Below are 285,814 nucleotides of genomic sequence, written 5' to 3'. Positions count from 1 at the left end.
GTGTTGCCCTTTTTTAGGTCAATGTCGGCGTTGAAGGGTCAGTCATCAGATCAGAATGTGTTCACGTTCTTCTTGAGGTTTATTGAGACTTTTGCTGGCTCAATGTCTTCAGGTAGTTCTTTCACATCTATCCCTTGGTATTTGATGTAACTATATTATATTCTTCAGATGGTGAATCAAAATTTGTTGTCCTGTGCGATTACTTAGTGCTGGTTTAACTGTTGCGTAAAGTAATTAATTTAGAGCATGCAAATCATGGTATAAAATTTTATACCATCTCTCTCTTTACCATTTTCTCACTCCTCCGCATCATCTATACCATGCTATGAATTTTTTGTGCTCAAACTTCACCACACTCATGAACAATAAAAAAAAGTCTCACATCCTTCTCCCTCCTTACTATATGACATACTCCCTTTGTTTTTTTTTAAATTTATCACTTTATTTTTTTGGATGTTATTTTTTTTTTTTTTTTTAATTCACTCATTTTTTAAGAAATGGGATCCACCACTTTTACTCACAACTAATTTTTTTTTAATTGTCACTTTTACACTTTACTTTTTCTCTCTCCTAACTTTAAATACAATTCTTTTGTGAAAAGAGAAGCCTATAAATTATTTAATAAATAAAAAAAAAAAACAGAGGGAGTAGCTCTCAGAAAAATAATTCAATTCTTTTATAATTTTTAATTTAAATAGAATTACAATAGTAAATTATGCATGGGTTGAGATGGTTTACATGGTATAAATTTTTGCCAATATGATCCCATGGTATAAACTATACCATTAGTGGGGATGCTCTTAGGGACTCCATGTTATATTCCCAAGTTTATTTATTTATTTATTAATTTATTTTTTTATTTTAATTTGCAAATTTCCTACATTACCTTTAAGAGATTTGGTATTGAGTATTAATAAAAATTTGTTTGAGCAAAGCATATACTTGGGTGTGTATAACTGAACTTTGACATATGTTACTAGACTTGATTAATATTTTGAGCAACCCATTGGCTATAGACCTATGTCAAAGTTAAAAAGGCGTTTATTGGAAAAGGTCTCTACTCTCTACTGGATAGGGCCTTTATTGAACAATCAATAGGTTCAAAATGGTAGCCCAATAATTTGTAAAAGAAAACAGGATAAAATTATATTACATGTTAAGTTACGAATACACATGTGCTCAATCTTCTCTCTCGCCCATGTTATTTTTGCTCGATTGTTTATCGGCCTTCCCACTACCAACTTGCTTTGGCCTGACTCATAACATGTTACACTTATGACCCAACCTGACCTGCACTGACCCCCAGTAATGAAGTCTAATCTGAACTTATTATTCTGAAATAAGTGAAAATAAGCTGAAGAGACCTAGGTAAAGATATACTATCATGAGACTTTCTTGCAAACTTACATATATACTCAATTTCATTGCCACCGTTTATTGCCCCTACCAACCAACTTCTCAGTGCATTTCCAGTGTGTATATGTATATATATTGTACTCTCTTATATGAAAACAGTTTTACATTATTCCCATCTTCTCATAACTGATGACATAACTTTACATTACAAATATCCCTTCTAAAATAGCCATTTCACAGCCATCCTCTTTGCATCTCTCTCTTTCAGCGGGGATATCGTTTGAAATTTAGATTGAATATACTTTTAATTTAAAATTGAGATCATACTATGGGGATATCTACATTATTATATTTGGTTATTATTTCTAGGTAGGGGAAACTCATATATTGTTTGTACTATTGTTAGCTTGACTGCTTGACCACTCCCTAAATTTCAGTCTCTCCCATTGAAACAGTCTAAGTTTTTAGTGAAATCTGATTCAAGTAAATCTGAGCATTTAATTTTCTCTTGTAGGGGTTGGTGCTGGATTCATATCTGCTCTGATATCCTTTTAATAAAGTTTTTACTCTTGTGAACATTGGTCTCTACTTGATTTACTGTTTGGGTGGCTACATATTGTGCGACCTTGACTGCATGAACCTTTTCAAGTATGCAGGTCTAGATATTGAAAAGTGAGTGCCTTGACAACTTGTTTCTTAGGCTTTCAGATGAGAGCTGGATTATGTTCTTATGACACTTTTTGACATCACCATTTTTGTAACATCATCTTTGCAGCCTTCAGAACTTGGAATGCTGTCTGTTTGTTCTTTTCCCTTATTTCTCGTAAGTTGTCCAATGCCTCCTTTATTGCAATAGGGTACCTCTTGGTGAAAGCTTTTTTCTAGTGATGTTATACACATTTTAAGGTACATGCTTGCGGAAGGTCTTGGGATGTCTGGTATCGTGTCAATACTGTTCACCGGGATTGTAAGTAGTCTAAGGACATGCTCTATTTTTTTCTACAATTTTTATTTATTTATTTATTATTATTTTTTTTTATTTTTAAAAAGTTCTATTTATGTATAGTCACTATAGTTAAAGTCAAAGATCTATCTGAGGTTAATTCTCTCTTTTTCAGGTCATGAAGCACTATACTTACTCCAATTTGTCCGAGAAGTCTCAACAATTTGTATCTGGATTTTTCCATCTAATATCATCCTTAGCGGAGACTTTTATGTAAGAAATTTGATGCTGTTTAAATCAGTTTTCATTTGCTTGGGAGCTCTAGACATTTCTAACTTAGTCTTAACCTGCAGATTCATATACATGGGCCTTGATATTGTCATGGAGAAGCATAGCTGGTCGCATATAGGCTTTATTTTCTTCTCAATTGTATCCTTCATAATTGTTTAAATTGTAAAAGGCTCATTTAAACAGTTAATTATTGGGTTTATGTTCTCATGTCACGCTGCTGTTCCTTAACTTGGTTTGGTTTTCCAGATAACTATTGTGCTAGCCAGGTAATAATACTTCGTGTGTTTTTTTTTATTCCCCGCTTTATGTTAATCTTTTGATAAATTTGTTAGTATTTAAACTGTGTTTGACACATTTGCTGTTTCTAAAGATTGGAGACTGCCTACAATTAGCTTCTCTTTGTCAATAATAAAATAGTTTAGTGTTGGCAATTATATAAGTTATAATTGTGCATCATTGCAGTCTATTGACATGTCTACAAGTTTACTTTTGTGGCTAGAATACATGTAAATTTTTACAACGGTGTGATGCTACCGTGTATGAAATTGCTGACAAGGTTTGCTATCATTTATGAAGGGCTGTCAATGTCTTCTCATGTGGATATTTGGTCAATTTGGTAAGACCAGCACATAGAAAGATACCAATGACGCATCAGAAAGCACTTTGGTACAATGGTATGAGTAACAACTTTATGTTTGTTACCTTATTATTTAAATACTAATATATGACATAACCCTAGTAAAAAAAATGTGCATAATGCATTATACTCTGATCAGGACTTCGAGGGGCTATGGCTTTTGCTCTTGCTCTCCAGTCTGTTCATGATCTGCCTGAAGGGCATGGCCAGACGATATTCACAGCTACCACGGCAATAGTTGTTTTAACGGTAGGATTTCTTTATCTCTCTTTTCTGAACTATGTGTTTTGACTTGAAATTTTGAACTTTAAAATTTTTTATGCTAATGAGTGCTTCAATTTAAACTTTTTTTTTTTTCTTTCTCCATGGCCTTTTCGTCTTCGTCATCTTTGTTTTTCATCCCTTTTGTTTCAGCTTCATTTTGTCCTGTGAATCAGTGAATGTTCTTTATTTACTCTGTCACCTCTCCTCTTGGTGTCTGATTTGATTCTCTTTCTGTGTATGGACATAATAATTGGACATTAACAATTAAAGGCCTCTTAACTCCTTTTTGTGTGTGTCTAAAGGTTGTGACCGACAGGATATTCTGTTTTGGCCTAACAAATATAATCTTTATGCCCTTCAAAAAAAATATAATCTTTATGAATACTAAGTTTATAAAAGTCAGATAATTTCTAACATATCTGAGGAAGTGATTAGAGAAGGAAAATGGGCAAACTAATCAAATATAATTTTAACTGTAACAACCTAACCCTTCCTCTTATTGGTAATTAAGCTATACTCCCTCCGTTCCTTACTATTTGTTACGTTTGAAATCTTTTTGTGAGAGAAATGGTTAAAGCATCACAAACAAAAAGGAACAAAGGGAGTAGGTTTTTTTTTTTTTTTTTTTTTTTTTTTTTTTTTTTTTTTTTTTTTTTTCCTTCTCCTGGGAAAATGGTAAAAAAGTTATATAAATTAATTTGTTTGTTTACCTTCTTTGAATTATTTACCAAGAAAGTGTGTTGCCAAAAAAAAAAAAAAAAAAAAGAAAGAAAGAAAAGAACTGAGGCAAATTGATTCATGTCAAAGTTCGGCTCCACTGAGCTCGGCTCTTTCGCTGGTTACCCTTAATTGGAGGCAATTCCCTAAAGAGTGCATTTTAAAGAATTTATTTTTTCAGATTGCTTCATCCCAGCTTGGGAGTTTCCCAAAAAAATAAAATAAAATTCAAAACATTGACTTTGATTTTGACTGAAATGTGACATTGATTAACAATTAAGATATGTCCTGCAGGTTTTGCTTATTGGTGGAACAACAGGAACCATGCTTGAATCTTTGCAAGTTATTGGTGATACCCCTGAGGGCCACCTAGATGTAAGTTTGAGTACAGAAATGCCCTCTTTCTTTCTTTTTTTTTTTTTTTTTTTTTTTTTTTGACGGGACAGAAAGCCTGTTACTTTCTTTGACATAGAACATTTTTTTATTGGGCGTTCATTGTTTCGGTAGTCAGCAGTGGATCTTTTGTTGTTTTGCCTTGTTGAAAGGGTGTGTGTGAGGAGGTAAGAATTGGACTCTTTGACAGGGGGAACATGAATTCTTGAGTATCAATCAGCAGTCGTTTGATATGAACTATATAATGATGGATGTGATCCTAGGCTGAATCATTGTACTATGTTCTATTATCTGTTGAATTTTCACCAGTTTGCGAGTCTCATTATATGGTGTTAGTTAGTTTATTATCTGGCTAACTGGCTTGTTATATCATGCGGAGTACATGTGATAAATTTATCATGTTGGTGCTTAAACATTTGTAATTGACATAATTCCTGTTCTTAGGGCTTCAATAGGAGCGATGGCTTCGTGTCTTCTGGCCAAGAAGACGAGGGATCATCTTCAAACAGATTTAAGATGAGACTAAAAGAATTCCATAGAAGGTAGTGTATAATGGCTCATGTACAAAAATTTGTTTCCATTTAGAACTATTGCTCTTAATTCTAAATAAGTACTCGTTAAAAAAACAAAAATTGCAGCGCACCATCTTTTTCATCATTGGACAAAAACTATCTGACCCCATTCTTCACTACCCAGACCGGTGATGAAGAAGAAGAAGGTACGTATCATTCATTTTGGATTTGAGGACATTGAGGTTGAGTGCGAGATTTTCATTAGCTGTGTGCAGCATGCTATTTAACATGAAATTGTATCACTTATCTGGTTTTCATAAATCTAATTTATGGTGAAACAGAAAATCTGATGCCCACTCCAAGAAGAGAAGTCTACAGTACTCGTAACTGATTCATTTTTTTTGCAATATAATGACGATTAATCAATAGAGAGTATTCCTGACACGGCGGATCATGCTTTAACAACTAAAAGCGGCCATTCACAAACCTTCAAGTTTCGTACATATGCTAGTGAGCTGGTTCATGCTTAAGCTGGAAGTAGTGATGTCCATTACTATAGTAAAACATGCATATAAACTGTTTAGCTGGTTAGTTTGCTGATCATTGTCTGATTCCTTTAATTTAGAGATCAGATGTTCCTTGTCAGAGTTTAATCGGGTGCGATGGATTCCAAATTCAATGCATGTATAGAGATCATTTGTACTGAACTTCATGGCTGTTTCATCTCGTGTGTATCCAAGAAACAAAAGGAACACTTTTTTTTCTTAACAGTATAGTGTGGCATTCGTCCCTTACAGGGTTACAGTTGCAAACTTGCTATAGATGAGCTTGATATTTGATAGGAATTCAATAGTTATTATGTAAGGAGAAATGAGTATGTTCTAAATAGTTTAAATGTTGTTTATCCCCTATGAGTGAAATGAAACCTTTACTCGCATATTCCACTAATTATTTGTTTAACAGTTGGTAAATTTATTTCCAAGGAGTGTTATAATGCTATTTAATCACTTATTGATTATGGTTGAACTAGTTTTATCGGATATTATTTGGCTTATATGTTACGGAGTACATATATAAAGCTAATTTATACTTTGTATTGAGTTTTAAAATTGCTCAACTTATGCTGGGTATTATTGGATCAATTCACGGATTGTATTTAATAACCATTAAGGTTGTGGGATTAATCCTGACAAAGGGACAATTTGGTGGTGGAAATTTCCTTATTCTTTCCCCTCATTTCCAAGGAGTCCTGCTAACCCAGATTAGGTTGACATATGAGAGGTTTGAAATCGATATGAGTCATATGACACCTTCCCCTAACTTGCCAAAAGGGGTTTGTTAAATGACGTTCGAATTTTACTAGGTAACGACCATATATAAACTTGAATGGATGAACATACCCTCGCGTGTATTTTAAAATTTTCACCTCTCTAAATCAATCTAATATTCTCTCTTTCCAACAAATCATCACGAACCACCATTGGTTGGGGGACAATGTTCAGCTATAAGACATAAAATCATTATTAATCCTAACCACTTAACTCTAGCCCAAACTCTAAACCCTAATGTGAATAGGGTTTACCGGTGTTTTTTTTACCAAGTTTACCGGTAAATTTACTCATGAAAAATTTACCATAAAGGGAAAGCTTTTATTTGTTGTACATAATGTGTAACATCCCACTTACTTCAATTCGATGATGATGAGTTCCTATTCCTAACTACTAGGGCTGTTCAAAACTATCCGAGAATCCGAAAATCCGAAAATCCGATCCGTATTTGATCCGATTTTTTGGATATCCGATCCGAAAAATCATTTCGGATCGGATATCCGATCCGAAAAAACGGATATCGGATACGGATTCAAATACTAATTTTCAAATTTTCGGATATCCGATATCCGATATCCGAAAAATATCCGAATATTATCGGATATCGGATATTTCTTTCAGATATCCGAACTGATATCTGAAATTGTAAGCCTGATATGTATATGACAATACATCAGTACATATAAAATTTTCAAAAATATTTTTATAATAATATTATAAAATAATTTTTAGTGCCCAACAAACCTATTGAGTTCTCAGTTCTCACCTACTTCCGCCTCTTTCTCATCTCTCTAAAAGGAACCCTATATTCCAAACTCCGCCGCTCAGTCACTCAGCCACCTCTCTGTTTTTTTCGGTGATAACTGAGTCTAATTTTGGTTCGTAATCTTTGCTCTTTGTTGGTCTAAAGTCGATTCCTCGATCTTCTGCAACCCCTGAATACATGGGCCTAATTTTCTTTTTTAATTTTCGATCTTCTTCGTTCAGTCGCCAATTTGTTGGTTTGTTCTCCGTTGCTCAACAAATCACCATTCAACTCTCCTCTGGTAATTAAAAGATTATAAGGATTCATCTGTTGGGAATTTTGATTTTTAATATGTGTATGTGTCTCCTCTATTGTTGGGTTTGCTCACCAACTTGTTGGTCTTATCGCCAAACTAACAAAGAAGGCTGCTACTGTTATAGTTTTTTGTATTTGTGGTAATTAAATAGACTTTATTAGTTTATTATGTATGCCAATTAAATAGTCTTCTAAAAGACTACTATGCTTAACGATACAAAAGGCAAAACATTTAATGAGATTTATACAATTTTCATTAATATCGGATAATGGATATTCGAAACATCCGATCCGAATGATTTCGGATATCGAATATCCGAAATTTTCGGATCGGATTCGGATATCAAAATCTAATATCCGAAGGTTCGGATATCCGATCCGAAATGTGATTTCGGATCGGATATCCGATCCGTGAACAGGCCTACTAACTACGGAGTTTAACTCTAAAAGAGGAGACTTGAGATAGACTCAATTTCTAAAAAAATGTAACCCAATAAAAAAAAAAGTCTGCCCCAACTTAACCAATTTAAATGGTTGAACCCAACTTAACTTTTCTTTTTTTTGGTGTATAGAGAGCCACAAGGGCGGGGGTGAGAATCGATCCCAGGATCTCCTGAAATCGGGAGGGAAGCTCTAACCACTTGAGCTATCCCTCACTCTCAGAACCCAACTTAACTTTAAATAACGGTACAACACAATGATTCGACCCGACCTGACCTAAACACCCGATTTGATACAGGAGTAGTATACCAGGTGTTAAATACAGCAAAACTACAATGGTTATAGATAAATAAGCAGCCCTCATTAATTTAATCCTAAAGTTGAGATCTTGAATTTCTGATCAGAATTTTGTTTTACTGCACTCACTTTGTCAGTTTGTTTTCTACTTTCCCTCATTCGTCATCTTCAATTCTTCAGATTCATCACACAAATTTTTTCGTTGCATTATCATACATTATACAATTCCTAGATTCACCATTTTTTCTTTGTTAATTTTCTATCATATTATAGTTTCAATCACAAATTTCATTCGATCTGTCCAAATTATCACAAACCCAGAACAAATTTGGCAACAAAAAATGCCGCCCCCCGAAATTTCTCGGCGATTTTCCCTATTTGGGATCGGAGAATCGAGTAATAAGCAAAGCTCAATTGATAGAAAAAGGGAAGAATTGATCCCAATTTTGAAGCTTGAAACTGATAAAAATGTGTATAGACCTGGTGATGAGGTTTTGGTTACAATTGAGCTTCAAAACCCTAGTGATCCAAGCAATTCCCATGAAATTACAAGTAGTTCTGAGCGTTCCCTTTTGTTAGAAAGGCTTAGTTTTGAGCTTAAAGGGGTTGAGAAGCTTGATACTCAATGGTTTACTGCTCAGAAACCGTTACCGGGTTCGAAACAGAGGAAGGGTTTGTGCTCTTTCTCTCTCTTTCTATGTTAATTTCCGGTTTTGGTTTGTTTTGATTGAATTTAATGTTATTGGGGTTTTGATATGTTTGGAATTTTGATCATGTTTTGAGTTGAGCTTTCTGATGTCTAGTAGTATATATAGAGGGTTAGGCACTTTGGTTGAGGGGTGCAATTCTGTGTGAATTTGGGGAGGAGGTGTTGAGGGGGCCGAGGCTGCCGGGGCAGAAGTGACCGGGAATCGTTTTAAAGGATTGAATTGAAATGTCACATGTATGTTCTAAATGTATTAACAATGTATACTTTTTAGTTAGAGTTACCATTAGCCAAGATTATACTATCAATGAAACTAATACAAATTTAATATGTTTCTTTACTTGGTATTTGTTTGGTCTCTCTTAGCACTTTAGTGAAAAGAAATGTGGATGAAGTGTAGCAGTAAATGTTAATGCAAGCAACACTCTTTGGTGCAATGTCCGGATATGCATTTGTCATAAGTCGCATGACTAATGGTTTAGTTGTTAGTTGCTTGAAATGTATCTTGGAGGAAAGTAGAGTGCTATAAAAAGTGATTACTCACACATGTTGGATTGACTATATAATTTTTATTTCTCAGGTGAGCATGTGTTCTTGGATTATTCTACAACATCATTAGTCTCAAACCAGATCATTTCTTCTGGGGCTACTAAAAAGTGTGAGTTGATTTTATAGTTATTCTTCCTAACTCTCTTGGATAAAAATATTCTGTTCTAGTTACTAAAAGGTATTTATTCTGATCTATTTCATTTCGCTCTAACACCAGCTTGCTTTATTAATCATTCTGCTAACAATCTTTATCATAAGTGTATTTGTAGAACACCCTATTGGTTGCATATAACTAAAAATTATATTTCTATGCACACCTCATATTTTTAATAGCTACAATCTTATTAAGTGGGAATATCATAAGAAGATAAAGAAGGTCTGAGAATTTTCATATAGTAGTTGTTTAAGGCCTTTAAGCCCTTTAAGGTGGCGAAGGATGGGAGTGACTTGTAGCAGAGATGATAAGTAAATCTGAAATTTTATTTGGAGATTAGGATAATACTTTTAGTGACATTATGCATGTTTTTTATGATTAAACTTCTAAGTTAGGGTAGCCATTTCCACTTTTATCTTGTTCCCAAAGTACCTTTGGAGAAGGATAAAATTCATGTCTTCATGTTACGAGTTGGGCGATGACATTGCAATCAGTTTATTAGATGGCGAAAGCATGATCTATTTCTTTTTGACGGAGTCTTGACAGCTTGAAAGAACCCTAGTTCCTTAAGTTGCTGAATATTTTACTCTGGTCTTGATTGTCCAGTATCACTCTATTCTCTTTGTTAAATCTTTTCAGTCTACTGTTCACCTAGGCTTGAGAAGTCGATTAGGGACTTCCTTTCGGATGGGGATGATCAAAAGATTCATCTTGTATGTTGGGGCTTGGAGTGTAGGCATGAAGTTGAGATTATTCATTGGTTTTGAGCTTTTGATCTGTTGAAACATATTCTTAATGGAAAGTATGTGTTATATCTCTCTTGCAAAAGATGCTTATGCAACAGAGCTATTGGTCTTCTCAAGAACAGTTAAGATGTCTAAAGAAAGCAAAGTTCAAATTAGTAAATTCTCAGTGTTCAATGCCAACTTGGAAATAATTAAAGTATTATATGTTAGGATGAGGCATAACATAAGCTTGCGTACTGTAATCAGTCATTTGTTCGACCCTGTTACCTTTCAGTATGCTCATACCGTTACTTTTCTAAGCACATAGAGAACCTTCACGACTGTAGAAAACTGTTTACGAGTCAGATTTCAACAAGCTTCTTAATCAAAGTCCATTTGGATAGGTGCTTTTATACATTTATATGTCTGAAAACAGGAGGCATATGATGCTCGTTACTTCACATTTGGCCCCTGGTCAATTTTCTGTTATCCTCGAGTTTTAAAATTCTTCAGTTTGTACCCCTCCCTCATCCCAAGGTAACACATCTTGTTAGACAGTGAAACAAAAACCACTCCATGGTTACTAACTACTGCTACCTCCCCATCATAACTCACCATGAGATTATTACTAACCCTCAAATCTACACTACTCCAATCATTGTTTGACGAGAGAGAACGAGTACCTGATTGAACGTAATTCTTTACCATCATGTATCATCATGATCAATGTCCAAATTCTTCTCAAAGAAAGCTTGCCAAGAAGAAAGTGGCCAATCAGATTTAGTTCTAACAAACCTGGATAGGGTGATGCTAGGGCTATAACCTATGGTTGATCCTTTAATGTCTGGAGGACAGCGAATGAGAACGATGAGGAGAAGAAACCTATGGGAAAAATTGGAGAAAAAAGGTCTGCTTTGGCAATTTCTGTAATCCAAACGGTTGCTTATGTCTTTTGGTTGTTCATTTGACTGCAACTTCTGGTATTGTACTTGTTTATATCTAATATGTTTCATCAGCACTTGCCTTTTGTATTCTGTATTCCTGTTTATATAGTAGTGCCACTTGGTTAACGTCATTGACTCATCATTCATCAGCTCTTATGCTTAAGTGAATCTCTTTATGTTTTTGGTTTATATGAAGGCTGTCATCTACTGTATGCTAATTGTCTATTAGAAAATTATCTTCACAGATGTGGTTCGAACGGTTTTGCCTAGCATCATACCACCATCATACAGGGGTACAACAATACGATACTTGTACTATGTTAGAAGCACTTTTTCTGGGCAATGGTTGATACTGGAAAATGGCCACACAGAGAGTGATCTGGCTCATAATATTACTGGACTGGTTAGTTCTTATTGACTTTCTTATTTTTCTTACCCTTTTGAATTTTGAGAAATTACAAGGCCCGCAACCATTTATTATCTCAGCACCCTTCTTGGCTATGTCCCGTTGTCTCGCTTACATAGGTGGTTTTTTTGTTTCAGATTTTGTATTTAGATTTAGGTTTAACACAATAGATCTACTCGTTCTGCCCACCTCATTTAGATGACCATTTTTGGTATACCTTATTGTAGTGTCAATTCTTTTCTCATACGACCATTGTGTCTTATTGTTTTGGCTGGTACTCCCTTTGCTCCATGTTAACTGGTATTTTTTCTTTTTAAAGATGAACTTAGACGGATAATTATTTTGAAACACTGAAAAATATAATATAATTTGGTAGATTCGTAAATTCTAAAAATTTATTTTGTTGTAATTCTTTAGTCAATATACCAAGAGAAATGTTTGCGGTCAAAGTTTGATAACAAAACAACGGTTTATATGGGATGGAGGAAGTATGTGTTATTCTATTCTTTTACATGACCTTTTCAAACATCACCGCGCCGAATGACTTTGGAATTCTAACCTTCTAATCTTGAAGTAGTTCTAAGTCAAACCCAAGAAACTCAATCTCTTCTATAATTATCCCCTAAGAAGGCAAAGCTCTCCTCCCAGAATACCTCTGTCTGATGAGTCTGGAAAAACTCATGATTTTTTTTTTTAAAATTTGGAGAAACTAATACATCTTGATGTTATTAAAGGATATTGGTGTGACGGACAGGGACTGCTTCTAAAATCATGGAATCAAGTGGCAAGGGTTTTTGTAAAATTAATCTGTTGACAGCAAATTTGTTCAATTGGAATATGAGAAAAGGGCGAGTGATAAAAAGTTGATGCAAAATTTGCTGATGAAATAAAATTTGAAGAAGAGTTTAGAAAAAAAAAGTCTGCTTTCATTGCTATTGCTTCTAATTGGGGGAGTAGAAAGTTGTGTGCTTGATGAAAGATATGGAAGTACTGTTTTGATGAATTTAAAAGCTTAGCCAACATTCAAGCTAGAGATTTACAATAGGTTTTTTCAGTTTATGTGAAAGAGTTTCCTTAATTGAATTGGCCCAATTGGCACTTGACATAGACAAGGACAAATATGGAGAGATTTACGATAGGTTTTTATATCGTTGTTATAGGATAAAGTTTTCAATTCAGATAACTTTGACCGAGTTATTCAGTTATACAGTAAGGTAGCATTACAATAAACCTTTGTTTTAAAAAAGCATATTTTTTCCTCTTGAATTATAGTTCAGCTCAGATCCATACAATTTGTTTCAATTTTGTTCATTTTTAAAAATTAACATGGTTTACTCTTACTGTTTAAAGAAGGTCAAACTGTTGGTCTCGTTTTCTCATAAATGCACATTTCTAATAGGCTAATAATGCCAGAGAGAGTAAATATTTGGAGAAGGTCATATTGATGGTCTACATTTTTCACTTTTTACTATTAATATATATATTATACACGTACATTGTCACGAAGAACCACTAATGCGTTATGTGTCTAACACCATTAGTGTTTTTGGGTAAAGCCACTAACAGTATTAGCGGTAATCTAGGGTGATATAGGGGGGGGGGGGGGGGAATCCTGTGTCTTATCCCATGTTCACAAAATCTTAGGAATTATTATTTTACAAAAATGCAAATTTTTGTTTTTGTATATTTTTTTTCAACGAGGCACTTGAATGTAAAATCATATCCTTTTTGCTTGTTGGTAATTAGATTATATGGTAAAAAAAAAATTTATGGTTATTTTTTGACAATATCCAAAATTTACAGGAAGCTCGTGTCCCCTTGCAAATTTGGGTTACTCAACAGGCAAGTGGACTAACGATTGATGAAGATCAAGCGGATGGTAGGTTGTTAATTTTTATTTTTATTTTTTTTTTGATGGGGTTAAATTATTTTCCTTCAGGAGTACTTTTAGTGTAAACTATCCTGGCATACATTTACTGCCTATTTACTCTCTTGCTGATTGATAATATCACATCCAAAATATTTCATTACTGGCCTTTGATCCCACCATTCTCTTTTTTTTTTTTTTTTTTTAAGCTTATGGGATTAAGGCTTTGATTGATTGATTTATAAGCTGCTAATTTCTCAAACATTCATGAAGTCACAATATACGTTATGTCTGCTGATAGAGAAAATAAAGAAAAAGCATGCCTCCATAGGTGGGGAGAGGTGGGGGAGGGAGAGGGAGAGGGAGAGGGAGAGAGAGAGAATGGGGGGTGGGGATTAATCTCTTCTTTCATTCTAAGTCACATGAGAGGTAAGCACGCAAATCTTATTATGTATTATCCTCTGAGACAAAAAGACATCTTTTGACTCTTTTCCCTCCGTAAATGTCACTTGACAAGGAGAGACCACTCCATGTCATCTTTTACCAATGCATGTAATCATGTTAGTGGCTCTAAGCTTGTTGGCTCAACTTCAGCTCTTACAAATCTAGTTTGGAGTTTCAGCCAATCCGGTTACGGCTTTGTAGAACCCTTGCTGGAAAATATCTTCTGTTTGTGCTGTTCTACATTGAAATTGCAATTAATAATCATTTTGTCATGTTTTTAGGAATTGTACCGATCCAGACCATTCAAACAGATATATATTGGAAAGAGCTCGATGGGGATTCAGAGTGGGTAAGCTTATGAACCTTGTCTTCACTAATATTTCACGCGATATCTTGTATTCTCTTCAAAGCAATTGATACAGCAAGTTTCCTGGTGCTATTTATTGCTTTGAGAAATCTTTTCGGCTTATCTGCTTATGTGACACCAACGACTCTTGTACTCACCATCTTTCCATCTGTGCCCATTAATTATGAATACAAGATATACCCTCTTCCTGTCTCTCTGAAAATCCTAAGTAACCCTGTAGTACTAGAAGGTTGAGGAAAAGACAAAAATATGAGGAGGCTAGGGTCTAGTTAAAATGTCAAAGGGGTTTTTGAATTTCATATTGTACTTTCCTTTGGTTTTGCTTAATCTTTTCAAGATGCCAATAAATCTTTTCATTTTCAAAAAATTAGTTTTTGTTTCTTGTTTGTGCTTATAAATTTGTTTCTTATTTGTGCTTATAAAAAATATAGTAAACTATTTAACAAAATTCAGCTTGTTTGAGCCACAAAATGCTCTGTTTCTTATCTGAGGTGCATAAAGTTAATTGTAGGCCACCAGGTTGAAAGTGGACAGGTCAAAATAGATGTCCTCCCTTAAACTGCTCTTATCTGAGAATATCATTTACAACTTTATCTTAAATTTGGACATGTTGGAACAGCTAACACTCAACTAGTCAACTGTGTCAGTGAATCATTAAGTTCAGAACATTCCACGTCACTCTTGGGTCTATATTGATTGATTGATCGACTCTTGGGTCTATATATTACTCCGATATTTTGCATTCAATTTCAACCATCATAACTTGACACAGCTGTGATATGAATCATTTTTTAGTTTTGAACTGTTTTTAAAGGTTAGGGCTAATGATATATATGATGGAGCTGATGAAGGCTATGATAGTTTGAGGGACGAAGTTTTATCTATTTCTTCATATAATCCATCAAGAGACAGTCTTCACAAGTCATTTGGCAGTTCACTATCTCTACAAGGATCGGCCACAAGGTCCTTTAGAGAACCCCCCTTGCATGCAGAAGCTGATGAAGTTCTACATAATTCAATCGGGGGTAAGTAAAGCAGCTGATGTCTTTCAAGCAACTGGCTTCTTTTCAAGGCCTTTTAAGTTAAAAGTAATGTCAAATATCCAATTGTGATACAAAGCAAATTTTCTCTCTGCTACCAGATATTTTGTCATCCAAGAGTCCTTCTGTTATCTCTCCAAGACTGCAAAGAGGATATTCAAAAACTTTTTCAAAAGATGAAGATGAAAAGGGACCATCTTCTCCCATCCAAACTACCGAGGCTGCTGCATGTAATTGTTACAATTTCATGTCTCATTGTCTCCTATATTCTGTTAAGCACTTCAAGGATCATTTATCATTTTTTTGACATTCTAATTAGATCCAAACATTTTCTGCAGCAGAAGGCTCTATGCGAGGCAGGTCTTACAACATCAAGCTTGATGATCAAGTTCTGCTCAGGTTCTCACCCAAGAAGTCAGATTCAAATTATTATTTCAGTGATATGGTAAAGTTGTAGGAATGCATAGTGAAATTTGTGCTCTGTCAGATTCCCAAATTCGATTTTAACACTTTGGTAATAGATAGGTGGGACCCTTACCTTTTTTCATGAAGAAGGAACAAGGAGGTGCCTTGAGGTAAATAATTTTTCACAAATGAAAACATCATGAAAAAAAGTCAGATGGTTTGTGGTGATGTAATTGGCTATGAGACTTGTGATTTTCCAGGTATCGATCACCTTGGAGATTTCGGAGACTATAAATCGACGTTCTGTCCACCCTTCCCGGAAGAACTCCCCTACACTTACAAAGGTGTGCTTGTGTTTCTCAGTCATCTCTTAAAAAAAAAAGCCTTAGTTGCTTTATGTTTACTCTTCTTGCTATCCTTCCTGGTTATTCTATATCAATTTGGTTTTGAGACAAAAGAATTGTTCGTTTCTTGTCATGCGTTGAAATTTGTGTCTAACTATTTTCCTGCACATTTTATAAATCAGCTCATGAAAAATTTGATACTCCGTATTTCGTTAGGGGTACCTAGTAAGTAAACTTCACGCAATATTTTCCATGCTTTCCATCTCCCTAATCTTCGTTTTTATAGAACCAACTAACCTCCCAGCTTCCTCTCCAAGCCAATCCCAACAGATTTTTATGCATTACCAAAATTGCCCCTCCCCTTACGTCGGTTTATTACAGGCTTTCCTAAAAGAGCTAGAGCAAAGCAGTTTGTATGTTTTCGTATCAGTTGCAGCACTGGCTAGTGTGGCTACCTTCTCTGGTGATGGTGCTTCGTGTTATTTTTTTAGCTGCAAATCACTCCTTTCTTCTCTCTCTTTAAATATATCCTCTCCTACTCCACCCCCTTTGAAAGTTTTGGGTGGGATTTTTTTAACACCTAGAAGGGCTAGAACTAGTGAAGTCTGTTTAACCTATCGGAATCATATCATATACAAACCCTAAAAAAAAAAAATTATATAATAATGGGATAGATGAATAAATGCTTACCATACACTAATATCAAGACATACACCAATTAACCTAATCAGACATTGCATAAAGCAAGGTAGCTAGTATACTATGTTCCTGCGCACATTCCACATAGCAGAGCGTATCACTGGTAGCCCCCCCCCCCCCCCCCCCCCCCCCACACACACACACACACACACACACCAAAAAAAAAAACCCTCCACTCTATTTCTGAAACTAAAGCTGTTACGATGTTATGCATCAAATATCTGGTTAACCTCTTAATCTTGGATGGATGCTGACAATACTTTCTTCTAAGCTTTAAATGATTTAGGTTTGTTGTTTCATCTGCTCTACAAAATTTGACCTGTCTTTTTCTCACTTTTCTGCTTTGTGATCTAATTTTATGTAGGTTCACAGTGATCATCACGAGGTTGTTTCCGACTTGGTGCAGACTAGCTTTCTATTTTCCATTCCCATGGACGGACCAATGTCTTTTTCAACACCTCATGTGTCTGTTCAATGGGCTCTGCGGTTTGAATTTTTTACCACTCCGAGGAATATTGACTGGAGTAGGTAGGCCTTTTTTGTTTGTTCAGCTCACATACTTTACTTGGCGGGATTAGCTTATTGCTATCAACTGCAAAGTTGATGGGCATTCTGCTATTATATGCCTTTGAACTCATATGCTAATAGGCAAAAGACAAATACTCTGTATTTAGCATGCAGCTGAAAACCAACACCAGTTTTCTGGTTATATCAGAGGCTAGTGACTAATTCTGTTCAGCTTAATTTCAGTTCAGTTCAGTTCAGCTCCAATTAGTTTAGTTCTAATTTTCTTCTCTCATAAACAATTCATTTCAGCTAAGCTCAGTTCAGCCCCAATCAGTTCGGTTCAGTTGTTTTCAGTTCATCGGAACAAACCCTAAGAGATTTATCAGTAGTACTTTATAGTATGTTTTATCTTAGCTGTTTAACTTTGCCACCTACTTTCCCCTATTTTGGAAGGTGAAATGTCGTTGTGAGTTGAGTGCTTTTGTATGGATGCAGGATGCTGACTTTATGTAGGTTTAGCACTACGATTTGCTCCCAAAATGTAGTGCAGGGTTACCTTTTCATTCGAGGATCTTTCTTGTCTGTCACCTTGATTGTTTTGTCACTCTATTGTTTGCAGGTATGGTCATCCTCTTCTAGTTGAAGGGAGAGACAAATGCGAGTGGTGTCTTCCAATTAATGTACATGCACCTCCACCTGGAGCTGCTGCTGTTGCACACGCGAGACATAGAAAGAACCTCTCTAGTGAGCCTTTTTGGGCTCGTGACTGAAGGTAAAGCTGAAAATTGGCCTACCATCCCATTTTGCACAAAAAAGTTAAAAATTATAGTAAAAGGTTAGGATATGTGCATTCACTTTGTCATATGCCTTCCCGACAGGCGACAACTAACATTCATATAAGGTTAGTCGAGTCCTGATAAGTTTTTTTAAGTGGAAGTTTAGTGAATAAAACACATCCTATGTTGTAGACCATGAACTTTTTTGTATCTCTGATGGTTTTGTAGGGAAGATAAATTGGAGGTTTTGTGAAAACACCTTTGACTTGGGTGATTTTTCTGTTTGCTTTAAATGAAGTCGGGGGCTTGCATGATATTACCATCGGGCCATCGTACTACTTCATTTTGCCATCGTACTACTTCATTTTGCGACTGTAACCTTTCAAAATCAAATGCTAACAGAATATTTACAGGTTTATCTCTCTCAATTGAACAACCGATGGAAAGTTTTCAGCGTGGCTATATACGAGTTAAGTAATTCTGCTGACAATTCAAGTACACGAGATCTTCATTGCTTGAAACAGGACAGCTAACGTTATACAACATTGAGTCGGGATTTACATATTACAAGCAGCTCGTACATGACTATCTCAGCAGGAACTTATATCGAAATGATCCCTTTTTTTGGGCTGTACTCTATAGACACGAGATATTGATCTTACCATAATACAAGTTTTATACATTTCTATAATGATGTAATCGTCGCCAACTCGCAATCAGTTAGAACAGGGTTGATAGCTTGGTGCTACGATCATTCTTTGAGATTTAAACTGGTTATTTGATTGAACGGCGATAATGCCGTTTTTGATTTAATTTCTTTTTGGGTCTTCCTTTTGTGTTGAAACTATTGACTTCACGAGTAGAATCTTGGACTATTGTATGGTTTGTGTTAAAAATCTGTTAATTGTTGGTTGGTGTTAATTGTAAAGTATAAGCTTTAATTATGGCGTATATTTGGATTTTAATACCCTATAATTTATAATAAATATTGAAAAGCCAAAACCATAGAAACGTTTCTAGCCTCACGAGTTAAGTATGAAAGTACTATGCTCATAATATAGTCATAAAGGTTTGGAGTTATTTCTAAAGGTAGAATCATTTGAGAGATTTGTAATTTATACAAGTACTGGGTCGAAGAAGTTTAGCACATAATTGGTTGTATCTTGCACGTTACAATTAATGTCATTTATTCGACGAGTTTAAACACAAGTATGCAACTGATTGTATCTTGCACGGCATAATTAATATTTTTTTTAGGGTGATGCTCTATGCAACCCTTATTCCCTTTTTAGTATTAAGTTGGAAATTTATCGACAATTCACGAGTAAATCAGTGTAATAAATGCTTATTTATTGTCTATTTTTTTATTTTAAAAAATAAAATATCATGCAATTATAACACACGAAGTAAAATTTGTTGGTCTTGTCATGCACAAGGTATAAATGTAAAGTTGGTTGTAAATGAAAAATTGTCTAAAATATAAGTACTCAAAAGTTTTTTTTTTTTTTTTTTTTTTTTTTTTTTTTTTTTAATACTCTGTACCTATTGACACACAAGAATGTATTTAATGCTTACGGAGTTGTTAATTTTTCTTTTCAATTCAATTTGTGTGGCAAAGTGATTTATGGAATCGTCACCATCAATTTTTTTGTGCATAATATAACCTATCCTAATTTAAAGCGATGATATATTGGGTGTACTACGCTAAGTATAATATTGATTCTTCCAAAGTTTACTAAAATTTTATTGTTCACGCGCTTAAAAAAAATGAAAGTCTGAAATTAACTATTGCGTTATGTTTTAATTATTCTTAAAAAAGTAAATCTCTTAATAGTCTTTTGTCAAAAAAAATAAAAAAAAATAAATAATAAATAAATAAATCACAAATTTACAATAAAGTATTGAGGAACCTTCATATATAATTATGTAAAATAAGCTTTAAAGTTGATACATTGACTTATATCTGTATCTGATACTCTTAATCAGCAGGTAGTAGTGTTTTAATCGCTATAATCTTCTACTTGTACTATTATAAATTTATAATTAATACCATTTTTGGCATCTGAAAATGAAATGTGAAACAAATCAAAATACAAAGTAATTACAAGATTCTTATCCAAATTAATGGGATTCTATGAGATTCTTTATGATTCCATCCTGATTCTTATCCAAATTTAGAATTTGGGAATTGGAATAATGGAATTTCCTTGATCTATATTTCCAAAGAAGGATGTTACATAATTGACTACAATAATTGAGATGACCCCTTTCCTTTTAGGCACAATTTTTACTGTCTCACAATAAGTTATTGTAGCAGGTTCGCAATATTAAACGCTTGTTTAAATTCATTTGTCGTGCTATTGACGAGTCAACACAAATTAAGATCAAATTGTACCTCAATTATACTTGTAACTTGTCTAACTTCTTTTAAAGTAGGTGAAGAATTCTATAGGTGTTAATCAACTAATACCTTTGTTCGAATTTAGCTGTCACAAACTCACAATTATACACAATTAATTCTAGGCTTCTAGCCATAAAAAATTACTCTCCTTGAATTATTCGACATTTTTCAAGTCAAAACTTTGACCATACGATGTAACCAACCACACAAAAAAACCGTTGACATTCAAATGTAACAAAAGCACACATAAGTGCATAATGGTGTACACATATATACTAGTATAAAGTAAAATATAATTTTTTTTTTTAAAAAAAGCATAAAAATATATTTTTAAAAAATAATATTTTTTAAAACTTATTTTAATCCACCAAGCAACAACCCTCTTGTATAGATTCTTTGATCTATATATAGACTTGCTCTACACCAAAAGTCTTCATTCTTGAATTCCCCTTCTCTTTCTCCTTCATCATTTTTCTCTCTCCTGAATCTTTCTATTCACATTTACAAAAAAAAAACAAAAAAAATGTCTCAATTGAATGATCTCATTAACCTTGATCTCTCAGAAACATCTGAGAAAATTATTGCTGAATACATATGGTATCATTAATCAAACCCTTTTAATTTCTTGTTTATCTCACTCTGTTTTTTTTATTTTTTTTTATTTTATAAATAATTTTAATATAATTTGTTCATCGATGAACGACTAATTAATATATTGATCACAGGATTGGAGGATCTGGCTTGGATATGAGAAGCAAAGCAAGGGTATATATTTTTTTATTTTTCAATACTTTTTTCTATTTCATAGTCTGTTAAAAAGTGTATTCATATATTCTATTACTCTCTTCGTCCCTAAATTACATTCCCGTTCTCTCTATTATGCGAGAAATAAATACTAGAAATAAAAATATAATTTAGAGACGGAGGGGTATTATTTTGACTGTATTATTTTTTCGGGTTTAAAAGAATTTTGTATATGATAGTAAAATAAAATAAAATTTTTGCGACGAATATAACAGACTTTGCCAGGGCCAGTGAGTGATCCCGCAAAATTGCCAAAATGGAATTACGATGGATCAAGCACCAATCAAGCCCCTGGTGATGACAGTGAAGTCATCATTTAGTAAGTTTTCTTAATTATTTTTGTGATAATTTTATTTTTTATTTTTTAATTTGATTGAATTATTAATGTGCTAACCATGATTTGTTTTGTTTAATTCATTGATGCTAATTGTTAATTGATATATAAATTTAAGATAATTTTCTTTAAGGTTGAGGCACGGAGTTTGTTACACTTTTTGTCCCAAAAATATCCTCATTTGTTCTCGAGATACCCATAAAATAATTTTTCCGTATAAATTACAGATTAATTATCAATTTTTTTTTTAATCATAATAGTCATTAACTTTTGAAAAAATCAATGACATAAAATTGAATGTTATATTTTACACATTTCCATGTGAGAGGAGTATCAGAGTATGTGCTCTTAAAAAACGTATCAGAGTATCTCCCTATAATGAGCGTTCCAAATCACGTTTTGATGTGTCAAAATCATTTCAGTAATCTCTTTTACAGATAACTCGGTAAATTTTACTATATAGAAAAAATAAAATGTAGAAATAAATCATAAAATGTGCGGGATGATGGTAATCGTTCACTAATATGATTAACAGCTGGCTTAGGAAAAATAAAAGGGTACTTACATTGTACTCACTGTATATAATTATTCCAAAAATATAAAAAGATGCATGTAGATTTAAATTCAAGGTCGAAAAAGAATCAATTGACAAAAATATGTTGGAAGTATTTGAAAGATTCTTATTAATATTGAGAATCAGTATTTAATTCGTGTGATTCAGTTGTGTGCGGTAGGTTAATATAGTCATAATTATCACCAGCTGTTTTTTGGGGACCTATCAAATATGGTTAAATGTACCTTTATATTGTTAATTTATAATTAAGTCAAGTTTACTTGGCAATTTGGCAACATGCTAGTAATATGATCAGTGGCGGATCCAGGATTTTAAAGGTGCTGGGTCACCGACTCACTTTCAGCAATCGACCGCATACAAATCAATAATTAATGCATATATATTCTAAAATTAAAGCTAATAAAAAAAATCACTTCAAAAGTATTAAATATCTTGTGGGAGAGGAGTAAGATTTGTGACGAATAATGACAAATCACCGATAAAATTACCAAAAATATTACGATTAGCTTTAACAAGTATCTTATGAGAACTACAAAGGTAAGATATGAGGGATGAAGTTAATAATAAAAAATAAATTTCAACAAAAATATAATGGAGTTGCTGCTCATGGGTCTCGAACATGACCTCCTTACAAAATTGTGAAGCCTTAACCACTAGACCATTAAGCACTTAAGATTATTTAATGTAATGTTTAATATTTAAACTCAATTTCTCTTTGTCAAAAAAAAAAAAAAAAAAAAAAAAAAAAAACTATTTTTTTTTGCTGGGTCACGTGACCTACCGTGCCCAAGGGTGGCTCCGCCACTGAATATGATTGTTCAGGTGGTTTTAAAAACGTCCCTCTAAACATAGGTAGGATTGTAAGAATGACGTCGTTAATTCACTCTATTCGTTTTAGAATAATTGACACAGTTCCTCTATCTCTTTGCTAATACGATAGTAAAGGTACCGATATTACTATCAGTCTAGGGTCGTTTTCTACCATCAAGATCAATTACGATTTCACGAGCCCAAAGTTAATTTTTAACTTTGACAAGTAATGCTTATTGGTTAATGTTTTTTGGCAAAAGAGAGACTATTCAACTATTGTATTGTTTTAATTGATTAGAATGGTTGAATGTGTTTACTAGTTGTACAATATACTACTACTCCACTTGCTATAGGTTTTTGGTAGTATCTTGTAAAATATAAACTATTGTTGTTATTGCAATTAATGCCCATACATTTAATAATAGTGCACTAGTTGAAATTGTTAATTATATACAGAGTACACTACAAGTCTACAATGGTTAAATTTGAAATTGTTTCCATTTCTAATCAATATATATTTGTAATTTTAATCAGCCCTCAAGCTATATTCAAGGATCCATTCAGAAGAGGAAACAATATCCTGGTGAGTTGTCTTTCTTTCAATAAGGAATATGATATACACAGTTCAAAAGCCGGCTTTATTTGAAAAGTCAAAGCTATAAATTTTTTACTATTTTATTACGGCAACCAATCAAAATCGCTTGATTAATGACAATCTATACTAATATATTAAAAGTCGTTACTTATAAAAAAAGTGATGATAAGGGGATTCGAACAGCCAACCTTTTATAAGAAAGATACTTACTTAACCATCTAAGTCAATTATAAACTATGTTGTAAACATAAAAATAAATGTAAATTGATAATCACAAGTTCTAACTAAAGTAGCAACCGGTGCAACGCCCGTGCTACACACTAGTTTTGAATTATTAGAAGCTCACCAACATATCATTATTCACCGCAAGAAGGAATTTATTTTATTTTTATTTTTGTAAAGAATAAAAGTTAGGTTGACATGTATTGCACTATCGTTTGATAACTCCAACAAAAACAAAAAAAGTACAAAGAGGACAACTTACGTTGGTATGATAATGAAATTAATGATGTTACTTTAATAAAAATGATTTTATTTTATTTTATTTTTATTTTATTTTTATTTTTATTTGACGGCCTTACAAAGTTGTTAATGTAATAGGTTATGTGTGATGCATACACCCCAGCTGGTGAGCCAATTCCTACAAACAAGAGGTACAATGCTGAGAAAATCTTTAGCCACCCCGACGTTGCTGCTGAGGAGCCATGGTACCATTTTTCATCCTTAATACTCCTTTTCTTCGCGATTCTCCAAAATATAAAAATTTATAACGACCCTAAGAAATTGTTATTATACGAGTATTTTTTTTTTGTTGTTAGCTCTTATATATTCGTGGTATATTTAAGAATCTATTGGTTGATAAATTAGCACAATTATTATAATAATGCTGGAGTATTATTATTACTAGTATGATTTTGATTTAGTCAAAAGATAATTAATTGAATGAAAGTTTGTGACACTCTTTGGTTGATAACTTGATACTATAGAAAGTAGAATCTTTTTATAGTGTGACACTAAAATTGTACAATAGTATTAATGAAGGCGTACGAAAGATAGATTCAACTTTAGCTAGTGGAGCTCAACTAATTATAAGTGTTTGATGTGGGTCCTACTTGTATAATGTTTAATTGACTTGGTCAGTCTTAAAGCTCATCATCTTATGAAAGTCACCAAACTTTTTAATTAATCAACAAACTTTTTAATTAATTGGTGGCTTGGTCCTTGGTGTATAATAAAAAAAAAAGAGAATAATCAACGGTCCATATTGTTAGACTTGCTACTCACTAGTGTGCTTAAATTGATTAATATTTGTTTAAATTAAATAAAAAAAATAATGAAATAATTAATACTACAAAGTGTTTTTTTTTTTAATTTTTTTTTTTTTATATACGGTGTATTTTTTGTTTTATTATTAAAGAGATTGCTTTACAAATTAAGGAGTAATTAATGTTCCGCACGTCAACAAATTGTGATAGTCTTAATCATAAATGTTTAATTGTCAAAGGGGGATGATGTTACATGATGTTATACTACTTTTAAGGGCTTGTTCTGATTGACTGAGTTGAGCTGAAGTGAACTGAACTGAACTAAATATTTTACGAGAGAAGAAAATTAAAAATTGAAATGAATTGAAAATAATCTGAAGAGAACAGACCCTAAGAGGCGTGTTATTTCAAGTAAAAAGTTGTAATTACATTTTGAGCTTAAAAAAAAAAAGTAGACTCTAGTGGAAATCTAATTTTCAAAGTTTTATTCGCTTTTACTTTATCTATTTTTGACCTTCATTTGCTGGATCCTATAAGTTCTCATTGATTTTCATTGTTACCAAATATGGAAAAAACTATATATGGTGAATTTCCCGCAAACTTATAATTTATAAGATGTATCATCGTAGTCTAGGTACTACGAATCTTAGATAATACTCTATTATGGTACTATCTAGCTTTTGTAATTTGGAGGATGCCGTACTGCACTTGTTTATGTCTGAATTGTCCTTTACTTCTTTTGAATTTCACACGTGATTTAGGTTATTTTTGGAGTAGTGTATTATTTTAAGGAGGATTGATTTGAATTTGGTTTGAGTTTATGGTCCACTAATTTATAATTACAATTAAGTATAAACCTCTATTTTTGTATGATCTTAATACTTTTTATTTTGGTTTGTTTATAAAGTTTTAACAGTTTTATTTATTTATTTATTCCATTGTGGCAAAAACTCTTTACCTAATTAACTTTTTTAAGCACACACTTTCAAAACTTTGTGAAATATTTAAATGCTATTATTATTCATACTCCACTCATAATTTATCCATTTTTTTTACATTCACTCACTTCTCCTAAATCGTGAGAATACAACATTATTCAACTACAGAGTACCTTTTAAAAAACAATCGATGATAAACTTTATTAAGAAAAAGAAAATAATTCCATCGCGGTGTCTCGACCCCCAAATAGGTGACACGATGGGGTCGAGGCCTTTTGGCCTCTATATACATTTTCTTTCCAACCTTTAGCTTGAGCACATTATGGCATCGGTGTTATTGCTCCTTTATCAAAACAAACAAATCAAAACATTGTACATTTGTACTCTATTCTGTTTGTTTTGATCTATTGTAAGAAAAAAATTCAAATAATTTTAGGATAACATGTGAATCTTTATTTTGTAGTTGTCTTCTAGTACGGTGTACTTGATAACTGGAGTGTTCACACATCAATAAGTTAGGTAGGATTTTAGGAGTGCCTATCTTTTTATTTTTGTGCACTTATCAACTATCTAATTATTATGCCATTGTAATTTAATGTGGTACCACTCCATTATTTTTCCGATGGTACGTCGTTTTCGTATGAGCTACAATTGTCACGTCTTGCCTTTGCTTGATGCTATCACTTTTTATCAACAACTATATTGTGTCGAAAATAATTTTGATATAAATTTAGTTCCTTTAATAGTAGAAAGGGACTTAATAACCTTGTTATTACATCTTGAAAGTAGTATAGAATAATAGGATGTCGTGTTTGGTGATAACTCTTTTGAACTATCAAGTATGTATTCTGTTTTATTAACTCTCTGCTAACGTACATTGCCAAAGATGCCATTCACTCTTTTTACAAACGTGTATTACGTGATTATTTGGTTAATCATATGAAGAGTCATTAGATTTGATGGTAAGGAAATCCGGAATTGAGAACATAACGCTTTGTATATATAGACATTTTTCTAATTTATAGTCCTTTTTTGTCGTTAATTGAGAAGTATTTTATTGAAGTTTTGCGTGTATTCAAACTGTTCAGGTATGGCATTGAGCAAGAATATACACTCCTTCAGAAGGATGTTAACTGGCCTCTTGGATGGCCAGTTGGGGGCTTCCCCGGTCCTCAGGTAATTTCGTAAATAATCATTTGTCACTTGTAACTCTCGTTGTATGTTTGATTTCTTATATTTTTATGCACTCGCGTCTAGATGACTAAGTGTTTGTGCAATTGTTTTTGGTTCATGTAGGGGCCATACTATTGTGGTGTAGGGGCTGATAAATCGTTTGGCCGAGACATTGTGGATGCTCACTACAAGGCCTGCATCTATGCTGGTATTGATATCAGTGGAATTAACGGCGAAGTCATGCCAGGACAGGTATGAAGTGCCCTTTTCTTTTCCTATGACTTTAAGCATCAAAATTTCTTCATTTTTGTTTAGTATTTACCTCTGCATTAGCCTCAAATCATCGTTCTATAACGAACGCCTTTTATTCCTCGTTAGCAACATTTCTTGCAGACCGACCAAATAACTCTGTAGTCTGTACTGTCTGCTTCATGCTTTGGTGAAAAATTAGCAATTCAAGTTGATTGGTTTAACTAGTACTCTGTAGTTTCCCTGTTTGTAACATAATTCGCCGTTTTAAATTAAGCCTGCTGTAATCTTTCATGCAGTGGGAGTTCCAAGTTGGCCCTACTGTTGGAATTTCATCTGGTGATCAAGTCTGGGTTGCTAGATACATTCTAGAGGTATTCTTTTCTTTTTTTTTTTCTTACTCATCTCTATTCGCCCCTTTATTCTTTCCCTCTTTTATCTCTGTGTCTGATCCATTGTTGATTAAATGAACAGCGAATTGCTGAGATTGCTGGAGTAGTTGTTTCTTTCGACCCCAAACCAGTCAAGGTTCGCCATATTCTACTTGCCTTTGTTGTTTTCTTTGCACGTTTAGCTAATAAAGAAAAAAATAACCCAAGAGTTTGTCTATGAATGATAAAATTTGAATATTTTTATACTTATGTGTTCGTCTCAAAACAAACAGGGTGACTGGAATGGTGCTGGTGCTCACACCAACTACAGGTAACTATAAATTTCTGCTTTGTACAAGTATCAATAATGTTCGAACTTTGAAGTTGAAATTAGATTGTAGATTTTATGGTTGTAACTTTATTGTGTGCGTCATTTTTTCAGCACTAAGTCGATGAGGAGTGATGGTGGGATCGATGTTATTAAGAAAGCCATCGAGAAGTTGAGCCTCCGCCACAAGGAGCACATTGCTGCCTACGGAGAAGGCAATGAGAGGAGGCTCACTGGTCGTCATGAGACAGCTGACATCACCAAGTTCTCCTGGGTAAATTTCATCATAACTTAAATCAAGCCTTACCTTATTTTCACTATAAAAATCTAATACAAAGTACTAGTAGTAGAACTGTGTGATGCTGATTTATTGTCATCAGAAATATGTTTTAAGTATCACACTGAAATTTTGTTGTAAATGCTTCAAATTTCAGGGTGTTGCAAATAGGGGTGCCTCTGTTCGTGTTGGTCGTGACACAGAGAAAGACGGCAAAGGTGTGTAATTCTGAAAATCCTTGCTCTACTTGGTGTTTGAGATCAATAAGCACGATAGTAATTGACAAATTTTCAAAAGTTGGTACCGATAAAAATTCGTTGTTCATACATGTATGAATTACATTCATGTGTAGTATCGATAGTAGGGTAAATAGGCGCTTTATTTCTCGAGGAAATTAGCAATGGCAATCTAAAGTCGTATGTATGTACATTGTTGCATCAACAGGTTACTTTGAAGACCGAAGGCCAGCATCAAACATGGATCCTTACGTGGTTACCTCCATGATTGCCGAAACAACCATCCTCGGGAAGGCTGATGCTTAATTGCAAGGTTTTGACAAATTTAGCTGGGGCAATTCAACATTTATGATTATGTGAATTTGGATTATCTTTGGTGTTGAATTTGTGGTTAGACTGCCTTTGCATTGTGAACCTAGTACTAGCAGTACTACTTTGTTATGTCACAACAATAATTTTTCATTAAAAGTTGGAGTATATGGTTTGTGCTTCTCTTAACCTGTGTTTTCACAGGAACTTTTCAATTTCGTAAAATGATAAAGTCAAATTTCTAATAAGTTAATGTACTATACCCAACAACTATGGTAGAGTGCACCTTATTTTCACTTATATCAAATCCGCAGATGAATATAAATGCAATTCATGGTCATCAAGAGATACCTCAATAGAATAGGAAGAGCTTGCACCTATAAAAACTGACTTATTGCCTAGGCTTGGCACTTTCTCGAGCATCCCATCATCGACATTCAGCTCAAATACCTCGAATCTTCTTGTGAGTTGCCTAGGGTAGAGCCAAGGGGTATCGTAATCCATTGTGGGGATATCTATCCCTATAACCCGCCGGATGACTAACAATTGACCTACTGATTCAACCAAGTAATAGTAATACTCTTCATAATCATATCCAAAACTTTTCTAAGTATCTAGATTATCTAGTTCAGTCTCATAGTCGAATTTTGTATCAACCTTGATAATAAGTTATGTCATAGCATCTAGCCATGATTATTTTGACCTAAAAGACCTTGGAATTGATGCAACTTTTCATTAGTCTTTTCTTAGTGCATTGTGTAATGCAAGTGAAGCCAATCAATTATATTGAACAAAATGTGTGTATCTATTGTATCATTTGTACAAAATCCAATGCTACAAATTGAACAAAATTATTACAGCTTAAAAAAAAAAGGGTACATTTTTTTTCGCAAGGAGATGAGATTTGAGAGGTGTTGTTGAGGAAAGACTTGAAAGAGTGTTAATACTTAAAATTGTCATAACTTGTAGACAGGGGTAATGCCAAGAAGTTCAAAACACTTCCGCATTACCACTGCTGTAGCTTCACATAACAAGAGTCTGCTTGTTTCTTCTGCTGAGCCATTCACCTGTAATTCATGAATTAAACTCATCAAAACATGACACAAATCGAAAACCCGACTAGCTCTATTTTGGACCTCAATTGGAAACCCACCATTGGGAAAAAAAAGGCTCTAAATTAGACATGACACTCTCTTTAGAAAAACAATAAAAATAAAAGAAATAGTCTGATAGTTGTGATTCTATTATAAATTTACCTTGCAGTTATTATAGAGATGTGTGAAATAGTCTGATAAATCATACAGGTACTTGCAAAGTACATTAGGCAATAGATTGCAACAAGCCTCCTCAACAATCTGAAATTAAAGGAAAGCAAGACCTTGTTTAGATGCCAAGATTAAAACAAGCAGTACATTCTAAAGGTGTTCTAAAAATTAATATTTACCTCAGAAAACTGAAGCAAATGAAGCCCCAATGCACGCTCATATGCATTACCCAAAACTATCTCCCCAACCTACAGCAAACAAGTCGAAAAGTCATCAGACAGCAAGCATGCAAAAACATCAGTTAGCCAGTGAAATTTATAAGCTTCACCACATTTTCTGGATGTGATTTGGAAGCCAAGTGAGAAAAATAGCTCACCTTCTTCAGTTCTTCCATGTCTTTACCGGATTTCCTGATAATCGAACAAATTCGAGCATGTGCATAGAGCAAATAAACAGCAGTATTTCCCTGCCACCAAAATGACAAAGCTTCATTAACAAAGCTCAACAAGAAATGCAAACTACATAAAACTTTAAACACTTCTCCTCCATTCAATTTTATTTGCCTCAGATTCATATTATGGAGGGAGTACTCTTTATTGATTGAAAAAGGTAAACATAAAAATACACTCCTATAATTTGAATTCAAAGGTCAATTTTCATACTTCACCATAATTTCTTAAAAATGAGACCAATAATTGAGTAGCTTAGATGAAAAAAACGACGTAAGGGGAGTAATGATAGATAATAACATTAAAGAATTTCCTCTTTCATAGACTAACAGTATTCTGACAAGACAAAAAATTTAGAGAAAGGGAATGCCAATATCACAGAGAACAAGAAGCACCTTATCATTAAGCACCAGCTTAAAGCTAAAGGTGTAATCTGTGAATCGATTGTCCTTCAAATCAAAATACCTGAGAAAAGATAACAAACATATACATAATCAGTATAATTCAATCAGTGTCTGAACAAGTACCATAAAAACACACTAATCATGTCAATTTATAGCAGGAATTATAGGGACTTAGTTGCTGAAATGGCTTGTCTTGAATAGAAAAATAAGAGGGGAATGACAGTGTTATTTGCCACTTTAAAAAACAAGAGACGTGATACACAGAGTTTACACGAGTCTTATAGCCTATAATGCACCATATGTTACAAAAGGTGCAATACAGATTTCTGCAGGAAATCTGTATTGCTAAGTAAAAAAAAAAAAAGTGGCATCTCAAGTTAATGTAAAGAGTTTGGCATTTTCATTAGTTAGGTGAAAGTGTGAAAGTGAAGAGTCTAGTAAAACAGAACCTCTTCTAGAAGGCTGTTTATGGCAAGTAGCTGATGAAAGTTTGCTAACTATCAATTCATGATATTGTAGGCTTTGTTCAAATGACATTATTGTAAAAAACTACGGTGTGACAAGGTTAGTATTGAGCATTTAGGTTCCAAGTTAGAATTCACTCATAAACCTTGAAGCTCAGATCATCCTGTCCTACCATAGTAACTAAATAAATACTTGTTGGTTATACACATCTTGAAAGTGAAGCAAATTTGCAGTGAATAGATGTATCATGGAAGGGACTTCAACAGCGAATTCAAATACTTACTTTACAGCTCCATAACCCACTGCTTCAGCAGTCTCCTCCAGCTCCTCCTCAGTCCACTCCGCTGCTTTACCTATTGGGGATTAATTTGGTTGGGTAAGCTACAATTGAATATTAAGATATAAAGATGAAAATTTCTAGAGTTGAGACCACCAGGAAACAAGATAAATTCAGAAGACAGGATGCTCAAATTAAAGGAATCAAATAGGCAATATTCGTATCTATTTTGTTGCACCTCGATCAATAAGTGCTTGTTTGCTCAGTTTTTTTGCTTCATCAAGTAAATCAGCCAGACGAACTACTTCATTGCATCGAGTACGTAAACGCCTGTGATCAACCCCCAACACAAGACCAAAACCCACATGAGTAACTTTAGGGTATGCATTGTCATCACTTGGAAGCCACCCTGCTCGCTTTGCTGCCTGTTAAATATCAAATTACAGATGTTAAACAAGACACGAAAGTAAAAGATGCACTCAAGTACAAGGCATCAGATACTGTTACAAATAAGTAAACAATTACATTCAATAAAATCAGTGAGAAAAAAGGAGGTTATGCTTAATCCTTGAATAAAAATTATAATAAATGGATAATGTACTAACAAAAGCCTCCAAAAGAGGCACTGATAATATCAACAATCACACCGTATATAACTATGCATACTTACATGGAAGACCATTTCAAAGTGCTCACGCTGACCAACATCGGTTACATATATAATCCATTCAGCTTTTTCTTCGTTTAGGCGGTACCTAATTGAAATTAGTAAAATAACAGTCATTTCGGAGGTAAAAGTTAGACAAACGACAAAGCCTACAAAGGGCAAAAGAGGCTATGAAAATTTTGGGAAGACATACAAGAGTAAGGCTATGGCAAAAATGCGCTTTTAAAAACACATGCTGTATAGTTAAATACACACAACTTACCAAAGAGCAGTTAAATCAGTCGAAGCATAGTTAAAACCACCATCTTTCTTGACAACGATAAGAGGAATGGTTTTTCCTTCAATCTGTAACTTGTGCTCCTTCGCTTTCTTCAATCAATCCTTCATTCCGCAGGCCCTCCAAAACCCTTGGAATGTATGGGTTATAAAAACTTTCACCCTGAATTGTGCAGGAAAATGTGCAGATGGTAAGCATAGAGCTCAAACTATAGAAATAATCTAAAAGCTAATAAAAAATAATTAGTAAGTATGAATAGAAGTACAGAATACCTTTTCCTCTATGTGAACTTTGAGACGATTATAAACTTTCTGAAATTCCCTACGACTTATTTCACATATTTGAGCCCATGCCTTCAAATACTTATGTTCTCCACTCTGTGCACAAGCAAATAAAATGAATATAGAACACCAATAAAGAAAATATACTCATATTTGACTATATCAGCAAACACATACAAGCTTTTAAGCAACTAAAATAAACTAGCAAACATTGTCCAATTGTTTACCTGAAGGCTCACCACCGCCTTTTGTGCCCTTTCCTTAAAGCTGGCATCATTGTCAAATCTTTTTTGGATTGTTTGTAGAAGTCCTAAAAACAAAGCAAGTAAATTCCCAAGTCAAAATCTGCATCCACTATTTTGCTTATCACAGGCCAATCAAGCATACAAGATCATAAATCTTAAAACAATAAACCATATGTAGGCATCTAACACACATCCAACCAAACAAACACTAAGCAAATCATGATTGTGAGATCAAAATAGTTCAGAAACAAAACATATGAAAACACCAAAGACCGAAAAGTTTGAAGAAGAAAGGATTTACATTAGATATGACACTACTACTAAGTAACTACAAGCAATTTTCACTTGCCTGAAGGTCCTTGATAGGAATTTCTTTGTCATCCTCCCATTGTGGCCATTGCTCAAATAGAAACTCCATCAGCATGCCGAACTACATGTAGTAACCAAGGTTTAAATACATGTGAAAGCAAAAATATAATGGAATTTTGAAATTGGTTATTAAAACAAAACAACTAATACAAAAAAAAAGATTGTAACAAAGTATTAGTTTCTACTTTTCCTTAAGATTTTAGATATTGTTACCACATATATAAGACATTGCGCGATTAGAATTGCAAGACTAAAACCCAACCAATTTGAACTTTTTTTCCCCTTTTGAGAAGACAGTTTTGAAAATTAACAAGGTAGATGATACAATGATAAGATCAGAGTGTAACACCAGAATTAGAAAACCAGTTATACCTGTGTACCCCAGTCACCAACATGATTCCTTCGAAGCACTTCAACACCAGAAAACTCGAGTATCCTCGCAATAGTATCCCCAATAACTGTCGATCTCAAGTGTCCAACATGCAACTCTTTAGCAATATTAGGTGAAGAAAAGTCTACTACAGCCCTCTTGATTGACATTTTTGGAGCCCATGTTTGGATGCCTTCTACAAGCATCTTCTGAATACTCTGCATAACATCTCTAAATTCTTAATACAAATGCAACAAAAACAAAAACCAAACAATACAATTGAAAGTTAACGCGAATAAACTCCAATCACCTTAGCTAACCATGTCTTTGACAGGACAACATTCACAAACCCTGGTCCAGCAACAGAACAACTCTCTATCATATCCGCTTCGGGCAAATTTTTCATGATAGCCTACATAATTCCAAGGAAATAAGTACCAACAATTTTCTTATACTTACAATTACAACAAAAACAAAGACAAAATTATTTGTGATTGAAAATAAAAACATTTCACTACTGAAAAACTGAAAATATAGAAAATTACCTCACCAACTGATCTTGGGTTCTTAAATTCAGGCATTGTTTTCCTAATTTTGCCGAACAAACCCATAGCATTGTTGCTGAAAAAAAAAAAAAAAAAAAAATAATAATAAAAAATAAAAAAAAAAAAAAAAAAAACTAGCCCAAAAAATTAAATTAACTACACTAATCAATCACACAACGTGACATTAAATTACCATTGGTAATCACCAAAATTTTCGTTACAAATGGCGATTAGCGGCTGTACATCAGCCTCATTCGGGAAAGTTCCTTTAAGAGACCTTGTAAACATTTGTGCTAACAACTGTTTTATATTCCCCCCACATTCTTCCTGTACCATCATCATCATACCATGCCATATTAGTGTAACAAACAAAACATTGTAATTGTAAATTTGTAATTACATATGATAATATGAAAAACCCTAATCAGAAATTCAAACTTACATCTTTATTAGCTTCCATATTGGAGAATTCTCGAATCTCAGATATACCTTACGAAAATTCCAGTTAATTTCCTGACGAAAATAAATAAATTAATTTCAGCACCTTTTAATAAACAAATTACAAAACTTGAATTGTTTGTAAATAATTATAAAAACCCTAATTTAAGTAAACTAACAAATTATTTGAAACCACGATAATAATATTAGCAGTTTAACAATTTATTTTATAAAAAAGACGTGAACTTTAAAGAGAGAAGGAGGGAAGAGGAGTAACCGCTTCTGTCGAGCGGTAGAGGGTGTTCTTCCGGTGAAAGTAGCGGCCGGAGAATGGTGGTGGTGACGTGGCAGCGGCAGGGAACAACGAGCAGAGTACTGTGTTTTTTATTTTTGAAGGATGAAAGAGGAGGAAGAAGAATGTTAATGTATATATATGTGAGGTGAAAAAAAGAATGTTTATATATGTGAGGGTGAGTGTATTTTTGAGACCTACTCCGTATTGGACAAGAAATCCGATCTCTTTGAGGTCATATAGAATTTTGTTAGTTAGGAAGAAAAGAGACCCGTCGCTATTTAGATTTCCTTGATTCAGTGGATAGTATTTTGTTAGTATTTTGAATTGATTCCTTTGCTCCAAAATAATGTTATGATACAAAAAATAAATTTATATGATAATTTATGAGAGTTAAAATCTAATTATTTTTTTGAATAAAATTATAATTCAATTTGTACATATGAAATATTATTACTTTATTAAAATTAAAACTCTAAATTAACACAACGCCAAGTGCCAAGTGTCGTTGTCTCGTCGCCTAATTAAAAATTTAGTTTTATATATTAGTTATATGATATGATATGATTTTAATTTTTCATAAAACCTACCTCCAAAACTATTTTAATTTTGCAAAACTGCCGCTATATTATCATAATCGGTTAATATGTCATATTAACCGAGAACAACTCATTTATTTACAAAAATGTAATTTTTTTTTAATCGAACTTAAAAAGGGGCATCAAGAAAAAAAAAAAAAAAAAAAGGGGGCATCAAGCTTAAAAAAAGAATTTCTTTTACCTTCTTTAAAAAGATAAACAAAGATGGTGGAGAAAGAAGTCATTGATACAAGATGAATGCTTGGACTCAGTCTCCGAGTACACGTCGCTGCAATTGAAAATTTTCTCCCTTTTCAAAACCCTAATTACTTCAATTTTGATTCAATTTCAATCAAAATCTTCCAAATTCCAATGATTTGATTCCAATTCCACAATTCCGATCACCAAAAATTCCAATGGATTCCTCCGATTCCATTTTTCTGGAGGATTTTGGGCAAAAAGTCGATCTTACTCGCCGAATTCGGGAAGTTCTGGTGAACTATCCTGAGGGGACGACGGTGCTTAAGGAGCTTGTTCAGAATGCCGACGATGCCGGCGCCACTAAGGTCTGCCTCTGCTTGGACCGCCGCTCCCATGGCGGCGAATCGTTGTTATCGAATAGCTTGGCTCAGTGGCAAGGTCCAGCTCTTTTGGCTTACAATGATGCTGCTTTTACTGAGGATGATTTTGTTAGTATTTCTAGGATTGGTGGTAGTACTAAGCATAGCCAAGCTTGGAAGACTGGCCGCTTTGGGTGAGTTCATCTTTCTTCTTTTCTTGTTACTTTCTTGGAAATATTATGATCTTGTTCATTAATCATTATGATTGATTTTAATTACTATATGATATTGATTAGTAGAATTGATAATGTTGTTGAATTGGTGCAAATTTTTACTTGCCATGAACAAGTATTATTGCCCTGGTATAGTTTACAACCCGAAAACGATAATGTACTACACGGTCGAATTTACTTGGGGAAAACACAATGCTAGGAATAGTGGAGGTTCTATTGGAGTTGCTTTTTAGATTTATATAAGCTAAGTGATTGGACAATACTATGAATCAGAGGTTTTTTTGCTACTTGATTGAAATGGAAGTAGGCATTGTAGTGGGAATGTGTGATTGTTTTTCTTTTGTGTTTACTCAAGATTTTAATTTTATGTTTTATGGTGGTGTTGTTTTAGATTATGTGTTTTGTATCTATGCTATTTGCTTGTCAAACAATGACGGGTCAACTATATTCATCTATATGAACTGACTAATAATTTCACTGCCAATGGATGCTTGGCTTCTATGGATGTTCAATCCCTACTTTTAGATCATGATATCTAAAAGACATTGTCAAGCTCTTTAATATACTAACAGGTGGCATAGCGCAACAATATTTCTAGGTTCATCAATTTGAGACTTTCTTATGACTAGTTTGAATTGTTTCATACCAAGGAACAATCAGTATGGTAGTAAAACTGTATGCTCTCTAACTAGGAACATTAAAAAGTTGTCCTCATTTGACTCTTGAGATAAAAAGCAAATTCCATTTCATAGCACCAAAGCATGGTAGGAACTTTACTCTCTCTAATTAATGAACGTCCATTGTAACATTTTGATACAATCTGTTTTTAATCCGAGTTGTGTGTTTTTTTTTTTTAAAAAAAAATAAATTATTTTCATAACTATCTAATTTATGGTGATTGAGTTAGCATTTTTTGTATTCTCATTAGAGCTGAAGGGATAATTTTCTACAATAGCCTGATGTTTGGGCTGTCAAACATGGCTCTTAAAAGTTACCCACTTTCTACATCCAACATGAAGTTGCCCACTTCATTCACCCAAGACCCAACAACATCTACTTTCCCAAACCTAAAGCCTTCGATGCAAATTTGTGTTGTTTACTGTAGAAAGTGGATGATGTTGTAATTTTTCTTATAGTGCAAAGTTTGTGTCAATGGTTGAGACTACTTAAGATTCAAGTTATTGGAGAGGTTAGAGCACGCTAACTTGGTGGAGCGACAGTGAAAGTTGAAGAAAGAGGGACATAATAGCTAATACAATTGAATATTGCTTTCTTTCACTGTATGAAAGTCTATTTTCTTATCTGGAAAACAAGAAAAAGTTTTCCCCATTTCTATACACAACAGACTAGCAATTATACAGGATCCCAATCCGATCACCTTTCTCTTATTGACATGGATTGTTTGCCCTGAACTTCATTAATCCCAATTTTCAAAACACAGTTAGAAAAGTAATTATCTTTGTCATTTAAGTATTGTGAAAAGCCGAAATTTGTAGTGATTGCTATTGTTTTTTTGTCAGGGTTGGCTTCAACTCAGTGTACCATTTGACTGACCTACCATCTTTTGTAAGTGGTAAATATGTGGTGCTGTTTGATCCTCAAGGAGTCTATCTTCCTAATGTTTCTGCGTCAAATCCAGGAAAGCGAATAGAGTATGTCAGTTCTTCAGCACTATCGCGCTATAAAGATCAGTTCTTTCCGTATTGTGCATTTGGTTGCAATATGAAAAGTACTTTCAATGGAACTCTCTTTCGTTTCCCTCTGAGAAATGCAGAGCAGGCTGCGGAAAGTAAGCTTTCAAGGCAGGCATACTCAGAAGATGATATTTCTTCTATGTTTACTCAGCTTTATGAAGAAGGGGTCTTTTCTTTGCTATTCCTTAAAAGTGTGCTGTCAATTGAAATGTATGTATGGGATGTTGGGGAGACAGTGCCGAGGAAACTCTATTCTTGTTCTGTCAGCTCAGCAGATGAAGACGTAATTTCACATCGTCAGTTACTTTTGAGATTGTCTAAACTGTCCAGCATTTCTACCTTTGAAATGGATTCCTTTAAGTTAGATTTTGTAAGAGAAGCTGTTAGTGGAAGCTCCATTCAGAAGCGGACAGACACCTTTTACATAGTCCAAGCCATGGCTTCATCATCCAGTAGGATTGGATCCTTTGCAGCCAAGGCTTCTAGCGAATATGACATTCACCTTCTACCATGGGCATCCATTGCTGCATGCATTTCTGATGATCCCATAGATGTAAGTTGCTGCATGTAGTAATGATCACTTCATTTTATCATAACTTTTTTTTCTTATTGCTTGCTAGTTTTTCCATGTAACTGGTTGTATATGCTTCCATTTCGTATTGAAGCTCACCGTTCTCCTTCCATTGATTATGTGTTGTCACCTATCATGGATTCCTTATGAAAATGTTATTTGTATGTTAGTGCCTTGAACTGATTGTACCCTAAAGTGTGGTTGAATTTTTGTACCCTAGAGTGTGGCTTCATCTTTGTCATTAGTTGCAAGCATATCTAACTGCTGTTGGTTTTGATACTTACAAATTTAAAAGCGAATATATTTATAGCTTTGTGAGAATTGAGAACCATAATCTCGAATGTTAGGGAATACCATGTTTCATATTAGGTTTCTCTATTTTATTTTATTTTTATTATTTCTTTTTATTTGTCATCATTATTATTTTTAATTTAGAGGGTTAGGCTCATGACTTTTGAAGTGAGTGAAAGCTTTAGTTTGCTCTGGTTTGGGGAATCTCAATTACTTGTGATGTTCAGTAGGCTTCATACCAGTCATGGCTTTATCCTCTCACATGTGCATAATATGTCTTGTTAGCAATGAGATAGGAAGTCATTTGTCCTTGCATTGTCATGCTGCAATATCATTTTGGGGGTTATATGGATTTTGGTTTGGTATGGAATCAAAGAATACATTGTATTGCACTTTACTCTTTGGTGATATTTAAGTGTATTGTGTATAATGTTTGGAGGGTGAAAAGAGCATTATTTTTTAAGACAATTTTTTTGGCCATATTGTTTTGTTAGGAAAAAAAGAAGTAAATTTTAGCTTGGTCAGGAGTCTTCTTCTTCCTTTTTTTTTTTTTTTTTTTTCAAAAAAAAAAAAAAAAATTAATAGATGGGAGGGAGTGGTGTTTTTAGCTTCTATTTGGGCAGTTGCTCATAGGGCATTCCATTTCGGGCCCCTTTATGATCTATATCCTAACATTTTCTCTTTGAATATTTTTCCTTGATTTCTGATGGACTTTGGGGTAAACATAGAGTTGCTGATATTAAAGAAAATGAGGTAGAGTAGAATACGTTTATTTGGGCATGTGAGACGCTGATTGGATGATGTATTAGTACAGAAGGTGGAGGGTTGGGATAATGGGTGTTAGGAAAGAAACTAAACTTACCAAATACCAACGAGATTTGTTTTGGGAAAGATATGCTGTATCTTTTATTTATTTCTATCGTTTATGTTTTCCTAATTAGATGGGATTTGTAATTAAAAAACTAGATAGATTTTAGATATATATAATCAATTTAGGATTATTTAGGCTTTAGGAAGAAGTAATATATCCAAATTGATGTGGGTTTCTAGGTTATCCTATATAAGAGAGTTTACGCTTACTAGAAACTAATGATGGTTTTATTAAGGAGGAAAATCATCAAGAGGGCTATTGTCTTATTTAGTAGGAACTTAATAAAACAATATTTTGGTTTGAGGGGAGGAAATCTAATTTCCTCATAAACATTGTCTCTTTTATTATCGTGTTTTGCTATTAATTTTATATTGTGTTTGAGGGTGAATTCTCAAATCGTTCCATTGCACAAATCCGTTATAACAATGGGGATTTTAAAAGAACATGAGGGAGGTTTTAAATGAAATGGGTGGATGAAATTTAACATGACATGAAGATAATAGGCTTGTGTGAGAAAAGTCACGCAATATAGAAGCGAATGGAGGAAGAGGATCCTTCATAGGAGATGTATTCTTGGTACATGCAGCCAATGCCATCCCTTTGGGAATAAGGCTTTGGTTTCGTTGTAGTTCGTTCTTATATCAAAAAGAAAAAAATAAAAATAAAATAGATATCTGGTTTGTTGAGAACTTGAGACTTGAGCCTGAATTTGGTTGAATGATAGGTTGGAATATGAGAATTAACTTATAGAATTGAAAAGGAACATTGAAGGCGTGATATTTTTTGTTATTAATTGCTTTGATGTTACGTGGAAATATCATGGGATTTTTCCAATGCAAAAACTTGCATTGCCTCTGCATTTTTAGGGATGTTCTGGACTCAGATTAGATCCCCTTGAATATGGATGCACAGAGAATTGATACTAATGTTCTTGACTCTAGAAATATCAGAACTACAATGGTCTCTTGTCTCTGAAGGCCTACCACAATGTTCTTGTCTCTAGAAGTGTCGGAACTGCAAAGTAGATGTTTGAGGAGGATGACGACACTAAACAAGGAGATTTATCTTAAGGTTCAAACTTTGAAATGAGACTTCTTGGTAGAAGAAAGGATATTGCCAACTTAAGATATTGCCGCCAAAATTGTATTGCTGGACTTGAATCATTTCCGGTTTGTAGAAAGATACTTGAGTATGGTGTCAAGATATTTTGAAAGCGATAGCCTATGGAATCCCTGATTCCCTGTTGTGCAGATGAGAGAGAGAGAGATCAATGATACTCCTAGGCCCCCTATTTTGTATCATCTCTTTTGCTGAAGTTTTTATTTTTTTCCCTTGTAAATAAAAACTTATACAAAGAACTATATAGTGGAACATGCGTTTTTAAAGCTGTGGCTGGTTTATTGACTTTCTGCCACTTCTGTAATAAGTGGTGTCTTATCTGCATGGTGTGTTTTGAAGCTCCTATTGCATTTAGATGTCTCATGTTTGAATCAGTTAGTTGATATGTTTCGTCTTTAAGGATCTAAATTCAAAGGTGCCTTTTTTAAAAAATTTTGTTCCCTCTAAATTTATTTTGGCGGTTTTGTGATTATTTTAGTTCTAACACTGTTCAAGATTGAATTTGTTCTGCAATTCTTTAATCCTGCTTGGACTGGACTTTCTACGGCAGCAACTTCTATGACATACTATATGCCACTGTAAAATGATGATGCAACTCCATAGAAACTTGGTTTTGGAAAAATTTATGAGAAATTGTTCCAATTAATTTGTAGCTTAGATTGTCACTAGAAATTAAGCAATCAGATAAAGAATTCTATCATTCTATCCTTTCGTATGAGCCTAACTTGTACACTTTATGTAATGTTCTACAACTTATGCTAAGTGAATCTCACTAGTATCGTGACTTGACTTTCTTGTCATTCTAAGCAACATATAAATTAAGTTTTTCTTTTTAGCTTTATAAAATGACTATATAGCAGGAAAAAAGAAAATAAAAATTGTTTCCTTTTTGATACTTTGCAGTCCATTAATATCTATCATACTATATCGGGAGTCTTTCTAGTGAGATATACGTGTCATATTGGCTAATAAATTTCCTTCTTCATGGGTTGCACAGGGTGATGGACTTAAGATTGGTCGAGCTTTTTGCTTTCTTCCATTGCCTGTAAGAACTGGGTTGACGGTGCAGGTGAATGGATACTTTGAAGTATCATCAAATCGTCGCGGAATATGGTATGGGGAGGATATGGATAGAAGTGGAAAAATTAGATCTATCTGGAACAGACTTCTTTTGGAGGATGTCATTGCCCCTATTTTCAAAAGCTTACTGCTTGGTGTGCAAGGAATGTTAGGTCCAACAAGTTCATACTATTCCCTATGGCCTGTTGGTGACTTTGAGGAGCCGTGGAGTATACTGATACAGCAAGTATACAAAAACATTGTTCAGGCCCCTGTCTTTTATTCTGATGTTGGAGGGGGGAAATGGGTGTCACCTACTGAATCTTTTCTTCATGATGAGGAGTATACTGACAAAGAGGAGCTTGCTGATGTCCTCCTGCAGCTTGGAAAGCACATTGTTCGTTTGCCTAATCCCGTGCGTAACATGCTTTTGAAATACACCACTGATTTTCAATGGAAAGTGATTACTCCCGACACAGTGAGGTGTTTCATTCGTGACTGTGGTTCAGTAAGTAATCTTGGCAGTGCTCAGAGATTACTTTTGTTAGAATATTGTCTTGAAGACATCTTAGATTCTGATGTTGGAAAGTATGCAAACAACTTGCCTTTGCTCCCCTTGGCAAATGGCAGCTTTGGTTCTTTTTCCGAAGCTTCTCAAGGCACCTCTTATTTCATTTGCAATGAGTTGGAGCACAAACTGCTTCAACAGATACCTGACCGAATAGTTGATAGGAATATCCCAAAAAAGATTATGGAAAGACTTTCAGCTGTTGCAGATTGCTCAGGGGCTAATGTACTTGTGTTCAAAGCTGAATACCTTGTCCAGTTATTGCACAAATTCATGCCTCCTGAGTGGAGATTAAAGGGTAAGGTTTTTTGGGATCATGAAAGGGGTCAGAATAACCATCCAACTCCATTATGGTTTGTCATATTCTGGCAATATCTCAGGTTGCAATGTGAAAATTTGTCTTTGTTTCACGAATGGCCCATCTTACCATCAACTTCGGGGCATCTATATAGATTTTCCAAGCAATCAAAATTAATTATTGTTGAAAAACTTTCTGAGAGATTGAGGTGTGTTCTTGAGAAAGTTGGATGTAAGATATTAGATCCTCAGTATGAAGTTGAGCATCCTGATCTGTCATATTACATTTGTGAAGCCACTGGGCCAGCTGTACTTGAATCGATCTTTGATGTTGTCTCTTCAAGTGGCGGTGTTACGCATTCATGTCTTCATGTGCTAGAAGCAGAAGAGAGAAATGAGCTTCGTAACTTTATTCTTGATCCAAAGTGGTACATTGGTGGGTATATGGGCGATTCTGATAAATGGAAATGCAAAAAGCTTCCCATTTTTAGAGTATATGGAGAAGAATCTAATGATAGCTTCCATTTTGCTGATCTAGTTGAGTCACAAAGATATTTGCCACCAAAGGGTGTTTCAAATTGCTTTCTTGGAAGTGAATTCATATTCACTTCTTCTGATGGTGAAGAAAACGTACTACAGAGGTACTATGGATTGCAGCGTATGGGCAAGGCACATTTCTATCGGAGACAAGTTTTTTGTAGGATTAAAGATTTGCCAGCTGAGGATCGTGACCACATCATGCTCTCTATTTTAAAAGATTTGCCGCATTTGTGCATTGAGGATTCTGGTTTTAAGGAAGCTGTGAGGAATATTGAATTTGTTCCAACCCATACGGGTTCTACAAAGTGTCCTGGTGCTCTATATGACCCCAGGAATGAAGAGTTACTTGATTTGCTTGAAGATACTGACCTTTTCCCATGTGGTTCTTTTCAAGAATCAGATATTTTGGATGTTCTACAGGGTTTAGGTCTTAAGACATCTGCGTCTCCTGATACAGTAATTCAATGTGCTCGATACATTGAACAAATAAAGCAAGAAGATCCAGATAAGGCATATTTGAAAGGAAAGAATCTTTTGGCATATCTGGAGGTAAATGCACATAGGTGGGCTGCCATTCCACTAAATGATGATCACAGGACACTGAATAGAGTGTTTTCACGAGCTGCAATTGCATTTAGGCCTCGTAATTTGAAATCTGACCTTGAAAAGTTTTGGAATGATCTTCGAATGATTTGTTGGTGCCCAGTTATAGTTACTGCTCCTTATCAAGCTCTACCCTGGCCTGGTGTGTCATCAACAGTTGCTCCTCCGAAGCTTGTAAGACCTAAAACAGATTTGTGGCTTGTGTCAGCTAGTATGCGTATACTAGATGGAGAATGTGCATCAACTATCTTGTCCTATCAACTTGGATGGTCTTCCCCACCCGTTGGAAGTGTGGTTGCTGCGCAAATTCTTGAGCTTGGAAAAGATAACGAGATCGTGACTGATCAAGCTTTCCGCCAACAGTTAGCCCTTGCCATGCCTAGGATATATGCCAGACTGACAGATATGATTGGTTCAGATGAGATGGACATTATTAAGGTTGTTTTGGAAGGAAGTCGATGGATTTGGGTGGGAGATGGTTTTGCAACTGCAGAAGAGGTTGTTCTTAATGGTCCCTTACATTTGGCTCCTTATATCCGTGTTATTCCTATTGATTTGGCTGTTTTCAAGGAACTTTTTTTGGTGCTCGGAGTGAGGGAATTCTTAAATTTTAATGACTATGCCATGGTTTTGTGTAGAATGGCTACACGAAAAGGGGAGGAGCCTTTGACTGGAGAGGAGCTCACCGCTGCTATTCTTGTTGTGCAGCATTTGGCTGAAGCCCCGTTTCATGAAAAACATGTAATGATCTACTTACCTGATGCATCATGTCGACTCCTTCCTGCATCAGATTTAGTATATAATGATGCTCCCTGGTTGCTTGGATCAGAAGATTTGGACAGTCCTTCAAGTCATGCAAACAGTCTTTTGATGAGTGCAAGACGGTCAGTTCAGAAATTTGTGCACGGTAACATATCAAATGATGTCGCAGAGAAGCTTGGTGTCTGCTCACTACGGAGATCATTGCTTGCTGAGAGTGCCGATTCAATGAATTTGAGTCTATCGGGGGCTGCTGAAGCTTTTGGTCAGCATGAAGCATTAACCACTAGACTGAAACATATACTTGAGATGTATGCGGATGGACCTGGAATTCTTTTTGAGCTGGTACAGAACGCTGAGGATGCTGGAGCTTCAGAGGTTATCTTTCTATTGGATAAAACTCAATATAAAACTTCATCTTTGCTTTCACCTGAGATGGCTGACTGGCAGGGCCCTGCTTTATATTGTTATAATGACTCCATCTTTAGCCCACAGGATCTTTACTCAATTTCACGTATTGGTCAAGATAGCAAACTGGAGAAGCCTTTTGCAATTGGTAGGTTTGGGCTAGGATTTAATTGTGTTTACCATTTTACTGACATTCCTTCATTTGTATCTGGGGAAAACATTGTGATGTTTGATCCACATGCATGCAACTTGCCTGGAATTTCCCCTTCTCACCCTGGCCTGCGTATTAAGTTTGTTGGGAGAAGGATTCTTGAACAATTTCCAGATCAATTCACACCATTTTTGCACTTTGGCTGTGACTTACAAAATCAGTTTCCTGGTACACTCTTCCGGTTCCCGCTTAGGACAGCCAGCACCGCCCCTCGAAGTCAAATAAAACAAGAAGGATATGAACCTGAAGATGTCACATCACTTTTCTCTTCATTTTCCAAGATTGTTTCTGAGACTCTTCTTTTTCTACGCAGAGTGAAATCCATATCCCTATTTGTGAAGGATGGATCAAATTCAGAATTGCAGCTAGTACACCGAGTGCAAAGGCATACTGTCCTTGAGCCAGAACGTCCTCCACATGCTCTCCAACATATGTTTGATTATCTGAATGGGATCCAGCTGTGCAAGGTGGATAAAAATCAGCTTCTTGATAAGTTGAGAGGATATGGGGATGAGAATCTACCCAGGAGATTACAGAAGGTTGTGGTTAGAGAACAATCCTCATCTGATGATGTATCACATGTGTGGATGATGAGTGAGTGTTTAGGTAGTGGACTGGACAAAAATTCTGCTGTTACTAAGTTAAGGTCTCACAAGGGCATTCCTTGGGCAGCTGTTGCTGCCTACTTGCAGTCTTCTAAGGTTGATGCTGAGTCATGTGATTCCACACTAGATGATAGATCTCTTGCCAATATGTCTAGTACTTCTCAAGATGTGGAATTGTCTGCTCAATATCGAAAGAACTTTGAGGGTCGTGCCTTCTGCTTCCTACCTTTGCCAATAAGCACTGGTATTCCAGCCCATGTTAATGCCTACTTTGAATTGTCATCTAATCGGAGAGATATTTGGTTTGGTAATGATATGTCAGGCGGTGGAAGAACACGTTCTGACTGGAATATATACCTCCTTGAGCATGTTGCTGCCCCAGCATATGCTCACTTGCTTGAAAAGCTGGCCATGGAAGTTGGTTCTAATGATTGGTTCCTCTCCTTTTGGCCGACGAAATTAGGAGGGGAACCTTGGTCATCTGTGGTTCAAAAGCTATACATGTTTATAGCTGATTTTGATGTTCGTGTTCTTCACACTCAAGCTAGAGGTGGTCAATGGATCTCAGCAAAACAAGGTTTATTTCCTGATTTTACTTTTGAGAAGATGCCTCAACTTGCTGATGCATTGTCAGATGTTGGCTTACCTCTGGTCACTGTTTCTCAAGCACTTGTTGATAGATTTGTGGAAGTCCGTCCTTCTTTACATTTTTTGACACCACAATTGCTTAGGATGTTGTTAATTCGGCGCAAATGTAAATTTACTGAGAGAAGTGCATTAAATTTGACACTTCAGTATTGCTTATTTGATTTGGAAAAACCTATTCAGTCTAATTGTTTGTATGGTTTACCTTTAATTCCACTGTCAAATGGTTCATCTACAACATTTAATCCAAGAGGGGTGGATGAAAGAATTTACATTGCACATGACAATGAATATGATCTTCTCAAAGATTCCATTCCGAATCAATTGGTTGATAAGGCAATTCCAGAAGAAGTTTATTTGAAATTGTGTGACATAGCACAGAAGGAGGATTCCAATATTTCTTTTCTAACTTGTCATCTGCTTGAAAAGCTTTTTCTCCGGATACTTCCAGTAGATTGGCAAAATGCTAAACAAGTAAAGTGGGCCCCTGGTCATGCTCAGCAACCCTCTTTAGAATGGATGAGATTGCTGTGGAGTTATCTGAGATCAAGTTGTGATGATCTCTCAGTGTTTTCCAAGTGGCCTGTCCTGCCAGTTGGAACTGATCTTCTCATGCAGCTTGTTAAAAACTCAAATATCATTGAAGATGAAGGATGGAGTGAAATCATTTCATCATTGCTGGTAAAAGTAGGGTGCCTTTTTCTTAGACGTGATTTCGCTGTTGAACATCCGCAATTGAAGAACTATGTTCAGGCACCGACTGCAACTGGTATACTGAATGCATTTCTGGCCATGGCTGGTAGTTTAGAGAATGTTGATAGGCTCTTTGCTGATTCCTCAGAAAGAGAGTTGCATGAATTAAGGAACTTTATTCTGCAGTCCAAGTGGTTTGTTGAAGGTGAAATGCATGACATAAATATTGAGGTCATTAAACGTATTCCTATGTTTGAGTCATGCAGAAGTAGAAAATTAGTTAGCCTGAGTAGAGGTATCAAATGGCTTAAACCAAGTGGCTTGCGTGAGGAACTTATAGATGATGACTTTGTTCGTTCTGAATCAGAGGGAGAGAGAATAATATTAAACAGATATCTGGATGTTCAAGAACTTTCCAAAGCAGATTTTTATAAAAATTATGTGCTGAATCACATGCCGGATTTCCATTCATCACAAGGTGCACTTTCTGCTATTTTACATGAAGTAAAACTGCTGATTGAAGAGGATGTCTCAATTAAGGATGTATTTTCTAACACTCCATTTGTTTTGTCTTGCAATGGTTCATGGCAACAGCCTTCCAGGTATAACACAACTTGTATAACCCTTCATGCTTTTATCTCTTCTTTAAAATATTCAAAAGCTTATTATAACTCTACATTGCTTAGTGTTTGGGTTGCTTCTAACTGTGTGGGATTTTCTATTATTAATGCCTGTCACTGGGACTTTAATGAGAAATGGAGGCAAGATCTCCCTGTTCTAATTGAAGATTCTAAAACATGAAAAGACAGTACTTCTTTATAATTAAAACCATACTCAAGTGGAGTTACTAGTTACACGAAGGACAAGGGGAAGAAATTTATTTAGAAAAATGTCTTGAGATTTGTGTTTCCTTTTTAGTTTCTGTTTTTGGCCTTTGGGATTTTTTTGTGTATTTTTTTTTAAAAATTTTTTTGGACAATACACGTTATTTATATGTACGGTGTTCTTATGGCTACTTATTGAGCAATGTTTTTTTTTTCTTTTATCACAGTTTGGCGTTACCATCGTTTCTTGCATTATTTTCCTTTGTGATAAGGAATTACGCTTCCTGTCATCTTCATTTTTAACTTAATATATCTATTATCTGATGAAAGAGTTTGTATGCATAGATCTTTTTTAATCATAATATATATGAATAATTTCTTCATGTGCAATATTGACAGGCTTTATGATCCTCGTGTTCCTGAGCTGCACCTGCTGCTGCACAAAGAAGTTTTCTTTCCTGCTAAAGAATTTTCTGATCCTGAGACACTGGATATGTTATCTGGCTTGGGAATGAAGCAAAGCTTGGGTTATACTGGGCTGCTTGATTGTGCAAGGACAGTTTCACTTTTGAATGATTCCAGGGACTCAGAAACATGTACTCATGGAAGAAGGTTGCTTGCTTGTTTAGATGCTCTAGGATCGAAGCTTTCAATAGAGGACGGAGAAGAGTCTTCAAAGTTGTTTGAAGAAGAGTTCCACTCTATGATTTATAAGGATGACTGTGATGTTTCTGCATTTTTAGGTAGCTTTGTTGATGCTAAGCCACCAGAAGAATTTTGGTCAGAGCTTAAATCTATTTATTGGTGTCCTATATATGTTAATCCGCCTCTGCATGGTCTTCCATGGCTGAAGTCCAGTGACCTTGCAGAAGCCCCCACCATGGTGAGACCTAAATCGGACATGTGGGTGGTATCATCTACTATGCATGTATTAGATGCTGATTGCTGCTCTACACTTGTTAAAAGCAAATTGGGTTGGATGGATCACCCTAGTGTGCAAGTCTTAACTACTCAACTGGTTGAATTGAGCAAATTATATTGCCAGCTCAAGTTAGATTCCGTTGTTGACCCTACTTTTGATGCTGAGTTGCAGAAGGGCATCACGTTATTGTATTCAATAATGCAAGAGTATATCAATACTGAGGATTTTATGATCTTGAAGTCATCTCTTGAAGGAATTTCTTGGGTTTGGATTGGTGATGGTTTTGTGGCCCCAAATGATCTTGCATTTGATTCACCTGTCAAATTTCAGCCTTACTTATATGTGGTTCCATCTGAATTGTCAAGCTTTAGAGATATTCTTTTAGCCATGGGTGTGAAACTTGATTTTGAGGTTACTGACTATTTCCGAGCTCTGGACAGGTTGCAGACTGATATAAAAGGATCTGCCCTATCAGATGATCAGTTATTTTTCGTTCATTGTGTTCTTGAAGCTGTTGCTGATTGCTTTTCAGACATGCCACCAGCTGAGGTTTCAAGCTCTCATTTATTAATTCCGGATGCTTCTGGTATTCTGACATATTCTAAAGATCTTGTCTTCAATGATGCACCATGGATGGAAAACAACATCTCAATCGGAAAAAAATTTGTTCACCCAAGGATAAGTAATGATTTGGCATTAATGTTGGGAGTGCAATCACTTAGGTGCATGTCTTTGGTTGATGAGGAGATGGCAAAAGATTTAGTCTGCATGGATTTTGCTAGAATAAGTGAGCTTCTAACGCTATATGCTAGTCACGAATTTTTGTTGTTTGACCTCCTTGAGTTGGCCGATAGCTGCTACACAAAGAAAATGCACATAATCGTTGACAAAAGGGAACATCCTCGCCAGTCTCTATTGCAGCATAATCTAGGTAAGTAACGTTGTAGCCTATAAACAAAGGTGCTGCTCTGCAAGGTGATCATGTAGAGTCAATACTAAAAGTATTATTCAATATTTTTATCTAACTTCTATTGTAATGATGTGCAGGTGAATTTCAAGGGCCTGCTTTACTAGTTATCTTTGAAGGTGCTGGCTTAAGTAGGGAGGAAGTTACTAGCCTACAATTCCTCCCCCCATGGAGACTTCGGGGTGATACTCTTAATTATGGTTTAGGTTTGCTTAGCTCTTTTTCTGTCTGTGATCTCCTATCAGTGATGTCTGGGGGCTACTACTATATATTTGATCCGCGTGGTTTAGTGCTTGCACCTTCCTCTAGTCATTCGCCTGGAGCAAAAGTGTTCTCTTTAGCTGGTATCTATTTCTGGTTACCCTTTGTGCTGCTGTTTTACCTTTCGTAATGCTCTTATTTGATTTTCCATAAGTACTCTCTTTGTCTCATAGTAATTTTTTTAGTTTCCTTTTAGGCATTATTTTTTCCACATTACATTAATGATTTATATTTTTGGGCTGGTAATTTAATTTGTGAATTTTAGCAGAACTTGATGCAGGATTTCAATTTGCATACTAGTTAAGCATTAATATTTTACTAAAGTCTTTCTATTATTTATTAGTATAGAAGGGTAGGGAAGTTCAACCATATTTTTTCTTTACTTGCTTTAGTATATGTGCCAAACCAAAATTTGAAATTTGAGATTTGAACGGGAGAGGGAATATATATTTTGTTGTGACAAGAAATTTGACTTATGATTGTGTGCCAAAATAATTGTAACTTCGTCAAATGACTTGCATTGTAGATCTTGACAAGTAACATTCATCCAATAAGGTGAAGTAAGAAACTCGGTTTGGGTACAGTCTTCTTATTGTACCTTACTTTTGATGGTTTATGCTTGATTTAGATACAAGGATAATACTATAATCATAGTTATATTGACTTTCAGTTTGAGTGTTAGGGTTCTTGAATTTCTCATTTCAACTTCATGTATACAGTTGGAATCATTATGCTTCATCTGATGTCATTTTAGGTACTAACTTGACTGAACGATTTAGAGATCAATTTTCTCCTATGCTCGGAGGCCAAAATATGAGGTTCTCTTCCGATATGACCATTATCCGCATGCCACTTTCGTCTGAGTTTATGACCGAAGAACCTGAAGCTGGATTTCATAAAATAAAGCAGATATATGACAGATTTGTGGAGCATGGATCTCGTGTACTTTTATCCCTGAAGTCAGTCTTGGAGGTAATCTCTTTTTATTTTATCCAGTGTGCTATATAATGGCGCTGTTTATATATGATCTGCCAGAGCTATGTTTTAATTAGCAAATACAAGATGCTTAGATGTACAGTAATTGATGGAGGATCAATTGATTAGAGTACCTTTTTGTTCAAGGAGTAATCTGTCTTATAAATACTCCAGTAAAGGAAATATCTGGGTTCCTATTGTATTGTAAAATCTGGGCAAAGTGTGAAGTGTGATGTTCAGGATTAATAGTGTTGATTCGACGGGAGGGCAATAATCATTTTGTGCTGAGAAAGAGGCAGAGGAAATTATGTTCTGTTGAGGTTAAATCTTAATTTAAGCCCTGAAAACTTCATTTTTTTTTTCTTGGGGGACTTTAAAGTCCCTTCATGGTGAAGCTTATTTGGAATTTGGATAGAGAGTAAGGAACCAACCATAACCTGACCCAAGAAAATAAAATAAAATGATCATTTAACCAAACCAAATCCGATCTATTATCTCAAAAGTTGATACCCATTATGACCCTTGAATGTTATTCGTACTTGAACCAAACTTGACTCGATGAATATCTAAAACCCATGTACCCAATGTAGACTCAAGTATAGAAGACTGGAACCTGAACCACACCCGAATTGAGAATAACCTGAAAGTTGATTAATTCCGATAAAACCCTGGTCATGACTTAACCTAATCTTTTATTGATTTGACCAACAACTAAACAATACGCTTCTTGCTTATTAAAGTACAAGTGGTCTTTAAAAATTCTGTAACTAAGTACGGTAACTGTTTATGACTTAACAACTATTTGTTAATCAAGAAAACCATCTTATATCACATTATAAGTATTATTTAAAGACCTATTGAGTATAGGTGATCATTTGCGGGCTTGGGTGGGTATCAGGCCGGGCTTATGTATATTTTTTTGTCCAACGGACTTTATGTAGCAAACCCAAACCCTTTTATATGGGCTTGATACTTGTCCATGCCCGCTTATTGAGCCAGGCTTGCCCGTGGGCTAACGGGCCTTAAACTTTTTTTATTTTTTATAACACTAATTAATCTTTTTATTATTTACCTGTGCTAAAATTATTTTGGTAGAGTTGTCTTAATGTTTTTTGTTCACAAATGATAATAGAAATTTAAAAAAACATAAAAAAAAAGTTGAAATTTAATAAGTGTTAATGATAAAATATAAAACTAAAATAAATAATTGTAATTAATAAAAGCTTATAGTTCAATATAGTCTCTTTGTATTTATTTTCTAAAATACACAAATTATGTCATAATTAACTAACTAAATAAAATAGTTAAACTATTATTATTATTATTATTATTTTAATAAACGGGTCTGGCGGGCTAGCCCACGATACATATTTTCTTGTCCATACCTGTCCATTTATATTGACGGGCCGAACCTAGCCCACCCAAATATCCAATTTTTTTCAAAAAGGTTGTCCAAGCCCGCCCTTTTTTGCAGCCGGGTTAGCGGGTCATCCCGCCCATGAACAGCTCTACTATTGAGTACTGAGCTAGTGAAATTCTGAACAATCTAACACTGTTACCAAAGGTCCATTTGTATTATAACACTGTTTTTTTCTCTTAAAAGTTGGTAACTCTAGCTTGCATGTAACAACACAATGGTAGTTCTATACTTCTATTAATGTGAATACTCTGTGCTCATAAAGAAATATGATGACTTAGCTTGCAAATTATGGCACTATGTTTTTGCCGCTATGGCTAAGTACTGTTTCAACAACATTTCAACTGAAAACAAACTGCATCTATTGAATAATAACATTTAATTGCGCTTTTTTTGTTTGTTTTGGTAGTGTGTGGCTGAGGTGTCACTATTATATATTTGTTTCTTTTATTGTAACAGCTTCATTTCACCTAAGATGCTTCGTACTTATACATATGATGGAGATTGATTGCAGGTGTCATTGTCTAGGTGGGAAGAAGGAAACCTACAACCTTCAGAAGATTATTCGGTTTGTATTGATTCATCATCAGCCAGATTAAGGAATCCTTTTTCTGAAAAGAAATGGAGGAAATTCCAGATATCTAGGCTGTTTAGCAGCTCTAATGCTGCCTCTAAGATGCATGTGATTGACATCACTTGTCGCCAAGGAGAAAATAAAGTTTCTGACCAGTGGGTCACTGCTCTGAGTATGGGTTCTGGGCAAACAAGAAACATGGCCCTCGATAGGTAAATTACAGATGATAATAAGCATGGTTTCTAGTTTATTTTTTCTTTTGAATTTGTACTTGAATTTAAATGACCCATATTTGTCTTCTCTTCTACCCATCTCACTCTTATGGCCTTAGTTACAAGATTGATATCAATCTTTATGTCTTCATTAAGTTTAACTTGCTTGCTGATTACTTTCTTTGATTTATTTACTTTAAGTCCATACTCCATTGTTGCTGCTTTGTTACTCCCTCTGTTCCTAATCTATGGTTGCGTTTGGGTTTTTTTCATGGGTGTTAAGAAAACTGCTTTGGGAGTATGTAAACTGCGATTATTTATTTTGGGTACAGATAATTGATTTGGTGGATGGGAATAGTTGCTTTGGAATTATGTAAATAATTTTGTAAATGGGAATAGTTGCATTGGAAGTTGGTAAATATGAGGGTAAGTGTGAAAATATTGTTGGAAGTAGACACGTAACCAAAGAAAGAACGCTCCGAAAATAGAAACATAACCATAGATTAGGAACGGAGGGAGTACAAACTTTTTATAGTTTTATACTGCACATACTACTTTGAGTTTCATAGAATTTTCACAGGTGCTATTTACATGACGGTAAGAATTTTTAACATATAATTTGATGTTGGTCTCTTCATTTTAGTTCAAATTCCCTTGTTGAAAACTTAACACTTCATATGGATATGGACACTTACAATTTTGCTGAAATTGAGAATCTTAATTACTTTTACATGCATGTATAACATTGGAAAATATCTCTGTCCACATGTAATGAACACAATTTTGGGAATTGTAATTGTGCACCAAACTTGTTTATATTTTTTCATGTCAGACTCTTGGACCCTAACCCAAGTCTTGACACTCAATTCTGAATGAGTGCTACAGGTTTAATATATACCTCCTCCGTCTTTTTTAATTGCACCCTTTTCCTTTTTGGGAAGTTGCATATAAATTTCACCATTTCCTTATTTGGTATGTTTTATTCATTTTTTGCTTGTGTTTACACACATAAGACCCTAACTTCCCTTGTTCACATGTGATAACAAGATTAACAACCATTATTACCCCACCTTTTCTCTCTCTCTCATAAGGCACCTATGTAATTGCTCATTCAACATTTTTTATATAATTCTGTATGTTCCTAACTTGTTCAGGCGTTATCTGGCGTATAACCTCACACCTGTTGCTGGAGTTGCAGTTCATGTATCTCGAAATGGTCATCCTGCTGATTTATCCCATTCAAGCTGTGTTATGTCTCCTCTTCCTTTGTCTGCAAAGATAGACATACCTGTTACATTATTGGGATACTTTCTCGTCCGTCACAATAGAGGTCGTTTTCTTTTTAAAGTTCAAGAAGGTTATGAAGTGCAACCTGATGCTGGAAGTCAGTTGATAGAGGCGTGGAACAAAGAGTTGATGGCTTGCATTCGTGATTCCTATATTGAGATCACTATGGTAATGCAGAAAATGAGACGAGGATCTGCAGATGAGCCAAGTGCTGGACATGCAGTTGATCTTGCTTTAAAAAAATTCAGTGATCATCTTTATTCTTTGTGGCCAAGATCAGATATGCATTCACAGAATGATCAACCAGGTGGTGATAATTTTGTTTCAGTAAAAGTGCCTAAAGCAGACTGGGAATGCATAGTTGAACGTGTAATAAGGCCATTCTATGTACGCCTTGCTGACCTTCCAGTGTGGCCGCTCTATTCTGGGAATCTGGTGAGAGTTGAAGAAGGTATGTTTCTGTCACAACCTGGGAATGGAGTTGGTGAGAGTTTGCTACCGGCCACGGTTTGTAATTTTGTCAAGGAGCACTATCCAGTGTTTTCTGTGCCATGGTATCTCATAAGTGAGCTTCAATTGGTGGGAGTTACAGTTCGAGAAATAAAACCAAAAATGGTTCGTGATCTTCTTAGGGTTTCCTCAACATCTATGGTTCTCCGGTCAGTGGAAACATTTGTTGATGTTCTTGAGTATTGCTTGTCAGACATCCACCTTCCTGAGTCTTCTGGTTCCAGTGAAGGTGACACATCTGTAGACTTTAATTCCTTTCCACAAGCAAACAGATTAGTTGATGGAAGTTCAACATCATTGGCTAGCATACGTGGACTTCATGGAGTATCTACTCATAGTCCAACAAGCTCAGGAGCAGATGCACTTGAAATGATGTCAAGTTTAGGAAAGGCCCTCTTTGATTTTGGACGAGGAGTAGTTGAAGACATAGGAAAAACTGGAAATCCAACAGCTCAAAGGGATAGAATCACAAATGTTAATAGTTTTAATGTTGCCCATGGTGGAAATAAGTTTTTGTCTATAGCAGCTGAGCTGAGAGGCCTGCCATGCCCCACTGCGGCGAATAATTTAGCAAGGCTGGGAATTACTGATCTTTGGGTTGGAAACAATGATCAGCAGATGCTATTGCGGCCTTTGTTGGGAAAGTTTATTCATCTTAAGATATTGGAGCGTCCTACTTTAGCTGATATATTTTTTGATGTCTCTCTGCAGTCATTGTTGAAATTGCATAAGCTTTCCCTTCATTTACTAGCTAATCATATGAAGTTGCTTTTCCATGAAAGTTGGGTGAAACACGTTATGAACTCAAATATGGCTCCATGGTTTTCTTGGGATAATTGCACAGACTCTGGTGGAGAAGCTGGTCCGAGTCCTGATTGGATTAGACTCTTCTGGAAGAATTTTGATGGGTCTTCAGATGATCTTTCACTCTTTTCAGACTGGCCCTTGATTCCTGCATTTCTTGGTAGGCCGGTATTGTGCCGTATAAGAGAGCGTGATCTTGTTTTTATTCCACCCATTTCTACATGCCCATCTTCTGGCAACGATGTTTTGGAAATGGAGTCATCTGTGAACATGCTAAGTGGACTGACTATAGATCCTTCATCTCTATCTGAAACTGTCCGACCATACTATCTGGCTTTTAGAGAGGCTCAGAGTAGGTACCCTTGGCTGTTTTCATTTCTAAATCAATGCAATATACCTATATATGATCCTGCTTTTTTGGATTGTGCTGGTCCCTGTGATTGCCTCCCCTCTGCTGGCCAATCACTAGGGCGAGTAATTGCTTCAAAGCTTGTTGTAGCTAAACGAGCTGGTTATTTCTCTGAACTTACCTCTTTTCCAGCTTCAGACTGTGAAGAGCTTTTCAATCTTTTTGTCTCAGACTTCCTCATTAATAGGTCCAACTATGGTAGAGAGGAACTGGATGTATTACGCGAATTGCCGATATATAAGACAGTAGTGGGGTCGTATACACAATTACATGGTAACGACCTTTGTGTGATCGCATCTAATTCATTTCTGAAACCATATGATGAGCATTGCCTTTCCTATACCATGGAATCTGATGAAAGTTTGCTACTTAGAGCTCTGGGTGTTCCTGAATTGCATGATCAGCAGATTCTAGTACGGTTTGCTTTGCCTGGATTTGAAGGTAAAAGCCAGTCTCAACAGGAAGACATATTAATTTACATTTATATGAATTGGCAAGAGCTTCAAATTGAATCTTCTGTGGTAGATGCTCTCAAGGAGACTCATTTTGTAAGAAATGCTGACGAGTTTTCATTGGAGTTGTCTAAACCACAGGATCTATTTGATCCAAATGATGCTTTGTTAACCTCGGTATTTTCTGGTGAGCGAAAGAGATTTCCTGGGGAACGCTTCACGACAGATGGATGGCTTCCGATTCTGAGAAAATTAGGTCTGCGATCAGCAACTGAAGCAGATGTGATGCTTGAGTGTGCTAGGAGGGTAGAGTTTCTTGGTTCTGAGTGTGTTGAACAAAATCAAGATCTTGGAGAGTTTGATGGGAACCCTGGTAATTCTCATAATGAACTGTCTTCAGAGATATGGTCATTAGCTGAATCTCTTGTGGAAGCTGTTTTTTCAAACTTTGCTGTGCTTTACAGCAACAACTTCTGCAATGCCTTTGGTAAGATTGCTTGTGTACCTTCAGAAAGAGGCTTTCCTAATGTTGGTGGTAAGAGGGGTGGAAAGCGAGTGCTTTCATCATACAGTGAAGCCATATTGTTGAAAGATTGGCCATTGGCTTGGAGTTGTGCCCCCATCCTTTTGAGGCCTAATGTAGTTCCACCTGAATACTCTTGGGGAGCATTATACCTGAAGAGCCCTCCATCATTTTCTACAGTGTTGAAACATTTGCAGGTAAAATGCTTGATTTAAATTCAAAATAGCTTTAAACTCCTGTTTTTTAAAAAATGCAGTATAAAAACACACTAATGTGACACCATCATATTATCTTCAAAATCTCTTTTTCTTATAGGTTAGTATTAGTATGTGATTATATGACTTTAATTTTGATCTCTTTCGACCGGTATGAAGATTATGATTTTTTGAATTATGTAGAAAAAATTATGTTCCCTTTTTTTTTTTTTTTTTTTTTTTGTGTGTGTTCCACCCACATTCCATTATGATCCATTCTTTAAGTTCTACCCACTATCACTTTATACGTAATGCATCAGGCTTAGGGGTAGGGGCATTCTAGGCAATGCAAATAAATCAGTGAGTTAGCTTGGGGAAGAAGGGGGCAGTGAGTTTGTTAGAGGGAAAGAAATTCAGAAGGCTTATTTATAGAATGATAAGCTAGGAGGAATTGAGTTTTTTTTTTTTTTTTTACTTCATTTAACTTTTAGCGACCAGCCAGTTGAAGGTCAGGGTTGTAATATTTCTAGAGATGCATTGTAAATATAAATATCAATTTTCCCCCAAATTCACTTGTTCCTCATTTCTAAAATTCTGATTTGTCAGAATAACATATGCTTTTTAATTTAAAGCCCTTTTTCTCTTTTCCCCTTTGTTTGCCCATTACACGAGACTAATCTCAACTCTTAATTTGGACCTCATTTTTCCTCTCTCATCAAAAATCATAGATAACAACTACTATGGGTGGGGGCCATGGGGCTCTTCTCTCGATTTTTATATTGGTAGAACAGAAACATATGGGAGACTATGCTCCAATTTAATACTATTCCTCACTCTGTTTATTTCCTAAATTTTTATTTTATAATAATTGTGACATGAAAATCCCTATGTGGCACTTTCATGCTTCACGAAAAAGCTTACTCTGTTGTTCGGTTTTTTTTTTTTTTTTTTTTTTTTTTTTTGCAACACATTGACTTTTGCACTATTCACACACTCTATTTTGACTATTATTTGTGATGTATACTTAAGCTAAAACAGTCTTGTTACATGTGGTATCTTTTAGATTGGTATCAATGCATAGTTTCAAAATTAACTTTTTTACTCCTTTTTATACGTATTATGGTTGAATTATGCATTGACAAGTTCGAAAGTCAACGTTGCAAGTAAGAAAGTGGAGGATGTATAATTTTATCAGTTTGTTAAGAAAAGCAACATAAGCTGATTTTTTTTTCCCATGGCTTTAGATTGTTGGAAAAGATGGTGGTGGAGATGCTCTTGCACATTGGCCAACAACAACTACCATGATGACTGTTGAGGATGCTGCATGTGAAATCCTTAAGTACCTTTCTAAAGTTTGGGACTCTCTCTCTTCTACAGGTATCTTATTTTTCACCGCTTCAGTATTAGTACATGCATTGACTATATATGCCCAGCTGAGTCTCTAATGGTGACATTTGTCTCCTCCTTTGGCTATATGCAAGTGTTATCAATACTCTTATCTATTCAGTATATAGAGCTTGTAAGTGCTGCAATAAAATCTTCTTCAAAGTTTTGTTAATTGTTCTATCATGCAAATTTGAATTTTAGGTGGCTAAGGAAAGGTATGCCAACAAACTTTGAGGGAATATTTTGATTGAAGATTCAGCTTAATATTCTGGCATACCAAAAACTTCTCTTTATTTTTTCCTTATGGGAAAATGAAAGTTGTTCCCCTTGGAATGAACTGGTTTATTGTTGTCTTGTTATTTAGCCTAGCAAAAACCTGGCCTGGACCTGTCCGAAGTTTTTGGTTTTTGAACTATGATTATTGACCTAAAGGCCTTGAGCACAAATAATAGTACAATGTGTTCAACTTATGGCCAAGTCAAAGTGTCAAAAGACTCTCATTTGAACAAAAGTAACAAGTACATTATTATTGGTGGAAATATTTTGTTCATCTCATCCTATGTAGTGTACTGGCTTGAGTTGTCAGGTGAATTTATAAACTTTGCTAATATTGTAAGTTCAAACATCTTAATGTACGTTCACTGCTTTCTTTTTAATCTCTTTTTTTGTTTTTTTTAAATTTATGTGTACTTTATTTTACAAATTTATTAAGACGTTAAGCATGTAGCATCTATATTGAAGGTCTTTCAAATGTTATGTTGACTCTTTGAAAGGATGGGACTTGTTTGAACTTAGAAGTATCCAACACAGCTACTAGAAGCTTTTATCCTATTAAATTTCAAACATTGTTTTCAAGTAGCCTCAGTACCTCACACCTGGCTATGGCTAGTTAATTAGGGAGTCTCAAGTAACAGAATTGAATGGTATTTGCTACTGTTGAAGAACTTTAGAGGGTGATATGAATACTATACTTCACTTTTTTAGCTCTACAGTCACTATTTAAAGTTTTTACAACTGTTAGCAGGAAACATGACTAATGATTAGATTTTGTGATTTTAGGCTTAACTTATTCTCACCTGGTGCAGTGAGAGTGCTAGATAACTTATCTGATCTAATTCTTATCTTCTCTGTCAGCTCTTCTCAATTTGTGATTATCTAGTAGGCAGGAGGTACTAATTTCAAAAGCTCAGCTACAGAAGTTCCAGCTAAGGGCTTAGACCTCTTGGGGTTCTGATTTTCTATTTTTTAATGAGCACATTAATGAATTTGTTGTTTAGAGACAGGATCACAGGACCCTGTTTAACTTATTTATTTTTCCTGTATTTTAGTGCCCTTAGTGGTATAGTTGACTTAAATGTTAACCCTTATTATTTTTCGTTACATTTCTTTCATTTTCATTTGTGAAAATCCATGTTCCTAATTGCAGATGTACAAGAGTTGGAGAAGGTTGCATTTTTGCCTGCAGCAAATGGTACTCGGCTGGTGAAAGCAAGTTCTCTCTTTGTGCGCCTGGGAGTTAACTTGTCCCCTTTTGTATTTGAACTTCCCTCCATCTATCTCCCCTTTGTAAGGATCCTCAAAAACATGGGTTTACAGGAAACGCTTTCTGTATCTAGTGCAAAAGACCTTCTCTTGAATCTTCAGAAAGTATGTGGATATCAACGTCTAAATCCAAATGAACTCCGTGCAGTAATGGAAATTGTACATTTCATTTGTGATGAGACTGAGGATTTTAAGTCAGAGAGGTCTCGTTGGCATTTTGATGCAGTAGTACCAGATGATGGCAGCAGACTTGTGCACGCCAGGTCATGTGTATATATTGATTCCTGTGGCTCCCGGTTTGTTAAATTTATCAACTCATCCAGACTCAGGTTTGTCCATCCAAGTGTTCCAGAAAGGACGTGTTTAACTTTGGGCATCAGGAAGTTATCTGATGTAGTTGAGGAGGTAGACAACCACCTTAAATAATCAAACTTTGTTTTTTTATTGTATTTGTCTATTTGATGCCTTATTTCTGGATGCTCATACTTTTCAGGAACTGAATGTTGAGGTGCATGCTCTGGGAAGTATAGGCCCAGTTTCATTGGAATTCATGAGGCAAAAGCTGTTGAGCAGATCATTTCAGGATGCAGTGTTCAAGATTCTTAGCAGTGTTAAAAGTAACATTCCAGCATTCAATACTTTATCTCCAGATGAAGTGAATTATTTGCTTGAGGATGCAGCAGACAAGATACAGTTTGTTCAGTCCATTTATACTCGGTTTTTGCTTCTTCCTGATTGCATTGACATTACCTACGTTCCAAAGGACTCAACACTTCCAGAGTGGGCTGCAGAATTTGAGCATCGTGCTCTTTACTACATCCATAAAGGGAAGAACCTCTATCTAGTTGCTGAACCTCCAAATTATATCTCTGTTGTAGATGTGATTTCCATTGTCTTGAGTGATATTTTAGGTTCTCCTAGCCCATTGCCTCTTGGGTCTTTATTTCTCTGCCCAGAAAACTCAGAGAGTGCACTCACTGATGTTTTGAGAATCTGCTTTGAAAACAAAGGAAGTGTGACTATGAAGAACAACAGTGACTTGATAGGCAAAGATATATTGGCTCAAGATGCTCGTCAAGTTCAATTCCACCCTTTAAGGCCATTTTACATGGGAGAAATAGTAGCATGGCGGTCTCAAAATGGAGAGAAGCTGAAGTATGGTAAAGTTCCAGAAGATGTTAGACCCTCAGCAGGGCAAGCACTCTATCGGTTTGGAGTTGAAATTGCTCCTGGAGTGATAAACAGTCTTCTGTCTTCACAGGTCTTCTCATTCAGAAGTGTATCCCTGGATGAGGAGGGTTCATCAGTAGTGTCAGATAATAGTGATATGGTATCTCAAAACACTTTGCATATACCAATTCCAGAAGATGCCAGAAGAGACAACATTGCATCAACACAGGTATTTTTTTTTTTTACTTTATATATTTTTGAAGGGTTTTTGTTTCAACACCTCAGAAAAGTATATGCCAATCAAAGCGAAAGGGGAAGGGAAAGATAAAGAGCTCTGGGAAGGATCTTCCTCTTCTGTATAAAAATACGGGTAGTATAGATTTAAATCTCAGATACCTAATAATCTTCTTATGAATCTGTAGGGAAGATGATAGAATTTATGGGTATTTGTGTGTACATTATGAATTGTATATACATCACACATGCACATGAGTGCACACTGTTTCATGGGAGTTAAATCTATACTCCCTCTGTCCTATAATATTATGCATGTAGAGCCTGTTTCAAATATGGATTTTAAAGGTTGTTGGGTTTTCAACAGAGGTTGGTTTAGGGTCGTTCTGGTGGTCGAGTTTCAAGGGTGGCTACAATTTTTGGCTGGGGGTATTCTTAACTAGAAATGTGAGGAAAAACCTTGATAATTCCATGTATGACATGAAACATATATTACGAGACCTTACATGAATCAACATTTTTTTTTATTTATTTTTTTTGGCTACCAAAATTTATGTCCACAAATAAGAAGCTAATAGTTTGCAATGTTTTTAACCAAGTAAAACACCCTTACAAGGACAAAGTTTAGGACGGAAATTTTCGAGAATGAAGTTACTCCCATCGTTTGTAATAATCACAACACAAGGAATTCCACAAAGTTTTAGGAAAATTATAGGGTAGAGACCATTAGTGGAATTTTGTAATATTAAGTATAGCTAGTAGGGATATATTTTTAATTTAGTAAGGGAGAGAAATACGTAGCCTATGGGTTTCCCACTGCCAGTCCCAAGCTTGGATAAAGTATAGTTAGTAGGGATATATAAAGGAGGGTTATTGTTGGCCAGTGATGTCACATCACATGAGCCAAAATGATATTTTTTATTTTTGTAGAGAGAAAGTGGGGTTAGTGGGAGAGAGAAATTATAAAATAGTAATGAGTCCTTACCAAATGAAGAAGTGATGCAATTAATGGAATGATCGTAAAAGGAAAGTGTTGCGATGATTACAAAACAAATGAAGTATAACTGTTTGATCAATTTCACCATAATCGCCAAAAATGTATTGTCTCATAATTATTACCTGTTTGCTCCCAAAATTAACACCCTTCCTATTTAGATGATAACAATAGTTGTAGGGGTTATAAATAACTGTTTTACTTAGAATAGCTGCTTATATCTTCTTGATCTCCCTGAACACTGTCAATGGTTGGTTTCCATATGGGCTTCTTATATATTGTTGCTCTTTCACGCTTACAGGCTCTTGGTTCTATGCTTCTGTGATTACGTTCTTTCATGTTTTCTAGCTTCTGATAGATTTGTTTGTTTAAACTTTTTGTTAAATGATGCCTCTGGAAAATTTGCTGGATTTTGTTGAAAATTGCTTATAAGACATTTCCTGGGCAACTGCAGACAGGTAAAGATCTCCGCTATGGGCGAGTTTCGCCTGCAGAATTGGTTCAGGCAGTTCATGAGATGCTCTCGGCCGCTGGGGTCAATATTGATATGGAAACACAGACACTGCTACGAACAAACTTGACCCTGCAGGAACGACTTAAGGATTCTGAAGCAGCATTATTGCTTGAACAGGTCTCTGTCCTTAATCCATTATATACCATTTATTTATAAAAAAAATAAAAAAAAAAACTCTACTGTTTGCTTGGAAATTCATGAACAATATCTTAACCTGAATGCCTTAATTTTAAACAATTTTCCTGAATTTGGGGTAAATATTCATCATGATTATACTAAAGTCTCGTTCGGTTTAACTTCTCCTTGGACTTTAATTAGTTACTTCATTTTGTTTAAGGTCTAATCTTAATTATTTTTCACGTGGGATCTTGTTATATCTTTTTTTTCTAATTAACTTGTTACTTTCTCTGTGTTTTTTTTTTTTTTTTTTTTTAACTTATAACATTTTCATTTCATGCTTGCTAATGCATTATTCCAATTATTTATATTTCTTATAATCAATAAGTAAAAATTATATGTGATATTATGAAAGTATAATAAAATGAATATATCAAGATCCCACGTGAATATTTTTTTTCTAAATAAATTGTAAAGTATCAAAGGTACTCAAAGTAGTATATGTGAATAGTGCTTAAGTTAAAGTGTTGCAAGTAGAATACTAAGGAAGCATTAGTTTTCAAAAAATTATAACATTCTTTATATCTTACGGTTCCTTGTGACGATTTATGTTAGCCAACCCCAAATCATTTTAGGAATAAGGCTTTGTTGTTGTTTGCGGTGGTGCTGTGTTGCGCTTATGTTCATAATGTATGTTCTACACCTGATGAGATGCTCTTGTTAAAAAATTCAGGACAAGGCTGATACTGCAGCTAGAGAAGCTGATACAGCTAAAGCAGCATGGCAGTGCCGGATATGTTTGAGTGCTGAAGTAGATGTTACACTCGTTCCTTGTGGGCATGTGCTTTGTCGCAGGTGCTCCTCTGCTGTTTCTAAGTGTCCCTTCTGCCGTCTCCAGGTTTCAAAGACATTGAGGATCTTTCGGCCATGATAATCTTGATTGCTTCAACACACATGCCTTTTGTTCTGTGTATTAGTGGGTGGAAGTCACTGCGGAACTTTGCCTTCACCCCATGACAATAAAGAATCAGATACGTGATGTATTATTTTCAAGCTCAAAGAGGGTTCGTCTGCTTCGGCTTCATTTTTTTGTATAGTGTACTGTATATATATTATATAACCACCTAGGTGATTAGATCTTTGGTGGTCATCATAAAGTCATTGTAATTATAGACCAAACAGCTTCCATTCAGATGGTAATATAGGTAGAGGGTTGTAGAGAAAGGCTTAATTTTTTGAATTATATACGACTATTATTTTACGTAAAATATATCTAAGGCTTTTAATTACAGAGAGAGTGATTAGGTACAGACAAGAAAATGATGTAATTATATGCTTAACATTTTCAATTTAGGTGTTCAATGGAATTTGGGATAGATTTGTATCCCTAAAAATGAACCTGCCTTTTATTTTCTTCTGCTCATATGACTGTATTTATTTCTTTATTTCCTTCCTACGTGCTTCGGACTCGTAGACTAGAAAAGTCATAGCTTATTACACCAAATCTTGTTCAATCTTTTTTATCCTACGGATTGGTGTCAAATTTATGCGAATAGAATCAGAAATTGGCCGAAAAAAGGAGATTGGAAAACTAAATGTACAAAATAATTATGACTAAATCGATGCCATTAAAAGATGAACCAAATTTCGGCTCAAGTTACAGATATATCCTTGAAGACAGAGAATTTACAGAATCAGTTCATGCTAATCAACCCAATTAGTCACGGTATTTCTCGGAGGAAAAGTGATTGTTGCTTTTCAACAAGACTGGTATACAATAGCTCGGTACAAAAACTAATATAAAAAAAAAAGGTCCTGTTGTAATTACAATATCATATATCGACAATGAAAGAATCACCTCAGCTTTCCTTGGATACTCGTACAAGGAAAATTGTAAGGATACTCATACAACAGATACAAAACTTTACCGCGATCAATGAGGAACCTGCATGTGGTTAAATAGACAATGTAGTTAGAGGTAGCTTCATTATACCTAAATTGAAGAACAAGCTCCACCAAACATTTTCCTATATAATAATTTGATAATCATCTATGTATTCTCAGTTAAATAGGGCAAAGATGCGGTGCAGGAATACAGCTCCAAAAGTCGTAAAATTATGCTTGGAATCATTTCTAGCGAGACTTCCACTCTTTAAAGGCTGTCCCATAACACAATATATGTTACGTTTTGGATTTATCAATGATACAGAAGGGAAAAACATCCAGTTAACTAGCAAAGTAGAATAGATCTCTAAAACTGAAGCTGTAACTGGCTTACCTGAGTATACATCATCTTTATCCGAGGTATCTAAGCAAAACTCCGTCATTTCCAAGAACAAACCCCGTCTTATCATCAATGAACCTGCAAAGCACGAGGTTACTATTCAATACTGCATGAACCAACTATTTAGGAGTCAAATACTCATGTATCTGCGGTTAAAAATATATATATATATATATATATATAGAGAGAGAGAGAGAGAGAGAGAGATAAAAGACTTAACTATTGCAATAACATGCAAGTATTTAAGGGTTAAAGGATAATTATAAATGTGACTGTAAGCATCAGGACGCAGATACAGACGTTTAAAAGCAGTTTACTTCTCTTTTCTTTGGAAACTAAAATAAGAGCAAATTCCAAACAAAAGAAAACCATCTTTTGTTTCTTGGATGACCAGAAAAACTGATGTTCATGAATAGCTGCAGTAATCATTAAGATGTAAGAGCTTACTTCACAGAATACAGATTTGCAGCGATGTTGTCAGCTGCTTTGTCACGCGTCCAGGTCTTACCACCATTTGTGGATCTCAATAGAATACCACTTCCTCCAGCTGCCCAAGCTTCATCCTACATTTCAGAGGAATTCATAACATTGAGAGTAAGCAACAAAAAGAAGCTCTCAGTGGGACCCTGTAGAGGGCAGACGTAAAAAGGATAAAAATTTGATACTACCCAAGTAGACCTCATTTTCTTAAAAAGAGTTATAGTTATCAATAAAGCTGTAAGAAAATATTATACTACAGAATACATGTTATTTTGATAAGTAAACAATTACGGTCTTATTCTGCTACCACTTTCACTTGCCAGAAAAAAGGGTGCAATCATTTAAGGGCAACTATTGGCAAAGATATCATAGCTCAACGACGTAACTTTAATGATAGGTCTGCAACAACAAAGAATAATCACTACTTTGGAACATGATGAAATTTAATGGCTAATTAGTCTATCAGTGATTCAGAACCCTCATAGAGTCGTTGAGTAAATGTTGATGCAGATTTCAGATTTTAAAACAAATAACTAAATACTTTCTTCGTTTTTTATTAGATGCATCACTTTTTATATATGGACAATTTAGATGCATTACTTTTCCTTTGAGTCAATAATTTCTCTGTTTCTCTCATATCACATGGGCCCCATTAATTTTTTCTCTATCTCTTTCTACTCCAAAAATTGCCAAGGAGTCCGCAATTTTCAAAGTGATGCATCTAATAAAAAACGGATGAAGTACATAAATTTAAAACATACTTTTCATTTAACTCTCTGTTGCTTCTTTTCTTAAAGTAGCAGCAAGCTGTGGGCCCCCGTGGCTATTCTATGAGGAAACAGCATCTCTTCCAGAAAACACCAGTATATGCAGTAAGCCATTAAACAGAATTAACACCCTCTACCCCCCCCCCCCCCCTCCCCGCCAGGAATGACAACATTAAGGAGAGACTCATCAGAGGAACTTTATTGGTTGGCTAAAATTTGTTTATTATGAATCACAACAAAGAAAACAGTTATTAGTGAAAGATCTAATGGTAGCAACCCTTCTTTGTAGGGGAACAATAGCTTAAGTTATAAGAGCCAAATAAGCACTCTTAAGTCTCAAGTAGCAAACCAAGTTGACCACCCAACCATTTACAAAACCATGTTAATATAAAAAGCAAAATGAGAGAAGAACCTCCTCTTGTAATACACCACCTTGCTAATAGTGTAACACTAACGAAGGAAATGGACAATGTCACCCACATGGATTTGCTCCATTAAAACTAAGTACACCATCAATATCCAAAATAAATCAAATGGGTCCCTGGAGTAGAGACAGGAATAGAAGACAGCCTAGTCACATGACATCTTCACAAGATATCCCGGTCACCTTAACGTAAGGTCTTTAAGGATAAATCTCAAAGCATGCAGCTAAATTAACCATTTCCTACCTTGGTAACGTTTATACAAAGGGCATATGCATAGGTCTTAGCTAGATTTCGCAGTCACTTCATGTTAGATCCAGTCTTGGTGATGCAGATATCCGATATTTATAGTTCAATAGTGTAAACAAATTCACATCAGTTTCACAGTAGAGCATATACAGTGGTTTGCAGTTCAACTACACGCCTGCATTGAGCCTCAAATGATTGAAGTTTGAAGCCATTTTATAAGGAGAAAGTAAAAGAAGATATGTGATAGTACATATCCCCATCATAAGATACAAAATCAAAGAATACCTGTGAGCGATATCCAACGTCAAGAATGCCAAAACCACGACTTTGTACAGACACTTCCTCAAAGTCCTCTGACATCTGCAGAATGACACTGGTATTAAACTGAGACTGAAGAAAGCAGCAAAAACCCCAAAGGAGTCCAAATATTTCATGATTGATAGTCTAAATATAAACATATGCAGAATAAAGATGAAAACAGATACATAATACATTCACCATCCAATTCAAAATTATTAAAGCAAAATAACTTTGCTGTACAAAAATTTCAAGCAGATCCTCGACTCCAGCCATCTTTCATTTCTATCTTTTAGTTTCATAATTCATTTATTCTTCACACAGGCATAGGCATGATTCCAGATTACTTTAGATAAATTCAGAAAGAAAATATAATCTAATGTGAGTATGTAGTGACCCAGAAAGACAAACAGAGAAATGATATTTTCAAAAATTGTCTGAATATATTTAAAGGTTCGAAAATAGGGCTTGACAATAATATATGATGACGCAAAACAAGAGAAAGTAATGGAGTTCCATATAAAGGTAAAAAATATTAGCACAGACCCCAGATCCCTTGCTTAGATACAGTCCACCACCACGTACAAGCAGCCAAAGACCACCATCGGCTCTCCAACCCATGTTCTGAATTCTTCTTGCAATTGTTCGGTTATGTGGCTGCCAGTAAGCCTGAAAATGATTTTACATCTATCAATAGGGTCCACCACACTTGGTGATCCAAAAAATATGATATAAGAAACATGTATACAAAAAAACAAGATCATATAAAATTGTTAAGAAAATGTATTATCAGATAATAGCAGAGAATAAACTTTTCCTTCAAAAAATCAATAGATGGTTTATGTAAAAATCTTGCTTCCATTTAAAACTTCTTCTCCACACCCCCACACACTCCTCCTTTTCTAAGGTTGTCCTATGAGCATTCCTTATGACGATATATACATGTTCAAGCTGATGTTATTCCATATTCATAAATGGCTTAAAGAAGCAATAAGCTAAGCATGTCATCTTTAATGTGCTGGAAATATTAGTTTTTGCAAGATCTAAAATTGCAGGGCAAAAAAGGATGCTACCTGACCAGGTTCCCAAGTCAGATAAAAGTTACCACGGCTCGAAACAGCAACATATCGACCATCTGGGGAGCGATTCACAGTATTGAAGGTACCTGTGTAGTAACTTGCACCACTGATACCACTAGAGACTGTTCTGCAAAAGCAACAAAGCTCTATAAGTGGAATGAAAATTGTATTCTTTTTTGTGCAACAAGCATCTTTCAAGTAAAATCATTTGTTAGTTACTATAATGAGAATGTCCACAGTTTATAGACTTTTGTCTTAATTACCCATATGTTCTCTCCCTAGTCTTTCCCACTTTATTGTCTCATGGCTACCCTGGTTTTCAATGTAACCAAAGCTAGACAATGGGTCGATTAAAAAAGAAAGGCATTCATATAAGAGAACAAGGATACACTTAAAAAGGAAAGCCATGCTGCAACAGTTTCTATCGCATAACAGGAATAATTGTATATTTTCTATAACAGCAAGCTAAAAGCATGAAATGCACATCATTGCAAGTCTAGCTGCCAGTGAAAGAAGTGACATCAAAAGCTGGCTAACGTCCTAAATTAACTTCTAAATTTCTTCTTAATTTAAAGATTACATATAATCATATGTTCTGTCACAAAGGCCTAAAGGAACTACAAGTGACAAGGTTTCAGAATAATTCACCTGTTAAGAGTAGCTGAAACAGTCTCCTGCACAGCAGCTTTCCAGTTGTAACCCCCATTTGAAGTATTGTAAATTGCTCCCTCATCAGTTACCATCTCAGCACTGTTTTCTCCTGTGGCCTTTATATAAACCTGAAGAGACAAACTGCACTTTAGTAGCTACACAACTGCAAATTAGAAGAAAATTAAATTGATTAAAACAAAACAATCATCTGTAAGTGGTTATTGAACAAGACAGAATATCTGTCTCAATTTTGTGAACCTAATCAAACATAATCATTAAGTAGTCCTCAGAAAGCTTTCCTTCAAAATGATAGTCAATAATAACTTGCAAGCAAACAGCAACTGGCCAACTGCTGAGAAGTGAGAATGGCAAATTTGATGCAGGACGATAAGGACTAGGACTCTAGGAGCCCCTGACAACTACTAACCATAGAAGCACAAGAACCTTAATAATTGGAAACATCATATACAACTGAAAGTTCCAAGTTCATCGACCAATGAAGAAAATTGAGCAACATCACTTCTTGAGCTCTTAATTATATCTGCTTCTAGCAATACACCAATTTGACCAACCAAGAAAAAAACGCTTACCATATCACCCGGAAGCTGAGAGCTCAATGGTATCCTTTTCCAGTTTTCCCCAGCATCATTAGTGTACAACAGAATCGCGGGCTTACCAACTATCCAACCTTCTTTCCCTCTGAAGCTTATGGAGTTGAATCTGTAATTAAAATCCTCTTCTTCAGCTGATGCTATCTCACGCGGGACCCAAGTCTGTCCTGCATCCTTTGTCTCCAAAATAGTTTGCCTTGTCCCTAACAGAAACCCTGCAAGCCAAAACATTCCTTCAGCCTTTTGTACAAGACTTCTTTTTATACATAAGAGAATCAGCCTTAGAAAGCACCACAAATTACTTAAGAATTAAGATTGACTTTGTAATTCCTCAAAGTAAAAGAGCTTCAGTTAAACTTTGTTAGGGAAAAGTAATGAATTTGCTTCCTCCGTTTCAAAATAATTACTAATTGATTGACCAGCCATCCTTCCGTCCTTACTCTCTTGAGTAAGCAAGTCAACTACCTTCACTTTTTATTTCAGCGTCTCCAATGCAATAGTGTGGCCATTAATATCATTTATGTATTGTAAATTATTATGACACATGGATAGCAGATGAAGCAATCCTGGCTAGCAAAGGTAGTAAGGGCCTTCCGAGGTAATCAAAGGCGACACAAATCATTTTAGAAAAACATGTTGATTATCAAACTGAACGCAACTATAGGAAATGATTCTGTAAATTCAGAAGGAGATTAGAAATGTGGGCCGAATTTCTAATGTATTTGAACGCTATGATTTGTTATGAACATTGTCTTAGAAACAAAACTCTAGCAAGCTCCCACACCTTTGCATAATATCCAACACCAATTTCAGCAACAAAATCAATTTAACATCAAAGCATATTACATTAGTCGATAAAATACAAAATTTTATTACTATACAAAATAAGTATCTCTAATTCTCAGAATTATTTTTATATCACACCTCCAATTCATTTTTCACAATCACATCAATAGCGCATTTGTAGAATTGTTCAAAGTACTCAAATTCTATCAAAAGCTCATCACATCAACCAAATAAAAAATATATATATATCACAAAGTGACAAAACACAATTCTGAAAATCAGATTTTACAAAATCTACTCAAAATCAATTTTCAGCCCAAAAAAAAACAATTATTCAAATGAAAACTAAACCACAAACATTAGAAAAATCAGGTAATGCAAAAAACTACTCAAAATGAAAATTCAGCCAATAATTATAACAAATATTAGAAAATTCAGATTACACAAAATAGACTCAAAATGTGATGAAAAATCAGCCAAAAAAAACAATTATTCAAATGAAAATTAAACCACAAATATTAGAAAATTCAGATTATACAAAATTTACAGAAAAATATTAATTGAAACGAAAATTAAACCACAAACATTAGAAACATCAGATGTTTCAAAAACAAATTAAAATAAAAAATCAGCAAAATAAAATAGAAAGCGAGTACCGTGATTAGGATCATCAGGAACAAAGGCGATATCAAGGAGAACAACACCAGGATCAATCGGAAGATAAACTCTCTCCCATTCAGAAAGCACGTCATCGGACTTCGCCGGAAGAGTAGTCAACAACGGCGACATTGACAACGACAACGAAAGCGCTGTAGTATTCGTTAAGAAGACTCTTCGAGGTTGTTGTGGCGGCGGAGTAGAGGAAGAAGCAGCAGCTCTAGGAGGAGAAAAACGACGTCGTTGAGTGAGAGGAGAGAGAGTGAGACGGCTGACGGCGGTGGTTGAAGACGCCATTGTTGCCGGAAAGAGCTTTCTCTCTCTTAATAGTACTGGGATTGTTGTGGTGTTATCTTGTTTTGGTGTTTGTTTCTTATCTTGTTGAATATCAATGATTTCGCGGGGTTATGGAATTGTCTGGATAACGTTGTTTTGAAATGCTATTAAATATCAATATAATGTGATTGTTCGAATCATTTGATCGAAAGGGGATGTAGCTCAGATGGTAGAGCGCTCGCTTAGCATGCGAGAGGTACGGGGATCGATACCCCGCATCTCCAATTTTTTTTCGGGTTTGGACACGAGAAATTGTGTTAAGGTCCGGTCCAGTTTAGTTCGATTTTTTATCACCTCTACTTGAATGTAATTTAAATTTGGATCATGCATATGTCATATTGATATTTATTCAAATTTTTAAGTAATACTGACGAAGGAAATATAATTTTTCTTTTTTGAATGAAATTTCAAATTTATGTTGCTTTGCCTAGTGTTAGCCAAATCTCCCTACTGGTTTCTGATAGGATTGAATCGGTTGATGATCAAGTCTCAATAAGCTTCAATTATGGCCCTTGGACAGGTGAAAAAGATGTTTTTATTATATGCATTCAAAATTCATGTCAAAACAACAATTGTACTATGAGTTTTGACAATAATTTTGCTTATGTAAGAGTCGAGTTAGAGAGGTACATTTTTAAGTTAAACATTAAATGGCTAAACGTTGGAAATCAAGCATAGTAGACTAAGGTAAGTCGAACTTGGGAATTTAAACTCGTAAAAGCTTGAGATCGACTCAACTCGAGTTCGAATCAAAGTATACAAACTAAGCTTGAATATCATTAATTAAGTTGAGTATTCAGGTAAGTCGAACTTGAGAATTTAAGCTTGTACCAAGATCGAGACTCAACGCTAGTTCGAATCAAAGTATCACAAGCTAAGCTTGAGTATCCCTAAGCCCGTTTTCTATTCAATTCGGCTTGTTTATACCCCTACTTTCATGCATTAAAACTTAATTTACAACCAATCATTACGAGTAGTATCCAAAATTAAGTTAAAAGTATAGGCCTTTTCTTAGTGTCGGCTTTGAAAGTGAAATACATGTGAGCCAATAATAAGAGAATTTGAGTAGTAACGGCGTAACGCCAATAGCCCAAACAAACACCACATAAACCATTCATCATTATTTCTACTGTCGGTGGACACGGTGGACATACAACTTCTTTGGACTGTAATTATTTTTAAATTAACTTTATTTTATGGACCATGTTCTCATTAATTATACTTTAATTAATTAATTAATACTTCATTCCAATTGAATATTTCAAGGAAATTAAATTAGTTGTTGTTGACCTTTGAGTATTACAGTAAGTATATAATGAGACTCTCAAGAATAATGAATAAAATATTCTAAAAATAAACTCCATTATTGGTTCTACCGACACGTGTGAACTCACTTTTAGTCCACTCAATATTTGTTTAAAGAAAATAAAAAAAAAATTAAGTAGTGATTAAAATCTAGTCCAATCGAATCGTATTCTTCGATCCTTAATCTTTGTTCTTTACATCACTCTATTCTACTCTCACTCTAATATATTTAATATTTTAAGAATAAAAACTTACTACCTAATAATGCATTGTATCATTTGTATGAGTTGTTCAGAAGGGAGTAGTTAGTTAATTTAAGTGAATAATGTATAGTATACTTTATGTGTGATAATTTTACTCCCAATTTATAATCAGACTTCCCAATTATTATGAACAATCATATGTTTGTAAAGTAAGGATCTGTTCATATTTACTGAACTGAGTTGAGCTGAACTGAACTGAACTGATTGGAGCTGAAATGAAGTGAGCTGAAATGAATATTTTATGATAGAGGGAAATTAAGAGCTGACTTGAACTGAACTGAAATTAAGTAAATGTGAACAAGCCCTAAGCCTAAGCTATTTTATAGTATTTCTCCTATTTCAAATAATATGTTCACTTATTATATAAGTAGTATGACACATAGTTTTAGGGAGGGGGGGAAATTGCCTATCAATTATTACCTTGACACCAAGTATTGGTCAGACCAGCCTCACCCAAACATTTTTCAGTCCACCTTAACTTTTCCGCAAACACTGTCTCATCTTCTTTCTCATTTTCTCTCTCCTCTTTTTATTTTTAGCACACTTGATAATCAAACCTTAACAATAGTGAGATTGGTAATGTCAACGACAAGAAACTCGTCGAGATCAAAGATGTCATCCATAAAGGAGAGGAGAGAAAGTTTAAGAGAATTGAAGAGGATGGAGGAGAGATAGAATAAATAAAGAAATTTGTCCATGATTTATGCTTGAATTGGCTTGATAATTGCTTGAGATTTTTGGATTTTTCGAAAAATGGCAAAAATAAATATAGATTTGGGGCTTTCTTGTGTTGTGTATAATTATTGATATTAATCTGTGTGGTTTGTATGTTGAATTGTGAGCGTTTTGATAACATTGCATGTATTTTGGTTGAGAAATGAGCATGTTATGTTATACCTATGAGCTTAGTATGGGACCTTCAATGGTGGTTCCGCCATTGTTGACCTTTTAGTTATTTTTATAAAGTAAATTATATTGTGTAGATTATATCATCTATAATAAATTAGATGATATCATTTATAAGATGGATGATATCATCCATTGTGTAGATGATGTCCCATATTAGTTCCATGATATCCTCTATTATATAGGTTTCATGATATGATCTATACAAAGTTTCATATGTGGCTGGCCACACAGTGTGGCCAGCCACAATTTTTTTTATTTTTTAAAAATTCTTTCTCTCTCCTCTCTATTCTCTTTCTCTCTCCTCTTTTCTTCTTCTTGAAGCCAGAACATTCATCTCATTTTCTCAGAGAACGTAACACAAATTTCGCAATCGTCATCAATAGTCGTCTTCATGGTTCGTTCGTCGGTGATTCGTTCGTCGGAAGTAGTGGTTTCACTGGGAGGGTAGTGGTGGTTTGGTGACTCCGTCGTCGGAAAACAAGTTCAAAGTTTTTAAGGCCAAATTCGGTCATGAAAACTCTAGATCTAGAATTTTCATGGTCGAATTTGGCCTTTTTAGCCATATTTGAAGTGATATTCGAAACCATTGTTAACATTTTAAGGTATTTGTTTGATTTGATTTTTTTTTTAATGGTTTGGTTGGATCGGGGTTTGTTTGTGGGTTAGGGGCTAGTGGCAAGGTGTTTAGGTTGGTAGTGGTTCGTTGGTGGTGGTTGTTGGTGGTAGTTTTTTGTTGGTGGTGGGTAAGGAGTTACTAGATCCGGGGTTACTAGGTGGTCCGGTTAGGGGTTACTAGGTCGTCGGTCATGGGTTACTTGGGGTTATTAGGGGTTACTAGGTCGGGGATTACTAGGTCGGTTAGGGGTTACTTCGGGTTACTAGGTCAGCGGCCAGGGGTTACTTCGGGTTACTAGGTCGGGGGTTACTAGGTCGGTTAGGGGTTATTAGGGGTTACTAGGTCGGGGGTTACTGATATGTCTATTTTATATAGTATTTTACCCCCGTCCCTTGGTCATAATTAGTAGTGTTTTTGGCTCTTTAGAGCCACTTTTATTACTAATATGTGTTTTCTAGTGTTTTCGTAGTTTTGGTTGAGTTTTGTAGGAAATCGCACCTTTGGAGCATTTTCCCGGGATTTTATGGAGCAACTACGAGCATTGGAGGAGCACGACCATCTTTCATAGCCCAAGATCGGTTAGAGTAATCAAGCCGGTGAATAAGGGCTCGACTTGTGTGAAGACGAGGCATTTGGACCGAATGATTTAAGCCCCAAAGAGGATATTTGGTTTGGGCCAAGTTACGAGCCCAAACGAGGAGTCCAAGCGGCCCAAGGATGTCCGCCCGATGGTCCGCCCGATCAAAAAGGCGCGCCCGATCGGGCAAAGAAGACTTATATCGCAGCAGCCCTTCGCCCGATCAAAAAGGCGCGCCCGATCGGGCGGTGCCTCGCCCGATCGGGCGCGTGTTTCTGGAGGACGTTTTAAGCGTCGTTTAATTTGTTTTAACTTAGGATTTTCTAGCTTAGTATAAATACGCTTTTGTTAAGCGAATTTAGGGGGGAATTCTTTTCTCCCTTCCCTTACTCTCTCTTTTCTCTCTCTAACTTTTCTCTCTCTCCTCTTAATTAAACTCTTAGTATTATTTTCTCTCTTGTTTCTCTCTCTACAACTCTTGGTTTAATTTCAGTTATTTATTTTCTTTCTTCATCATGTCTTCTTTTATTGCTTTGATTAGTTCAGATTTAATTATGCTTGAGTAGTTCTCTTTCTAGGGTTTGTGGGGATCCATGAATAATATGAAGGGGTAATTTATTGTTGTTAATTATCAATGCTTAATTGATTTCCTATTGATTGATTTAATGCTCTGTGACTAGATTAGGCCTGATCTTTTATGCATGAGTTTGACACTATTGATTCGAGATTCGAGAGATGAGAATTGATGTTTAGGTCTAGTTTCAATAGGCAGGTTAATCTATAAATGGTTAAGTCGAGATTCGAGAGATGAGATTTAATACCGGTAGATTAATTCTGTGATTGTAATACGTAGCGAAAGCCCTTTATTATCTGGTTAATTGATGCATTAATGATTGGTTATTATGTTTTACCCTGGAATATTATTTATTGGTGAACCTATGCCCTAGGTCTTTAATTCATTGATTCCTCTTATTTTATTCTCCCTACTTATATTCTTCGTAGTATAATCTTTAAATCACAACAAATTGTTACTAATAATTTAGATTGCTATTAATTAATTAGGAATAGAAAGACTAGTTTCCCTGTGGATTCGACCCTACTTCCCTATCTACTTTAGTTAGAGGACTTAGGTAATTACTTTTGATTAGGTGATACGACTTTAGCCTGTCAGTTACCAGGTCGGTTAGGGGTTACTTGGGGTTACTAGGTCGGGGGTTACCAGGTCGGTTAGGGGTTACTACGTCAGGGGTTACTAGGTCAGTCAAGGTTACTTGGTCAAGGGTTACTAAGTCAGTCAGGGGTTACTTTTGTCTTGGGGTTACTTTGTCTGGGGGTTACTTTGTCATTTGCTGATTTGACAACCTGCCGTATGGTGCGGCCAGCCGCACCAGAAACCCACTGTATTATCTATAGGCTGAATGATATCCTCTATTGGTTCTATTATATCATTTATAAGCTAGATGATATCATCCATTGCCTAGATGATATCATTTATACGCTTGATGATATATATCCTCTAATGATTATATGATATCATTTGTAGGCTGGATAATATCCTCTATTAGTTTGTTGGATGATATCATCTACCAACAAGAATTGTTGTTTCAAGGCTTGACTCACCAAATTATTAGTGAGTCAAGTCTCACGCAATACCTTCTCTTATTTAAAACTAGATATAAGCTCGTGCGATGCACACTTCTAGTAAATCTTTTTAATTAATTTAAGATTTTTTTTTATGAAGATCATTCATCGGATGTTTGAATAAAATTCCAATATCATAAGATAATTTTTTAAAAAAATTTTAACACTAAAGTTATCTTTCGTAGATTTATTTATTTTACGTGGCGCTTGAATTTAAAATCTCAAACCTTATTCTTTAATTTTGCTTAATAAAAAATAAATGACAAATCATTTTATTTATTGATTAAAATAAGTTCTTTGCAAATGCGTTTTTTTATATACTCGTTCTGTTTCAAAATGTTAGACTCATCTATAATCTTTTAACTAATAAAAAAATTAGGGGGAATCTTCTAAATTTTTCTTTATATATAAGGAAAAACATACTGATATGAAATTTAATTTTATTCGTTTTGATGAGTACATTTTTAATATCTAATTTTTATAATATTTGCTTAGAGAGATTAAAGATATTTACGATCAAAGATTTACATCCATATATGTAAAAAAGATAATTATTAGTTTTTTTAAATAATTTAAATTTTAATTGTTCACTATTCGTTATTTTTACCTAGGTGGCAAAATTCTTAAATCTTATTCGTCACTTTTTCTTAGGTGGCGAGTGAATTTTTTAATTCTAAAAATAAATTATTAATCTAAAATTTCATTGGTCAAAATAATACCTTTTCTTATGTGGCATGTCAAATGCTCCCGAAAAATGCCTACTTTATTTATATATATTAGATTTAATTCATTGTAACAAAAACTGTTATTTTAGTAAAAATGTAGATGTGCCTGATCGAAGATAATGAGATAATTTTCAGTAAATAAAAAAGTGTGCATCCCTAAATTTTATCTCAAATAAAAAATTACTTTTTTTAGATCTTCATGTGTTAATTTTTTTTATGATGCTCTTCTTTTACCCTAATGACAGTTGACAATCAAACCACTCTTATACTTCATCCGTTTCTTTTTAGTTGCAACGCTTTACTATTTTGAAAATTGTTAATTCAATTGGTCTTGTATGGACCCGGTCTACAATAAATTATTGTAGACCCAAAATTTGACACTTTCAAATAATATAATCACATTCTGGATGATATAATCACTTTTTTAGATGATATAATTATCTTTTTGTGAGTCATATTTTGATCTCATATTAAACCATTTAATGAGATTATATAATTATCTTTAGGATGATAAAATTTCAAAAACATCTTTTGAATAATGTAATTTACTATTTGATACTTTTTATAATGATAAATTCACTTTTTGAGTAATACATTTACATAATAGTTTCAAGATGACATAATCACTTTTGTAATAATATAATCACATTTCGTATGATATAATCACATTCGTATGGTACACTAGAAGGTTGGGTCTACAATAAGTTATTGTAGACCGGGTCTATTCTAATCTTAATATTGTTAATTACTCGCAACACTTTCGATTTTTGACATTTCTTTGTCTTTATCCCAAAGTTGCGAGTAATTTGGACCAGAGGTAGTATAAGTTTTGCAATTAAAAAAAAAAAAAAAAGCGGAGAAAGTATAACAAATAAGTAAAATTTGCCAAAGTCAAGGATTTGCATAGACATTCTTCGGTAAAAACAAAAAATGTACCATGTTATTTAAATTATCTATAACTTTATATTAAAGGCGAAACCAGGAATGACACATGTCATCTCCTGGTTAAAAATTTTCCCTCCATATGTTTTATTTATTTATTTATTTTTTATTTCATTTTTTTTGCCAAAGTTTCTTAGAGAAGTTTTTAATACAAACAATGCAATAATATTTCATTTCCAATTTGGTAAGTATATTCTATTTGTACACATTTAAACAAAGATATTATTTTTTTATACAATAATCTATCTATCTATGACTTTATACTAAAGGCGAAACCAGGAATGACACATGTCATCTCCTGGTTAAAAATTTTCCCTCCAAAAGGTTTTTTTTTTACTTTTTTTGCCAAAGCTTCTTAGAGAAGTTTTTAATACAAACAATGCAATAATATTTCATTTCCTATTTGATAAGTATATTCTATTTGTACACATTTAAACAAAGATATTATTTTTTATACAATAATTTGCAATAATAGTTTATAACTTTGTAATGTAATTTATAGTTATTTTTATTAGTCGTGCATATATTATTGTCTATGTTTTCTTCAGTATGATAAATTTTTAAATGTTTTTTTTTGTAATTACAAAACTTTCATCCTATTTTGCAATTAGGTATAATTTTTTATAATTAAATAATAGTGTTAAACTAATGATAGGTATTAAGTATTAAAAATTACCGTGCATGGCACGGGACTTAACCTAGTTACATATAAAAAACTATCATATTTCTTTTAAATATCTCATTTACACTATTATAGGGTTTTTTTTTTTTTTTTTTTTTTTTTTTTTTTTTTTTGATTTTTTTTTTGATTTTTTTTTTATTTTTTTTATTTTTTTTTTTTTTATAATCAAGAATATAGGCTATTAACCTATACTCTTTGTTATTAAAAAAAGTCATGCTCAATAAATGACTATAATACAACCAACAATAGGTAAGGATAATCATCAATATTCAATACGATACCTATAAAAAGGTTGAAGAAATGATGAGAAAGATACCAATGATTTAAGGGGAGGTATAGATAATAAAATAATAATGATTTTAGGGAAGCCATGAATGATGCAGCTTTTATACATTTTTTTTTTTTTGAAGAATTTTATACAATTTGTTTTTGTATACAAGTAGCTATTTTTCCTTAATTAATAGTTTAGTATTTTCATTTTTTTTTTGATGTGTTTTGATGAATCTAATCGAAACTTGATTGCTTCATTAAATTAAACTTGTCATTAATTATTAAAATATTGATGTTTATGAAGAGGTTAAAAATATTTACATTTGTAACAATTGTAATTTGTAAGGACCACATTTCTAATAAGTTAGAATATATAGAGTGTAAGATTAGTTTGAATAAGTTCAACAAAATATACTTTGGACAAATTAAGTTTTGTTGCATTGAATTTTAGTTCAAACATAGTCACATCTCACATGTTCTTCTAAACTGAAAAAAAGTTTAGATTAATAAACTTAGATATATGATACAAGTATGTTATAACAACTTAAAATAAGTCGGATATTATCTTTGTCCCACTAAAATTGCTTTAATTTTTTTTTTTTTTTTTTTTTTTTTTGGGTCATTCCATAGAGTTACTCCATATCTTTTTTGGAATTAGATAAAGATAAACATAAACGCTTGATAAAAAGACAAAGTTAAAGCCATGACTGTTAAACTAAACCAAGTTTCAAAAGGTTTTTTTCCACCCATAGGACAATCTTAAGCCTTGTTCGATTTTGACATTTAAAATCAAGTTCTATAAGAAAAGATTAGATTGTTAAAACGCAGACTTATAAAACAAAGAGACTATAAGCCTATAGCGTATTAGCATTGGATAAGTAAAATAATGAAGCAAAGAGATAAAAAGCCATTGGTTGTTTTTCTAGTTTATTGTTAAAACAAACTAATTAGAGCAATTAGAAAGCAATAATTTACGGATGAATTAAAGCTTTAAAAGTAGAAAAAGATTCAAAAGAAAAGGAAAGTCCAACCACAAAATACTGATAACTCAGTATTTCTACTCTTCTTAAGAAAATTCCAGTATTAAAGCATTTGTTTTTTTCGTTAAGACTTAGAATTCCACTCACAAAAAATAAAAACGTTAAAAAAAAAAATTAAAAACAAATTCATTTTCTCTCTCCTCCAGATCTACACTTTCTCTCTCCTCAATTACCCTTCTTTTTCGCTCTACCTATCCCCAAAAAAATCCATAACTTTTTTCTGGAATTTGTGTGAATTCGTCTTCATTCGTCGGTGTAATTTGGGGGAATTTCTTCAATTTTAGGGTTTCATTTGATTCTTTATCGTAATATTATCACTTTAATTTTGATTCTGGTTGATTAATTAACTCATCGATTTCTGATTTTCACACTCTCATACAAAATCCTACTCCGATCCACATAATTTTTGCTGATTGATTTTCCTGCTAAGAAGAACATTTTCAATCAATTCAATTCAATTGATTTGATTCCACGAACTCAATTTTTGTTTTCGATTTGAGTGATTAGAAATGAAAAATCGGATTGTGATTTTGATGATTCGGTGAAAATTGGAGAAGGAAAGGCGTTTTGGATCCGCCCTCAGGGTGGAGGAGAGAGAAAAGTGATGGACTTTGGTCGTAGGAGAGAGAATGGAAATGGTAACGGTTATGGCGGTGGAAGCTTTAGCAACGGCAACAGCTATGGAAATGGCAACGGTAATGGTAATGGAAATGGTTTGATGTTTGATCGTTTTGGTTTTGAGGAGAGAGAATGTGGTGATGGACCAATTATAGCTGATTCTTTCAAGGTTTCTTCATCATCAACGAATTCGTCTTCGCCATCTTCGTCTTCGTCTTCGCCGTCGCGTTACATCGAGCATCATGTTACAAAGTTGGATACTCTTGCTGGTGTTGCCATTAGATATGGTGTTGAGGTACTGAATATTCTTTGAATTTAATATTTGGAAATGTTTTTTTTTTTTATTTTTTTTTTTAAATTTTGAATTTGAGTATGTTATTTGGATTTGAGCTTTGTAATTTGTGTGATGTATGTGGAAAGAAGGAAAAAAGAGGTGAATTCGGGTTTTCGGATTGAAAGAACAATTGGCTTAAAACATTAGGTTGTGGAAAGTGATGATGGTAGATGTTGTTAGGGTAGATTTGGTATGATTGATTGGTGTTAAGAGATTATGTAGCTCTTCAAGTTTTTTGGAGAAGTTGAAATGAATGTGTTGTTCTTAGTGATGTTAAGGGATTGTGTTGCTCAAAGAAAGTGTAGGGAATTAATTTTATGGATGTGAGGTTAATTAATAATTACTACGGATCTTTGAGACTCTGATACCGTTGTTTTATGGCAATGGACTAGGTTTTGCTATGTTTTGAAAAATATTTGAGATGTTTGCTGGAGAAATTTCGTGTTAGCTACTTATTTGTGTGATGGATTCACTGTATCTGTGTGCTGAATTAACTGTGTGATGTGGTTTCAGTGTTTAGCTTTGGATTTTTTGTATGGAGATGATGAGTTGTTTGGTTAATCTTTATATTCCGTGAGATAACGCAGCTCTTCATCCGTTTAGGTTGCTGACATCAAGAAGTTAAATGGCCTGGTGACAGATCTACAAATGTTTGCCCTCAAGACACTTCATATCCCACTTCCTGGAAGACACCCTCCTTCTCCTTGCTTATCAAATGGTCACTGCACTACAGGGTATTTTACCTTGCTTTCTTCTCAAAATACTTATATGTTAAGCATAAGTATCATACTATCTTTCTACACCTTGGTCTTTGCATTTTTGAACAATCTCATCAAGGTTTCTTGTGCTTTTAGATAGTCTTATGTCATCTAGCACTCAACTAGTATGATCCGCAGCAATGAGTTAATTTATCTCCTGATTGTTTCATCTTTGAATTCAGGGAGTACACTTATGCCATAGGTTTAGGCGGGGGCAGAATTGTTTCATAGTTATATGATTAACTTTTGTTGCATATACAGAAACAACGATGACACTTGCAGGAACAAAACTAAAATAGTTATGGAGTCGAGTTTTTTTTTTTTAAATCAGATAGAGGACTAATTGATTCTAATAAAAGGAAGGAACTTCAGAAGTTCGGAGTTTCAAAACACGTGCAACTACCCCAATGTGTATTGTTTGGAGGCTGAGAATGACCATTGATACCCTTCATTGTTGTTTTTATGATAATTTCTTCCCTTATCACAACCTATTTCTACAGTCATATCTCCCACCTTCGTATCCCTTCTTAGTCACTTCTTTTTCTTCACAGCCTCACTTAACACTTGTAATTACCACTTATCTTTACCTCTACCACTGTCACACCGTGTCCTCATCTTGTGTCCTTTGCCAAAACCACTTCTTGTTTTATCGTGTCTTGATTGTTTTGGTTGTTTGGGCTGAGGCTTCCATGTGTCAGAATGAACTAGTCGCACATTGTTTTGATCAATGGTTAGTACCTTATTGTGAGAGACCAGAACATTGGAGTTCACCCGTGCAATTTCACTTGTTGGGGTGTTTTGAGGAGGGGGGGGGGGGGGGGGGGTTAATTTGGAAGTTATTACTTATTAGTGGCAGTTGAAGAGTGATGAGTGAAATTATTATGATATTAAGATGTGTAGTTGAATTCTTTCATCTCAATTTTTCCCCTTTTTAGTTACTACTGTAGGAAATTCAAGGCTCAAGGAGTTGTGAGAATTCAATAGAATTAATTGTGGTTATCCTATCAAGTATTGTTGGGCAATGTGAAGCTAAATCAGCTTCATAGATGAATACTTAGTGGTTCAAGCTGGAGATGTTTACGATATTGACAATTAGACTAGTATCAGTTTGCTTATACTATCCCAGGAGTTTGGGGCTGGAGGCTTTAGCTTTTGGGAACTCAACTATGTAGTATATGTCTGTGAAATAGAACCTTTTCCTTATAAGTGGTCAAGATGTATTAAACTATCACAATTTATACCTGGTTGTAAGGTATTTTACGCGTTACACAACTTGCACCTATTAGGTTGCAAAGATTCTATTTCTTTAGTGTGCTACATTGATAATAGACCAATGTTGGGACATACTTGGAAAAGTTGGAATACACAACTGACGTGTTTACCTTGTTTTGTTAGCTCTATTTTGTTAACATAAATGTCCCCAAATAGCCCAAATTGAGCCAAGAGATTTTTTTGTACTTTGTTCTTTTAAGTTGGCACATTAAAAATAGGTTCTCAATATATAAGGAGGAGAGAGAAGGTAAATTCAAGTGGGTAAAGTAAGAATAATTAGAAATGTAAAGCAAGGAGATGAGAAAGAAGACAAAATCAGTGGGTAAAGCATGGGTATAAATGGAGGTGTAAAGGTTATCAATTAAGTACATTTCTCAACTAAAAAGAAACTCCTCAAAAGGGAATGCTTGTTAACTTAAAAGAAACAAAAATAGTATGTTTATTGGCATTTTTACTGTAGTGGTGTTGTTCATAGCAAATTGCAGCTGCCAATATGGTTATGCAATGGCTCATATTGGTAACTTTACTTGTGATCTTAAAGGGCCCATCTCATAACATATGATGATAATTACATTGCAAATTGGATGTAGAATTTTACACTTGGATCTTGGCATAGACCAGGTGCAATTCAATTTCATTCTCTTACCTTTTCAGAATGTAAATTTTAAGCATCTCTAATTAGGCAATTAAAAGTTTTATATTTATGATGTTTTGTCATTTTGGCAACTGATGTTATTTGAGACAATATAGTTTCTCTTGAGATGCTAACGTTTCATGTGGAGAATTACATGATATAATAAATGGCCTGGAAGTATATGTATTCTGGTGTGCTTTCACTCATTTCTTCTTGTTGTGATGCTGGTCTGGTGAGAGGAGTCTTGGGCATGGAGCTTTATGTGAAAATTGGTAAACCAACAATATTGTACATTGTATTAGACATGCTTCTCTATTTGACTGTGGACATGATTTTTTAGCTCAGCAAATACCTACTTAGTGCTTACTACATCTTCTCATTGGTTGACTTAAGGAAAACATTATCAGGGACTTGGTAGTCGGGTCTTTTTCTAACCTCAATACCTCCAATCTTCGTTCCATGGAGGAGGATAATGTGCTGAAATTTCCCTAGGCTTGGAACAACATAAACCTTCAGTTAGAAATAAATGTATATAACTTCCAATGCTTGTTCCATGGAGGAGATATATGTGCTGAAATATTTCCAAGGCTTGTTGCTTTATTGGAACAACATAGAGCCTTCAGCTTGAAATAAATGTAAATAACTGGCACGTCAACGACAACCCCTTTATAAGGCTTACTTGAATTCTCCCTGACACCGAACTTTCACTTGTGTTGAGCTTGTTCAGCCCATGCAAGTGCACTATCATGTATCTAATATCGCTTCTAGGCCTTCTCCTCTGATCTGCCCTTGGTGAACACCAGACTCATAAGAAATCATAAAACTTGTAATCTCTTGGTGAACACCAGACTCATAAGAAATCATAAAACTTGTAATCTAGAAAATTGTCAATTTTAGGTTTGCTATGGTATGCCTGTTGCTTGATTATTAATATTGTATCTCTTTGTTCCATGAATGTTCTTTGTTGCATTTTGCCATGGAGACCTAGTCGTTCACAAATAACAGAGCTTTCATTCTTGAACCTTGTTACAGACCTAGCAGCTCTGAGCAGACTCCATCCCGTCGTGTGCGCCCTGATGTCCTTGAATCATTTCAAACTTTGAGAATAACTCCAGAATATAAGGTGTCTCCTGCCATGAGTTCTTTGCGAGGCTACTATGGGCTTAATGAACAGAAAAACTCTTCAGATGGCTTTGAAATGGCACTTTACAGCAAAGGAAGTACCAGTTACGGTGAAGATGAGAGATCTTTTACATCACCATCACTGATGAACCCACCTCTTAGTCAACATAGGAGATCTAGAAGTGTGGCTAATGGCTTTAAGACAGAGGAGGATGATCTGTCTAATGATATGGACAATGCAGCTAAATGGATTGATAACCTAAACAAGAGGCGCCAGAAATCAGATGCTGATTTTGCTCGCACTCCTGGAAAATTATTGAAGGAAGAGAATGGAAGTGGTGGTTGGTTTTCTGCAATCACAGGGAAAGGATTAGCTTTGAGAACAAAAGCAGCAAGTAGAACCAGTTTGGCTTCTGAAGCCGAAGCAGGAGGATCAAATGGATTTCCCTTCAGTTTGGGAGATTCTAATGCAGCTGAAAGTTCATCTGGAGTAAGGAAATCCTCTAGCACACCAAGTTTCCAGGATCAAGACGGCAATAGTAGCTCATCTATATGGTCTGCTGCCAAATGGTCCTTGACACCAGAACTACAAGCTGCCCTTACAAAACCAATTTTTGATGGTCTACCTAAGCCAATTAGTGGCCGAAAATCTAAAGCAGCCCTTGATTAGATGCTGTCCTCACGTTGCAATTCCAGTTCCTGAGTTGATATAGACTGAACTGTGTTTTCAAGCTCTTTTTGTATCTTGTTCTAGATGGAGAAAGAAGTGCATAAGGTTGCATTAAATTCATTTACAAGAACAGGAAGAGGTAGTAAGGATAATTAAATTGACAATGACCTGTGGTGATGGTCGCACAAGATGCAAGCCGAGTACATGAATTTTGTTTACAGTGATATACCTTCAAGGATACAAATGATACATATGAAGCTTATTTTGCCCCCTCATCTCAGGTATTTTTTAATGAAAGTTTCTGCTACAATTCAGATCACAGAAATTTGTATATGTAAAGTCCTGGATCACCTTTTTATTGGAAATAATCAGGTCGATAGTAAAAAAAAAAAAATATTTATTCCATTGTGTTATTTGTTACCTTAGGCAAATGTTGAATCTATAGATCAAGTAGCTGTAGTTTACGTGCTTCGTGTCAGAACAGTAATCCCTGTGGACTAGTTGTTTGTCAAGAGGTGTAATTAGTGAGCCATACTGATGGACAGTGTTTTGGTTTAGTTCAACTAGTCAGGAATGATTTGTTAAAATATATTCTTATTTAAAATAAAATCCTTTTTTTTCCCCCTGTATTTTTCAGTATGTTCGAGTTTACTTTCATCAAAGTTCACCTAGGCCCTATGTATTTAACGCCCACATTTTCGCAGACAGTAATTTACCTATATCTTTCCGACACTCCTACTGATGTTTCTGATAGACGATTCATGTTCTTGTTTCTCTTGATTACTCAAGGCATCTCCTTGAGACTTGAGAGAGGAGTGGGTTAACCCGCTCTAGATAGGAAAGAGATTCGATGAAAAGGATATACAACTGCGTTTTTTTTTGCTCAAAAATGGGATTTAGAAATTATCTTGTTAACTTTTCATAAAAATTGACTGAAAAGACTTACATTGTCATTAAACTTTTGACTTGTAACATCTGTTTGTCATTTATTGGTAGAAAATTACTTTACATCATTGGAGGAGACCTCAATGTTTGCAGTCTTTGGAGGAGCTTCTTTCTCCGTTGTCCATGCTTCAAGTCAAAATTTGCTTTCTGCTTCATGTCTATTGCAATGTGATCTCTTCATGTCTCTTGATTACACTGCCATGTGTTTCATCTTGACATCGGTTCGAGCTTTTCGAAGTTCCTTATCTTCTTTCTTTGATTGCTTCCTACTTCCTAGCTATCGGTGATCCCTTAAGATAGGGGGCCTTTATGCTATGCATACCTTTCCTTTTCAAATATTTTGGGTGCCTCCATTTGTAAGGAACAAATAAAAAAGAAAATGGTTATATTTGATTTTTGGTGGTCAAAGCTCAACTACATTAACGAAATAAACACCATTCAGTATGACATAAGAACAATACGAAGTATTTCTTTATTTATACTCTAATAAATACATCTAACATGCCATGTCATTATTTTTTATTTTTCAAAATATTCATATAATATAGCATAAAGGTTTAAAACACAAATTTAAAAAACTCGCTTCAAAGAAGGATAATCACCGTCAATCAATTAGAGTCCATTACTCCATATAAGGCTCGAGTATTAAAAGTATTACTTTCTACAAGCTTTAATTATCTTCTTATATATATATATATATTACAACTCCGTATGGAATTCTTGGTAAACTGATCCATCGAAAAAAAAAAGTATATTGTACTAGAAATTTATGTAAAATTCTACAAGCAATAAACAAATTTGGTTTTCTCGTATATCAGATAAATCCTATAAGATTTTGTTGATCAAGAACATAATACTCCGTATTAACATCACTTACTGGTATAAATCTTTAGAATTGATCCTATTACTGTCAATCCAAACATCTCCTAAAAGCAAAAAAATAAAGACAAACAAATTCTCATGATTTTCCATGTATATATATATTTTTTTTATCCAGATTTGACTGTAAAAAATGAGTAGCTTACGCAATTGTTGCAACTAATTTATATTCATTTCTTTAATTATTTTAATGATATTAATACGATAGCATATGAAACTATTTTCATGAGAAATAAAAAAAGTGTAAGATTTGTGCGATAGCATATGAAACTATTTTCATGAGAAATACTAAAAGTGTAAGATTTGTGCATTCACAAAGCATATTTATTTATTCAATTATTAAAAACTACTTGTACTAGTATAATTTTAGATTTTAACACTTTGTGAAGGGCAAATCTCGACAGAAATAGTATATTATTAAAATAAAAAAATAAAAAAAATGCTGTAATTCAATCAAAAAACATTAAATATTTATTTAGAAAATATGCACATATTGAAATCATGCCTTATTCTGTAGTTCTGTACCATCTTACTTGAGAATATGCACACAAGGTAAAAGCAAAACCATATAACAGCATGCAGAACCAACTTCCGTTCAAAACAAAGGATTTAGGAAGTTGGAAAATTAGTTCACTTGGATGTTTTGGTAAGATAACAGCTTGACTTCAATCAAACTTATGCTAAATACCGATTCTATCGGCCATCAAAACACACTCCATTGCCCTCCTCAAAACACAGTATAAAGGTAAGCAGAAAAATACGTTACCTCATCCGATCATCAGCAATTCAGTATCCATTCACCAGTACTTTTCTTCTCCACTCCAATTTAAACAATATGTTCACAAATTCATCAACCTCATTATGCGTCTGTGAGCCTGGAAGAGGATATAATGCATGCCAACCTCCCCACAAAATAATCCATTGGAACCACCAATAAAAATAATACGCTCATCTTCCTAGTGTTTATCTGTTAGTCATTTGGAAAGCACGATTCTTGAGCACTTAAATGTGAATTCTATCTACGCCATACATGAAAGACCAAGTCCATAATTCTTTTTCAACATATACTACATGCCTACACATCAGGCTTTGCAGTATCATTCTCTGTTCCTGAACTTGACTCCAAGCAACAACAGAAAACTTTGTCAATTGGGAAGGGGAGAGGTCAGTCAAATGCCTCTCCAATTTTACATCCTCTTCCATATTTGAATTAATTTACGACCTTATTATACGCAAAAAATTATGTAGCACTCTGACAATGTATATATTTGGTGGTCTCAGCTTGACTAGACTCCTATAGATAGTAACATATCTAACATCAAATACATTACCCATATATTCTATGAGTCAACTGTAATCAAAATATTTAATAATCTTTATATATAGCCTCATCCATCAAAAGATCCTTTCCACTGTGGTGATAAAATGTTTCAAGTGCCTCATGAAACTAACAATCAATTCAATGGAAAGTTACTAGGGCTAACACTGGCTAACTGATACTAAAGAAAACAGACAAATAAGTATCACTCACAATTACAGATACTAAGAACCAAAAGGTGGAATATTGAAAGGGGAATAAAACCAAATAGTAGTATGACAAAAGATAAGATAATAATTGAGATGCAGCCAACAGATTATCCTTAAATACCAACAATGGGTGGTTAAATGAAAGTATTTACAAATTGAACCAAGGTATCTGTGCAGCATTGTTAGTCACAATATATACAGCAAGACTTGGTGCTAATGTATGAGTACTACCTTTATAGCTAACCTAATGTAGAACCCTTGCATAAGCGCTCATGTAAGTATCAATGATCTGTCATGACTGTCAAGCTTCAAAATAAGAGTTTACCTCCAAAGTAGTCACCATCAATCTCCCAGAATGTTTGGATCATGCTCCAGAGTGATGAAGAATCATAATTAAGAAACCAAAATTACAGTATCAGCAAAACCTGAATAAAGAGAGAAATAAAAAAGTTAAATAAAGAGCATAAATATACTACCCCAAGCAGGAGAACACATTTACATACTTCAGAAGTCAATTTCTACTTCACGCAGTCTTATCACAAAGTACAACCAGGAGCAACTATCCAGCATAAATTCTTATCTATGCCGCTATAGTCACTAAGTATCAGAGTTGCAACAAAATTAATGTATTTTTTAAACCAATGCATCTACTGTACCATCTGACCAAAATTCATGACCCCCCTACCCTTATTTATGATTCACTAACCCAATGGTACAAAACAGAAAGGCTAGGCAAAAGATCAATCAAAACATACAGTAATTTTGGTTACACATATATATCCTCTCTGTTAGTAAATAGCTGTAATTCTTCTTTCATAGTTAACAAGGCAAACCTTTGATTATTAAACATTCAATGTCAATGTTTAAAAAATATAAATTAGTTGTTATAAAGAAAATACAAATCAAGCTAATTCTATAAGATTCAACATGGTCATTTAATTCAACATACTACGTATTAGTAAAACAATGCAGTCAAAGTTTACAAGGCTTGACAATGAAAATATTTTAAAATTTAAGAATATATAGATAGAAATCTTAGTAATAACAGCAACAAAACACAAAATTCAATCAGACTAGACATTCACGAATCTTATACACAAGCAGTAAAAATAAAAACACTGCTATTTTTCATATCTTCTATCTAAGGGAATAAAAAATTACTTTATAAGGAAATCTGAGTAATTAGGAAATAAATGAGCCCAAGAAAGATATAGATCCTGATAAATCCAACTAGATTCAGAAATTCCAAATTGAGTCAAAAACTTAAAAAAAAATCCCTTTGATTTGTCCAAAAAGCAACTGAAAATAGCAGTTAATCAAAGCAGATCAACTATCCTAACCACGTTTCCTATTCAAACACAATAGTAGGGCAGCAAGCTGAATCACAAGCATGTATAATTGGTGCATACATCTCATACAAAAAAGGCATAGTCAATCAACCTTTATACGAAGTATTCAGAAAGACTTTCCTCAAAAAAAAAAAAAAAAATTAAAAAAAAAATAAAAATAAAAATAAAAAATCAGAAAGACTTTGAATTTTCAGACATTGTTCACACATGTTGAGTAATGTAAAGAGGTGCTATTCAAAACCAAAAAAAAATAAAATAAAATAAAATTGTAAAGCAGGTGCAAACTCCACAAACTTGTCACTTATGGGGAAAAAAAAAACTTACTATACTTTCAATTCCAATCTAAAAATTTCAATAGTCAGAAATGAATTGGAAAACAAAAAAAGGGACACAAATTCTGCAATTAATTAAACCTAAAATTTTACTATTTGTCAACAAGCACAAGACAATAGCATTTACAAAACAAGCAATCAACTACTCCAGCAAAGTCTAGCAACTATATATAGTACTAAGACCAGCAGAGCATGTGGCACAAGCTTACAGGTTCAAATGGTGGATACATTTTATGCATCAAGCACAGAAGTAACCTACAACGTATCTAATGTACTTTGAAACCAAGTCATCTTCTCAGCTAGGATGATGATGGTGAAGCCGCCTATAGACTAAGGCAAGAGTATATAGTGTTATCACCAGCAGAAAAAATACTTCCTCCATTTTTTTTCAATTGCACCATTTGGGTTGGGCATGGGATTTAAGAAACAGTGTAAAAGATGAAGTATGTCAAAAGTGTCCATGTGAAGAAAAAATGAGAGATAGAAAAGGTGGGGTAATAATGGTTGTTATCACATTTTGTGTGTGAACACAACCAAAAAGTGAAAAAAGCATACCATATAGAGAAATGGTACAATTAATATGAAACTTCCAAAAAAGGAAATTGGTGCATTTAAAAAAAAAAATGTATGAAGTATATATAAAGATTCACCTTGTAATTCATCTTCTCAATTATATCAAAGTATAAAAGAAAATCATACATCCATGGTTTTGCTAGACAATACAATAACTTCCTCCATGAATACCAATGAGAAATATCACATATAAAACAGAAGAGTAATATTCCTACATTTCCATGTAATACGGTCCATCACATATCATCACAAAGATCAGCTCCTCATATGTTAAATATTATCAACCTAAAGCAAGGTCCTCTAAACACAGTTCAATGGAACATAATCAAAACGACAAGTAGCATTCATGTACTTCACACATTCCTGCCAGCACAAATAGTAGTCTAATTCCCAAATCCATGGTTATACATAGCACGATATCAGTGTGTAAATTGAACACACAGAATTTAATATACTGCAAGATGGTTTTTGTTAGTAAACAGAGGTTGATAAAGATGCTTCCATCCCTAATAAATCAAAGAGCATGAAGGCCATTTCCTTTAACTCTTTTATAATACCAAATAAAAAGTGGCACATAGGTCTTCTGAGTCGTAACTTATTAACTTTTCCACAACCTCTCTCTTTCAACTTTGTATCAACTTTGTTAATAGGAAATTTTGTCTGGCTTATCATGAATGAGAATATCAGTCTGATGACCTGTACTTTATTTCATTGGTATATAGTAGCAAAGGAGGCTGAGTAGGTAGAAGCTAATGAAGAAAATGCTACTTCGGTCACCACTAGCTATGTTTACCATAACCCATCAGCAGCAGTCTTTCATCAGCTGAGGTTATTGTGAGCATGAGAAAGAGAGCAAGAGAAAAAGAGAGAAACAGGGGGCAGTACAAGCCAATGTTTAACCTTCTACATCTATCTAATATTAACCAGTCACCAGGTTGACAATACTGGTTTCATGAGTCATTTGTGCGTCAGAAACATATTTTATATTGGGCAGGTTAATGTTTTGGCCAAAAAGTAATCCAAGACCACTTACCGCGTTCAGGACTGATAAATACTTGGTTTGGTATCTTCATAACCAAAATGTTGATGAAGCAGAACAACATCCATCAAAATTTCAAACCCAAGCAATCAGATTCACAGTAGAGGGTAGGCCAAAGCGAAGATTATGTAAGATAGTTTTCCTAGGCATACCATAGCATTAACCACATGATGGAACTCCAAATAGAAATTGTAAAATATAGCCAGGCTAAAAGAATTACTGAAACAGCCAACACCTTCAGAAACCAAATTTAACGAGGAAACCAAATAATAGGATCTATCTATCCTGCAAGCTATCCTTATGTATGCCATCGGCACTAGTAGCTTAATTTGGAGTACTTTACTCACAAAATCTATTTACGAAGCACCCAAGATTTATTCCAAGCACAGACAGAATCTCTCAAAGGCAGAAAAGGGTCAGATTTCGATTCCCATGAATCTAGGATTGGGAGTAACTAGGGTTTACTGGTGTGCAGAAGTAAATATCTGCTTCTTATCCTGATTAAGAAAAAGGCTCCAGCAATCACCAATTTGTGCCTCTGTAGCATACAACTCCGCCAAAACTAAAATGAGTCTAATTATAAAATATATCAACACCCCAAATAAAGAACTCTTCAATCAGAATCCATGCACAAGAGAGAGCTTCTCTGTTTATTTGGTTTTTTTTTTTTCTTTTATAAACACTAGGGACAAATTAATAATTGATATCCTAATATGTATACCTTAATCTTATGAGCAATTATTCAATCAGCAGGCTAAACTCTTGCCGTTGCTAATAAAATATAAAAATAACCTTCAAACCCAGAAAGAAACAAGAACAATATTGTCTTCCTTGAAAAGTAGGTAGTTTCACAATATTAATATAAAGGTTTTAGTTTACAGAAGGTACTAAACACAATTGACAGCTGAGCAGCAAGCATCGGCTTACATTGGGATGCAAATGTCAGCAGGTGTTGATTTCTCAGGAAAAATAAACTCTATACTGTCTGTCAGGATATCAACAGTCTTTGTGACACAATTACAGGCACTTGTATCTCCCTGTGTGCCAAGTCAATGGGAAGACTTGTACGAAAAAAAATATCAAAGACCAATCTTTTCAGCCCCGAAGCACTGAAATAAGCAAATCAGAGACAAATAAGTATTGACATGGAAATTAGAAAGAGATGGAATAAATCAATTCTGATCAAAGCAGCATTCATTCTTATGTCACAATTCACAAATGTAAAGAAGAAACCTCTTAACGAAAGCAACTTACTAGGTTTCCATTTCAATAACACTAACAGATTTTGCTAATCAATACTAATAAAATAAACGAAGCAGTTAAAACTAAAGAAAATTAGCTGTAACCTTTTTCATTCCCTAGAAGAGAAGGAAAGTCTTTCTCGGCCCCTGAAAGTAATACTTCATATTGGAAGGAAAAAAACAGATACAAAAAGAGCAGAACATCAAGCTTGCTGAGATCTCATATAGCAAGTGTATTGATTAATACACATTTTCCAAGTATATATTTGGCAACTCTAAGTCACTTCAGCAATCCAATTTACCTTGGATCCCCTCAACCCATGTACTCTGGACTCTAGATCCTAGAGAAAAATATATAAAAAAATTTACAAAATCTTTAAGGATTCATGTCAAAATTTTGAAGCATTCCAACACATTCAAGAGTAGGAGCAACACAGAAAGTAGCCTCCACTTAAGCCATAAGAGGCTAAAATGCATAATATACAGCATATTTGCGGGTGATTTCCACGAGAAGGATAAGAGCATAGGAATTGTTCAACTACAAAAACATAAAGCAGACTGGATGTCTAGTCATCAATTAAAGTTATGAATCTCACTTGAATTCAACAGCTCAACTTCAATTAAACTTCTATACCGGCCTCCAACAATTAAGAGACGACATATCTGGTCTGGAAGGTAACATATGATTGATACCATGACCTGGAGACAAGTACACTATGTTAGTCAATCAAAAAATAAAAATATGATAACACATGTACACCAAAATATTTAAGAAATTAGACCTGATACTGAAGGACCTGCCATAGCTGGGTTAGGAGCCGAGACTTGATATCCCATGTTATCTGGCATCGCCCTTTCAGAAGGTCGAAAGTATGCTGCTATAATGATATCTATTAGAAACTCATTCAACACAAAAATAGGATCACACTATTCATGTGCAATCATCACCATGATAATAAAACTTGCAACAGTAAAGCAGGTCATCACACAATATGAAAAATGTTTCCAGACATAATACACTGCTAATGAACACCCTTGTTTGGTACAGACAGTCAATATATGAAACTCACATATTGGAAATGTAGAACATGAGACAAAGTCAGAAGATGACCATAGAAACACAATGGACACTTCTATATTTTAGAGAAATACCAAAATACTATGAGTTCAGATGTAATGTTCAGTGATAAATTCGCCACTAAAAAAAACATTTGTATTAAGTAAAGGTTATAAACTTATAATGGGCATCTACAGTCACGAAAGATGTAAAAAGCAGGGAGGTGAATGTCAAATATCGACAAAGAGGTTGTGGTCTCTAAATTCCCCATCTCTTTGCAGAAAAATATTGTTTAGCAAGCATTGAAGCATACAAAAAAATTAGTCTGTAACAAGGGTAGAAAAAGAAAGCAAGATTAGAGATACCACAACTACAAGTCTCAATACTATACAAACTACAGCACTATGAATCTGTCAAAAGATGCTTATAGGAATGCAATGACTTATAATGGTATAAATCCAGAGAGAGCTTAGTTTATAAATAAGTATTGGTTGAAAGCAATGGTTATTAAAGGTATCAGGAGGTACAAAGATAAGGAAACATGTTCTTCTAAAAGCTTCCTTGAGTTTCACCAACAAAATAAGTCTGAAAAAAAAAAGACAATCCCCAAACTAACAGAGAAAACATGATCTAATAAATACAACAGCTTCAAGTCTTAATAGAACATAATGACAAGCAGAGTGCTGCCAGCAATGCAAAAGACTAGGAACACTTCCATACACAAGGAATGCAACCAGAACATTTTAGTAACACCGCAGTTTTCAAAAACATATCATTTAAAATTGCTGCACATATTAATAATGTGTTTTTCCTTATATGAATGCTTGATTTAGCAAAGATTGATACAGGGGTAACACTTCAACAACCTCTCATAAATTATAAATTAATAGTCCCACCACAAAAGGCAAATGATGAAAACATTTAGTACCTTCCCCGGCAAAGTTTGTAACTGCTGGAACTCTCCCTCCATTCATCCATGAATTATGCTGGCTGTCTGTGTTGTATTCAGCAGACGCAGGCCTCCATTGTTCATCACCAAATCGTCTTAAACCTTCAGAATGAGAGGCTGATGTGTATGGATGAGAAGGAACTGGGGGAGGAGGATGGGGCCGGGGTTGGGGCATCTGCTGCTGAACAGTAGGCTTACTATATGCAAAATGGCCTGAAGGGGGTTGGGGTACAGTGACTGGTGGGAAAGCTCTCTGTCCATATGTCGCCTGAGAAGGCTGAAATTGCTGGCTTTGCTGATACTGCTGGTTGGACTGACCAGCTAGTGGTCCTGCATACACAGAATTGTATCCAGGTGTGTCAAGTGAACCAGATAGTCCAGCAGGAAAACAAGGTACTTGTTGAGGGGTGTTGCCAGCAATCAGAACAGGGTGGCCACCCTGCACCAAATTCAATTCAAATAAGTAAATGTATAAAAATAATGTGCAAGAAACCAAACCACAAGTCATCACCAACAGAATACAAGAACAGTGAAGAAACTTACAGTTGGCATACTGTATTCAGGAGGTAAAGGAGCATGTGCAGGACGAACTACAGATGGAGGCAGCAACAATACTTGAGTTGTGGAAGGCTGTGGGGGAAGCAGAGGTTGATGTTTACCGACATGTGGGGGCCCTGATGGCACCAAAGAAGGCGGAGGAGGCTGAGAGGGAAGCATTTGTGGTGGCGGTGGGGGTGGTGGAGAAGGCGATGAAGGTGGTAGTGGAGGAGGAGGTGAAGAAGGTAATGGGGGAAGGGGGGGAGGAGATTCAAGAGGTAATGGTGGAGAACCCTCCAATGATGGGGACTCAACAAACTCATTAGTGAAACACTCAAATTGAGCATCCAACTGCATCTCTTGCTTAACTTTCTTTGACGACTCACCGGGAGAACGTGCTCCATCCTTTAGGTGCCCAGAAACATCTTCCATCTCTAGCTCACCATCCACCTCCTCCAAGATGTGATGGCGCCTATCATTTGGAGTATTTTCAGTTTCAAGCCCTGCCGAATTATTTGAAGGTTGCAATGGAGACAAATCAAATTCTCTGAGAGAAAAACTTGGAACATCCTCCTCATCTTCGTCGTCATCAACAAACCCATGAGTAGATAAAAATCCAGGCAAATTGAAAGTAGCATTGCTGTGCACAGCCAAGAAATGTCATCTATCAGAGCGACTCGTACACAACAGAAAAAATGCACAGGATGTAGCACCTCAAATTTACTAGAGATTAACACAATTGAACACTGAGGTAAACCTTAATAAAGCCTTTTAATTTTGCAAATTCACTGGAAAAAAACATTGAAATACACGAGTTCCTACACCAATCCTAGCGGTATCCAGGGAAGCAGCAACACCACCGCAACACATATTTTCCAACTTCTACAGCAAGCCAGGATAGCACATTATTCAAAAAGGCATGTCTTAACATAAGCAACAGCCAACATCCACCCAATGCCTCCACCTTTATAATGCCTACTTTAGTATAAACAACATTATTGATGCTTTTAAAAAGATTTCAGCAGCTCAAGTATTGAAAACCACGAGGTATTAAGTCCCTCAAACCAAGGGGCAAGGTGAATTCGCCTCACTCACACAAGACGCATTGTCCTATTTCTTTATTTCTGTTTTCTATAATATTCTGTTAAGACGCATGACCTCTCAAATACAAGCAACACCCTTCATGACTTCATCCCCATATATTTAAAACACTACACAAAGGTTTAATAAATAAACACACATTAATACTTCCTCCGTTTGTTAACAATTGAAACCCACACTTTTTCACAATATTAAAGAAAAGTAGGGTTCACAAGGTTGGATATACTTTGAGATGAGGTGAGAGGTTGTTAGAAGTATAATTTAGTGGACCATGCACTTCAAATAAGGGAAATAATACAACTTTTCCTCAAAATAATTTTCCGATAATAGTGTGTTGCAAGTATTGTGACATTTCCATTTTAGGGAAGCTTCAGAGGAAGTAATCTTGAAAAAACATGTTTTTGGGAAAAACCAAAGAAAACAAGCAGAAACAGGCTAACAAGCTCATTGTGTGACAAATTAACCTCCCTCGATCTAAGTTATCATAGGTCTCCCTAGGCTTCCTTTATCCCCATTATCCCAATCGTCCACCCTCTTTAAAGGGTACTTCCTCCGGCAGAGCTTTTACATCTCTAAACCAACGTAGTTGATTTTCCCTTCTCCTCAACATTCAGAACTCCAGCTTAACACCAAATATGAAATACAGACTATCCCTCAGACTCCCACACATCCATTTCAACACATGCATCTTAGTATCACCATCTTCTAACAGTGCTTCACTAAATGTCCAAAAACATTTCCGATACTCATGAACTATATAACAATTCCTATCAAAATATTTTCACATAAAAATCTCTCTAACCTGAGAGGAACAGTAGTTGTTAATCATCATTTGAGCCACCCAAACTTACACTTTGTTTGGATTGAAAAAACAATAGAGAAAGGAAGGGAAGGGAAATGGAGGGATTGAGTATCCTTTCATTTGGTGGATAAGTAGATAACAAATGAGAAAGGAAGGGAACTGAAGAGGAGAGAAATAGAGGGATTGAATTGTAAGAAATTGATCTCTCCAACAATGAAGGGATTTGGAAGAAAAACTCATCATTCTTCCTTCCCCTTCACCTTCCTCCCCTTCTTTCCTTTCATTTTCTTTTTTCCCTGACATAAAAAAACGAGACCAAAAAGGATCCCAATGAATAGAAAGGCCATAACATATCTAACTAATTGGCATTTAAAGGACAACATAAACATAAGAAGAAAATAACACGTAAGCAAACATATGAACAAATAAATGAAAAAGGTGTCAAAAGAGTAAATGAGAAGGGTCAAGAGAGAAAACAAACCTTCCATATTCATCGACAAGCATTCCCTCCATTTCCCTAATAGGATCATCCACTGATCGTTCAGCTCTTGAAGGGCGTCTAAAAGAAAACCCACTACTCATGTCATCATTTGAACTACCAATGTCATCCACAAAGCGACGAAGTACTGAGTCCGGTAGAATTTTTCTCTCAAGCCACAAGCGCAAAACCTGAGTTGCGAAGAGATACATAAGGTTGCCTGCAAATGAAATCTGGCAGATAACAATGTAACTAATGTATACCTTCAGGCACTGTCTGCGATTTTCTTTAGCACTAGCCCCAGATGGAGCAGCTGCACCTAAAAGGCGGGGCAATGCTGCTTGGACAATAGGGATATACGAGGCGCCAGCTATGCCTGAGTCAAAAAAAAAAAAAAAAAAAAAAATCCAAACCTATATCATCTCAACCCAAAGCACTAAATTTTTTTCTAAAAATGACAATCAAGTTTAGGTTATAGGTCTCACATTCAAAAATCACAAATGTCAATTTACTACTAGCGTATAATAAACTAAAATACGCACTCATATCCCAACAATCCAACACTATACCATTTTAAGACACCTTTACTGCCATGCATGCTATCAGAAACATGACAGCTCAAAACTACTAACCTTTTTGACTATGTGAGCACTGAGTGATGGAGTCCACCAGAAAAAAGAGATCCACTCTCCTATGAAAGTTTGGCTCGTTTTCCAACTTATGAATGAGCAGTTCCACAACCTTAAACATTTAAAAAATTTGTCAGTCCCTGCAAGAAATTCAGAATAGATAACAGCACATAATAAAAATAATTTATCAGGAGAATTCATATAGATAACAGCACATAATAGAAATAATTTGTCTGGAGAATTCATACGTGTAGGTGTGTGTACGTGCGTGCATCTGTGTGTGTACATGCGTGCGTGTGTGTGTGTGAGGCTTTTATAAGAATACCTCCTTCGGGTGAGAGCAAATATCATAATTGTATGATAATAGATCATAAATTAGGTGAGATGCGTAATAAGATTCTTGAAACTCAAAGCTCCTCTCTTTTTCTCTACCCTTGAAAGTCATAGATTCTCTATCTGTAATGAATTTGAAACACAAACTTCCTCTCCCCTCCCCTCTCCCCTTTGCTTTTTCCATCAAATCTTGAAAATTGAAACCCCCCCCCCCCCCCCTCAAGAACTTCAATCCTTGAACTGTGAATTGTTAAAATTTTTGATTCGATCTAAATTCATCGAAAATAAAAATTATGAAATCCTTTGAACCCCACCTCACCATACCAATCGTCTTCGTCCTCCGATCTCTTTCTCTCTACTCCTAAGTCCTCACCTTTGTTTCACTTGCATTTCCCCTCCACCCTTTATTTATCTCTTCCAAAATCAATTAGCCTTTTCTGACGGCTAGAATCTCACAAAATGAAAGCTAACTTGTGTCTCGAGGTTTATCAGCTCCATCACTGGTCAATGAAGCTTCCTACAAGTTTAGCGTGAGAAGCTCCATCACTGGTCAATGAAGAGGAAAAAGGTAAGGTAAGGTGGGGCCGTGGGGGTTGCTGATGAGTATACGATAATAGCGGTGGCTGGGGAGTATACTACAGTGGGGCTGGTGGTAGCTGGTCAAATTTATAGGTTCCCAAGCAGATTGAGTAGGATAGGTCAGTGAGTAAAGATAGAAAAGGGTTTTTTTTGTCAAAAAACTTTTCTCTCACCTTACCTTAATATGTGTGCCAAAAAAAAAAAAAAAAAACCTTGTCAACCAATTTAAAACAGAGGAACTGAGGAAGTATAGTTGTTCAATACTTGACTGAGAATGATTGTAATACATAAATTATGCACAACACTTCTCTAGATAGTTCAAAAGTTCACAATATTTTCATCATTGGAAGGAGCTCAAATCAAATCTTTATAAATAAGATCAATTATCATAAATTTATTTAATAAGGAGATTTTCAAGACAAATACGATATGTCACATTACTCACATGTGATACATGTCAGCTTCTTTATTTTATCTACCCGATCAAGCATTCATGCATCTCACAGGTTTAAAGCAAGTTAAAGAAAAGTAACAAGAGAGTACGGAAATTAGATAGCCAGCAAGCTCCTGTTCAATCGACTGCATGTGGTTCTACATTTTCATATTTTTATAGTTGATTACTTAAGTGCAGGTGTGAATAAGAGAGCAATATAACCAACCTCATTTGCAATTCCGTACTTAGCACAATCAATAGCAAGACGAGTAGCACGTCCAATACTTTCTTTCGTCCTCGACAATGTCTCTATCATTCCTTCAAAAGCATCCCGAGCAACCGCTGCTTCTGTGCCACCACTCAAAATACTTCCAGCTGTTAGGTGTGCTGAGCCAGGTCCTTTTTCTTGTTCCTCAGAGCTCAATTGATTATGGGATGCCGGCTGACGAATAGGATCAGGAGGGGAAGCCAAAGTTCCATGGCCTTCATGAGTATCAAGCTCTGTAACATCACCCAAACTAGATGAAAAATTATGGCCTTTAGAAGATGGGCTTGGAGTTTTTCCATGGAGATTAGCAGAAGGTGGCGCTGCAGAATTTCCATTACCCTGAGGTACATTGTGTATATGAGCTTGTCGCCTTTTAGCCTGAGCTGCAGCGATTAAATGTTTCATGGATAGTGCAGAGTCTATGGCCTTCGCATCTTCCATCCTGTAATTACCAAAAGGGAACAATGGATCAGCAGAACAAGAGAACATAACCAATAAAAAAAATATCAGCAAGTCTGAGGGGCACAAACCTGTCATCAACCAGCATAGGATCATGTTCTTTCTGGTTATCAAAAGAAATCGGTCCATTCAACCTTGTAGACACTTTAGGTATACTTTTAGCCCTCTCCACAGACAAAGGCTGCCTAATCTTATGCGAAGACACGTGACTCTGAGAAGTTGGCAAGCCAGAAACAGATTTTAAATCTTTGCCAGGCATATTTTGAGCCTTATTATGAGAATTCAAATTAGTCCCCTTGATGGATGATCTAGTAGACTTTTGTTGGTCAGCCAACTTCTTAGCCGCAGTTGCTACCAAAGGAGACGTTGTGGGGGAACCCAAATCTTTCTTAGCATCCTTAACCAGCAACTTGTCTAATTCTTCCTTTTCAGGGCTTTGAGATATTAGGGCTTTTGTAGAACTGTCTACCTTCAGCTGCAGAGTGGAAGGTACAGAAGATGCTCCAGCTAACTTAACAGCACCTCCATCTTTACTTAAAACCTTCAGGTTTTCTCTAGCACAACCGGAAGACTTGTGATTCTCATCAAATTTCTTAATAGTATCTGAAATTTTTGCAGATGAACCAGCTTTGGAGGCAGACAAAGACCTTCCATGAACTGGAGTTTTAGGATCGGCATCGTCATCATCGTCGTCATTGTACAAACAAACAGCTCTTCTTTTCTTCGGAATATCGCTCTTCAGAGATTTGAGGCCAAAACCTTTTTTATCTTCAGATGAATTGTTTACATTAGACGTGAACTCTAATGCTCTGCGATGACGCTTTGCTACAGGTGGTACAGCTTCCTCATCATAAATTTCGGGTTCCGGATCACTTTTTTCACTTTTGATTACTGACCCCTTTGCAACATCACTTATTGTGTGTACATGCTTAGCCTTCTTAATTGACTGTGGCTGGACAATTTGCCGATTTTTACGTCTTGAATACTCCATATCTCCATGATCCTTAGCATGAGAGGTTGTATCCTTTGGTGAACTTGTTCCAAAGTCCAAATGCTTCTGGTCGTTAACCAAGCTTTGCGAGGCCTTCCCCTGAGGACTAGACTCCATTTTATTTACACCAGCAGACAACCGCTTTGCATGTCCTCCAGCTGGAAGTTTACCGGGTATCTTATCTTTTACAAACACACCAGATTTAGCAGCTTCAGTGTGTCGAACTACACCCTCAATTTTCCTCTTAGCCCCAACAACCAAATCCCGTGACTTGTGTCCATTTGCTGACTTATTGTTCCCACCAGACGAAAGCTTAAGATGATCTGAAGCTCCGAATGACATTGGAGTATATTTTTTACCATCCTCATGATAACTGGTAGCCCTTTTTAATTCGGAATGACCGCTGTATGGGCTAGAACTTGAGGCCCTTGATGATTCAATTCTGTCATGATGAGCAGCTGTATCTGCTATATTCGCCCCTAAAACTGTTTCTTCCTTTACTGAGGAAGGGACAAGTGAGCAAGGAACTGATGCATCAGTACGAAATTCCCTACCTGTTGCTATAACTTTCTCAGTCATATCATGACAATCATCAGATTTCTTAAATTCTTCAGCAGCAACAGCCTGTTCCAATAAATCTTCCACTTTATAACTTCCTCCCATCCCAGAGGTGTGATCTAATGCAGAATCACTGGCATATGATTCGTCAGATTTAGGTTTTCTGCTCAACTCAGCACCAGAACCATTGACATTTCCTTCATCATAAGAAGCATCATGATTGTCACCCAGACCACTTAAATTACTTGTTTCAAATGCTTCACATATTTCCTTTACAGCTTGAACGAAGTATTTTACAGTTTTCCCTTTGCACCTAGCCAGTAATCTACACTTTGACTCACTTGTAAATGCTTGCACATCAGGTGGAGCAACAAAAGCTCTAAAACGAAGAACAAAAATAAACAAACTATTTAGAAGTATGAACTGTTCAATTTACAGTGTAAAAATAGAGCACCCTACACCCTCAGTAAGAAAAATAAATGCAACAGAGCACATTTGCGCATATATGTCATCTTTAATGACTATAAACATTTAACAAAATAAACTATAATAAAATCATCTACAATTTAAGGGGGACAGCTTATATGATAAGCCATGAGAAAAAAAAATAAAGAAAAAAAGAACAAAAAATAAATTAGGGGGGGGGGGGGGGGGGGGGGGGGGGGGAGAACAAAACAAAACAAAAATTGAGGTAATTTACTTCAATCAATGTGAAAACTCTATTAAAGAAAATTGTACACTCAATCGCAAATCTAAGGATACCCAAAAAAAGCCACATACCGACCTATGTCATTTAAACTAGAACATCTCTTCATGATATATAGTCACATGTTCTTAGCAATGCTGCAATGAGCAGAACATCACACTGTAAGGCAGACTTCAACAAGAAATCCCAATGATTCAATTACAGAAGATAACTACAGAATAAAGAAGAGCAATATAAAGAGAAACATGTAACAAAAAGTCGTCATCCCACTTCATAAAATCACTTCCATTCGGCCAAACCTCATTCCATAATATGTAATATCAAAACCATATCAAGCCATAAGATATACATTGTAATATTATAATTTCAGCTTCCAAGTATGATCTAAAAACAAATCAAACCATTAAATTACACTGTAGAAGGAGAATTTTCTGCTACATTAATTCACGCTGCAAAGGTCAAAGGGTTTTTTTTTTTTTTTTTTTTTTAATGAGGATACAGAGACACAGAGTTAACTCCAGAGTTAACCGAAATGAATCCAAATAAAAACAGAGGGGGGAATACCCCAATAAGGTAACCATATACAGAAAAGAATAGACAATTTTAAATGCATATATTCAAACAAGAAATCACTAGGCATTAATGAAGCCGAAATCTGCTCTTTTTTATTTATATATCTAGAGAATCAAATCGCACAATTAACAGATCACAAAATACATGTACAAAGCAGGCAAGTGAGGCAACAAACTACTTATTCTCAATAAAAACCATTCCATGTCAATACCCACAACTCGATTGAGACTTGTTTCATTATACAAAACAGCATACTTGAAAAACAGAAAGTTACAAGAGCATGAATCCATTAGAGGATATCACATTAGGCAACATGTGACATGTCTGCAATTAATAGTCTCAGTATGGATAGAATCAAAATGAATATTCAAGTCTCAAAATTTCTGCTGATATGACAGATCTTACATTTAATTCCATTTTGTTATTTTTAAATGGAAAATTTGTTTAAAAACCTTTTAAAACAACTTTTTTGTCCAGAAAAACCTTTTAAAAATATCTTGGCAATATGAAACCTGTTTGTAAATTTTTTTTTTGTTGAAGACAACCAGACCTCATTTTCCGGCATTGACCGACCATTTTCCGACGTTGACCCCTCATGTGCATGTCATGTGCTCTTTTATTAACTATTCCCACCCTTTTTCTTCTACCCTCTAATTCCCTCCTTAACCCCTCTAATTTAAACCCTTCTCTCTCTCTCTCTCTCTCTCTCTCTCTCTCTCTCTCTCTCTCTCTCTCAACTCAAATTGAAGAAGATAGCTGCTTTTGTTGCAATTAAAGGCTTTCCCAGTTAATTTTGACCAAGGTAATTGCTCTAGTTATTCTTAATTTATCACTCTTTAATGTTTACGAAAGGTTTCAAAAAATTAGGTTTGTTGCCCCTTTTTAAAAAATTTGCGCTAATTACAAAGGAAACTATGGTTTGGGGCAATAATTAATGACTTATATGAATGTTCATTGTCTTACATGGACTTTAATTCGGACATAGCAATATCTTAACAAGTACAACACAATGAAATTGAGTTCAAGCAGTAATTCACAACATTCTCTTAATAAATACACCAAAAGAAACCTAATCAATTGTTTTAAAGCAACAGATAGTTGCTGTCCAAGTTCGCAAAGAGAGAGGGGAAGAGAAAGAAAGAAGGGTTTAAATTAGAGGGGTTAATTAAGGAGGGAATTAGAGGGGATTAGAAAAAGGGGTGATGAGAATAGTAAAATAAAGGGCACATGACATGCACATGATGGGTCAACGCCGGAAAATGGCGAGTCAACGTCGGAAAGTGAGGCTTGGTTGTCTTCAACAAAATAGATTTACAAACAGGTTTCATATTGCCAAAAAAAATTTAAAAAGGTTTTTCTAGACAAAATAGTTGTTTTAAAAGGTTTTTTTCTAACAAATCTTCCTTTTTAAATTTTAAAATTCTGTAAATCTAATTTTCCACATGGTAATGGTGAGCACAATTGATTATTTACCTACTTGAAAAATTTTCCGCCTGGTTAAGTAAAGCAATCTGGTATTAATCATCCCTGAACTATACTTCAAGAGTTTAAAGACAGTAAAAAAAAAAAAAAGAAAAAAAAAAAAGATACATGCCTTGCCATAAATGCTTAACAAGCAAGAGAAAAAGTAAAAAAAAAATGCGGAAAAATCAGGATCAGGATATTCTCTAACAATATCATCAAAAAAAAATTGGACATTTCATTCTAATAAATAATTTGCACCAAGGGTCACCCAATAGGCCAACAGTCACTAGATTCCAAACCCTCACTCAATTTCTCCAAAATCAAAATAAATAAACAGGTCTCAAACTTTTTGTTGATCTACCGAATACGTCTACATTTTTATTTTATTTTTGTAAATTATAGTTTTCAAAGTTCCGTAAATCTAATTTTCCACATGGTATCGGTGAGCACAATTGGACATTCACCCATGAAAAGTCTTATGTCATCCCTAGTTAACTTCCAAATACTAAAGTGGCACGGGGACAAAGAAAAATGAGAACAATGAAAAAATTGATAGATGATAGCATAATTTTTTGAAATTGAAAGAAAGAGAAGGTTGTGAAGTACTGATGTGACGGAGGGAGAGTAACTTTGATTTTTGAAAAAAAGGAGTGTTATAGGAACATTCACAAAAAAAAAAAAAAAAAAAAAAAAAAAAAAAAAGGGACGGAAACTTGCATTTCACCCTCAATTAATAAATGTGTAAAAGACTGTCAAAAATCCACATCATTATAGTAAGCATTGGACCTTCCTGAATCCTACCAATCACAAGCAATTGCTCCAGGCAACTAAATAATAAGTTCCACCTTAAAAAATAAAAAGCCACCAATCTACATTCTACATGCACACATCATTATCTCATCCTCATATATAGCAGAAGTTACAAAAGACGTCTATATAGCCATATATAGCAGACACTGCCATTTAATTGCCAATGAATCTTTATCAAAAGTGGATCATAAAAACGCCCATAAAAAGTCCACAAATTTATTAACCAACCACCATTCAACCAATACAAAGTTTTACCCATTCTTTCTGTTTCGGTGCTAAAGAAGTGTATAACCATTTTCATTTTATATGCTTATCTCAAAAGTGTCTTCAACTATATACTAATAAAGTGGGCAGCAACCTTTAAGAGGATTGGGGTTCCAAACCTTGCTCTAGTTCATTTACGTAACTTCAACTTACGAAGCCAAGTAGTTTCTTATATCCTAAAAGATAAGAGAAGAATTAACTCCACCCAGCCTTGGAAGGCTAGATGGGTCCAGGAAGAAGAGGCGTCGGAATACCCTTAAGAGTTTCTTATTCTAAAAGAGATCGTAAGAAGACTGAAATCTCTACCATCTTAAACTTTGACTCGGACATATTTTACCAAAACTTCACATTTAATAATTCTCTAATATGATGTACAATTCTCCAAATCGCACATACTCTATACCACTTGTCTATATCTATATACTTCCCCGTTTTTCTATTACTGCACCATGGGAGGATTTAAGAATCCTAGTGCAAATCTTCAACCTTAATATCTTTAGTTACATAAGAGTAAAAATTATAAAAAGTTAGTATTATAAAGGTATATATTGGGATAAATTTAACAAGATCCCATATGATTATATCTTTCTTTATGTATAAATCACAATATATGGTTAAAAGGGATCGTGTCAATAGTGTTAAACTGTTAAATTAGCAAATGGTACAATATTTCTAGAACGGAGGAAGTATATACATATTCCGCAATACCTCGTTTTCATTTTCTCCCCAATGATCTTATTTGAAAATTCATGTCCCAATTCTTGTACATTTGTGTAATCTAAATCAATTAGATCAGAGGCTTCACAGCCCTTACCCTGCTGGTAATCTTTAATAAAATTTTGAAGCAAAGCGGAGTTCTCTACAGTAGTAAATCCCACAAAAACACCCAAAAAAATCACCCATATCCCCCTCCCTAAGGAGAAAATATTATGTTGTCAATATCAGATTATCTCATATGATAACTTTATGCAAAATGTCCAAAATATAGCCTAGCCAACCAATCAATACAAACATTTTCAGAAATAATCAAACCACACATTTCTAATCACTTCGCATGTTCTTCAAAGCTATCCAAAATTTTTAAACTACAGAACAAAAAGAATAATTATATTGTGGATATGATCATCACCTTGAAATAAAAGTAATTTAATCAAAATATCAAAGTGATTTTCATAAACATATACCTAAACTAGTCTCTAAAAATGTATATCCTGTAGAAACAAATAGAAGGGGAAAAGCATTAACAGAAACATGTGGTAATTAACCTACTTGTCACACATAACCATAGCTAACTGACAACACGACTTACATTTCTTGGGTTCCGAAGAACTGCACGAAATACTTTTTTGGGTCAGGGGCTCGCTCCCAGTCTTCAGGCCTACTAACCTGAAAAGTCAGGCAGTAAAGAATAGTTGAAATGCACAAACTCTAAGAGATGTAAGTTTTGGGGTAGCCAACAATTCCATGCTGTATGAAAAAACAAATCACCACAATCCAAAATAAGCACATAACAAATAATAGAACACCACGGAAGAACTAGAAGTATATGTTCACAAACTCGGGTCAAATTTAATAAGTTCAAAATTCAGGTCAAATCAGGTCACGGAAGAATTTGATAAATTCGGTAATGTACATAACGAAGAGCAAATCAGCACAACCAAATTTGCCCCTCATATAGCAAATCCAAAAGCAAAATTAGAGCAATTAATACAATATGAGAATAATTTCACATACGGGTGATAGTACTTGATATAACCGAGCTTGCATGAAAAATCTACAAAAACATCCTACTCACCTTCACAACCACGACAGAAATTCCGCTAACTCCTCAATGTAAATTAAGTTTTTAAAAAGCTCGCAACCTAAATTCTTCCGAATCACACATGTCCATAAAAGACACAACCAACACTGATCCTGCTGTAATTAATACACTATCCAAAAATTCAAAACTACACAAAATCACCAACACGGGACGTGTAATTAACTAAAATTACGCGGCTTTTGACAAATATAACAGTAATCTTCCCGCGTTTTCATCGCCCCTAGTATTCCAATTTCGAATCAATAATGAGTAGCAATATATATATAACTCCCATGAAAATGTAGCGCAAGAAGATCACCCCACAAAGCAACAAACAAACCAATTATACACAGTTCTAAGCACACATTGATATTGATTTTGAGTGAAATAAAATCTCGATCACATACAAAACAAGAACAAATAAATAGTATAAAGAATAAAAAAATATCAAATTTAACAACAAAATCAAACGAACCTTTGCAGGCCAAGCAGGGAAACCCTTGACCTTAGCAAGAACAAGATCGCCGAGTCGCAACTCGTCAGCAGTCTTCGTTTTATTGGCTCCTTTTTTACGCGCAGGAGCCATGGCGATTACATCAAATTACTCAAAACCCTAATTTCAAATGCCAACCAACCGAAAAGGGCGAAAATTTTCCAATGATTTCAATTACCAATCAAAAACCCTAGGGAAAAAATTCTACAAAATTGTAAAATATAGCTCAAAAATTAGGGATTGGAGAAACGAATTATGCCCCGAATTTTAAACCTAATGAGAGAAATTAGGGCATCGGAGGAGAGAGAAAATCGCAGGTGATTGCATTTGGATTTGGGGAGCTTCAGAGCAATACAAGAGAAATTGAGGCGGTGAGAGGGAAGAGAAAGAGAGAGAGTAAAGAGAGGTTCTTTTTGGGTGTGTTCGTTTAATTTAATGGAGAACTTGGGAAATTAAGGTAATTGTTTTATTCTACTCTTGAAATTATTGTGTTTTTCTTTGTATTTCAATGAGAGGAAGGAGGGTACAAGAGGGTTGCGGCTATGGGCGATGGTGTAGACATAATTTAATCTCGAGTCGTATAATTATACAGGTATTACTTTAGATAGGTGATAGTTTAATCGATTAACAGTGTTTGTCGAACTACCTTGATAAATGAATATAAGTAGTATTAGTTTTATTGATTGTTATGCAGTTTTGCAGGATTTTGTTGAAGTTTGACACAGAGAGGAGGGAGGTGATGTGATTCACGATTTTCTACCGAAAAATTTCGGTTGGAGCAATTTTGTTTCTTAAAATGACAAAAGAGGCTCGCACTTTTTACAGAAAAAGAGGATGCAGAATGTTAGACGAAAACAGGGGATGCAGTTTGTAAGAGAAAAACAGGGATGCGTAAAACAGGGGGAAAAGTTTCTAAGTCCGTGTTTGACATTACTGTCAGAAAATTTATTTAGTTTGGAATGACGAAATGTGTTTAGACGACTTATTGTGATATGAGGGATTTCATAAAAAAAAGTGTAAGATTGAAAATATAAGGTTTTAGTGTTGAAACAATACGAAGAAATGGATACAAAAGTTATGTAGAATAGCAAAAAAAAAAATGGTCATTTTACTTTTAAAAAAAACAAATACATAAAGAAACTGCTAGTATTTAATCAAATAAACACGAACTAATTCTTTGTTTAAAATCATATTAAGTTGGTTGAATTGTGTTGTTACGATTAGAAATTTTTGCACCCTCGTAGTTAAACAAGTGTTATGGTTTCATTATACAGCCTTTCGCAATGAAGTTTATTGATTTGTTGTGGTTTTGAAGTTGCTTCTATTGTAATTTAGTTGTTTGTAACAAAAATAACTGACATTTGTTAAGGAAAACACTTATACAAATCTTCATCATCAAATTAACACGTGGTAGGGTAAAGAATATCATAAGCTCAATACTTTCACCAAATACATGGGTAAAACCCTTCAAAAAAATGTATGTAATGTCATTGTAAATATTAACAAAATACTTCCTCCGTTTCTTTTTAGTTGACACGTTTCTTTAGTCACGTTTGCCAATGCACTTATTCAATCATCAATATCTTTAATTATCGATAAACAAAAATTATGAAAAGTTGATATTTTGAAAGTATATAACGTGACGAATCTAACAAGATTGAAGATTCCACATGACTATATTTTTCATTACGTATAAAGCACAAAACACGGTCAAAGAGAGGTGTGTGAATAGTGCTAAAGTCAAAACGTGTCAACTAAATAAAAACGGGGGTAGTATAAAGTGCTTAGATAGAATGACGAGGTTTATATTATCATTCATTATATAAAAGTTAGCAAGGTGTCACGCGTCATACAGTTGTCGAATCCTTGAGGCTCGATCCAGACCAACCTTCCTCGTATGTGCATCAAGTTATGAACTACAGGAAACAACACACAATGACACTAACCTACACCACACCACATCACATGCTATGGTATAGGCAAGTTGGCTAATGCAACATTATTATGCATTGTGGTAGCTTTATTGTTGGACTATAATTGAGTATATATGGCAATTACAGTATCTACATTGACATTGATATATATATATTTTGCCTTTAATACTTGGGTTATATTATGTTGAATTTTGCATATGGAATCTCTATACTCGCTTAGATACTCACTTTTTTATGGATTTGATGAGTTATTCCTAATCTAAAATGAAAGAGTATATATAAATGCATTTTTTATGAGTTATTTCTAATCGATATGTCCACCAATCTTCTTATGGAATTCTTAAAACTATTTAAAAATCACCAAATAGACATTTTATCAATTACCCATGACATATAAAAAGATGTGTATATAACATTTTGAATTTTGATTATTCGAATAGGTATGGTTAGATGTAATGATTTTGTTAGCCAAAATGGAAAATGACATTTGTCGATGACCACGACTTAGTCATGCAAACAAATAAAAAATAAAATAGAGCTTTCAAAATAGACACCAAATGGATGATGCTGAAAAACGTGAGTTTATTGGGATGACCATACATTAATAAACGGGAAGTTTTGTGGCGTGGTGATGTATGCAAGTGAAGAATTTATGTTTGGTGGGGTTTAGTTTCCTTTAGCTAGTTGAATATCAAGATGACATTTAGAGTGTCAAGGCATATTGTGTCATTTTGAATGTATCTAGGCAAAAATTTAATTCCTATACAAGGGAGTTCCAACGGTAAAGTAGGTCATTTCATAACATTTGATACCTACTATACATGTTTAGAACTAGTTGCAACACGCATTTTTATTTTTACTAGTCGTTGATGCGCGTGCTCCCCCGACGGCTCGATAAAGAAATTTGGTGAATTTGGAGAAATGTAGTCATATATATATGTGTATGTTTAAGTTGTCTGATTATAAGTGTTGCTTGTAAGCTATGATCGTTAGTATAGTTTATTGAGAAAAGGGGAGACAAAAAATAAAGGAAAAGAGGAAAAGAAAGACATAGCATATCAGGTGTTTTGTGTGTGTGCATGAACAAATGTACTAATTTAATAATGATGCAGATTTGTGGACCAAAGACTAATTTCAGGGAACTAATGATAGCAAGGGATGAAAAATGTTGTTAGGTTAATTGCCAGAACTTTGGTGTCAAGTTTATTGTATCTTTTTATGCTTTAGTTTGCTGTTTATTTGACAAAAAATAAAGGAAAAGAGGAATTCTGGCATTGTGCAGATCGGTTATTATCTTTCATTATGATGTAAGAGGAATTCTAGTTTACATTGTGTTTATCTGTTTTAAGTGCAAAACTATGAATACAGATTCATAAGCAGGATGATATTAGGATAAAACTTGTTCGTGCAGGAGTAAAGTATTAAGTTTGTGATGAGAATGGTAATGAAGTAATTTGTTTCAATGTTTTAGTGGTTTAGAGTTTCATTGTTCTATGAAGCTGAATATGCAAGGTAAGGGAACTTACTGTCAGAAAGATATCACAAATGAGTAGATTTGGAAATGTAAACTGCAACATTCTGCTGTTTGTTGTTTCACTCGAAAGAAGTGGAAGTTAAAATGCACAATGGTCATAAGAAAGGAAGACTAAAAGGAACATAAAAAATAGGAGCATTATTTTAATTAAGGTAGAAATGTTGTTGAAAAATGTAATAAACACTGCTATATAGGATAGCAAAACACATAACTATGAAACTAAAGGTGAAGGTGGGAAATTATAACAACTTAATTCATATTATATATATAGGCATCCTGATTTAAGGATGCAAATAGATACATCATAGTGACCTGATAGTTCTTTCAATTTCTGACTGCTAGCATTACTATGTACAAGCAAAATACTACAGTTCTGCTAAGAGGAAGTGTCTAAGACAGTGTTGCTACTAAACATCAGTAGTACCTACATATCCTTAGTACTATATACATAGTTGATGTTTATAGGGAACACAAGATGTCCAAAATGTTCCTTTTAAACATGCACAAGCTACTTCAAATTTAATAAACTTTCACATCATAGTTCCTGATTCCCACTAATACCTTAATAGCAAAAGATGATAACTGCATATATATATTCTAGGTAGCCTTCATTCGGGAATTGCCTTGTTGCTTCTGGATTATTCTTTGCTCTCTGAACCTTCTTTCTCAGCAGTGTCCTTAAAAAGTGCTGTACATAATTAGCAATGCAATCAACGGACTTGTATCTGAAAGCAACACAGTACTAACCTAACAGAATGACCTGTGCTCTGAAGTATAGTTCCTAGTTCTGCATTTTTTTCAGCTAAGCAACTTTTTATCACAGTCTAACCCCTGTAAGTGTGTGAAATCATATCCTAATTTCATTAATATTTATTTAGGTATATACGCAACCCTGCCATTTTGAGCAATATTATCCGTTCACAACCTTAATACATGAATTCTCCTTAGTTCTTTTCTTAAATATTATTATCATTACAACAATTTATGATACAATGCACCAAATTTAAGAAATAATTAAATCTAGCAACTCTAAAAAAGCTAAGCTATAAAAAATTACACTACACTGCACAAGCTGCTAAATGCACCAAACAATAATGCTAAAAACACATATAAGAACACAATTCCAGATAGCTAAGCGACATCATGAACTCATAAAGCCCGGTAAGAAGTATATACAAAAAAAAGTACATGCCAGAAACAAAAGAGATACCTTCACAGATCTCCTAACCCCAACAGAACAAGCAACTCTGCAACAGCAGACCCACAAGCAATGCAATCAGCAAGCCTGTAACCAGGAAAAAACACAAATTTAAACCGGGGACAAATAAACTCCAAAAACAGTGGAAATAGAAGCTGTTCTCTTAAAATACAATTAGGCAAAGCATACAGCTAATATGTAACAAATCAATTTAGAACAAATAATCAATAAGCTCTTGGAATCTATACGCCATAATCAAAGCAGAGGCAAAACAGCTATCACCCACACAAACAATCTAGATCAAATTACGGGTAAACTGTCTAAATTTATTAATAATAATTTCATAAATTCAAAGTCCTATTTGTCAGGGATTCAAAATTTGTAGTCCAAATTACATCTGCGAGATCATAAAGAAACCAAAATGTAATGAAACCACCTCTCAAAAGAATACCTATGCACAGGCAACTCAGATAGCTCAAAGGCAAAGAGAATTTGTAATTGAGCACAAATAAACCACCACATCCAAAAACAAACCCACCCCTCAGGCTATATATAGGCCACGGCAAATGCAAGCACAGCGAAGTCATCCCTTAGTCTTCTAAAACTATTATTTTTTAATTTTTCAGGAAAAGGACACTGGAGTAGAGCCCAAGTAAGGCAGTCCAAACCAAAAACCATACATCACCGACTATAACCTCCTAATCCTTAATTCAGAAACAAAAAACCAAACCTAAAACAGAACATAATACAATAACCCAAGCCTACCAATCAAAGGCACGGCAACAAGCTAACCAAGAAAAACATACCAGCCATTCCTGCACAGGGAGCCGGACGAAAGCAGCCTACTCCCGCACCTGAGCATCCCAACCGCAAACTCCCAAAACAAGAGCGATACAAACCAAAGCAAAGGCTAAATCAACACAAAAGCAAGTCAGAACCAACTCTGGTAAGGAAAAGCAACAACAACAGCTTGATAAGTCTATTTTATATATATATTTATTCTCCATCCCACGGTCATATTTGTGCTTATTTGAGCTCTACGGAGCTATTTTTATTACTAATATACGTTTTCTAGTGTTTTTGTAGAGTTGGAATTATTTTGTTGGAACTTGCAGATTTATGACAATTCCCGAGCTTATTAAACAACTACGAAGATATTGGAGTCTAATCGTATTTTATGACCGTAGTTTAATTGCCCAAGACGTAGTCAAAGGAGTTTGATTTGGGATTTAAAGGCTAGATTAATCAAGTTGTTACAAGCTACTACATGGAGCCCAATCCCAAGAGATCAGTTGCTGGGCTTCAAATTGGCGAGCATCAGCTGCTGGGCGTGAATAGGCGGGCCCAATCATCAAGGAATGCCGCATGAATGCATGATCAACGAGTGGGCTCAAATTCCTTGGGCCTCACTCCAGAAACTTTGCTTAAGTCGGATTTCTATTTGCTAAAGGATTTAGATTTGTTTTTTGGATAGTTTTGTCTTTAGCTTTTGATTATTTTATGATACTTTGAGTTTGAGTGGGATTAGGGAGTTGACTTCCTTTTTCTATTAAAGGAGGTAGTAGTATTTACGTAGGTAAGTTGGAGATTAGGTAGTTTTAGTTTTCTTTTAGTTTAGTTTTGTTTATTAATTAGTTTTAGTTTAGTTTTATTTTCTCTCTCTAACTCTTTTCTCTCTCTCTCCTTAATTAACTCTTAGTATTACTTTCTCTCTTGTTTTCTCTCTCTAAACTCTTAATTTATGCAATTTTATATTTCCTTCTTTTAGTACTATCTCTTTTCTCCTTATTTACTTATTTTCCTTGCTTTAATCTTAATCATGTCTCCTTTAATTGCTTTGTTTACTTTAGATTTAATTATGTCCGAGTAGTTTAATTCTAGGGTTTATGGGGATCCATAATTAATTTGAAGGGATGATTAGTTATTATTGATTATTGATATTGCATGATAATTTCTTGTTGAATTGTTTTAATTCTTTGCAATTAGATTATGAATCGAGCAGATGTAATTTGATTGTGAATGTTTAGCAATATTAAATTGATGAATCGAGCAGATGTTAATTTGATATTAAAGGCTATTTTCAATAGGAACTTAGATCTAGTAAATTGCGAGAGCCTGTTAGATCTATGTTGGTTAATAAATTGCGAGAGCCTGTTAATCATGTTATTTATGCAATGTTAATTATTGATTGTTATGTTTTATCCCGGAATATTAATTATTGGTGAACCTATGACCCTAGGCCTTCTTATTATTGATTTTCTCCCTGAACTTAATCTCCGTAGTATAGTTTCACATTACAAACAACAAATTGGTTACTTTAATAATTTAGATTATATTAATTAACTAGGAGTAGAAAGACCAGTTTCCCTGTGGATTCGACCCTACTTCCCTATCTACTTTAGTTAGAGGATTTAGGTAATACTTTTGATTAGGTGATACGACTTAAGCCTGTCACGGCTGTCATTGGAATCAACGCCACGTGACCAAACAGGGGCAAAACCGTCAGTTCCTTGAATTCAAGGGCACCTCTGTAATAACACCAGCAGGAACTATTCATAAGCTACAGTTAAAATTTTGCATTTTTATAAGGTTTAAGGATTTTGTGGCTCTTATTGCACAACTTTAATTTGGTCAATAATCACTTTAATTACATACGGAGTAGTTGTATGCATAGTGGGGATCCTCGTACATGGTGAATAACCAAATTCCAATTGGAATGAAATCTTTGGAATTTATATATTTATATTGAATTGAATACTACTCCGTACATAATATTTTTTTTGGATATGATTGTACACAACCCAAATTCAAATACCCCTCGATTCTTTCATGTTCTACTCATTTACTATATATACGCAATTTCAAAAATTGTTGAATATGAGTAGATGTAAAAACAAATAAGAGACATAATGTAAAAAAGTGGGTTTGTTTAGGAAAAGGTGAATAAAGTAACAAATAAAGTAATTGTTGTGGGGTAGAAGGGGTAAAATGGTAAAAAGAGTATGACATAAGTAAAATAAAGTAAAGTGAGTAGAATTTAAACAAGACCTAAAACGGAAAACAGGTATAACAAAAAAGAATAGGGGGAGTATAACACTTCTATTCACGTCACGATTTTATTACTAGAGTTGCTGCTGGAGCTCTACACTCGCATCCACGGAATTATTCCATATTTTCAAATTAATATCTATTTCACCACACATACGAACTTAATTTTCACACCTACACCCCGTCCCATCACCCAATTCAATTAATATTTCTTTATCTTTATCACCAAATTAACGTATATCCTTACCTAATTATAAAAGTGGAAAGCTAAACGTTGCCCTCGAATATCTAACGAACGCCTGCAAAATAAACTAAAATTACAAAATTTACCCTTTTTTAATAAAAAAAAAAAATTACCCCCTCAATTCACCCCCTTCTTCATACTACCCACCACTACCAGCTCTTCATACTAACCACCGCTACCACCACCACCACCACTTCCTTCTCCTCTTTTAACCACCAACTCCTTAGCGTCGGTTTCACAATCTACACAACCGCATTAATGACGAGTAAGGACAAAGGGAAGTCGCTTGCGCAGCGGAGAAAATGTTTTTTTTTTTAATTTTATGAATTCGCGACAAACGCCTATATTTTTCGCACTTCTTAGGTTCAAACGCCTAGTTCGTGCGAACAACCGTGTGGTTGTATGAAAAATTTGGGCGTTTAAGGTGAAACGCCTATTTTTTTAGAATACCCTAGGCTGAAACGCCTAGTTTTTTCGAATGTTTCGAAAAAACTAGGCGTTTTAGCCTAGGGTATTCGAAAATTCTAGGTGTTTCTTGGGTTTCGATTTTTTTAAAAAAAATTATCAAGACATACCGATTCTGTACGGTTCGACGAGCCTTTGGCGAGCGTCTAAGGTTGTGTTTCTAGTATTTCATCGTTGTCCATAAGATCTAACGAATTTGAATTTGCAAAATTTTAAAAATTTGTTTGATTTTGAAACTCAGGATGGTTGTTCGATGAGCGTTAGTGGCCGTTGACCATTAGAGAGAATGGTAAAAAGTTTTGTGTACAGTAAAAGTGTGAAATTTAGGTAAAAATAATTATTTTTATAATCGTTATTATAAATATAAATACGTAATTTTATTTTATTTTGCGGGCGTTAATTAGATATCGAGGGCGATATTGAACAACAAAGCCAAATTCCATTTAAACCGCCCTTAACCACTTTCCCATGACCCCCTACCCTATCAACTCACTTTTTTGGCTTAGTTCTAGATTGCGACTCGACCCATGCCCAACTCTATGTTATTGTAGCTGATCCCTGTATTCGCTGAAAATTTTAAAGTACAACAGCCTGTACCTAGCAAGGTACATACAAAAATACGCGGAAAGAACATGTAGTAGTTTTTTAATGAACATAAAGTTGTTTTGTAAAGAACATATAACTGTTTTGTAAAGAACATCCGATTTTATGTTTTTTTTATACATCTAAAAAACATCCGTAATATTTATAAAGAACATGACAATATTATGTAATAAACATTATTTATGTATATTCACCATAATTAAAAAAAAAAAAACAAAGAACATTTCACAATAAGTAATTAACATTATATCACAAATAAAAGTACATTACACTGACAATTAAAGAACATAAACATATGTTCTTCACTCTTTTTTAATATAAATATGTTCTTTTTACTTTAGATAATATATGCTCATTACTTTTTAATAGTATGTTCTTTTCATTACAACGATATGTTCTTTACTTTTTAATAGTATGTTATTTTCATTACAACGATATATTCTTTACTTTTTAATAGTATGTTATTTTCATTACAACGATATGTTCTTTACATGTGTGTAATATGTTCTTTTCGCGAAACAACATTACAATGCAAGGTACCCACGCCTGTAGGAACCACACATTGTGTATTCGCAGTCTCGAACACTACACAACTAAAACAAGTAAACCCTCCCCTCATTTCTTCGTCCAATTAAACCTTTCTTCCCTCCTCAAATCTGAGCGACAAAGATGCTGCGTAGCGCCATAACCAAGGGCCTTTCACTGCGCTCATCACAGTCGTCGTTCTCAAATGGCTTGATTCCTCAAAAATGCCGAGCGTACAGCTTAATTCCAATGGTGATTGAGCACTCTTCTCGAGGAGAGAGAGCCTATGATATCTTCTCTCGTCTTCTGAAGGAACGCATCATCTGCATCAATGGCCCAATCGCTGATGATACTGCTCATGTTGTGGTTGCTCAGCTTCTTTACCTTGAATCTGAAAACCCCTCTAAGCCTATTCACATGTACCTCAATTCACCTGGTGGCGCTGTTACTGCTGGTTAGTTTTCTCACTCACACTCCCTTTTTTTCTTTGATTTTCTGAAATTTTGTTGTTTTTTATGATGTGGGTGTTTGTTAATTTTTATCAATTATGGTTTTTTTAGCAGTTCATTTGGTTTAATTGCAGAAATGCATGTGAATTTTTGTGGGAATTCATGTAATTGTTATATAATTTGTGTTTTTTTTTTTACATGGGTTTTGGTTATTTAAGCTCTCCTTTTGTTTCTTGAGAATTTGATTGTTGTGATTTTATCTATTTTAGGGGGCCTTTTGTTCTTGTTCCCCAGTGTTTTGGTTTATATTTCATATACATAGGCGAGCTTGGAGTTTCCTGTTGTAATTTAGATGGAACTTGGAATTTCTCAAATTGTGCTCTAATGGAACAAACTACATGAAAAGTGGGACTTTGTGTGTGTGTGAGAGTGTGGTTGTGCGTGTAGTCTCTTATGCTGGAAGAAGGGGTTGTTGCAAAATCTCACTTGTTTCTTTAGACTTACCTAATGCTTCATAAATAGTTTACAGGATTCTAGGCCTTCTTGAAATTGTTGTCACAATGTCTTAAAATGAACATATTTGGAATGATCGATGGTGAGAGGTGTGTGTGAGAGAGCGAGAGAGACTGTGAAAAACTGAGATTGATACATGTGCTATAAAGGGTCCACTAGGAAAGTATGTCACTCTGGAGTTAAAATTATGTGAGTATGTGATTTATTTCTGGAAGGAGTGTATAACTGTATGTTTATCTTGACAAGGGAGAAAATTTAAATTGTGCTGGTGAGCTCTTGTAGTTGTTTACTCACTTACCATTTTCAGCCATCGTGTTGATTGACACCACGTCATTATCTCTCTGAAATACAGGTCTTGCAATCTATGATACAATGCAGTACATCCGCTCTCCAATCAGTACCATTTGTTTAGGACAGGCTGCATCGATGGCTTCTCTTCTATTGTCAGCGGGTACCAAGGGTGAGAGAAGGTCACTCCCAAACGCAACAGTTATGGTCCATCAGCCATCTGGGGGTTACAGTGGGCAAGCAAAAGATATGACTATTCACACAAAACAAATTGTCCGTGTCTGGGATTCGTTGAATGCATTGTACTCTAAGCATACAGGGCAATCTGTTGACATAATTCAAAAATACATGGATAGAGATTACTTTATGACACCAGAAGAGGCTAAAGAATTTGGGATTATCGATGAAGTCATTAATGAGAGACCCATAGCTTTGGTAAGTGATGCTGTCGGTGCTGAAGACAAAGAGAAAGACAAAGGTTCAAAGAAGGATACATAAGTGAGGTATGTGTCATACATGCCAGTGATGCCACCACTTATTACTCTGGTGATTAATTTTTGATATGCTGTTGAAGTGGACTGTTTATTAGCTTGCTATATGCACTCTATGATCTGCAAATGCTGAACTTTTTCTTTGCTTTTGTTGCCTAAGCTTTTATTTTCACTTTTACGTCAATACTTGTGCATTCAAACTTGTGATGTGTAGGGTAAATATCACTGTAGTTGAAATATACTGCAGGAAAATTAGTGGAGACAAATCACCGGTTTCTGTTTCTATCTCCGTTCTAAGTAGCATGGCAGAGTGTTGATTCTCATGGGATTGGGAAAGGGGAGGTGGGTAGGGAAAAGCAGGATCATGACTTGGGCTTTGATTGTCCAGGGGGATTCCTGCAATAGGGTTCTGGAAGGGAAAGTCAATTTTGTATGTGGCTTATTGTACTTGGATCCTATATTGGCATAGGTAGCTCATAATGATATTCTTATGAGGTGATGTCACCCATTCAATTATCATACCCTTCCCCGCTCATTTTGTTTGCAGAAGTGCCACATTTTTTAATGTCATTCTCTTGGCCAAACCCCAAACCTTTGTGACCAATATATTTCCTACTTTTCTTTCCATACCTGTAACCTGAGGTCAACATTAACTTTGGTAGTATATTATGTAACTAGCTTCCAGCAACATCAACTCTCTAATCACCTTGAGACCTTCACACAATAAGAGAACAATACTATGCAATACACTTCATCAACATTATCACATGACCACATGACAAAGAATGGGATACAGTGGCAAGTTGGGGTTATCTACAAAATATATGAAGCTCTTAAAATCTCTCTACATACAATCAGTTTTAACTGTTTCAATGTACAAAGCAACCCCTCGAATGTCAAGGTGTGTGATGTTAACTAATGACAAATGTTATAAAACAACACTAACTCTTATCCTCTTGACGACAAATGTTAACTAATTTATTACATCTTAAGTGTTATTACCTCTCTTATTTTGTGACCAATGACCGTTTGTTGTCTTTGTGTGTTAAAAGGCAGGGTAATTTCTCTGGTTGAGTTTTAAATGTGGGATATTAGATTGGCAGACTGTAATACATGGTGCTCCATCATTACAAGAGAGATTGAACATAGAGATGGTGTTTTAGTGGAAAGAAAGGGTTTGGGTTTAGGAATAAAACTTATTGGTGCAAACCGCAAAAGAGGTGTTTGTGTACTTGTACTTTCAAAGTTTTAGTGTTGTGTTTGGAAGTCTATTGTTTTTCGTGCTGTTTGTTAATTGACTTTTTGAATTTTTTTGCAATACATTTGCAACATAACTCTTACCCCATTATATTTGGTAGCAGTAGATTACATCCAGTTTTTGTTGTTTATTTGTGATCCATAGTGGGATGCTGTATAACTGCATACAAATCCATGACTTCTTCTGAAGCACCCTGAACCCCTGTTAGTGCTGCGGTGCTGCCTCACTTGCTTCATATCACATTTCCACGTGCTTTCATTTTGTCATGTTGGTCAGTTCACTAATTTACAGGGATATGAGCCTTTGCCTATTCTGTGATAAAGGAATTTTGGGGGTGAGGAGTGAGGACATTAAGTCAATAAATCATCTATGGAAATACCATGAGAAAGATAGTTGACGTTGGGCTACTTGGCTACTATCGTTGGCAGTGTGGAACTGTGGATAGTCTGATATTAGCAAAAGCTTTAAGCAATTAAGCATGGTTTGTTGGCTGTTTCTTGATGATTATCATATTTAATGATGAGTAATAATGAATATATGTAAAAGACACCTAAGAGGCATCACCCATGTACAAAAGGAGATGAATCTCATACTTTTTAGAGAGGAGAGAAGAATGTGTTGCTTTCTGCTTCTTAGGACATATAGACTGGAGACCATGAGTGTTTCCGCCCTTAGCTTGGAGTTCTTGTGGGTGAGATTTTATTGCTGCCTGTATAACTTAAAAATAGTTTTACTCCTCAGTTGCTTCTAATGTCAACACATCATATCCTGGGGTTGAAAAACATCCTTTCATTCGCTCCTCTTCAATGGAAGTTTGATTTTCTGATGAGATCTTAATTTGACATTCGGTTCAGATAAAGCCTTTTTTCCCTGAAAAGTGCCTACTTGCTTCAAGTTGTTTTTTCTATATTTGTGGTGAAGACTGATTATCCATTACAGTAGAAACAATATGAATTATTAATGATTCAATGCAATTGTTGAAAACCCCACTCTGACAGGTCAACCCAAACCTTCCTCCTTGACATGGTTGTGTTCTCACATTGAGTAGAAAATAAAGATTAGCTTGGAAAAGTAGGCTTGGGATGTGGGTGTGTCTTTGGTCTTGAGTAACTAGCAATTTACAAACTAGGTTTAAGCCTGTGCATGCACTTTTTTTTTAATCTAACTTTTTGAATATCTTGTTATCTCTATGGGTTTTTTCTTTTGAAAAAAGGACTTATTATTTATTCTGATTCAATTTAAATCTCTAGTCTCATTCGTTGATTATAATAAATGATACCCCCTCCATTTTGCCGAGTGTTACTCACTTTCTGCTTTCATACGTTTTCTAAATTCTACTCACTTTTGCTTTATTCTTATTATGACAACTTTTTATCTATTTTTTTTAATAATTGACAACAACCCCACTGTGTAGGGTCCATTTTATTTAATAAATCTCATTCTTTCTCTCTCTCTTTAATACTAAAGTACCTACATTTATGGTCCCCATTTTTAGTTTTCCTTGGGTTGCGTAGCTACTAAGTAACACTGCAAAATGGAGGGAGTAATTAGTTTTAAAATAAAATTAAAATCTCTGACACTTGAATTTTTTTTAATTCTACAGTAAATTATAAATCTCTTTTCTCATCTGTAAAATTTTAATGCTTGCTTATATGGTGCTCTAAATGCTCCTGAAAATTCCTTATATACCAAACTTGTTGTAGTTTGATCTGTTTCTCCTTTTTCTTATTTTTAAACATCACAAAGTGAGAATTGTGGACCAGCTTAGGCTGTGGGCATTAGGGGCATGATTTATTATAAACCAGCTTTGAGTTTAATTTCCTATCGGGTGGGGAAGCACTATTTCTGTATTAAGCCTGAAACTTACTGTAAGTAGTTCAAAGACTAAGATCCCCCCTTTTTTGTAAGATTGTCTGTAAAAACCAAAGAACGAAAGAGTGGTTAAGTATATCAAATGTTTTTCTTTGTGGTGATAACTAATTTTTGGCCCGGGCGAGGAGAAGCAATGAAGGATTCTGTGGATTTTCACCAAGATTTGACTTAAATAAAGTGTTATACTCATCATTGCCAAGAAAATTAATGTCAAATGGTGATTGCCATCTGGCCTACCCCTACTAAGAGCTCTAGCTCACAAAAAAAGTAAGGTGCCAACCCAATTCGATTTTTCTCACTTAAGACATAACGTGATTTACCACAATCAAGGTAACTGTTTTCAGAGAAACATCAGAAACAGGAACTTTCTCTCATGGTTAACTTCAATTGCTAGGATGACTCTATGCTTAACCTTATTTCTTCTGTGCTTCTATAGTCCCTCCTTATGTCTTCCTAATGCACTAAAAAAAAGCATAGGCTGTATAGCACAACACATTTCTTGGCTGCAGCTGCATTCAAAGATTAATTTGGTAGCTGTCTCAGGTTGACTATCACACGCTACAGTCGCTAACACACAGGGCAAGTGTTGCCATCTGCCATCAGAGTTCACAGACCACAAATTCAAAGGTCTTTTTCTTGTGTTCCTAATTTTGAAAAGTGTCAATGGCTCTGTTACTTTGATTCTTCATTTCATCTCAATTCTCAACCATGTTCAGTCTTTGACACCTCGACATGAGTATGGAGTCTTTGGGCACACACTGACACACCACTTTATTTTGAACCAAAAGCATGATTTTTAAATTTTTTTTTCCATAAATGTGCTTAACATAAGCACCCGAGTCCGAGTAACATAGGCCCCAAATGTTCCTAGGAAAAAGGCTCACATAGGCTAAGACTCATTTGACACACCTTGTCACAATGCATGTGTCTCCTGGTGCAGCGCCTTGGTAGTTTTAGAGTAGAGACGAAGAGGGGGAGAAGCTCTATGAGAATACTAACTTTAATTATAATTTCTCTGGATGAAGTTGTACCCAGCTTTAAGATCCTTATATGATCCAAAGCCCTTGATGGAATTGCTTCCATGTAGACGCTAGAATTAACTGCCCTAATTTGGTAAAAATATCCTAATTTAATAAATATCAAATTGGAGGTCACTGACTAACTGGTCACATAACAATGTAACCGTGATTGTTGGTGAGGTTTTTTTGGTTTCTGTATTTGGTCAATTTACCTCTGGTGGTCATTGCTGTTCATCCATTTTAGATTTGCAGATTTTTCCTTTTTTCTATTTCTCTGTTGCTTCAAATTTTCTAGCTCACATGTTGAAAATATCAAGTCTTGAGTTGTCAGTGTGTTTTCAACTTTTGTTTCCCATGCAGTGACTTATATTCTAATATTCATATTCTTTTTTATTTTCATTTTCTTTCACGTCTTAACTTTTACTTGAACTGGGGCTCATATACTGAAATTATACTCCCCCCACACATAATAAAAGCAATAAATGTGCCTTGCATATGTGAAGTGCATGCCTGCATCTTGCACCTTTTCTCTTAGTTTCCAAGGACCCTTTGTGCTTTAACTTCATCTTGTGGTAACTGCTGACCCAAATTGGAAACTCTACTTTATCTTCATCTCATAGTAGCCAAATACAACCACTTAAAGAATTGAGTAGTGTAGCATGTTTTGGATAGTGCTGGCATTTGGCCCTGACAACACATCTTCGAAGTTGTCTTTTACCTACATATTGCTTCAAACCCAGTATGCTGTGAGTGTACTCCACTGACTACTAGCCTTGTGCTTTGAAGTAGATGTAGTAAATCTGTCTGACCGGTAGGATTCACCTTATAACTCACAAAATTCAATAGAAGCAATGCTCTCTGTGACTTAAGAACTTTTGCACCAGACATTTTACACTCTCTAAAACGGCATGGTTAATTTCTGTCTGATCCATGATCACCTCCTAAACATGCCATTTTGGATTCAGATACAAAGTATAAGCAACCAAATGTTGTTGATTGAGGTGATGTTTATGAGTACGTTTGTGATTTTGTATGGTGAGTCTAATATGTCAATGTGATGAAAACATATCTTTGATAGATTAGAGATGCATTACAAAAGACATTTGCATCAACATTTAATACATTGGCACATAAGTCATCACTGTTTATTCCTATATAACATTTTATCATGCTGTTAGATTAAAAGATTTTTAATTCCCACTAGTCTAATTATTAGTATTCATGACTGACTGACCACCACTAGTAGCATGATTCTATAATTTGCATCCCATTTCACTGTCTAGCCATCATAAGTTTGTCTTTCTATCTGTTTTGGAATCTGAAATAAGTATTTAAAACTGCTGGAGATTTCACCAGAAGTTATGAACTGAAAAGAATATGAAAATTTGCATTACAAGCTGGAATTAAAACTTTAAAAGACAATACAAGCTTTTGAGATGCTTGTTCTCTCCTAAAGTGTAAAATAAACTAAAGAAAACTTTCAATAATATTCTTTGTGGTTTATCGCTATTCTTCTCTTTATATTAGCATTTCTTACTCTAACTTACTGACTAGCTTCTCCTAAAAGCTTATTCTTACAACTGATTATGCATTGCTTATGCTGTTACACCTACCCCTTACCCTTGGACTAGTTCATTGCACAAGTGTTGGTGAGAAATGGAATATTCTGTAGACCATGCTGTATTTGTTTTATTTAAGCTTGTGGATCCATTAGCCATGAACGATACAGTTGTATCTTAGGGTGAATAGTTTATCCTATAAAATTAAATTTTGTGTTTCATGTGTTAGAAAGTTTCAATGAGGGGATTGGCATATTGTTTCGACCTGATTTTATTTATTTATTTGTTATTTGATCATATCTGAAACATTTAAAATCAGATATTTTTGATGTCATGTTCTCCACCCTTTCCTATTGATGGTGACTTGTCTGTAACATGCTTTACTTTTTTCCCTTTCTTTTATTTGGTTGTGTGTGCGTGTGTATTTTACCTTGTCGAGGTTATCCAATTGCGTAATATGACGTCTTAAGGTTTTTATTTCTGTGGGCAGATGGTCAATCGTGAGAGAAACGTTTCTTCTAACATAGTAGATGAATAATGGTTGAACATCACTCCGGAAGATGTTGAAGTTTGGAGAGCAGCTTTCGTTGATTGTTGCTGAATTGAGATTTATGCGGTATTGATAAAAATCCAGATAGAGCAATCATTGAACATGGCAAGCGCTTATACGTTTTGTTGAATACTTTCAGCTGTGTATTTTTTTGCCTTCTCCATTTCATTTTATGGAACTTACAGAATATCTGTCACTCTTGGTGGAAGTGTTATTGGATAATTCTTTCCATAGTAACATAGCCATCATGATTCATTACTGTCCTTTATTTGTGCATATCAAAAGGGCATGACTTTGCGTTGTTTGTGCTGGCAAGTGGTGAGCTAAGGTGGTGAATTTGTCTACCAAACAACTCCAAAGAATTTCAATTCCCATGTTTTTATTTGCCATCCAAACGACACCTTATACTCTGCGATTTATCAGGAATCAGGAAATGGCTTAGGAATACCGTATCCACTCTTTGCCGACTTAGGAAAAGCAACATTTTGTAACGTTCATGTTTTTATGGGCTCTGTGACAGACTTTTAGATCTAATTGGAGTGCTTTTAGTGTTCTGTGAACCTCAACATTAGGTCATCCATTATATATCTATCGTATATTCGTATTTGAGTTGATCTAGCTCTGCCTAATCGAGTTGGGGGCTGAGAGCGCAACCATCGTATGATTCCTCTCCACTCAACTAGCTTGGCGAGGCTAGGCCAACTTTCCACTCGAGTCTTTCCCAAATCGATTTTTATAGCTGGGTCGATCACTTGAGTCCCTTGAGTAGAGTTTCAGGATAAAATTAGTCGAATCGATTTAGCTGGGTCACTTGAGTCCCATAACTCCTATTGGCTATTGAGTAGAGTTTGAGAGTAAATTCAATTAAAACAGTTGAGAAGTAACTTTGACCATAAACATGTTTAAAATAATCAGTACGGTAATAGTTGGATTAATCCGTGTTTAATTTATCATTATCGTAACATTAGACGATTGCGATTGATTGTCTAACTTGCGTGATTGCACGTAATCCACACGCTGCTGGCTCAGAATTGAATACAAAATTAGGCAAGACGCTGGCAATTGAGTCTAATGTTTGATTTGATTTTAAATACCCTTGATTCTTCAGCTTGCTGTCACAAAGAATGCAATTTCTAATACTTAAAAGAAATTAAAGATATACTTGTACGTGTTATTATATTAAAAAAAAAAAAAATCAGTTGTTTAGGGTTCCTCTGACGTAAACCTTGTAGGAAAGTTTTTAATCTTCTGGTTTTTTTTTTTTTTTTTTTTTTTTGACATAATCTTCTGGTTTTCTTAATAATACTCTGTAATCTATATTTGGTACTCTCTCCGTCCCTTAATATAATGACTCTTTCTCTTTATTATGTGAGAAATAAATGCTCAAAAAAGGCATTGTATTAAGGGATAAAGGGAGTATTATCCACCAATCATAATTAAATTTTATATTCCCTCAAAAATTAAAACTAAATATGAACATGTCATCTTGACACGTGTTTTAAAGAAGATACAAAGTACATAGATAAGCATAAGTAGATATTATTTTTTTTTTTTTTTTTTTTTGACGAGAAAGTAGATATTATTTTTAATTTTAATTTTCTTTTTATTAATTCGTTATATTGTGCCGACTGTTTCAGGAAAATGGATTAGAGTTGGTAGAATTACTTAAGGCAAAATTAATCAAAATAATGGGTATTAATGAATTATGAATATCATACAGTTGCACCAATATATTAATTGTTGGGTTTGGTCAACAGGACGGTAAAATATTGTCATGTACATAAGTACATTCATTTCTAGGACAAATTATTCATTTATCAATAAAATCTTGCCAAGGCTAACGTAAGTTATACTCGTAATTGAATTAATAAATATGGAACTATTAATTAATCATCTTTATTACTCCCTAATCCCTATTAATCTATTATCAACCTAACAGCCTAACACAAAGTCACAAATCAAGACCTCATCTTATGCCATAGTTCCCCCTCACATAATTCCCTTTTTTTTTTTTCGTGGATATCAACTAACTGAATTGGTTAAAAAAATTTAGAACGGTATCCAAAATCTAGCCACATGGCCCACGTAAAAGTTAAGATCATATCTCATCTACATCTTGCATTGCAGATTTCAGTAAAAAAAAATAAAAAATTCCTTTCATTCTCTCATCTATAGCTCTATACATATCTATTGTTCTTTTCCTTGCTCTTAGAAAAAATCTAGTAAAAAAATTGATTTATGAGTGATGATTATGGTGTAATTTGAGGCTTACGGAATACATGAAATATAATTCATGCATTATTTTGTCATATATTTCTAAATTAATTCAAATAAAAAGAGATATTAAATACTTATTTATAATCCTAACATCTAGTTTTATTAAAAGCTAATTTGATTATTGCTTTAAAAAAAAAAAAAACTACTTTGATTACGATAGGATTAAAAAAAAGCTATGTGTTATTATCATTATTAATTATTTTTTTTTGAATAGTATTATCATTATTATTAATTACTTTGCCATGAATACGATTGGAAATAATAAATTGAAAAAAAATTACTAGTATTACATACTACGAGTACTAATAAGTAATAACAAGAAGAAAATACTACGGAGTACTCCGTATATTACATTATTTACATACTAATAATAACATGCTAAGAAAAATTACTAGTATTACCTTCATTTAAAAAGAAAATTCTTCCAAGCAAACTTCTTTTAGCTTCATTTTTATTGGTTTTACAAAAATTCAAGAAGCAAGCAAAAACCCACACTTTAAAGTTTTTTTTTTTTTTTTAAAAAAAAAAGTCTCCAGCTTGAATAAAAATTAAATATCGATCCCAATCTTTTTGGATGTAATTGGTGAATAATATACAATTTTTTAAGTTGAAAAGTTAAATATAGAGCATAGTATCTACACTAGGGATGAAAAGATGGCAAATAAAAGAGAGTTGTCAACAAAGAAAAAAAATAATAATTTGAATGTAGTATTGTTGTGACACTTTGGTAAGCATCCGATTTCTTCAAAATTTGGCAAATATGGTGAGTAAAAAAGAGATATGTATTTAATTTGCACCTCTAAAATTAATGACATTTTATGACTAATGAAGTTGACAACTTGTATGTCACGAAATGCCAATAGCATTTTTGTGATCCCTTTGAAGAAGTCCTTGTAGCACCACTTTCTTCTTGTACAATTCTAAGTTTAAATTTTTGGTCGTCTTACCCGTGTTATCTAATTTTGTGTTTGTATTATTTTGTGTAATTGCAACATCTCTAGTTCCTCGAAAAAGTGGTATGCAATATAGCCAAGCTGACATGCATAAAATCGCACAAAATCGTCCCCAAATTGACATAATAACCAGCATCGCTATCATGATTGCCATTCCGAGCAGTGAATCCTTGATAACTTTATTAGTAGACCAAGAACCTCCGACGACAACACTTGTTGCCTTATGATCGACCACATCTTCTCTATGACATGTGTCGCAAATTGATTGAATCTTTGGATGATTTTGTATGTCTTTAGGGATGATTATTCCTTTGGAGGGCACCTTTGGCTGAATTAATTGATATATATAAAAAAATTTAATCAATCAACTAATGTATATCATTCATCAAGATTAAAAATATAACATTTTTCTTTTTTTCCAAAAAAAAAAAAAAAAAAAAAAACCATTTTTCATTTCTTCTACTCAAATTTAATTTCTTAATTTAAGTAGTTTCAAATTAAATTTTTTGTTCACAAATCATAGACCATTTTTTTGGTATTGTCAACGACAATGAAAATATTTTTCCGAACATCCTAAGATAGTAATTGTGAACCAGGGAGGTAGAGTATTATTATTACATACCTCTTGGACAAGGTTTGAGACATGGTGATCAATACGTTTGCGTTGTTGGTGAGCTTTTGTCGCTTCAAGTATTATATCATGGCTGGTATTGAGAGTTGCTGCTTTAGCATCATCAAAGCTAAATCTTCTCTTCTCAATGGTTATGACTTTAAGCTTAGGCCATCTTAATAACTTGAACTTGAAGAACTTCTTTCGAGCGTCGATTTTCTTAGGCTTCTTCTTCTTTGAGGAAGAGGGTTTTGAAGAAATTCCAAAACAAGTTAGAAAACAATTGGTTTTAGGTTTCTTTTGTTGAGTTGTTTTTTGGTTTGGTGCCATGGAAAAAAGATGAACAAGTTGATGGTTAACCCATAAATAAAAAAGGATCTTAGAGAAAAGGAGGGTTTTTGAAGGTGATGGGTTTGGTTGGACTTTGGCATTGCATGGAGGGGACTAAGCTTTAATTCAATTTGCCTAATATTTTAATTTCTTAAAAAATACTAAAAATTAAAAATTAAATCCATTGTTTTGATTGTTCAAAGTGTTCTTGTTCAAACACGCTTAATGTTGATGATGACATCAATTAGCTTCTTGTTTACGGTCATCTTAGTTATAAAATAGTAACTCCTGAGTAAGACGACTGACTGTATCATGTATATAGTAAGATAACTAGATAAGGATGTCTTTTAACAAAAGATGAAAAAACCGACTTTTATGGATGAAAATGGTTACCTATATGGCTATATGTAGGGATGTCTATAATTAAGAGTTTGGGTACAGTTTTTTTTTTTCTTTTCTGTTTCATGTTACGAAATAGTCTCCTGCTAAAATTACAATAATATTTACAAAATGATATTACCTCCGTTTCAAAGGAATTAACATAATTTGACTTTTTTTATAAATTTTTTAACTCAAACATTATCATTTTTATTTTTTTTTCTGAGAAAATGTATACGCTCATATATTAGTGGTTAAATTTATGTATTGTCTAATTAAAGTATGTCAAGTATTCTCTTTTGATAAAAAACTATGTCAAGATGGAAATAATACTTTATACTAGTATATATTTATACCAGTCTATAGTTTATTTGTTTTTGTTTTTGTTTTTGATTTGATTGGTTGTTGTATTTTGTTTTTAATTGGTTGTTGAATGGGTGGCAATTGTCTATCTTGGTTTAGAGTTTAGACGACCCCTCACAAGACGGAGGTGACTTTAGACTTGGTGGGGTACCAAATACCAATTAGCACTAGAAAGGAGATTGCGTTTTTGGTCAAAAGAATGCACCTTCTTCACGTTCCCGTGTTATTCACTTCAATTGAATAAATGCTTGCATCTTAGTTAGGTATATAGTTCACGGATGTATTATTAACAAAGTATATATGCAAATCCTAATGAAAACCCAAAAAACTTAAGATGTTTTCGATTTTATTTATGTTAAATTTATAAAGTTAATGGTGTTTATGATTCTTGTTCTTCTTTATCTCAATGACTTTTGACATTTATTAGTATTTTTAGACCATATTTTGATTGTTGTAATGTAAAGACCTTGTTCACTTCACCTTATAAAAAAATATATTTAGTAAAAATAATTTCAATTCGGCAAAAATAAATTGAGTTTAGTAAAATTAATTTTAGTTTACAGGACCTATATGAAAAAAAAAAAATTTATATTTTTTCGAGAAAGTCGACTATGACTAATTATTATTAAAACTTAAGCAAAAATCGGAAGCAACGACATCCTCCTCCATCATACTTGGACAACCCCCAACCCACACTCGAGTCACATAATTGAGTGGGTTAAGGTGAGCCATAGCATGGGCAACACAATTCCCTTCCCGGAAAACATGAACAAGAATGATACTATATATATAAAAAAAAACAAGTAATGCTCCTAATTTCCCTGCAAGCATACCCAATCACTTTCAATTAAAACCCTCTTTGCCTCACATTGAACAACCATTTTCAAACCTAAACTCATTGCTTTCGCTTCAGCTATCCCTGCTTCCAACCTGCTACGAACTTGCTGACATGCTACTCGCACCACATTCTCACCTTTATAATCTCGAATAACAACACCCATACCTATTCCAACGTCACCCAAAACTGCCCCATCCACATTCACTTTTAGTGTACCTATCTCAGTTAGACACTAGCTCACCTCCTCTCGTCTTTGCCTGCTGTTGTTGGTCTTCTGAGGGGCAACCCCCTCATCTCGCGCCTAACGAAATAGATGTCCAGCGTTGACAACAACAACCCCCACTTTAGAATAATGTCTAGGCAGAGTATCATACAACAATATTTCTCTCATTCCAGGCTTCTCAATTAAGCTAATGTCACAGCATCAATTTTATCATCTTCTCTTGATTTTGACAAGACCCAATCCAACCAATCACCCACCATAGTAAATTTTGGACAATTAACCATAATCTCCACGTTATCCCAAGAACTAGTAATAAAATCACAACCCAAGATAGCATGTAACTCTGTTTCCACATGCCTATTACATCTATCTTCTATAGAGAGGAGAAATATTATCACACTACTACAAAAAACTCCTATCGAGTCGCCTGTAAATTACCTAACGAGTCGCTTTAAAGGCGACTCCACAGCCACCGACACAATAGCTTCCAACTTTAGGAGTCGCCTTTGAGGCGACTTGATAGCTTTTATATAAGTCACCTATTAGTTGTTAGGCGACTCTATTTGTTAAGCTATTGTGTCGCTTGTGTTGAAAGAGGCGACTCCATAGGTTAATCTATTATGTAGCTTGTGTTGAAAGAGGCGACACGTAAAAAATCAACATTTTTTCCAACTATTTTTATTAGCTCATATAATGTCAATGTTTATGACACTCAGCATGCTTGATCTCGATCTGGTTCTTTGCATGGAAGGTTGAAGTTCTTGTCATTATGCCAAAGTTACTTTTCATATATATATGATATTGTAACTATTTTATATACATTTTTAGAATTAACCTATCGAGTCGCGTCTTACGTATTAGGCGACTTATTAGGTAGTGGTCATATAAAAAAGCACCTAACAAGTCGGACTTTTAGAGTCTCCTATATATAAGGTGCGACTTGTAAACATATCGAGTCGCCTCATACTTATTAGGCGACTTGTTATGTTGGGGTTAAAATCAACAAAGCACCTAATGAGTCGCCTAATATACATGAGGTGACTTGATAGGTTTACAAGTCGCACCATGTATGCATGTGACTCTATAACCCGACTTATTAGGTGGCTTAAATTAGATTTTTAAAGTCACCTGTATATAAGGTGCGACTTTTTAACCTATCGAGTCGCCTTATAAATATCAGGCGACTCATTAGGTGAGAGTCGTAGATAAGAAAACTCACCTATTAAGCCGCCTAATATTTATAAGGCGACTTGACAGGGTTTCGAGTCGCACCTTATGTACAGGTGACTTTGAAAATCTAATTTAAACCACCAAATAAGTCGGATTATAGAGTCGCATGCTTATATGAGGCGACTTGTTAACTTATCAAATCACCTCATATATATTAGGCGACTCGTTAGGTGCTTTGTTGATTTTAACCCCAACTTAACAAGTCGCCTAATAAATATGAGGCGACTCGATAGGTTTATAAGTCGCACCTTATGTACAGGTAACTCTAAAAATCCGACTTATTAGGGGTTTTTTGTAGTAGTGTCAATTATTACATTCAAGCCTTTACCAGTAGGAATAACCACTTTAGAAAGTCTTCAAATAAAGTCTCGTACCTTCGGTGGAACTTTTAGCTTCCAAATCTTCTTCCATAAATCAGACGATATTGAACAACCAACACTACCTTCTTCCATTTTCCAATTAAAAGAAATGAAATGATAGTCCAACTTTACAAAAATATGATCCAGAATTTGTAGCTCCAAAAGTATATATCATCAATAGAATTCGACGTAAGGGGCATATTTAAAATCTCCTCCGCCTCAAATGGAATAAAATTTGCCTCTATTAGATCCGTATTCTAGCCCCCACCATCGGCAAGCATCAAATCTGTTTCTTCTTGAAATGACTCTAAATGAAGGTGGTCTGTTCAGCCATGGATCACTCCAAATTCTCACAGATTTTCCATCTCTAAGTGCCCATTTACATCTCATCTCTATTACCTACCAACTACCCCAAATACTCCTCCAAATAAAACTCGATCTATTACCACGACAACATTTAGAAAATCTAAGCATGATTTTATCTATTTTACAATTATTATCGTACAATTTCAACACAAAAACATTACAAAAATTCTGATGTTGTTGAGTATTGTTATAGATATTTTTGTATAGATTTTTATTTGCTGACTAGGACAAGTTTGTTAGAGATTCCGTATTTCTAGAAAAGTTATTAGAAGATTAGCCTGATGTAATTCTAAGTATTTAAAGGCTTTTGGCCTCAATAATCATTACGATTATCATTTCACAGAATTTAATTTTCTTACAGAATTTTCTCTCTCTTCTCTTATTACATTTCTTCTTTGAAAGTTCAGATTACTCTGAAATTTCACATGGTATTAGAGCGATTTCCTGGTGAATTGTTTTGATTTTCTCTTTAATTCTTGATTTTGTTCATTCGATTGAATGAATTTCTCTTGATTCAATCATTCTCAATTGATTTTTGTTGAGATTTTCTCTTGATTTCTTTTGCGATTTCGATTGCAATTTTTCCTTCGATCTTCTACTCTCTGTTGTTCTTGATCTTCTTGATTTTCTCCGGAATTTCAATTCTCTTGACAATGACGCCTGAAGTTTCTTCTTCGTCCTTTAACAATGGTGTTAATTTCAACGATCCTTATTACCTTGCTAATGGCGATCATCCTGGTATGCAGCTAGGGAATATTGTTCTTACTGGCTCTAATTTTGTGAATTGGAGTCGTAGTGTTCGAATGGCGTTAATTGCGAGGAACAAGTTGCAATTCGTGGATGGAACACTTCCTTCTCCAGGTACTGATCATTCTGATTATCAAAGTGGCTGCGTAATGATTACATGGTTATGTCATGGATCTTGAACTCTATAGATAAGAATCTAGTTGAGAGTTTTATGTTTGTTAATTCCTCTGCTGAATTGTGGTCTGAGATCGTTGAGCGATTTGGTCATAGTAATGCGCCTCAATTGTTTGAGTTGCATAGGAATCTGAGTTCTGCTGCTCAGAATAATGATAGTATTGCTGAATATTATGGAAAATTGAAAAGGTCTTGGGATGAATTGCAAGTTCTGGAAGGTTTTCCAGATTGCACTTGTGGTGCTTTGAAGTTGTGTATTTGTGGTATTTTGAAGAAGGTTTTTGAGATGGATCAAAGGAGGAAATTAATGCAGCTATTGTCTGGACTTCACAAGAATTATGACCAGGTTACAACTAACTTGTTAAGTTCAGATCCTTTGCCTACTGTTAACAAGGCATATCATACTTTACAGCAGATTGAGCAACAGAATAAACTTACTCAGACTACTACTTCTCTTGAGTTAAGTGCATTGAATGCAAACTCTCAGAATTCTTTTCAGCCTAAGTTGTTTCCTAAGCCAATTTTTCAGCAAAGGAAAGACAATTTTAAGAGAATTAAGAGTGATATTGTCTGTGATCATTGTAAGAAGAGAGGTCATTCTGTTGATCAATGTTTCAAGTTGTATGGAGTGCCTGATTGGTACACAGCTTTGAAGTCTAAAGGAGGTGTCAAGATTGCTGCAAATGTTTCTAGTGACCCTGGTATTCTTGGTAGAGCTCTAACTGCAGATCCTGCTGATTATATTAAAGGTTCTGGTGGTTCTATTTCAACAGATTCTTCAGCTGCTGCAACTGCATCTAAGGTGTATACTGAGTTCTTGAAGTTGATCAGAACAATCAGCCTGACAATCCTCTCTCTTCTGAGGTTAACTTTGCAGGTATAACTGTTGCTTCTAATGTTGATGATTTAGTAAGTGTTTTTGATAAATCATGCTGGATAATTGATACTGGAGCTACTGATCATATGACAAGTAGTTTGGAGTTATTTGAGTCTTATGAATTGCTTAAAAATCCAGTTAAAGTTGGATTACCAGATGGAACTATTAAATCAGTCTTATATGCTGGCAGTATATGTTTAACACCACAAATTATTTTGAGAAATGTTCTTTACATACCTGATTTCAAGCATAACCTGTTGTCTGTAGGAAGATTGCTTGATAATAATAATTTGTGTGCTCGTTTTGAAAAGAATTCATGTTTCTTTCAGGACCTTGTCACTAGCCAGGTCAAGGCTATTGAAACAAGAGAATCTGGTTTATACAGATTTAGTTCTATTTCTTCTTTATTATCTTCTTCAAATAATGATAGTGTTTCTTCTTTTGTTCATAACACTATCACTTCAGTTGTAAAACCTAGTATTAGCCTTATTCATGCTACACTAGGACATATTTTTGCCAGCAAATTGAGGCATGTAATAGTTTCTGTTCTTGGTAATAATAATGGACATAACTGTGATTTTACTTGTGAAGCATGTGTGATGGGAAAACATCATAAATTACCATTTCCTGAGTCTATTTCTATGGCTTCTGTTCCATTTGAATTAATTCATGTGGATCTTTGGGGTAAATATAGAAGAACTTCATTGTCTGGGGCTTCTTATTTCCTTACCATTCTTGATGATCATACAAGACTTACTTGGACATATCTTTTGCATGACAAGACTCAAGTGTGTGGTGTTTTATCTGGTGTTCTTGAATATGTTGGCACTCAGTTTGGTGCTAAGGTTAAAATCCTTAGAAGTGACAATGGTACAGAGGTGATTCAGGATGCTTGTAGTCAGTTGTTGGCAATGAAGGGTATAGTTCATCAGAGGAGCATTCCTGGTAATCCACAACAAAATGGAAGGGTAGAACGCAAGCATAGGCCTTTGCTAGAAACTGCAAGAACCTTAAGAATTCATGCTTCTTTACCTTTGAAATTCTGGGGAGAATGCTTACTGGCTGCAACTTATTTGATCAATCTTCTTCCAAGTTCTGTATTACAGTGGAAGACTCCATATGAGTTGTTATTTGGTAAATCACCTTACTATGGACATCTCAGGGTTCTTGGATGTCTATGTTATGCTGCTGAGAAAGTAAGTGACAAGTTTGAGCCTAGAGCTAGAAAGTGTGTGTTCATTGGATACCCTTATGCTCAAAAAGGGTACAAGTTGTTTGATTTGGTTGCAAACAAAATTATTCTGAGCAGAGATGTGGTGTTTTGTGAAGATGTTTTTCCTTTTCAGTCTCCTAAACCTATAGAGGTTGTTCCTGTTCTTCCTGTTATGAATCCTACTTTGGATAATTCTCAGCCAATTATTTCTGATACATCTTCACATACATCTTCACAGTCTTCTCATTTTGACATTGAGCATGTTCCTGATAATGGTGATTTATCTGCCCCAAATTCTTCTGCTTCTCCTACTCCTTATTCTGTTTCTATTTCTAATTCTCCTTCTTCTCATAATATTTCTACTCCTGCAATCAGACAATCTTCTAGACCCAGACAGATACCCAAGAAATTTGATGATTTTCAGTTGAACATTCCTCCTTCTTTGCAGACAAGCTCTAGGTTTAATGTATATTCTGAGCCTTGTCTTGCTTATATGTCTCAAGACTCTTTACACAGTCTTGAGAATGTTTTAACTGCCTTTGAACCTAGTACTTATAATCAGGCAAAGGATCATCCAGAGTGGGTGGAGGCAATGCAGAAGGAACTTGATGCTATGGAGAAAATTGAAATATTGACTGATTTACCTTCTGGTAAGAAAGCTATTGGGTCAAAATGGGTTTATAAGACCAAATTTAACTCAGATGGTACTATAGAGAGATGCAAAGCAAGGATTGTTGCTAGAGGTGATAAGCAAGTTGAAGGCAAGGATTATAAACATACATTTAGTCCAGTTGCCAAGTTTACCACTGTCAGAGTTGTTATAGCCCTGACAGCTTCTTTTGGTTGGGACATTCAACAAGTTGATGTCAATAATGCTTTTCTGCATGGGTTCCTTGATGAAGAGGTTTATATGAAACCTCCTCATCCAAGGTTACACTAAAGTTGTTGGTCAAGTTTGCAAGCTTAATAAGTCTATATATGGACTAAAACAAGCATCTAGGTGTTGGAACAAAGAGTTGAGTAAATTTCTGTTGGATTTTGGATTTTCTCAATCTCAGCAGGATTATTCTCTTTTCATTATGAAGAATTCAACTTCCTATACAGTTGTGGTGGCTTATGTTGATGATCTTCTTCTTACTGGTACTGATCCTGCTGTTATACAGAATCTCAAGACAGCTTTGAATGCAGCATTTACTGTAACACCCCAATAATTCTCTCTTAAAAACCTGTGAGAAACCTGTAAATAACCTGAACAAATCCAAGAGAATTACTGGTGTGCTACCGCCACGTGTTCAAACGTTAAGGCTATCTCAGAAATTAGCAGCGGAAAACCAAAACAGTTTTAAATAAACCTCAAAGCAAAGTATTTAAATCAAAATAAGTATTACAAGTTGGAACCTTTAAGGCCCTTATTCAAAACCCAAAAGTAATAGTAAGTAATTAAAATTCAGTGTTAAAACAAACTTAAACCAAGAGAAATAGTGTCGAATAAAATCGAGTTAAAATAAAATCAAACTTGCAAGGAACGCGAAAAATAAGCAACCACTCTCTACTCAAGATCCCACAATCCTGATGAATGCTGCATGTGAGAGAACCTGTGGTTATTCTGCTCCCCAATATTACAAGTGTAAAAATTGGATCGTCACAGGGTCATTGAAAGGCGAAGGCCATGACCAAAGAAGGACACACACACAAAAGCACGCAATCAGCAAAGCTGAGTACATACAAGCTGCAAAGTAAAATAAGGAAGTACTTAACATGCTACTAATAATCAATCATACGCATCATTAAATCACAAACTCAACACACGACTCGATTATTTAATTTATTAAGACTCCACTAGCTAATAGTAGCTAACTCATTTCGTTTTATTCATTGGATTTAGCAATAGACAAGGTTGTCCAACCCATGTCCCATTTGGAACATCAATAAAGAAAAACCCCATGCCTCCTTTCGGAAACATCAATAAACATCCAACGACCACGGGCGCGACTCCGTGACCGTAGTTAGTATGAGATCTCACCTAACTCCTAGTTTTGAAAAAGTATTTGAAATAAGAGACTCGTAGATCAGACGGCCTCGAGAAAAGTACACGGCTAATACCCCATGTACCCCAACCCCTGATTGTCATTACTCCAGAAGTGCACCAATCCAGAGTTTTATTGCTCATCCATCTTGCACTTTACGTGATTTACAGGTTTAGACTTGGTGATGACTCACATGCATAACAATTCAATCAATCCAATATCAATTCAATCAAGTAAAACAACTTTTCAATTTCAATTCTTGATTTATTAGTGGCAAGCAACATTTATTATTTATTCCTTTACTACCTCGGTGTATAAACACCTTGAGTGCATAAGGCACCCCAAACTCTTAACCTTGTCTTATAAGACATGAACCATTCCTTTACTCATCCTATTTCATTAAATCATGAATGAGTAATAATTAAATCATTTCACCAATCACATACCTTTGCCTCTAAGCACACCTTGCATAATTAGTACATAACCAATAATTGCAATAAGAAATAGTGCACATCAAATGAAATTCACAATGTATAACCAAACAATTTAACCCAGTCATCCCTAGACATGATACTAAGTTCTCGATCCATCCTTAAACATGCACCTAAAAGCAAGGTTTTGTAACTTGTACATACCTTGAGTAAACAATTCGATTGGCCACTTTAAAGACTAGAAATCACCTTCTACAAAGTCCTCTCCTAAACCAAATAATAAGGAATAAATCAATACCAAAGCAATTAAAATTACAGCAATACTAAAGTATTTAAAAACCTCTCAAACCATTAAAATAAAGTCCTTAAATTAATCCAATTAGCCAAAACTAATAGTACAACATCCCAACTACAAGTTTAGGTGTTAAAATCATGAAAATATAGTGTTTAATAATAAATTACAGCAACTTTAAAGTGGTTAAATAAATCTGAAAATTTGGTTTAAGCATATAAAATAATCCCATAAGCATAATTATTTGAAAAAGCCATCATATAGCAATTTAGTGTGTTAAAAACCCAAAAATACATCAATTCAACGCAATTAGAGGCTTCAAAATAGAAGATACAAAATCTGAAAATTTATTAATAATCAAAATAATTGAACTTAAACATAATTTACATATAATATAATTAGATAACTTAATTAGTACGTTTTAAACCCTAAAACCATGAAAAATCAACATTTAAACCCTAAATTTTTAATTAAACCAAATCTGAAAATTTAATAAATAAATTAAACATGATGAAACTCATAAATTTATAAACTTTAATAACCCAAGTATAATATCAAACCATAATAATAATAATTCATGAACAAAATTTCAATAAAGATTAAAACTTTAATTAAAAATAACAAGAATAAGAGAAGAAGAAATAAAGGAAAGGAGAAAGGAGGAAGAGGCAAACTGCAGTGGTGGCTCGGCTGGGCGGTGGACGGCGGCTACTGGGCGGTGGACGGCGGCAGGGACGGTGGTGCTGCTGGCGGCAGCACTGTAGCAGTGTTGCTGTTTTTTTTTTTTTTTTTTTTTTTTGCTTTGATCGTGAAAACTGTAGGAGGAGAGGAGAGTTTTTTTTTTTTTTTTTTTACGTGAGAATTGAGGGAGAAGGGGTATAAGGGTTTTTATATTGGGCTTTTTAATTTCCTAATTAAATTAGGAGTGGTATTCCTAAATAGACTAGGATTATTTGTAAATCAATAAAAAAAACACTACTTTATTTTAAATCCTTCCATAAAATAATTTATTTAATAAAATTACCATAAATATAATTACAAGAATAACATATAATTAAATTATAATTAAATTAAAATGTGGGGTATTACATTTACAATCAAGGATCTTGGTAGCCTTAAATATTTTTTGGGCATTGAGGTATCAAGGTCTAAATCTGGTATACTTTTGAATCAGAGGAAGTATATTCTTGATATGTTAAGAGATGCTCATATGGAAGGTTGTAATACAGCTAACTTTCCTTTACCTAAGGGTTTAAAATTGAGTGTTGATCAAGGGGATGTTTTGGAAGATCCTGAAATGTACAGGAAGATAATTGGAAAGCTCCTGTACTTAAATCTTACTAGGCCTGATATTAGCTATGCAGTGCAACAGTTAAGTCAATTCCTGCATAATCCAAGGGATCAACATCTTTCTGCTGTTGTTCATGTCTTGATATATCTTAAGGGAACTTTGCACTATGGACTGTTTTATCCTGCTGGTTCTACTCTGAAGATTACAGCATATAGTGATGCTGATTGGGGATCTTCTTCTGATTCAGGCAGATCTTTATCAGGCTACTGTGTTTTTTCTTGGTGATTCATTGGTTTCTTGGAAGACTAAGAAACAGAAAACTGTTTCTAAGAGTTCCACTGAATCAGAGTACAAGAGTATGAGTTACACAGCAAATGAAGTTATTTGGCTGGAAAGATTGCTTTATGATTTGGGTTTTGAAATTGAAACACCCATTCCGCTGTTTTGTGATAACATTTCTGCTATGCAAATTGCAGAAAATCCCTGTTTTCATGAGAGAACAAAGCATCTAAGGTCTAAATCTCAGAAATTAGATGTTCATTTCATTCGTGAACAAGTTCAGTCTGGTTTTCTTAAGCTTGTTCATGTTCAGTCTGCTTTGCAACTTGCTGATTTGATGACAAAAGCTTTGGGTTCTGATCAGCACAGGTTTCTCAGTTCTAAAATTGGGATTGTTAGTCAACCTTTTGTTCAAGATTGGATCTCTGCAGCTCCATCTTGAGGGGGGGTGTTGAGTATTGTTATAAATATTTTTGTATAGATTTTTATTTGCTGACTAGGACAAGTTTGTTAGAGATTCCGTATTTCTAGGAAAGTTGTTAGAAGATTAGCCTGATGTAATTCTAAGTATTTAAAGGCTTTTGGCCTCAATAATCATTACGATTATCATTTCACAGAATTTAATTTTCTTACAGAATTTTCTCTCTCTTCTCTTATTACATTTCTTCTCTTAAAAGTTCAGATTACTCTGAAATTTCACAGATGTTAATATAAAAAAAAATTAAATAAACGCAAATGCTCATACACACATTAAATGTTGTTATGAATATTGATTGCAATTACTTATTTTAGAAATTAATTTGACCAAACTAATAATTTAAGTGGATTCGAAATAATAAACCTGAAACAAAATATATTAATATTATTAATAAATTAACAAATTATGTGAAAAAATATCAAGTGAAAACTAAGCTTAAAAATTATAACAACGAAGCAATATAGACCTTGAATGGTCAAGATGTTATATATGATTATGCTGATAACCCAGAAAATGATGATTTTATGTGAATCTAACAAATAATAAATTGTTAAAAACATTTATCTTAACAATCACCAGATTTTCTGTCAATCGGTTTAGCTTTCTTTCAACACTCTAATTTCACTAGTTAATTAAAATTATATTTTTTTGAATTCCTTTTGTAACTAAACGAGAAGATGTCACAACATATCATTATTATTGTCGCATTTTTAGGTTAAACTCACAACTTTTTTAGGGCGAAAATTGACTTCAATGCAACATGACTATACAAGAAATATCTAAACTTGACACTCTTGTTGGTGAAAATCGATGCCAGACAGTTTCAAAGACTTGAAGAGTTGCTTCATGCTGAATTGATCAAGTACAACTCTATGTGCATTGTTACGGGAGTTGTACTTGGTGTAATATTGATAGGGATAACTACTTTATTTAGGCATAGTTAATTAGGTAAAATAAAAATCATTGATAAAGACTTGTACATAAATGAATTCCTTTTGTTAGTTCTTTTAAGGCTGCATGCAAACAATAATAGTGATAAGAAATGTTTTGTAATTTGAATTACTTTCCTTTTATGAGCTCTTACTTGATGAAATGTAATACACAATGGACTGACGAAATGCGGAATTTGATATTCTCAATTGGCTGGATGATATCCTCCTATGGCTGGGTGATATCCTCGACTAGCCGAATGATATCCTCTATTGGCTATATGATGTCATGGCTAGATGAGGATATCATCAAGCCTTAGAGGATATCAAAATATGCATTTTGCGTCACTCCGAACTGACGTAATACCTTCTCTATGTAATAAATGGGATGTTACAATTAGATAATTTGTTTTCATTTCTTTATTCAACTTATTTCTGTACTTCTAACTAGACCTGGTTATTGGGCGGGTCGAGTCAAGGTCGGTGCGGGTCGGGTCAAAGAGGGTCAAATTTTATAAGGTCAATATTGGGTCAGACCAATGCGGGTCATGGGTCAATAACGGGTCGATAATGGACGGGCCTACAAAATATCAATTAAAAAAATATTGGACAAAGCCATTATTAAGTATATACGAATATAAATTTATCTATGTAATTATTTTTACATTATCTATTTTCTTTATTAATTAAATTGGAAAAACATTTTGGCCCTATATTAATCCTGTTCAATAAGGGCTCTGTTCATTAAGGGTCATATCCGTTAAAAGCCCTTTAAGCTTGACCGTGACCCTATTATTATTGGGCTACCCTACCCAATAACCACCTCTACTTCTAACTATAGAATCTGAGTGGACTTGATATTTGTCATATATATATGTATGCATAGTAAGGTGTGTACTCTTGATTTTTTTGGCAAGTATTCTACTGAGTATTGAGTAGAGAAGAACGAGAATAATGTGACTAGAGCAGATCGAAAACCTAGTAATTCCATTATGCCTACTCATTTATTTTTCTACTATATATAAGAATAGACATTCATGTATAATCTATAGGAAAATTTGAATTTTGGTACCTCGAATATAGGGGTAATTGAATTTTAGTACCCATCTAAAATTTTATTTTAAATTGATACCTCCAAAAGTGTAACTTTATAGGTTTTGGTACCTCCGTCCATGTTCCGTAAAGTTTTCCGTTAGTGGGGTCCATTATCTAATTATTTAATAATTTAAATTATTAAAAAAAAAGAAAAAACATTTTTAAAATAAAAAAACAAAAAAAAAACTAATAAAAAAAAAAAAAAAACACCAGCCACGCGGCCAACGGCGACCACCAAGCCACGGCAGCTGCCGCCGCGGCCAGGCAAGAACCCCACCACCCTACTACTCAGCAACGTTCCCCTCCTCCCACCTCCGCAAACAACCACCAACATCCCGCAGCCGCCACCTGCCAAAACCACCATCACTCACCAATTGCGCAGCCCTTAATCTCCTCGCCACCACAATCCCACATAAACCACCAATTACCACCTCCGCACCAGCTTCCCCTGTTCCTGCAATTTCCCCCAGCTGCCAACAGCCACCTCCGCAAACAACCACCCACATTCCGCAGCAACCACCAACCGCAAGACACCCAAAATCAACCACCAATAACCGCAGCCACGTACGCACCTTCCACCTCCAATCACCACCGAAACAACCAGCCCAAACCGCCACCACTTGCTGCCTCCTTCGCCAATTAAATCAAAAAGCCAAGAACCCACCACCCACGAACCCCGAAACCCACCACACCCCACCACCCACGAACCCACGAACCCCCGAAACCCACAACCCGACCACCCACGAACCCCTAAACCCACCACCCACAACCCACGAACCCAGAAACCCACCACCCTACCACCCACGAACCCCGAAACCCACCACCCTACCACCCGAAAATTTAACCCTAAAACCCTAAAAAATAATTTGGGGGAAAGGGGGAAGGTGGCATCGTCGCGGGGAGGCAGGCTGGGTGGGGGGGGGGGGTGGCGTCGGCGCAGGGAGGCAGGGATGGGTGGGGGGGGGGGGGGGTGGCGTCGGCGCGGGGAGGCAGGGTGGGTGGCGGGGTATTATTTTTTTTAAGTTTTTTTTTTTTAATTTTATTTTGTAAGTTTTTTTTTTTTATTATTTTGTAAGTTTTTTTTAATTATTATTTAAGTTTTTTTTTAATTAAATGTTTTTTTTTTTTTTTTAATAAATTAAATTATTAAATAATTAGATAACGGGACCCACTAACGGCAAAGTTGACGGAATGCTAACAGAGGTATTGATATCTATAGTTTAGTCATTTTTGAGGTACTAATTTAAAATAAAATTTTAGATGGGTACTAAAATTCAATTACCTCCATTTTCGAGGTACCAAAATCCAAATTTTCCTAATCTATATTATTATTAAAACTACAAGACAAGGAGTGCCATTTTGCCAATTCTTTTTTGCCATTTTGCCACATCACTTTAAATTTTTTGCCACGTCACTTTTGCAATTGTATTATTGTATCTAAATAATGTGCTTGATTTACACCATATAATAACGATCAATCAAATATTGATTCTAAATTTAAAGAAAGAAAAGGTGTTACTTGCAAACCAATAGAATAGCCATTATTAGTATTTAGTTTGGTCACAATTGAGAGAAGATGAATAATTAAAATGTTTTTAAATTGATTTGACCCATTTAATTTGTAAAATATGTAACCGATATGTATTCAATATATTTATCCCTATAAATTAACTATCTAAGGAAATGATATACTAAACGGTGAGCAACTCCAATGGTAAGCTAATTGTGAAATTAGCTTGCCATGCCACCTAGGATTGCAAAGCTAATCTACCTTGTAGCTAATTAATCCCACAATGGTTAAGCTAATTTTCAATAATTTTTTTTAATTCCCACAATTTGCTAAGCTAATTAGCTTAGCTAAGCAAATAGCTTTGCCCAGCTAATTTGGTAATGCAATTCCAATGGTTAAGCTAATTATTTATTAGTTTCATAAATTGCAAGCTAGTCCTAATTTTACACTGTTGGATAAACCTCTTGGAGAAACATTTTTACTAGGCCAGTATCGAGCTACATAAGTATTTGTTTACTCTACTTACCTTGGAATGCAATGGATATATTTTGCATACTTAACTCATATTTTTACACTTTTAATAAATCACCCCGAATTAATTATGGGCTATATATGTTTTAAGCAATAAGTAGCATTTTGGTTCAATGATTGTGTATTTTGTAAGAATTGCTATATTTTAATATGTGATTCCATTGGTTGATTTTCTTTATAGTTCACTCAAAGCTCTCAAAGTTAGTGCGTGTAATGTTTTGTATTATTCACTACTTATGCTCGGTGGTTGAATTTTGGTTTGATGATTCATTTGTGCATCCAATTTGAAAACAATACTACATTTTTTTAAAAAGGATATAATGCATGTAATTATTTGTCATGTACGTAATTGAATATGAAGAAGATAAACAAGCCCGGGGCATTGCCCGGGTCACTAAGTAGTTCTTATCTATAACTAGAGTATAACTTCCCTCTAAATAGAGTTGTGGATTCGCGGTACTTATTACTTAATATTACCAGCGACGCTAACCACCGCCAAGTCAAATTCCAAATCCCCGCCCATGACACTTAAACAAAAAAATGTTTATCTAGTGACATTATATTGTAAATAAGTTAATAACTTTTATTAAATGCAAGTCCCACAAAGGCACAAATGTTAATTATTTACGAAAATATCAACATGATTGTAATATGCCATTGATTTATTTATCGAATGCACTTGATATCGATTTTTGTTTATTACGAAGATTAATCGGGACTCCCTCGGAAAAGTAGGGTGCCAAAGAAACAAACAACGCGCCAAAAAAACATCACATAGATAGTTCCTCTTCGATCGACAAAAGCTCCAACCGCCATTGAAATGGAGGAGAGGAGAGAGACAGTGAGACGAGCAGAGAAGTTGGTTGAGGAACACATGAGTGCCAACGATGCTTCCCATGATGCTGCTCACGTCTTTCGAGTTCGCGACTTGTCTCTTTCTCTTGCTTCTCAAGAAGGCCTCTCAGCTTCACCAGATTCCATGTTTATTGTAAAAAAAAAGCCATCTTTTTCTCTTTCTTTTTTGCAATTTCATTTTTGTTTGATTAAGTTTTTCAATTGAACAATTTGAGGGTTTTATGACTAGTCAATTTTAAGTAGTAATTTGAATGTGATTAGACCTATTTTCTCTTAATTATTTAGGGGAAATTCCGAATTTATCTTCTTGTTAATTTAACAATAAGTTGCTAATCAAGTGTAAATATGTGACCTTTTGATATTATAGTTATCGATTTATTATGAAAATGCAATGTTGACCTGTTGTTGTACATAGTGTGAAGTTGTGTGACCTACATTTAATGAGTAGTTGAGTTTATTGTGCCATTTGGTTCAATTTTTTTGGGTTAATATAGGAGATTACCTCGGAAAGGCTCATAATTTAGCTTATGAACTGTGAAATGTTGACAATGCGATTCCCTGTTATTGTCAGTTCACTTTAAAAGGTCTCAACTTTCGATAACTTAAAATGGTCCTAACTTTCGAGTAGTTTAGAATGGTCCTACCTTTGAGCGGTCTACTTTAAAAGTGCTTTCTTCATTGGTGGTATTGTTAGTTTAAACTTATAGAGTATCATTATAAGACCTTTTTAGGGTAAGAATAGTCATATTGTTGCCTTTTCCATCGAGGAATACGATTGATCAAAATCAATCATGCCAGCAATGAGAGAATAGCCTTCTTTTTTTGTTCTTTGAACATTTGGTTGTTTTGTAAGTCAACTAAACACTCCCTAGTTATGACTTATATTAGTGTGCAAATATTGACTTGGGTTTGTGGCTTGGTTCCAATGAGTTGTGTGTTAATCGAAGGATACAAATTAATACTGAATAAGTATCACCTCAAAGCGCGTAAGGTGGATTTCCCTTTACTAATATAACAGTTGCTTGCACATAATGATTGCTGTATGCAAGTGTCTAAAAATGTGTATTTATTGTTACAATGTTACCTTTATTAAAAATAAACACTTTGTAATCTGTTGGAGACTTTTACCATAGTAAAGTGCAATAGCATGCTTAAATTGGTACTTGAAAGAGATAAAGGACTATGTGATGTGTGGAATAAAGGCTAGCAGATAGTATTAGTATATCTTAGCATTTGTGAAGTATGTCATACTCAGCGACTTTTTTTTCCTCTATGCTTTTAGGTGGAACTTGCTGCACTGTTACATGATATAGGTAATCCTAGTTTCTTGCATCTTGGAAGTAAAGTTTTTAAGTAAAAAGTTTGAATTGAAAGAATTAAACACATAACATATGAACATTACCAAAGTTGATGTGGTAATATGGTTTTTACCAATACTGATTGTTTATTTCTTTGGCTGACCGATTTGCAGGGGACTACAAGTACGCTAGGTCAGTTATTCAGTCTTTAATTCTTAGCCTGATTGTTTTCGAGTTTTGTTTCAAAAGTTTGTTTATTTGACTATCAAGTCTAGCGTACTAAAGTCTATACATTGATTGAGCTTTATCTAATAAAACCTATATGTGCAAGCCTAACTTCTGTTTCAATCAAGCTTGACAAAAGTATGGCTACGTTCTTCTGTTTTGCAACCATTAGTATTTGCTAATGAGCTATGGATACCTTTGGAGCTTAAAATGAAATCCGCTAGAATGGTTGAATATCAGGTTTAGGCATGCCCCTGCTTTCCAGTAGGACTTTCCTTTGTCACATTCCTCTCTATGGCTCTATATATGTTAATACTATACGCATTTTTACATGAATTTACCCCCTGGTTTTGTGGACTTAATACCATGGCCCTTGGTTATTCCTTGGAGAGGAGGTTTAGCAGTCAAGCTTCGTCAATTATCAATGCACTGCTAAGAAACTTGTATCTTATACTCTAAGACACAGACTTCTACTGCTTTCTTTTTTATAGTAGAAATGTCCTCTTCTGTGCCCCTGACAATTTTCTCTGTATGATTTTTTCCCCCTTGGTCATATGTTGGCCTTTGGAATGCAGAGATCCTGCCAAGGAAAATCTAGTTGAGCAATTTCTTGAGAAGGAAGGCATAGAGGAGAACAAGAAGATGAAGATAGTGGATATTATAAAAAGAATGGGTTTGTTCTCCTGCTGTCCAGCATCTACTTGTAGAAAATGTTGCACTTAGGCTCTATTAAGAGAAATTTTGCACTTTGACATACCTACACCAGCATTATTGTCTTAGATAGTATATTATTACTGAAGCTCACCTTATGAATATGGTTGTTGCATACATACCCATAGTACCTTAGGGATGCTGTATACTTCACTCTGAGCTGATCTTCTCCTCTTTCACTTAAAAGTGCTCTTGAGACTTTGAGGATTTAGAGATTGTAACTCTTAATAAATAATCCATGCTCTCGTTGTTTATTGTTGAGACTTGAGAATGTAGACTGGGTTTTCCCTCATTGACAGGTTCTATTCCTTCATTGTCGTGTTTAACCATATAACTTGATGTATTTGCTTTTAATTTATAATCCCCTTGATTTTCCACTCAATCATTGTTTTTGACCCCATAATCTATGCCAGTAGACAATTATACTCAATTCGATTCCGCCAGTGACTTTTCTCATTCCTTCTTTCCTCTTGAAAAAACAAGGATTTCTTATTAGCGCTTGCATAGATAATATAAGGCAGATGGTGGATTATTTAAGTAACTGGACCATTATTCAGATTTGTATTATGGTAAATTGTTGATCTTTGCAGGTTTCAAAGAGGAGCTTGCAGGAATTTCAGATCAGGAATGCTCTCTGGAATTCGGGGTGGTACAAGATGCAGATCGTCTAGATGCTATTGGGGCTATTGGTACTTTCTTAATTCATTGTTCTAACATCAGTACCTTAAACAATTTCATATGTGTAAGAAGCTCCTGATGTAAACCTTTAGTAGGGGAAGCTTGAATGCAACTTAGTTAGCTTCATATTGATTGGATGGTTTATTTGGTTGCCTGAAGTATATAACACCCAGAAGTGTTGCCAATTTTTCCAACTCTACTACTCATTTTCTGTTTGACACACTGAATTCAGTTTGCTTGATCGCAAAATGGTTATTAAAACCTATGCAAATGGCTGAAGAAAACATGCTTATTTACATAGTACTGTTCATTATGATGATTTGTAGAACACGTCATCTTTCGCTCCAAGATAAAATCATACTCTATCAATAACCGCCCTTCCTTCCCTAACTCAACTATCCGTTCTCTCAAGAATAAGGAAAACAGGAATAAGGGCCATTCAGAAAAGGCTGTCAAATCAATGAAGATTATTACTGATTTCTGAATTGAACAAGGTTTTGTCTTTTGGAACAGTGATCAGATGATCATGTAACACTTGCCCAATACCTTCAACTTGATCTTAATATGGTTATGATGATTAGGCTTGCATTAAGAATGTGGACAAACCTTAATTTTTTCCCCTTTACTTTCAGGTATTGCTCGTTGCTTCACCTTTGGGGGAAGTAGGAACAGGGTGCTTCATGATCCTGCCATTAAGCCACGCTCTACAATATCAAAAGAAGAGTACATGAACAAAAATCAGCAGACTACTGTGAATCATTTCCATGAGAAGCTTTTGAAACTGAAGGATTTGATGAAAACACAGGTACGAATGAGATTAGCTTACTAAATGTGGCTTCAAAACTTCAGACTGCATCTTTTCCTACTATAAATTTGGATTTTATTCATTGTCGTCTATTTGTTCATTCATTCAGTTTATGAATGATCCTTTCCTTTTCCGTGTTTTTAATTCTAAATTGAGAATACAGCCATTAGCGCTGTTACTTACCAAATGTGTCTGATCTTTGTACTGTGCCTGCATTATCATTCCACTTGTTTGTCTTAGTAGTTTCTTTAATGTCAATTTGAAGATTTATTTTTATCAATATAAATTTTTCCTACATGTATATGGTTTAGGCTGGGCGGACGAGGGCAGAGAAAAGGCACAAGTTTATGGAAGAATACCTAGAAGAGTTCTACCTAGAATGGAATGGGAGGGCTTGAATAGACGGTACCAATATTGGGACTTGTAACAGAATATCATGAATTCATAATGCATAATTTTCATGTTTATTTACACGACTCTTTAATGAAACATGCTGTTATAATGAAGTATGATTGTGTTGAAATAGTTGCATCAAGTAAACTACCTTCAACTTCATGCTTATTCTTCTGTTTATTGAGCAGGTGACACAGCCTGGTCTTCTGATTTAGGCTTTTATTTTCTTGGTTTTAATCACATCTCATAGAAAAGTACGGAGGAAATTAATAAATCATTCAAGTTTTAAACCAGATTGTCATTCCTTCCAATATGGGAAAAGGGGCCATGGTTATGAGTATGACTTATAATCTTGAATCTAGTAAACGAATCACCGCGAGACTAAAACAGGGTCATATACATGCTCCTGACTTGAAGACTTGAAGGGGTCATTTACTCATTTGAGTGTATTTATAAATTTTCATATTCTCTCATAGTTTCATGATGGGCCTGACTTGGATTCAGGGCATCTGAACCTTACTACTCATTACCAACTTACGCTTTTATGGGTAAAGCGTATATCCATAAACAACTTACTCTTTCAATCCTTTATTACTTGCCCCATTGTAATTAATAAAGTGTCCAATTCATTTGTCCGATTTTCTTTTTAAATTTTTTCTTCCCTACACAATATTCTTTCGAGTTGGGCTCCACGTTTACCCACCCATATTTTTTCTCCTTACTTCTTCACCTGCATAGAATCATGCGTAAATGGCTATGGGCAAGTAAACAGGGATGGCGGGAGTATAATTTATATGAGTTGGTACCAAGCTCATTCATAAATAACATGTGGGCAATTAATGTACGTACTATGTAACTAAGCTAATACCTTTTCATGATCCAGATTCCTTATTTGGGGGTGGGTGCAGTAGATGTAGCCATGTTCATGTATATGAGATTAATTTTACAGACCAAATGGCCTGAGAAATTGACTTTACCATCATTTCAAGGGTATGGGTTATATCTAATCTGACTTTCCTGAACCTAGTCATTCGTCAGGGCGGCACCCATCTCTCATTGGTTAGATCTTAAATGTTTATGACTCAGTTTTTTTTCCAATTGTTTGGAGATGGTCCTCCCCTTTGTGGCAGTAATTAATCCTGTGCTATCCACTGCAGTTAAACAACTGCAATGAATAGCATACTTGTGAGCATAGATTTAGCTGTGTTAGGAAGCCAATAGCTAGCATAGGAGAAGCTATTCGACTTAACTCCAACGTAATCACTTGAATTTTACGGCCTATCAAGATGCATTAGTTATTGATTTTGTTGCTTTGTTAGTACTCAATAAACTTAGTGATGGAGTATAAAACATATTCCTGGTTGATGGTTGAGGCTCAGGAATATATTTTATACTCTATCAATTGGGTTATGTTCTTTGGCCGATGAGTCAAAACTTTACTAATAATTGTTTGGTTTAGAAGTGTTTATAGATAGCGTTTGGAGGTTGAAATTGTTTAACTAGTTTATCAACAAGTTTCATTGAAGTTTAATTTCTTTTTACTTTTAACAACTATCTCCTCTTTCACTCCATCCCTTATCAATGACTCTTGCCCTTATTGATTGTCGTAACTCGTAAATTGCACACTTGCCTTTTCAAATAAACTTTTTGCTTTTATCTTTTCCCTTTCCCCTAAAGTACACATTTGATACTTCCTCCGCCCATAATTATGTGCAACAAAGGAGTATTATTTGTGAGATATAAAATATGGAAAATTCCTTTGTTGCACATGATTGTGGGCGGAGGGAGTATAAAAAAAATGTGTGATCTCTTTCTATGTACTATCGTACTCGTATTTTGTACTAATGACTTATTGACATGTATGCAAACTAATACGGAACAGAGGTAGTACCTAGACTGCAAATTACGACAATCACGAAACCTCACAATTGGTGTAACGACTACTTATGTCCTACAAAATAGAGCCTCAGTAGACCCTTAAGTAGTCAAGGAGGACTAATGACCAGAAATAGAACTTCTTCATATTCTTAAATTTTATGCCATGGTACATGGATGGCTATTAGCTGACTTTACCTATCTAAAATTAACATGGGTGAGACGCCGAGACAGCGATGCAGTTAACCTGGTTGCTATGATACTTGGAGCATCCATAGGCCATTGATAGAGGTTACCTTTTCTAAACTATATGCACTCTTCCTTTACTCTTTGATCTTTCACAACGGATAGAAAGAAAATGTAACAATTAAGGTATATAAATGATGATAAGATCGAGAGTAAAGGTAGTACTCCTTACGATCTGGTCATATTTCTGTTTTAGTACGTCCTAAAATAATATGCCACTTTCTAAATTTAGTAGGTGTATAATTAAAGATAGAGTTACGGAGTATAAGAATTTCAAAGAATGAAAACATTGGTAATGTGATGATGTAAGATTGTACTTTAGCTAAATTCTTTGAAAATGACACTGTGATAAAGGGAAACACATTATATTATTTTGTATAGAAGAGGAAAACCATAAACATATTATTCTGAATGCTTCATTCAAAATTTTAATATCAAAACCTATGATTATTGACATACCTAAATGCACACTGTTGAAGACAATCTTTCACCCTAAGAATGTATGTTCTGTTACTTCTGTATGTCTTCTCAAATTACTCTAAATCATATTGTATTCTTTTACAAATCCAATCACAAAAAAATAGCTAAAACAGAAAACATTACACACAACCTTGTCAAACTTAACACTTCTAGTATCTAACCCTGAGGAACTTATGCAGCTCAGCTTCATCGCGCCTGATGAGATTTACTTGTAGTCCATGTTTCATGTACATAGTCAGCGCGAGCTTTGGTTCAACAGGGTGATTTTCCACCACCTTTACGTGATATCGGTATAGAATTGAGGCTGCAGCAAACTTCATTTGGTAATAAGCAAAGTCCTTGCCTAAACATAGTCTAGGTCCACCATTAAAAGCTGTAAACTTGTATGCAGACTCACTCATGAACCGTCCATCTCTAAGCCACCTCTCCGGCTTGTACTCCCTGCAGTCCTTACCCCAGATAGCCTCCATTCTTCCCATCGAGTAGATAGCGTATATTACCTTGGTTCCTTTCTTTAGCACTGTCCCATCTGGGAAGACGTCGTCTTCAACAACCTGTACATTCATCAAGTATGTAGAATTTTAGTTAATGTTTGTAGAGAACCAACGTAGGAGCTGTCCTTCTCTTATCTTCCTTATTAATTCTTCTTATCATTCTGTCAGAAATCAATGATGTTTTTTTTTTCCTTTGACAACTTGATGATTTGACGTTTGATCTAGTGGTATTATTTGAAGCCAAGTTTATGGTATTAAGTTACAACATGGGTTGTTAGTGGGGTTGTGAAATTTTAGATGATATATACAGTTGATGACTCATTTGCTTCGGTTTCAATTTGATTGTCATGTATGAGTCAAGTCAGATTTTGGTCTATTGACAATTACTAGTGTATTATGAATTTATGATAAAATGAATCAATTCAATTGTAATGATATAAATATCCTAGTCGGTTCAAGTCATAACCGATTTACCTAATTGTGGATTAAGGTCTGTCTATTTCGGGTTGGGTCAGCTTTGCTAAGACAAGCTCTAGATATGAACGGCTTGACACTTAGAAACTAGTAGATGGCCGGGTTTCATGCTGAAGGTTTGTCTAATGAATTTCGCGCATAAGTGCATGCTTAGGGGGTATTAAGGCTGATAAGACATCAACTTATCTTTGGTTTTCTGGCACTTGATTCATTGATTGAGTGCTAAATTGACAGTTTAAGATGCCTTATTCTGGAACTTTTTTCATGAACACAAAAAAATGATGTAAACAATTGTTTAAAAAGAAAGAAAGAAAGGAAACAGAGTATTTTACCTCCTTATGATCAACTGGCACTGAAGGGTACAACCTCAGGGCCTCTGAGATAGCGGCGTGTAGATAATCCATCGTCTTAATCTCCTCTGGATGGAAACTGACTGGACCTCTAGTTCCGGCATTGTCAGTGACTTCCCTTTCGCGTATGATTCTGCCTATCTCAGCTAGAATCTTCTGCTCGATCTCTGGGTGCTGATCAATAAGCCAGAAAAACCAGCTGAGTGCCACAGATGAGGTATCTCTTCCTGCAAGGATGAAGTTTACACAAATATCTCTTAAAAACTTGTCAGAAAATGGCTGACCCTTTTCATCCTTTAACCTCATAAACACAGTCAGTAAATCAGATCTCTCCTTGCTGTTGTCATCTTGCAAGGAAAGCTCCTTCTTTCGCGTTCTGATAACTTCATCAGCAAATTTGTTTACTCCTGTGATTGATTCTTTCAGCTCTTTCTCTGGTCCAAGGTTAAGGTACCTCATTGTTTGCCATACACAGGTTGGAGTGACAAATCGAAGAACTGTGGCTTCAGTTGCTTTCTCGAATGCACGAGCAAATGGTATTTCAGGGAGTCCTAGGCTTAAACATCCAGGATCAACCCCGAAAGCTATCATGCAGACATTATCAAATGTCATTCTTAAGAGGACATCTTGTAAGTCAATAGGCAGAGAATTTTTCTGTGATTCCTCTAGGACAGGTATTAGCCTCTTATGGACTAACTCGAACAAGGACTCAGCAGTCAGTTGTCGAAACCTTGCTGAGTGAAACTCAATGCTCGCCGTCTTCCTTTGCTTGGACCAAGTCTCATTATCCGCGTTAAAGATCCCATCCCCAAGAAGGTCTTTCAGAGTGTTTCGAAAATACCCTCCCTTAGGAAAGTTGGAGAACTTTGCCTTCAGAAGGTGCTCCAAGTTTCTAGGATCCGAAGTCACCACACACTGAAGGTTGCTGAACCAGGGTCCCTTGAAGTGGAACGTCCCGTTCTGACGATTAGTAATCTCAGTAAGCCACTCATACAAATTCTGCCTTAGTCCAAAAATCAAGGAAGGCAACATACCTACAAATGGCCATACTGGCATACCATGATACTTCCTTTGCCTTAGAGAATGTATCACTATAAAGACCGCGATAGCAAGGAAAATTTCTAGTATTTGAACATCATGTAATGAAAAGACTCGCCGTGAAATGGCTCCCCCTCCTCTTCCTCCTCCTCCTCCGATCATGATGTCAGAGGCGAAAGGAAAAAACGAGTAAGGGGAAGAAGTCATGTTGTTGAAGTGCTGCTTATTCATGAAGTTAGAATGAGCAGAAGTATGTATGTAGTAGTTGTATGAAAGTAAGAATAGCATGAGTTATATGAGAAGGTGTGCATGTATTTCTTGGCGTGCTTATGTTTATATAGTGGTTTTGATTTGGTGAGCTGAAATGAGAAGAAGAGGAAATGAGAGAAAGAGGTTACCAGAAATAGTAAAAGCTGTGGGTCTGTTTTCTTGAAACAAGAGCTTTTTATTCAGAGTTTTTGAGTCTTAAAATTCTTATCTTTCAGGAGGGTAAATAATCAAGTAAATCAAAGGTTTTAATGTATTGATTTTGAAGTGTCAAATATAAGTATTGAAAAGAAAAATTATGGAGGATGAGAAGTGGGTGTAACGGTTAACCTAAGTGTAACAGTTAAGTGCTGATTTTGTATTCCCGGAATTTTCTTGCTCTTTCCGTAGTGTACAAGTATAGAATCTGTAAGATTACTAAGATAGGATTTAATATAGGATTAGTTACTCGATAGGTCTTGTGCGCGATGATGAATTGCTTAGAACAGACTTAATCATACATTATTACCATGTCTTATTAAGAAGTCAGTCGTCTATGAAGTAACTTTTATGTGATTAAGGGTGATTAAAGTTGTTAAACAAAGGGTGTGTAAACATCCCATTATACACAACCCTTCTTTGTAGAAGGCCTAAATTGAAAGAGTTACCCACCAAAGTCTTAACATGCCGAGATCAACAACAATTTAAAAGGCAGGGGATAAGGGTATGAATGTTCTTTGATCTAATAATTTTTAATTGTTAATATATACTTACTTTTGCGATCCACCCCTACATGACACCTGCTTGAAACTTCTAAAACTACCTAAGCCTAAATACTCCGTACATTATAGAGGTATATAATTCTCAATATAATCGATTTTTTTTTTAAGTTCACTTTCTACTCATATTAATCTATATCTTAATTTGCCATCAGAGTGGGTTCCTCAGTTCAAACCACCCCTTAACTTGATAGCTAATTTTAGAACAACTCCAATGTTATAACTAGGGACTTGCTTGCAATTTCAATAATTCCCTAGGTATTAGCTTGACTATTGAAGCTAGAAAACTTAATTAGCTTGGCTAATCAAATTAGCTTTGTCGAGCTAATTTGCTTGGGAATTAAACTTGTCAAAATAAAATGCTCATTGCACCAATTAAACTCTTTCTATGTATTTTCTATTCAACAACTACTAGTTAGCTAATAGCTAAAATGATAATTAGCTTAAAATCTTATGTGGCATGGCAAGCTAATTTGACAATTAGCTTGCCATTGAAGTTGCTCTTATTGTGCAAGTATTAAATACTGATTAAACATGTTCCCTGCTTAAACCGATATCCGCAACAATAGTGATTAGCCTAGGCAAATTGTTCAATAACGAGAATTAAAAAAGATGATAAATAATTTGATAAGATGAAGAATAAAGTTGATCCTGCAAATTAAATGAAGAAATGAACGCAGGATATACGAAAAGTGCCACTAAATAATAGATATACAACAACTACCTTGATTAATTATAGTTTTATCAAAACTTTTACCATACTTTTGTTGTACTATAATATGAGTTGGTGCTTACTTGATTTTAAATTTGTAACTTAAAGCTCTTATCTTTTTAATTGTTTTTTGTTCCATTTAAATATTCAATTTGAACAGAGAGAAAATATGATCATGTTTTATTTTAATACTGTATGCAAATTATAGATACTGTAATAGCTTTTCATAACATATTAACTTTTAACTGCACATACTTAAAGATATTACTCCCTCCTAATGCAACAAGAGCATATTTCAAGCGACCGATCGACTTCTTTTAAAGCTAAAGATCTCAAGAGCTTATTGTATGTGTGTAAGAGTTGAATTGGTTTAGCTCAATATAATAATTTAGCTCGATATAAGGTCATATGTTAATTAAGGGAAGAAAAAAAAAAAAAAAACTTTTTCGCCCATGCTCATCAAGTTCTTTGTTTTTCGTGAAGTACGTTGATAGCATAAAAATTGGTATTTAATTAATACTCGTACGAACTACAGCTCAATGTGTAATTTAGTTCGATATTAGGGTATATGTTAATTAAAGAAGAAAAAAAAAACATTTTTTCGCCCATGCTCACTAAGTTCTTTGTTTTTCGTGAAGCATGTTGATAGCATGGAAATTGGTAACCAATTAATACAAACTACAACTCAATGTGTAATTTAGTTCAATATAAGGGTATATGTTAATTAAAGAAGAAGGAAAAAAAAAAAAAAAAAAAAAAACCTTTTTCGCCCATGCTCACCAAGTTCTTTGTTTTTTGTGAAGTATGTTGATATATAGTATGGAAATTGGTAACTAATTAATACAAACTACAACTCGATGTGTAATTTAGTTCGATATAAGGGTATATGTTAAAGAAGAAGAAGAGAAAAAAAAAAAAAAAAAAAAAAAAACCTTTTTCGCCCATGCTCACCAAGTTCTTTGTTTTTCGTGAAGTATGTTGATAGCGTGGAAATTGGTAACTAATTAATACAAACTACAACTCAATGTGTAATTTAGTTCGATATAAAGGTATATGTTAATTAAAGAAAAAAAAAACCCCTTTTTCACCCATGCTCACCAAGTTCATTGTTTTTCGTGAAATATATTGATAGCATGAAAATTGGTAACTAATTAATACGAACTACTTTGTAGAATTGACATGTACTACAAAGTGCTATTACGAGTATTATATTAGATTTGATTATATTAGAAATCCACCATTGTTTACCTCTAATTTCCTTACCTTCTTCAATTCTCTTATGTTATTAAGATTAATGCCATTCATTTACATTTATTGATTAGAAAACTCGAAAGTCTAATTTTACAAATGACCACAAGAAGTAGAGTGAAACCTACCTCCACAAATAACAATACAAGCAGGCCCGTTTATGAGATATTGGTGGCATGGGGCGAATATATGATGTGAGACCCTAATTAATAAGTTTTTTTTTTTTTAATTTTTTTTAAAGAAAAGTACTCGTATTGTTTTTATAATTTCGTCTTGAGTTTTTTTTTTTGTTTTTTTTTTTTGGTAAAGAAAAAAGACTAGCCACTTCAATTTTAACTCCGAAATTCTAATATCAAATCTGAAAAATAAAAGATACAAAGTAGTAAATATTTTAGTGATGTATTGTTAATTTATCGAAATCAATCAATCAATCAATCAATTACATACTACTAAAGGCGAATCTTAAGACACACTTGTCAACGTATTATCAAAAAATTTCCCGCCAAAAGTACCTTCTAAATAAATTGTTGTTACTTAAGGAAAAAATAAATTATGACATAATTGTGTTTGTTTTATACTATAAAATATAAATCTTTTCCTAAAAGATTAAACTATCCATTATAAGTTTATAACTATTACATGTTTTAAAAATATTTTCTCTTGCATGCTTTTATTTTTAATCATCAATTACATACTACTAAAGGCGAATCTTAAGACACACTTGTCAACGTATTATCAAAAAATTTCCCGCCAAAAGTACCTTCTAAATAAATTGTTGTTACTTAAGGAAAAAATAAATTATGACATAATTGTGTTTGTTTTATACTATAAAATATAAATCTTTTCCTAAAAGATTAAACTATCCATTATAAGTTTATAACTATTACATGTTTTAAAAATATTTTCTCTTGCATGCTTTTATTTTTAATATACTCTATATTTTTTAATACTCAAATTAAAAAATTTATAATAAAATAGTCAAAAATATTTAACAACCGTGCATTGCACGGGATTTAACCTAGTTTTCCTACTAAAAAGAAGTACAGAGTGTATTTTTTTTTTTTTTAAATAATTTGATGTATATAGCCATGAACTGATGAATCGTGTAAGTAGAAAGTCAAATCATTTGTTTAATTTATAAGAGCAAATAATAAGAAGTCATTGTTCCATATTTCTATTCATCATTTTATTCCACGCCAAAGAATAAGAAAACAAACTCAATGAAACTAGAATTTTTGTTGTTGCTTATTTTATTTTTCTTGATTAAATTCAATTTGTCGAATAAAAACCTTAGAAAATTAAATTAAAATCACCAAACACAAATTATACGGAGTATTAATTATTTTTTTGAACAAATTATATTAATTATATAAAAAAACAAGAGATAAAAGTTTAAAAATGAAAGAATTGATAAATTGAACATGAAACTTGAACTATTAGAAAATATAACATAATTTGATTTGATGAGAGAGTGACGATAGACAGTCGAAGCCAAACAGAATTGACATTGCCCAGCATTGATAATTTAAGAGATACTCATAGTTAATTAGCATATTTATTAGGGAATACTTTGACTTTGGGTTGGTTTTGGAAAAACTAATTTAAAGAGATACTACGAGTACTATATTACTCCAGAAATTAAATTTTTAGAATATTAAATAAATTTAATTATAGAAAACTAAAAGGACCGAAAATCAAGGGAATGATGTATTTAATGACTTTAATCTACTTTGAAAACTGTTGAGAATTACTCGAACATGGAGTACCCTTATTTTTTTTTTCTTTCTAATTACATAATTTGGGGCCTTGATTATAACTAAATTGAGCTTTACTGTGATGGGCCCAGGGCGGTTGCCCCACCTGCCCTGGCCTTGCTACGGGGCTGAATACAAGTACTATAAAAATGGACAGTGATTGGGAGAATAATATAGTACGTAACTCCCTTGTATAGTTGTATCCATAACAAATAGCTATAAACTCAAGCATGTCGAATTTTGAGTAGCATACATGAACATCAATATGCAGTATATGGATAGTAGATAGAAGAAGAGGCAACGATAGAAATAGAACCACCTTAGCTAGAATGAGACAGTAAATCAGTAATAGGAAACCCCAAGTGAAAATATATGATCCCTAATGTTAGTCGTTTAGGATAGTAATCTACATTAGCCCTAATTTTAATCGTTTAGGAAAGTAATCTGTCGACTCATAAGAATATATATTACTTTTGATCCAATATATAAATCATTATACACATTCCGTTCTTGAAATTTAGACTAATGTTGAATTTCATACAATTTTGCGGCATTATTGAAAGCCTTTAATTAAATATAAAATAACATATAAAAATTGTATTGATATTTTTTTTTTTTTTGAAAGAAAATTGTATTGATATTAATATTGACAATTTTGTAGTTTGATTAGAAAATAATTAACTTAATTACATGAATATTATTCATCCCTAAAACTTATAGTTTTATTATTAGTATCCTCAACTAAAGGGCATTTATCTAGGAATAGTAAATATAAAATTAAGGTTAGGCAAAAGTGATACCATGATGTTTCCTTGGACTTGAAATGGACAACAACAACCTTGTAAGAAAAGCCATTAGTTAGGTGGCTAAAAATATGTAAAAAAGTTAAAACTTTATAAGTGTAAAACCAAATATTACTACTATTAATCAATTATACTAATACTACACGTTAATTTGAGGATAAGACAGATACCTCCTAACTAAAAGATTTAGACTTTTGATATAAAATGGAATTAATTTTAAATTGCAATAGAAATGACAGATGATTAAAACATATAAGAAGCCACAAATTTATAAATTTAATTAATATTTGTGGCATGAGAAGTATGCACTTGTTGGTAAGATGATGCTTTCTTGTTTGACCCTTTAAAACACCAACATCAAATTAAAATGGAAACCGACAGTTGGAAAGAAACCATTTGGACTAATTCGGCCGTCATGAACATTTCTCAAATGAAAATGATCTTTAAAAAGAAAAATAAAACGGATGACCTATCTTCTTAAGAAAATTGTCTATGTGGACATGATAGATAGAATATTATCAGCGTAGCCCTGTTTGGTAATTAAAGGTTACGTAGTAATCTCTTTGTTATTCTTAAATGCAACAGTTTGATCCGTATCTTTGTCAGACACGACACTGATTATTAATAACTTTAATTAAAAAATATGTAAAAATATAAAAATTTGATATATTGAAATATATCTCTTAATTAATTCAACAATATGTTACATGATATCATATGTATTTTGTATAGTTGTAATAAATCGTGTCAAACTTTGTACGTAAATAGCAATACAAAAACATCCCAAATGTGTCATAGGATAGTCACCCCTCTCACGATGCCCCAAGACTCCAAGAGGACCTAGCTCCTATATATACATTCATCCATCAAACAATCTCAACAATTTTCGACTGATATATATTCTGGAATTCCTTCAAGACCTAGTGTATACATAGGCTAATTTGCATAAAATCCTACGAAGTACATAATAGCATGGTGCAGGTGTTACAAGCACAACACCGCCCCACATTCATAATTTAATGCGTTTCATTTAATTTTATAATCACTAGAATGGCTAAGGTGTGTGCCATAATTAGCTATGTTCAGGGAGTTTTTCAGTTATTGAATACATTAATAAGGGAAACTAAATAAATACTTTAGGAATATAAATATCTGCGTACTATTCTAAAAAGTTCCAAAAGGCAATTAACATTAATGAAAAAAAAAAAGAACAATTAACATTAATAAAGGCAAAATAAAATTGTACATATTAATGAGGGTAAATTGTGTAAAATAGCACCATCCCACATTCATTCAAATTCCTATGCGTGTCATTTAATATTATTACAATCACACATATACTCCGTATGATATATCCACTCGCATCACAATTATGTTCATTTGGTTCCACTCATGTCAAAATCTTGAAATTAAAATATAGTCATTCCATTAGTTGCTAATCTTAATAATTTTTGCCATCATGAGTATTTTTTTTCCTTCTTATTTCAGTATATTTTTCAAAATATAAATAAATGAAATATCACTTGCAATAATTGAATCTCTAAGGATTACAAACGAACAACACATAGGGAGTAACGTAGTATAAGCAAGCAAGAACAGATCAAAAAAGCTAACAAGGGCCCCGGGGCATTTGATATTAATTATTTATCAACTCGTGATTTTGTGGAAATTTTAAAGTAAATTTAACATTAATTATACCAATCGACTCGTGATTTTGTCATGCATTCCGAACTTAATACGTACTATTTAAAGTAATATATTAATTATTTATCTAACACCCTGGGGCGCTTGTAAGCAAGATCCATAAAAAATATATAGTGAAGTTTTGCTAATTAAGTGAAAAAAAGGATATCGGGGTTTAATTAATCTAATATATATAAATAAAGTAGGCATTTTTGGAGAGCATTCGACGTGCCACATAAGCAAAGGTATATTTTTGACCAATTAAAAATTAGATTTCTATTTTATTTTAGAATTAAAAAATTCACTTGCCACCTAAACAAAAGTGACGAATGAGATTTAAGAATTTTGCCACATAGTTAAAAACAACGAATAGTGATTTATAAGGATTTAAATTATTTAAAAAACTAAAAATTATCTTTTAAGAAAACAATTATCTTTAGATATAGGATTTATACATCTAAGATAATTTTGATGGTGTTTATGATAAGAAATAAAAATTATTTCTTAATAATAATTAAATTAAAAATTTTGATGTCTACCACTATAAATTGACACATCTTACAACACCAATAAAATTTCATATCAATACAAAACCAAATCAAGCGAATTTTGTGTCATAATTTTGTGTCAGTTTTAGGTCATCAGTGGCTGCGTAATTTTTAGTTTTATTTTTAAAATTCATGTTTAAATGTATATTTGTGATTATTGCTTACATTGTGTTTATTTGGAAAAATGCTTAATGATTATATGTTTATGTTTTGTTTTCTGAATTTTGTTTTTATATGCAGATCTAATTTAATTAATCAACGAATTAAATTCAAACAAAGTATGATAAGGTATTATATCTATATAAATCGTTTACATTTATTAAATTTTTTTATAAACCTTTTTAGTTTTTATTAATTAATTTTATGATTAAAACAATTCTTTTGTGATTTAGTAGCTTAATCAAGTCATCAAATTAACTTAATTGAACAAATTAACGTTCATGCCTCAATTAAAGCCAACTTTGTATAGTTTCGTCCAAAATTAATTGAAAGAAAAGTTTACTCCATTAGTTACTTTTCAATCGTTACAAATAAGAAGCGGCGACTGGGGACGATTAAAAATTCCAATGCATAGATTTGATGTTGTACAATTACAATTTTTAGATCAATTTTTCAAAAATTTTATTGATTTATTTTATAAGACTATAAAGATTACTTTTATATAAATTTTATTTTTGCTAACATGTTTTATTTATCCAGTTTTATTAGATGAAGAAATAGAAGATAAATAGTATACATGTTTTTATTATTTTTTTAATATTTCTATTTTAAAAAAATCAACGAATAATAATTTAGGATTTAAATATGTAAAAAATAAAAAAAATAAAAAAAATCTTTTCACATAAAAGATTTTATCCTTATGTAACCAATAAATTATCATATTTACAATTTTTTTTTGAAAGATATTATATTTACAATTATTTATATTTTTAAATTCAATTGTCATATAACTAACAACCACAAATAAAATACATAACAACAATAAATAAAGTCGCATTATAAATTACATTAAAAAAAAATAATACTTTTGTAATAGGCAATAACACTTTAATTAATTTTTTTTTTTGTGTGAAATTATTAAATAGAAATAAAAAATCAAATATGAAAATATCTTTTCTTGAGATTTTAAAAAAATCATCTTTAGATATAGGATTTATATATCTAAGATAATCTTGATAGTGTTTATGACAAGAAATAAAAATTATTCCTTAATTATACGTATTTTTCAATTCGGGGTGAATGATTGATTGCGTTCATGCCTCAATTAAAGCCAACTTTGTACAATTTCGTTCAAAATCAATTCAAAAGAAAAGTTTACTCAATTTAGATACTTTTCAATCCTTACAAATAAGAAGCAATATCGCACGCATTGCCAGTGACAACAAAATAATGATTTAATTTTTCAAAATATTATTGTTCGGGCGATTGGGGACGATGAAAAAATTCCAATGCATAGATTTGATTTTGTACAATTAAAATTTTTAGATCAATTTCACAATAATTTTTCACGTCCTGGTAAATATATTGATTTATTTTATAAGACTATAAAGATTAATTTTATTTATGCTAACATGTTTTATTTATCCATTTTGATTGGATGGAAGAGATATAGGTGTGAACAAAGTTGGTGATTCTATCGAAATAGAAGATAAATAATATACATGTTTTGGTTATTTTTTAATATATTTATTTTTTAAAAAACAACGAATAATGATTTAGGATTTAAATTATTTACAAATAAAAAAAATATCTTTTCACATTAAAGATTTTATCCTAATATGTAACCGATAAAAATATCATATTTACAAATTTTTTTTGAAAGATATTATATTTACAATTTATTCATATTTTTAAATTCAGTTGTCATATAAATAAAAACCACAAATAAAATACAAAACAACAATAAATAAAGTCGTATTATAAATCACATTAAAAAAAATATATACTTTTGTAACAGGCAATAACACTTTAATTGAAATATTATGTGTTTTTTTTTTTGTCTAAAATTATTAAATAGTAAAATAAATCAAATAATTAAAAAAAAAAAAACTTAGAATCTATACTAAAATATATTTTCTTGAGATTTATATATGGATAAACCGTGCATCGCACAGGCTTTCATCTACTTAATAAGCAGTTGGGGTTTTTATTGATAATGGGTGAAATGAGAATTTTATTTGGATTAAGAGGAAATATTTTGTACAAATTTTATCTTCATATTATCTATGATTTAACTATTGCACTACACATACCACTTTGCCCGTGCTTTATACTACGTATATAATAAGGCATGTGTTGAAGCTATCCTTCAGCCAAGTCAATTGCGAAGCGAATGTGTGCACATCATCGATCTTTGTCGTAATATTTGTAGTTCTTTTGGTTCCTTTTTTTTAATATTTTTCATTGTTTTCGGGAAGATAATAGGCTAGCGGACAAACTAGCCAATTTGGAAGTTGTTCTTGAAGTGAGGGTGGTTTATTTCGATGCTCCTCTGATCGAAATAAAACACCTTCTTTGGGAGGATATGGTAGGAGTGGCTATGCCACGGTTGGTGGTGTAAGCATTTTGTGTTTTGGGTTATTCCTCCAAAAAAAATAAAAATTAAATATAATCTTGTGAGTATGTATAAGAGTTATCTTAAATATCAACTTGTCCTAAATTAATATAATCGGCTTCCGGTTATTTTTTTCTAAAAAAAAAACTCTATAATTCATATTTATCATTAAATTAAATTATTGACCAAATATCATTTAAAAAATATGTCAGTCAATATGAGACACTAAAAAAAACCGAGGATTACATCGTAGTATAATCCCTAGATACCTTTTTGCTTAAAAACCGCGAACCAGCCCAATTGTACGATTCAGTGACACTAAGGATTACGGTCGAGGTGACCGGTGCAATTTCAAAGCCCAATACTTTAGTCACGTGCTCAGGAGCATGCCAACAGAACGTTCGAGTTGTAACGCCATTTTATCATCTACGAGCCCTAATTTCAATCTTCAATTCTTCTCCAATTTACCCAAAACCCTAAATTATTGATTTTAGTTTTGTTTGATTTGTTTCTAGCAGTATCAAAATCGGTTCTTTAAGGTAATAGCGTCTTTTTCTAATTTGTGTATGCAATTAATTTATTCATTTTCAGTGTTTGCAATGCATTGTGGCAGAATTTCACCAGATTTCAGCTGGATTTTGATTAAATTGATTTAAGTTGTTATTGTTTTTTAAAGTTTGATGCATTATTAACATGAAATGAAAATCTTTGCTGTTATTGCTTTTATGTTCATTGATGAAATGAAGGATATGTTTAATTTTGATGAATTTATAGGAATTTTGTGGTAGATTAAAGAAGTTGCAATGCTTGCAAGAAGATTTAAATGTAGAAATCAGAGGTGGGAGTATTTATATCAGTCATTAAAGCACTCAATTAGATTGTACTCCGGTGAATGCTCGAGTTTTCGAGGTTCTATTGTGGGGGATGCTTATGTACGGAGTAATTATGTGAGGCAACATATGTTAGAATGTAGCCGGGCGACCGTTGTTGTAGGAAATTCTTTGCCTTTGAATGGGAGGTTACATACGCCTTGGCGGGGCAGTCATTTACGATTTTACAGTTCGGAAGGGGGTAGAGGGAATGCTAGAGATGAGGAGCATATATCTGTGAAAGATGGGGTGGACTTTGATAAGAATGGTGCCCCGCGGACAGAAGTAAAGGAGGCTATACAGCAATTCGATCAGCATGCTCGTTTAGGGGAGCAAGATCAGAAGGAATGGCTGAGTAACGAGAAGCTAGCAATCGAGAATAAAAAGAAAGAGTCCCCCTTTCTTAGCAGGCAGGAAAAGTTTAAGAATGAATTCATGCGGAGGATTGTCCCGTGGGAGAAAATCACTGTTTCCTGGGAAACATTTCCCTATTATGTCCAGTAAATATCTTCTACCGTTGTACTTGTATTAATTTTAACACATATTATTTTGATACCATGTTCATTAGAGCTATGTTTTTGTCAGTGAACATACGAAAAGCCTTTTGGTGGACTGTGCTTCATCACACTTGAACAACAAGAAATTCACTTCGGAGTATGGTTCTCGTTTACCGTCTTCAAGTGGGAGAATATTGCTACAAAGTGTTCCAGGTTTTTAATTGACTGTTTATTACCTTTGACAGAAACTGCATTGCATAGAAAAAGTATCTGTAGTTGATGTGATATATTTTCATGATTTCTAGGCACGGAACTATATCGAGAAAGATTGGTTAGAGCGCTTGCTCGTGATTTAAAAGTTCCACTATTGGTGCTTGACAGCAGCGTTCTTGCTCCTTATGTAAGCTTTTAAGCTAACTAATGATTTTCTGTGGGCAATATAAGTGTTCAAAATAGAGTGAACACTGGACTCTGTTGTTAATGATGGTGTCAATGTGCAGGATTTTGGGGATGATGGTGTGTCAGAAAATGACTCAGATGATGAACATGTGGTATCCAGTGAAGAGTGCACTTCTGGGTCAGAAGGCGAGGATGAAAATGAGGAAGAGTGGGCGAACAATGCTGAAGCAAAATCAGATGCTTCCGAGGATGACGAAGCTGATGTGCAAGCATCCGCTGAAGCCCTTAAGAAGCTTGTGCCTTTCAATCTTGACGAGTTTGAAAAGGTATGTTTAATGTGAAGTCGATAACTGTTTGGTTCCTTGGCAAGGAAGCATTGTAGCAGATATTTTTGTGTGCTTTTACCCTCATTTTACTTTTCATTTTGCCCTTATTTCTGACATCCTTCTGTAAGGAGACTGATATTTTTAATAATAATGTCATTTGTATGCAATATCTAAAAGAGGGAATCAATTGGGTTGGCTAATCTGTTGGGTGAGTTGGGGTCTTGTATGTTATCTGAATTAGTTAAGGTGTAGTCATTGAAAGCTCCCCATGACCCATGTGTAATTTTTCTCTTTTAGCCACATACTTTTGAAAATGTTATGCTTGACTAAATGTTTAAACCTTTGTGTGGACAACTCACTTAGGGAAACTCTGATGATAATATGTAGACTTGGCAGCCTAATGTTATTGAACTTGACCTATGACAGGATGTGTATCTTATGCCTTTGGAATTGTGACATAGGTACTTATTTTCCTTGCATTATGTGAATTGTCTTATAACTTTGGTTTTTTTTTTTTTTTTTTTTTTTGGGGGGGGGGGGGGGGGGATAGGAAATTGTGTTGGTATAATTATTTTGGGGTTATGTATCTAGAAAGAACAGATCGAGTTTTTCACAATAAACTTAAGTCTAGGAGAATTTATTGGATATACAGTGAACTTGCATTCCATTGATGTTGAGTTTTTATTGGTATGGTTCTTAATGATCATTTCATTTACTCTCTTTGGTGGACTTTCTTTGTGTATAATATTGTTATTGTTTCATATTATTAACTTACTATTTAAAAGTTGCTGGACAATTGGACATCACCGTTTGTATAACCCTTTTGCTATAATCTCTGTACAAGACTTTTTTTATTTTTGGTAATGTACCACTAACATTATATGTATATATTTTAGTTTCAATAACACACTTGCTGACGAAACTTATAAATTGACAAAATACACCAAAGGATATGCTTGAACTTCCCTTGGTTTCTTTCGCCTATTTCCTCCTCATGTCCATTCTATTCCCATCAAATCCTTGACTTCTCTCTCTTACTCCCTTGTCCTTTTTCCTTAGTGACAATATAATGTGCTCCAACTCCTTTCTATCTATGGATCTCTCTCTTTCCTCCTGCAATCTCTCAGTGAATTTATTTTGAGGTCAACAGAGGTAGAGGATGGATCTTAGTTTCAAAAGGCGTGAGGTGCCAAGGTGCTTTGGAGCTAAGGCGCATTTTTTTCTCATTTATTTTACTTTCTATTTTACTGCTTTCCTAACATAACAAATTTCATAAATTCAAATTCAAATTCAAATTTAAGTTTAATAACTAGTTTCAAGCAACTTTGTTATTTTTAAGTATAAAATACTTATATTCTGTTCAAAATTATTTTTATTCTTCCAATTATTGTCTTAACTACCAAGCTATGTGAAATATGAGGTTCTGGATAAATCAACTTTAGCCTAAATGCCTAATCTCCATATCCAAAAATTTACTCATGCGTCCAAGCAAGTTTTTTTTTTTTTTTTTTTTTTTTTTTTTTTTTTTTTTTTTTTTCACTTGTTTAGGAAGTTCATTCCTACTTAAATGCTAAATTTTGTGGAGTTGGATGTCACTTTCATTCTTATTACCCTTCTAGGCACCTCATGTTTCTTTCGTTGATACCCTTGTGAAGTGACTTAACTTTGGGGTTGAACCTTGTGCATACTTCCTCCGTTTCGTTTTAGTTGACACATTTTGACTTTGTGCACTATTCACATAACTTACTTTGACTTCGTTTTGTGATCTAGTGCTAAGAAAAAATATAGCAATGTCGGGTTTTGTTGGATTCGTCTCAACATCTATTTTCCAAATATCAAAAATTTTATAATTTTTCTAATGCAGAAAAATGAAGTGTGTTACTCCCTTTGTGTTTTAATAAGTGTTACACTTCCTTTTTCTGGAAAAAAAGCTACATTTTAATATTATATCGTTCTTCTCTCATAGTCTCCACCCAAACCCACTAATACTGTTTTATATTATTTCTTTCCTCTCACATTCATTATTTTTCAATAAACTATTAACCCCACTATTTTTTTTTACACTTTTTAAATACTAACATCCCCACTTAAATTCTTATTTTATTAAAGTCAATTAAATTGCCTAAAACTATGTGCCGGTCAAATTGTATTACTTTTAATATGAGATGGAGGAATTGCATGTTTACTAAACTGATAGCTCACTCAATTAGGCACACATTCTAAAGTTTTCTTGGCAATGCAATTGACTCCAGTGGCAATTCCTACAAAAATGTGCTTTACTTGATATTATTCCTTTTACCCTCTGAGTTAGTGGTGTGCTTCAAGCTTTTAACTAATATGATGACTTAAGTTGGCTGTTTCTTCTGTCACTCATTTTGCAGCGAGTATCTGGAGAATGTGAAAGTGCATCTGAATCCTCCAAGTCAGTTAACCTGACTGCTGATGAGTCACAACGACCTCTGAGGAAAGGTACTTTGTTATTTTTTCTTTACTTCAACTCTTCATTTCTCTTCTTTGTATTTGTGATTTGTATAGAGTATCTTGGTCATTTTCTGTATTATATGGTTTTGGTTGACTAGACTGTAATTCTTGATGCTCTATTTGGTGTACATGTTGTCAAAGTTAGTCGGAGTTTGGGATGCTGGAGACTATCATCAAGATCATTTTGTTGTATAATTATTGACTTTTTCAAGATTAATGGATATAAGAAAGCCATATATATATTTCCTTTTTCATTTGTTGCTTACACATTGGAAATCTAAGGTCCCTGAATTACATTCTTGGATTGCAAATCTTGTTTTTGGTGGCTCTACATGATTTATACTTGGCAACCTAGGAAGTGTATATCCCTTGATGTATTGCCTTTTGGCTGTGAAGAAAGGCAGTCATCTCTCCTTTTGCTGCATATCTTTGGAACTTATTGGTTAAATATTTCTGATTACTGTTGACTTATTCTCCTGGCCCTTCATTCTGGGTCTGGATTTGTTCCCTTTGTTTTCTTCGTAGTGGTCAACCATCACGTCATACGTCTATATGTGGAGTTTGGAAGAAATAAAAGTGGGAGATATCAGAGCAATATGTTTGTTTGGTTATTTCTTGTGCTTTGTGATTAGAGAGATGTTAATTCTTCGGAGTATGGGTGAAATGCAAAGATTTTTGGTGTAGAGTATTGTGCTTTGTTTCCTTTTGGTGTGATTCTTTAGGCTTTTCTGAGGAAGCCTTTTCTGTTTATAGACAACAGTTTTTTTGTGTGGCTTTTATGTATTCTCACACCAGAGTATGATCTGGTGTTTGCTTGTTGGAGATTTAAGTTCCAGTATTGTGCTTCTGCATGAATATGTCGTAAAAATATAGTTACAATCGATAACTGTGGGACTTCATTTACCCTTTATATACTGATTTTTTTTCTGAAGTTAATTTGTAAATATGATGTCATTTTAATATATTATACTGTCTGTTTACAGGCGACCGTATCAAGTACATTGGACGATCTGTGCATGTTGAATCAGATAGCAGGTCATAACTTTTCCACTTTTATGTTTTGTTTTTGAAAGAATTTTCTTTGGTGTATCTTCACCATACCTTGATCATTGAGTTGCCATTTGCAATTTTTCGAGCATACCTTTCACATTTGTGCTCTTCTGTCAAATTAGCGTGCTATTCTGATTTACATTATATCTATGCGTGTATAAACTCAGATTTATTTTGTTATTGATGACTAATGAAAATCATGCTTGTTCTGCATGTTTTTGTTCTATTGATTTATAAACCTTTGTTATGTATGTGTGGGATGATCTAATGCTTGTTCATACTCCTCAGTATCAAAGACTATTTTTCTTTCAATTGTTTGTTTTTGTGTGGAATTGGAAAATTTCCTCGCTAAAGATTAATTCAGGGATTTTTTTATATTTTGCATTTTAAGAGAGAGGGCATAGCAGGAAGAATTATACAAGCTGATTTTAAATGCATAATAGGCACTATTTCATTTGTAATTTGTTTATAAATTTCATCATGGTAGTTATAGAATCTCTTTTGTTATGCGTGGGTTAGTGGGTAGACAATACCTTGACACTTCTGATGTAAAATAAGAAAGAGAATTTTTTTCTTCTTTCTTCTTTATTTCTTCTAGAGAAACCTTTACCACTATCTCCTCCTATAGAGATAGCATTGTCCCCCCGTAATCATTGACAATATACAATGCTCACAGGATCTTATTGGGGAAGATTCCAACATCCGATGGGCCGATGAATGCTTATACTATTATTCGTAGCAGGTGGGTTGGTAAGTTGCCATTATATGTTGGAGAAAGAACCCAAATAATACCTGCAAACACATGGTTAACATCCGCAGATCCAATGTGATAAAAGTCACTTTAGCAACTCACGCATTCTAAGAATTCAATTGAGTCTAGTTAAACTTGCGATAGTCTCGTAAAATGGTTTTGAATGTTGCTTGGATAATATCATATGACCCATATTATCTTGTACAATAAATTAGTAATGTGCATTATTACTGTAGTATGAGTAGTTTTATGCTTAATTAGTAATGTACATTATTAAGCAAAACATATATATTGTGTCTTCCTTTTATAGGGTTACATTTAGAGGGTTTTGTTTTCTTTACCTGACACAAAAAGAAGATATATTCTTCTGATATAATTTATTTGTGGATTGTTTAGGTTGTAGAATTTTTTGTCAAGAGGATTTTTTTATTAGTTTCGTTGTGCTGCATTTAGTCCTGTTTAGACTCACCATAGATATTCTTTAGATTGGCTTTTCTAATCACCATTGTGCCACTTTTGTCGAGAGAGAGATTAAATGGGGAAAATAGAGTACAAGCAGGCAGGTCTAAAGAATTTATTGGAAGATTTGATGGTTGAAAAGAGTAGGATAATTGGAGTATGCAATGTAAGAAATCTTAGAGGATTGGAGGAGTCAAGAAGATGTGAAAAGTGAGGTCACTAATTGGAGGAGTTTTAGAAGGGGTTTTTAGTGGGAGGAGTCGATGTGAAAAGAATTAAAGTTGTATTTTGAGGTTATTGTTTGGAGGAGTTTCAGGAGGAGCTTGAGGTTGGAGGATATGTTGTTTTAAGAGATCAAGAGGTTACTGTTGTTAGATTTCCTTTTCCAATCAGGCCCTATATTGTGGAGCTTGTTAAAGCAGGCTGTGAAACCTTGTGCTGATACAGGTTAGTTGAATAGGCCCTTGAGTTGGGATGCCATTTGGAGTGTCAAGGCTTTTGGGATCCTAATTGTGAAACACTTTGAACGGCTTTGAGAAGTTATACTAGAATCAGGTTTTTTTGCAATAAAAACTTAAGCTGCTTTACTTTTTTAACTTTGATGCCTAGTCGAGGTTATGGATGTTAGGCCAATGAGATTGATCAATAGTATGCACTAGGCTATTGCATTGCCTAAGTTTCTTGCATTGTAAAAGGGCTACTTATTGGGGAAAAGCTGAATATGTAGACTTGATAAGGTGGGTTGGTTTATCATATATTTTGCAGATTTATTATAATTAAGTTAGAAGGTCTATTGGGAATAGGATATTGTGTCTGATGTCTTTCTTTGCTATTTAGTGAGTGATTTAGCTGGAAAATGAATGATCTATATCAACAGTTAGTTTCTTTGTAGGAGAGGGTTGAGGCAAATATGTGTTGTTGGTTTGATGTGTATCGGTTTCTAGCATTTCTCAATTTGCTTGGCATGCATTGTCGGATTGTGGTCTTTGGTGTATTTTCTTGAATGAATAACAGTCTGTTATATCCTGCTTGAAGAAATAAAGTAGTTTACTCTTATCACTTTAGTCATTCAAGCTCTTAAACTCATGCATATGAAGAAGTCTTTGCTTCTGCATTTTCAGGTCTTTATTTAGTGCATATGTAGAGCGAGATGATTTCTTGCAATCTTAGAGCTTGTTTGACTATTTTTTTTAAAAAATAAAATCCCTCTCCCACATATATGGTTTATCTTAAATTCTCTTTTTATTCACTCTGTGTGTGTGTGTGTGTTGGGGGGTGGAGGTGGGGGGTGGGTGAAGGTTATTATTGTTTTTTTAGGAGTATTTCGTGGATTTTATTATGTCTGAGTTGGCCACATTTGCAGAGAGATACCAACTGGACAGCGTGGCGAGGTATACGAAGTTGAAAAAGACCGTGTAGCTGTCATTTTGGACAGGGGGGAAAAAGATGGTAACGCAGAGCAAGATGTAAAACCTCCAATTTATTGGATTCCTGGTAATTCCTTATACTAATCAAGCTTCATTTTTTTGAGTGATATTGTTTATCCTATTTTTCATTGGTTGAGCAGACAATTATTGTCATTTCCGACTTTTTTTAGATGATGAACACTAATGATTGATCCATTGATTGACAATGAAGCTTGGCAAAACAGTCATCTTGTTTATGCCTGCTTGAATCTGTAGCATATAATAATAGATGTATATGTACTCGTTTACTCTGGACTGTAGCTATGGTTTGATAATGCGGTTTTGGTCTTGATCATGGGAATGGTCATGGTGTTACGAGAAAGGAAATGCTTGACCACTAGGCCGTGTTGTGATGCAGATAATATTTTAAATTTCTGATTTTTTATTTATTTATAATAATTGTATGCTATTAGAGTAGTTTAAGTATATTATTAGATTCGTAGAGCTGTTATTAGGGAGACTTATGGAATCTTTGCTATATCTCATGATAGCAAGTGACTTTTGAGTGAAACATGGGACATAATGCTCAATGCGGGGCAACTCGGGGTTGGATCCTTTGATTTGGTCAAGATCGCAGGTTTTCAAAGTATCGAGCAGGATGAATGGTTTGGTCTATCGAAAATCTTTTACATTATACTGCCGAACCGAAACACCAGAGGCTCTCTTTGGGCCTGGGCCTTGGGATCTTTGTTAGGTTCATTCTTGTATCAGAATTCAGATGCTGTAATTGGCACTCAAAATTTCACTCTTGGACTAAGTTGTAGAATGTCTTTGTTTATGATAAAAATTTGCTTCTACTTGCTCATCTTTGTGAAAAATTGGCCGCCTAAAATAATACTGTAGGAGGTACCCTGGTTGTTGTTAAGTTTACTTTTTCTAACTTTATCATTTTAATATACATGTAAAATCCGAAACAAATGAAGTATAGTACATAGTGTTTGAAATTTTACAGAAATAATTTTCACCCCATCTGATCAGGGTATAGTAAGAATATTTCATTGGAGATGTAGATGAATTTCACGGGGGTATAGTAAGAAAACTATGTGAAACGGTGAAAAAGAGAGAGATGATGCTCTATACATCAGCTAAATTTGATAGGATGAAAGTCTCATATGTTACATTATGTACGGCCAGGAGTGGGTTCTGGGTTGGGTTTATTAGGGGTTGCGGTATTCAGAACAATTTTCTTGTCATCTTTTCACATTGATTATTGATCCATGAGTTGTTTTCTCCCTTTCTCATCACTTGTACTGCTGATCTATAGAATTTTGATAGCTATAGTTTTGAATGTTGTTTTTTTTTTCCCCTGCATCTTGTTGATGATTTTTATCTATTTATAAAATGCTGTAATTGGGGCATGATGTAAAAATTTCAAACTTGTTGAGTTCCTCCCATATTTTCACAGTTTATTGGTTTAACGCTTTCATCAGATCTCTACTGGTTATTTTTTAGACAGTTGATGTATACATGTTATGTATTTTGCTGTTTTTCTGTTTGACATTTTTTTGGTGCTTTACCAGTGGTTTAAACTTTGGGGTTTGTTTAAGTTTTGATTAGTTTGTATAAAATGCATAACGCCTCACACCCCCCCCCCCCCCCCCCAAAACCTCCTTTTAAATATCTTTGTCGTATGCAAACAATTACTACCTCCACTCGTTTTACCACTCTTTCCATTTTAGGAAGTTTTGTTATGATTATAGTTGGAACATTACGCTATTTGCATGTGGTTTTTCTCTATCCCTCTCCTCATCACGTCCTTTTTATTTTTTCTCATCACCTGAGCGCCTTAAACTATTTGCCTCCCCCTTATGTTGCAATTGCAGAAGAATGAGAGAACAATAGGTTTTCAGAGTTCCTTTCTATGTGTTTATAAGATATTGTATGTTGTTCTTGAATTAATTGTTTCCTTGTATTATTTGCAGTGAAGGATATTGAGCGTGATCTTGATGCTCAGGCCGAGGACTGTTATATTGCTATGGAATCTTTGTGTGAAGTATGTTATGGATCCAAGACTAGGGACTACCTGTATAAAATAAAATTTGCATATGAGGAATCCTGATGTTTCTTCTGAATTCTTAATTTATGTCACGAGCGTTCTTTTAGCCTGACTATGCCTATGTCTTTTCAGGTATTACAGTCACAGCAACCTCTCATTGTCTATTTTCCCGATTCGTCGCTGTGGTTGTCACGTGCAGCTCCCAAGTCCAATCGAACTGAGTTTGTTAGCAAGGTTGGAGAGATGTTTGACCGATTATCAGGGCCATTGGTCCTGATTTGTGGGCAAAACAAAGTAGAAACTGGTTCCAAGGAGAAAGAAAAATTTGTAAGTTTCAAATATGCTAGTTTATGTTCTGAGCCATCCATGAGATCTCCACAGTTTATTGGTCTCTAATCCTTATCGGTGGATTATTATGACACTGAGAACCAAATCAACTAATAGCTTCAGTTACAACTAGTTTGTCTAGAAATATTACGTCATATTCAATTTTGAACTTGATAATTATGTAAAGCTTTGGTCTTACTGGCGAGGATTCAGCTAACCTGTTTGAAGATTTGCCACTCAACTTTTACTGTAACAACAGATACCTAGGAAAGCAGGGTTTTAAATATCTAATGCAAAGTGGGTCCCTTTTTTGGGTAGGAAAGAGTTAGTTGCTTAAAGACATTGGTTAACGAGGGAACACGCCTAAATGGAAAGTAGGAAGACTAATGGAGAAAGCAAAGGAGTATGTGCTAATGAAAAGCAAATCTTTTGAGAATTTTTTGAAGTTTAGATTTTTTTGCTAAGGTTTTGTCTGAAGATTGTGCTGAAAGTCCAATTAGAATAATTAACATCTTTTGATAATTTTATTTTTATTTCCCCTCCCCCCACCCCCGGTCCCCCCAATTACATATGTATGATGCATGCAAGCAACTGATTATTGCTAAAATTTATTTTTAATTGTCGTTTTGCAGACAATGCTACTCCCGAATTTCGGCCGCCTTGCAAAGCTGGTAATGCTTCACATCTTTTCTTAACAATTAGCAATTTAGCATCATAATATTGACTATTTTTGTTTTTAAAGTATCTAACTTCTCTCTCTTTCTTTCTCTTCTTTCTTTCTGTTCTTTTCCTGACATTATCTTTTTTTTTTGGTTTATTTTACTTCCAACTGGGTGTCATTGTGAATTTGTGACAGTTCTGTTTAGAACCTTGGTGAATGGTGATATGATGGTTTATATATTGCATGTCTCACATACATCAATTGTTTGAGTTGCTCGATTGTTTGTGGACGAAGAAAAAGGGTTCCATCACTAGATTGGCTGTTTGCATGCATATCTTGATTTTTATTTTTATGTGCAACTTTTGATTTCAATGAGAGGAGTTTTTCCTCTGTTGGTAATTCGTATAAACATGTTATGGTAGATATATTGAAACTCATAACTTTAAATCCTTTTCTGATACTATTAGTAAGATTTGAGGGAAGAAATTATGGAGGAGTTGATAGCTTTTGAGTTGCTCAAAGTGGTCATTTGTAACATATGTTTCATCTTGTTGAAGTTTTTGTCTTCTGTGAATTTATTTGATTATTCCAAAGAATACAAAAAGATTGCCAATTCATTAATTCTACCATTTATATCTGTAATTATTAATTAAATTTTTAGTTGATTTTGTGTATTAAGATATAATGAGTTTTTAACAGAACGTCTTGGTGTTTCTGGAATGATGTTAGTTTTCCTTATTAATGATGTAATTCAAAATTAACTTTTGTCTTCTGTCATTACTTATTGTTTTGCATCTAACTCCATTCCAATTTCTTCTCAATTTGCCAGCCACTTCCTTTAAGAAGACTGACAGAGGGACTTAAAGCAACAAAGAGATCTGATGACAATGATATATATAAGCTTTTTACAAATGTCATGTGTATACATCCACCAAAGGTTATTATTCTGATCGTATTTGTTTGCGTTCTGATTCTGTTGAATTTGGATTGTTTATGATTTTTAATTTATGATTTGGGGTTTAAATTGCGATTTGCGTTTGATTCTTGAAGTTTTGGTCAAGTAACTGCTAATACTATGCATTTTGGAATTAAATTGCTGTGGCTTCCTTTTTAATCAATATCCCTTTCAAAAGTTTCCTTTAATCATATGCAATTCATCGTTATAATAGATCTAAAATGATGGCTTTCAATAAATGTATCTACTGGATGTCTTTTCTTTTATCAACTTGTTTTGTTGGACACCATTTGTGTGCATCTTAGTCCTCTTGAGCTTTTTTTCAGCTTTCTTTGGTACACCTTTTTTTTGGTTAAGAATGCGGTCACTCAGGAGTACGTAAACCTTTGTTCGATTCTTTGATGATTGTGATTTAAGAATTTAAATCTGTTAAAATATGAAAAGTATTTTTAAGTCTATATCAAAGCAGCTATGTATTATTGTTAACAAAAAAAAAAAAAAAAAAATGAGTTTTAAGATCTCATGTATGTGAATTTTAATTATGTTAACTTGTACCATGGTTTTATAATGGTTTGCGGTAACAGCACATTAAGGTCTATACCAGATCTCATGGTGTGATGTGAAAAGTACATGCTACTGGCATTATTCGCAAATTTGCATGTTGAAATTCTTAAGAAACGACCTTGTAAATGAAGGGCCTTGATTTTATTCCATTCAGTGGAATCATGTCATATCAGCTTGCTGAAATTTCGTTGCCCCTTGTAATATATATTTTGGTGTAACAGATTTTATCTGTGAAAGTATTTTATTGTCATACCTAAAGTCCATACTGCTTTTATATTTAAAGGTCTTGAATATGTTATCAATTATTTTGATTGTCTTCTCTCTTCATGCTGCTATCAGGAGGAAGAGCTACTTCGGACTTTCAATAAACAACTTGAAGAAGATAGAAGAATAGTAATTTCACGCAGCAATCTGAATGAACTACATAAGGTATTGCATACCTTTGTCATATTAATACAGGGATATATTCAGCTACTCAGGTGTAAGGCTGAGTATATGTTGACCTTTAGATTTTGCTTGGCATGGGATCCACTCTGGTCTTATTGTTTTTGTTGGCTTTCAATTTGATTTTATGTCACTACCTTTCCTTTGTAAAACTAGGCATTGGGCTAAAGGTAATGTCTGGGATGGGGAGAAAGAAATTCCCAGTCATTGTTTTTGGAGACAAGGAAATTTCTTTATTTGAGTATCTGCAACTTCTATTCATACTATATAGTTATTTTTGGCCTTGGAGCTTTGTTGTCAACAAATGATTTCTATGGATTCACTCTTATGAAGTTATGATGTAATGCAGGTTCTTGAAGAACACGAGCTTTCTTGTTTGGAGTTACTGCAGGTTGGCACTGATGGTGTGGTCTTGACAAAAAAAAGTAAGTACCCAAGATGATTGTTGTGGTATAATAGTGCTGGTCTCTGCTTACTATTTACCTGAGCTTCAATCTATTTAAAACATAATTGGTGAAGTTTAAAATTATGATTACTTCTTAATTTAATCTATTTTGTGGAGGGGCTAAGTGAGTTTACACAGGGGTTTGTTGTAATACTGCGTCTATATTTTTATGCAACACTTCCCGTAATGGAGATAATCCATACTGTTTTATTATATCCTTCTCCTCTCACGGTCCCCAACTCTTACCTCTCTCATACTTAATTATTATTTCTCTCACCTCACATCCGCTGAAGAAAAAAAAAAAATCCTATTAGCGCACTCTCATTTTTGTAGTTTTTAATTCCCCCAACAAACCCTGCATACACTATACTTTAACAAGTCCAACTCAACCACCTATAATTCTGTGTCGGTCAAAGTGTTGCCAATTTTAAAAATAATGTGGGGAGGTATTGTATCATTGTAAACGGGAAAGTTACTAGGGTTATCTTGTTATATCTTGTTATAATAGTGTCTTTTTATGTGTTGGTGGCAAAATGATGGGTCACCATGTTACTGATGTAAGAAAAGATACCTATTTGGCAGTCTTCTCCGTTCTTGAATTTCAGCGTCAGTCAAACGTCGGGTCAATGTTGACGACCGCGAACCGCTCGCGGAGCTGGTCGTGGTGCGTGGTACTGTTCCGGCCATGTTGATGGACCCTTGAGATTCTGATCCCTTAGTCCACGATTTTGCTGGGGTATTGTGATGGGGCAGCCCATATGTTTGGACTAAGCCCAGCCCACTACCTCTGAAGCTGCTGTTGTTGTTGAATTGTTGATGACTGGTTTGGGCCGGCCCAACCCGACTTGGCCCAATCCCTCCCTTCTGCCCAAAACACACTCTATTTTTTTCTTCAATTCTGGCTGCTAATTCCATGGCCTTCTCTAAGGTCGTTGGATTCAACATCCTCAGCTCCACTTGAGGTTTTCCTTCAATCCATTAATGAATTGACCCAGCATAAGGTCCTCCGAAAGTCCGGCGAGTGGCGCCGCCAACTCGATGTACCGCCTCCGGTACTCCTCTACCGTCCCCACGTGTTCCAAGGCGAGCCACTGCTCGTAGAGGGTGCCGGAATGGGAGGGTCGAAACTCACTGAGTATCCGATTCTTGAGATCCGTCCACCCTATTAACGGCCGCCGCTTTTGCTCCCATTGAGACCACTTGAGTGCCGGACCATCCATGGCTACCACCGCCGCTTCCATCTTCTCTCTAGCCTCCAAACGGTAAAAATCAAAAAACATCTCCGCCCTTAAAATCCAATTATCGGGGTCGGTCCCCTCGAACACCGGCATCTCCAGCTTCCGGTGCCGCCACTGATTTTCCCTTCCTCCAGCGCCTTGACCCAAGTTTTGTTCCCTCCACCGATTCTCTCTGGATTGCGAGCACTCTGCTTCTTCTTCGTTGAAATTTCGAGGGTGTGGTATAGCCGCCACTATCGCGTGCAATTCCTCCTGGAATTTCAGTTGGTTCGCCCTATCTTGTTCCTTTTCCTGGTTGTGTTGCGTGCGAAAAAGGTCAAGTTGACTGTCGAGTTTTCTAACGGCTTCTTCTATGGCTTTCTTCATGTTTTCCTCCTGAACATTCAGCCGTTCTTCAATCGTCGCTAGCTTATCCTCGACGGCGTCACACCTCTGGCTAGCTGATTGTACCATTTTCTCTCTCTTTCTTTTTTTTTTAAAATTGATTGCGGTGGTCGGACCGGTGGTTCCGATCTCAGGCAGCCCGCAAGACCGCCTGCTCTGATACCAATTTGTTATGGACTACTTACGGCTACTATAATTTGAACAATAAATTAAGAGAAGGAAGTTTGATTCTTGATTACTAATGGATAAAGGAGATACAAACAATAGCTTGAGGCTATCAATCTCACCAAGTAGCTTGAGGCTACTACTCTCACCAAATGGTTAACACTCAATTTCTGGATAGTTTGCTCCTATTACAATTACTACTCTTATACTAAGATGGTCACAATGACCTTGAAGCTTAACATGTGAACTTAGCTAATTTAGAACAACATGAATTAACATTACAATACCAAGATTGTTTTCCTTTCCTTCTCTTCTTCTTAATTACTTTTGTCACTAGTTCTTTGTTGCTAGTGTTAGTGTTGACTCAAACCTCTTCAAGTCCCTTGCTGCTGCTGACCTTGTGCTTCGGTAGCCGCGACTTGACTTTCCTTGACTATGGAACATACATTGACTTGTGCTTGTGACTTGTTGCTCTTGGACCTTCGCTTGTAGACTTGCATAGGACGGTTAATGGGCTGGCCCGTATGATCCATCACATATTTCCACAAAATTATTTCTGCTCTGGTGCTTTATCAAGTTTTTCCTTCTCCTGTGCCTTTTTTGACCTACTGCTTCCTCTAACTCTATCCACAGAGGCCGAGAAGGTTGTTGGCTGGGCCAAAAATCATTACTTAGCATCTTGCCTTATTCCTTCCGTCAAGGGAGAAAGACTCACTTTGCCTCGTGAAAGGTATGTAGTGTATTATTTCTTCATGTTAATTTGACAGACTTATGCTGCACATATCTGACTTTGTTTTTGCAATCTCTGTTTGGTGTTTTGCGTATAGCTTGGAGGTTGCAATTTCAAGGTTAAAGGAGCAGGAGTCTATTACAAAAAAGCCTTCACAAAATCTAAAGGTATGCATTTGGGGTTAACATGCGATTTGATGATTCTCTCTGTTATAGCTTCATTTGTTTAAATTTGTCTGATCTTGCAGAATCTTGCGAAGGATGAGTATGAGAGTAACTTTATTACAGCAGTAGTTCCCCCTGGTGAAGTAGGTGTTCAATTTGATGATATTGGTGCTCTTGAAGATGTGAAGAAGGCACTGAATGAATTGGTTATTCTTCCTATGAGACGGCCAGAACTTTTCTCTCGTGGAAATTTGCTGCGGGTACTACTTTGCATCAAATACTCATTAAGTTTAATTTTTGTTAAAATATTACATGCATCTATTAATAGTCTGAGGCTCTTAACAGCCTTGCAAGGGTATTTTGCTGTTTGGACCTCCGGGAACTGGTAAAACTCTTCTTGCCAAAGCACTTGCAACTGAAGCAGGGGCAAATTTCATTAGCGTTACGGGTTCAACTTTAACATCAAAGGTATGAACAGCACATCTGTGCTGACTTTTGTAATCTTTATTTATAGACTTTTTCTTGCGTCATTATCTTGTTCTCTTACAGCACATCTGCATGCAATTTGTAGTCTTGTTTATATGTTTTGTTTCCAATATTCTAAAGTATCATGCTTCTTGCGTTTGTAGACTGAGGCCTTGTTCTCTTCACCTTATTCTAATAATCTTAAGAAGAGTAATTTAAGTTTAGTAACAATGTGTTATGTTTTGCAAAAATAAGTTAAATTCACAAATCAATAAAACAAGTTTTTAGTAAAAAATAATTTAAGTTTAGGAAAAAAAAAATTAATTTCTGTTAAAATGATTTACTTGTTTATAAAATAGTTTTAATTCACGAGAGTGAAGGACACCTCAAGTGGTTAAAGCTTACTCCCCGGTTTCAAGAGATCTTGGGATCAATTCTCACCCCCGTCCTTGTGGCTCTCTAAACACCAAAAAAAAAAAAAAAAAAAAAGCTTTAATTCACAAAATTCAAGTGAAGAGAACAGGGCCTGACAAATTTTCATTTGCTGGCAGCCTCAATTCCCCCCTTCTGCCAATGTTACTATTTTTTCGAATAGATATAAGACAATTATAAAAAGAGTAATGTAGAATACAACTAGAGTCTAGATTTCCTCAGAATTGACACAAATTAAAACACAGAGATATCTCACCCTTTATTAGAAAATTGTTCTTCAAAAGCTGCCTTTTTGTCTAGCTAACACTGCTGTATCATCTTTGTTTGTTTAATATTCTTGTTAATCATTTGTCACCAAATATGGGGTTGCATTTGTTAGTTTCTAATGGAGAAAAATAAAGAATATCTTTTTTTCTGGTCAATGTCAGACTTATAACATCTGCAGTGATCATGAGCGTTGTAGTTGTAGTCTTTCCACCTGAGTTTGGAATTGTTTGGTCAAATAACTGTCTTTACACTTTATAGCTCTTGTTTCGAAATGTACTTGATATGGACATAATGATGTTGTGTACTACAGTACTAATGTATGAGCTTCGTGCTGAAATTGAAAAAAGTACTAGTAGAACTATACGCTTTTTATAGCAAACTATATTTTTCCTGTTTTTACTGACATGTCCTCTGAAAAGTTCTGATTTCTTGAATGCATGGTGTCTTTGCTTGTTATGGGTGGCTGATGAGGCTTTAAATCTTGACCTCACTTGATCTTGTCAGACTTGTATCCAAACTGGATATTTTATTTTCTTTATGATTTTTATCTCAATATTTGTCTGATCATTTCAATTTACTTATGGCAGTGGTTTGGAGATGCTGAAAAGCTTACTAAGGCTCTTTTTTCCTTTGCTAGTAAGCTGGCACCAGTCATAATATTTGTTGATGAGGTAATATATGTTATCAGAATGCTTGTATTGAGTGCTGAAGTATGGCTGCTATTTAATTGAAAAAATATTCTTTTATCTTCAGAAACTAGCATCTGACTTGATTACAATGTAATTTAATATCATATGTTGCCATTATAGATGCATCTTTTTTCTGGTATTCTTAATACTAAGAATAGACATGTTTAAGTAAGCTTGTTCCCCATGGAAAGTAGCTATTTGAATGGGAGTGTTGCATGCTGCTTGCGGTTGACAGTGTGGTCTGAGCTCCGTGTAGTAAAGAAGAGGCCTTTTCTATTCATGTAGGTGGACAGTTTGCTTGGTGCTCGTGGTGGGTCCTTTGAACATGAAGCAACTAGAAGAATGCGTAATGAATTTATGGCTGCTTGGGATGGGTTGAGGACAAAGGATAGTCAAAGAATTCTCATCCTTGGTGCAACCAATCGCCCATTTGACCTTGATGATGCTGTCATTCGTCGTTTGCCGAGAAGGTAAGACTATTTTTGCTCATTGCCTGGCTGCTTCTCTGCCCAGTGCCAACTAAGTTACCTCTCTTAATTTAATTTCTTTCTAAAATCTACTGGTTTGAGACTACAAGATCATTTTATGCTGTAAACCTGAGGCACTGTAATTTTATATTTTCCTGGTTTGCTCTGGTTCCTGCTTTTGGTATTCGTCAATGTCTACTGGATATTTCTCTATACTTTTTCTTAGCCCCTTTAATTGGTTGGTTGTTTGAATTTTGGAAGCTCTGAAAAGAGCAATTATATGTGCTTAACTGAAAGCAGTTGCTTTAGAATCATGATATATCTTTTTATCGTGCAGGATATATGTGGACCTTCCAGATGTAGAAAATAGAATGAAGATTTTGAAAATATTTCTTGCTCAAGAGAACATTGAGCCAAATTTCCAATTTGATAAGCTTGCAAATGTGACAGAAGGATATTCCGGGAGTGATTTGAAGGTATTCTGATTTTTCTTGATCTCATTTTCTTTGGCATTATCCTACATGCTGTGAGCTTCTAACATAAATCTACTTTGTTCTGCAGAACCTCTGCATTGCTGCAGCATATAGACCTGTCCAAGAACTGTTGGAACAAGAAAACAAGGTACATGTCTAATGTAAATCTCTCAGCAAACAACTTATATTCAATCACGCTGAAGCAGTAATTCAGCCTGATCTGTGATAGCATGTGAGCAAAGAGCTAGTTCAATGGCAAACAAAAAGTATTAAATTTTTTTGTGTTTTCTTCTTGCTCTCATGCATGTTTTTCATGTGAGTTGTTCTTACTGTAAACTTTAGTTTACTGGCAATTCTGAAGAATTCCTTTTTGGGGTTGTGGAGTTGTCATTAAAATATGTGAAAGGATGGGTTATGTGCCTTATTATGTAAAGGTTATGTGTACTAGTAGCGTGGTCATTTACCTGTCTGTAATACGTTCATTTGCTTTTCCTGACAGGTTGAGAAGAACGTTACATCTTCAATACTGCGTCCACTTAGTTTGGAAGATTTTATTCAATCAAAATCCAAGGTAATTTGTTTTACTACTTTTTGCATTAGTCACTGGACACGAATAACTTCTGCTTCTCTTGAACTCCATGACAATTATTGTTGCATTGAAATACATTGTTGATAATAATTGAATTATAAAGTTGATTTTTTTATTTCAAGCTTATAGTGTTGATTATTTTGGAGTAGAGAGTGCAGTATATTCTGGTACAAGGGGTGAGTAATTGTGATCCACCACTTGACTTATCTACACTAGACCATGGGACACAAGCAAATCCCTATCACAGTTAATGCAATCCAGAACATGTTTATCTCGAAGTGTAAAGCGAAAGGATGTATTATAAGGGCCAGTGGAGAAATTATCTTCACAACCTGAAAATTTTCTAAAGTTGTGCTAAGTCAGAGATTGGATTTTTATAGGAATTTTCATTCTCAATATACCCCCTTATTAGAGAATTTTTTTTAATAGAAATTTTTATCCTAAAAATTCTCAAAAACAACTTATGTGTTCCATATAAACTAGTTAGAAAGCCTTGAGGAGGCTTTAATTCGAGTGGTGTCCCTATTACCAGCCTTTTGTCATTTTAAGAGAATATGTCCTTGTTTTCATTCATCTATCCATCCAGTTTCTCTTGCTTTCTGTTTATAGTCAGAGGTGGAGAAAGGGAATTATTCACTTCAGCTATAAAAGAAAAAAGCAATCCTTTATATCTAATGCATTGAAGAAATCTCTATATCTTTCTTGCACATGAACACACGATGGCTTGTTACTAGTATGAAATAGTATTATATAAAGGCTCTGAGATTTGTGTATGGCGGAGAGGGAACTGTTTACCTATGCTAATTCCCCTACAATCCAAAAACTATCACCCTTTGGGGAATAGGAAAGAATTGTGTTTACCTAACTCACTAATCCATTACAAACTAAATTAAGTAATTTTATCTAGCGGTCATATTTTTCACTTGCTTGTTATTAGTCGAGTTGAAATTTTCTGACAAAGTTTATCATTGCTTGATCATTTTGTACATTGCAGGTAGGACCTTCAGTTGCTTATGATGCAGCTAGCATGAATGAATTGCGAAAGTGGAATGATCAGTATGGAGAAGGTGGAAGCCGGAAAAAGTCACCATTTGGTTTCTAAAGCAGTAAGTGACTCCCGAATGATTAATCCTTCCAAAATTGGAGTGATCAGCACCGTGATGATGAGAACAATGAGTAAATTGCATGAATCTTATGGACGAAAAAGTAAAAGAAAGAACGGTGAAAGAAAATGGGGTGAGCAAGAAGACAGGGCTGTGTACCTTAAATAAAAAGCCAAAGCAGTTCTCTACTTCTCTTCTCCTGTAGAAATAGAATGCTGTTGTATGCAATATATCACGGCCATATAGTTTGCCATACATCATGTAATTTAGCAGTAGGTCTTTATTTTGTTTATTTTTTCAAAAAAAACTAACAGCCTTTTTTTAACACCTATATTAAGAGAATTGGGAGAAATTTTTTTTCTCTGGACTTTGTCGTAGAACTGGAGAAAGAGTGAAAAAGAGAATTGGGGGATGCTCTTTGGAATCAAAAGCGAGGGGGAAAGGTCCGTGAAATATTTACTCGTGTGCATTATTATGATTGATCCAACTGCAGCGACGAGTATAACTCCCTGAAGGGGGTTCAATTCTGTATGTATATCTTAGAATTGATGTAATAAACTTGGCTGTTCTTCTATATAATCTCATTTTAAGTGTATATTTGGTGGTAGCTAGGAAGTTTTGACCACAATCTCAGTCATTACGCATATTTTGTCATTTCATATTTTTGATGTTTTGAATTGAGTTCAATTGTTCACTAAGATGCTAATGAGTTAATTGTAGATGACAAATTTGTATCTCGAAATCGCTTGCCCTTTCTCCGAACTAATTTTTCCTTGACTTTATTTTTACAACAAACTTTATCAATTATTATCTAAATTTAACTTAACAAAATATTCAAAAAAAAATTGATAGATATTTTTACAAAAGGGCATATTATTCCAAAATATTTTCTAATTTTTATTGGTTATATGTTCAATCAACCAATATCCAAGTTTTTCAAGAAGGTAAGCAAAACTAATTCATACGGTATGTATCTATTGCCAGCCACGAATTAACATCTAGAATGAGGAAAAGTCCTAAGACTATAAGGATGACCTTATAGTATGGCAGTTGACTGGGAAAATGGACATTTTTTAACTTATTTGAGCTATTAAAATCATGATTTAAGGTTTCGTTTATTTTAATAGAAAATAAAATTCATGCAAAATCATTTTTAAAAGATAATAGTTTTTGATGGAAAACATGATTGTGAAAAGAGTTTTCCTTTGTTTGGTTATAGAAAAACATATGGAGAAAAAGAGTAGTGGAAAATGGAAATACAAGGGAGGGAAGGATCAATGAAGGAGAGAAAATACAAAAGCACGGAATTAAAAAAAAAATGTGACATACCTTCTTTATAAAAAAAAAAAAAAAAAAAAAAAAAACAATATTTCTTATCGAAGATGTAACTTTCCACACATGAAAAAATTGTTGTATACCTCTAATAAAACAAACAAAGAAAATGAAGAGCTTGAGGAAAATCATTATCATGGATCCAAGGTTGAAACTTCTACTCCACTATTAATTTTTCGATGTAGATGTGTGGAATGAGGCACAATGAATGAAGATCACTTCGGGCCTGTTCACTTCAGCTTAATTTTAATTCAATTCATTTCAGCTCAGTCTAGCTTCAATTAGTTCAGTTTAGTTCAGTTAAGCTTCTAATTTCCTTCTTTCATAAAATATTCATTTCAGTTCAGCTCATCTCAGATCAATAAATGTGATCAGGCCCTTCATGTTGTGGGTGTATGAATTATAATATAAACGCCTTCTAGTGGATGAAAATCAATTTAATCAAAATAAATCTATTTAATCAAAATATAAACGAGGATATATTATAGTCGTTATTTCACACAATGGAATAACAAGTCGATCGTAAAATTAGACGGCCAATTCAGCTTCATCATGATTTAGTTGTCACTCAATCAAACTTCTCATGATAAAAAAGACGTAATTCAACAAAAATGTAAAATACTTTCATGATACAATTGAAAATGATCGATCTTTGACTAATCATTCTACTAGAATACCTTTAAAATTTGAGACAATTTTCCAATCAATTCCAATGTGTAAACACTTGTACTATATAAGTATATGTTCATAAGTCCCATTAACTCATGGTGTAGTGTACAAACCAAGTAACAAACACTAAGCTTAATTACAAATTGCAATGAATTCTTTCACAAAATTGCTCCAATCTCTTCCATTATTACTTGTTTTGATCTTCTCAACTTCTTCTCTTGTCATGGCAAGAATGAAAGTTATAGCAAATCAAGAATAAAACATAACAATCATGGCGTCGTAAAAACCATGAAATCTTCTCTTGATGATGATGTTAACATTTTACATTACCCACAAACACTTGATCACTTCAATTATCAATCACAAAGTTATGCAACATTCAATCAAAAGTGTATCATTAGTTATAAGTACTGGGGAGGTGCCAAATCTAAGTCACCTATATTAGTCTATCTTGGAGATGAAGCACCACTAGATGATGATACGCCTACTGAGTTAATTATCAACGATTACGCTCGACGTTTTAAGGCTCTCTTGGTTTGTATTGAGGTAAATTTTATTTGATACTCCTTCTGTCCCAAATAACTGACACTTTTAAATTTTACACCCATACCAATACACTGATTTGACCTTTTTTATTACATAATTAAATATAAATTAAAATTATTAAGAAAGATTGTATAATGAAACTTTATATAAAAACCTATCTAATAACATATTTAATGATAAAAAAAATATTTTTCTTATGTTACTTATAAATTATAGTCAAAGTTAATACATGAATAGTGAAAAAAGTTCAACGTCCTGAGACGAAGAGAGTAGTATCTAATACTCAAATCGTTTCCTCAATAATTTATGTTACATAATCTTAATATATTCAATAATTATGATAATATAAGGGTACTTTTGAAATTAAAAGGTCTAATTAATTTTATAGTTATATGTAAGCTACTGGACAATGGATAATTGTTTTATATATATATATATATATATATATATATATATATATATATATATATATATATATATATATATATATATATTGAAGAAAAACTATACTATATTGAATACTTCGTATTTAATTTAAATACCTTGGAACTTTTAACATGTTATTGTTACTAATGAAAGTATTTGTTTTCTTTATATAGCATCGATTTTATGGAGAGTCTATTCCTTTTGGTATGTTAACGGAAGAAGTCTCAAAAAATGCAAATATTCGTGGATATTTCAGCTCTGCACAAGCTTTATCTGATTTCGCAGAGTTGATTTTGTACCTTGAACAGAAGCATAATGCACACTATTCTCCTGTCATTGCTGCTGGTGGATCTTACGGCGAAAGTAAGTTATAATCGCTCAGTCTCAATATATACGTTTTTCTATCGTTAATACTTTTTATATACAAAGTACATAGAAAGACGAATCAAATAATAACTTATATAAGTAAGGACATTTTCTCTTATATATGTACCTCGATGGCATTATATAGTGTACACAATTATCCTCACTCATATTATTTTTTTTTATGTTACATACAGTGCTAGCTTCATGGCTCCGGCTAAAGTATCCCCATGTTGTCTTGGGTGCCCTAGCCTCATCGGCTCCTGTGCTATACTTTGACAAAATTATTCCACCAAATCACGGATATTACTCTGTTGTCACTAAGGACTTTAAGGTAAATATAACATGATATCATTTTTTGGTTTGTAGAGAGAAGGACCCTCCCGAGCCAGAATCTCTCATAAACGCTCTTGACCCGAGTTAGTGGGCTAGACTCTTTTAGAGTGTATAGGGAAGGGTAAGGAAATCCCCACCCCAAAGTGCCTCTGATCTAATGGGGTTTGATCCTGCAACCTCTTGATTGTGAGATGCAAAATTTCCCACTAGCTTCATGGCTTCAGCTAAAGTATCCTTATGTTGATTGTGATTTGTGAGTTGCATTATATTGGTTTTGTAGGAAACAAGTAAAAGTTGTTACGAAACCATCAAAAACTCACGGGCTGAGATTGATAGAATTGGGGCAAAGCGGAATGGTCTTTCTATTTTGAGCGACAAGTTTAAAACTTGTGTGTAAGTAATAGTAATAATTCCTTTAACTCGTTTACTCGGACATAAGTTTATCACTTCAAGTTACAAATCTATTCGTATCAATCAAACAACTTAAGTACAAATTTTTTAAATATTTGATGCGAGAATTTATTCCATTTTAACTAAAAAATTACTGAGTATAATTGTATAAAAAATCTTGTGAACTCATCAAGCAAATAAATCAATTTAAGTTAAGACTTTTTCAATAATAATGCGAGTAACAAATAATTGTTCTGGCAATAATACGAAGGAGTACTCCGTACTAATATTGTGTCACCGTGGTTTTTCTAAGCTATGCCCTCCAAGTTCTTTGGTATTTAAGCTGTACCCATACATTTTCAAAGTTATAAGCTATGCCCTCCACCTCACGATATTTTATCAACAATACCCTTTGAGAGGCATATCCGTTAACGAAAGTTAAGTTATTTTATCAACAATGGTGTCGTGGCGTTATTAATTTGACACGTGTCCCGTTCTAATTGGTCTAACAATTTAAAAAAACTTTTAAAAATCAGATTATAAAATAATAAAAAAAAAAAGTTATTGTTAACGTCAAAGGTTATTGTTAATAAAAATTAGTGAGGTTGAGTGCACAAATTAGACGTTTGAAAAGCATGAGCACAGCTTAGAAATCGAAAAAGTTTGGGGGCATAACTTAGAAAAACTCTAATTACTTATTTAGCAAGCCTATAGTTCTTTTTTTTTTCTTTCACTTTATAATTTTCAGTCGTCATTTGAAAATTGCTATCTCAATATATTACATGGTAATAGAATGGATGACACCCGATGATTGGCGTTAAAATAGCACCAATAGACTATTAATTTGGTTCAATTCATATCATTTTGTCAACGCATGAATTGTCCAATATTGTTAAGTGTTAACTACTCGGTTATTATTTTATTTTTGATTTTGTGTAGCCAATTGAAAAATACAAGTGATCTTAAGGACTTTTTGGGAACCACCGTTTATGCGCAAGCAGCTCAATATAATATCCCTAGTGTGAGCAGCATTTGTGAAGCAATAGACAGTGGAAGCAAAAAAGATATACTTGCTCAAATTTATGCAGCAGTCAATGTATACTCGGGCAATTACACGGATTGTCTAGATTAAATGTCGGGGACAATCAATTCATAGGATGAGATTGGCAGGTAAATTACACTAATTTATACCTTTATTGGAAAAACACAATAAGATCCAATGGAAAGCAATATGTCCCTATAAAATAACAAAATTATCGACCCGCTATCCGTATTGGCACAACTTGTTAATTGACCTTATAACATCATTGACATGTGATGTGACCCTCTATGACCCAACTTACAATTGACCCGCATCAACCCTAACCTACCTTGCCCAATAACCTGGTCTAAGGTCCATCATAACACAACCTTGTATTACAGAAGACACGGATTAAGCAATGTGGCATGTGAACTTGACCTTTGATTGGAAAAATTCAAATTTGAAATTCTCTATGAAATATTTTACACACACGCGTAGATAGAGCCTAGCTAGGCTCAAGATACACAAACTTGACACAAGTCATGACTTATAGGCTTATTGCTTATAGCCATCTTTCAATATTATTCTTTAATACTATTTCCTTGAAATTTCAGAGTTGCAGTGAAATAGTGATGCCTACATCATATGGCACAAATAAGGATTCTATGTTTCCCTTTGAAACTTTTAACATGCTCAAATTTATCAAGGAATGCAAAGACGAGTACAATGTTATACCACGACCACATTGGATCACAACTTATTATGGAGGGCATGTGAGTATGGAAAAATTTGTCTTTTTTCCTTTGATGAACCAACTTATTTATTCTCCGCTCTCATTTTTACTAAAAATTAAAATTATTATTATCGTTTGAATAATTATGTGATCCAAAAATTTAAAAGTGTTAAGTTTTGTAAATGGATACAAGGCAAGTTTCTTACATAATATTATCCACTTCATACAGGATATGAAGTTGATTTTGAGTAGATTTGGCAGTAACATTATTTTCTCCAATGGACTAAGAGACCCATATAGTAGTGCTGGGTAATCCTCGTTATTCCCTTAGACTAGAAAATGTTTTTTTTTTCTTTTAACTATGTTCTTAAACATATATTAATCAATTAATTAACCTTGTTTTTAACTTAAATTTGTGCATGTTGGCAGGGTTCTAGAAAACTTATCAGAGAGCATAATTGTCATTTATACCACAAATGGTTAGTGTGCAACATCATGTCATCTAAGTGCTATCTATTACTCTTCTACATCATCGGGTTTTAAAGTTGTTCACTTTTATTAGGTTTTTTTTTCCACATACTATGCGTATACCTTATTATTAGGTGAGAAGTAGTCCATAGTTAAAGATATTAATAATTAGTGTTACACGTAGGGAAATATACTTTCAAATTGCGGAGTGTATGATGAGTAAGAAGTATACTAAAGGATTAATTTGACATTAACTAAAGGAAGCCAAATCTAAACTGTAATTTTACTTCTTTATTTTTTTTTTATCGGGCCTAAAATTTTATTTTATTTACCTTAAATATTTGCAGGAACCCATTGCCAAGACATGCATGCTGCAAAAGAAGATGATCCAGAATGGTTAGTTCATCAAAGGAATAGAGAAGTTGAGATTATCGATGGGTGGTTCAAGATATATTATGAAGATCTCAAACAATATTTGAAATGATTTTGCTATTTTCATTGTGTAGATAATCTATTTTGTATTTCACAAAATTATAATACTTATAAATTATAAAATTATATACTGCATACTTGTATGTAAGCTGTGTATAATAAATTTGTATGAAATAAACTTCCGAACGATTTCCCCCTTCCAAAACAAAATAACACTTCTTTCAATTCGTTCTTTTATGTTTTGACTTATTGATAACAAAAAAACACAAATTCAAATAATTTATAAAGAATCATATAACATTTGTAACCATTGAGAATTTTGGGTATCCAAGTAGATTTGTAAATACTGGACCAAAAAATTCATGAGGGTTGAGGTATGGTAAAGGTTCACTTAACCGTATTTAAAAAAAGTAGGCTTGTAGTAGGATTGGTTTAGTGAGACAATTTATATTTCACTGGCATCAAACTCCATTAGAAAGCTATTTGGGGTGGAATACCCTTACCATTCCCCCTTTAATCCCAAAGACTCTAGCCCGCTAACCTTGGGAGGGCTCCGGTGATATTAAAAAGTTTCCATTTCCTGTGGACCTATGAAAGGTTCTGGCATAGTAAATTAGTAAGACCCTTCTCATTAACAAAAAAAAAAAAATGTAGGCTTGAATTTTGATTAACAAAGTGTTAATTCATTTGTTAAGAGTCTTACCTTAATACCGTAGATCTTAGAGGTCTAAACTTCAAATTCTACCGAGTGAGGTATTTTGAGTGGACTAGATTCCTCTACTTCATCGCCTAATTATTACGTGTACGGGATAGTGCCGACACCTACAGGATTTATCCAGTAAAATGCGTTTAAGTTGCTTAATTATCCAATATTAATCATATCGGCCTACTCCCCATAACGGCTTTGGTCACTGCCACGTTGAGAGTTGCTTTTGGCCACATAAGCACCTACTGCCTATAAAGTCAATTTGCCACCTATGTCGATAAGTGGCACCAGCTTGGTTATCTTCCTATAAATACCCAAACCTGATTCACTATTAAGGTACGATCTTTTCTCTCTATATATTTCTTTCTCTATTAAACACTCTTTTATCCTTTCTCTTATTCTTCTCATCAAATTACTGACTTTAGCATCAAAGTGGTTATCCCCGGATAATCTCCCGGGTTAGCTAATTTGTGCTGACTATGCAGGTGCTTAATTGAACGATAAACCTTTACGGATCCCAAGACTCGTAGTACCGGAGCTCACGAACACTGAAAAACCAGAGCGAGTTATGGGAAGTCAAACAATGGACAGAGAATGCTATGTGACTGCACTAAAACCACCATGTCGACAACCACTAGCAGATTTTGTAAGTCAAAAAGGGAAAGAACTACTCCATCCACACATGACTTAGCCATGGAAAATTTTGATACACGCCTAGAGTCGGTACCTCGCCCTTTGTCGGGGGAGAAACCGTCGAAATAAAATTGCAACCAGGAGTCCTAAGCCGAGTAGTATGGGTGGGATCAAATATGGACGTCAATAAACGGTGTCACTTAGTTGATCTCCTACGAGAAAATGCAGACGTGTTCACCTTGATGAAATGCAAGGGATTCATCATGACGTTATGGTACACAAGCTAAATGTTGATAGACGAGCACAGCCGGTAAGACAGCAGAAAAGGAATTTCTCGACAGAGAAGATTGAGGCTATACAAGCCGAAGTGAATAAATTGTTTGCGGCAGGGTTCATATATCTTTGCACGTATCCTGAATGGTTAGCAAATGTAGTGATGGTGAAAAAGTCGTCTAGAAAATGGAGGATGTGTGTCAACTTCACCGATCTTGATAAGGCTTGCCCGAAAGATTGCTAACCATTGCCTAGAATATATAGGCCGGTAAACTCAACTTCCGGTCATGCTCGTTAAGTTTCATGGATGCTTTCTCTGGATACCATCAAGTCAGCTTGTACGAGCCCGACAGAACCAAGGTTGCATTCATTACAGATGTCAGAGTTTATTGTTATAAAGCAATGTCATTTAGGCTACGGAATGCAGGTGCAACGTAATAGAAATTGGTCGATAAGGTATTCGCAAATCAGAAGGGAAGAAACGTTGAAGTATATATGGATGACTCAATTGTTAAAAGTCGATTGGCTACAGATCACGTTGCAGATCTGAGGGAAACCTTTGACACTATCTGACAATACCAAATGCAGCTAAATCTTGAGAAGTGTGTATTCAGGGTTAGATCAGAAAAGTTTTTAGGATTTATGGTTAGTGAAAGAGGAATTGACGCAAATCTCGACAAGATTGAAGCCATTCTCAGCTTGCCGCAACCGAAATCGATAAAAGATATACACTAAGTACCATTAAAAAAGAAGAACAAAAAGAACAAAATACTGAAAAGGTCTTGCAGCAAATTAATAGCCGCGGAGCCCGAACAACCAAGAAAACCAAACCACATCCATACAATGGACCAAGAAAAATCGAATTAACTGAAACAGTCGAGATGGACCAAGAGCGCAGATTATAAACATTGAAGAGAACCCGAATTGACATTGCTTGATCATTTTGTACATTGCAGGTAGGACCTTTAGTTGCTTATGATGCAGCTAGCATGAATGAATTGCGAAAGTGGAATGATCAGTACGGAGAAGCTGGAAGCCGGAAAAAGTCACCATTTGGTTTCTAAAGCAGTAAGTGACTCCCCAATGGTTAATCCTTCTAAAATTGGAGTGATCGGCACCGTGCTGATGAGAACAATGAGTAAATTGCATAAATCTTATGGACGAAAAAGTAAAAGAAAGAACGGTGAAAGAAAATGGGGTGCGCAAGAAGACACAGCTGTGTACCTTAAATAAAAAGCCAGAGCAATTCTCTACTTCTCTTCTCCTGTAGAAATATTGTATGCAGTAGCGGACCCACGAAGACACAAGGGGTAGCACATGCTACCCCTGAAAAAAAAAAAGGAGTTCAAATTAATATCAATGTGCAACATCCGCTACTTTTCATGTTCAATTAAAAGAGACCTGTTTTTTAAAAAAACAGGTTTCTTAGGTTCTGCTATACTCTTTTTTTTTAATGTTTATTTTACAGAAATCTATTTATAGTATATTTGTGCATAATTATTTTTGTATTCATCTATTTTATTTTATTTTTACTAAAAGACTTTCATTTAAGTTATAAAAAGTTATAAAGGAATAAAATCTAGGGTTTTTAAATCACAATATATATATACTTCTACTTTCATTATTTTTAATCAATATACATGATACCAAATATAACGAAAAAAAACTAAATTGTATAGTAGTATGTTCTTAAAGACTCATTCATTTGATGAAATTCTTCCCATTTTTATTACACCTTTAATAATTTTAATGCACATATTTAATTATTTGGTGAGTAATATATCTACTTTAGTTTCGTACGAGTAAAGCAATAATTTATACTAGTATTAAGTAAAATAATTTTATATTTTATATTTTCTTTTTATTCATACGGAGTAGTATATTAATTTAAATTACCATATACTCATCAATCAATCAATACTATATAAAAGACACACCGGAAATGACACGTGTCATCTCCTGGTGTGTCCTTAGTTATTATTTTTTTATATAAAAAAATCTATTAATTAAGGAAATAAATCAATTTAAAAAATAATATTACTTGTTGTACACATTTCATATTAATGTAGTATATTTAAAATAAAAAGATTTCACAAATCTTTCTAAAACAAAAAATTGGACAATTATAAACCAAAAATTATATTCTTAAAAATTATTTTGTGATCTGTTTTACAACAAAAAAAATTTTGCTCTGATCTTTTGCCTACTTTTATTTTAATTGTGTATTAGAAGCTACATTTAAAATTTAACATATCACATACTTTTATTATTCCTCGACTAATTTATGATTATAATATTAATCTGTCAATAATATATAACAATCATCGTGCATGGCACGAGATCTAACCTAGTGAATAATAAATTTGGAGTACATATAAAAATATACTAATAAATTTGACCATTGTATTATATATATTGATAAGTAGGAATATGAATTATTCCATATTTGTAAAATGAAAATTTGTCTACTTTAAGATTAAAGGCTAATTATGAAAGGCTAATATATATAATAGCAACTCGTTTCAACTTTTTTTTTTCTTCTTCTTATTGTGCTATGTTACCCCTGGGTAGAAATCCTGGATCCGCCACTAGTTGTATGCAATATATCACGACCATATAGTTTGCCATACATCATGTAATTTGCTGGTCTTTATTTTGTTTATTTTAAAAAAATTAACAGCTTTTTTTTTGTAAAAAAAAAAATTATATATATTGATAATTTTTAACACCTCTATTGAGAGAATGGTAAAACTGGAGAAAGAGTGAAAAAGAGAATTGGGGTGATGCTCTTTGGAATCGCAAGTGAGGGAGAATGGTATTTGGAATATTAGGGAGAATGGTCTGTGGAATATTTACTCGTGTGCATTGATTGATCCAACTGCTTTGACGAGTATAATTCCCTAAAGGGGGTTCAATTCTGAATGTATATCTTAGAATTGATGTAATAAACTTTGGTGTTCGTCTATATCATTTCATTTCAAGATGTATATTTGGTGGTAGCTAGGAAGTGTTGACTACAATCTTAGTTATTACACATATATTGTCACTATATATTTTTGATGTTTTGAGTTGAGTTCAATTGCTCACTAAGGGCCTATTGTGATTGACTGCATGAACTGAACTGAAATGAACTTAATAGAGCTAAATTGAACTGAATTTATTAGAGCTGAACGGATAGTGGTTATATGTTCAACCACTATCTATGATTTTCAAGAAGAGAAACAAAACTAGGCCTTACAATATAATTCCAATTGCCAGCCACTAATTAACATCTAGAATGAGGAAAATTCCTAAGACTATAAGGATGACCTTAAAGTATGGCAGTTGACTGGGAAATGGACATATTTTAACTTATTTGAGCTATCAAAATCGTGATTTAAGGTTCCGTTTATTTTAATAGAAAATAAATTTTATGGAAAATCATTTTCAAAAGACGATAGTTTTTTATGGACAACATGATTGTGATGAAAAGAGTTTCCCTTTGTTTGGTTATAGAAAAACATATGGAGAAAAAGAATAGTGGAAAATGGAAATACAAGGGAGGGAAGGATTGATGAAGGAGAGAAAATATAGAAGTGCAGAATAAAAAGAAAACACAAAATGTGACATACCATCTTTACAAAAAGAAAATGATATTCCTTAATTATCGAAAAAATAACTTTCCACTTATGAAAAAATTGTCGTATACCCTATAATAAAACAATCGAAGAAAATAGAGAACTTGAGGAAAATCATTTTCATGGATCCAAGATTGAAACTTCTACTCCACTACTAATTTTTCGATGTAGATGCGTGGAATAAGGCACAATGGGAAGAACTTTGATCATGGTAAATTTTATTTTATTTACCTTAAATATTTGTAGGAACCCATTGCCAAGACATGCATGCTGCAAAAGAAGATGATCCGAAATGGTTAGTTCATCAAAGGAATAGAGAAGTTGAGATTATCGATGGGTGGTTCAAGATATATTATGAAGATCTCAAACAATATTTGAAATGATTTTGCTATTTTCATTGTGTAGATAATCTATTTTGTATTTCACAAAATTATAATACTTATAAATTATAAAATTATATACTGCATACTTGTATGTAAGCTGTGTATAATAAATTTGTATGAAATAAACTTCCGAACGATTTCCCCCTTCCAAAACAAAATAACACTTCTTTCAATTCGTTCTTTTATGTTTTGACTTATTGATAACAAGAAAACACAAATTCAAATAATTCATATAGAATCTTATTACATTTGTAACCATTGAGAATTTTGGGTACCCAAGTAGACTTGTAAATAATGGACCAAAAAGTTCGTGAGAGTTGAGGTATGATAAAGGTTCATTTAACCGTATGAAAAAAAAAAAGAAAAATAAAAAGTAGGCTTGTACAAGGATTGGTCTAGTGGGACAATTTATATCTCACTGGCATCAAACTCCACTAGAAAGCTATTTGGGGTGGAATACCCTTACCCTTCCCCCCTTTAATCCCAAAGACCCTAGCCCGCTAACCTTGGGAGGGTGAACCTATGAAAGGTTATGGCATAGTAGATTAGTAAGACCCTTCTCATTAACTAAAAAAAATTATAGGCTTAAGTTTTGATTAACAAAGTGTTAATTCATTTGTTAAGAGTCTTAATTACCTTAATACCTTAGTTCGTAAAGGTCTAAACTTCAAATTCTACCAAGTGAGGTATTTGGAGTGGATCAGATTCCTCTACGTACTTCATCGCCTAATTATTACGTGTACGAGATAGTGTCGACACCGACATGATTTATCCGGTAAAATGCGTTTAAGTTTCTTAATTATCTATTATTAAATCATGCATATCGGCCTACTCCCTATAACAACTTTGGTCACTGCCACGTGGAGAGTCGCTTTTGGCCACGTAAGCACCTACTGCCTATAAAGTCAATTTCCCGACTATGTCGATAGGTGGCACCAGCTTGGTTATCTTCCTATAAATACCCAAACATGATTCACTATTAAGGTACGATTTTTTCTCTCTCTATATATATTTCTCTCTCTCTTAAACACTCTCTTATCCTTTCTCTTATTCTTATCATCAAATTACTGACTTTAGCACCGAAGTGGTTATTCCCGGATAATCCCCCGGGTTAGCTAATTTATGCTGACTATGCAGGTGCTTAATTAGATGATAAACCTTTACAGATTCCAAGACTCGTTAGTACCGGAGCTCACCTGGAACGCATGTAAACCAGAGCGAGTTTTGGGAAGCCAAACAATGGCCAGAGATTGCTTTGTGACTGCAGTAATACCACCATGCCAACAACCGCTAGCAGATCTTGTGGGTCAAAAAAGGGAAAGAACTCCATCCACACATGACTTGGCAATGAAAATTTTTATACACGCCCAAGTCGGTACCTCGCCCTTTGCCGGGGGGAGAAACCGTCGAAATAGAACTGCAACCAGGAGTCCTACGCCGAGTCGGACGGGTGGGATCAGATATGGACGTTGATTTATGGTGTCACTTAGTTGATCTCCTATGGGAAAATGCAGACGTGTTCACCTTCTCGGCTGATGAAATGCCAGAGATTCATCCTGACGTTATGGTACACAAGCTAAATGTTGACAGACGAGCACAACAAGTAAGACAGAAGAAAAGGAATTTCTCGATAGAGAAGATTGAGGCTATACAAGCGGAAGTGAATAAATTGTTAGCGGCAGGGTTCATAGAGCCTTGCACGCATCTTGAATGGTTAGCAAACGTAGTGATGGTGAAAAAGCCGTTAGGAATGTGGAGGATGTGTGTCGACTTCACCGATCTGAATAAGGCTTGCCCGAAAGACTGTTACCCATTTCCCAGAATAGATAGGCTTGTAGACTCAACTTCCGCCCATGCTCTGTTAAGTTTCATGGATGCCTTCTCTGGATAGCATCAAGTCAGCCTGTACGAGCCCGATAGAACCAAGGCTGCATTCATTACAGATGCCGGAGTTTATTGTTATAAAGCAATGTCATTTGTGCTGCGGAATGCGGGTGCAACGTATCAAAAATTAGTCGATAAGGTAATCGCAAATCAGAAGGGAAGAAACGTTAAAGTATACGTGGATGACTCAATTGTTAAAAGTCGATTTGCTACTGATCATGTCGCAAATCTGAGGGAAACCTTCGACACTCTCCGACAATACCAAATGAAGCTAAATCCCGAGAAGTGTGTCTTAGGGTTAGATCAGGAAAGTTTTTAGGATATATGGTTAGTGAAAGAGGAATTGACGCAAATCCCGACAAGATTGAAGCCATTCTCAGCTTGCCGCAACCGAAATTGATAAAAGATATACATTAAGTACCATTACAAGAAGAACAAAAAGAACAAAATACTGAAAAGGTCTTGCAGCAAACCAATAGTTGCGGAGCACAGACAACCAAGAAAACCAAACCATATCCATATTGTGGATCAAGAGAAGTCAAATTAATTGAAATAGTCGAGATGGACCAAGAGTGCAGATCATAAACATTTAAGAGAACCAGAACTGACATTTACAGCAAAGGAATATGATGATAGAAATTGTTGAGAGACGAAAGAACCTGAAATATGCACCCTGTTGTTGAAGAACGGACCTTTGACACCATTCCACCCCTAGGGCTTGAAAAGCATATCTGCATGTTAGGAGTCTGGGAACAAAACCTATAGAGTCATATACTTTAATGACTCTATGAGAAACCGTGCATCCAAATGCAGGTTCTCTTTTTGCAAATTTACCAACAGAGAATGCTAGAAAATATAATTGAGGACTTTGCTCAACCCAAACATCAAAGATGGGTAGCCTGCTTCCTTCAAGATATTGATTACTAGCAATGACTGACCTTGTCATCACCCAAACTAATAAAGGAATGATAGCAATTTCATGAATGCCCATATCATCCCACAACCTAGCAAAAAGACCTGCAAACCAAACTCTTCCCTCAAAACCATACTCCTCCTGCAAAGTGCAAACTCCATATGCATGGAAAACTATCCACATGCGCAAATAACTTCACCCCCCTGGAGAACTGTTTTAACAACCAAGGGAACACATACACACCCCGACAAAGCTACTAACAGGACCACCAACCTAACTAACAAGGGATTGTTTAATATTACAACCCTTAAAACCAACCAACAAGGCTCAAAAGCTAGACCACGACAACTCTTTGTTAACTTCCAAAACTAGAATTGTTCTATGGAACTCTAACTCATGACCAAGAAGAGAAAGAGAACTATTGAAAAACTAAAACCCAATCAACAACACAAGAAACTTATACATGAACAACATAATTAAACTAAAGCAAACCAATAACAACAACTAAAAGAAATCAAGCACACAAGCAACTTTTTCAATGTTCTCATCGTAATTTAGTTGTCACTCTCAATCGAACTTCTCTTAACAAAAATGACATAATTATACAAAATGTAAAATACTTTCATGATGCAATTGAAAATGATCAATCTTTGACTAATCATTCTACTAGAATTCCTTTAAAAACGGAGAGAATTTCCAATCAATTTCCATGTGTACACACTTGTACTATTTAAGTATACGTTCATAAGTCCCATTAACGCATGGTGTAGTGTAGAAACCAAGAAACAAATGTAGGGAATAATATCATGATATGATATTATCATATAATCTTTGATATGCAATTATGGGCTGATTTCCTTCACAATTATTATCTTTTCATATCTTTGACTTCTATAAGTGTAGATTGACTCATACTATCTTCTATCTTTGTATAATACAGAGTACTTTCTCATAGACTTTTATTGCTATGTAATTGATTTTCTTAGCTGTACATTACATAATTAGCACCTTAGACTTGTATATATAATTTGTAATAGTCTTCCATGAATATACAACATTATTCATTCTCTCAACAAACACTAAGCTTAATTACAAATTGCAATGAATTCTTTCACAAAATTGCTCCAATCTCTTCCATTATTATTTGTTTTGATCTTCTCAACTTCTTCTCTTGTCATGGCAAGAATGAAAGTTATTAGCAAATCAAGAATAAAACATAATAATCATGGCGTCGTAAAAACCATAACATCTTCTCTTGATAATGATGTTAACATTTTACATTACCCACAAACACTTGATCACTTCAATTATCAACCAGAAAGTTATGCAACATTTAATCAAAAGTATATCATTAGTTATAAGTATTGGGGAGGTGCCAAATCTAAGTCACCTATATTAGTCTATCTTGGAGATGAAGGACCACTACATGATGCTACGCCCAGTAAGTTCATTTTCAACGATTATGCCCGACGTTTTAAGGCTCTCTTGGTTTGTATTGAGGTAAAATTTGATATTCCCTATGTTTGAGAATAACTAACACTGTCTAACTTTGCAAATGCACTGATTTGACCTTAAAAAAGTTTGGCATCTAGTAGTAGTATACTCTTTAGTGTTTTAATAAGTGTTACACTTATCATATCTAGCCGTGTTTTAACAAGTCTTACACATTCATTTTTTAGCAAATAACTACATTTTAATATTATATCTCTCTCCTCTCATGGTCCCCAGCTAAATCCGCTACTGCTTTTTTTTTTATTATTTCTTTTCTCTCACATTTATTACTTTTTAATAAACTATTAACCCTACTATCTTTCTTTTACAATTTTTTTAATACGCCAATTACCCCACTTACCTTTTATCTTATTTAAGTCAATTAAATTATCTAAAATTTTGTGCCGGTCAAAGTGTAACTCTTATTAAAACACGAAGAGAGTATAATACTCATTTCACCTTGTTAAAAAAAACATAGATTTGCAAAGAGATGAAATATATGTCATGTTATTGAACTGATGAAAGCATTTGTTTTCTTTATAGCATCGATTTTATGGAGAGTCTATTCCTTTTGGTATGTCAACAGAAGAAGTCACAAAAAATGCAAATATTCGTGGATATTTCAACTCTGCACAAGCTTTAGCTGATTTCGCAAAGTTGATTTTGTACCTTAAACAGAAGCATAATGCACTCTATTCTCCTGTTATTTCTGCAGGTGGATCTTACGGTGGAAGTAAGTCATAGTCGCGCACTCTCAATATATACACTTTTCTATTGTTAATGTTTTTATATACAAAGTACATATTATAAGACGAATCAAATAATAATTTAATAACTTGCATAAGTATGGAGATTTTTTTTTGTTGTTGTTTGGAGAGCCACAAGGGCGGGGTGAAATCAATCCCAAGATCTTTTGAAACTGGGAGGAAAGCTCTAAACATTTGAGCTATCCACATTTTCTTTTATGTATATATATACTTTGATGGCATTATATAGTGTACATAATTATCCTCGCTCATATTATTTTTTATGTTACATACAGTGCTAGCTTCATGGCTCCGACTAAAGTATCCCCATGTTGTCTTGGGTGCCCTGGCCTCATCGGCTCCTGTGTTATACTTTGACAAAATTATTCCACCAAATCATGGATATTACTCTGTCGTCACCAAGGATTTTAAGGTAAATATAACATGATATCATTTTTTGGTTTGTAGGGGAGAAGGGCCCTTTCAGGCTGGAACCTCTCATAGACACTCTTAGTCCGGGTTAGTGGGCTAAACACTTTTAGAGTGTAGGGAAGGGTAAGAAAATCCCCACCCTAAAGTGCCTCTGGTGGGATTTGATCCCGCAAACTTTTAATTGTGAGATGCAAACTTTCCCACTAGCTTCATGGCTTCAGCTAAAGTATCCCCATGTTGATTGTGATTTGTGAGTTGCATTATGTTGGTTTTGTAGGAAACAAGTAAAAGTTGTTACGAAACCATCAAAAACTCATGGACTGAGATTGATAGAATTGGGGCAAAGCGGAATGGTCTCTCTATTTTGAGCGACAAATTTAAAACTTGTGTGTAAGTAATAATAATTCCTTTAATTTGTTTACTCGGACATAAGGAAACATAAGTTTATCACTTAAAGTTATAAATCTATTCGTATCAACCAAAAAACTAAAGTACAAATTTTTTAAATATTAATTTAAGGTAGACTTTTTCAATAATAGTGCGAGTATCAAATACTTGTTCTAGCAATACAGTGTGTTTGGGCTAGCCGCTCGGTGTGGCAAGGTGTCACATTAGTAACCCCTGAAGTAACCCCTCTAGTAACCTTCGAAGTAATCCCTAAAGTAACCCTTGAAGTAACCCCTGTCTAGTAACCCTCGAAGTAACCCCTAAATAACCCCTAAAGTAACCCTTGTCCGACCTAGTAACCCCTAACCGAATCTAGTAACTCCTGGCCGAATCTAGTAACCCCTGACCTAACCATCAATTCCACCGCTAAAGCCGCCACGAAACCACCAATTCCAACCACCACAACAATCAACCACCACCAATTCCAGCCAAAATTACCAGAAGAAACTAACTTAATAAATAAAAACCAAATAATTAAAAAGAAAAGGATCAAAACAAGTTTCTGAGTTTGAAATCAACGACGACGATCAAATCTGGGTAACTATAAATCAATGCTTTTAAACGTAATTTAATGTGCATGCCACAAAAAATACAGATAAAGAAATGGACTACATTATTTCACAATGTTACTGTAAATAATTGGCCAAACCAATGCTATTATCGATGGGTTGGTTTGGAGCTTTGAGGACCTTCGACAATGGCAAACACGAAAATGGTGATTTAGATCTGTGTTGGTTTGGAGCTTCGAGAACCTTCGACAACGACGAACAAGAAGACAACGACGACAAAAATTAGTGCTCCGGCGGAAGACGACGGTTAGAGATAGAAAGTTTGAAAGAGAAGATGAGGAGAGAGGAGAGATAGAAATTTTATTTTTTAAGAATAAAAGAAATTGTGACTGGTCACACAGTATGGCCAACCACATCTGAAAATTTGTGCTAGCCATAATACGAAGTATTACTAATATTGTGTCACCATTTTTTTTTTTTGAAACAATGTCACCATCTTAATTACTTATTGAGTAAGCCTATAGTACTTTTTTTTCACTTTATAATTTTCAGTGTCATGAATTGAAATTTGCTAACTCAATTTTATTACATGGCAAAAGAATGTATGACACCCGATGATGTGGTGTTACAATAGCACCAATAAACTATTAATTTGGTTCAATTCATATCATTTTGTCAACGCATGAATTGTCTAATATTGTTAAGTGTTAACCCTTAGTATTTAATTATATTTTTTTATTTTGTGCTTTGTTATGTAGCCAATTGAAAAATACAAGTGAGCTTAAGGACTTTTTGGCAATCAACGTTTATGCACAAGCAACTCAATATAATATCCCTAGTGTGAGCAGCATTTGTGAAGCAATAGACAGTAGAAGCAAAAACGATATACTTGCTCAAATTTACGCAGCAGTCGATGTATACTCGACCAATAACACGGATTGTCTAGATATTTATGTCGATGACAATCAATTCATAGGATGGGATTGGCAGGTAAATTAAGTTAATTTATACCTTTATTGGAAAAGCACAATGAGGTCCAATGGAAAGCAACATGTCTCTATACCCGCTATTGACTCGACTTGTTAATTGACCTTATAAAATGTGACCCTCTTTGATCCGGCCTGCAATTGATTTGCATTGACCATGACTAAACCTGCCCAATAACCAGGTCTAAGGTCCATCATGGGACAACCTTGCACCATAAAACACATGGGTTAAGCAACGTGACACGTGAACTTGACCTTAATTTGATTGGAAATTTCAAATTTAGGATTCTCTTTGAAATATTTTACACACGTAGATAGAGCTTAGATAGGCCAAGATACACGACTTGACACAAATCATGCATTGAAGCCATCTCTCAATATTTGTGTCTATAGTTTAATATCTTTCCTTGAAATTTCAGAGTTGCAGTGAAATGGTGACGCCTATGTCATATGGCACAAATAAGGATTCTATGTTTCCATATGAAACTTTTAACTTGCTCCAATTTATCAAGGAATGCAAAGACGAGTACAATGTTGTGCCACGACCACATTGGATCACAACTTATTATGGAGGGCATGTGAGTATGGAAAATTTTTGTCTTTTTTTCTTTACTGCATGAGGCCAACTTATTTATTCTCCGTTCTCATTTTTACTCATTTAAAATTATTTTTATTGTTTGAATAATTTCTATGCGATCCAAAAATTTTAAAGCGTTAAGCATTGTAAATGGATCTGTTTAGAATAAAAAAAATAAATAAATAAAAAATGCTTTGTAAATGGATATGAGACTAGTTTCTTACATAATATTATCCACTACAGGATATGAAGCTGATTTTGAATAAATTTGGCAGTAACATTATTTTCTCCAATGGACTAAGAGACACTTATAGTAGTGCTGGGTAATCCTCCTTTTTCCTTTGGACTAGAAAATGCTTTTTATTTATTTATTTTCTATTGTGTTCTTTAACACATATAAATCAATTAATTAACCTTGCTTTTAACTTAAATTTGTGCATTTTGGCAGGGTTTTAGAAAACTTATCAGAGAGCATAATTGCCATTTATACCACAAATGGTTAGTGTGCAACATCTTGTCATTTAAGTGCTATCTATTATTCTTCTACTTCATCGGGTTTTAAAGTTGTTCACTTTTATTAGCTTTTTTTTTTTTTTTTTTTTTTTTTTTTTTTTTGCATATATATACTATATATGCGTAATCCTCACTATTAGGTACAAAGTACTCCATAGTTAAAGATATTAATAGTTAGTGTAACATGCAGGCAAAATATACATTCAAAGTGCGGAGTATACGAGTAAGAAGTGTATTAAAGGTTTTATTTGACATTAGCTAAAGGAAGCAAAATGTTACCTAAAATTTTACTTTAATTACCTTAAATATTTGTAGGAACCCATTGCCAAGACATGCTTCCTGCAGAAGAAGATGATCCAGAATGGTTAGTTCATCAAAGAACAAAAGTTGAGATTATCAAAGGGTGGTTCAAGATGTATTATGAAGATCTCAAACAATATTTGAAATGATTTTGCTATTTTCATTGTGTTACTAATTTATTTTGTATTTTATGAAATTCTAGTACTTATAAATCATATACTATATACTTTTTTTTTAACATAAAAGGAAGCATGCATTACTTGGGCATAGCACCTAAAAAACTATTACATCCTAAAGTTGAAAGAATAGCTTATCTGCAAAATGCATGCATTCTCAAAGTACCATACTACTTTACTTCTAAGAGTGTTTTTAAAACGGACGACTAGAGAGTGATAAAACAGCTTGACAAAACTAAGTGGACTGAGGAAGAGCCTTGAGGCCGGCTTCATAATAAGCAGCTGCAGCACTCACTGGACAACACAAAATGATCAACATGACCTACGCTCATAATACTATGGTTCTTGGGTTTCAACTGAGTTAGGAGGAGGAGGTGGTGTTTTCAGGAATGTCAAAGAGGATGACATTTTGGTTATTCTTGTAAATACAATGCCCCAAATGCACTGGGTTCAGAACTGTATGCTTTAAGGGAGGGGCTAAACTATTTTCCCTTCCAAACACCCTGTAACACAAAAGAGTTTATCTGATAATCTATAATAAATCTGTTAAAAAACATAATTGCAGTTGTAGACTTCTGCATTGAAAATAATTCCATTTATGAGCTTCCAAATCTGCCTCATTTCCATAGCAAAGATACATCTCTACTTTAGGGTCTGACAGAAGTTGTAAGCTATCCAATCTATCTATATACTGTATACTTGTATAGTTGTATGTAAGTTGTGTATAATAAATTTATAGGAATAAAGTGAATAAACTTCCAAAGGATTTGCCCCTTTTAGATCAAAATGACGGTTCTTTTGTTCTTTTACGTTTTGATTTATTAATAACAAAAAATACACAAATTTAATTTATTCATGTAGAATTTTATTAGATTTGTAACCACCGAGAGATTTGGGTACCCAAATAGGTTTGTACATACTGGACCAAAATAATCATAAGGGTTAAGGTCTGGTCAAGGTTCACTTTACCGTATAAAAAAAGAGTAGACTTGTACTAGGGTTGGTCTAGTGGAAAAATTTATATCTCAGTAGGATTAAACTCCACTAGAAGCTATTTGGGGTGGGGATATTCTTACCCTCCCCTCCCAAATCCCACCGATAATCTTGGGTGGGTGAACCTATGAAAAGGTTCTGCCATAATAGATTAGTAGGACCCTTCTCATTAGCTGGAAAAAAAAAAAGTAGGCTAGGCTTGGACTTTGACAAACAAAGTGTTAATTCACTTAATAAGAGTTAATTCTAGAGGTCTAAACTTCAAATTACACCAAGTGAGGTAACTGGAGTGGACTAGATTCATTTACTTAACCCCTCTACTTTCAAATTTCTAGCCCCCAAAAACTAGACTAGAAAACCGTGATAAACATCACCTGATTATTACATTCGTTTAATGTCGGCTAGCCAACCACTTTTAAAATCATGACACAACCTATCTCTTACTTCGTAGGTTGTTCTATGTCCGGCATGCTCAACAAACAAAAAAACATCCCAAGAATTAAAAAAGGAAAAATTTTAAATTACCACCAAAAAATGTAACCATTTTCAAACTAACCACCCGTTTAATTTTTTATTTTAAATTACCACCCCTTAAATTAAATAAATGCTCAGATTACCACCCATTTTTAAAATTTGGTGGATTTTCCGTCTGTGGGCCCCACCTAACGTTTATTTTGACCCTTTTGACTGATTTTTTCCCCGATTTTTCTATTTAAAAACGCTCTCCTAACTTCAATTCACATTTTTCTCTTTGATTTTTGGTAGAATTTGGTGAAGGAAATGTGAATTAAAGTTTAAAGAGCGTTTTTAAAGAGAAAAATCGGGGGGAAAATCAGTCAAAAGGGTCAAAATAAGTGTTAGGTGGGGCCCACAGACGGAAAATTCACCGGATTTTTAAAATGGGTGGTAATCTGAGCATTTATTTAATTTAAGGGGTCGTAATTTAAAATAAAAAATTAAATAGGTAGTTAGTTCGAAAATGGTTATATTTTTAAATGGTAATTTAAAAATTAACCTTAAGAAAAGCCATCTAAAAAATCATTTGGGATCGTGATTATCTCATGTCCGACTGTGTGCGGTTCACTAGGCTAGCCCGACCCACTGCCATCTGCCAAGCCTCAACTTATCGTCCCTTTAATATTGTGCTCAATACGACTAAACCAGTAGTCAATAAGCTCATTGTTTGCCCCTCCTAAAAAAAAAAACTCATTGCTCAAAAATGGCGTTTTGAGTTTTCGCCAAAATAGTGCAGATTAAAAATGGCGTTTCTATTCCAGAAATTTCAAGAGGTTTGTTCTCTCTCTACCCATTTACATTTTCTTCAATGTTGTTCATTTTCATCTCCATTTTTGCGATTCATTTGTTCACACATCAGTTGCTCTACTCCGCAATCAATCTCAAATTTTTTTTGCCGGGTTTTTACGAGATTTTAGCAGTTATGTGAAATTTATTTTAATTTCAGATTTTCAGTATGTATAATTGCAATAATTTCAAGTTACAATGCTATAATTTGTGTTTATTTAACCCTAAGTTTATTGTGATGAATTTCTTGCATTTATGCTTTGTGAATGATGTACTGATGTGTGTTGATTTTACTCTCAGGCTGTGAAAGTTCTTGCTAAAAGTCCCACCTTTGCTAAAGATCCTAGGAGTCTCCAATTTGAAGCTGACATTAATCGTCTCTTCCTTTATACCAGGTTGGTTTCGATGTTTTGAATCGTTTACCTTTTTTCTCCGGGTTTAATGGTTGCGTTACTAGTTCAAATTACACTATCAACATGATTGTTACTCCATATGTTTCGGATGGAACGAAAGGGATGTTTGTCATAAATGTGTTTGATGGACATTGTAAATTTTGGAAAATCCTGATATTTCTTGTTTGCCGTAATTTCTGCGAAGTTATGCTGTGATTAGGATGTGAAATTAGTTGATGGGATCAATAGATTGAAATTTTCCAACATAACTTTTGGACAATTTTTGGAATAGTTATGAGTTTTGTGTGTCATGGCCTGCAAATATTCAGGTGGGAAAAGATTTTCCTTAGTATGATAGCCTTTGATCGGTGAAGTTGGAGATCAGGGGTATTGAGGTAGACGAAGATAGGGAAATTGTCAAAGCATGATTATCCATGATCGATTCTCAAAGGTATTGTAGTAAAAGTTGATGTATTCACAGATGCAACAACCCTCCATAGTCCATGATTAGTGGTATTGGGCTTTAGCAGTTCTTTCCCTAAGAATGTTTCTGAAACAACCCTCCATAGTCCATGATTAGTGGTGGTGTCTTTTATGCAAAGAGTTAGTATCAGTATCTTGGAGAGATGATATTCAATGTGAGCTTTTCATGCTATCATTCGATGTGAAATTTATCTAATGAAGTATCTCTATTGATATTGTTTTCATGGTTCTTCTACAAGTCCACGTAACCCCAAAATTTTACATCACGAGATATGGATTTGCTACTATATGTGTACTGTATAATCCTAATCCCAATATATGCGTAATATATCATAATTAGTTTGCATTACCTGACATATTCACCTACAGGGGATGGAGGTAGGGTAGGGGTGGTGACTGGGGAGGGAAAGGGAGAGGGGTTCAATTTAACCCTTTTGTTCTGAAAAAGCATTGTCTCCAACCATAAAGAATTCGAGACAAGAGTATCAAATGATTTACTTATGAATGTCTTCTGCTTGCAGCTATAACCGCATAGGAAAAGATGCTGACGAGGCAGATGTGGAGGAAATAATTGATTTGGCTAACAAAGCTTCCTTGGCTGACCAACAAAAGCAAGTTCAAGAGAATATTCATTCTCAAATAAAAAATTTCTGCACGCTCATGGATGAAATGCTTCTTCCTGCCAAGAAAACTGAGGAACAGTTTGAATCAGCTGCACGAATAGATAAGGATCAGCCACGAAGTGGCCTTAGGTTTGCTCTTGGCCGTACTGGAAGCTCTCCTAGTAACCAACCTGGTAATTTTTTCTTCAGGTTCCTGAATTTAGCTTGTTCTTTCTTGAATATGAAATTAATGATTGATAGCATTGCTATTTGTCTTCTGCCTATGCTACCTCTTATTAATCCAATATTTAAATACAATGATATCTTCAATCTTTAACTTGCAATGGATATAAATCATGTAATTTTTATTAATATATTTCTTGTAAGCAAGCGTAAGATATTGTATTAACTACACAAACTAATTTATAATGCCTTCTAGTGCATATCTTCTGGGAAGGACTTTTCATTTAATCAATCAAAGCCTTAATCCCATAAGTGGAGTTGGCTCTAGGAAGGATTTTTCAGAAATATAATTAAAAACTAAAATAGAAAAGCATTCAGGCTTTAAGCCTCAAGCTACATACAGTCTTACAGTTTTACACATCAAACCAATCTTTATCCCTACGACCTAACCCTAACTTTAGTGTAATGAGATTATTTGCTTTGACTTTCCAATTCTTCTTGGGACTTAAATATTCCCATAAAACATCATTTCTTGTAGTCATAGGCTGCACACATTAGAGAGAAATTACAAGTTGATATCTTATATTAACAAAAATTGTTAATATCATGGATATTTTGTAAATTCACACCCAATATCTCCTTTCTCTCCCCTCTATCTACACCACCGTCCACCGCACCCCCTCTCTCTCTCCTCATCTACACTATCGTACCACCGCAGATCATCACCGTCACCACATAACGACCATAACTGCACAACCACTAGAACCACCACCCGACCACCGCATGCCCATTAACACCATCGCGCCACCACCGCAACACCGCACGACCTTTAGAGCCACCCATCACATCACGACAGTTAGCAGTCTTAGCACCACCGCACAGCTATGAACACCATTTCACAAGCAAATTCCTTTCCCTAAGGATTTAATATGGGCCCACTTTACTTGCTTTGCAACTAGGGTGTCTTTTGTTGGCCGGCCGGCCGGCCAATTTATAGTCACCAAGGTGGTCCATCGCCGGCATAGCCATGGGAGGGGAGGAGAGAGAAGGAAATATTGGTGGTAGTGGAGGAAGATGACTGTATTGTACTTGTATTTTGGAGGAAAAATGGGTGATACTAAAATAGTTTGTTAATATAGGATATCAATTGGGTTGGCCTCCACATTAGACCAAAAAAATAAAAAAAATGAAAAAATTGTAGACCTCTCTCCTGAATTTATTTAATTTATGCTTGCTTATCAGCCATCTGGCCATAACTGAAATCTAGGATTCATTACTAACAAAATGTGAATTTATCAAAACCTCCCTTGTTGGCAGCTTGAATTGGATAGCCACCTAAGCTACGATCCTGTGTTTTGGCTCAACTAGTCTCTGCCACCAAAATTCATCTTGAAGAGTTTTGAGTTTTTGACAGAGAAGCTCATAAGTTTTTTTTAATGGTATAACTGTTGCCTTGTCCTAACTGATCAGCTCTCATCAATAGACCCCTCATATTGCAAAATTGTTAACAGTACCAAGACAAACAACTGCTGTCAGCAGGTGTCGTATAAACAATACTGGTTTTGGATGTGCACAGAGTGCACCCACTTGACCCATTGGTTACCCACTTATCTTGCTTGATGCTTACACCCCAAACATGCTTCCCCTGCAACATTCCAACTTAAAAGTGTTTCTGATTTAGGCATGTGAGCAGTATGAGCTGAAATGCCCCAAGTCCCAAGCCACATGCTTTCTTAACTCTGCAAACCTTGAAAATTTTCCATACCAGAAAAAATCCCTATCGAGCTTATTAATGATTTGCAAAATACTTTAAGGCAACAGCACAATTTGGGTTCACTAAGCATGGAGATTTATCGGGAAAGAATTATTTAAATTAACCCTCCCAGCAAAAGAGACACTTCTAGAGCTCCACATTCCAAACCTGGTACTTATTTTTTCAATGATATTCTCAGATTCTCCTCCAACACTTCCTATGCTGAACCTAAGTGAGGTACTTTTGGTGTTTTGGTGGGTTTGTGTTTGTATATACTCTCTGGATAGCAATAAAATTAAATTTTCCAACAAAAACAAAAACTAAAACTAAAAATAGATCCAAAAGATAAAAAAAATGAATAAATAAAAACTCGTAAAAGTATTAATTAAAAAAAAAACAAAAGACTATAATAAGGTAATAAAAATGTATAATATATCTAATTATGCACCTAATACAAAAGTTAATGGTTTTTGTGGCATTGTTAGAATCCCTTTCCTATGCTTGTCCTCCTTATTTGGTAGAACATCTTGTTCAAGGGAATTGGACCTTGCAAATTTTGCTCCATCTTGCTGTGCATCATGTTGTCCTCCATACTTAACACAGGAAACCATTGGAAATTGACTGTCAATATTTATATTCTCTCTTTCTCTTTCATATGCTTGTTTGCTCGTTGTTGCTTGCTGAGCATATATGGTCATTTGTTTTTTCAACTCCAATTTTTAGGACAAAACTGTCTAAATCTGAAGTTTCTCGGATGTCTGTATCAAGATAAATTAATTATAGGGTCACTTTCAGTGCAGTTGTACCTGAAACGAAGCCATTAAAGCTGGCTGATGTAAGTCAGGGTATTAAGGAACATTTAGGCTACTCACTTGCAGTTCGATCTTCTGAAATTCCACACAAGGATGCTGGCCGAGGTCTATTTCTGGAGGGTGAAGCTGATGTTGGTTCCGTGATAGCAATTTATCCTGGAGTAGTCTACTCCCCAGCATATTACCGATTTATTCCTGGATACCCAAGAGTTGATGCACACAACTCTTATTTGATCACTAGGTATGATAGTACTGTGATAAATGCCCAGCCTTGGGGTGAGGGAAATGATAACCGTGAATTCTGGGATGAAATGAACTCTCCACTAGCTGCAAAATTTACTGAGCAGATTGCTCAAACTGGTTCTGATCGGGTGTGGAAAATGTTGAGCAAGCCTCTGGAGAGCCCCAGAAGTGGAACCCGTGGTGAGATTCTGGAGCGGCGGAATCCACTGGCCTATGCTCATTTTGCCAACCATCCACCGAAGGATGTGGATCCAAATGTCATGGTTTGCCCATATGATTTCCCGTTGGATGAGAAGGATATGAGAACTTATATTCCAAATATATCATTCGGAAATGAAGAGGGAGTAAGGATGAAGAGGTTTGGTAGTTTCTGGTTCAAGTCTGGGAGTTCTGTTCATGGTGTTTCTGATATTCCCATCCTGAAATCGCTTGTTCTTGTGTCCACTCGAACAATTAGCAATGAAGAGATACTACTGAATTATAGGTTGAGCAACTCAAAGCGCCGGCCATCATGGTACACTCCAGTTGATGAAGAAGAGGACCGTAGGAGATGGGGCTGATTGTAAACTATAACTGCCATACCTTACAATAGAAGCAGAGAAGAGCTGTGATTGTGCTTTCTGATGACCATCAATTCGGTTCTTCAGAAACTATAAAATAATTGTTTTGAATTGGTATTTTCATCACAAAGTGGTTTTACCTGTATTACCTAGCGGTATGTTAGGAATTGATTTTGTTAGCTTCGTTCTTCCGATTTAGATATGAAACATTTTTGGTAAATCCTAGGTCGTTGAACTTACCTGCAGGACCATCAATTGCAAGTGAAGCAATATTGAACAAGTTATGTTCTGAGCAAATGTTTGTTGAATCATTGAATTCCTCTTGTGATAAAAAAATTCGTATGTCATTGCTAACAGAGTGATGAAACTTGGGGAATATAGCCTTGCCAAGGTGAAATGAAAAACCCTCTTAAGTAAACCATAAAAGAATTCAAGTGATTTGTATGAATATCAGACTGTTTTTCTTGCAGCCTTGCAGGTAAGTTAATGTGAAAGTTTGCTTCAGTTGTGTCTTCTTCATGTGAAGTACTTCAATAACCAAAAAGGTATGATTCTATACTGCTTGAAATTCAAAACTTAAGTGAACTTTAGTGAAATTTTAGAGCAGTGACAGGAGAGATTTTTCATTTCAAAATTAAGTGAAAAGCTCTAGTTGTCTTAACTAATTAGGTAATAATAAGGGGTAAAATGTCTTGCGTTACCCTATAAAGCAAATTGTACTTAAAAACATTACGCCTTAGTTAGATGCCTAACAGTTAGACAATTAGTCAGACTATTTTGGTCCATCACCAAATAGTTAAGTCGCTCTGAACACACAGCAAGGTTAAAGGTATACAGGTTTCAAAAATCTATAATTATTAGTTGGAAAACAAGATCCCATGAATTAAGTACATAAGACTGTTGCAGAGTTTACTGTCAAAGAATTTGCAGATGATATTCAGGAAAACTTCCAAAAAGCTAAAAATTGCCTAAAAGTTGGAAGATATTCCAATTAGACAAATGCAACCCATGAATATGCCATTTAAGAGATGAAAAGCAAGTTTTTGGGCCCATTTTTATACACAACTAAATTTGTGCCCTTTTTCTCCCTTTTCTTCTATACTCTGTCTTCATGCACATGTCAACTAGTGAGTGCTCGCATGCTCTCACTAAATACGCTATATTATCATTGGCTGTGTTCTAACTTGACAAAATATAGGTGTAACTTTTTGTATGTAATTGTTTGTTCATAGTTTATTGGGGTATAAATACAACAAAAGTTTGCGTGGTGGTACTACATGTAGTTTGTGAACTTCTGAGCAGATTAAATTAGTGATTAATTGGATGAGAGGTTGATTTATTTTGATGACATAAAGTTTTTGCAAATTAGAAATATCTCAAGTTGAATGTTTGAAATAAACGTAGAAAGTTTTACTTTTGGCACTTCCTATGTAATGAGCATAACAATTTCAAATTCATGAAAAGTAATACTTCCTCCGTTATGAATTACTCGCAACTTGTGAGACATAAAATATTCCTTTGTTGCGAGTAATATGTAACGGAGGGAGTACTTTCTACATCTCACTTATTATCCGCTTATGTTGTATGAACTGATAGAGTATATATAAGGGCCAACGTGTAGTGTATATGTTATATCTTGCTATTATAATTCTATAGAAATACAATTGGCATATGCACATGTGATATGCGATTACGCGTGGTGCATGCAATAATGGGTAGACTTGGTCCCAAAATGTGACATAAGGTTCGGAAAATCCACTAGTTAATTTTTTCTAAACGAACTTACCGGTTAATTTTAAGATTCAGACATGTATGACATGTTTACTTTGTTCTCATCAACATTTTTTGTTTTCTTAAAATTCTTACAAGTGATCTAGTGAGCAACCTTTATTTTATTTTCAAAGAAAAGATTGATGTATCTTGGTTTGGAATAGTTTGATACTTGGATACATCTTAATTTGGATTTTGGAATAATGTGCTAGTTTGTTTTAGAGCCTTGAAAGATGCTTTTTTTTTTTTTTTTTTTCCCTAATTTGAAACCTAAAAGATTGCAAGGTATATGTAGATTATGTACCATTGAATTTATTAGATTTACCATATTCTAGTTTTTAAAATGCAATGTATTTTTAGCTCCTAAATATTTTGGATATTGACTTATTTTTCTTATCAAGTTCACTTGTTAGTATTCAGAGCGTTTTCTTAATGATGGTTAATATAATACGGAGTATCAAACTAATTAGTATCTTGATCAAGTAGATCAAGGACTGTTTGTATATACTTTTAGAGAGTTATACTTTAGGTCTTTCTATTTATAAGACTAGTAGGTTCTAATGTTTTATACAAAATGAAGTACACGGAGGCACAATGAAAAACCAAATACGTAGTAGTTAATATATTTCACACATTAAGCTGAAAGAATAATGAGCATGAATCATTTTAAAATATATGCGCGGTAGTGTTGGGGCTGGGGCTGACACATAGAAGATTGTATCTGTACCCTTGGTCAAGAGAATTTATCCAGTCTCTTTATAAAAGTCACGAAAAATTCTTAATTTCTAACACTCGAAAAAAATAAATCATCTAAACTTTAGGTTGATTAAGAATGTGACTACATGGACACATGGTCATGCTTTTGATCATAGTGTTATGTACTCCGTAATTAATAATCCAGATAATTCAGTAGGTAATACTTGTAATAATCTTAATTATCATTGCGTACATACACAAAGCTAAGCTAATTACTTAATTGACTTAGCTATTATCTGCACTTAATCTATGAGTATAGGGTAATTAAGTAGCCTAATCCCGAGGTTTTCATACGTGACTTTTGTGACAACTTTCTTATGCTTTCATTTAATCTGCAAAGCATGGTTGGTCAACGAATAAAGTACAGCAAATACAATCTACTCGTACCCATTTAATTTGGATATGTATTTTTTTTTATTTTTTTTTTTAAAAAGTAAAGATCCCATACGTAAAAGGTGACTAACTTTTTATCAAGATCTAGGAGTTATCATAGTTCGTTAGAAATGCCATTCTAAAGCGTCCGAACCATATCTTCATTGATTTAAATAGTGCTTCAGTTTCATATAATTGTAACAGATTTTGGGTTTCAACCACTAGCTTTAGAAAGTTACTAAGTAATATTCTAACTTTCAATCACAATTTCTCCAAACCCAAATAGTGTTCAGTTTGTATAAATGAAGTACAAAATAAGACAGTGTATGTTGAAATTAACAAGTTTTAATGAAATAGTACGAGTATTTTGATCCAAAACCAACCACACAAATTGCATACGTAGTACATTAAACAAGAACCATTATTAAAATCAACTATGCTAAAAGTTTATGATATTTTCTTGCAAAAATGTTCTCATATGTAATATTTTGGATCAATCTCCTAAAAATCAAGTTTTTAGACCGGGTTTAGAAACAATTGACTTCAATTACAGATATATTGTTCAAAATCAATTATTTTTCAATCGATTTTAGTTCGGGTCGGATTTTGACAAGCCTACTTGTTCCGTTGTTCGTTCCTTCTTTAAATTGGTATCTTCATCTGTATATATCATGTAAAAAAATTGACCAAAGTCCACATAACAGGTCACAAATCATGGCAATGCGACGTATAAAATGGCGACATCTTTGGTTTTCAAAGGTTGCTATTTAAGCTATTGACCATATTAGCGCAGGATACCCCACGTTCAATCAATTTATACTGATTTTTATTCTCACCAAATACAGTATACAATACATTCTTGTATTTATTATGCCCCTTTATAAAACAATGTGTACGTACTACTCGTATTTATTAAGGGTGAGCAAAAATTCAGGACATCTTGAATTGAAATTGAAACTTGTTAGGAACCGCATCAAAACCTAAATAAGAGGTTTTGATTTTGAGAAGTAAAATTGAGAAATTGTTACAACTTATTTAGAACCTAAATCTGTAGGGTACCATGTAACTTGCTAAAAGGTTTAACTTAATTTCAAGTTATACACCAATTCAAGCCCAATTTTTAAATATTATAAATATAAAAATAACAATAATAAATATATGTATTCAATTTGCTAAACAATTACTTTTGGTTTAATTTATTGTATTTGCGAGATGTAAACGTTATAATAAATTAAGTAAGGTATATTCATGGTACCCTAAATCAAAACCGAAACATGCGGTTCCTATTTTGAGAAACTTGTTGCAATGAGTTCTGGTTCCAGGAATTTGTTATGCTCACCCTAGTATTTATTATGCTTCGTTTAGTTTATTTGGAATTCTGCCCCTTTTTACTCTAGGTCTCTATCTATCTTTTATTTTATTATTTAGTATATTGCTTTATATAATAAATATTGGAAGTATATTTATTATGAATTATACTAGTTTTTTTTTTTTATCATTGCTTATCCCATTAGAATCATCAACTTGATGTATTTTAATCTAAAGTTTGAGTGAAATAATTTGTAAACAAATAAAATGAACGTCAATAAATAAACAAGGTAATAGATTTGGCTATTAAAATCTCAATTACTGATTTGGAGGTTGATACGTTGCCTACTTTACTGGATGTGTAAGCTATAGAAGTATATAGAATGAAAGCCAGCTATGTCAATTAATATAATACGATGTCAATTAAGATAAAATTAGAAATTTCTACTCCTTATCATACATTATATATCATACACGATACAAAAATTATCTTGCCATCAATTAATTTCGATCTTATTCCATCCTACCCAAATTCTACTAACCATGCACATCAATATTAAATACGACTACATACATTATTATAAACCTAACAAGTACTCATATCAAGTTATAAGGGAGTATGATATAATGATTCACCATGTATCAAAATGTGCTTTAATAGTCCTATACTCCTATCCTATATACACTGTACTAGGGTTTTTTTTTTTAAATTTTTTTTTTAAAATTTTTTTTTTTAGAGATACACTGTACAAGTTTAAAAATACATAACACAATCATTTTTTTATTTTATTTTTTACAAAAATGTACTGTATCAATTAATTTCTCTGATACTAAAACTTCCATTTCCATTATCGGATAAGGTAACATACCATCCCCCAAACCAAGAACCCGGAAAAATACAAAACATTTTTACGATAATAATATAATATAATCATAAATTCGTAATTAAATCATTTACATTAGCAAAATATAATCATAAATTCATAATTAAATCCAACATATAAAGTAATATCCGCAATATATATGTAATATTATCTATTTCTTATTTTTCAAATGATATAATTCTTATAATTATTTATTTTTGAGCTTATATATATACACTAATACACTCCTTTTTACTCTTCACTATGCAAAAGGAGAGTTTAGAGAGAGAAATTTAATATTTTTAGAGAGAGAAAGTTGGCCATAATATACTCAATGGCTTTCTCCTCTTCTACACCATCATCATTAACATTTTCTTGTAAATATTTTTCTTTATCTATACTCCTAACATGGCTTACAACCCATGTTATGATAGTTTCGGGTTCGGTATCGACCCTCGGGCTAACCCCGGAGGTGGTGGCTAAGCAGAACGCCGACCGTGTCGTCGAATTGCCAGGGCAGCCGGTAGTTGGGTTTAAGCATTATGCTGGTTATGTGAATGTGAATGCTAGTCATGGTAGAGAACTGTTTTATTGGTTCTTTGAAGCTGATCATAATCCTCATCATAAACCTGTGGTTCTCTGGCTTAATGGAGGTAACTATCATATTTAACTAATTTAACTGTTTGTTTATTAGGTACAATTTTTTTTATATGGCCTTAAATTTATAGCAATTTTACTTCATACTTTAGTATAATTTATTTAATTTTCACGGTTATTATTTAAAATCAGTTTATAATACCGTCTCATGTAAAATCTAGTAAAACTTAGAAAAAAAAAATCTTAATTTTATATGTTTATTATAATAATATATGAGACTCCAAAATTGTCAAATATGTTGCATCTCCTTTAAACAAGGGAGAAAAGGTTAATTATAATGTTGTTTATGAGATTATTGATTGTGATTAAGGGAAGTTAGTTTGAGTCAAATTAAACATAGGAGTATATGATTAGTCCAAATAAAACAAAGTTAGTCACCTTTTATATAGTTATAAATGCAATTTTGTTACGTGGTCCTTGAAATAATAATGGCATGGCATGCATATATACAAAGTTAAATTGTCTCTATTCTCCTACTTTCTAATTATTTCAATGTTAGGTTGAAATTCCCTTTCTGTCAATTATTATTATTATTATTGATATTTTGTTTAAATTTCCTTTAAGACTAATAATTTGATTGATTTATAGGATAAGTTATGCCCTACCAATTAATAAAACTTGGCTAGGCTTTTTTATGAGTTACTATTATTGTTGGTTTGTCATTCTATATTATTGTATTTTAAGGTATGGTCAAGTCATAGTTTAGGAATTGATCGATTTGATTTCACTAGAATGACTATTAATTCGACCATTTCTTTCAAACCATTATATATAATGAATTAGATAAAATCTTGTTCAGTTTATCTATATACCAATATTTATTTATTTTTCTTTATTACAAATTGATTGTGCAATAAATATTCGATAGTGAAATAAGCAATTGTACGTTCAATTCTTGTATCAAAAATTCATTAAATCAAGAGATTCTTTCTAGTTGCTACTTGCTTCCTACCTTCAATATAAAGTCTAGTTACAAAATTGTCCCATTCTCTTTTTGGTTCGTGGACCAAAGATTTACTCAAGTACTGGCTCATAGACTGTCAGATAACAGTTTCAATTTTATTCTCTTAAAATTATCTTGCATTTCTGCAATTTGTTTCACACTTTTCAATAATAACGTCTTAGAAGTTGCTAATAAGTGTACTTACGTCGAAACAAACAACCACTTAATTTAAAACGTTAAAATATAAAATGAAAACGGAGTATAAAAGAAGTCAAAGATCCTCCCATAATGAATGAACACTCATTAGTAAACATTCACATCAACAATGGTTGGCCTTGTGGTCCATTTGTTAGTTAATTAACTGAAAAAGTTTATATTGAATGTTCTTCATAGTTAAACATTGCGAAAAACTTCTTATAGTTCGATATAATATACTTCCTTCATCTCATTTTACATGCTTCATAATAACTAGATATCGGAGAACACTCTATTATTTTAATGTTTTAAATTCATGTATGATATGGTTAAAATTTTCTAAAAATAATTATTAGTTTGTTGTATTCTATATAGAAATAATTATATCATTGAACCGTAGGTTGTATATATTGTCCCACCACGTGAAACAAATGCAATAGTAATAGACTGTAGACTGTAGGCCCTTTAGAAAGGCTGAAATCTCCAATATGCTAAAAAATAATGTGCTCTGATTCTTCCAACTAACCAACTTGATTGTTTTACTAGCAACTACCAAAAATTCAACTTATTACTGTTATAAAATCTTTGTTAAAAATGTCAATTTTGTAACACGGTCCATGTCACCTGTATGTTCCTCGCCCGCTTGTCACCCACCCATTTTATTCATATTTATGATGAATATTTAAATCTAATCTACTCAATAAAAGAAAAGGTGTAAATGTATTAGATGATACTGACAGTCTGACAGTATAAAATTTTCGTGATTTAGAAAAAGGAAAATTGTCAATACACCTTAAGTGTTATAACACATCTTTGCTAACGATACTAATAGTATAAAATTTTCGTGATTTACAAAGGAAAAATTGTCGATACACCTTAAGAGTTATAACACATCTTTGCAAATGATACTGGGAGTATAAAATTTTCGTGATTTACAAAGGAAAAATTGTCGATACACCTTCGGAGTTATAATAAGTCTTTGCTCTCTTTGTTACACGACTACGTCCTGCAACCATGGTCTAGTAGCTGGAGCTCCACTTGGTGACCTCGCGATCCTAAGCTTGTGGAAGTGACTTGACTCGAGTTTCTTGACCTTTCTTCTTGATTTTGTTTCAATTGTGTGTGTGTGTGTGTTAAGGAGGAAGGGTGTTGAATGACATATAGTCTTGTCAGGTCACAATCTTGAGTAATGGAGAAAATGCTGTGCTTGGAAGATGGCCACAACACAACTGATTACCAAGATGATATTATGGTGGATACTACAGTGTGACAAATATTCTTCTAGATGCCATCTATATATTTGACCATTTACTATGCTCTGTCCATTATTATATATGCTTCTGGACAAGTTGATGTCATTACCACCCCGGGCCCCTCTCCGCCCCCACCATCCCTCCGTTTAGAATTAGTTGTTGTATTGTCCCTATTTATAATATGACATAATTTATCTATTAAACAATTGGATTTTATTTTATTTTCTCCTATCCCTTCTTCAATCTTTGCCACTTAATTCCGAACAGAGGGAGTAGTAGATACGTTTTGACTGATGCAGCTAATCTATGAGTACTAAATCACGATCCCAAGTTGTCAAACCAGCATGTAATCACTTGAATTTGTACAACTTCATTAGGAGTATACAGCCAATGCAAATTGGACATTCTTACACCATGAATTTTTTCTCCTAGGCTATTTTTTTAAGTACATTGTTATCGCTCAGATATAGTTTTGAACTTAACCACGGACTTGAACTAACAATGTAACAACTAAATTTGGACAGAGGTAGTACAAAATGTGATGTTAGTCCATTCAAACTCAAACTAGTTTTATTCATTTTTGGCTATACTACAGGTCCTGGATGTTCTTCGGTTGGTTATGGTGAAGCTGAAGAACTAGGTCCCTTCTTCCCTAAGAAGGGTAGCAAACCGTCATTGAAACACAATAAATTCTCATGGAATAAAGGTAGAACTGAGTTTTAGTTACCTGAAAAAATACAAAGAATAAGGTGCATTAAAAAATATCTGAATTCTGACAATTATATTACTGGTTTGTTTTTCAGCTGCCAATCTGTTGTTTTTGGAGTCTCCTGTTGGCGTTGGTTTTTCTTACACCAATACTAGCAGTGATTTTGATGAACTTGGTGACACTTTTACAGGTGATTAATTTATTAGCTATGTTTGATTGAATGTCATAGTTTCAAGCTATTGTTTCTTAACTCTTTTTCTCTTATTCAAACAGCAAAGGATTCTTACATATTCCTTGTCAACTGGTTCAAAAGATTTCCTCAATTCAAGTCCCATGAGTTCTATTTAGCAGGGGAAAGTTATGCAGGTAAACATATGCAAAGTTTGTTGATGTGTTTGTTACTCCAAATTATTTCTCTTTGAATGACCTTGTATTGAGACGGCGTTTGTTTCAAATGTTACCTCCTTAGGCCACTATGTTCCACAGCTCGCAGAGTACATCTTTGACAGTAACAAACATGCTTGCAAGGAGGATTTTATCAATCTGAAAGGTTTCTTGGTAAGCTTCATAGTCTTATTTTGGTTGCATTAACAAATATGGAAACATGAGCATATAGAATTATACAAGTAGATGTTCTAAATGTGAAAAAATGACAAGCAAACATAGATTTTCTTATACTACTGATATGGCATGTTGCAGATTGGGAACGCGCTGTTGGATGATGAAACAGATCAAACAGGAATGATCGACTATGCCTGGGATCATGCAGTTATATCAGATAAAGTCTTCAGAGATGTGAAGAGAAAGTGCAACTTCAAAATTGAGAACGTATCTGATGATTGCACAAGTGCACTCAATGAGTACTTTGAAGTTTACGACCTGATAGATATGTACAGCTTGTATGCGCCTATCTGCACAATAAATTACACTGATGTTAACAGCAGCAACAGCAGGAGGCAACTTTCTGCCATCAAAGGCATTGCACCTCGCGTGTTCTCCAAATTTGTTAGTAATCTAATCTCTATCAAAAAACATACAGGAAAAGTATCATCGCGAATTTGTATCTCCTTAAACTTATTCCCAATATGTTTTACAGGATAAATGGCACAGGCGGCCTGCTGGATACGACCCTTGTTTAGATCATTACACAGACGTATATCTAAATAGGCCGGATGTTCAAGCAGCACTTCATGCCAATACCTCGAAAATTCCTTACGCCTGGACCTTCTGCAGGTAAATGAATCTCTTGAAACAGAACCCCTGCATTTTCTGACAATATATAAATTCAGTATATTATATCTGCGTTGAACCAATTTGTACTAACATAGTTTGAACTGGTAACAATGATATAAACAGCGACAACATTACATTCTGGGCTGATGCACCTGCCTCTATACTTCCTGTTATTAGGAAGCTTATAGATGGTGGGCTTCGGATATGGGTTTTCAGGTTAGTCAAGTCACAATTCCTAATTATTTCTTATATATACTTGTGTATAAGCAAATGATTGATACATAAAACCACATATTGACAAAATACTATATTGAATTCCAGTGGAGATACTGATGGGAGGATTCCTGTAAGTTCGACGAGGCTAACACTCAGAAAGCTTGGCTTGAAGATCAAACAAGATTGGACCCCCTGGTATAGCAAAGATCAGGTATAAACTCTTGTTCTGATATAACATTTTTGTTGCTTAACAAATACCAACCATATATTATGATGCAGTTCGTGTTCTCTTCACCTGATTTACTTCTCGAGACAAATTGACCAACATAAGATTTTAGTATATAGTTATATGTACCTCTTTTTTTATCATGATCTGAATTTTGAACTCTACTATTACAGGTTGGTGGATGGACCATTGCCTATGATGGGCTGATGTTTGTTACAGTTCGAGGTGCGGGTCACCAAGTTCCAACTTACAAGCCAAGGGAAGCCCTTCTGATGCTCAGGCATTTCCTTGCCAACAAAACAATGCCGTCTAAAGCCTTTTGATAAACGCGCTATGATGCCTTTCTTCAGTTTCCATCCTTACATATATATATATATATATATATATATATATATATATATATATATATATATATATATATATATATATATATATATATATATATATATATATATATATCAAGAATAATTAGTTCAATTTTTGGTTAAGATTTTTATCAATTAAAAAAGAACAAGTGATGTTTGTTTAGGTTGAAGAACTTCCATATATAGGGGTCTAATTGCTAATTGTAAAGCATTTTTTTTACACAGAAAAGAAACAAATTATAGATAAAGGAGTAGTTTTTGGAAAGGAAATTTGATCAATAAATGAAATATGGGCATCTGTATTTCTTTGAATGCTTGTTCTATAATCCCAAACCCTTAAAATTAGTTGTTCTCAAATTTTTGTTCATTGCTTTAGATTTTTTTGGGGATGTCATCTTGCACAATTTCGCAATGGTTAAAGTGATTCTTGGAAACATAATGAACATTTGAGCATTTAAATGAGACGATTATATCGTAAGACATGAGAGACTTTACGTAGTTAGTAAAGGTGACATTTATTGTTGACAACCCGTGATTGTTGTTGTAAATGGATTGATATCGCCCCATTGCCCCAAACAATCTAATGTTATGAAATCAATTGTTTTGAGTAATGGCATTAACTAAGGATCTGTTCTCTTCCACTTAAATTCAGTTCAATTTCTAATTTCAATTCCTTCTCTCATAAACAATTCATTTCAGTTCAGCTCAGTTTAGTAAATCAGAACTGACCCTAAGTCTTTTGAAAATTCATTATCGATAGAGGTGGCTAACTGATCATTCTAAGATGGTTAGGCTAGGGGAATCGCAATCGGCCCATGAAGTAAAATAGTTGCGCTGGTTCATGTGGACCGGTCTAGCTAGGAAAAACTTTGGCCTAATAAAGTTGGACTTTGGCAAACTCAGATGAAACGGTCAATATAAACTCTATATAATTTATTTGCAGTTATTTTGATTACTATTGTCGTTTCATATTTATTGCAACTTATGTTACTCGGATTTGGGTACTAATGTTGGGTACGTGTCCAAGTGTTCAACTAGGCTATATATTTTGTGCAAATTTAGTATGATTTTGAACTAAAATGAAGTATCAAAGTGTCATACAATGTCAAGGGCCCGACACAAATACTTGAGGTAAATTGAAGAGTTCGAGCCATATACATTACAACAAAGGGCTATTATTTGTGACATAAAAAAATTCCGTCATTACAATTAATATGTAAAGGAGGTGGTAGATTATTTAGCTAATTACATTAAAAGTCAAAATTAAACTAATCCTAGTCAAAGACTGATATAATGTAGGAAGAGCTGTTGATCTCCAAAAAAAATAAAAATTAGATAAATAATTAAAATAAAATAAAATTTACAAGGAAGCAATAGAAAGCAATTGACCAAAGAGTGGGAGACCACATTGATAAAATTCAAGTTTTCAGCTGTCCAAACTTGCATCTTCTATTACTGGGTGTTGAAGCAACTGAACAAGATGTTAACGAGCTTGAAATTAATCATACCCAAGTTGACTGATTTATATAGAAAGTTCTTAAAATTTGACTTTTCTATACAAAAAATTAAACCACCAACTTTTTAGATATTTAAGTGATTTCTAGAGCAAAATACAGTATTGTCATGGGCTCATGGCATTAAATTTTATGCAATTTAGTTTGTTCTTCGTGCTCTCTTCGACTCTGAAAAAATTATATCGCAGACAAAAGATAGCATGACTAATTGTAGGTAAAAGTGTCTCCAATTAAGTTTATTCCACTACGTGACACTTTCCTTCATTTTCATCTCATTCATATGTCGTTTTAATACATTATTCCTTACACATTAAAAATTTGATGACCGAAAACTTATCCACTAATCTATGTTACAGTTAGATTAAATGATTATATTTACAAAATATGACCTGCATGAAGAAAAAAAAAAGGTTAAGAATGATTATATTCCAAAACTAGTGTGTTAATTGTGCATAGAGTTAAAACTTTGGTTAAAAATGTGGTGTCATTTGCTAAAAGAAACTATTAATAATATGCATGTATACAATATTGTTAAAATTCTCTAGATCCAACAAAAAGAAAATTTTAAAAAGTGCAAAAATTAGGTAATAGCTTAAACTGCAACATTCCACTTTGTCTTACAAAAAGACTCCCTCTGACAAAAACTCATCATTTTATATAGCTAACTTCTTTCCCTCAAATTTAACCATTATTCATGTAATAAGCTATATATTGTTTCAATTCTTTGGGTTGTAACACTTTGCTGTTTTATAGGTATTAAATAAATGCACTTTCTTTACTACTAAAACTCAACATTTTGGGTCTTAATTAGTAAATATATTTCAGTGTACAATATGATCATCAACTATTGTTTGCTATGGCTGCTGGCTGCAAGCACCAGGTTTAATCCGGCCGCTGCACGGAACAGCCTAAGCCCGGAAATAATGGCAGAGCAAAGGGCGGATTTCGTCGAGAGGCTTCCAGGGCAGCCAAAGGTGAGTTTTAAGCAGTATGCAGGGTATGTGACAGTGAATGCAAGTCTTGGGAAGGCACTCTTTTATTGGTTTTTTGAAGCTGCAGAAAAGCCTCAAAATAAGCCTTTGCTTCTTTGGCTCAATGGAGGTACTATTTCATTTGTCACACTTGTTATTACATAGTATATTGTACCACGTATATCATATAATTATATTATCATAATATGTAGTACTCGTATATGTATATTAGAAGTATAAATGTTTTTTTGTCATAAAAATCTTGCCTTATAATGTTTGTTACAGAAACTTTAGCAATTTAATTACTCTCATTGTCCCAAAATAAAAAGGATCTTTTTCAAAAGATATGTCAAAATAATTCGATGTTTCTAAGTTTAGTTTTCTTCGTTAATGACACACAATAGTACATTAGTACTATACAATTGATTTGTATATTATCATGGTAGATAATTAACAAGAATTGTAAGACTTGAGATAGTGAAGAATGATAGTAGATTAATAAGCCATCTAATTCATTGCCTAAAACAAAAAATACCTAGAGTTGTTTATAAGAAAATTTCCTTTTGGCACAAAAATGAAACATCAACATCAGTTTTGGTTGATAATGGGGTGTAACAAGAATACAATATGCATAATCTGATGAGTATAATAATTAGTTAGGTGTTAAGACTTGGCCTCTAGCTGCTTGTTATCATTAAATCTTAGGTCGAGTAGTTAAGCTCCTCTTAACAAATAACTTATATTCAATTAAACCATAAGGAAATTATTATTAGAAAGTTAAATCATAAAATATTTCCTGTGTTCCTATTTGATGACTCTATTCATCACTACTATAATTGATACATATGATTATCCATGTGACATCATGTTGAATTTTTCTCGATGTTTTGTTTCATTACATAATAATTTTTTTAATAGGATTTTTAAAATATGTATTAGATGATGTAAATTAAAAATTATGTGCATTGTTAAAAAAGTGAAAAACAAACAAGAATAACAAGAAAAAGAGAAGGTACTAAATGAACAAACTAATGTAACAAATTTTGTAACAGATTAACATCAATTTTCAATTTTTTAAGTTGTTCCTTAAATTGCATGAAATATACAGGGCCAGGATGCTCTTCAATTGGGTATGGAGAAGCAGAAGAGTTGGGCCCTTTCTCTCCTCAAAAAGGCAGCAAACCCAAACTAAAGCTCAATAAGTACTCTTGGAATAAAGGTTAATAATCTTGTGTACATTTACTCTTGTTGAAATTCTAGGGGAGGGATTTTAAAAAGGTTATTTTTCACAAAATCGCGGAAAATGTCATGTTATATGCACTATTCGAGATATAAAATGTTTTTTTGTAGCATTTTTCATTAATACATTGTAACTCTTACATGAAGTTTTTGGTATTTTCAGCTGCCAATCTTTTGTTTCTGGAATCTCCTGTTGGTGTTGGATTTTCTTACAGTAATACTAGCAGTGACATAAGTGAACTTGGTGACACCATCGCAGGTAATCATCCTTCAATCTTTTCTAAGTTAATCTTGTACTCTCTTTGCGCGAATACTAGAAATAACAGACGAACAGTTACATTGTCTTAACCCTTCATAATGTTACAACTTTTCCCGGACTAATAGAGTAATTATATTGGTATCAATTTTATGTTTCTGATTGTAGTTTTGTTTTTTTACCTTGATCATGATCAACAGCTAAGGATGCATACAACTTTCTATTCAGTTGGTACAAAAGATTTCCACAGTTTAAGTCCCATGATTTTTACCTTTCTGGGGAGAGTTATGCAGGTAAATACATACCCACTTCACTCTATTTTTAAGCATATTTATTTTCATCAGTTATTATTTGAAACATTGTACTATACTCTATGATAAGTTGGTTTTTCTTATTTTCTTATCCTACTCCATACTTATAAGGTCATTATGTTCCACAACTTGCTAAGCTCATACTCGACGACAATAAGATTGCTTCTAAGGAAGATCAGATCAAACTGAAAGGTTTCATGGTAAACATTCGGCAACCCTACTATAATAATCTCATTTTGTTGAATCATTCTTTTAAATTGTTTGCTAAGAAAATCAATTGTATTGTAGACTCCTAGTACACAAGTTATTTTTTTTGAAGTTGAAATATGAATGCATATTAATGTCAATGGAGGTCTACTTATAATGTACAGTGACATTCTTCAGATTGGAAATGCACTGTTAGACGACGAAACTGATCAGAAAGGGATGGTTGAGTACGCATGGGATCATGCTGTGATATCGGACCGTGTTTACAATGATCTGAAGAAAAACTGTGATTTCAGTAAGAAAAATTTGACTACAGAGTGCAACAATGCCCTGACTCAATACTTTGCTGACTATAGACTGATAGATATATACAACTTGTATGCTCCAATATGTATCGAAAACCAGACTAAAACTCACAGAAGGAATACTCAGCCTCCTGTCATTGATGGTGTTTCTCCTCGACTGTTCTCCAGATTTGTAAGCCATTAATCCCTTGTTTCTGTTCAGTCACAGGCCCTGTCGCGACAAACTGTTTTATAGCTAGGACTTGCTGTTCTGTTGTAGGAAGGGTGGCTCAAAAGACCGTCAGCAGGGTATGATCCATGTGCATCAGACTACACAGATGCTTATATGAATAGACCGGATGTCCAAACTGCCTTACATGCCAATGTTACGAAACTTCCATATCCATGGACTCACTGCAAGTAAGTCTTAGTAGCACACTAGCTCATACAGTAGGTAGTAACACTGATATACATATATACATATATATATATATATATATATATATAACTGTGACACGCTGAGATTTGAACCCGTGACCTTTGTGTTAGGCTGGCTCTTGATACCATTTATAGGACCAACTCAACCAAACGTTTAAGCTGATGGTTAAGGCCTAAAAATATGTTTTACACTCTATCAAACTGCTTAAGGCCTAAAGCTGCTAATTTAATTTAGTACGTGTTGGTTGTATTATTTATGGTTTTGCAGTAACAATATTACTTCTTGGAGTGACTCGCCATCCTCGATACTTCCTACTATAAAAGAGCTTATAGCCAAGGGTCTTCGCATTTGGATATTCAGGTGATTTACTTCCCTCATGCTCGCGAAACCTCACTTCTTGTATGTATCACAAACAACTGATCACGATTGTATTGTTATTGTCAGTGGAGATAATGATGGGAGGATTCCGGTAACATCAACTAGGTACACTCTTAGAAAACTCCGGTTGAAAACAGTTCAAGAATGGACTGCATGGTATACCAGCTCACAGGTAATACATGTAACATGTTATTGTTACATGACCTATATAATTGTATACATATTTATACCAAAGCATTAATGTTTGAAGTCATAGTATAATTCTGAAAGGTGTGTATCTTATAATAGGTTGGAGGATGGACAATACAATACGAAGGATTGATGTTTGTGACGGTAAGAGGTGCAGGGCATCAAGTTCCGACGACTAAGCCAAGACAAGCTCTGCAGTTGATCAAGCACTTCTTAGCTGGTAAAAAACTACCAGATGCACCACCTTCATGATGAATTGTTGATGATGATATACAACCATTTTATTTGCCATAAGTTTAGCAAATTATAGTCTTTTTGTTTTGTATTAAGCTTTTAAGAGTTACAATTTTAGCACCAAATGTGAGAGTTTGATCGAATACGTGTAATCATTGTATTGTAGAGATTACATTTGATTTGTAGAGCATTCTTTGATAGAAATGTACTTCAGATATTTGATAACTTAAAGGAATTAATATCTTTAGAACTTTATAAGGTGTCTATCTTATAAAATTTGGCATTATTTTATTGATAATTAGGAGTCACAAAAAGTCAACTTACCCGTGTATCTTATAAAATTTGGCATTATTTTATTGATAATTAGGAGTCACAAAAAGTCAACTTACCTCGTGTTTAAGTGGGTCATACCTAAGACGAGCCAAGAAATAGTTGTGGCATATCAGACTCATGCAAATCATCAAGTAATCAGGCCACCTAATAATTTAGATTAATTGGGAAAATATAAGCGAGCCAAAACGCAGGTCAATCTATTGTGTTTGTATTAAATTTTGAAAACGAAATTCATAAATTTCATGACCCACTAGAATGCCTCTCGTGTCATGTTTTATAATGTGAGAACTCTGAGTCGACATTCGTATCATGTCTAACCGGCCCTCGTCCCGGTCCGGCCCATTTCTAGCAATAGTGAACTAATAATAAAACAGAAAAAATAAAGCGCAGAAGATAATACTCAAGTAGATGAAACATTAAAACCATAGAAAAACTGAAGATTGAAGAAGAAGAGGAGAGAGAGAGATAAAAATGGCGAAGACGAAGAAGCAATTACTATCATCAGCACCATGGAGAGAAGAAGAAAATCCCTCTGATAAATTCAAAGATGCAAAGCTCAAAGTCACCAATCAACCTGGTAGTACTCCTACTATGCATGTTCCTGGTAAAAAGAAGAATTCTCTCTCCTCCAACAATGGCGCTGATGATGATGATGATTCTCTCTCCGATATTGACCCCCAACTTCGTTACAGTTTCCAGCGCAACTATCAGGTTTTGTGCTTTTCTCTTTTTTTCGATTTTTGTGGGATTTTTCTTTGAAGTTTAATTTGTGATTTTGGAGTGTAATTTAGCTCTATTTTGACGAATTACAAAATGGGGTCGTTTTTTTTTTCTTTTTTTTTTTTTTTTTTTGAATTCTTATTGAATTTCTGGAATTAGGTTTTGGAATTGTGGTTTTGGAGTGTAATTCAATTCTGTTTCAGTATGCTTTCCTTTCTTCTGTGTTGAAATTCAGTAGCTAGGGTTTTGAAATTAGAAAATTACTATTAAGTATCAAATTTTGGTTGGATTATTCAAATTGAGGGGTCAGATGATTAAAAATGGAGTTGAAGTATTGGGTTTTCCACCCTTGACATAGTGGAAAAGAGTTTTGGAATCATGGGATGATGATGAGATTCATGGTTTTATTCTGATTGTACTTGTTTGAATGTGTGATGCCTAGGATGTTCGTTCTGTATTCGAGTGTACTTGCTTGTAGCTTTACCTGCCATCCCAGGACTCGGGTTGGCATAAATTATTGAAATTTCATAGGATGATTTCACTAGATTTTACTGAGTATCAAATGTTGGAGTAAGGTGTCCAATTAATATTGTTCTGGAATGCAGGAGTGTGTTATTTTAAGATTCTCGTGTTTCTGTACCCGGTCTCACAACTAAGTTGATGAATGTCATCTGGGAAATTCTTTAGATGGTATATAGTTTTGGAAAGGTGCCCTATTCACAATAATTATAACTCTGGCGTGCAAGTGGATTGTGATAACTATTGACTAGGGTTCTTGAGACTGGAGTTACTCTATTAATACTAGGTATCTCTTTCTTCCTATATGTAATAACTGTTGACAAGGGTGATTCTGTACTAAGTGTTCCTAAAGTTCTTCAACAAAATAGGATATTATATCTTTGAGGCATGGCTTATCATGGATGAAGTACCTTTTCTGTTCTTGTTTTTCTCTTGAAGTTCAAGAAAGAGAGCTTTGAAAGAGAAAGAAATGACACTGAAGATGTTTATACTTCGTATTATGATTATGCACACTCTTTCGGATTAATTGCCTTTTCTATTCTTCTTTTTCTTTTGAAGTTTAAGAAAGAGAGCTTTGAAAGAGAAAGCAATGACTCTGAAAATGTCTCATATTGGCTTATGACTATTCGCACTCTTCAGGATTCTATGAATCAGACTTACTATTTGAAGATAAAGGACCCTAAAAAAGCTTGGTTGGCATGAGGGTCACTGCTACTCAGGCCTAAACAGCTTGTACATTGAGCTCTTTACTTTTGAAGATTACCCTTTGGGCTATATTGTGATTTTGGATCTCCATATTAAGCCTTAATGTAGATAAGGTCCCAGAAGCTATTGATTATTAGTACTTGTAGAAACTATTTATTTAAAGGGTGGACATACACATACCGCATACAAATATTCATCTTTATTATTTTTAGGAAATTATATGGGGGTTGTTGAATCTTTGGACGGAAGAGGAAACTATTCCTTTTATTCCTCAGTTAATGTAGATCTTGGATATAATTCATTCTCATCCTTCACTTCTGATGTTGGTTATTCACTGTGTATTTTGTTTTTATGGAGGCCATTATATTAATAATAGTGGGTTTCACTGCTTTTCATCTGCCTTAAAAGCTGGAATCTTATCAACTCTAGAGAAAATTATGTAGCACAACTTTAAAGTATCTGAAATATTATTCCAAAAGTTTTATTTTCCTGCTAATTCTGCAAAAATCAAGGGCTGCTTGTTCTAAATATTGTTTGCTTGAAGGTTAAAGCGGTTTTTTTAAAAGTTAAATAACTCCTATGCTTTTTGTCTTCTGTAATGTTCCACCTTTTTTGCCCCTGGTATCTTTTTTGGCAAGTTTATAGCTTTTTTAAGGAACTAAAATCCAAAATTAAGTACGTTTGGGTGATTGGGGGTCAAAACTCTGGAGTACTAGCTGTATTTCTCTTAAATTTACTTCTATGAGGTCTGTATGAGTATATGTATTATGTTGATCTTCTTTTGATAGTTTTCATTTTGGTTATATAATGCTTACTCTTATATGTGGATCTAATTGCAGTTTCTTCAGCGGGTGTTTAGCATTGACACCCTTGTCAAACCCCTCCCTCCAGTGATGGCGTATAATGTTTCTCGCAACTTGAGCTTCTTCACTCGTATTTTCACTCAATTTTTTGGTAATACGAACTTCTATGGTTTGCTTTTCCCTCTGTGCTAAAGTTTAGCTGGGTAGGAAAGAAAGTGCATATGTCTCAGCCCCTCAGAAGTCAGAATTGTTCCTGAACCCAAATTGTGTGGAAAGATCATAGGCTTTTTATGTTTGCTGCCATGATATTTAATTTAACTCCTCTAAGTGCAATTTGATCCATATGGTCCTTATCACTTATCAGCCATGTCAGGTTTACTTACATTCTTTGATCCTTGTTTGCTGATTGTTATCATGTAGAGCCTCTCATCTCACATTTGTCAAAAAGGAAAAGCTGGAAATCATATGTGATAATGGGTGCCTCTTTTTCACGAACCGCTGCTTTATTTGAGTGTCTGGCTGTCATGTTGGTTCCCGATTACTACTTTCACTTTAATTCTCTCACCTCTTTGTTATAACTGCATTAGTGAATTAATCAAAATATTGCATCATATCTTTTGATTTGGCTTATATCTGAATCTGATTAATGCACTTAATAGGAGACTTAATAGATTGTCTTGACATCTTAGTATACGAGTGAATTACACAAAAAAAAAAAAAAAAAAAAAAAAAAAAAAAAAAAAAATATATATATATATATAAAATAATAATAATAAGTGTCTTCTCCTTCTGTGCCTATGCCTCAGGCTAGAAGCTATGAAGTTGACCACTCTATGGAATGTTGTTGGGCACATATTAGCCACTTCTGCATAGATAGTTTTGTCATAGTTATAAGTGAAGAATCATTCTTCTTTTCACCCTTTTGTAATCTTTGCGGGATCATCCAAAACAATCACTCTTCTTTTCACCCATTATATACAGCAGGTTTGTAAACAAACCTCCTGATGGTGATGATTGTGGTTTTGTCCTTTTGTTTGAGAAGTGGGTCACTATCAAAAAGTGATGAAAAAAGGGGTAAAAGATTAAGTCATGAGGGAGATCTAGAATTGTGAAAATCCAAAATGCTAATATCATATAGTCAATAGTCTACTCATCTAGTGAACTTCTAGCTGAAGCACTTCCTGTCTTGGTCCATTATAACTTTTGGCTGCTCTGCATTTTCGTCTATGTTATTCTGCTCTGAAGCCTTTTGAGGTCTGGGGTGGAATTTTCAATCTTCTCTGAATCCTGACCATTTCATATTGCAGAACCCTTCACACTATTGAATATGAAAATAAAACGCTTAGGTCCTAAAAAAACTGTAAATCTAATTATTGACTTTTGCCTTAAACAGATCCAGAAGGCATCTCAAATGCTCAAAAATCGCTTGGACTTGGACAAGAAGAGAAGGTTCGACGTGTTCGTTAACCAGAAGAAATGCATGTGTATAGCATGTTTTTTGCACGAATTCCTTTTTATTGTCACTTAAGCATGCTTTCTTAGTTGCTTAACAAATGGAGGGAGGTGTGGATGATATATTGTTACATTATATCTTGTGCTGAATTCCATTTTTATTAAATCTTAATGTTGAGAAGATCTTATTTTGATCTTTCTGTTCATCTTGTATACTAGTATTAAGTTCACCCTAGTTTCAAGCATTCTGTTCACCCTATCACCAGCAAGGCATCTGCAAGCCAAATTATAAACAATATCTTCAAAAACACTGTCAACAGGCTTACAGTTCCCTGTAAACATTACAGCATTCCTTTGAATCCAAATACTGTGCACTACTTCTGTCACACATCAGGAGTTAGCATTAACTTTCTTGCAGTGCTTGATTGCCCACAAAACCTCCTGATTAAATTGTTGGATTTTGGCTTCCTGCAATCAAATAGCTGCAACACATTGCACCATTGCACCAGATTATCTGAGAATAGGGACATTGGAAGAAAAAGGTGCTGCACATTCTCACTGCCACGAAGACAAAGCAAGCAAATAGGGTCACAGGATCTTTTGTAAACAGCTTTTACCAAAGAGCTAACCACAGGGAGGAAACACTCTTAAGAGAGGCTTTATTGTTACAAATCAATCTCTCCATCAACTTTTGGCATTTAAGGCTTGAGCTGATTATCTAACTTCTTGATTTACAAAAACAATTCTTGACCTTCTATTATGATTTGTACATGAAGAAAAACAATACTTTGACATTTTGTTGGATTCATCTCATTATATATTTTAATATTATCGAATCTTTATTCAAATAAAATAAGTTAAGTTCATACTTGTGAAAAATAATACGAAGTATAAGTTTGGATAAAATAATTTCATATAACATTTTTTTTTTTTTGGAAGAACAGTAGTAAGGACTTTCATTAATTTAGATCATTTTTTTAAAAAAAAAAAGACAACTAGTACGGTCTTATATACGTAGTAATTCAAATCACATTCCACAAGAGTATCATTTGAATTCGGAAATGAACCAATACAAACTTACGGGTTATTAAATGAGTAAGGTCTTAATGAAAAGGACTACATAGTACTCCCTTCGTCCCTTTATTAAATGCCTATTTCTCATTTTGCACGGAAATTAAGAAAGTTAAAGATTTCTTAAAACTAATAATTAGGAGTATAAATATGCATGTGGGGTTAGAGAGAGATAGAGAGAAAGAAAAAGTAGTTGAGAATAAGGAGAGGGAAAGTATTGTTATTAAAGTACAAAAAAGAAAAAGGGTGACAAATCATAAAAAAAAAAGAATAATATTGTAAAAAAGTACAACCTATAAATAAAAACATGCACTTAATTTTGGTCATCTCAAAAAAAAAAATACAGGCATATAATAAAGGGACGGGAAAAGTATTATTATTACGAGATTTCATACTAATCCATTTCAAATTAAGGAACCAAACACCCTTTAAGAGAAACAACTCACAAGTCACAATACAGTTGCACTGAACAGAGTGAACACCTTCAACATTTGTAATAGTCTCTCTCTTCTGCTCCGCCGTGTTGCTCCACCATTGCTTCACCGTAGATCGTCGACAAAATCGGTAACTCCGTGAACTCTGCTCAAACTATTATTACTTTATTTTACTTTCAAGATTCTCAATAATGTGGAAATTCAGAAGAGGATTTTATCTATTAAAATTATCGTATGAGTTGAGCTTGGGTGTTCGTGTTAATTCTATTAATCTGGGCAAAACCCAAGTTCCTAAATTTGCAACTAGTATTTCTGAAAATCTCATATACCCTTTTGGTTTAAATTCCCAAATTCAGTTTTTTTGCTCTGATACATCGAATTGCTTGAACCTAGAATCGAATTCGACTGATTTAATTTGTGAAAAAAATGGTGAAAATGGTTGTGGCAATGATGAAGATGATGGGTTTAGTGGGGATGATGATGATGAGATTGAAACTGTGAAAATGGGTTTTATAGATGAGAAACTTAAACATGATTTAGGGGTTGTTTTGGAAATCTTGAGGGGCAGTGTAAGCAAGAGTGACCCGTCTCAGGGCGAGGTTTCGTGTGATAAGCCGAGGGTATTCGGTGGGACGGAAGTTACTAACAAGCTCAATCAATGTGGGGTTTCACTCACTTCGGAGCTGGTGGTGGAGGTACTTTCTAGAACTAGGAATGATTGGGAGGTGGCAATCATGTTCTTCCTATGGGCCGGGAAGCAGCCGGGGTATGTGCATTCGGTTAGAGAGTATCATTCGATTATATCAATCTTGGCGAAGAGGAGGAAGTTTGATACTGCCTGGTCTTTGATTGATGAGATGAGGAAGGGTGGTATTGTGAATCCTAACACTCTACTTATAATGATTAGAAGGTATTCTGCTGCTCATGATGTTGTGAATTCTATAAACACTTTCCATGCTTTTAAGAAGTTTGGTTTTTGCATTGGGATGGACGAATTTCAGAAGCTACTTTCTGCTCTTACTCGATACAAGAATGTGCAGGAAGCTGAGCAGTTGCTTTTTAGTAATAAAAACACATATGAATTCAATACCAAGAGTTTTAACATCATCCTGAATGGCTGGTGCAATATTGTGGGTAGTCCGCGTGAGGCTAATAGATTCTGGAGGTTGATGAATGAACTGAGAGTGAAACTTGATGTCATTTCATTTTCGAGTATTATATCTTGCTACTCGAAGTTAAACAGGCTGAGAGAAGTCCTCAAATTGTTTGCCCAGATGAAGGAAATGGGTATTGAACCCGATAGGAAAGCCTATAATTCTGTTTTGCACGCTCTTGCAAAGGAAGGTCGTGCAGCAGAAGCCTTGAATCTTCTGCAAACCATGGAAGATAAGGGCATTGCCCCAAATGCTGTCACTTATAACTCATTGATTAAGCCGTTATGCAGGGCCCGAAGAAGGGATGAAGCGCAGAATGTCTTTAGTGAGATGCTCAGCCGTGGCTTGCAGCCCACTATTCGAACTTTTCATGCATTCTTGCGTATTCAGAGGACCGGAGAAGAGGCGTTCATGTTGTTAGACAAAATGAAAGAGTTGGGTTGTCAGCCAAATAAAGATACTTATCTATTATTAATAAGGAAATTTTGCAGATGGGGTCAGCTTGATAATGTTTTCATCCTGTGGGATCAGATGACCGATAATGGTTTGAATGATGATGCAACTTCACATATAGCTTTGATCCATGGACTCTTTTTGAATGGAAAGCTAGAAGAAGCACACAAGATATATTCAGAGATGAAGGGGAAAAATTTGCTTCCAGATGCCAAAACAGATGAATTGATCCAGACCTGGTTGTCTAATAAGCAAATGGAAAATTCACCTGTGACGAATTCAGAAGCTAGTTTGGTAACTAATGATCATGTTCCCAGCAAAACCAAAACCATCAAAAAACAATTTGGTCAAGGAACTGGTGCTACAAAGGAGCCTGAATTCAGAAAAGTTATTAAAGAGCGGGGCTATTCTTTTTGGGAGTAATAGATTATGACGCCTAAATTATCAAACTTCTCAGGAGGCATCATTGTTATTACCCTGCAGAGCTGTATTCTGGATTTTTTTTCAGAACTTAAACATCCCCCCATGTAAAATCTCCTCATTGCTGCTGCAATAATTTCATGTCCACTAGTTTAAAGAAATTGCCGCCTACACCAGCAGCTCCTTCATATGTGTTGTTGGCTGAGAACTTTGGGCTTGTTTGCCATCTCATTCTATCTTGTGGACTGTGGTGCTGTCTGAACATATTCTGGTTTGTAGAATTTCTAATTTGTTGGTTTCATGGGCAATTCTCTCTCTCGTTATAGATGGTAGCTACGGGATGAGGAGGAGATTTTGTATTGAGATGGATTGTCTTAGTTTTCTATTGTTTGGAGTGTGTGCCAGCAGCGTTTAGCTTGAGCTTCTGAGGAAAAGCAGTGGTTAGTCTCATCATTTAGTTGTCTGCTACAAGAATTATTGGAAGTCTCCGGGCAGGTAAGAGAATGCGTACATGCAATGTTGCTGGTGTAAGAGATTTGTGCCTAAATGGGAAGCATGAATGGGAAGGCAGATCTGCCAAGGATCCTGTAGGGAATGCAGCACAGTTTGGATATATAAAAGCGGGGGTTGTAGCCTTGTAAGAGATCAGCTGAAACACTGGATTATGCCTGCTAATTAGAGTTTTAAGAACAGATGATCATGTTATAAAATGTAAGACAATTAAGTATTTTGGTACAAGTTTTATGTACTAATATACTATGAATAATACAAAGATGTGCGGATCAAAGGCACCACCAACCCCATTATTCTTCATGCTAAATGATGTATGAACAAACATCCTATTACTGTATACTTTCATATATGGCATGTCGGTGAAAACCTCGTTCATTTATCTTCATGTACAAAACAGTTGAATTACCATCATTTTAAAATATAGTGTATTGAATTTCACAGAAGAAAAAATTGTAAATGTTTTTGGTTATTCATATAAAATCCTTGTCATATCTTTCTGAAATATATTCAGTAATAATTTGAATTGTGTTATAGATAATACAATCCGATAATAGAGATGCATATCTCAATTTGATCATAAGTAATTAAGTACATATATCATCAACCAACTCTAACTGGAGAGCACAAACTAATATCTCGGATTGATGCCTTTGCAATATTTTTTTTTTTTTGACAGTGAGTACAAAGAAAATAAACAATCAACTTAAAAAGACCAACAAAGAAACTCCCGAGCACGAGCTTTCCCAGCCAACCAATGCGATGGGGACATCCACGACCTAGGAACCTTTATAATCCTGTAAGCATCAAACAAGGAAAGAAGAGCATGGATATCTTGAATTAACCAACATAAAGAAACATCACTCCTTTGACGGCAGCCTAGAATCAAGCACAGGGTTTCACAGTCCGAGTAAATAAGGATCCTACGATAACCCCTGCCGTAGGCACTACACAAACCCCAAAAGCGGGCCTGGAGTTCTGAATGTAAAGCAGATTAAAAAGCCTATTGCAATTAAAAGGCCTATTGCAGCAATCCTTGTGTGGATTGCAATCGTAGCGTTTTATTCACTTGAAAATGAACTAGTTAGACTTAATAAAAACTTATTGGACCTAAAACTATTTAAGACGAACATAACTTACCCATTAATATTTCTTTTGTTTGCAGTCAAGAGGTAAGTACAATTGGTAGCAGATTCCATGAGGTCAACAACTACATCTAGTAGACTAAGTAGAGATATTCCAATCAATACAGCTCTCAAGTAACCTGATACACGATACAACTAAAGAAAGAAAGGCAACATCGCTCGTTGATCGATACTGCTTGTCACTGGCAGCGAAAACCAATTGGCAGTCTCAGAGCTTGTTTAAGATTTTCAGTGAGATCATCGTAGAAGATGCTTGGACAAGATGAGTAGTACGGAGTAGAAACGAAGCAAAGGAGGCCAAGACAGAATAGATGCGTAGATATGGCACGGAAGTTCATTTGCATACATATGGCAAAAGACATCTGAAGTCTGCCAATTCATTCTCTGACAGACAGAATTCAATTGCTTTAATCAGCATTTTCTGATATGTAAACTAACTTCAGAAAATGGAACTAAAAAGTAGACTTGAAAATTCTTTTTAAAAAGTTAGTAATTCCCAGTCCCTTCATCTTACAATACCATAAGTCCATGATAATAAATTTTCGTAATGCTCAGGATTACCAAGACAATCGAAGAACATAAGTACATTCTTGCCTCAGAGTTGCACCGCAGACATTCTATCATTGCCTCGAAGAACAAAATCCCACGACCCATGAACCAACAAAGACTCCAATGAAAGTGCCCTGAGCTTGTTCACTTCTCTTTGCACAAGGCCTCCTCTGGTGAAATGTTTGAAAATAGTGAATTGAATCCTGTTTTATTTGACAGAATCATATGTTTTCAACAGCATGAACAATCTTAAACAGACAAGAGCTCACCAAACTTTAATCAGCATACTAACTTAAGAAAACGAAACAGTAGAGCAAACTTGAAATTCTATTCAAAAATTACGAGTCTTTATTACAAGAAAATTAAACTAGGGAGCTACATTAAGGTTTGACAGTATCCATAATTTAAAGAAAGGTAGAGTTGTAACTTGAGTAATCTTCATCAAATTGAGAAAGGACAAGTTCACGTACATTATCACCAAATGGAAAAGCATTGGGATCAAAATTGAACGAGGGTAAATGTTGTAGATCAGGAAAAGCAGTGATCTGACCATTTTGTCCGAATTGTACGAGGATATCCCAAGATTCTTCCCACCCAGTGAATAATTTCTTATCCATCGAAGCTGAGTGTCAAAAGGGCATAACAACCAAGGCATTTCACCATCATATTCACCACCATCATCATATTCTTCATCATCATATTCATCATATATTCAGCAACGAACATTATCATCATAAGCATATGCTTCACTACTATTTCGGCGAACAAACACCACTTCAAAATCAGTAGTTCCCATTGCCTTCATCTCACGATAACCACGATGCTAGATTTTGATAATGTTCAAGGGTATCAAGACAAGCAAAGTAAATAAGTATAATCCTGCCTTGGAGTTGAGCAACAGGAATTTCATCATCACCAACACCTCGAAGAACAAAATTCCGTGTCTATGAGGAGCGCTCACGTAGCTAATCGGTAAAGGCAGCGACTGTCGGGATGGGAATCAAGCAAATGAAGATGCGCCTGATTCCGTGAACAAATCCATCTTCACTCACATGACGAGCTAAACTAGCTGTTTTCTTTCTCTTAACTTCATAAAATGCGTTCCTTGCAACAATCGTTTGTTGTAGCCATAGAAGACTCGACCCAAGCAATTCTTATGCCCAAAGACTCCCATGCATTGTGGATTATTGGGCCGAGCTAGATTTGAACCAGCATAGACGTAGTGCCAACGGGTCGAGTCTTCTATGGCTACAACGAAAAAGACTTCTTTCTTACCCAGTCAAGGAACCTCAAAATCTAGTAAAAATTCCGTGACCCATAAACCAACAAAGACTCTTAGGTGACTCTTTGAGCCTTTTAAATCGGTTTTTGAGATTGAAGAAAATCAACAGCTCCCAAAATTCGTAGAATAATCCAAAGTTGTGATTATTGAAATAAAATACAACAAGTTGGAATTATTATTTACATTTTTCCAAAAAAAAATTACAAAAGCTAAGATGCAAAATGTACATAGATGTCCACGTCTAATTTAGAGAGATAGAGAAAAAGAAAAAGTGATTGAGAATTATTGAAGAGATGAAGAGAAAAAGTGTATTATTATATAAAAAAAATTAAAAAACAAAAAGAAAATGGAAGACAAATCATCAAAAAAGGGCATTCTTATAAAAAAAGTCGGCAATTTTCTGTTTATCTCTTTGATTGCTTTAAAACGTCAATGTAGGGGTACTCTAGGTATTTCCATCGTTAAATTGGAGATTCGTTGCTCAATTTACCAATGTGACCTTTTCATAGCCCACGTTGACGATGACTTGGCTGAACACGTAAGCCAATTCCATCGTTGAATCACTTTGCCTCTCGCTACCTTCATTCAACAATGGAAGCTTCCTAGAAACACCACCTCCACCGTTCACCAACACCATGTTCTTGGTCACCCCTACCCTTTGGGGTTAACCATTGCCCTTAATTTCACCTTTTATTCCAAGGGTTTTCGTTTGATTCGGCGGCTGCTGCTGGAGGTGGTGGTGGTGGTGGTGGTGTCGGTTTAACGGAGGAAGATAGTGGTGTTGGTGGTAGCTTCAATGGAGGAAATAAGTGTCAGTGGTAGCTTCAATGGAGCTTCAATGGAGGAAATAAGCGGCATTTACAAATCGCTTGTCTACGTGTCTATATACATATGTCACTTACTCATCACAATCTAACTCCAAATGCTGAGTTGGTGAAATAGATTGACAAACTTAAACAATCAAAGAGATTTAACTAAGCATCCCTCTAAAAAAAGTATGAAGTATTATTTTTAAATAGAAACAGGCTTCTAATTTTGAAGACCAAAAAAGAAAAACAGACTTGTAATAGAGAATCGGAGGGAGTATTATATACTAATAGAGAGATAAAAATCACAATCTTACACATAACTACAAAGAAAGCTAAGTACATACACTATGCAGCTATGGTGAGAAAGCTTGACGAAGACGATTACAATCAACAAGATAAGCAAAACCATACGCCATATTCACAAGAGTACATTCATGAAGCTCATCCGACGACGTCGCAGTAGCATCCGTCGAAAAGAACACCCTAAACCCTCGTACAAACGCCTCTCTAGCAGTCGTCTCACAACACAAATTTGTCATAACTCCACTAATAATCACTTCCTTCACGCCCATCTTCTTCAGCCTCTCTTCTAGTCCCGTGTTTCGGAACGCGCTATATGTATCTTTCTCTACCACCTCCATATCATTGTCACCTTCTTTCTTGTCTTCTCCTATTATTGCCGCCTCGACTACTTCTGTGATGAGGTTTGATTCGGGGGTTCCGTCGACGATGATTTCCCCGCCCCACCACTCGCCTAATACGCCTCCGTCATCGCCGGGTTTGTGGCGGTGGCGCGTGAGTATGACTGGGATTCCCGCGCTTTTACAGAGATTGATGGTGGTTGTTATGGCGGGAATGATGGGTTTTGCTATTGAAGAGAAGTAGTTTTGCATGTCGATTACTAGGAGAACTGAGGTTTTTGGGTCGGGTAATCGTTTTCGGATTTCGTATTTTTTGTAGGGTGAAGTTGAAATTTGAGCTGCCATTTTTATCAATTAGGAGTTGGAAATTAATCGAGATTTTAGATTTGAAATGATATTGTAGTAGGTGATTTCTTTTTGGGTTGAAAAGTTTAAGATGAGTGATGATAAATTGATAATTGAACAACATGTAGAATGTTGTGGAAAGTGGTAAAACTTGTAACGTGGTGCACTTGTATTTGAGTGATAAGTGTCGTTCCTATTTTGAGCCACAACCACAAAGCTTACGTTTGAGATTTGAGTGACACTTGCTATTACTCCGTAAATCTTAATTACAAGTAATATAGTCACGAGTGATCTTGTTAAATTTGCTATATGTAGTGTTTTTCTTTGTATATTATCAAATCTAAAAATTTTACTCTCTCCGTTTCTTTATTTTTGCCCCATTGTTATTTTTTGGGTCAAACTTTAAAAACTTTGACCATAAATTACCGTTAATGTAAAAAGTAATATAGTCACGAGTGATCTTGTTAGATTCGTCTCATTGTATAGTTTATTAATATCACATTTTTATAATTTTTACATACATAACGTTTTAATACGTGTCTTGGAGACTGTACATAGTCAAATGGAGCAATAATATAGAGACAAAGGTAGTATTACTTAAGCAAAACCATGTTTTTGTGGTTTTGTTCACATTTAACCACATCTATCTATTAGCTATTAACAACTAACCTAGGACGACATTAGAACACACCAATTTGAAATCGAGCTCGGAACAAACTAAATCAAATTAAATTAAAATCGTTTAATGGATAATAAAAATTGTGTAATTTATACATCTGGTGATTCATCGATTGTGTCTATTCTTTTTTTTTTTTAGAAAAAGCTGATTAGTGCATTTATTCAGAAGAAGCCAAAATATCAAAAAGTACATACGGAGAGATCTCCGACGGACAATGGTGTTCCCACACTTGCTCAACACCAAAAGGCACTAATCTATTATTTAAAGTTTGTGTAAAATATAGTGATTCTTTGATTTTTCTCTATCCTTTTCTAGAGTTCATGTATTATCAAAACCATTTTATGGAAATGAGGCTTTTGATGAAGAAATAAGATTGAAATGAAAATACAAATAGTTTGTGTAAATATACATAATCTCTTTTTGATTTATTAATTTTTAATCCTCCATTTGAGATTTCATATATTAAAACTATATTATGAAGGGTGAATTTTGACAAACAAAATTGATGTTAAATGTGAAAAGTTTGTGTAATTATATATAATCATCTCTACAATCTATTTAATGATTATAGATCATTTCTCCAACCTTAATTTTAGAGTTCAAATTCTTTGTATTTGGAATGTGAACAAAAATAATGATTTATAACAAATAAACATCTTATCTTGTGTTAGGGTTGGTGAGTGCACCGTAGAAGTAATTAAAGAGGTAGAGATATAAAATAATTAAAAGAAAGATATAAGCCACGGAAAATGAAATTAAGCTCTAACATTTTTTATATGGTTGGTTTGGGTCATTAATGTGTCAAAAGATTTTGGGTTATCATTGGTTCTAGATATATTTTGTTCAATTTCATATGTACTATCTCCGGTTCAATTTAGTCGTAACAAAGGACATGTTTGCAGAATTCAAGACAAAAGATTGAAAACATGATTATGAAAAAAATAAGGGTATATTCTTAACTATTAATCCAACCCAAAACCCGCCGACCCACCACCACCGCCCCACATGCACCCAGCAACCCACGCACCCAGCAACCCACGAACCCAGCACCCCATGAACCAAGCCACCCCCTGTTGATCTACAACCACGAAACCCACACAACGTCGTCGATCTTCAACCACGAAACCCAGCACCACCAACCCACCAAATCAACGAAACCTACCCACGAAACCCGCCGATCTGAAACCACGAAACCCGACCCACAAAACCAAACCCACGACGCCGCCTATCTGCAACCCACGAAACCAAACCCACGCCGCCGATCTGCAACCCACGAAACCAAACCCACGACGCCGCCGATCAGCAACCCCCACCGCTCTTAACACCACGAAGCCACCATGAAAATGGGGTTGGATAAAGGGATGAGAGTTTAATTAATTAAGCTTGGGGTTTAATCTAATGAAATCAAATTTGTAAATTAATAAGGGTGTTTAAAAAAAAGTAAGGGTATATTGGTCAATTACCACCCAAAAACATACTAAAAAAAGGAAAGAAATAAGTTTGTTGCGAGTAAATTGAACCACCTAAAAAAGGAAATTGTTGCGAGTAAATTGAACCGGAGGTAGTATTTGGTTTAACTACTCATGCAAATTTTAAATTTCAAGCGTGGCTAAAAATTAAGTCATTATTTTTTGAGAACTAGTTTTTGACTCGGACCACACACTAGATTGTTGCACCTTGCACATAATTTTGATCATATTTAAAATTTCATTTTACAGAAATACAATTTACAATTTTGCTCATTACGCATAGCATGAGAATAATAGTTGGTTAAGCAAGAATCAATCAATAAAATTTTCAACTAAGTTAAACCTTAATTAGGCATGAGTGCTGTCAAAACCTAATCCATCTGACCCAATCCAAAATCAACCCGAAAAATATCCAATTTAACTCTCATTGACACAATAATTTCTAGGGGTGAGCAAAAATTCCGGGTACTCGGTATTGGAATTGAAACCGATAAGGAACCGGTGGGTCCGGAATCGGAATTGGACCTAGTGGTTCCAATTCCGGGTAATAAATTAAGGAACCGGTTCCAATTCCAATCCTCAATTTTTTAGACCCAGAAGCGGTTGGGTACCTGGTTACCCAATAAATATTAAACTAAATGTATTTAAAAAATAAACATATGTTAGAATGTATTTAGTTATTAGCATTAAAAAATTTTAAATTAATACCAAACATAAATAAAATAGCGTTATGTATATATAAATATAATTATTAAACGCTAAAAATAAAAATGGATCAAAATATCGTATTAAAATTTAACAATTGTGTACATTAGTGGGTACCTAGAATCGAAATCGGTATCCAATGGTTTCAATACCGATTCCTCAATTTTAGGACCCGATTGAAGTGGTTCCAATTCGAATTCTAGATTTTAGGACACTGTATCAACCAATTCCAAGTCGGATTTTTAAAATTTTGACCGAATAGCCGGTTTGCTCACTCCTATTAATTTCCTAGTAGCTGGACTCAAGAAAAATATCCAATCTAAACTTATCGAACCCGATTAGACCCGAATTAACACCTCTAGTCTCGCTTAAGAACGAGGCGACCGCATAAAGTCAATATCAACGCAAAACCTCCGTTTTATGCAAGTGTTGTAGGAGGAGAGAGAAAGTGAGAGATGTCGTACTTGCTACCGCACTTGCACTCTGGTTGGGCGGTCGATCAAGCCATCCTTGCCGAGGAAGAACGTCTCGTCATCATCCGTTTCGGCCATGATTGGGATGAAACTTGTATGCAGGTCTCTTTTCCCCCTTTTGATCAATTCATCAAACCCTAATTTTCAATTTCTGATTGTAATTATGAATTTCCTTATTTGAATTCCTCTTTTGTTGGATTTTATATGCTTGTTTGCCTGCTTATAATTATGGAATTTGAGTTTTTGTGCCTTAATTTGGAGTTTCTTTATAATCTTAATTTGTGCAATAATTTGGGTGTAAATTGTATTTGGAAAGATAGGGTATTTTTTGGTATTAATGTAGAATTGAGGGTAGAATTGTTGGATTTTCATGCGTAGGAGGGATCGTATTTCTGATAGTTCTGACAAATTTTAGAATTAGGAGCTTTTTTCTGCCTTTTATGTACGTCGTAGAAACATGAATTTGGGTTTTCTTTGTGCTTATGGTAGTTGTTGTCAAGTCAGGAAGTGACTGTTGAGTGATTGAGTCTTGTACTGTAAAGTGAACTAATTATTGGATTAGGAGAGAACTAAGTGCATTAAAAGTTGATATCACCTTCATTTTGTAAGCATCTTTTCTTGAATAGGTGTTTGTCTTTCCAGTCTTTGTGCCCGTAGCTACTTACTATTCTACGAGTAGGATAAAAGACGATGATATGATAGTTGGCGATCTTCATAGCCATCTGCACATGTCTTATGCTCCTGTCTGGCCTCCTTCTTTTTAGCTGATCATTTCATGGGGCAATTGATGTTTGCATCATTTACATGTTTGCTTATGGTGTGTTGCAGAATACCAGTATGTTAAAAAGCACAAAAAAGTTTCTAGTTTAGGCATGTAGTCAATACTCAATAGTCAATACTGAAATGTGAAGTGTCCATGTTAGGATCTTAAAATGACTGTTGGGCAATGTTTTTCTTGTGGCAAGTAATTTATGTTTCAGGTTGAGAGTGGGAGGGAGAATGGGAGATTGTCTTTGTCATGATTAGATTAGATAGTGTTGGCTTCACTAGCGGTCTTTTGCTCATGTCGGAAGTCGCTTTTTTCCTTTGGTGAAGCTAGTTCCACTAGTTGCTTGATTGGTATTAGGTTTTACTTGGGAAATAATGAAAGTTTCATCTCATAGTTGATGATTGATTAGACTTTTGGATGTTTGATGCGGGTATGTGTCTTTGAAGTTTATTATTATGCTAATGAGGGTGGTTAGTTTATTTTTTAGAAGGGTACCTTGACTCTTTTGAGTATGGGTTAGGATCTAGAAAGTTTAATTATGGAATCAGGATTCAGGGATCTTTAACTCTAATTCCACTTATATGGTTTTGGTTAGCCCTTTGTCTGAAATTAGATACCTTATGTTCATGTTCTCACAATACTGCCTGTTTCTCATTGAATATTTCCATGTTACTGGGTTGTATATCATATTAGTTGCTCTGCATACCGATGAAGAAATGGAATAAGTATTGTAGATGATTGATGCTATACCTAATGATCAATCATGTATGTGTTTGCAACTTTTGACTTTTGCCAATTGTAGTCTTGTTATACATACATCGTACTTGTTATTGAGTTTATACATACATCGTACTTGCTATGTTTTGAAAGCAATTGTAGACTTTGAAGAAAGGAAAATGAGTTCTATTTGAATTGGTTTATGTCTAACTATATATGTCTTCTTCCCGTGAAGTATGTCAATTGTTGCCTTTCCAACCAAGGCTATGACAAAATCAGCCTCTTTGTAGTTTGTACCTCTAGTGGTAAGACTCCCAAAACCCCACCTTGTAAGAGAGATAGAGAGGACGGGGGGGGGGGGGGGGGGGGGGAGTTAGTGGTTTCATGTTAGATTCCAGCTTTGTGGTATGCATCCATACCTCCTCTGATTTAGCAATTGGATGGATTCTGCTGTCGGCTGTATATCTAGGTGACACTTGCAAGTTTCCTGGCATCTCTTGTTTCTTTTTGAAATGTTCGAAAGTCTTGTTTACAGTGTGGACACAAAAGTGTTATCTAATTCTGCTTCTCTTAATTTTATTTCATGAATCTTACAACAGTTCCCATTTTCCTCAGATGGATGAAGTGCTGGCCTCAGTGGCAGAGACAATTAAAAACTTTGCTGTGATATACCTTGTAGACATAACAGAAGTTCCTGATTTCAACACGATGTACGAGCTGTATGACCCATCCACAATTATGTTCTTCTTTAGGAACAAGCACATAATGATAGATCTTGGCACTGGGAACAACAACAAGATCAACTGGGCCCTTAAGGACAAGCAGGAGTTCATAGACATTGTTGAGACCGTCTATCGCGGTGCTCGTAAGGGTCGAGGTCTCGTGATTGCCCCAAAAGATTATTCGACGAAATATCGCTATTGAGTGGTTGTATACTCCTGGTGGAACTTTTATAACAAGTGTATTATTGAACTCGATAAATCTGGGTTTACACTCCTGTCAGAGTACCCCTGATGAATTCATGTTGACTGTGATTGCTCTATTGTTGTAACTGTTGCTTGAACAAGCAGGCAAACTTACATGTTCTGTGCTGATAGATTGTCAAGTTATGCAGGATTTTGTTCACATTATAGTTCTAAGTACTAGCTATGAGTATATGATGATTGCCCTTTTAATTCATGTCAATTAGTTAGGCGATATGCTGAACTGATCAATGGTAAACTGTAGAAACTCAGAAAATCTGCCATTCAACGTAATTGATAGACATGTGAGAACATTAAAGCACCAGTTCATAATACAGTTGATCGAGAATGTCTAGATGATCCTTTAACAATAAATTCCCTGAGTTTCCTTGTCCATAACATGGTTGATCGTTTATGTTTTAGCGTTCAGATATCCGAACATCTAGCTTACAGTTTAGATATATTCCCTATGTGCATACTTTCTATACAAATGTACACCTATTGAATTCCTGAATTTAAAAGATTGGCAGACGTAGATCTCTCTACCTTTAATCTTTTCTTGACAGGCTCCCTACTACTCCTATGACATAAGATCCGATAAGATACCAAGTTACCCCAGCTAGCATAACCTGCATCCCAAAACTGTTTACAACCTGTTGTGCGAAAGAACCACCTATATGTCTGCCCAACCCTCCAATTGCCTCACCTGGTCCTTGTAATCCAACTGTAATCGCTGCAACCATACCCAAACCGATTGGAATGCCTGAAACAAGGGGATTGCTCGGTTTAATCTCTCTTTTTATGTATGCTTTGCCCCGGTTAACTCCAGTATAAGATGGTGTTTTACTTCTTGTCTGAGCATATGACTTGTTCTCTATTCTCAGTGGAAGTACAGGGGTTGATGGAACCCAATATTCTTCCTGCTGTGTTTCTTGAGAGAGAACCTTTGCCTTGGCCCGATTCTTAAACATACCGTGTTTCCTAGCTGCTGCTGCTGCATTTCTGAGCTTCTCAATGTCAGGATCTCGGGATATGTTCTTTTCCCTTAGTGTTAAGCTTAGAGAAGTATCTGAAGTGGGTGTTTGCCAGTACAACCAATTTGAGATTGACCTGATGGTTTGTATTGCTGACATCCTTGCGTCTTTCTGGAGATCAGAGTACTGAAAATGTAGTGCAGCATTAGATAATTTTTTCGATAAACCAAGTTCAAATGTCAGGGAAAATAATAACCTTAGAGTCTTGATTTGATTTTTTGGTTGCTGCTTCTTCCAGTCGCTTCTGGAAAAATTTAAGTTCAGAGAAAACATCGAAGATTCGTGCACCAGCTGTGTTGCTAGCCCCTATCCTGACCTTCCCTCTTGGCTGCTTTGACATGAGAAATTCCAGTGCAGGAAGGTCTGCTCTGTCTACTGTCCTGATTGCCACTCAACGTACATATAATACGTGCAATCAAACTTATCAGTTGGTTATATTATATGGTCTAGAGTATAAATTCAAGAAAACTAACATCATGATCAAGTAGCAACTATGGAATACTAAATTCCCCGAAGTAAAGGTTCTTTAAGAACATCCTAGACTCCTAGTTTAGCACAAGAAAAAAGACTGCAAAACCTACTGAAATTTAAGGCAGTGAAGAGATGAGATGGTCATTACGAGATGCAATCGACAGGACAAGCGTCTATGGCTGCTTGAATTTTATCTTCAGGATCAGCCCACTGTGACACAACACGAGCCCTGCCATAGGTAGACTCGATAGCAAACGTCTTCTCAGCAAGCAATGCACATTTTAAGCAGCCAACACATCTGATCTCATCAACAAATATAGCCCTTTGTTCTGATTCTGATCCCAGCCAAACCGAGTACATTGGCCTGCCTGTGTAGCCTTGCAACTCTGTGAACTTAGCTCGTTCCTATCCAAACATTCACACCTTTACCTTACAATATACTTGCGCAAAACTTATTGGTTCGAAAATTTGCTACTTGTATTAGAAAAACAACCACTAAAAATAAAGTTGAACAATTTTGTGATTTATTCATGATCAGTTGAAACTTAACCAGAAGATACTAATTACCTTATCGTAGACATATCGAGAGATGGGATCAGAGAGAACAGCATAAGCTTCATTAAGGATGATAGCCATATCATGGCCTGCTAGCCCTGCAATATCAGGATGACATCTTTTTTGAAGGGATCTGTATGCCCTTTTAATCTGGCTTTGATCACTGCTACTGTCTATCCCTAAAAGATCATACAGGTCGTACTCCATTATCGAGCTTGTAGATGACAACGACGATGATGATGATGATGCCTTACAAGTTAGCAGATGATGATGCTTAAGTTTATGATTTGAGAAGTTTGATAAGGATTTTGGGAACTGATCATGTAATAAAATTTTCTGCCCTTTATGTATGATTGGTGAATTTAGTGTTGCAAAGTTAAGAGAAAAAGTTGTAGAAGCCATTTTTTTTGAGGTGGTTTGATACACATACACCCTGCAATTTGTTGATTGTGTATTAGGAGCAGAGAATTACAAAGACTTTGGAAAAGAAAGAGAGCCACATGTTATAAGATATTTTGGCTAGTCTACCATGAAGGTGATTGTTCTAATATTATGTTCCGTGTACGCTTTTAAATTCTTACAAGTACCTCCGGTTTGAACTTTAGAAATTCATCAACATAGACCGGGTGAGTTTTTTCCTTTAATTTCAATTTGACTTGTTTAAAGTTAAATTAGTTGGAATCTAATAAGCTTTTGATATCTAGTGGGTCAGTAAAAAAAACTGGGTATCTATTGCTCAAAAATGATTGTATGTTACACTAATGATAATCATGTCCATTTACTTTCCTTTGATTTATCTTAATTCAGGTCATTCATGGGTAAATTCAATATAGTGATCCAAATATCCTTAAACCGACTAAAATAATTTGACTTTTAATTCACGTCATTCATGGTTAAATTCAATATAGTGATCCAAATATTCAAAAACTGGCTAAAATAAAAAATTCTAGCTAAATTAAATTATCACAAAACCATGTAATAAATTGATACAAATTTTTATTACTTAGTTTTGCAAAATCATTACTCGTAACTTTTTTGTATTTCTTTTGCGTTGAGGTCATGTGAAATAGGTTGTATAACATTGTAAAATTTGTAATCCACTTACCGTCAACTAAGGGCATGTTCTCTTCAGCCTAATTTTAGTTCAATTCAGTTCAACTATAATCAGTTCAGTTCAATTCAGTTCCTAATTTCCTTTTCTCATAAAATATTTAGTTCAGTTCAGTTGAGCTCCTAATTTCCTTCTCTCATAAAATATTCAATTCAGTAAATCAGAACAGTCCCTAAGTACCCCGAAAATATGGAATAGTAAAGAGTATTACCTTCAAACTTTTTACAGTATTACCCTCAAACCTTTATAGTATTACTGTATTCCAATTTGCAATACTCTGTAATAAATTTTTCTGCCCAATATTTTCTCACAATTATGATTTTCACCACTTTTCCCAAAAATAGAGAAAAGTTAATACAAAAGTCAAAACCACGTGTCCTAGGGTTAGCTAGAACAGTATTTGCTAGAGATGTGTAGTGCCGCAATTTCCAAAAGAAAAGTTGATGGCTTGAGCTCACTTGCCCTTCGTGTTGCATGCCGTTCTTACATGCCATGTAATTAGTAACGTTCGCAAATTTAGTCATATTATACGTGATAGGACATGCCATGGGTTAGTTTAATTTTGGAATATCAAAACAAACACGGTCAAAGCATGGCTTAATACCAAATACACATTATAGTGTCTGCCCGATCTAATATCATCGTTAGTGAAAATCGATACACCTTAGTAGTTTCATGCTTCAACATTCGCCTCCTTTTTTCCATTTCCATTCCACGGGAGGTGAAAGGTGACCGTGACTAATATCTGACTTCATTTCATTACATTTCATTTCTCCCTAATAAAATTCTAACATTAGACCACCAAAAAAAGCCCTAATTTGGAGCTTCAACAATGGCGAGACAACAAGCCAGCAAACTCCTCGCTAACTTGTCTTCCAAGATTCAGCCTACCATTTCTTCTTCTTCTTCGATCGGTCAAACCAGGCAGTTCGGCACCTCCCATCCTCCTCCTGCTGTGTTCGTCGACAAGAATACGCGCGTCATTTGCCAAGGTATCACCGGTAAAAATGGTACTTTTCACACTGAACAAGCCATCGAATATGGCACTAAAATGGTATCGCTTCATTTCTTCTACCTTTGATTTTTTGTTTAAGATTAGTTTATTTTTCAATTTCATTAGTTTTGTTTTTGTTGGATCTGATTTTGTTTAACCTAGATTTTCATTTTTAGATGCACGATTTTTCGATTTGTGAATGTTGTTTTGGCCTTTTTGTTGGTGATTTTTAGTGTTGATGAGATAATGTTTTGATTTGAGGTTGTTTTTGACAAATATGGAAGTGAGGAATGCAGCTTTTGATTTTCTGTTTACGCTGTTTGATCGGAATTATTACATCGATTTTTATGGATGCAATAGATTAGTGTTGCTATTCTGTAGTTTGTGTTGGTTATGTATGAAATTGGAGAGTATTTTAATCAGAATTGATGATTGATTAATTTGAATGGAAGACTAAGCTAGTTTGTGTTACTTCGTTTTGGTGGTTTCGAAACGATTTAAGGATTTTAGGACCTCAGAGCTGGTGCTTGTTGCATCATTTGCTCAATTAGGTGAGATATCAGTGATTGATTTAAGGAAGACTGAGGTGGGTGCTGCTTATTATTATATTCGTGTTTTTCTTTGGGTATGGCAAGTGGCTTGCCGAAGGAAAGACTGCAAAACAAATGTGGTTTGTAACATAAGATGTTGAGAATTTTATGAATTACAAGTGGAGTTGGAAGAGGCTGTTAATGTAGAATGTGTAACATTAAAGGAAAAGAAAATGAATGAAGAATAATGATAATTAGAAAGTTTTTCAAGAATGTAAATGAACTGAGGGTGCTTTGCGGTTGTGCAGTAGTTATGTCTGCTTGTAGCCCTCTCCCTCATAATGGTGGTGGCAGGACCATGGGAGAGCTTGACGTTAGATGGCATTGGTATATGTCTTGAAGAATATATATGAGCAATTGGGGATAGCTAAGAAAGTCCAGATCAGTGGCTTGGGTCAATCTATCCTTTGTATGGTATGGGTTTTCAGAGAAATTAGAAATACGTTGCCATAATGTGTACACGGGCTTCACAATGTTCGAAATGTAGAAAAGCTGTGTGAAACTCACTTAAACATACACGCATACAGTGGTCACAACTCATTGTGGAGGTTCTGATTGGTTAGACATTAATTGGCTTGATTTTTCTGACCTCATACTAGTTTATGAGTATCACTTGCATTTTCTAATGTCAAGAGCATTGTATGACTGATGCTTCATTGTTTGTATCAGGTTGGTGGTGTGACACCAAAAAAGGGTGGTACTGAACATTTAGGGTTACCAGTTTACAACACTGTTGCTGAGGCAAAGGAAGATACAAGGGCCAATGCCTCAGTTATCTACGTTCCTCCTCCCTTTGCTGCGAAAGCAATCATGGAAGGGTTGGAAGCTGAATTGGATCTAATCGTCTGCATCACTGAAGGAATTCCTCAGCATGACATGGTAGGCCATTTGACTTATTAACTAGAATTAATTTGTTGTTGGTTATTATTTTTATTAATGTTTGTTTGTCCAGAATTTCCTGTTCTCATTAGCATACTTTAATTTCTCGTTTTGACTAATTGACATCGTGACTATATCTATCTCAAACTTCCTTGTTGCTTGTATTTCATTCCTTTGTGGACTCTACCATGAAGTTCCTTTTTTATTCTTCTTCTCTCTCAGACTTCAAAGTTACAGGCTTTGTATTGAAAATGCCCGAATAATATCATACTTGTATCAAGGCTAAGAACATATTCAGTGTTTGAATGAAATTACAGGGTGCGTCCCATGTCCCCATCTGACACATCTTGTACATCCAATTTAAAGTTACATGAAAGACTTAATCACTCTTTTTCCTCTGTGCCTTTTTGTGCTGTGGTTTAATTAGCTTTGTGCTCTTTCCAGTATACTGTTATTTCATTCTGTTATCTGGTTCAAATATCTATGTATTAGTTAGATATGTAGAATTTTATATTGTCTATCCTAATGAAACGGTTAAGTTTCTCTGGTAATCTGTTCTTAAGTGTCAGGTCTCTTGCTGTTTGTTCTTTTATTGTGATGCTAGGCAGTCATATTGGTTGGGATGTTTTGCAAATTTGCTTTCTCAAATATATTGTATCTGCTATTCCAGGTTCGAGTCAAAGCTGCCCTTAATAGACAATCAAAAACTAGGCTAATCGGTCCAAATTGCCCTGGAATCATCAAACCTGGAGAGTGCAAGATAGGCATTATGCCTGGTTATATCCACAAACCAGGTCGTATTGGAATTGTTTCTCGTTCTGGTACACTGACATATGAGGCGGTATGGAATTTCTCTACTTGCTATTCTTTATGTTTAGTGGCCCAATAGCTGACCTATATAATACTTACCTTCTATATTTTGCTTTCAAGCTGTACTTTCAAAATATCTATTTATTTCTGAGAGTTCTTTGCCTATCTTCTATTCCATTATACCATGAATGTAGGATTTCACTGGATGCTACTGCTGTGGTATCACAATTTGTCAATATCAACTAAATGATCGTTATTATTGATGGTCTCAGCTTATTAGTCTATTGCTAATTTATTAATTACATCTTTGCACTAATTTATAATTGAAATTGTCATTATGAGTGTTATATTTTGAAGTCATGATAAAATTGTATCTCTCTTTAGTACTTGTTTATAGGACTTTATTCTGCCAATCAATTTATACTTGGTGTTGTGATGTAGGTTTTCCAAACAACTGCTGTTGGCCTTGGGCAATCCACTGTTGTAGGAATTGGTGGGGACCCTTTCAATGGGACCAACTTTGTTGATTGCATTGAGAAGTTCATTAATGACCCTCAGACTGAAGGTGGACTTTGTCTTTCCTAAAATGCTTTTCGTTACCCTTTCAGCAATTGATTATACTTCTGTTCAAGTGGCTTGATCTGCTTTTGTGATTGCTTAACATTAGAGGGCTGATTGGTTTTCCATCTGATGGATTAGTGACTAAATGAATTCACTTGTGTATTTTGATTGGAAAAGAAACATTACTATATGACTCATCATTCTTTGACCCCTGACCTTCCTAGAACTATGGCTATAGTACTCAGAATTTTGTGGAAGATCAGATGACTGTGCAGTTTATGATACTGGATTACTGGTTTTACTAAAATCCCACTTAATTATAATTCCTCCGTTCCCCTAATATTGCAACAATTATCATTTTAGGAAGTTTCACAAATGTTTCAACATTGCCATATATACACATGCTTTATCTCTATCTCTCTCCACATCACATGGGTCCCTGTCTTTATTTCTCTCCATTTCTCTCCTTATCACATGGGTCCCTATCTTTATTTCTCTCTCTCTCTCCTCATCTTAAATTTTGTGTCTTCCCTCCTGTTGCAATATTAGGAGAACAGAGGAAGTATTTGTTTTGTGTATGCTGGTGTACATGAGAATGAAGATTCTGCAATGCTTTATATGGCTGTATCTGATGGGTGTTAGGAGGTATAGTGACTTATTGATGGGTGGCAGACATTATATAACTTTGGAAGTATGGTATTGGATTGCGATGCTATTGCTTGTTTCTGTTTGAAGAAAGATATCCCTCTTCAACTTCACAAGTCAGAATACACTTATGTCATCCTTCAATTTCCTTCACAACTTCTTCATCCCATCTGTAGTGGACTCCAGATTTAACTTGTTGAGAAATGTTCTGCCATTTTGTTTATATATATATATATATATATATATATATATATATATATATATATATATATATATATATATATATATATATATATATATATATATATATATATAATTTTCCTCCACCTCATGTTAGTCATATATCCGCAACCATGCCAGACAGAGGGTGAGAAGGGATGCTTGATTAGTTTGTGTAACCAAATCTCCAATAGAGTGGGCTTCCAGGTTGTGGTGAGTTGTCTGCAACCTGTGCTGGTATCAAAATATTGTGACACATTTACCTAGTAAAAGGGTTATGGAGTGAAATTTTGCCTAGAAAATTGCATTTTTTATGAGAACCAGTAGGAGTTATAAGTATCCTTGTTTGCTTGGATTGTTTATATGTACCTTTGCTTATATATTTTCTGCTGATTTTACTGCAGGTATTATTCTTATTGGGGAAATAGGGGGAACTGCCGAAGAGGATGCTGCTGCTGTGATTAAGGTAAGCCGTCTTGACCATGTACCTTGGATTGAAAGTTCTTCCTGCTAAAAGCTTTATGGCTTAGCCCACCCATTTCTGCTAAAGAGATCTTTTGCTCTGTAAACAGAGTTATACTTATTTTCTGAAGAATAAATTTCATTTTAGAAATTGCATGGGTGTTTTTATTAGGATTCATTTTTTTCAGCTGAATACCCCTTATCTAAACCAATTTTAGCTGTGGTATAATCTTAGTATTATAGTTTGAAAAAATAAAGTGAACATTGTTACACGGCTTACATCCTTCTTTGAATTGCAAGATCTGATATTGTGGCTAATTATCCGCTTCTTTTCCCCACATTACATGTCCTACTTATTGAGAAATTTAGTGGTGACATTGTACTTTAGCATAGAGGAAATAGTAGTAGAATTTGTTATAGCTTATAAGGACAGTAAATTATGACAGTCCCTATGGGATGAAGGCATTGGTACTCATATTATAGTTTGAGCAAAGCTGTCAATGATTTATATTGACAGAAAAAAATTTAATGTTCCTTTAGGCCAAGGGAAATTTGTTCTAGATAACCTTTTTCTGCTGATGTTTTCCTGGTTGCGATTATGTCTCTGAGTGAGTTCTTTGCTTGAAACAGGAAAGTAAAACTGAAAAACCTGTGGTTTCTTTCATTGCTGGGCTAACGGCACCACCTGGTCGACGAATGGGTCATGCTGGAGGTAATGTGTTATGACAGCAATTTTTAGTTAGTGCCTGATTTCTGTGACAATTAGTTGCTGATCATGTTATTGATTTTGGTATTTTGCTTAATTTTAGCTTGTTTACCTTGTGCTATCATGATATGATTATTGCTTCCATATTGGACAGCTCAGAACTACATGATAGGCTTAACTTCATATATTAGTAGATACTATATATTTGTCTGTTGCTGTTTCACATTATTCAGTTTGGGTGTTCGGCGTCTTATTTTGTGCTTTTGCTTACTGTAACACAAGGCTAGTGATAATAATAAATTGGCAATTCTAATGGTTTGAATTTTCGTAAAAAATATTTCATGGCAGCCATTGTATCTGGTGGTAAGGGCACAGCGCAAGACAAAATCAAGACTCTCAGAGAAGCTGGGGCCACCGTGGTAGAATCTCCTGCAAAGATGGGTGCTGCAATGCTCGATGTCTTCAAGCAGAGGGGCCTTCTAAGTTAGTTTGAAATAAATTCTATACTCTGTTACGTTTTCTCCTAGTACAGTGTGGCATAATACCATACCCCATGAATGTGATGTGAATTGTGGAAGTTTCTTCCAGCATCACCTGTCGAAGGACGGGGCAGCATTTTGAGTCTATGTGATTATATTTTTGCCTGTGCTCTCTCCATTGAATTCCAATGCGATGGGCAAATGAAAGTAAAAAATTTTTTATCGTCATCTGGTGAACTTGATGATGATTTAATTTAATGTTTACTTGCAAAAAGTGAACTTGATCCGAGATAAAAATAAATTTTTGTACTGCTGAGTTAATTCTCTAGTAGATGTGCCCATGTTTTTGTACTCCGTAATTATTTTTACTTGAAAGTGTGAATTAAGCAGGAAAACAATAGCCTTGGAAATGGTAGAGTTGTAGTCTTGTAGAGTCGTAGTAACAATAAATACTACCTCCGTTTCATATTTGCAACGATTTGACATAAAGTAGAGAGGAAAAATGTTTAATTGTTGCAGATAATATAAAACGGAGGTAGTATTTATTTGTTGAAGTCTAGAATACTTGTAGAGTCGTAGTAACGATAAATACGTGCTTCGTATTATGTACAGAGTATGAAGTTACACAAACAAAATAATGTGGGGAAGATTAGGAAATGAATAGTTTGAGTTTGAATAATTTTAAATTTTACTGTAGTAGGATGTTTCCCTCTAATTGATACAGTAAATTTTCCCTCCAAAATTGCGTGTATTATTGAAGTGGGCAAGTTGCTGAGAAAGACAGTGAGGTGAAGTGTAATTAGTATTTTAATTGGATATTGTACAATTTCTCTTCTACCAGTACTGTAGTAATAATCAGACTTCTCGAGCAGTGAAAAGACAGTCTATCTTCTGCTCTTCTTCCCACCATCCTTTATCAGTCTCTTTACTATGCCAGCTTACTTGAGACTAGACATGTTCATGAACTCTCTCCATAAGGTGATTATCGACACTAATCTTGGTTTACTGCCATATAATTTGTTTGTTAAGTTTCGGAGGTTGTACTCAATATTTATGTGTACACTCTGAGTTAATTATTCACACTAATCTTGGTTTACTGCCATATAATTTGTTTGTTAAGTTTCGGAGGTTGTACTCAATATTTATGTGTACACTATGAGTCACTTATTGACACTAATCTTGGTTTACTGCCATATAATTTGTTTGTAAAGTTTTGGAGGTGGTACTCAATATCTATGTCAACACTTTGAGTGACCTATAAAAATTTAAGTTTTAGTTTTTGCCCATTTTACTTAATTCTCAATAAAATGAACAAAATCATATCTAGAGGTGGATTCAACTAGTTGTTTGACTGAAAATAAAAAAGTATGTAGTATTGTATATGCTTTGAAAAATAGACATTGTATAAATAGGTTTTGTTAGAATTGAAGATGATGGACTTCTTGACATTTGTTTCCATCTTGTATATAAGGGTGTAATTTACATGCAAAACAATTTGAAATAAATTTACATCTTTCTAAATATAACTTCCTCTGCATTTACACATGTTTTTTGTTATTCTATTAACTACATAGTTCTTGAAAATAAATTAACCATTGAATGACTGATTAATTGTTACTGATTTAGATAACTAACTATTTCGAGTGTTAGATGACTAACAGTTAGCTAAATAGCTGTAAAATAACTGACAAACAGCTCAATAACTGTAATAATTAGTTAAATAACTGAAAATTTTCAGTCAACTAACTATCAGCTATAAAACCAAGTGTCATAACTATATTATGACTGACAGATAAATAACTAACTGACTACTAGATAACTAACAGTTTATTTTGGTTTTTTTTTCCGACCAGAGATCAAAACCCGAGTAACTGACTGACTGTAGGAGGAGAACAAAATAGCAATGGCAGTATTACGGGGAACCTAAAAACGAGAAACAAGATACTGGAATTGGTTTTTGCAGCCCACAATAAAAACTTACTCTGTTTCACGATTCAAGAACCAAAAAACCCTTGATATTCTCTCTCTTCTTTTCCTTCCTTCCTCCCGTCTATTTAGCGTGAATTTTACCTTCAAAATTCTCATTAATTTTCTCTCTCTTTCTTTCGCTTTCTCTCTCCTCCTTTTGGCGGGACCTTTTGAATTCCTTCCCCTAAATTTGTTTCTATTTTTACACTAATATTCTCTCTTTCTCTCTCATCAATATTCCTTCATGAACCCTAATTTCTAATCCCCTTTTATTTTCTGAATTTCGAAATTCGTAATAATGGGTGAAAAAGGTGAGAATGGGGTTGTTGCTGAACCTAAATTGGAAGAAAATTTAGAGGGAGATGTTGCTGAACCTAAATTGGAAGAAAATTTAGAGGGAAAAGATGGTGATAATAATCTTAAAGAGAATCATGAAGAAGTAATTCCAATTGATGAGAGATGCGATAGAAATGACGGAAAAGGTTGGCGGTGTAAGCTTCGCAAATTGGATGATGGCAAATTGTGTCTGATGCACTTTGATCAGAAGAATAAGGGTAAAAAGGGTTGTTCTAAAAAGGTTCCTTCTAAAACTGAGAAGGATGATGATGAAGAACCAATTATAAAGGCTTTTCAGAAGAAAAAAGCTGAATTAGTTGAAGTAAAAAGTGCCCAGAAAAAAATTAATGTGAAAGTTGACCCAGATGAAGGTGAAGAGAAAAGCGTCGAGAAAGTAATGGAAGTTAAAGAGGAGAAGAGTGAGACTGTGATTCCGGAGAAAATGGGTGGTGAGAGTGTTGGAATAGTTGCAGAAGATATTCCTGGAGAAAACCCTGAAATTCCTGGAAAAATCTCAGAAGTTCCTGAAGATAACCCAATAAAATCCGAGAAAAGCTTAGAAATTTCTGAAGAAAACCAGGAGGAAATCCCAGATAATTCAGAGCAAAACCAGTTAAAATTGGAGAAGGATGGAGAAGAGGATGCTGAAATCAAAGTTCCTAAGAAAAGGGGTCGTAAGAGGATTATAAAAGTTGCAGAAGAAATTCCTGAGAAAACCCCAGAAAAATCGGAGAAAAGCCCAGATAATTTTGAGAAAAACCAAGTAAAATTGGAGCAAGATGGAGAAGGGGATAAAGAAGCTGAAGTTTCGAAGAAAAGGGTTCGAGATGATGCGGAGAAAGGCCATTACAGTGAAGTAATTGTTAGTGATGACAATGGTTTGGCTAGGAGGAGTAAGCGTAGCGGTACGCGTAAGAATAATTATGGAGAAGATGATGCAGTGCGCGTGTATTTTGAGGAAGATGAGATGGAGCAGAAGAGCACGAAACGGCGAAAGGGTGGGAGGAAACGGAAGGGCAATAAGGCTGCTGTTAAGGGTGTTGAAGAAGAAGAAGAGGAGGCTAATGGTACAGAGGTTGACACTAAGCCAATTGGTGGGAAGAAGAAAAGGGCAGAGAAGAGCACACCAGGTGTTTGTGAAAATGGTGATGAGAAGCATGGAGACGGGGATGATGGCGAGGCGGTTGTAAGTAAGCAAAGCCGTGGAAAGAGGGGAAAGAAGAAAGTGGTGGAGAAAGGCACACCAAGTGTTTGTGAAAATGTCGCTGAGGAAAAAGATGTGGAGAAAGACACAAGTAGAACGGGAAGGAAAACTAGGACTTGTAGGAACAAGCCTCTTGTTTCAATTCCGGAGAAAAAATTGAAGCCAGATAAAGCTTATGATGAAAATGTAACATAATTTAAACCACCAAGTTCTTTTATTTTTTTGAGTGCTCGATTTTTATTGATACCATTTTGATTTGTTTGTGTGTTTTGTTTGTCAGGGAATCAAGATCGATTCGGATATGTGTCATCAGTGCCAGAGGAATGATAAGGGACGAGTTGTGAGGTGCACCAACTGCAAGACCAAACGATTTTGCATTCCCTGCATAGGAAACTGGTTTGTATTCCTTGTATTGATGTTGCGCTTTTCTGATTGCTGCTCTGCAGCTTATGCATATACGTCTGCCTAATGAGCATTGCTTAACAGAAAGGAGTCATCTTGAAAGCTATATTTTAAGTGTTTATGTTGTGATTAATGATTTTTTTGTTAGTGAAGCCCTTAGTTTTCCATTAAACATTTACGCGTTTTAATATGCATCTCCATTTTAGTAACATGGATAATGTGGTGTTATACTAATTTTGGTTCTTGCCTCTTTTCGTTGTCATTTGTCAACCATCTGCTGTAGTTTATTTGTGTTGCAAAAAGGTAATTTCTTTACCAATGACTCTATGAGAGGAATACACTGTTCTACAGAGTCTTAATTGTGTGATTATTTTGTTATTATTTTTATTGCCGTGCTTCCACTTCACTGATTTGTTGTTTAGGCTGTTTTTAATTTTTCATTAAGACTGCTTAGACCTGTTGTTCCTATTTAGTCAAATTGATATCACCCAGCAAGATTATAGCATAGTCTGCTTAGTATCTATGACGTGGTCCAATAAAAATCGTAACACTAAATTATGCTGCAAGTATTTTTGTCTTGAATTTTCCAGGGCTTGAGATCCTTGACAATGTTCAGTTTATGGTTGTTGGTTCCTTGACTACTATTTATATTATGTCCTACTTGAATAGAGGATATTGGAACAGTTCTGATGCTTGTTATGTCAATCAGGTATCCACAAATGACAGAGGAGCAAATTGCTCAGGCTTGCCCTGTCTGTCTTCAGAACTGCAATTGCAAGTCATGCTTGAGAATGGAGGGACCTATTAAGGTGTCTTTTTTCGTCTTTAACATTTGATTGTTTCTTTCCTGTTTATAATACATATTAAATTTACATCTCTATTTCTTTGCAGAATCAAATGAAGGATGAATTCGAAGTTAAATGTGAAGAGAAGTTTGAGCATGCCATGAACACGTTGATGACTATATTTCCATTTTTAAAGGAATTTAACCAAGAACAGGTGACAGAAAAGGAAATAGAAGCCAAAATTCAGGGTATCATATTCTTTTACTCTTGTAACATTGGCTTCATAACTGCCTCCAAGTGTGTTGATAGTTTTTTGTCCTTTTCATGTAATTGTGTGAACAATATTCACAATCTGTTATCAGAAGCACCCTTGTATTTGTGGATTTAACTCTAGGGCTACTTTATGGAGGTCAATTTTGTTGAGTAGCTGACAGAAAATATGTTCCAGAATTAATTTTCTTTCTTTTTCATTTGAATATATAAAAATTTGATGTGCCTTGTTTTCTGGAAGTTCCATGTTTATTCTTCCCCTTGCTGCATCGTACCAATAAATGCCTTGTGTATACAATAACTACCATATCCTAAAGCTATTCTGGCTCATGTCCTGACATGTGGGTGCCGTTAAAATATTCATACGGAGGAGTTACTTTGTGTTTGGTCTTAGCTACTCATTGGTGGATGATTTTTGGTTATTGCAATATCCCAGTAGATGTATTATTAATAGTATTACAAAGATCAGTTTGTTGTTTGTTTTCATCAATAATGAACTATTTGAAATTTGATTCTTTCCATCAAAACATGTGTGTTGATGTTTGTTTTTATTATTTGTTATTGATGGATCACCGTTCTGTAAGATTGCTCAGTTTTGCTTTCCTTGTAGGTGTGTCAATATCTGAAGTCATGGTCCCAACAGCATCTGTTGCTAAAAATGAGCGTGTATACTGGTAAGTTGTTTGCATTATGTCCATTTCAGTCCAAGAAGGATTTTATTGATCCTCAACGGGTTTATTGTGTGTGCAGTGACAACTGCAAAACCTCAATTGCTGATTTTCTTAGAAGCTGTCCTGCATGTGGATATGATTTGTGTCTCACTTGCTGCCGGGAAATTCGTGCTGGACAGCTGCAGGGTCGTGAAGAGGTGGTAATGGATTTTGTTTACAGGGGTTTTGAATATTTGCACGGTGAACAATCTGAAGGAACTAATGGAGGTGAAGCTGCTTCTGTTTCAAAAAGAACTAGAAGGCAAAAACCTTATGTTGAATCAGAGAAAACTACTTCAGGCACTGATGCCCTTGCTCGATCAGAGAGGACTATCGGAAGCAATTCTCCTGGGGTACAACTTGTAAAAAATAAGGGAAAGCTTGAATGGAAGGCAGATGAAAATGGCAGTATAAGCTGTCCCCCATCAGAGCATGGGGGATGTGGTTCACTGCTTGAATTAAATTCTATCTTGTCAGATGGTTGGGTTTCTGAAATGGTGAAGGAAGCGGAGGAGGCATTAGCAAAGTGTGGACATAAGAATTCACCCCAAACTCTTAGTGAGTGCTCTTGTTCTGATTCTGTATGCGATGATGAATGTGGAAGTGCTTTGAGGAAATGTGCTTCAAGAGAAGGCTCCAGTGACAATTTTTTGTATTGTCCGGATGCCAGAGATATAAAACATGGTGATTTGAAACACTTTCAGTTCCACTGGGCTCGTGGAGAACCAATAATTGTTAGGAGTGTGCTTGAAACTACCCCTGGCTTAAGTTGGGAACCTATGGTAATGTGGCGTGCTGTTCGTCAAATTCAGAACACAAAGCATTCCACATTATTGGATGTGAAAGCTATTGATTGCTTGGATTGGTGTGAGGTAATTTTTCTTTCAGGATAAACTAATTTGTTTGTTGATCAAACCGCTTGATGTTTGTCTTTCTTTACACTGCCTTTTATTTTTCATTTTCTTCATATTGCATGATTAATTTTTTTGATGTCCAGTCATTGTGGTATGTGCTTCAGGAAGAATTTAACTTTTGATACCTTTTTTTTTCCTTTTTATTCTCACATTTCTTGAATTTGTTGTAAATATAATGCTAAAGATTAGTCATATTTGGTTTGATGATGGGTTGTTGGCTCTTTGGTTGTTATTTTTGTATAATTTTTGTCTAGGGGTTAATCTCCCTGTTATTTAAAGCAATATTAATTCAGGAGAACCCAAAGTTGTTGAGTTGGAATGGCTAACAAGCCTGTATTTTTATTCAGAAATTCAAATGATTTACTCTCCAGTCCACTGGGGAGAGTCCTGATTTATTTTTTGGCTTTAACTTTCAAAATAGGATTTTTATTTTTATTCTTTATATTGATAGTATTTAAGCACTGTCAATATCTAAGTAGAATATAGTTTTTAAAACTGTTTAGTTTATGAATAAGCTCCATTGTTTTAATCTTGTTTATAAATTGTTCCATGTCTACAAATTCATACTATAGGTTGCATATTTGCTCTGTTCTTGTTACTCACATTTGCTTCTTTTATAAATTGTAGGTTGATGTCAATGTTCACCAATTCTTCAAAGGGTATTCAAAATGTCAATTTGATCGTTCAGATTGGCCTGTGATACTGAAGTTGAAAGATTGGCCACATACTAGTAAATTTGAAAAGCATCTTCCACGCCATGGTGCTGAATTTATTCGAGCATTGCCATTTAAGGAGTATACACATCCGCGGAAAGGAGTTCTTAATCTAGCTACCAAATTGCCTAAGGGAACTTTGATGCCAGACATGGGGCCAAAGACCTACATAGCTTATGGACTGCATGAAGAATTGGGTCGTGGTGACTCTGTTACGAAGCTGCACTGTGATATGTCTGACGCGGTATGGTGGACCTTCTAAATTTGTGGGGTATCATGTCTTTGTCATTGTCTTTACCAACTTTGTGCGACTTACTTTTTTGCTGCCTTTGTTTGGTCTAGCTTTTTAATTTTAGAGTCAAAAGAGTGAAGAGTCAGTAATGGTTATCTTTTAATATTTCTGTTCTTCTGGTGATTGCCCTCAGGAGTGTTTTTAACTTTTATCTGACAAAGTATTACGGAGTATTAAATTCTAATGCACTAATGTTGTTTTCTGCGATTGTTTTTTTTTTTCTCTGAATTCTTATATTGCAGTGTGCAAGTTATGCCCATTGTTGGAGCAATTAACTTGATTATGTTTTGCAATTATAGTGTTTTTCTTTCGAGATTGATGGCATGTAAAAGACTTTGTTAAAATGTTATTTGTATAGTCGATTAAGTCGAACAGGTTTCTATTTACTATCATATGTGTCCTGTTTGCAATGCCTTGACTTTTAATTTGATTGCATTTATTTATTGTAGGTCAATATTTTGGCACATACTACAGAAGTTGCAGTGCCTACAGATAATCGTAAGGCCATTTCTAAATTAAAAAAGCAGCATTTTGCTCAGGATCAAAAGGAAATTTTTGGTGTTGAGCCCAAGGTTTCTAAGGGGGTTGATGAGTCTGGGGTAAAGAAACTTCATGATGGTGGCAGGGTGATAGAAGATGATACCAAGTGCTTAGATACAATGGATGTTGAAGCAGGAACAAAGGTCAAGGTAATTCCATGTAATCTAAATGGTAATGAAGTTGTAGCCTGTGAAGGCGTTGATATGGATCTCGATATGCCTACAACTGTACAAACGAGTAATGATGTTGCTGCTGAGCACAAGAACACTGTGAAGAGTAGGGTTTACAATAAAAGAAAAAAGAGGCAATCTAAGATTCCTGATGGCCATGAAACAGAACCCGAATTGTCTAAGATCTCTACTGAAGGGGAGAACATTGGTAATGAACGAGTGCTAGATGGACTTTGTAATAATTCATTAAATAATAATGATTTGACTGATTGCGCTGTTGTTTCTAAAGCAGAGATAATAGTAGAAAAGAAACTAACATGGGTAATAATTTTGATTCAGTGCTAGATGCTCAAAAAGGTGATCCTGATAAGGATATGGAAACTAGGGATAATGGAACTTCAGCTCCTCCATCTGAGAACTTAGAAGGTTCAGAACCTCATAGTGGAGGTGCGCTTTGGGACATCTTTCGCAGAGAAGATGTCCCTATGCTGCAAGAATATTTAAGGAGACATTATCAAGAATTCAGGCATATTCATTGTAATCCGCTGAAGCAGGTACTATTCTGTAGTCTGTAAACGTCAACAAGCTTGCATGCCTTTTATCTAGCATATTGGCAAAATTTATCAAGATTTGCATCAAATTTAAAATTAAAACTATGGATTCTTTACTTTATTCTTGTTTCTCAAGCCTTTCTATTGTATTGTCAAAACAAAGGTTACCTTAAGCTGTCTGACAATATTATGTCATCTGTGTTCTTTTCTTGACGTGCCCTGTTTAAGCTTCATATAATTGCTTGTTTATGTCAATGAACAGGTCATACATCCTATTCATGATCAGACATTTTACCTTACTGAGGAGCACAAAAGGAAGCTGAAAGAAGAATATGGTAAGGTTCACAGTATTTGCTTGTGACATCTCTCCCAGTATGGATTTTTCTTTTGCTTGTGTTGTGTGTAATAGATGTCCCAATGCCTACTCAATTTAGTCTTTTTTGTGCTACTGTGTAGGAATTGAAGCTTGGACATTTGTGCAAAATCTTGGAGAGGCAGTCTTTATTCCAACTGGATGTCCTCATCAAGTTAGAAACCTAAAGGTAGTGCTATTTGTTTTGCTCTCGGTGTTCTTTCAAATTGATTTACTTTTATATTTTATATAGTTTATAAGATTTTAGTTTTTAGTTTCCTAAATAATTTAGGAGTCAACATTAAAAAGCAACAACAAAGTCTTAGTGCCGAATTGTCAACAGTAATAGTAAGCATACTTAAGAATTTAAAAGTGAAAACAAGGATTCTAGAATTTATTGAATGTTGTCTTGGTTAGGGACTTAGGGTTATGAATTTCATGAGTCTGTCCTTCATGTCAATTCAACTGATTTGTTGAAACTCTCTTGCTCAGTCATGTATAAAAGTTGCGCTTGATTTCGTGTCCCCTGAGAATGTTGGCGAGTGTATGCGCCTGGCTGGGGAGTTCCGGGCTCTACCTCAAAATCACAAGGCCAAGGAGGATAAGTTGGAGGTATGTCAGTGGCAATTTGTGGTGTAATTCCCTGCTTTTGAGACCTCAGGTTGCACCAAGCTAGGGGATTATATTAATTACTTATAATGTTTTTCTTGATGCAGGTGAAGAAAATGACTCTCTATGCCATGAAGGCGGCTTTAAAAAAATTAAGGTAAGTCACTTTTAGATAACTGAATCCTTCTTTCTTACTGTATGACTGATTACATTGTGATTTGTCATAGTGGGTTTGAAATCTGAAGGTTGTTCCTCTGTATACAAAATACTTTTGCTTTCTCCCTTGGTTTCAACCGACTTTGGAAACATTACCTGTATGTATGTAGAATCATGTCAATCGCACATTCACACAATGTCAACACTATTTCTTTTCGACACGTGATGTGTCATGTGATAGAGTAGTTTCTGTTAGAATTCTTATGCTATATTATTTTTCGACACCTGATGTGTTATGTGATAGCACAGTTCTTTTAGGTACCGTTATTTCCCCCTCCCCTTCAATCTTTATTGATTTACTGGACTGCAATTGGAGAACTAATATATTTGTTGCGGGTGTCAGGCCTGAGGGGAATGATGGGTCGGACCCTGATGAAGATGTTGATTCAGATCCTGAACCTGAGCTCAAGCCTGAGACCGGGTCAGATGCCGAGTAATTTAATTGTAAAACTGTTCTGCAGTTAGTGGGTGTTTGCTCCTGCTAGTCACCAGAAAAAAAAGGCTTCTATTTTATAGTGCCACTATAGTCTGCTGAGTAACTATTTGAGAGGTAGTCTGATTGTGTTAGGCCTGACGAAAGATTTAGGGCATTTTGTGAAGTTGATTGTACAGATCTCTAATCTCAAAAGGTGGGGGAAACTTCATTTTGTTCTTTTGTTCACTTTCTACTTTTGTATTCGGAATGGAAGCTCTATCCTATGTAATTCTTCGATCTTGAATTCCCTCCATTTCAGTATACAAGTATTCTAGCTGTTCATTACTTCATTAGTCATTAATGGTAGAGTTATAATGTCAAAATTCACTCATCCCTTAAACTTTGTTTCTCTCATAAAAAAAATTGACACAGTATACTTATTTTAGTGAATATATATATATATATATATATATATATATATATATATATATAATAATAATAATAATAATAATAATAATAATAATAATAATAATAATAATAATAATAATTAAAAAAAAAAATCGAATGGTTAAAGTAGGAAATTGTTTAGATTCTTTGTCATTTTTGAATCTTCAAAACCGAGCAATGATAACACTGACAATGTTAGAGCAGCATTAAAAAGTGGTAATATCATGGAAATCTCTTATTAACAGTAGTTTGAGGCTAATTAGGCGTCTCCCAAAGACAATTGCCGCCATGGATGAACTTCTTAATCGGGTTAGCAAAGACATTTCATGCATAAGGCTGCTTTCCTGGGGAAGAAGTAGGTTATGGAATTGTTAGGGAGTTTCAGCTTTATATAAAAAGGTATATTAAGATTATGGCATCCAGAAAATTATCAAGAGATTTGTATCAGTTTTGCTTTTGTTGGAGAGCCCTTTCATCTCAATTCTCAAAAGTAAGGATTGTAATGCAGAGTTCTTCAATACACAAATTCTTTCTGTTTCTTCTGTGATTAACTCGAGTGAAGTCTATTACCATAGCTGGGATCTTCTCTATATAATCGCTACCAAGGATTACCTTTTAGTAAACAACAGATCATTGGATTATTTTTGTTAAATTTTCCTTTATTCCTTTATTATAACAAATAATTCCTGAAGATGTGCAATATACATTATATACCTAGCTAATTAATTTACTGCAAATCTTGGCTATAAGCAAACTATATTGATACACTTGAAACAATTTCTAAGCGGTTGTCAGATTAGGTATTCGTTTTACAGAGGTTGCTTGTATCTCATTGATCATTTTCGAAATAATCATATGTTGATATATAATGGCCCAATTTTCTAAAACCTGTATTATTTTTCATGTTCAATTTTCATTAGGTTGGTAAAGATCATACTAGTTGGACTTAGACGAGATAAAATCTGTGCAGTTAGGGAAAAAAAAGAATTAGTCCAGATCACAATATAGTTTCAACAACCTGTTATAGTTTCAACAAACTATATAACCTGCGTTATCACAAACCTGTAGTCAACCACAAATCCACAATATAATATGAACCTGCATTCAACAACAATGTTATACAACACCAACACATTAATGACCACTTCCAGGTCACAAATATAGTTTCAACAAACTTACCAACGCGTAATATGATAGAACCAAAAAAGACAATATTATTGGTTTTACATAGAAAGATGCTTATAATTAATTATCAGCCTATAAAAGAAAGCATGTAATCCTATTTCTAAAGCTCACGGGTCACTCTTGATGAGCAAGAAAGCATAAAAAATGTGTAGTGTCTTATTGGTTAAAATAATACCTTTGCTTACGTGGCGCTCCGAATACTCTCCAAAAATGCCTATTTTATTTATATATATTACATATTAGATTAGATTTAGACATATAAGTCTTCATCTAAAAACATAGTATTTTATATATAATTAATTTAAATGGTAAAATCTCATTCACAAATTTTAAACGGTCTCCAAATAAAATACCTGCTAGATATGCTACTTCAGCACTTGAATTACTTTGTAGTCACCTTATTAAGCTGTAGAATCAACACAGTGAGGGGCCTGGCAGTTGATTACAACAAGCTGCAGCTCTCACGAAAATGAATAGATATAATCATTGCTCAGTGAAACACCAATCGTCTTGCACCTCTTCAAAGTTCTGACCATCAAAAGTAAACATAAGCTATAGTGAAACACTACTTTCAAACATTGAAAAAATTACTTTTATTGTTCTAGCGACTTCAAAGATCAAACTAACAACTTCAGCTGCAGAATCCACTAAACAAAACAGTACTTTACATTTATAGGTTCGTCGAATTGCTCCAGCATCCAAGCGACGATATTCCTCCCACATTGGCACATAAATGTCAAGATGCATACACAGCAAAAGGAGGATGAAGCTACACTGGGACAACTAGATAGTGAATGAGTATTTAGCCACATAAACATTTAGTGGATTTGCATTGATACTTCCTACATTGTTATACATATTACAATCTTCATGGTCTGGCTGACTACATAGTCCCTAGTTTCATTTTTCCATTCCATAGAGTTTAGACACCCAAGATTGATCGAGTCTTGACTCAGACTCAAGATTGTTCTAGATCTATAAATTTCTGCTCAAAGATAATTAAAAGTTGTAGTGATAACAAAAAATATTTACACAAAGTCCCTAATTATAATCACGACAAAACTAATTGAAGTCTAAAACGAGATCAAATGGGAGAGCATCAGGTTTGAGTGATACCAAAGAACACCAAACTGAAGGGTCTCCCTGAAAGATGACCTCCTTATCACCAACTGGTGACAATTAAGCCCAAATTTTCCAACTACTGAACACACAAAATTACATCAATATTACCAGGTTCTTAGGGCAATAAATCTTCACATTGATCAACCCCTTGCAACTTTAAATGGATTGCTTGACATTATCCTATACCCAAAACCATAAAGTCCCAAGGATTACCCAAAACTCTACGATTGAAAGGCTGGACGTGCCAATATTTTTAGAGCATTGGTGGAGATAAAATTGTGGGTTGCCCTGAATCTACTTTATTCTACTATAACCACCAGTCCACCTCACAACTTTTGATCCACCAATAAGATGGAGGGTCCATCCAAAATAGGATGCAAAAGGATTAGCAATTCACATTGCACATAAAAGCATATATCAAAAATTCATAGGGACCAATGGGAAGTCACAAAGTGTAATGCAATTACTTGTCATATGTAAGTTGAGCTTTTCAGATTAACTGTTCATGTAAATCAAATATGCATTAGAAATAAATTATACAAATATCTTTGTTGGGAAATCACATTAAGGAGCAAAAGTTCAGTCAAGACATATTCCATTAGAAACTGAAGAAAAGATGGATAATTATATAAAAGTGTCCTAGGCAAAAAAAAACACACTACAACCTAAATAATTAAGTACACCACAATTAGTAAGACAATCACAACATGAAAGCCAAGACAATATATATGAGATTGCCGAAAAGCAATAAATGCAAGAAACAAGATTAAGTAACTGATCTAGTCAATACTCACATCAAGATCGTTAGGAGTCCTGCACCAGCTCTTCAATGTGATCAGGGTGCGTCTATATGTAAACAGAGAGAACAAAGAACCACAATGGATATCGCTTATTGCATTACTCTGTACAAGTTCCATATGACCAGAACTAAGATCATACATCATAAGTGAACGAGCAGAGCCCAAAAATATGATGTTGGATTTCGGATGAAATGCAAATGTATGTATCCATATGGTAAAAGTAGCACAATACAAGCTTAATGCAAGTTCATATATGTGAGAGAAGGCGATTTTATACTTCAATATCCACTCACCCTGTTTGCTATGGTTGTCAAGCAACCACACCCACAAATGTCCATATTCTCTCTTTGCATACGATAAGGAGCCAGCTAATACCCCAAAACATCCTCTTGGAAGTGATATATTTCTCTCGTCTGGGGAAGCAATTATATGGATAGTCTTAGATTCAAGGTCAATACATAGAATCTTGTCAGGCAAAGATAATCTATATAACATGCCCTTGAAGTAAACACAGTGCCTAACCATCCGAAGGCACTCATAAGGAACAGGTAGCCTAACTTGAACCTCATGTGTCATCCACTCTCCAGTTTGGGAGCAAAAAATTAGCAAATACTGTGGCTGAGTTGTAAGTGATAAGATGACAATACGGTAATAAATGGACTCAGAAGGATCAAAGGCTAATGAGGCATAAAGGGAGGGCAGATGGACTGTAGGTGGAGGGAGAGGAATGGGCACACATTGTTTGATGGCAGGATTACACACGTAAAAGCGGGGTTTAGGACGATGGACAAACAAAAGCAAGCCATTGCAACAGTCCAAAAATCAGGACCACGGTGATCAAACGGCAATATACTTGCATAAGACATGCCCTCAAACCCAGATTTCTCATCAAGAACATTGCCAGAGCCAACGCAGCGTGGATGCTCCTTCAAAGGAGCACCATTCATGATGTGCACACTATCATCAGATTTCATATGGCCAAAGAGTAGCTTTTTAACTTTTCGAGGGGAGTATGTCGTAAGATGTCCCAACCTACCCGGTAATCGAGCAATACGGAAGTATACCCCTGAAACAGGTGCCTCAACAGACAACCTGGGAACGCAAACATGGGTTATAATTCTATGCCACTCTTTCGATACACACTTGCACCTAATGAGATCCTTTTCAGAGATCTTAACCAGAATATTAAATATCAGATCCTCACTTAAAAGCTCCAAACTTGTTTCTTGACTGCTCCAAACTTTTACAGGGCGTTGGAATAAGAGACAAGGAGGGAGGGTAAAGATAGGGAATTGATAGGTGGGACAAAGACAAATATTATTAATTTTTATTTTATGTTTGGTAAGTATGGAAAATAAATTAGGAATAGCTGGATAAGAATAAAATTATAAAAATATCCTTATTAATTTCTATTCTTTTCTTATCCTTTTAATTTTATTAAGGGTAATTTTGTATTTTTAGCCCATTTCTTATCCCTACCCCTTATATCTAGGGTTTTTATTCGGATGATCGGATCGGGTTTGCTATGGTCGGGTTGGATTGGGTCAATTTTTAAAGTTAAGTCATACTAAATTGTTAGGTTTACACAAGTCTAAATCTGAATCGGATATTTTTCGGATCGGTTCGGGTGTGCTTTTGACACCTCTACAAGTTATACCACCTCCCTTAGTTATAGATTTAGAGGGATAAGGGGGGTTTTATACCTATCCTCAACCCTCTATTAAAATTCATCCTTCTAATCAAACACTACTTTTCTCCTATCCTCATTTTTTATCCTTATCCCACCCTTTTTATCCTAGGCTTAATTTTTTTTTTTTCACAATATTATCTCCTTAATTTAGATTATAATTGAATATGATTAATTATGTTATGGATCAATTTTATAAATAATGATTCTATTTCATGCAGTTTTTTGAAATTATGAAATTAATAACATGGTCTTGAGTATTAATTTATATTTCATAATTTATATATTTTATTTTAGGAGTTTCACAATCTTACACACATTATCTTATCTTGAGGAATTTTCAAGAGTGTTTAACATAATTTTAGGAATATATATAGCACACCCAACTCATTCCATATTCCATATGGATTATGAGTGTTTTCCTCGTCAGTGGCCCTTAAATATATGACCTAAGTTAAGTTAGTAAACATGTTGGTTTCTATCAAAGTATGTTGAAAGTTCAATCATAATGATTTTAAGGTGTTTTATGGTTTTTTAAATGGAACATTGATCTTGTGAGTGATGTAGGTAGAATTGCTTAGATCATTGCTAACTGCTAAGAGTTTGTGAGTACGAATGGATCGTCCATAAGGACTTTCAATTTTGAATACCCTGGATAATGGAAGGATGTTGATTGTTGGTCAAATAGCACTATTTGTTTCTTTCAAATTTAGTGTCATTCTTAGGTAGACATTATTGCTTATTGTTATTACCTAAATGTTGATACTTTCGTAGTTAGATGTGTAGATTTCGTGTTTCAGTAGGATGTGTAGTGCTTGCAACCGAGGTGTGGAATCAGTTTTATTTACAAAATATTGCTAAAATGCAAATTAATTCCTTATATAAGTCTGTTTAAAAACTATTTTACACAACACTGTACATATAGGATTGATTCTAAAGCTTGGAATTTGCCCATATAAATTGCTAACAATGTATATAAAACCACTAATACCTTTAGAAGTTCTATGCGTAGTTTTTATAATGTCATTAGCAGTTCTTAATTGAAGCTACCTCGTTTATTTAAGCTTTCAATTCTGCCAAATTATATTACATAATACCACTAATGGTAAAACCAATTTATTTAGAATCGCTAATGATATAAGCAATTATATATGTAGAACCGCTAATATCAACAAAGATTTTATAGTTAGAACCGCCAACAACATTAGCTTTATATTTGCAAGTAACGAATCTTAAAACCAAGCCTACATGGATGTTATTGTGAGAAATTCCCCATTTGTTTCGTAACAATCGCAACACTTTCCTAACGTAGAGTATTGTAACATTGTCCGATATGGACCTTTCCTCTTAACATATGTTGCCATATGTTCCCTTACAAAAAAAAAAAATAAAATAAAATAAAAATAATAATAAAAAAAAAGAATTAGGACTTGTTCTCTTTGGCTTATCTTCTTACTGTTTCCTAACGGCCTGTTCTTATTGACTGGACTGAATTGAAAATTTTATGAGAGAAGGAAATTAAAAACTAAACTGAACTGAAAATAATCTGAGAACAATCCCTCAGTTTACGCTATTACATTATTTGGTAATTTATATTTGGAAAATTTGAAAAATACCATCATGTAAAGTAGTCAATTTTGACATTACCACCTCAAGCTTTTTTAATTTAATTGTACCACCTAGTTTTTTCCAAAACGTTTAAAAGTACTACCACTTTTCTGTGTGACGTCATCATGGATCCCACTTTTCATTTCCCTTTCTTTCCCCTCGATTTCTCCTATATTCTCCCCTTTTTCTACCTATTGATCTTGCAAATTTGATTTCAATTATAGCATTTTCGCAAATTAGGGTATTAATTTCTGCAATTAAACCTTCAACGAAATGAATTGATTAGTGTAATTAAGGTTTGGGTAATCAATTTGGGGGTTTTGCTCAATTCAAAAAATTAGGGTTTATGAATTGATTAGTTGGATGAATAGTTGGACAATTAAAATATGTAATTGAGGCGAAAACACAATTAATACATGTAATTGGGGCGAAAACACGATTAATACATGTAATTGGGGCGAAAACACTAACACAATCCCATGATAACGTCACTCCGAAAAATGGTGGTACTTTTAAATGTTTTGGAAAAAACTAGGTGGTACAATTAGATAAAAAAACTTCTTAAATGGACCTACTTCACACTAATTTATTGTGGACCACTAACATTAGAAAAACTATGATTCTTTTATTAGTAAAAAAAAAAAAAAGTCACTATAATAGAAAAAAGGTCTCTATGTTGAAATAAAAGTCATTTTGGTAACATATAGGCTATAAGAGGTTAATTTTTTTAATGAAATATTTTATATACTAGTTAATATGAATAATAAAGGTCACTATGTTAAAATTAGGGTCATAACATTGTACTTTAAGTTCACAATAATATTAAACGTTATACTAGTTTTAATAAAGGTTACTATGTTAAAAATAAGGCTACTATGTCAAAATTAAGGGTCACTATGTTCAATATAATGTCAGTTGCCTGTGTATAAACCTCAGGTTCACAATAACATTATTGTGGACCAAGTCTACGCAAGTCTTTCTGATAAAACTTGAGGTGGTAATGTCAAAATTCACTGGTATTTTTCAAATTTTCCTTTTTATTTTAAAAAAACTTTTTAAATTTTTAAGAAAGCTTTAATCTTTGAGGAATAATCTAGCTACTCCGTGTTTTTCATTTGGAAAGTGTAGCAGCGTGTAATTGAAGAGTTCCAGAAAAAGATTAGTTGCAACCCCATTCCAATTTACGCAGATCCAATTTTAAACCCTAAAAAATCCACCAATTTCCCCTCTTTTTTCATTAATAGCTTCTCAACATTTTGAAACCCAAAACTCAATTCAATACGAAGCATTATCGATGGTGACAAAATGTTGAAGAATACAGAAGAAAGAAAGAATTCAGGCGAAATGGACGTTCAAAGAGATGAAGAACAAAGTGAGAGAATACGGAGTTGTAACAAATGCATGGTTAAAGGTGACAAAATGTGTTACCAACATATTGTTTCATATTTGTTTCTTGTAATTAAGAAGCATAATTCTCCAGAATCTGGAAAAATCGAAGAAAAAATTTCCCTTGGAAAAATTCTCTAGAAGCATAATAATTTTTAAATGCTAAGTTCGTTTTGTATAATGATTTACCTTGTAAAACAAACTTCTAAAATAAATTCAAGTTTTTATTTTTAATTAAAATTACAAAAAAAAAAAAAGAAATTTAAGCGGGAAATTTTTTTATAAAACAATGACATTTGTATTCTAAATATAGTTTTGGGGATTACTTTAGTATAGTACTAGTTCTTTGCCCGAGCAATGCTCAGATATTCACATAAAAAGAATTATATTCAAATATCACTATAAGTTTGTATTTGTTTATAGTTTTTTTATACATTTAATATTTTATTTATTTAAAGTTGTTATTGTTCTATTATTTAGGCTGTATAATTATTTTTTTTATCAATTATCTAATTTTTTTAAGGACAAAAAAAGGTTTTTTGGCGGGAAATTTTTTAACGTGGACGCGACACATGTACATATAGGATAATCTCGGTAATTACTTTAGTATATAGTATTGATATATAGATATAGATTTGTTTATTTACTTTGCACTTTGAATGGATAACCTTGTCATTTGTTTTCAAGATGGGACTCCCGAATAAATACCAATTAAATTGAATGGTAAGAAAACTTAAGTTTGATTAGTAGCGAAGAATGAATGACTCTAAACATAAATGTTTTTGCGTATATAATGATTATGAATCAAGTTTTCTAAGTGAATTTAAATAATTTTGACATAATTGACAGTGTTAGATATGGGTGTGTCGTCAATTTTGTAAATAATTTTGATCAATAATAATATGTCATTAACCCTTCAAAAGCCCCAACATGTGTTACTATTTGAAATTAATAGTGTAATGACGCTTTTACCCTCAAGCTATTTTTCATTTTCGAAATTGCCCTCGTTTGATTTCAGCATTTTGTGTTCTTGGTCGTCTTTCAGTCTTTCTTTTTCCCCTTTTCATGCTCCACCATTCCATTTGCTTTCTCTCTCCTTTGAACCGGTCTTCACTCTCCACTCACCACTCCTCCCTCCAATTTTTCCAGTCTCTGTAGATACTTTAAACCCGAAAACAGAAACTTTCAGAATATTAGGGTAGTTTCTTCTCCATTGAAGCGTATTCCAAGTTTTTCATTGAAGCTGAGGTATGATCTTTAGCTTGTTTTAATAATCGTGGAACATCAATTTGACAATCTAGGGTTTGGTTAAATTTCATAACTATTTAATTGACAGTATATTCAATTTAGGGTTCTCCTCCATTGAAGTATATTTTTTATTCTTCCTGAATTTGACAAACTGTGAAGAATTACTTCAATTTCGCACTCCTTTTGCTCGATGCACCCTAGGTGACAATTAGTGTGATGGTTTTCCAGAATTGGGTATAGTTTCACGTCGAAGAGAAGCCAATTCCGGCAAGGATTCGAATTCGAAGGAATGCACATAGTTTGTGGGCGGATATCGGGAGTTCGGCATTCATATCTAATTGGACAATTGGTGGCCTAGGTTCTTTTTCAATATGTTTATTATTATTTATTTAAATGCCTTTACCTGATATTTGATAACTCACGTTGTTAAGAATATCATAATTTTTATTTTTATTTTTTGATTTATCTTTGAGTTGTTGTGCTTGTTGTTTTGTGATGTATAGCATTGTTATTCCGTGAGCTCTGGCACATGCAGATTCTTTGGATGATCAAGGCTATGAATTTACAAGGATTCTGCAGTTGGCTTCTAAATTACTACTTTCGCTTTAAAATAAGGATGCAGGATCCTACAGAGTATATGATATTTACACTTGATGTGTGTTTAAATGATTATTTTGGTTATTTGTATGTATGGCTTGTGAAATATAAAGTTCTTTTGGATTTTTGGTGATTTTAACAATTCCTACATTGTGTCATTGTGGAAAATGTTATATACTATCTATTATCTATTAGAATTTGGACAGTCTAATACATCGACTCTTTCCAGTTGCAGTCACCAACTCTGAGCAAAATTACATGGTATGACTTATCATCTCTTCAGGTTAGGCTTATTGTGATTTGCATATGATTGAGGATGGTGAAATTTCATTATATATTAACAATCAGTGTTTATATTGACAATAAGAAGCATGTTATGGATAATTAGTGCATTAATATTAAAATTGTTATTAGTCTAATGTATGCTTATCACAATTCTATTATCAAGTTCTATTGCTACATAACATATGGGAGATTCAACAACCTATTACATGGCCTCTATCGATTTGGGGAGTAGTTTGTGGAGCTGTTAAATCTGGTGTACTTACAAATGGTCATTTCATCTTTCTCTGATTTATTATCTCCATTTTACCATAGCCATGTTCTGCACTAAATTTTCATGCTACGCATTGTGCTAGCGCCTTTTTCTTAAATTTGTCTATAGGAAATCTATTTTTTTTTCCTACTTATGATCTTGGATTTGCTTCTGAGGCATTTTCTTGTTTTGCTAATGAAGTCTGATATATGATCTTTATTTATATGGGACCTAATTTACATATGACTATGATTACTAACATATGACTACTTAATTATATCCTTTGTTATTAATGACTTTCTAATTTCTTTCAGGCCATTACTCAAATTTGGATGTCACTTCTAGCTAGACTTGCTATTGCTGAAGGATTGAACACGTGGAAAAACTTGCAATTTCAGCACATATTATCCATCTCACTGATAAGTTCTATCTTTAGGGAGGGCGTAAATTACCTACACTTTTCTACTCTGGTTTGGGTGAATATTTTATTTCTTACATATATTCTGCACCTCCCCTAAAGGTACTCTCTTCTTTTCCCATGGTATTGTCAAACATTGGAGAAGACTACCATAAATAGGATGTATTGATGACTTGATGTTTGCAGCTGAGAAGGGAAAGCCGAAGAGTGGTGCAGTGGTGTTTAATGTTAAGTTCTTTGGTTTGTGGGACTGGTGTGAGAAATTATAGGATAAAATATGGGAGTTTAAAAGGAAAGTTTAGCTTTTATTAGCCAAAAGATTAGGTAAATTGGGAAGTTTGATTCAATTGAATTGTGATTAAAATTGAGAAAATGCGTTTGGTTTTGAGAAATTTGAATGTGAGGAGCTTTATTGAGATTAAAAAGGCTACCATGAGAAGAAGAGGGAAGTGATTGAGTTTAGGGTTGCTGTTGCTAGGTGGTTGCTGCAGATGTCTGGTAGGCTAAGAAAGGAAATGTGGTGGTGATTTGATGTTCATGTCATGGGATTGACTGCAGCAATGTAAATGTTCTGTAGTATTACTGAAAAGAGCATTGTCCTATTTAATGATTTGATCTTGATTGACAGTAAACCAAATTATATTATATTGATACAATTTCTAAGTTGTGAACTTAGCATAGTAATTGTTAACATGAATAGATTTACTATACTTCATGTCCAACATTTTTAGAGTAGCTATTTCCAACTTGAAAGTTAGTATCTTTCGAGGGATTTAAAATTCTCAAGTCACTGCTTCTTTCTATGAAAAATACTCATCTGATTGGCTGAAACTCTGAACAAGTCTTAAGATCATTTTAAACTGTATTTTAACAGTGTATCCATAGACTATCCCTAATTCTTTCTGTTTGAATAGGAGGATGAGCTAACTTGCTTTCGAAGAACTCCGAACACCTGCTTCCCAAGACTTGTTGAATTCATTTTGGGACCTTAAGTCTAGAAAGCAAACAAATGCTGATGTGAAATATATTTACGGACAAGAGGGTGCTTGGTCTGTAAGAGACCATAGGCTTCCTCTCATTGCAATCACTACAAGAAAACCCTTTTTTTGGCAACAAAAAATGTCGTTGCTAAAAAACCTTTGTCGTTGCAAAAAATCACTTTAGCAACGACTTTTGTCGTTGCATGGTCGTTGCGCGTATGACAACAACTTTTGTCGTTGCTAAAACTCTGTTTTACACAACGACTTTTTTTGTTGCTAAAATAATGTCGTTGCCATACATTGTATTTCATGATATAAGTATACTCATTTATTAAAACGATAATTGTCGTCGCTGTAAATGCATAGTTTTTTCACAACGACATTTGTTGTTGCTAAAACTCACTATATTGTTATAATCCTATGCATTTACAGCAACGACAAAAATTGTTGCTAAACATTTTTTTTCAATAAATTCATTAAATATGTAATATTTCATATAAATTGAAAAAGCATTAATTTAATCATATCATCCGAAAATTACCTCCAAAATGTAGCATTTATATCATTTCAACATTCATATCCAAAATATTACATTCATCGTCAAGATTTTCCCAATATATATCCTTTTTCAGACTTTTCATATCCAAAATAAAACTAACCATTATCCTAACTAGTTATATCAACCATCATCCCAAAAAGGTACATCCACCTTTGTCACAAAATATTACATTATCATATGAATATATCTAAGCTAACACATTCTACCATTTACCATCACTTTCTCCAAAAGTATTCTCCTACTATGTACTC

The 285,814-nt window shown here is 34.5% G+C and overlaps 21 protein-coding genes, 1 long non-coding RNA gene, 1 other non-coding gene and 4 pseudogenes across 31 annotated transcripts in view; 19 read left to right on the top strand and 8 right to left on the bottom strand.

Moving 5' to 3' along the window:
* LOC145587329 (sodium/hydrogen exchanger 6-like) overlaps positions 1 to 6,136 on the top strand; it is a 9,760-nt gene extending 3,624 nt beyond the window's left edge. Inside the window, exons 9-22 of the mRNA XM_081644057.1 lie at positions 18 to 112; positions 1,871 to 1,899; positions 1,997 to 2,028; positions 2,132 to 2,179; positions 2,263 to 2,323; positions 2,475 to 2,572; positions 2,653 to 2,728; positions 2,837 to 2,856; positions 3,167 to 3,264; positions 3,367 to 3,476; positions 4,503 to 4,583; positions 5,046 to 5,143; positions 5,240 to 5,319; positions 5,455 to 6,136. Coding sequence (XP_081500183.1) covers positions 18 to 112; positions 1,871 to 1,899; positions 1,997 to 2,028; positions 2,132 to 2,179; positions 2,263 to 2,323; positions 2,475 to 2,572; positions 2,653 to 2,728; positions 2,837 to 2,856; positions 3,167 to 3,264; positions 3,367 to 3,476; positions 4,503 to 4,583; positions 5,046 to 5,143; positions 5,240 to 5,319; positions 5,455 to 5,504 — 976 coding nt within the window. The 3' untranslated portion in view covers positions 5,505 to 6,136. The remainder of the gene's footprint in view (positions 1 to 17; positions 113 to 1,870; positions 1,900 to 1,996; positions 2,029 to 2,131; positions 2,180 to 2,262; positions 2,324 to 2,474; positions 2,573 to 2,652; positions 2,729 to 2,836; positions 2,857 to 3,166; positions 3,265 to 3,366; positions 3,477 to 4,502; positions 4,584 to 5,045; positions 5,144 to 5,239; positions 5,320 to 5,454) is intronic.
* Positions 6,137 to 8,294: 2,158 nt separating this feature from the next.
* Positions 8,295 to 18,985, top strand: LOC145589336 (uncharacterized). The gene is made up of 13 exons (XM_081645867.1): positions 8,295 to 8,911; positions 9,526 to 9,603; positions 11,563 to 11,720; positions 13,527 to 13,602; positions 14,316 to 14,383; positions 15,216 to 15,426; positions 15,543 to 15,671; positions 15,780 to 15,886; positions 15,963 to 16,016; positions 16,107 to 16,190; positions 17,254 to 17,417; positions 18,016 to 18,168; positions 18,586 to 18,985. Exons 1-12 carry the CDS (start codon positions 8,581 to 8,583, stop codon positions 18,164 to 18,166), a joined length of 1,611 nt encoding a protein of 536 aa, XP_081501993.1. The 5' UTR covers positions 8,295 to 8,580; the 3' UTR covers positions 18,167 to 18,168; positions 18,586 to 18,985.
* Positions 18,986 to 21,011: 2,026 nt separating this feature from the next.
* Positions 21,012 to 29,051, top strand: LOC145589337 (glutamine synthetase nodule isozyme-like). Its single transcript, XM_081645868.1, has 13 exons — positions 21,012 to 21,170; positions 21,299 to 21,338; positions 21,593 to 21,696; positions 23,630 to 23,678; positions 24,291 to 24,397; positions 26,982 to 27,069; positions 27,190 to 27,318; positions 27,615 to 27,689; positions 27,790 to 27,843; positions 27,980 to 28,017; positions 28,129 to 28,288; positions 28,449 to 28,509; positions 28,736 to 29,051. The coding sequence occupies exons 1-13, from the start codon at positions 21,097 to 21,099 to the stop codon at positions 28,831 to 28,833; spliced, it is 1,077 nt and encodes a 358-aa protein (XP_081501994.1). The 5' UTR covers positions 21,012 to 21,096; the 3' UTR covers positions 28,834 to 29,051.
* A 553-nt stretch (positions 29,052 to 29,604) lies between these two features.
* LOC145589338 (arginine--tRNA ligase, cytoplasmic-like) lies at positions 29,605 to 34,824 on the bottom strand (annotated as a pseudogene). The gene is made up of 16 exons (XR_014101644.1): positions 34,644 to 34,824; positions 34,451 to 34,526; positions 34,216 to 34,317; positions 33,908 to 34,123; positions 33,512 to 33,596; positions 33,149 to 33,231; positions 32,913 to 33,017; positions 32,626 to 32,802; positions 32,367 to 32,451; positions 31,935 to 32,121; positions 31,703 to 31,772; positions 30,946 to 31,015; positions 30,478 to 30,567; positions 30,281 to 30,349; positions 30,093 to 30,191; positions 29,605 to 29,903 (listed from the first exon to the last, which is right to left on the bottom strand). The product of XR_014101644.1 is annotated as an arginine--tRNA ligase, cytoplasmic-like (transcript).
* A 1,195-nt stretch (positions 34,825 to 36,019) lies between these two features.
* Positions 36,020 to 65,167, top strand: LOC145589335 (uncharacterized). Its single transcript, XM_081645866.1, has 13 exons — positions 36,020 to 36,512; positions 38,072 to 38,798; positions 42,095 to 48,087; positions 48,709 to 50,162; positions 50,279 to 50,542; positions 51,214 to 51,431; positions 53,366 to 53,637; positions 54,792 to 57,819; positions 59,061 to 59,193; positions 60,629 to 61,149; positions 61,238 to 62,143; positions 63,597 to 63,773; positions 64,507 to 65,167. Exons 1-13 carry the CDS (start codon positions 36,175 to 36,177, stop codon positions 64,702 to 64,704), a joined length of 14,229 nt encoding a protein of 4,742 aa, XP_081501992.1. The 5' UTR covers positions 36,020 to 36,174; the 3' UTR covers positions 64,705 to 65,167.
* A 204-nt stretch (positions 65,168 to 65,371) lies between these two features.
* LOC145589333 (photosystem II stability/assembly factor HCF136, chloroplastic-like) lies at positions 65,372 to 72,433 on the bottom strand. The gene is made up of 9 exons (XM_081645865.1): positions 72,056 to 72,433; positions 70,593 to 70,828; positions 70,000 to 70,130; positions 69,346 to 69,478; positions 68,819 to 68,941; positions 68,261 to 68,335; positions 66,505 to 66,620; positions 66,052 to 66,135; positions 65,372 to 65,718 (listed from the first exon to the last, which is right to left on the bottom strand). The coding sequence occupies exons 1-8, from the start codon at positions 72,351 to 72,353 to the stop codon at positions 66,069 to 66,071; spliced, it is 1,179 nt and encodes a 392-aa protein (XP_081501991.1). The 5' UTR covers positions 72,354 to 72,433; the 3' UTR covers positions 65,372 to 65,718; positions 66,052 to 66,068.
* A 110-nt stretch (positions 72,434 to 72,543) lies between these two features.
* TRNAA-AGC (transfer RNA alanine (anticodon AGC)) lies at positions 72,544 to 72,616 on the top strand. The gene has a single exon. It is a non-coding gene; the product is annotated as a tRNA-Ala (tRNA).
* Positions 72,617 to 81,437: 8,821 nt separating this feature from the next.
* LOC145589332 (uncharacterized) lies at positions 81,438 to 87,399 on the top strand. Its single transcript, XM_081645864.1, has 3 exons — positions 81,438 to 82,275; positions 82,918 to 83,048; positions 86,011 to 87,399. The coding sequence occupies exons 1-3, from the start codon at positions 81,967 to 81,969 to the stop codon at positions 86,768 to 86,770; spliced, it is 1,200 nt and encodes a 399-aa protein (XP_081501990.1). The 5' UTR covers positions 81,438 to 81,966; the 3' UTR covers positions 86,771 to 87,399.
* Positions 87,400 to 90,188: 2,789 nt separating this feature from the next.
* Positions 90,189 to 110,397, bottom strand: LOC145589331 (ENHANCER OF AG-4 protein 2-like). Of its 4 annotated transcripts, XM_081645863.1 has the most exons (14): positions 109,923 to 110,397; positions 108,956 to 109,032; positions 102,352 to 104,208; positions 102,160 to 102,263; positions 101,780 to 102,054; positions 100,212 to 100,320; positions 99,843 to 99,955; positions 99,583 to 99,770; positions 97,205 to 97,838; positions 96,641 to 97,100; positions 95,438 to 95,533; positions 95,252 to 95,354; positions 94,342 to 94,523; positions 90,189 to 90,546 (listed from the first exon to the last, which is right to left on the bottom strand). In XM_081645863.1, exons 1-12 carry the CDS (start codon positions 110,031 to 110,033, stop codon positions 95,284 to 95,286), a joined length of 4,095 nt encoding a protein of 1,364 aa, XP_081501989.1. In that variant the 5' UTR covers positions 110,034 to 110,397; the 3' UTR covers positions 90,189 to 90,546; positions 94,342 to 94,523; positions 95,252 to 95,283. The 4 variants fall into 4 exon arrangements, with proteins under 4 accessions (XP_081501989.1, XP_081501986.1, XP_081501988.1 ...); XM_081645860.1 differs by having other exon boundaries at positions 101,780 to 102,263; XM_081645862.1 differs by having other exon boundaries at positions 95,438 to 95,530; positions 101,780 to 102,263.
* A 3,149-nt stretch (positions 110,398 to 113,546) lies between these two features.
* Positions 113,547 to 115,463, bottom strand: LOC145587328 (uncharacterized). 2 transcript variants are annotated; one of them, XR_014101250.1, is made up of 3 exons: positions 115,413 to 115,463; positions 114,619 to 114,693; positions 113,547 to 114,096 (listed from the first exon to the last, which is right to left on the bottom strand). It is a non-coding gene; the product is annotated as an uncharacterized LOC145587328 (long non-coding RNA). The 2 variants fall into 2 exon arrangements; XR_014101249.1 differs by lacking the exon at positions 115,413 to 115,463 and adding an exon at positions 115,058 to 115,284.
* A 4,110-nt stretch (positions 115,464 to 119,573) lies between these two features.
* Positions 119,574 to 127,745, top strand: LOC145587327 (ATP-dependent Clp protease proteolytic subunit 2, mitochondrial-like). The gene is made up of 3 exons (XM_081644056.1): positions 119,574 to 119,945; positions 120,806 to 121,244; positions 127,431 to 127,745. The coding sequence occupies exons 1-2, from the start codon at positions 119,636 to 119,638 to the stop codon at positions 121,237 to 121,239; spliced, it is 744 nt and encodes a 247-aa protein (XP_081500182.1). The 5' UTR covers positions 119,574 to 119,635; the 3' UTR covers positions 121,240 to 121,244; positions 127,431 to 127,745.
* Positions 127,746 to 129,989: 2,244 nt separating this feature from the next.
* LOC145587326 (uncharacterized protein At5g23160-like) lies at positions 129,990 to 131,769 on the bottom strand. Its single transcript, XM_081644055.1, has 2 exons — positions 131,343 to 131,769; positions 129,990 to 131,048 (listed from the first exon to the last, which is right to left on the bottom strand). The coding sequence occupies exons 1-2, from the start codon at positions 131,658 to 131,660 to the stop codon at positions 130,614 to 130,616; spliced, it is 753 nt and encodes a 250-aa protein (XP_081500181.1). The 5' UTR covers positions 131,661 to 131,769; the 3' UTR covers positions 129,990 to 130,613.
* Positions 131,770 to 148,020: 16,251 nt separating this feature from the next.
* On the top strand, positions 148,021 to 152,330 carry LOC145587325 (uncharacterized). The gene is made up of 7 exons (XM_081644054.1): positions 148,021 to 148,279; positions 149,429 to 149,459; positions 149,618 to 149,636; positions 150,245 to 150,342; positions 150,971 to 151,069; positions 151,691 to 151,863; positions 152,175 to 152,330. Exons 1-7 carry the CDS (start codon positions 148,112 to 148,114, stop codon positions 152,259 to 152,261), a joined length of 675 nt encoding a protein of 224 aa, XP_081500180.1. The 5' UTR covers positions 148,021 to 148,111; the 3' UTR covers positions 152,262 to 152,330.
* Positions 152,331 to 154,726: 2,396 nt separating this feature from the next.
* Positions 154,727 to 157,677, bottom strand: LOC145587324 (cytochrome P450 86B1-like). Its single transcript, XM_081644053.1, has 2 exons — positions 156,158 to 157,677; positions 154,727 to 155,411 (listed from the first exon to the last, which is right to left on the bottom strand). Exons 1-2 carry the CDS (start codon positions 157,499 to 157,501, stop codon positions 155,007 to 155,009), a joined length of 1,749 nt encoding a protein of 582 aa, XP_081500179.1. The 5' UTR covers positions 157,502 to 157,677; the 3' UTR covers positions 154,727 to 155,006.
* Positions 157,678 to 167,877: 10,200 nt separating this feature from the next.
* On the top strand, positions 167,878 to 188,991 carry LOC145589330 (uncharacterized). 3 transcript variants are annotated; one of them, XM_081645858.1, is made up of 25 exons: positions 167,878 to 168,079; positions 168,329 to 168,909; positions 168,995 to 169,119; positions 169,212 to 169,306; positions 169,407 to 169,631; positions 172,013 to 172,100; positions 173,096 to 173,147; positions 173,839 to 173,904; positions 175,736 to 175,866; positions 177,761 to 177,831; positions 177,967 to 178,161; positions 178,794 to 178,832; positions 179,652 to 179,759; positions 180,681 to 180,770; positions 181,135 to 181,210; positions 183,651 to 183,747; positions 183,845 to 183,914; positions 183,995 to 184,171; positions 184,257 to 184,379; positions 185,663 to 185,746; positions 186,050 to 186,234; positions 186,569 to 186,707; positions 186,793 to 186,852; positions 187,204 to 187,275; positions 188,288 to 188,991. In XM_081645858.1, exons 2-25 carry the CDS (start codon positions 168,344 to 168,346, stop codon positions 188,393 to 188,395), a joined length of 3,042 nt encoding a protein of 1,013 aa, XP_081501984.1. In that variant the 5' UTR covers positions 167,878 to 168,079; positions 168,329 to 168,343; the 3' UTR covers positions 188,396 to 188,991. The 3 variants fall into 3 exon arrangements, with proteins under 3 accessions (XP_081501984.1, XP_081501983.1, XP_081501985.1); XM_081645857.1 differs by having other exon boundaries at positions 167,879 to 168,079; positions 168,315 to 168,909; XM_081645859.1 differs by lacking the exon at positions 173,839 to 173,904 and having other exon boundaries at positions 167,881 to 168,079; positions 168,315 to 168,909.
* Positions 188,992 to 190,577: 1,586 nt separating this feature from the next.
* Positions 190,578 to 195,254, top strand: LOC145587323 (uncharacterized; annotated as a pseudogene). The gene is made up of 9 exons (XR_014101248.1): positions 190,578 to 190,943; positions 191,543 to 191,732; positions 191,930 to 192,066; positions 192,349 to 192,461; positions 193,398 to 193,628; positions 194,094 to 194,252; positions 194,442 to 194,521; positions 194,642 to 194,691; positions 195,028 to 195,254. The product of XR_014101248.1 is annotated as an uncharacterized LOC145587323 (transcript).
* A 9,368-nt stretch (positions 195,255 to 204,622) lies between these two features.
* Positions 204,623 to 209,671, top strand: LOC145590203 (uncharacterized). Its single transcript, XM_081646954.1, has 9 exons — positions 204,623 to 205,021; positions 205,556 to 205,745; positions 206,055 to 206,191; positions 206,468 to 206,580; positions 207,905 to 208,136; positions 208,552 to 208,710; positions 208,953 to 209,032; positions 209,158 to 209,207; positions 209,538 to 209,671. The coding sequence occupies exons 1-9, from the start codon at positions 204,623 to 204,625 to the stop codon at positions 209,669 to 209,671; spliced, it is 1,494 nt and encodes a 497-aa protein (XP_081503080.1).
* Positions 209,672 to 211,845: 2,174 nt separating this feature from the next.
* Positions 211,846 to 217,525, top strand: LOC145587322 (uncharacterized). The gene is made up of 4 exons (XM_081644051.1): positions 211,846 to 211,980; positions 212,294 to 212,388; positions 213,390 to 213,664; positions 216,207 to 217,525. Exons 1-4 carry the CDS (start codon positions 211,951 to 211,953, stop codon positions 217,019 to 217,021), a joined length of 1,215 nt encoding a protein of 404 aa, XP_081500177.1. The 5' UTR covers positions 211,846 to 211,950; the 3' UTR covers positions 217,022 to 217,525.
* Positions 217,526 to 222,340: 4,815 nt separating this feature from the next.
* On the top strand, positions 222,341 to 227,892 carry LOC145587321 (serine carboxypeptidase-like 34). Its single transcript, XM_081644050.1, has 10 exons — positions 222,341 to 222,743; positions 225,734 to 225,844; positions 225,942 to 226,037; positions 226,121 to 226,213; positions 226,317 to 226,405; positions 226,547 to 226,852; positions 226,944 to 227,080; positions 227,204 to 227,296; positions 227,402 to 227,507; positions 227,696 to 227,892. Exons 1-10 carry the CDS (start codon positions 222,425 to 222,427, stop codon positions 227,843 to 227,845), a joined length of 1,500 nt encoding a protein of 499 aa, XP_081500176.1. The 5' UTR covers positions 222,341 to 222,424; the 3' UTR covers positions 227,846 to 227,892.
* Positions 227,893 to 230,234: 2,342 nt separating this feature from the next.
* LOC145590202 (serine carboxypeptidase-like 34) lies at positions 230,235 to 234,119 on the top strand. Its single transcript, XM_081646952.1, has 10 exons — positions 230,235 to 230,502; positions 231,481 to 231,591; positions 231,775 to 231,870; positions 232,068 to 232,160; positions 232,290 to 232,378; positions 232,563 to 232,862; positions 232,950 to 233,089; positions 233,376 to 233,468; positions 233,553 to 233,658; positions 233,775 to 234,119. Exons 1-10 carry the CDS (start codon positions 230,235 to 230,237, stop codon positions 233,925 to 233,927), a joined length of 1,449 nt encoding a protein of 482 aa, XP_081503078.1. The 3' UTR covers positions 233,928 to 234,119.
* A 526-nt stretch (positions 234,120 to 234,645) lies between these two features.
* On the top strand, positions 234,646 to 238,635 carry LOC145589329 (uncharacterized). The gene is made up of 3 exons (XM_081645855.1): positions 234,646 to 234,953; positions 237,026 to 237,140; positions 238,383 to 238,635. The coding sequence occupies exons 1-3, from the start codon at positions 234,714 to 234,716 to the stop codon at positions 238,454 to 238,456; spliced, it is 429 nt and encodes a 142-aa protein (XP_081501981.1). The 5' UTR covers positions 234,646 to 234,713; the 3' UTR covers positions 238,457 to 238,635.
* A 1,368-nt stretch (positions 238,636 to 240,003) lies between these two features.
* LOC145587319 (pentatricopeptide repeat-containing protein At5g15010, mitochondrial pseudogene) lies at positions 240,004 to 242,755 on the top strand (annotated as a pseudogene).
* Positions 242,756 to 246,378: 3,623 nt separating this feature from the next.
* On the bottom strand, positions 246,379 to 247,376 carry LOC145587318 (nicotinamidase 2 pseudogene; annotated as a pseudogene).
* Positions 247,377 to 250,494: 3,118 nt separating this feature from the next.
* Positions 250,495 to 253,205, top strand: LOC145589328 (thioredoxin-like protein YLS8). Its single transcript, XM_081645854.1, has 2 exons — positions 250,495 to 250,682; positions 252,682 to 253,205. Exons 1-2 carry the CDS (start codon positions 250,563 to 250,565, stop codon positions 252,988 to 252,990), a joined length of 429 nt encoding a protein of 142 aa, XP_081501980.1. The 5' UTR covers positions 250,495 to 250,562; the 3' UTR covers positions 252,991 to 253,205.
* Positions 253,206 to 253,307: 102 nt separating this feature from the next.
* Positions 253,308 to 255,632, bottom strand: LOC145589327 (chaperone protein dnaJ C76, chloroplastic-like). The gene is made up of 4 exons (XM_081645853.1): positions 255,101 to 255,632; positions 254,682 to 254,938; positions 254,259 to 254,442; positions 253,308 to 254,188 (listed from the first exon to the last, which is right to left on the bottom strand). The coding sequence occupies exons 1-4, from the start codon at positions 255,488 to 255,490 to the stop codon at positions 253,577 to 253,579; spliced, it is 1,443 nt and encodes a 480-aa protein (XP_081501979.1). The 5' UTR covers positions 255,491 to 255,632; the 3' UTR covers positions 253,308 to 253,576.
* A 1,288-nt stretch (positions 255,633 to 256,920) lies between these two features.
* LOC145587317 (succinate--CoA ligase [ADP-forming] subunit alpha-2, mitochondrial) lies at positions 256,921 to 262,885 on the top strand. The gene is made up of 7 exons (XM_081644049.1): positions 256,921 to 257,253; positions 258,453 to 258,662; positions 259,333 to 259,503; positions 259,914 to 260,037; positions 261,302 to 261,363; positions 261,990 to 262,071; positions 262,414 to 262,885. Exons 1-7 carry the CDS (start codon positions 257,032 to 257,034, stop codon positions 262,551 to 262,553), a joined length of 1,011 nt encoding a protein of 336 aa, XP_081500175.1. The 5' UTR covers positions 256,921 to 257,031; the 3' UTR covers positions 262,554 to 262,885.
* Positions 262,886 to 264,439: 1,554 nt separating this feature from the next.
* On the top strand, positions 264,440 to 273,441 carry LOC145589325 (lysine-specific demethylase JMJ27-like). The gene is made up of 14 exons (XM_081645852.1): positions 264,440 to 266,238; positions 266,333 to 266,448; positions 267,164 to 267,263; positions 267,346 to 267,487; positions 268,120 to 268,183; positions 268,260 to 269,091; positions 269,761 to 270,090; positions 270,588 to 271,056; positions 271,188 to 271,402; positions 271,662 to 271,734; positions 271,856 to 271,941; positions 272,244 to 272,363; positions 272,468 to 272,517; positions 272,920 to 273,441. The coding sequence occupies exons 1-14, from the start codon at positions 264,811 to 264,813 to the stop codon at positions 273,011 to 273,013; spliced, it is 4,119 nt and encodes a 1,372-aa protein (XP_081501978.1). The 5' UTR covers positions 264,440 to 264,810; the 3' UTR covers positions 273,014 to 273,441.
* The last annotated feature ends 12,373 nt before the right edge of the window (positions 273,442 to 285,814 follow it).

This window comes from Chenopodium album, chromosome 17 (genome assembly GCF_948465745.1).
Source record: "Chenopodium album chromosome 17, dcCheAlbu1.1, whole genome shotgun sequence".
NCBI lineage: Eukaryota > Viridiplantae > Streptophyta > Magnoliopsida > Caryophyllales > Amaranthaceae > Chenopodium > Chenopodium album.
Note: the sequence above shows the minus strand (reverse complement) of the source record. Positions and strands in the feature narration are given on the sequence as shown.

What these genes read in the sequence shown, in the direction of transcription:
- LOC145589336 (XM_081645867.1), top strand. Translation starts at nt 8,581, where the DNA reads ATGCCGCCCCCCGAAATTTCTCGGCGATTTTCCCTATTTGGGATCGGA. An exon ending in TGATGAAGATCAAGCGGATG is followed by an intron (nt 13,603 to 14,315) that starts GTAGGTTGTTAA and finishes TCATGTTTTTAG; the next exon opens with GAATTGTACCGATCCAGACC. An exon ending in ACTCCCCTACACTTACAAAG is followed by an intron (nt 16,191 to 17,253) that starts GTGTGCTTGTGT and finishes AATTTTATGTAG; the next exon opens with GTTCACAGTGATCATCACGA.
- LOC145589337 (XM_081645868.1), top strand. Translation starts at nt 21,097, where the DNA reads ATGTCTCAATTGAATGATCTCATTAACCTTGATCTCTCAGAAACATCT. An exon ending in GAAGAGGAAACAATATCCTG is followed by an intron (nt 23,679 to 24,290) that starts GTGAGTTGTCTT and finishes TTAATGTAATAG; the next exon opens with GTTATGTGTGATGCATACAC. An exon ending in TCGACCCCAAACCAGTCAAG is followed by an intron (nt 27,844 to 27,979) that starts GTTCGCCATATT and finishes CAAAACAAACAG; the next exon opens with GGTGACTGGAATGGTGCTGG.
- LOC145589335 (XM_081645866.1), top strand. Translation starts at nt 36,175, where the DNA reads ATGGATTCCTCCGATTCCATTTTTCTGGAGGATTTTGGGCAAAAAGTC. An exon ending in TGGAAGACTGGCCGCTTTGG is followed by an intron (nt 36,513 to 38,071) that starts GTGAGTTCATCT and finishes TTTTTTTGTCAG; the next exon opens with GGTTGGCTTCAACTCAGTGT. An exon ending in TTTCTGATGATCCCATAGAT is followed by an intron (nt 38,799 to 42,094) that starts GTAAGTTGCTGC and finishes TGGGTTGCACAG; the next exon opens with GGTGATGGACTTAAGATTGG.
- LOC145589333 (XM_081645865.1), bottom strand. Translation starts at nt 72,353, where the DNA reads ATGGCGTCTTCAACCACCGCCGTCAGCCGTCTCACTCTCTCTCCTCTC. An exon ending in GTTTCAGCTACTCTTAACAG is followed by an intron (nt 69,479 to 69,999) that starts GTGAATTATTCT and finishes TTGCTTTTGCAG; the next exon opens with AACAGTCTCTAGTGGTATCA. An exon ending in ATCTAAGCAAGGGATCTGGG is followed by an intron (nt 68,336 to 68,818) that starts GTCTGTGCTAAT and finishes GTCATTCTGCAG; the next exon opens with ATGTCAGAGGACTTTGAGGA.
- LOC145589332 (XM_081645864.1), top strand. Translation starts at nt 81,967, where the DNA reads ATGGACTTTGGTCGTAGGAGAGAGAATGGAAATGGTAACGGTTATGGC. An exon ending in CCATTAGATATGGTGTTGAG is followed by an intron (nt 82,276 to 82,917) that starts GTACTGAATATT and finishes TCATCCGTTTAG; the next exon opens with GTTGCTGACATCAAGAAGTT. An exon ending in AATGGTCACTGCACTACAGG is followed by an intron (nt 83,049 to 86,010) that starts GTATTTTACCTT and finishes ACCTTGTTACAG; the next exon opens with ACCTAGCAGCTCTGAGCAGA.
- LOC145589331 (XM_081645860.1), bottom strand. Translation starts at nt 110,033, where the DNA reads ATGGCTCCTGCGCGTAAAAAAGGAGCCAATAAAACGAAGACTGCTGAC. An exon ending in GTGCTCACATAGTCAAAAAG is followed by an intron (nt 99,956 to 100,211) that starts GTTAGTAGTTTT and finishes TTTTTGACTCAG; the next exon opens with GCATAGCTGGCGCCTCGTAT. An exon ending in CTGAATACAGTATGCCAACT is followed by an intron (nt 97,101 to 97,204) that starts GTAAGTTTCTTC and finishes AATTTGGTGCAG; the next exon opens with GGTGGCCACCCTGTTCTGAT.
- LOC145587327 (XM_081644056.1), top strand. Translation starts at nt 119,636, where the DNA reads ATGCTGCGTAGCGCCATAACCAAGGGCCTTTCACTGCGCTCATCACAG. An exon ending in TGGTGGCGCTGTTACTGCTG is followed by an intron (nt 119,946 to 120,805) that starts GTTAGTTTTCTC and finishes TCTGAAATACAG; the next exon opens with GTCTTGCAATCTATGATACA.
- LOC145587326 (XM_081644055.1), bottom strand. Translation starts at nt 131,660, where the DNA reads ATGGCACCAAACCAAAAAACAACTCAACAAAAGAAACCTAAAACCAAT. An exon ending in TCTCAAACCTTGTCCAAGAG is followed by an intron (nt 131,049 to 131,342) that starts GTATGTAATAAT and finishes CAATTAATTCAG; the next exon opens with CCAAAGGTGCCCTCCAAAGG.
- LOC145587325 (XM_081644054.1), top strand. Translation starts at nt 148,112, where the DNA reads ATGGAGGAGAGGAGAGAGACAGTGAGACGAGCAGAGAAGTTGGTTGAG. An exon ending in GGATATTATAAAAAGAATGG is followed by an intron (nt 150,343 to 150,970) that starts GTTTGTTCTCCT and finishes TGATCTTTGCAG; the next exon opens with GTTTCAAAGAGGAGCTTGCA. An exon ending in AGATGCTATTGGGGCTATTG is followed by an intron (nt 151,070 to 151,690) that starts GTACTTTCTTAA and finishes CTTTACTTTCAG; the next exon opens with GTATTGCTCGTTGCTTCACC.
- LOC145587324 (XM_081644053.1), bottom strand. Translation starts at nt 157,501, where the DNA reads ATGCTATTCTTACTTTCATACAACTACTACATACATACTTCTGCTCAT. An exon ending in TGCCAGTTGATCATAAGGAG is followed by an intron (nt 155,412 to 156,157) that starts GTAAAATACTCT and finishes ATGAATGTACAG; the next exon opens with GTTGTTGAAGACGACGTCTT.
- LOC145589330 (XM_081645858.1), top strand. Translation starts at nt 168,344, where the DNA reads ATGCTTGCAAGAAGATTTAAATGTAGAAATCAGAGGTGGGAGTATTTA. An exon ending in ACATTTCCCTATTATGTCCA is followed by an intron (nt 168,910 to 168,994) that starts GTAAATATCTTC and finishes TGTTTTTGTCAG; the next exon opens with TGAACATACGAAAAGCCTTT. An exon ending in TTATTCAATCAAAATCCAAG is followed by an intron (nt 187,276 to 188,287) that starts GTAATTTGTTTT and finishes TGTACATTGCAG; the next exon opens with GTAGGACCTTCAGTTGCTTA.
- LOC145590203 (XM_081646954.1), top strand. Translation starts at nt 204,623, where the DNA reads ATGAATTCTTTCACAAAATTGCTCCAATCTCTTCCATTATTATTTGTT. An exon ending in CTCTCTTGGTTTGTATTGAG is followed by an intron (nt 205,022 to 205,555) that starts GTAAAATTTGAT and finishes TTTTCTTTATAG; the next exon opens with CATCGATTTTATGGAGAGTC. An exon ending in CAACTTATTATGGAGGGCAT is followed by an intron (nt 208,711 to 208,952) that starts GTGAGTATGGAA and finishes TATCCACTACAG; the next exon opens with GATATGAAGCTGATTTTGAA.
- LOC145587322 (XM_081644051.1), top strand. Translation starts at nt 211,951, where the DNA reads ATGGCGTTTCTATTCCAGAAATTTCAAGAG. An exon ending in TATTCCAGAAATTTCAAGAG is followed by an intron (nt 211,981 to 212,293) that starts GTTTGTTCTCTC and finishes TTTTACTCTCAG; the next exon opens with GCTGTGAAAGTTCTTGCTAA. An exon ending in CGTCTCTTCCTTTATACCAG is followed by an intron (nt 212,389 to 213,389) that starts GTTGGTTTCGAT and finishes TTCTGCTTGCAG; the next exon opens with CTATAACCGCATAGGAAAAG.
- LOC145587321 (XM_081644050.1), top strand. Translation starts at nt 222,425, where the DNA reads ATGGCTTTCTCCTCTTCTACACCATCATCATTAACATTTTCTTGTAAA. An exon ending in AGCAGGGGAAAGTTATGCAG is followed by an intron (nt 226,214 to 226,316) that starts GTAAACATATGC and finishes TTACCTCCTTAG; the next exon opens with GCCACTATGTTCCACAGCTC. An exon ending in TCAATCTGAAAGGTTTCTTG is followed by an intron (nt 226,406 to 226,546) that starts GTAAGCTTCATA and finishes GGCATGTTGCAG; the next exon opens with ATTGGGAACGCGCTGTTGGA.
- LOC145590202 (XM_081646952.1), top strand. Translation starts at nt 230,235, where the DNA reads ATGATCATCAACTATTGTTTGCTATGGCTGCTGGCTGCAAGCACCAGG. An exon ending in TAAGTACTCTTGGAATAAAG is followed by an intron (nt 231,592 to 231,774) that starts GTTAATAATCTT and finishes TGGTATTTTCAG; the next exon opens with CTGCCAATCTTTTGTTTCTG. An exon ending in TCAAACTGAAAGGTTTCATG is followed by an intron (nt 232,379 to 232,562) that starts GTAAACATTCGG and finishes GACATTCTTCAG; the next exon opens with ATTGGAAATGCACTGTTAGA.
- LOC145589329 (XM_081645855.1), top strand. Translation starts at nt 234,714, where the DNA reads ATGGCGAAGACGAAGAAGCAATTACTATCATCAGCACCATGGAGAGAA. An exon ending in GTTTCCAGCGCAACTATCAG is followed by an intron (nt 234,954 to 237,025) that starts GTTTTGTGCTTT and finishes ATCTAATTGCAG; the next exon opens with TTTCTTCAGCGGGTGTTTAG. An exon ending in TATTTTCACTCAATTTTTTG is followed by an intron (nt 237,141 to 238,382) that starts GTAATACGAACT and finishes TGCCTTAAACAG; the next exon opens with ATCCAGAAGGCATCTCAAAT.
- LOC145589328 (XM_081645854.1), top strand. Translation starts at nt 250,563, where the DNA reads ATGTCGTACTTGCTACCGCACTTGCACTCTGGTTGGGCGGTCGATCAA. An exon ending in GGGATGAAACTTGTATGCAG is followed by an intron (nt 250,683 to 252,681) that starts GTCTCTTTTCCC and finishes CATTTTCCTCAG; the next exon opens with ATGGATGAAGTGCTGGCCTC.
- LOC145589327 (XM_081645853.1), bottom strand. Translation starts at nt 255,490, where the DNA reads ATGGCTTCTACAACTTTTTCTCTTAACTTTGCAACACTAAATTCACCA. An exon ending in CTCGATATGTCTACGATAAG is followed by an intron (nt 254,939 to 255,100) that starts GTAATTAGTATC and finishes ATGTTTGGATAG; the next exon opens with GAACGAGCTAAGTTCACAGA. An exon ending in AATCAAATCAAGACTCTAAG is followed by an intron (nt 254,189 to 254,258) that starts GTTATTATTTTC and finishes CTACATTTTCAG; the next exon opens with TACTCTGATCTCCAGAAAGA.
- LOC145587317 (XM_081644049.1), top strand. Translation starts at nt 257,032, where the DNA reads ATGGCGAGACAACAAGCCAGCAAACTCCTCGCTAACTTGTCTTCCAAG. An exon ending in GTACACTGACATATGAGGCG is followed by an intron (nt 259,504 to 259,913) that starts GTATGGAATTTC and finishes GTTGTGATGTAG; the next exon opens with GTTTTCCAAACAACTGCTGT. An exon ending in ACGAATGGGTCATGCTGGAG is followed by an intron (nt 262,072 to 262,413) that starts GTAATGTGTTAT and finishes ATTTCATGGCAG; the next exon opens with CCATTGTATCTGGTGGTAAG.
- LOC145589325 (XM_081645852.1), top strand. Translation starts at nt 264,811, where the DNA reads ATGGGTGAAAAAGGTGAGAATGGGGTTGTTGCTGAACCTAAATTGGAA. An exon ending in ATTGCTTGGATTGGTGTGAG is followed by an intron (nt 269,092 to 269,760) that starts GTAATTTTTCTT and finishes TATAAATTGTAG; the next exon opens with GTTGATGTCAATGTTCACCA. An exon ending in ATCAAGTTAGAAACCTAAAG is followed by an intron (nt 271,942 to 272,243) that starts GTAGTGCTATTT and finishes TCTCTTGCTCAG; the next exon opens with TCATGTATAAAAGTTGCGCT.